The 288,358-nt window shown below is 40.2% G+C and overlaps 1 protein-coding gene and 1 pseudogene across 1 annotated transcript; both read right to left on the bottom strand.

Moving 5' to 3' along the window:
* Positions 1 to 1,573: 1,573 nt before the first annotated feature.
* F13A1 (coagulation factor XIII A chain) lies at positions 1,574 to 173,348 on the bottom strand. The gene is made up of 15 exons (XM_044258396.1): positions 173,265 to 173,348; positions 171,222 to 171,369; positions 159,447 to 159,635; positions 123,661 to 123,912; positions 97,198 to 97,316; positions 94,135 to 94,242; positions 70,137 to 70,311; positions 66,936 to 67,074; positions 46,323 to 46,426; positions 44,911 to 44,999; positions 36,301 to 36,454; positions 28,314 to 28,601; positions 22,498 to 22,658; positions 9,440 to 9,576; positions 1,574 to 3,317 (listed from the first exon to the last, which is right to left on the bottom strand). Exons 2-15 carry the CDS (start codon positions 171,349 to 171,351, stop codon positions 3,164 to 3,166), a joined length of 2,199 nt encoding a protein of 732 aa, XP_044114331.1. The 5' UTR covers positions 171,352 to 171,369; positions 173,265 to 173,348; the 3' UTR covers positions 1,574 to 3,163.
* Positions 173,349 to 205,722: 32,374 nt separating this feature from the next.
* Positions 205,723 to 206,172, bottom strand: LOC122907508 (annotated as a pseudogene).
* Positions 206,173 to 288,358: the final 82,186 nt, after the last annotated feature.

The following is a 288,358-nucleotide window of genomic DNA, read 5'->3' on the forward strand; positions in this document are numbered from 1 at the left end:
TTTGTAGTAATATTGGAAGAATGTTCATAAATAAAAACCTTACATCTGGAATTTTGTGACTTTTGATTGCACAAACTCCATTTCCTTCCATATTTTTATTATAAGTTTGTACATATTTTTGTTGTTATACTGCAGCTCTATGAAGAGTCTTGAAGTTGATTTTAATTCTGTATTCTTAAAAGCTTTGAGAGAAAAAAGATTTTAAAGACTATACAGTAAACTTATGGTGAGTGCTGTGAATTGTGTAAGACTGATGATTCACTGACCTGTAGCCCTGAAGCAAATAATATAATATATGTTAATAAAAAATTTAAAAAAAGAATATAGAGTAAACCAAGGGTTGATTTCACCACTTGCTTCTATCTGTAGCTCGAATTGCCATGATGTGTGGCTTTCTAGGCCTTTTTAGGATCTTTATCAACAGGCTGCAAATAATTATATTTATTTCTTTTAAAGGGTTGATGAAGTGAATTTACTTGGAAAAATGTATTCATACAATCTCTCTCTCTCTCTGTCACTGTCTCTTTCTATCTATCTACCTATCTCATTGTCTATCATCTATCTACCTATAGTTTTGCATGTGTTGTCGTTAAGTTTTTCTCCATATATCTCCAGAAGAATCTTGTGGAAATGTATATCCTTATTCACTTTTGGTCACTGAAGCTATAAACATGAAGATTTGTTCAGAAGCATACAGGACTAGCAGGGGCAGAAACTAGAATTCAGAGTCTCTGGTGCTATCTGCAATTCATTGCTTGTTACGACTGCTTAAATGATTTTTAGAGCCACAGCATTATTATACAGTGTAGAATCCCAGCTGTCAGAGGGGATGGCCTGTCTCTTAGGCATGATGAATAGGTTTTATTTTGAGTGCCAACTCTAAATCAGTTGGTAATAGCTGCCTGGAGTACTGCATTGAGGAGGATTCTGAGGTCCTATCTGAACTGCAGTTTTTCTGTGATGTTGCCATGAATGTAGGATCTACCATACACACTTCCTGTATATTTTCCATCTCTGTCCTAAAACCATAAAAGGTGTTCATTATGATAGGTGTTCACACTGGCTTGTCCACTGATTCACTGTAATGATTCGTGAGATCATTCATGAAAAAGTATCTACAGATATTTTGCAGTTTCTGGAAGCTGGTGTTGAATAAATACATTTCCTCCTTTGATGAATGTGGCTAATAAAATGAAAAAAGAGCAGTGAGGAAAGCTAACTAACTGTGCATGAGTACCTATTAAAGTCATTTCCTTTAAAGGAGAAATGCTTGCTTTCCTAGCCAGGGTACGTCATCTACTGCTAAGGAAGGGTGGTTTCTTGACCACTTGTGGTTAGTAGTATGTTGCATTGAAAATTAAAAATGTTCACTTTGGAGCACCTGGTTGGCTCAGTGGGCTCTGCCTTCGGCTCAGGTCATGATCTCAGGGTTCTGGGATCGAGCCCTGCATCAGGCTCTCTGCTCAGCAGGGAGCCTGCTTCCTCCCCTCTCTCTCTGCCTGCCTCTCTGCCTACTTGTGATCTCTGTCTGTCAAATAAATAAATAAAATCTTTAAAAAAATGTTCACTTTTATGCAGATGCAAACACAATCACATTAACTTTATTTGAAGCTTCGATTACATTCTCATTAATAAGCATATAATTACATTAAGCCAGTTTAACCATATAGCAACCTGCATTTCATTTTAAAATTGGTTATTGGAAAGCTCGGCAAATGCTGGGATTATTAATTACTTAATAGAATTAGATATAATGCACATAAGGAGGTGACCAGCAGTCCTCATGGGTTGCTGGTTCCCAGAAGAGTCTCAAAGGCTTAGAAATGTGGTTATGCAGATCAGAAAATTTCATTCTGGCTTCTCCCACTTTGTTTTTGTTTTTGCTAAGAATCATACCTTAGGCATATTGATAGATAATTTTGATCATAAATCAACCTTGCAAATAAACAGCAGGGGGCCTTGCCAGTTGGAATCTTGGAGCATAATACAAAGGATGTCAGCTTCTTGTGTCATTGGGTCTGCGTTAGCATTGGCTACTTGCATGATGGCGTCTGTATTACCTTTTAGCTTCTGAGTCCTAAGCTGAGGTGACATGAAGGACACTCATATCACATGAGGGATATGAAAGACAACAGGGAATTAGTGGCTGCCCATCTTTCTATATGTCTGGCCACTAAGTCTGCCAGATTCTTCCAACTCATAGGGCTTATTCTCTCTCTAAAAATGTACCTGGGCTGGCATCAATGTGTAAAGGAGATGATCCCAGAGAGACAGATGAAATATAATCACTAATAAAAGAGACTAATTCCTCATTTTTCCTGTCCCAAGTTAGCCTTGTTACTTCCTAGTCCTGAGGCCCCAAAAGAGTTAAAGTAAAGGATATTGGCTCCTGCTATCAGGCCGCAGTGTGACAACCCTTATAGAATGCACCATAATACTACATTATTTAATAGATCTGAGTATTGCACCTGCTATCTTATCTCCTCTTAGGTGATTAAGTTTCCCACAAATGCAATTTGTTAATATGGGGCCACATCTTCTCACAAGGTAAATCTGTGAAATTTGGCAGGTAGTTGTTTTGCCGCAGGTGCAAGATGAAAGACCTTGCCCTGGCTTTGCCAAGAAGAAAAATGATGTTGTTCTCAATATCTGGGAAAAATAGTCTGACATAGGGCATAGAACCTGATTCCAAAAGGGGAGTATAGAATTCTAGGGCCCAAATCATGCGCTTCTCTACCTTTTGGGGAGTATAATACCAAAAGGCTGAGTGGTAGATCAGAGTCTTGTTTTTACATGAAACCAGGTATTGAGCAAATCCCCTTGTTAAGAGAAGTCCTCTGATATTTGGAACTGCAGCCATTTGTGATGATAAATGATGACTTTTACTCTTATGAGCTATGAGAACTTAATTAGAGCTTAATTAAGGCTAATGCTCAGAATCCTTTGGAAGGTGGAGTGATTAAAAACTTACTTCCATATTGAATAGTCACACTGAAAAGTAGTCTTTGAAATACATGGCATCTCTACTCTAGGGCCCCTTGTAGTCCTGGCTGAGTCTTCACACCTAAGTTAAAGCAAGAGCTGACTATTTTTTGCATAAGAATTTCTTTAGCCAACACTACAAGAGGCCCAGTACTCAGGTCCGTCTCAGCTCCCTGTGCATTTATTCAGAAGGTTGTCTCTGAATCTGCAAATCCAGCTCGCCATACACATGTCTCAGGGCGTCACTGGTCATGCTGGCTATCAACTTCCGATGGCCAGACACCCAGGGTCGACATACTTCTTCCCATTGCACGGTGGAGTTGGGCTGGATTTCACTGTAAGGATGATAAAGAGAGGAAAGGTTTTACTTTGCAGAGAGGCAGATCCAGTTCCCCACCTTAACCAGGAAGCAGTGAGAACCCCTGCTTCCATCACAAGCTCTTTTTCTCTCAGTTGATGATAGAGGAGACAGAAGGGCTGATTTTACCAGTTCCAACACAAATGAGGTCCCTAGATGGGGATGTGCCAATGACAGACTCATTGGGTCATCATTCCTTCCACTTGGGTACATCAACTGGCATCTATGGCCACGCAGTAGATATGGTCCATCCAGTGCCTGGTGAAGGGCTGAGTCCCCACTAGGCATGAGTCACCTGAGGTCTAGCTTATACCCCAGCCTCCACAGTAGCTTCATGAATGTGACTGATCTTCCTGGGCTCATTTTGGGTCACTCTATTTCCTTCCTGAATTAAACTCCTATCTGAATCCCCAGCTGCCTTTGCTGAGGTCCAGATATTCTAATTGGTTCTTGCCAATCCCTTTGGGATAGAGCTTATTCCCAGGCCTAAGATCTGGAACACAACCCTACCTGCTGCCAATGGATGGAGTGTTTGCATGCTCCATAATTCATAATCCTGTTTAACCACCAAATTGGATCCCCCTGCCCATGTACCTGTCTGTTATTCAATTGTATCCATTCTGATAATGGGGCTGGCCTTTAATGGTTCTGGTATTCTCATCTCCCTTTGCAGCATATGCTCTGAGATTTTCCTAAGCTTCCTGGCCAAGCCCACTCCAGTGAATGATCAACCAGGTTTGGGAAGATTTAGGCTTCTCTGGGGTGCTTCACATATGTTACACTATGGAAGCCTCAGGCGGAAATTACATGCAGGTTTTACATGCATGATAGTCCCTCGAGGGGGTACCATTTGACACACTGAATAATTAAGAAAAATGGAGGAATAAACAAGTGAAGCAGTTTTTCCAAGATCACACAGCTGTGAATGGGCGGAGATGAGATTTGGACCCAGGTTGTTCTGATTCCCAAATCTATGCTCATTCTATTATTGTATACTGTATTTCATACTATAGCCTCCATGAAGATGACTTTTCTGATCTCTGTGCTAGCTTTTTTTTTTTTTAATAAGAAAGACAGATGCCCTTTTATTCAGTACTAAGAGCCTCTTGCAGTATTGTTCATAGAGGATTCCTGGACTCTGCTCGCTGATCCTCAGGAAGAGCATGTAGTGGGCAGCCTTGCTGGGGATCTTGGGCTAGAACTTCTCTGGGAGGACATTAGGGAGATGAAGGGAGATGACCATAAGTGCCTTAGACAGAAAAGGGAACTGTTTTCATGGGGATTACCGAGGCACAGCAGGTCGGAATTGGAAAGGACTTAGAAATCACTTAGTCCAGCTACCTCATTTATAGGCAAAGAGGATGAAATCCTAAGGAGACTTATAGAATCTTCCACATTCATAGCCTGATGGCCCAGACCATGGATGAACAAAAACATGCTGGGGAAAATGAAGAGTGTACTCATGCTTAGATATGAGGAACATGCTGTGCAGAGGAATTCTGTGAATTCATCCCTAGTGGAGGGTGCTTCCTACTAGTACCATGGAGGGACAGATCAAAGGAGGTGGGGATGCTGTAGCTTCAGACTGGAGTGGTGGTTGGAGGGGTCACGAAGGAGGAGAACTGCCAAAGAAATTCTGGAGTGGTTCAAAGGCCTCAGCTGTTGGATCCCCTATTTGTCCTGAGGGGCCAGGACCATAGAGCATCACCTTAAACACAGCCAAATTTCAAGGAGAAATGAGGGCCACATACCTGTGTTTCACCTATTCTATGTAAAGTTAGAACCCCCAAATTTCCTCAGATAGAGCTAAAACGATATCTATTTGAGATGGCAGTGGATGTACAACCTCTGGGATAGATTTCTAAACCTTAGAAATGTAGACACTAAATAAGAAATCCCTTTCAAACTCTTCTACCTGTGTTCAGGGAATTGGGAAAGGCATCTAAGGCCTTGGGGACTCCTCTCTTTGGAACTGCTCTGGGCATGGTTTCTGCCACTGCAGGTCTAAATGTCTCAATTAATTTGGTATTTGCTAATTCTCTTCTTTATTTTTGTTCTTTATAAATGTGGTTCTATAAATTATTTTCACCCATTATATAAAAGCCAAACTGGGTGAAAAGTACACACATATAACCTAGATAGGTATTGTTCAAACTCAGGAAGTTGATTTCACGATTCAAGGGTTGAAAAACATTGACCTCATCGTGTGTTTCCTTGCCTATATAAGGCAGACACTACAGAATATTGAAGGGAGTGTGGGGGCACCTGGGTGGCTCAGTTGGTGAAGTGTCTGCCTTTGGCTCAGGCCATGATCCCAGGGACCTAGGATCAAGCTCCATATCGGGCTCTCCACTCAGTGGGGATCCTGCTTCTCCTCTTCCTCTGCATCCCACTCTGCCTACTTAGGCTTGCTTGTATTCTCTCTCTCTCTCTCTCTATCAAGTAAATAAATATTGAAAAGATGAATAGAGTGTGGAGAGGGGTGAATTATTATTTGTACTGCACTGAGAAGCATGGCATATATGGCAATTGCCAAGTGTCATTTAGATTTGTATTTCTGTTGTTGTTGCTATAATTTCTATTATTAACACAATCACCACAAGGGTGATTGTGTTAAGTTCTCTGCCTGAACTCTGCAAAAGAACCAGGAAAGTAAGTTCCTCCTGCCTGTTTGCAAAGAAACAGTTCTTTGTCCTCATTTACAGTGATTAATTCAATATGAATACATGTTTCAAGATATTTATTTCTCAAGAGCTGGGCTATTTTTACCCTGATCCATTCGTTCTTTCTTCCCTGGTTTCCCCAAGTGATCAATCAGAAACACTCTGCAAAATAGTTGTCTTGCTTCGGGATCTGGCCTGGGGCCATGTAGCACAGGTGACTACCTCAAATAGAAACTATAATCCCTGAGCTTCACTTCATTATTGACTCCCACTCACAAACTCAGCCCCATAATAATATTCACATACGTATCTCATACATGTATAGATGTCTACTCAAGACTATCATACAAAGATACTCATACATGAAGATGCACATGCATGTCTAAGTCTGCATTTATTCAAAGATAAATATGTCCAGAAAGAAGAATCACTCACTCATACTGGTAAGTAGAGTAATACTGGAATAATCCTATTTGCCTGAGGATAGATGTTGTGATAAATGATTCTCAGTTGATGTGCTGAGCTATCAAGATACACTGGCCATTTATCATTTTGAATGCATACAGGCAAATGGGATTATTATTACAATAAACTGCAACTATCTATGGGTTGTTCTCCATGTGTCTAGCCCTCAGCTTCTGTCCTACTAAAGAAACTCAAAATTAAAAAAAAATCACAAAGTCAGGGAACTTTTCTCTCGAAATAACTTACTGAACCCGATCATTTTTTAAAGACAAAAATGAATCTGGAAGATGAATTATTTGATGTTCTGGAAGTATCAAGTACAGAAACTTGAAAACTGAGAGTCTGTGGGGGCAGCACTTTCAAGCATCTGAGATAGGTGGGAGGTGGTGGCAGAAGGCAGGAAGGTGAAGCATCTCGGAGCACAGTTGGCGCATACCCTGAGCAAAGAGTGAAACACCACTGCTTTCCTCATTCCTAGCTCAATTCCCGACTCTCTAGCTCTTGCCTTCCAGGACCCCAGCTTTGAGCTTGACGCCCTTTGTCTTCTAAGGCCCTGGCAGGACTATGGGTGGATATGTGGGGGTAGTGATTCCCTTGACTATTCAAGATGTGTATCCTAGAAGGGAATACAGTCTTGTGAATGATTCTGTTTCTACACATTGCTCTTTTTAAGGGTCCAAGTTGTTACATGGATCTGTCACTCTTAGATCATAGCTTGGCAGCACTGGGTACCCTGGAGTGCTTATAATTATCTGACAATATGGATGTGGGTGCTGGCTGGCTCAGGTCTTGGTTGTGAATGTGTGTGCTGGAATCAGGAGGAGACAGGGTAAGTAGTGCTCTCTCCAAAGTCCTAAACAGAACCTAGATCATAAATATTTTCCGTCTCAAGTTCTTTCCGATTGTTGACAGTCTCAGAGAAATAAAGCTACCCTTGCGTTGGAGAGATCCACCCCCTGCATCTGGATTCCCATAAGAGATTGAGGACCTTGTTTTCTGTCTGTTAGCTATCTGCCATAGCTGTGTTGGAAGTAATGACAAACAGTAACTTAAGGAAGAGTGTGGGCAGGGCATTTGCCTTGTGTCCATGTAAGGGCTGGACTCTTCCATCCTTTCCATGATTCACTCCACTTTGCCCCACTGCAATGTCAGATATTACCCATAAGCACCTGGACACTCCACCCACTTAGAGCCCTATGTATCCCAAATGGTGGGTCATTCCACTGTGTGAAGATTAATCTTTCTTTTAATACACAGATTGTCCTTTTTCATGCATTGGTCTGTGATCAAGGTGGGGTTTTTGCCACAGCCAAGGTGTGCTGGTATAGCAGGAGGTTCTAGTACCCGCAGATGAGGTTTCTAGGGTTACCGTTTGAGAAGGAAAAATTGGATGCAGCAGGGGGTTGTTCTGAGGAAGAAACGTGTTTCACTTTGCCTGAGTGATTCTCGCATCTGATTCAAGTGGGAAGGTGTGAGAAGGGGTGAGTGAGGCTGTCGTTTCTGACGAAAGCAGGGCTATCACTGCTGACCTCTCTCTCTCGCTAAGGATGATTTCTAATTTAATTCTTTTTTCCTTTCAACGTTCTTATTAGCACAGGAAGCGTTGTTATGTTTTGTGCTTGCTTTTTTTAAAAAAGCACTCAAATTATTTTCCCTGTTGTTTATTGCATTCACGGGCAGCAGGCATCTCTTGGACAATGGGATTGCAGAAGCTGTGAACACTGTAATTTGAAAGAAATGCAGAGAGCCCTTAGTGGGCAACTTGTTCTTTAAAGGCATCGTGGAAGGGGTGAAGGAGGCCTTGGCCTGGTCCCATAGATTCACAGGGGGTAACTTCCAGATATGTTAGGGAGATTCCTAACATATCTCGTCACCAGGCACTTTCTACAGCCTTCCACCTCCCCTTCTATGCTTCAGAAGTTCACCCCACAGGAAATAGGCTAGACTGATTGATGCTGACAGGGACTTATTTGTGGTAGAAATGAAAGTATTAAGCCTCAAAGATTGGGATCCATTCTGGGTGTCACACTTTAAGAGGAGCACAGATGACCTGGAGTATGTGGGAAAGCGGCAGAAGCTAAAGCCACGTTAAGGGTCAGGACAGGGTTAGAGAAGATGTGACAGTTGTTTGCAAATATTTCTAAGGCACCAGATGGAAGAGAGATGGGCTTTATTCTGTGCTGACCCAAATGACAGAATTAGGATCACCAGCTAGGATCAGAAGGTAGAATCGTTTTTGAACAACGAAAGCTACCTGACTGTGGAATGGGCTGTCTTGTTGGGGGACACTCTTTGTCAGCAGAAGTCACAGAAGCTGAGCCACTATAAGGCACAGTCTGATGGGACTATATGTGAAAGAAGCAGTCCCATTCATTTTATCACAGAGCCTGAGGTAGTTATTGGTCCCCTAAATAGAGAACCAAGTCTGAAACTCTTTAGGCTCCCCTTTATTTTACAGAAAGCAACAGTTCTAGAATGCTTGTATCAGGGAAATCTGGAAGGTGGGGCTGGGAAGAAAGGACCCTTGAAAAGGGACATCTTTCAGCATAATATCTGACACAAACTAGGTACTCCATGTATATTAGTAGAATTGACACCTGAGGAGGTGGTATGGCAGAAGGCTTGAAACTTAATTTCTGAATCAGCCACCCTGAGGCTGAATCTGGGCACCTCTTATAAGCTGTAAAACTTGGGGCAAACCAGCTGACTTCTCAAAGCCTCTGCTTTCCAAAGGGTGATGATAATAGTACCTATCTCATTAGGGTGGTCATAAGGATTAAATGATGGAAATGCCAGCCAAACCAACCCTACTTTTACCCCCTGACTCCTAGAAATGGCCAGTAAGAATGCGGCAGCTTCTCAGACATATTCATCAGGTATTAGATGTAAGTTTGGAAAAGACAGAGAAAGCTACGCCTTCCCACAGTCCCACAACCCTTGTCACCTTCTCAGTCCCCAACCCACACCTTACCGGAACATCTTCCTCCTTGGCTTCAACACTCCAGGACCATCCAGGTGTATCCACACATTCCTCAGAGTTTCTTTTAGAGGATTGGTGAACTCAACTGTCACCACCATGTCAGAACCAACCATCCTGGCGCCGCGGACCTAAGACAGGAGTTGGAGGAGAATGCAACTCATTAGCAGCACATAAAACCTTTCTGCTCTCCTGTGTCCTTAGCCATCTTCACTTTTGCTGGTTCTACAGAATGGTTATTTTCTGGCAATAGAACTTGTGTGATGAGGATAGCTGATTGCTTTGACTGGGGGATATCTATTGAGACAAAGATGGAAAATTACTAATTAGGATCACACTCTTTTCCTCATTATAAAAACCACCCTAATTAGAGCTCAGGTTAATAGCCGTGACCACCAGCTGCTCTTTCTCAGCAGGAGGTGGAAGTGCATTTGGTGAAGCAACACATTTCCATGGTGAGGATGGCCAGGCAGACTCTGCTTCTGGACAGGTCTCAAGTTTCCTGCCAGCACACAGGGGATTCCTACGTTCAAGAGGAAGGAAGCGCTCCAGAGGGGCTGAGCCTTCTCACCTTTAGGTACACTAGAAAGAAATATGGCCAAAGAGGGAGTCTTCACTGTGGAACTTGAAGTAAAGTAAATACTAAGATAGGCAAAAAAAAAGACTTTTCATCTGCACTTACAATGTCTGAGTCCAACAGAGTCTAAGTAAGCCCTTTGTTGGCAAGTTTATCTACGACAAGTCTCAGAAGTATCAGGTATTTGGCAAAGGAGCTCATGAGGTGGCCAGAGTTCAAGGTCAGTTCAGCACTTACTAGTAGTGGGGCCTTGGGTGACTTCCTTAACCTTTTTGAGATTCAGTTTTCCTGTCTCTAAGACTGGACTGACATTCCAGTGGGATCACTGATGTGAAATGCTATTATTATTTGCTCCTAGGCTGTGTTTACTAGGTTCCAGGAATAGTACACTTTCCTGACACCAACATGATGAGCTGGAAAATGGCCATGTGGCTCTGAGGTTGGTTGGTTTGTTTGTTTAAGAGATAATATGTGCCAAATGGATAGATCTGACTAACCTCTACATGACTTGGGAGATAATAGTAATAGTAATAGTAATAGTTCCTACCTCGTGGGTAGAATGGGATTATGCATATAAAGCAATAAACACGCTGGCAAGGCAAAAGCCCCACACTTTATAGCACATACTGTTTTTGGAATAGCAATGCTCAAGGTAGGTTGTTTTATTCACCATATATTTAGTGTACTTTCAACTCCAACATCTAGCCAGAGCCCAACAAATATTTGTGAAATTAGGTTAACTGCTTAACAATGGAATTTACGGACTGAGTTTCCTATGTAAGAACTCAGCCATTCTTATACCTTATTTCTTTAAGTGTCATATACTATAGAAAAAAAATCATATGGAAATGAGCCTTTCTTATGAACAGAGGAAAAGAGGAAGGACAATTCCCAGAGAAAAAGACTCTCACTGACTGACTTTGCAGTAAAGAACAAATCTTCATGGGCTTTACTCTTTAAGACACAGTTTGTGTCTAAATTTACATCTATGGAATTTTAAAAATCTATGAGAAAAATGAAAATTGCACCCAATTCTCCATGTCTATTACATTCAAATCAATATCTGCTGGGTGGGATGTGGGGAGTGGTAGGGTCAGAGGGATCAGGTGTAGAACAGACAATGATCATGGTGCTGACCACAGCATGTGTCATCAAGAGAGCACAGATCACGGGCGAAGTGGTTTCTCCAGTGCTTCACCCGTGGTCTTCAGCCTGCCATGCACACAGAGTCACCTGGGGAACTTTAAAATCACAGAGGTCTAGGCCCACTCCTAAGAAATTAACTCAGAATCTCAGACGGAGCCTATAATAAGTTTACTCTAAACACTCCTGTTGACTTCTAGGAGTCAACGTAGCAAAGTGCTCCCTGGGTGAAAATCTCCGATATAGAAAAAACACTTAGAAGACAAGCTGAAATTTTCACCCCCCCTTCCCAATGTCCTGATTCTCTCAATATATATGTTGGAAGTACAAAAGTGCTTTATGAGAATACTCTGAGTTCTCTTAGTTTAATTTTTGAGTGTGGCCAACATATTTTTCCTAAGTTGGCAAAAAAAATTTCAGAACACTTAGATTTTTAAGTATGTAAGATAAAGGCAATATTTACAAAAGCTGTCTGAATTGGAGAAAGTGGGGCTGCTTCAGAGACCCTATTGGTAAAAGTCTGATCACTTTAATTTCGGGGGGGATATTTTGTAGCCATCTGCTGTCTTCAAGGCATGCTATTATAGGTATGGACAGAAGCCTCTTACAAAAATCTGGTAATAGCTACTGATCCTTCCTCAACACAGACACACAAATACAAGACACACACACCCCTTACGTGTGGTTTTTGGGGATTCATTACAGACCCAGAAGATCTATCCATGGACCTCCCCAGGTTCATGGGCTGCAGGTGAAAAATGATTTCCATGTGTGAGGCTAGCTCTACAGGAAAATTCCTGCACTGTGGCAAGCAAAGTGTACCTTTCCAGGTCACTTTTCACAGTGTTGGGGAAATTAAGTGTTTGAAAGTCTGGCCTCTGTTCTTTGGGTCTTCATGGACAGGTTTTAGATTTGGCCATGATTGGAAGATTATGCCTTCTCACATAATGCCTCACCATGCCTAACCAGTTTCCCTTCAGATGTTATTTCTGTAGCCGGCTGCTTCCATGGGTGTGTAAATATTCCCTGGGCTTCCCCAATCCTGAGTAGGCAGGAGGCCAGAGAGAAGTGGGAGGGTGAAAGGAGAGGTCTCTTCTCAGGTTGTAGAGTGTTTCTTTTGCAATTAACAAAGACTCAGTGTCCCTTTCCTGACATTCCTCTCCTGCACCCAGAATGTAAACTTCCTCTGCCTGACTACTGAGATGCTAATGAACCTTAGAGACTCAAACCAGCCAAATAGAAAAGCCTGCCTAACAGTTAACATCACTGTTTCTGTGTGGGAGACTAAGTGGAGATATGTTCCTCCCTTCTTTTGAGGAAAACGGACATAGTATTTTCACAGTACGTGTGGATTGAAGCGAGGCACCATGCTTTGGTATCTGCCAAATGCTGAGAAGATCATTGTGATGAAAATGCCCAAATCTAGTTCTTTAAGGAACCCACACTGCTCCCTTTTCTTTAATGCTGCAAAAATAATTCCCTATATTGTCATTGTATTTCTGAATTTCTTGCTTTTGCAAGAAGTTAAACAAAGGGAGGCTTGAGCAATCCAGAGGTTAGGTCAGGAAAAAACTTTTATGTGTACTCACTTATGAGAAGAGTAGTCATTACTCAGTCCAGAGAAAAGGATAAAGTATATGTCATTCTTCATGACATCAAAGTCTCTTCTATGTGTTTGATAGTCCTTATTGTTCTCAATAGTCTATTTAAAATATCTTTTTTTTAATTTTAAAAAGATTTTATTTATTTATTTGTCAGAGAGAGAGAGAGAGAGAGAGAGATTAAGTAAGTGCCCAAGCAGGGGGAGCAGCAGGCAGAGGGAGAAGCAGGGACCCCAGTGTGGGACTCAGTCCCAGGACTCTGGGATCATGACCTAAGCCAAAGGCAGACACTTAACTGACTGAGCCACGCAGGCATCTCTAAAATATCTGTTTTTAGGGCATCTGCATGGCTCAGTCAGTTAAGCGTCTGCCTTTGGCTCAGGTCATGATCTCAGAGTCCTGGAATCGAGCCCCACATCCAGCTCCCCCTCAGCGGAGAGCCTGCTTCCCCCTCTCCCTCTCCCTCTGCCTGCCGCTCTGCCTACTTGTGCTGTCTGTCAAATAAATAAATAAAATATTTTTAAAAAATCTGTTTTTAAATATTGACTTGGGTATGATGCTTTCCTAGTTAAACATTCACCAATACTGACATACTGAGTTCTTGTCTTTTGTAAGACTTTATGATAATGAGAAACTATTCTGATTCTTTGGTGAAGGAGAAACTTACTGATAGGCGCGCGCGCGTGCGCGCGCGCGCACACACACACACACACACACACACACACACAGATACTCTTTAATCCTCACAACCCTATGATGTAGATACTATGAGTCTCTGATTTCCAAAGGAACTGAGGTGCAGGGAAGTGAAGTAACTTGTTTGAGTTCACATGGATAGTAAGTAGGGGAAGTAAGAGGGAAGGCAGGCGATCTGGTGCCAGTCACTGCTCAACAACACCCCCATGCGGACTCCGATTGGTAGCCCTGATAATAGCACCTCGCATAATTTTTAGTATTTCTTTAGTAATGCAGGCTTGTGTTTCACTTACATTATCTTGTTTCATCCTCCCTACAGCCCTCTTTATGGGCTTGGGGGCAAACATTATCATTATCTTCATTCAATTGACATCAGTCTGACACTTAGAAGATAATCAAAGAACCCAAGTGAACGGCGCTTGTAAACTGGCAGAACCCAGTGAGCAATCTAGGTCTTTCTGACTCCAAAACATTCCTCTGTAAGCCCTACATACACTGTCATCTCTGACAGCAAGGAGGCAAAAATAGTGACTTTTTTTCCGATGGAAGTAGCTGCTTTATCTTCTGAAATCCACTGATGAAATCATTCACGATATTAGCTTAGGCTACCATTAAACTTCCAGGTAAGCACAGTGATTATAACCTGACCCTGACTAAATTTAAAAATGTATGTATAACCCAAGTCTTTGTTTTTGACTTCATGGGGGAGAGAATCTGATTCCTACGCCAGAGTAAAACGTGACAAGGTAGCCCCGGGGCCTTGACACATTACTTGACGACAATAGGATTTTCTATTTAAGGTAAAGATAGAAATACAATTTTAAGAAAATAACCGGTAGCCTAAAGTGGGATCATATGAAGGTAGATAATTTATTATTCTTGAGGTTTTACCTTGTATATATGTTTCTTTTTTAAAATTCAATATAGCAAACGGGAAATGTATAGAGAAAATTATGTCTTAGGTACCCCAGTTAGCAGTGATTTCTCATTTTTGTTCTCAAATACAGGTTGTTCAGTAGCTGTGCCGAGCAGGGAAATGGAAATGCACACTTATAGTGGCAGGGCTCGCTCAGAGACCTCGTCTAGGATGTGCTCTCCTGGCCGATGGAGCGTGTGCATGGTCTGCTCCTCTGTAACAAACAGCCATGAATGGGCAGAGAATCAGCTCCCCGAGCATGGAAAACCATGGCTGGTGGTGCCCCATCTGGGAACCTTCGGGGTACATAGGCTACACCTGCTCAGAGCCCCTCAGGATGGGACCCCATAGACTCACATCCTTGTTTTTCTCCACAGGTTGAGAAGACAGTGCCAAGGGGGACCACTGCAGTGGGTGAGATACAGAACAGGACCATAGTTGGGGGGAGCTGAGGGAGTGCTGCACTCAGGCTGTAAAGACCAGGGGCTGCTGCTGTGTGACCTCGGACCAAGTCCTTCCAACTCTCTGGGCCTTGTTTCCCTGTGTGGTTCTTGGGTGGAAATGTGAAATCATCTGACAAAGCATATGAAACGTGGCACTTATTGAATCTAAATGCAATTGATGATTAGAGGGAGAATCTGAAATTGCCAGCATGACCACGAGAACTTCCTCAGCCAGAAGTCCTCTTCTGCGGAAGGACAGATATGGTTTCTCAGGTACTGGAGTAAAGAGCCACAACGAGAGAAGCTGCCAGCCTCCACCAACACTTGAAAGAGAAGTGGAGAAGCTCAGGTCCCCACGCCCACCAGCCTCCTGGTGACCTATGGTCCTCCTGGTGGTCCAGACATGCCGCAGAGTCATGGAGAACCCAAGGGACGTTGGAACGGATAAATGTGCTTGGTTGGTGACATCGGAGGGTTCTATCAGCTACGGTTCAGGAGACAGAACACAGTCTTTGTTTCCTTCCTTCCTTTCTTTCTTTCTCTCTCTCCCTCCCTCTTCCTTCCGTGTCCCTCCCTTCCTCCCGGTCCCTCGCCCCCCCCCCCTTCTCCTTTCTTTCTTTCTTGCCTTTCTTGCCTGGCTGGAAAGTTTCAGACGTTTACCCTGTCACAGAACAAAATGATTTACCCAGTAGCTGCCATAGGGGCACTCATTCCTCAAGCAGTTCTGCAATTTTACCTTCCCTCCAGGATAGAGGCATGTGAATTGAGACGCTGGAGGAGCAGGGCTCAGGCACTCCCTGCGGCAACCCTCTGCTTTGCTCTCCTCTGGTTAAAAATAGGGGCTTTGAGGAGCATGAGCAGAGGGGGAATGGAGAGGATTCTACATTTAACCTCAGTAAGACTGCTGAGTTCCAGTGAAGAAAAACCAATAGTGTTTCAAATCAGAGCAGATGTGGATGTGAAGACAGTGCTGGGGTTTATCTGTGCAAGTTAGGCAAGGGCACCCCTTTTTCGGGGCCGATGCTGCTCCCTGTATGGTACAGCAGGTGGTGAGTGGGTTGGATTTGGTTTCCTCCCTGCATCCCCCATCCCCAAGCTGGGTTATCTGCACCAGTGTTGGCTGGGAATGGGGCCTGCCCAAAGGAAGATCTCAGCACACTCCTGGGCTGGAGGTGGGGGGACACTGGGGACATTTCCTGTGGGACCTGTGTGGTCCTCAAGGCTGCAAGCCTAGAGGACATTCAGCATGTTGATTTCTATGAGTCACCTCCCCTTGTTGGCCCTGAGCTAGAACAGCCAACCTGAGCTAGAACAGAGCCACGCACTTCTGGAGCTGACTGAGGGCAGCCACTGCTAGAAGGGAAATCAGCAGTCTCTCCCCATTTCAGAGAATAAGTCAATAAAAATGTTCCCGGTGTTGAGTTTTTCTCTGGTATTTTTTTTTTTTTAAAGCATTTGCCACTTATTTACAGAGTGCACACCAAATAACTATTTGTTGGATGGATTGAATACCTGCATGTGTAAATGTGTGAGTGGCTAGAAGGGAGGAATCAAAGGGAAGGAAACTCTTTCAGCCAACGGAGAAAATAAGCAAGGAGCACATGCCTATTAACCGTCTTGCTTGTGGGGCTCTTGCCCAACACCTAGTGGGGACTGGGCCCAACGTGGGGCGGGAGGAGGCAGGGAGCCGTGTCAAAATGGTATCAAAAAAAGCTTGGAAACTCTCAATTGTTCTCATTTTGAATGCTTAAATGATTTTTTCCTTTAAATTTGGGGGCGCCTTGTGTTCATGGTTGTAATTAATTTTTTAATTTTATGTTTTTATTCTAATTCCAGTTAGTTAAAGCGTGATGTTTGTTTCAGTGGCACAGCGCCGTGATTCAACACCGACACCCAGGGCTCGTGGAGACAGGTGCACTACTTAATCCCCATCACCTGTTTCACCCAGCCCCCCACTCCCTCCCCTCTGGTAGCCTTCAGCTAGTTCTCTATAGATCAGAGTCTGTTTGTAGGTTTGTCTTTCTCTCTCTTTTTTCCTTTGCTTGTTTGTTTTGTTTCCTAAATTCCACGTATGAGTGAGATCATATGGTATTTCTTTTCTCTGATTTATCTTGCTTATATTCTCTAGCTCCATCCATATCACTGAAAATGGCAATATTTCCTTCTTTTTATGGCTAAATAATATTCCATGATACACACACACACACACACACACACACACACACACACACACACATCTTCTTTATCCATTCATCAACCGAAGGACACGGGCTGCTTCCGTATCTTGGTTATTGTAAATCACGCTGCTATAAACATTGGGATCATGGTTGCAGTTTTTTTTAATCACACACACAGGAAGTGGTTATGTTTTCTCCTAGCAAAACTGTCCCTGGTTCATATGAGGAAATTAGTTCTTTCAGTGTATTGTGACGTCCTATAAAGGCTGCAGGACGGGTTCCACGTGACAATACTACAGAGCTGTTTTATGATGGCACTTGGATGAGTTCGTTTCCCAGATCTTGAATGGAGGTCATCTGAGGAACACGGGAATGCCTCCTCTCTCACAGTCTCTTGCAAGAGTGGTCTCCTTCCTGGGCATGCTCCCCAGGGAACAGAGCACACACTGCACACCCGGTGATGGATGCCACCTGGTGAGGTTACGTTTGCTCTAGACCAGAGGGCCACATGCTACCCGAAGCAATTCTCAGTGGTGCGCCTGCTGGATTCCCAGGCACAGGTGGGACCAGGCATGGAGGGAGGCAGGGGATATTTATCAGCAACTACCAGGTCTTGGTGTGGGCTAAGCATTCTCACAAGCATCCCTGACGTTAATGCTCACAACTTGGAGTTTTGCATAGGATTGTACTGAGTAATAACTAATAATTATTCATGATATTAATTAAAAGAGTAATTATTATTAATTAAAATAAGAATGAATAATTAAGTGTTATTCATTCTACAAAAGTGGACTCAGAAGTTCAGAGAGACAATGTGTGTGAGACGGAGAGAAAGGAAGGGGAGGGGGAGGAGGAGGAGGAGGAGAGAAAGCAAGACGGTGACCAGGTGTGAGTGGTTGAGGGTGTGCTCTGATTACCATGGTTTCTTGCTAGACTCTTTATGGGGTTATTTCAATGATCCCTCCCAGACACCCAACCAGGCCAGGACTCTTATCGGATCCATTTTACGTAGAAGGAGGTCAGTAATTAGCCCAAAGCAGCTCACGTGGGATTATGAATTCAGGAGATCTGACTCCAGTCTTTGAAGTCACTATGCTGTTCTACCTCTGTACAGAGGGACTGCTGGTGTCCCTCTAGAGTTCTCATCTATTTGGCTAAAGAACCTGAAAACTGAAGCCTTCACTGGTGATGGAGAACTGGAGAAATCCACCAGAACTGTTTCCACGTTACACACCACAGATGGCAAAGAAGCCAGTCTCTAGCCTGGAGAACAGCCAGATTCCCTCCACGTCCCTGTCCTCTCCAAAAAGTAGCTGTTCACTAAAAATCAAAATGGTGAATCTTTTCTTGACTCACAGCATCTTACAATTATCAACACATGAGAAAAACTCCATGTCTGATTTAATAAAACATACTTTTCTCTTCAAAATATTTTGATAGCACAGATAAAGAGCTGCGTGCTCATTAAAGTTTAATGAGTGTCTCTCCCTGCCATTTTCCACATGAGGATCAGACACTATGACTCACGCATGGTGGATGCCGGGAGTAGTTAACTGGGAGCACCATTTAACCCAGTCTCAATCTCTGTTTTCACAGGGACACATGCCGCCCCAGACGGGGTCCATAAGGGTATAAGCACACATCTGCTGACCTTCCTGCTTTGAGAGTGACATAGGTTCAGACAGGTGGGAGCAATAGTGCTCCTGGTTGATCTTTATTTGCTCTAAAAAGGGAGGGAGGTAAGGATAGGGGCACACCGGTTGCCAGGTGACTCCAACCTCAAGGCAAAGCTGGGGTCTCCCAGAAGAGGGCAGTGCCTTGGACAGAGGTTTATCTTCATTAGTGTCCTGCTGCCTGCCTGGACTCCATCCAGGGCAGGCCTTCTTGATCTTTCTGTAGACTGCCTACTGCTCTCCTTGCTTTTGCTCCCACTTTCTCCTAGCCTCTGGGATGGTCTCTGCACCCACACTTGCAGTCTGAGATGTTATCAGTTCATTGAGGATTGTCTACTGTTCTACCACCTTGAGTTTTGGTGCCTTGACCTGATGTGATCTCTCCTTCCCAGAACAGCACACACCGTCTGTTAAGGCAAGCACTTTCCACGGAAGTTCTCATGTAAGAGCAATGCAGCCTTGGGGTTATCTGCACAGACTTCCAGTCGGAAAGACTCCACTCCTTCCCTGACCAGCACGTTATTACAGTCATGGACAGAATAGTGACCATACTAACGATGGCAACCCGATGCTCGGTCTTTACTGTGTATGGGGCATTAGGTATCCATCGGCTCATCATATACTCATAACAACCTATGAGGAGAGTATGGCAATTTGCAGACGAGGAAAAAGAAGCTATGAGAGATTCAGTGATGCGTCAAGGCTCACACACATGAGAAAGTAGGCTTTGATCTCACAGCGTTTGGTCCCAGAACCCACGTTTTTTTATCATGATGCTACCACCCACTTGGGGGCTCTGTTTTCTCATCTGTAAAGTGGAGACTGCAATAATGCCCACGTCTAGCATGGTCACACGGACTAACTAAGATAATACCAGAGAAGTATAATAATTGAGAGCTCGGTGGCTCCTAGCTGCTGTCATTGTCATCACTACAGGCCGGTCTCACCCCTCTCCTGCCCCAGAGTGAAGGGGGGGATGGCTCTCACGCAGGGTCAACCTGTGCCCAGCATTCCTCACAGGGACCTTGAGAGGGTCTGTCCACTGTGGGCCTGACCTAGGCTCAAAGAGATTGACAAAGTGTTCTGCCTCTTCCTAGAATTCGGGGACGTGCATCCTAGGTAATTGTGGACCCCTTAGCCATTGTGCTTTTCTGCTTTCATGGCCTTTACGCCTTTGCCAGCTCCTGCTTTAGACAAGTAATTCAACCCCTCTCCCCGAGGTCTCCTGGGCCAAGGTTCATCGTAACCTTCTCTTTCTCCTCTCCTCTCACTTCCCCCTTCCCTCCTCTTCCAACCGCCCCCTTCCCTCTCCCCTTTGACACCTTCCCTCCCTCCTCTCCTCCCTCCCCTGCTCCTCTCTCCTCCCTCCTCTTCTCTCTACTCCCCCTGCTTCCCCCTCCTCTACCCTACCCTTCTCCTCCCTTTCCCACTTCTCTCCCTTCCTTTTTGTCCCTCCTCTTCCTTCCTCTCCCCTGCTCCTCTTCTCTCCTCCCTTCATCCCTCCCTTACCCCCCCAGCTTCCTCTCCTCTCCCTGTTTCTCCCTTCCCTCCTTTTCTCTATGTCCTCTTTTTCTCTCTCAGTCCCTCTCAGGACGAGCATATCTTCAGTAGGCCAAGCAGCATCCCAGATCCCCGGCCCTGGAGCCAGAGTTTCTGGAACCAGGGCCCCCTACAGCTTGGTGACATCTGGGTGGCGTCAAGCTGTGAGGTGTTTTATGAGGAGCACCTCTTCCCTTGCTTGGATTTAGTTCGTCCCTGGGGTTGGTCTAGTTAATGAGGTTAGTGGTTGAGGGGCAACTGAGGTGAGGATGTTCCTGCCTCCTTTCCTGAATGAATAGCACTGGGCAGCAGCCAGGATCTCCATCTCGCTCTGGCTGAAGCCCTGGTCAAATGGCCCCGCCTCTAAGTAAGTTTCCTTCAGGAACAGCATCTCCCATACCTTTATGGAAATAAAAATTAAAAAACAAAAAACCCATAACTCTTCTAAAGGATGCTGCTGTTTCCCAGGTCACTCCACTTGTGGCCAAGGGAATTTCCACTCTGCCCCAGGGGAATTTCACTGCTCTTTAGGTAAACCCAGAAGACAACCAACAAATAATCTTTCACATTAATGATGTCTCAAAGATGAAAGGTATTAGTTTCCTTTATACATCCAGTTTATTGTCAGGGGTGTGATTAAATTCTATCCTATGCTGTGGCTGGAGCATCCCACAGCTTGGCGGGGCTCTCTCCTGAGACCTTCACAGGGACAGCGCATTGGTTCTTAATGAAGGGGGCCCTGCCTCTGGTGGGACAGGTCTCCCAGGGAGCACCTGCCATTGTGGAGGGACCCTGGTTACAGGACGAGCACCTCTCGCTACTGAATGCCCATCCTCATAGCATTGATGACCCCCCTGGAGGAGCCCGATCCCACCCCCCATTTGCAGCTGTTTCCTGTTCTGCCTGAAGACCCTGCCTGACCTCATTTTTCAATTATCTTCTCAGGCCTCTTGTGTGGATGGTACTGCCATGGGCTGTGGGTGGTGCCTGAGGGGGAAGGCCTCCTGATGACTTATGCCTTTCTCAAAATGAAGGACTTGGGTTGTCTGGATGGGCACGGTCTGTCTGTGCTTGTGGAAGCCCCGGCCTGGGGTGACTCGTTCGTTACATGGCAGTCCTCTCGTGCCATGTGCACAGCACTAGACCCACTGACGGCTGCCCCGCTGAATGAATTAGCTTCACAAATGATTCACAGCAAAGGATTCATGAGACCCAGGGCTTACCATCCCCCTACCCCTGCCACCTCTAGGGCCATTTAAGATATGCGCAAGTTGGTAAACTTTGATCATCCCTTTAGAAGAATGATGCTTACCGTCTGTGCTAATATTTTTAATCACTTTTGGAAAAAAAAAAAAAGTTCTCCAGCAACTTGGAGTAAGGCTGACAAAAGGTGCCCTCCCCCAAGGACATGGATGGAGGCCTGGGTTTCTGCTCACAGGACAGAAAGGTGTCTCAGGATGTGGCTACTGATGGTGCCAATGTTCCTCCAAAGAGGGAGCGAACAGGTTGCCATATTTGTGTTCCATTTCCATCTGTCCTCAGCCCTTCTCTGTTAAGTTTCTTCGAACAATTTGGGGAGAGATTTCTGGTGGTAAATGGAGTGACAACATAAGAACTACGAGGCAAAGGAGCAAAATAACCATATGGTGATAGAAGTCAGGAAAGTGGTTCTCTTGGTGATGAAGGAAGGGGTTATTGACTGGAAAAGGCATGAGGGAACTTTCTGGAGTGTTGGGGATCCTCGATGTCTTCATCTGACTGGGAGTTGCCAAGCGTCCACGTATACACAAACCCACTGTCGCCAAGCTGACATGTCAGTGAGTGCCTCCTCTGTATACAGTTATATCCCAATGAACAAGATTACTGTCCCAAAGGCAGGCAGGACACAATCCCAGTGGTTTCCATTTCTTGCCATGCCTGACCCACTTTACTCTGGAGACACTGAAATTCTATCTGCATCCATTACACATCTTTATCTTCCTCCACAAGTATGTTTATACCCACAGGTTATATTTATATCTGCAGCCACATCTATATATTTAAATCTGGAGAGGAGAGGAAAGTGTTATATGTGTGTGTCTATATATAGAATAGTTTACTTCTTTCAAAGAACAGGAGGATCTTAGGCCCCTCCCTTTTTGTTGTTGTTGTTGTTGTTGTTGAGCAGGACACACACACACATGCATGCACGTGCACCCACACCCACACACACACACACATACAAAGTATCCCTGACTGCCTAATCAACAACCTTGCTTTCTCCCTTGCCTGAGATGGTAAAACTGACCTTGATGACGAGCTGGGGGATGGTCAGCATGGTGGACTTCTGCTTGGCCAGAACATCCTTGGTCTCGTTGACACGCGCTGTGACGAAGAAATGCAGGTACGCTTGTTCCAGCAGCTGGCTCATGTACTCGCCTGCTCTGATCAGCACCTCCTCTTTCTTGACTGGCAGGAGGAGAAACAAACACACAGGGCATCAGGACCTGAGTGAGATCTGCTTGACTTTGCCCAAGTGCCCCGTCCTCTTCCCCATCGGGATTCAAGGGAGCTAAAGGACCTCAGCATCCACCAGACGCACAGCCAAGGTGAGGGACGAAGACTCAATCGAGGACAAAGTCTCCTGCCTCTTGGATAAAACAAGAATGTGCTAGAAATTTCTAAAAACTATTTATTTATTTATTTATTTATTTATTTATTTATTTATTTGTTATTATTTTTTCAGCATAACAGTATCATTATTTTTTCACCACACCCAGTGCTCCATGCAATCCGTGCCCTCTATAATACCCACCACCTGGTACCCCGACCTCCCACCCACCGTCGCTTCAAACCCCTCAGATTGTTTTTCAGAGTCCATAGTCTCTCATGGTTCACCTCCCCTTCCAATTTAGAAAGCCTTACTAGAGAACATGTCAATTTTTCCAAACGGTGCTTTTGCTGTTGTAAAAATGCAAAGCCATGACAGGGCTGTTCAAGATCAAGGACAAAGGGGTTTTAACTGTGGCTGTTTAGACTTGACCAGGGACAATCCCGAGATGACAGATACGGAGCTGTGAAACCCAGGGTCACCAGTCCATGCCCTGCCCCCTCATGCAACAAGAAACCTCTCTCCCAGGCCACAGGCCACCCTTGAGCAGAACTGTCAACTACCCGAACCTTCTCCTTACAGCTCTTCAGCTTTTCTTTCCAGCTTTTTCTGTACCACGCTTACCTGATTTTTCCATTTAAGAGAAAGAAGCCTATGAAATCAGTTTTTACCTGAGGCATCCGGCTCTTTCCCATCCCATTCCTATTTGCAACGCAGAGGACCTCTGTGCCAAATGCCCGTTTCCTGAAGTCACTGACCTTATCTTTTCGGTGTTGAGGACAGGCCAGGGACACTGGCACTTGGAGGCTGGGGAGTGGTCCGGGCTCCCCTCCGTTCACCATCTGGGCTGAGGGTGGGAATGCTATCTTGTGGCTCTGAGTATAACAGAGAGGTCCTGTTTGGCTGCCCTGCCCGCTTTCTCCATCACTCTCATTTCCCACTGCTCAGCATTCGAGAGAGCAAAGAGGCCAACCCGGGCGGTGGTATAGCACCTGCTGCACCTGCTCAGAGTCAGGGGCTAGTGTGGCGTGGACTGCCGCCCTGTAGGGCAACACGCGGTGACACCTCCATCCCCGTGCCCAGAACACAGGCTCTGCAAACGCTCACAGGATGCAACATCTCCCCTACTGCTTCCCTGCCCCATGTCTGCCTTTGGTCGAAGATTCCTCCTCCCTGTGGACGTTATTAAAAGGAATGACTCCCAGCGTCCATCGCTTTACATGAAGGTGCAGGGCATAGTCAGTCCCCAGTCCTGAAATGAGGACAGGATACTGTGTAGGGGCACAGGGAAGGCCCCTGACTTGCCGGCCCACAGGCGAGGGTGCATCAGCACACTCATCAGCAGCTTCAAAGCCCCTTCACAGATGAATAGGCACTGTGACGTCTCTAGTCCCCAGTGAAGTAGAGTTTAGGAGGCTGGGGTCCAGGCCTTATTTTACAGGTTCACAGCTGACTTTAATGTGCAGCTGGGGTGGGGAGACATTTCTCCAACAACCCAGAGGGTCCCCACAGGATCAGCTCTGTAGAAGCCTTCGTTCATGTAGAAAGTATGGCCCTTCCCATCCACGAGCTTGCTGTTCAGAATGTGGCCTGCAGACTATCACCTGTGAGCTCAGGTGATAGAAATGCAGGTTCTCTGACCCCCTCCCCCTCCCTTAACCCTACCCTCCAGCTCACTGAATTAGGATCTGCTTTTGAATAAGATACCCATAGGGATGCATCTTCAACTTTGAGAAGCTCCCAGATTTAGGAGGACCTTGGTTTGAACTTGGCCCTTGAATTCTGCCTTTTTTTTTTTTAAAGATTTTATTTTATTTATTTGAAACAGAGAGAGAGAGAGAGATCACAAGTATGCAGAGAGGCAGGCACAGAGAAAGAGAGGAGAAAGCAGGCTCCCCGCTGAGCAGAGAGCCCGATGTGGGCCTCGATCCCAGGACCCTGAGATCACGACCTGAGCCGAAGGCAGAGGCTTAACCCACTGAGCCACCCAGGAACCCGAATTCTGCTTTTTTAATGACCTGTTCATATTGCCTTCTTTGGACCCGATCCTGGAACCTACTTCCTCCATGGCTCCCCAGGAAATTAATTGTCCAGACACATAAGACTCCATTCCTTGACTGGATACATCCTCAGATGAGCACAAGGGGGCCTGTTTTTCATGCCCCCAGCTTTGGATGGAGGGAGTGGCAGATGGTATGCCTTGAAGAACAAGTGTTTTGTCTCTGGCTGTCTCCAACAACAACAATAATAATAATAGTAATAGTAATAATAATAGGCTTTCTCTGGCTTTTACTGGCAGAGGGGCTGTGTTCAACCACTGAGTTCCTTAAGGCTGGTGAGATACGCCAGACTTCTTCCTACCCATCTTAATGGAGGCTTTTGCTACCTTTATAATGTTGGCACTAGGACAATATTCTCTGGGGTAGAACATTCTCTAAATCATAGCACTAAGGAAACTGGGCTGTGCTTCCAAGCCCAAGAGAACAGTGCTCCTGAAATAGTATGTTATGTAAGTGCTGTGTTTTGCCACTGCACAAGAAATTGTTCTAGATAAAGTTTATTAAACGTGGCAAGAGAAAGAAGAATAGGTTTTCATTCTATGAGTGGTGAAGCTGGGCTCCTGCCAATATCACTTACTGTGTCTGGGGAAAGCCGAGGGAGACACAGACAGGAGCTGCCTCATCTCTTTTTCCAAAAAGCAAAGAAAACTAAATATAGCCAAGTGGAAATGATAGCACCTTTGAAGGTACTGGAAGGTTTAAGTTATTCAAATCTTCCAAGCTGATTCTAGCCCACACATTCTCTTTAATCATCAATCTGGAAAGTATGCCTCCCATTCTACTTGGAAAACTTTCTTTGCAATCAAGCCTCCTAGGAGTGTAGTCTGACCTGCTTGATCAAGATCTAAAATCAGGTGGCTTTTTGCAACACGTTGCGATTTATTTTATTTTATGATTATTATTTTTTTTTGCAATTTATTTTAGATTGCAGTTTGCAACCTATTGCATACAGTTAAGTCCACCTGTCCCTAGATCAGTGACCGAGAGGGTTAATGTATCATGCCATTCCAGCCCGCCAACTCACAGAAGCTCATTTTCTTATTGGATTAGGGAGAAAGGGGGAAGGAGATGGAGAGATAGGACTCTTGTGAGGTGGTACAGGATGGTGCTTAGTGAAACCTGAGTTAGATCACACCTCACTTCTGCTCAAAATCCTCTAGCGGCTCCTCCACTCACTTGGAATCAAAACCCAAGTCCTTACAGGGCCCCACAGTTCTTGATGTGGTCTAAATCATCCCCTCTCTCTTGCCACCTTTGCTCCCAACTCTGGTTTCTTTGCTACTCCTTGAACACATCAAACAGGCTCTGGCCTCAGGGCCTTTGCATTTACAGTTTCTTCTGCTGCAAAGCTTGCTCCTTTCCTTCTGCCAGGTTTCTGTTAAATGTCATCCCATTAGAGAGGTTTTCCCTGATCATTCCACCCCCGCCAACATTCCTCCCTTCCCTCACCCTGTTTTATATTTTTTTTATGTGCATTACTAAACTATTATGGGACTTTGTTTATGGCCCAGCCCCACCTCTTAAGACCACAAACCCCTTGAGGGTTGACACTTGTGCTGTGTTCATGGCTATGTCTCCAGCACCAAACAGCATCTAGACATTAAGCAGCAAATAAAGGTTAGGGGAATGGATCTACAATCCTGTGATGTGGGTGGTATTGTTCCTATGCACAGAAGAGCTCAGATTAGTTAAGGAACTTGCCTTGGGACCCATAGCCTGTAGGTGACATATCACGCCTAAAATCTCCATTTGTCTAATTCCAAGTCTCAGTTTCTCTAAACTGTACTGTTTGAGTCCTTTATACCGACTACTCTTGTCTTTAAGTATTCCCCTTCCTATCTTGAGGGATAGGAAAAGTGCTAGATCTCTCAGCAACACCCCCCCAACCCAAAATGTACCACGATGATTTCCTAATTGTTAGTCACGTGACAGTAGCTCTGGAAATTTGTTGCCCTATGGTTGGGTAGGTTTCTTGGAACTAGGATTCTTAGGAATGTTCCCCATTTTTCTGGGAATATCTTTCTAAAACATTACCAGGGTACTGATTGCGGCTTGGGACAGCCCCCGAAGCCAGAAAGCCTGAAAACAACTGGGATGTGTGAGTCAGTCATCCCCGAGGGCCGTATTATTAGTCTTGCTTGCCTTCACGTTGTGAAACTCGTTATTTGTACACCTTTAAAATTTTTTTCTTTTTCTTTGCCACATGTCCGGCCAACAGAAATCTAGTGCTCTGAAGGGTTCAGGTCCTGAACCCTTGGCCTGGAGACTGGTTTCTCCTGGTTAACTCATTTTACCAGTTGTGTGACCAACTTCTGTGCCCCCTAAATACTTGTACCCCAAGAACTGAGATTGGTCAAAACTGCAATCTCCAAGGTAAGCTGAAGTCTGTTGAGCCCAAGCTTGCTTAAAATATCCTGAAGTTACACTGAAGGAGAGGCTTTGCAAGGGCATGTGTTTGAAGGAGGCTGGGCAGTACCAAGGATGAGAAAGAGACCCCATGAGAGGTGGCAGAGAGAACAAAGCCCTTCAGAGGCTCCTGGACAGCACGTCTCAAGTCTCTAGTCTCTTCTCCCAATGGGGGGGTCTCGCCTGTTCTGATATATCAGCAGATGAGTTTTCAGAAATGGTCTATATACAGAGCTCAGATCTTTGACCTTCTCAATGGTAAAACAAAACATATCATTCCTGCTGGGGCAGTCTCCCCAAATGTTACCTGATGTGGGGATAGAGATATCAGCAGGTGGGGTAGGGGGGTTGCTTTCTGACACAGGGAAGCATCGCAAACTTTCCTGGGCACTAAAAGCCCCTCGGGATTTTGTTACAATGTAAATCCCGGGTCAACAGACCTGGGGTGGGGGCTGACAGTCTGTATTTCTAAACTGCACCCCTACCCCCACTCTGGTTGTGGGGGAGATTCTGATGCTTCAGGTCCTTGGCCCATACCTGGAGTCGCAAGAAGTGACATTTAATTATCATGACTCGGGTGGGGGGGGTTGCCTCCAGGACTTGAAAATTGCAGTGTTCACGTCTACGCATGAGAGGGGAAGCTGGAATCTGAGGCCCTCTGGAAGAAAGGGGTTCTCCTCTGGGGTTCATATTCCTGAGCTCTGAGGTAGAACTTCAACTTTGACAGGAAGTTATTATTATTATTTTTTTAAGATTCATTTATTTATTAGAGAGAGAGAGAGGGAGAAAGAGGGAGAAAGGGGGGGGATGGGCAGAGGGAGAGGGAGAGAGAATCCTCAAGCAGACTCCTGCAGAGTGCAGAGCCAGAAGCAGGACTTGATCCCACGACCCTGAGATCATGGTCTGAGCCTAAACCCAGAGTCAGACGTTTCACTGAATGAGCCACCCAGGCGCCCTGACAGGAAGTTATGAATGAGCGACAGCACCAAGCCAGACAGGGAGGCAGAGAACAAGTTCCTGGGAAAAGAGCCCCCCTCGTTAGCTTACGAGACAAGGGCTCCAGCGTCACTTCGAACGTCTCCTTCTTGAATTCCGTCTTGGAGACCCCCGTGTAGAAGACAATGTTGCCCGAGAGATAGGCCGAGAGGGTGTAACGGTTGTGGCTATTGTTCTGGAAGGTGATGGTGAGCTTGAAGTCTCTTCCCAGCACAGCATTTTCCACTTCAAAATTCATGGTCACATCAGACCTGGGTTTGAGGATGCCATCCGTGTTGATGGGCTTTTTAGCCCCATACATCAGGGCAGTTTCCAGGGCCAGTCTCTCCTCTTCTTGGCCTAGGAGAGACTCAGAGATTATGACAGGGGAAAAGAAATGCAACCATCCAAGAGAAATCATGAAACACTCGGCGCTCTAAGCACTGTGTGCTCTACTCATCCGTTGGCCTCTGTAAGCCACTGACTGCCCTTTGAGACAGGTTTCATCATTATTCCAAGGCTACCAATTCTCCAAAATCAGGTTTCCGGGGAACTGTGACCTGCCTGGGCTGCCGAGTGGCATTTCCAGGGCTTATCTGAAAGGGGGGTGCTAAGGGGCTGCTCTGGGGGCTGTTTCTCCAGGGCTGCTGCTTTGGGGTTCTGTGGGCAGAGTTGGCCCAGTCGCACTCTTCTCAAATGGTAACACCAGTTTGCTTCCCTCCCCAAATCCTAGCTAGAATTCGGGGCTCTCTAAGCAAAGATTTTGGCCATAGTTGCATCTTGCCATTCCATACTGTGCTCTACGAGTTTTCTCCTATTCACAGATCTTTCTGATAAGACCTGTCTTCTTCGTTGTCTCTCTTTCCACGTGGGCCTGTCCCACTTGCTACTGCTGACCTGACCTCTGGGCAGCTGCTGTCCTGTCCCTCTACTCCTTCCCCTGTTGCCATTCCCCCCTGACAGAGTGCAGAGATCTCCCCGGCCCCCCTTTTTTTTTTTTTTTTTTTTTTTGCATATAGTGCACAGCGCCATACACTCAGATCTGGCAAGTTGTTAACAAGTCTTCCCTGTCAAAGGGCTCTAAGGTCAAATTCCCTTAGGGAGCACTGGGTTATCTAGTGCCTCCAGATAGATGTTCACTGTCTGGATTCCAGCCTATCAGACATTCTGAGCCTGAGCCCTACAGCGAGGAATTTTAGTTAACATAAGACTTCCCAAACTCATCTGATGCAAAACACGTTTTTTGTTTGTTTGTTTTTGTTTTTTTGTTTTGTTTTGTTTTTTGAAGAACGCCTATTGGCACCTATTGGCACAGCTATTGGTACACTGAAGTTCTAATGCATTTGAAGATGTGTGTGCCTTTTTTAGGAAAATGTCTTCTGTGGAGTATCCAGGGTGATGGTGGAGAAGATGAAGGTAGGGACAGAAGGAGAAGGGGTGAGTTCTGGAAGAAATGAACAGTAGCTTTGGGCAGGTGTGGAAGCAAGAAATACAGGTACAAGTCAGACCTCAGGGCTCGCTCCTCCTGGCTCTGAGCTAGGCTGACGTTCCTTACAGAGCTTTGGACAAAATGCTCGCTTGAGGGGACAGAGAGAGTCTCTGTTCTCCTTACCATGTGAATACCTTTGCGTACATCTTGGTGCATTGTGGAAGACACAGAGGCAAATTCTTTGACTTGTAAAAACTAGTCATGGGAATGGCTAGCAAAAAAAGAATCACCTGGAAATAAAAGTGCAAGCTTTTAAATTCATTAATTTTAAGATAATGCCTTCTACTTTACTTAGCAATGAACTGCAGGGCAGATGAGGAAGTCAATTAACAGCAACAGCTATCCCTGAGAGCTAACTCTGTGACAGGTATTGTGGTGAAGTGTATACTGGGCATTGTCTCCGTTAATCCTCAGAGAACTCTACAAGGAAGAGGCTATTATTGCTATCCATGTCCTTGTTTGTAAAAAAACAGGAGGGGGGGGGCTACTTTCATCAGAAGGCTTTTAGGAGGTCTGGAGGCATGCATAAGAACTGGTACTTTTTAAAGACAGACAGTGCCAGTAGGTCTTGCAAACAAACATGAATGTGTGTATGTGTTAATTTCTCTGATCATCAAGATTGCAAGAATGTGCCAGGAGCAATTGGTCTAGGACAAGCATTGGCCAGAGCACATGTTTATAGATCAATAGGAGGGAGACATTATCTCCCTGTAAAGGGAAGGGGGGGGCTATTTTAGGGAAGGGAAGGGGGTGAAATATTTTAGCAGAAAGCACCTGGCCAACAGCTCCTTGGGAGAGCTTTATTGATGATTGCTTTGGATGGGCACCAGATATGCATTTAGACAAAATGCAGGAGGGGAACACCAGTACCAGGGACCTACCTGGCAGAGAGGTGCCATCCCGAGGGAGAGAGGCCGAGCTGGCCCAGATGAGGGGAAGGGGCAGTGGAAGGCTTGTGGCAAGCCACGAGAGACTTTCTATGGCATCACAGAGGAGCCTCCGGTCTCCTCAAGGGATCAGCTTCCCATGAGCAGGGGTTGCCCGCCAGTTGTTCCAGGAAGCACAGGCCCAGAATAGGAGGCAGGAACATCAGGGTTTCCCCAGAGCTCTGCAGAATTCCCGTCTCTCTGCAGCTGTGCTTTACGCTCTGACATCTTACATAATTCAGGGCCATGAATTTAGTGCTGTGGGAGAATGATCTAAAGCCAGATTGTATTTTCTGAGATTCCTCTGCAGCCTGCAGGAGCAAGGTCAAAAGCATCTTTCCGTTAACCGGGATGTAATGAAATTGCCCTTTTATGTTTGATAAGCTTCTCATTGTTCAGATTTTTAGCTCAAATGTCACCTTCTCAGAGAGCACCCCCTTCCATCACCCTGTGTAATGTGTCCCCAAGCCCAGTCCTCTCATCTCTTCCTAACACGTTCCCTGGTTTTTGTCCTTTTCCAAGCACTTGACACTGCATAACATTATTTTCCTCACTAGAACCTATCTCCCTGTCCCCAGGACCTACGACCCAGCCTGGCACAGAGGCTTTGAAAGATCAAGGTTTGGAAAAACACTTTGCTTTCATCCACAGACAGAACTCTCATCTTTATAATGGATACGAGATAGTCCAGTTTGGGGGTATGTGATGTGCATTTAAATTCACCTGTGGAAGTGTCACCTGCATTAGCATTTATTTGACTGTTTGGTGCTGCTTGAGCCACCGTGATGTCCAGGCACTGTGTTAGGCCAGATGAGAAGCACAAGCCTTCCCTCCCTTGTCTCAGGGACACGTGCAGAGGGATCGCTATGTGTGTCCATCACAGTTGCCGGGTCAGATGTTTGCCTGTGGGGCAGGGAACAGGGGGAGAGACTCAACAGCCCCTGGGGGCAGGAAAGACTTCTCGGAGAGGTTTTTCTCTCGGCAGTGAGAGCAAAAGCATGAAGAAAATGGCAGCCTGGCTCTCAAGAGGACCCTGAGTGAGCAGCTCTCTGGGCTGCTGCCTAGGGAGCCTGTGGGTGTGGTCAGGAGGAGGAGCTGGAGGGTCCCAAAAGGCAAACAGCAGAGGCTTGGTGAGCTCTGACTGAAGGGCCCTGCAAGGCAACAGAGGAGATCAAGAGCTTTTAAGCAGTATCCTAACAGGCTCAAATTTATATTTTAAATATGTGACTTTGGCAGCAATGCACAGGTTAGACAGAGGGAAAGAGAGGATGTGGCGGGAAGGTAGCCTTGGGAAGTAACCCAAGGTAGCCAGGAGAAAAATACTCATACACTGACCAATAGTATGAGTATCATGGTAAGAAGAGAATTACTAGCAGGAGCAGAAAGTAACTTTATCGGAAACTTATTCTGTATCAGGCACTATGCTAAGGGCTTTCCACACCTGATACCACTGAATTCTCAGAATGCCCACATATAGAGAGACAGGAAAGGAGATGAATTTGAACTATTTCAAAGGGGACATTTTGAGAGTTTGCTGCTTGACTGATTCTCGAGTTGCTAAACCTGGGGGGACTGTGGTTCTCTTCACTGGAGTCTGGAGTAGGGGAAAGAGATCCAGGCAAGGGAGGGAGTGAGAGAAGGTGACATTCTAGAAGGGTTGGTTTCAGGTTTCTACAGGAGACTTAGGGGAATGTGAAGCTGAACAGAGAAGCTGGGCCAGAGACACCAACGGTGATGGGGAGTTGGGTAATGAGTAGATAGGTGACTCAGCCACGGAGAAGGAACATAAAATGGGTAGGAATGAAGCTTGAGGAGTGAGCCTGGAATGAGTACCATTCAGAGGTGAGGGGAAAAGAGGAGCTTAGAGTTACAGAAAGGTTTAGAATAAAGAGTCAAGTAGGCTGGGATGGAACTCAGAGAAGTGGTGTCCTAGGAACAAAGAAGAGAGAGAATTTCAAGATTCGAGGGGTGGAGCAGTCGCATCAGAAGGTACGAGAAGGTACGAGAAGCTCAGGCAAGCTGAGATCTGCAAACATTTATTCCACATGGCAATCAGGTGGTGCTGGCAGTTTTGAGAAGAGGAGCTTCAAGGGGCACCTGGGTGGCTCAGTCAGTTGAGTGTCTCTGCCTTTGGCTCAGGTCGTGATCCCGGAGTTCTGGGATGGAGTCCTGCTTCCGGCTCCCTGCTCAGCGGGGTGTCTGCTTCTCCCTCTGCCCTTCAACCTACTTGTGGTCTCTCTCACACTCTCTCTCAAATAATAAAAATAAACAAGACCTTCCCCTCCCAAAAAGAAGAAGAAGAAGAAGAAGAAGAAGAAGAAGAAGAAGAAGAAGAAGAAGAAGAAGAAGAAGAAGAAGAAGAAGGGGGAGAAGAAGAAGAAGAGGGAGAAGAAAAAGAAGAGGAGAAGGAGGAGGAGGAGGAGCTTTAGGGATCTGGGGCTGGGGACAGAATCCAGGGGATGGTAGGTGAGAAAGGAAAGGAAAAGGCACATAATGGGCTGCCAAGGACAGGCAGCTCTTTTAAGATGCCTGGCTGTGGAGAATGGCGGGAAGAACGAACGGGGAATGTTTGGTGGGGAATATATTGCTGAAAAAAGGTTGCCTTTTTTTTTTTTTTTAAACACAGGTGACACCGGATCCTGCTTAAATGCAAATGAGAAGGAGCTAATAGGGAAGGAGACATGGAAATACAAGCGACAGAGGGAGTGATTGATGGAACAAAGAGGAAATGGGATCCAGACACCATCATAAAAGAAGACAGATGGCCGCAGAGGTTTTAAGAATTCTGGTTTTCAAAATTTTATAGTTTCCTTATCTTACATATTTGAAAAAAAAGTGTAAAATTAATATTAAGCTTTAATTCATCCACATGAAAAATGATCTTTTCACAATTTAGTTAATTAAAATAGTTAATCCCTGAATCTGATAATAATTTCTTCTCTATGTTTTTATTCATCTCCACATTTTAGTGGCCACGTTCAGCATTTATGGTTAGAGAAATTATATGAGAGATTCAATAATGAGAATCAGAGTGACAAATGTGTGACCACGGATGCCGGCAGCCTTTCCTAGGGGCCCGTGGCAACGTCTATAATCACTCAGTTGGTCCCACCAGATTCAGGCATGGTCTCTGAATCCTTCTGTAAAATCGCTCCCCACTTGGTCATTCCTAAGGTCAGAATTTAAAATGTAGCTGCCATTCTTGATTAAAAGGCTAATTAACCTCCTGGGATCGAACTCCAACCCAGAAGCCAGGTAAAGAGTCTCATAACTATCTATGCAGATTTAGGGGTTCTTTTGCTTGGACCAGACCCCCACACTGTCCACCACCCTGAGCCTTGTGTTCTCGCCAAACTCTGGAAGCCTGTACCTCAGCTATCTTCCTCATCTGGAATGGGCACATGTTACTTCTTCTAATCTGGTGTCCAGCCCTGGTCTAGTTCCAACTCCTCTTCTGTTGGACTGGACTTTGGTCCTTTCTCTTCTGACATTCGACCCTGATTTGGTCTTCACTGTCACCTCCACGGATGACAGCTGATGACAATGGCGCTCTGCCGTGTGGTTTAGAAGAGTCAGCTGGTTGTCTGGATGGCTCCCTGTAGGGCCACGGCTTTTTCTCTACACTGTCTGTTCAAGACTTCTTCCACACCAGGAGTTTATCCACAATCCCTGATGGGCTGCCTTTTCCTGGAGAAGTCTCCCCTCGTAGTGTTTCACCTGGCCAGTTCCTGTTTCTCCTTTTGTCTCAGTGAGCCCATCACTAATGTCCTTCAGGATTCCAAGTCTGATTTGGAAATTCCCTTCTCTGTGCCCTGTTCTGGGCACCTGCTGCACAGCATGGTGAGGGCTTGGTTCCTGATCATCTCTCCAGCTAGATGGGGAGACAGGTCTGTGTGTCTCATCCCTACACAACAGTGCTGGGAATATGGTGGGGGGTTAAGAACAAGTTGTTGAATGGATGAATGAATAGATTATGGAATGTTGCAGTTAGTTTCTTTCTCTCTCTTTTTTAAAGATTTTATTTATTTTTTCTCAGAGAGAGATAGAGCGTGCACAAGCAGGGGGAGTAGCAGGCAGAGAGAAACGGGCTCCCCACGAGCAGGAAGCCCTATGCAAAACTTGATCCCAGGACCCTGGGATCATGACCTGAGTGGAAGTTAGTGCTTAACCGACTGAGCCACCCAGGTTTCCCTCTTTCTCTTTTTCTATGGACTTTTGTTTTTCCTTTTCAAACCTTTTTGCCCATAACTCTATAACAAGAGGGCATTACTTGTTTGCTTTATTGTACTTACGGGTTTTTAAACTCTCATTTCAGGAAAAAGCCAAAAAGAAAAAAAAAAACAACACCCCACATTTGTATCTATGTTGTGCAATGGATGATAACCACTAGAAGAAAAGAATGAACCATTTCAGAAATACAGCAAAAATTCACTAGTTCAGGTGGCAAAAATCCTGAATTTCTAATACAATGCGTGAGAATTCTCAGTTCAGCAAACTTTCTCTTTATAGTGCAAATTGCTTTTTTAAATAAGAGCAGAGAGACTATCTAAAATATTTAAAACAAATTCTGCCCTCCTTAGCACTTCAGGAATACTGATGAATATTTAGGTATATGCTAATTACTTGTCATTTCTCTCCATTCACTAAAATAAATGCCACTCCTAAGAACTGCCGCTGGTGAATCATTTGTAAAATATACACCACATTCCCCATCAAGAAACCCAAACTCCTCTAACTCCTGTCCACTACTGACCTTGGGCAGCTTTGCCTCTAGCCACTGGCACTCTGAGCTTGATGTTTTTAGAACCCTAAACACACCGACTAACTCACACCTCCCAGATGCTTTTGGTCGTGTTCTCAGTGCCTGGAAGCCCCCATCTAGATTTCTTTAACTGTAGCCTGTGATTTCTCTCATCCTGCTCTGCTTTTTCTGAAACTTCTGGCTGGACTGAGTGTCTTTCTTTTTTGCTCCCCAAACACTCCACATGATGATCCTATCACTTTTCCAGGAAGAGAAACTGAATCCTGCTCACCTTGGGGATCCCTGGCACCAAATGTAATTCCAGACATTAGAGTAGGTGCCTGGTACTGACTAAAATGGCTTTGAACTCCACAGCTCCCTTGGAAGCTCCCAATAAACACTATTAACATTAACATTATTTTATGATTGAAATGGGACTTTGACCTAATGGACCTGAATTAGTGAGATCACACTTCCTGTTGATATTGTATTATCTATCTCAAGGGACTTCTTTGATAATTCAATGGAACAATGCATGTAAAAATAGTTTGTTAAGTACTAAACAGCAGTGAACGGTTGTTTAAATTTCTGTTATTGAACTAAAGTCACATTAGTTGCACAGTGTTTTCTATTATTGGAAGTTAAGATTCTTCCATGTTTTTGTGGGCAAGAACTAGATTGTGTTAAAAAAGACATGACTTTAAACCAGATCGTCTTCACAAGTGATGCAAAGGGGAATTCTGCTCAGAGCAAATCAAGAAAACTACAAGGAGAAATTGTGGGTGTGAGATGTCTCCCTCATGAAAATTTAGGGTATTTTCTCCAGAACACATTTCATAGTGACAGTAAGTAATATTAAACAAACTTGGGCAACTGAATCTTCATTCAGGGGCAGTAAGTTACCTTCTTGGAACTTGTATGTATCAGTAATATCCTTTATGCCATCTCCTCCAACTTCTTTGGTCACAATCATTTTCCCAATGTGAGTGGTATCAACAGCTTCAACCACATGAGTGCCATCTTTCTTGGCTGTAATGTAAATGAGATCACTGTTGACCTAGAAACAGGAGAAGAGAGCGTTAGCTACCCTCTGAAGTTCTTGTCATCAAAATCCCTCCGTGGTGTAGCCGTCCGGATCCCTAGAGCGGACATGTTCTTCTCTTCAACAACACTGGGATTCACAGGGCTGAATTTGTTTAAAAATGAACCTGAAGGATAAGTTAGCTTATTTTAGTCATCAGGCATTATAAATGAAGAGTATTTGGATATTGATTGTTTAAACCTCAATCACTTCTTTCTCCCCTTCTTCTTGCTTGTGAATTCTGCCTCTTCAGAAAGGAGCCCAAACCATCACATCCATTGCTCACTTTCCCAGACTGCTCTTAATCTGGCTGTGGCTTTGTGACCTCCTTCTGGGAAGAAGAAGAAATCTGCTGGGTGGCTTCTTGGAAGGATTCTTCTCTGTTATAGAAAGAGAGGGTTTGCCCTTCCCTTCCTGCTTTTCAATGTTTTCACGTGAAGTGAGGTGATGCTTGGACCTTCTGTAGCCACCCTGGGACAGTGAAGAGAAACACTGCCAACAATACAAAGATGGCCATGTAGAGAGATAAGAGGCATGTGAGGACTTAACAATTCTGTACAATAAGTACTTGGGGGGGGTGCTGAAGATACCATGAGAGCACCTGGGGCAGTGGGGTGGGGCGGGGCAGTGTGGGACGGTGGCGAGGAAGTAACAGCCAAGTTGAAAGCTGGAAGATGCATGGGAGTCAGTGAACTAAAGGGGCTCATGTTACTTGTTCTTACCAACCAACCCACAGAAGCTCACGAAAGAACACATGCGTTCTTTCCTTCATGGTTGGGAATACGCATTGTGGGGAATACGCATTGTGGCCATGCATATTTCCTTCATTATGGGGAAGATGTCACAGGTGTAGGCATATGTCCAAACTCATCATGATGTATCTATTAGATATGTACAATAGTTTACATTAATCATACCCTGTTAAAGCTAAAAGGAATAAAGAAAAAAAATGGAAAAAGGAAGGGGGTGACAGGCAGAGGGACTGCCCCAGCCACAGTCCCGAGAGGACGGATCAGGGCCAGGCTGGATTAGCTGCAAGATCCTTGGGTTCTGATCTTGAATGTGTACTTTTGGAAAACTACCTTATCCTCTCTGAACTTCAGTTCCTGTTTCTATAAAATGAAAATGGTTATACTTGTTCTGCCAATCTCATAGTAACGTGTTAGTGAGACAGCACCAAGCGAGCTAGGATCTATGTGAGCATGACTTGTAAACTTTAAAACAGAGTGAAAATGTAGTGGTTTTTATTAGGTAAGGAGGAACTTGATGATAAAACCCTAACTTTCAAAGTTGGGGTTACAAAGAGCAACTTTTCTCTACTGTCTCACAAAATGTTCTGAATTTACATGGACTCTGACCTCCACTGAGGTGAAAGCAAGTAGCCGACATTTAGGGAACAGCTACAAGGTTTCAGGGACACTTACAGATTATTTAATCTAAACCTCGCAGCAATAACCACCTGTGAGGTATGTATTCTTATCCGTGTTTTAGAGATGAGTGTGCCAAGTGGGTTAAGAAAGGTCAGCAAAGTGTTGGTGGTCCCATAGCTGGGAGCTGCTAGAGAAGAAAACCCTGGGCTAGCCCATAGCCTGTTCCCTGACCTTCCCCCTGGGCTGGCCCATTCCCTGACCTTCACTGTATGTTGCTTCTCCCATACAACCCTGCTTCACCTCAAGGACTTCCATGAGGTGGGGAGATGGTTTCATGCTTGGGGTACAAGTGGTCCCATGCATGGGGCTCAGATATCTGAGGGGTGATAAATGGTGACCTCATTCTTCAGCAGAATAATCCTGGCTTTGTGACACTAGTCCTAGGATGTGCAAGACCAAAATAGGAATTTAGGAATCAGATGGGCCATGATAGGGTAGACATCAGGAATATTTGTCATTTTGGGCGGGGGGAGGAAAGGAAACTTTAAATGAGATTCCTGAGGATTTTGGCTTCCCCTCTGGAGAAGGCCATGGGAGCACAAACAGCCTCCTCCTTCACTTGCAAATTATAGCAACAATGCTGATAAATATCCTCTTAATAAGAACCCTTACTTCAGTTTATAGTTTTCCAGGGAGACGAGGGTAAATATGACAGTGGCTAAATCATTGTCTTCTCTTGAACGTAGAGCTTAGGAAATTTACTTGGGCTAAAATCTCAGGCCAGTCCAGCAACACTGTCCCTTGTGGAGAAAGGCTAGGAGAACCCACATACGAAATGGCTCTTGCATATGTATGTCATGGGGGTGTGGAGAGAAAGTATTCTTTCTGATCAACATTAGGAAACTTTCTTTTTTTTTTAAATTTTTTAAAAAATTTATTTTCAGCATAACAGTATTCATTATTTTAAAAACAATCTGAGGGTTTTGAAGGGGCGGGGGGTGGGAGGTCGGGGTACCAGGTGGTGGGTATTATAGAGGGCACAGATTGCATGGAGCAAACTTTCTTTTCAGTTTCAGCTGCCAGGGCAATGGTCCTCCAACCTGGCTGCGTATGAGCCACTGAGGGCTTAAAAGGGTAATGGTGCTAGGCCCCCAGCCAAAGCCAACTGCATGTCGATGGCAGACAGTAAGTGCAGGTGATGCTGGAAAGAATATTGGATCTATGTTGGATCTATACTCTGTGACTTTGGGCAAGACTCAATGTCTCTCAGCTTGGGTTTAATAATGCCATTCTTGCAAGGCAGAAAGCTAGATCAGTACTGCTGGAGAAAGCCCTATGTTGAAAGCTAACTTCTTTTGAATGAAAAGGAGTTTTAATGGCCATCTAGTCCTACTCCGATGCTTGAAGGGACTGTGGAATGCAGAACCTGGGCATCCCAGCATGGAATCTGGTGCTCGTTTCAGTCCACCACACCTTTGTCTCTTTGTCAGACACAGGAACTAAGCCTCTGTTCAGGTACTTACTGAGCTCCAGAGTCCTGGCAAAGGTGGACTGGGATTGCAAGCTGAGGTTCCCCTCTCTACAGAGTTCAGCGTGTACCCCTAGAATGTAAGCTTATGTCTACTGCTGGCAGAAGCTATGCTTGTGACTGCTAAGGATGAAAACTCTTTTTATAGGATGCAGCAAGATTTGTTTTACTCCTTTGTTCCCAAGTAGAGATAGCTACAAAAATAGGCTGTGGAGAGAAAGTGGTGCTCCTCTGAGAGGCATGGAGGCAGTGGGTCCATGAACCTTGTCCATGAACCTTCTGGCACAATTGCCATCCTTCTACTCTATGCTTGCCATTCCTTCAGCCTGTAGATGCTGGCTATGAGGCCAGACCCCTGTGTGTGTTCCCTGCTGCTTTGTCCCTGTGCTTTGTCTCCCACCAGGATCTCCAGCTCTGAGGACACCATTGGGATCCTATCCTAATCTCCGAGATTCTGTTCTTAGCAGGGTCCTCTGCATCTGCTTTTGTTTGCTTGCTTGCTTCATTCAGCCATCCACCCATCATTCATTCATTCAACAAGTACTTATCCAAGACTACTTTGTGCCAGAACTTGCTTTCAGTGATGACAATACTTTCCCAGAACTTATGTTCTAGAAGGGAGAGAAATAATAACACTAAGGCAGGGTAGAAAGATAAAAGCAATGGGTCAGGAAGTGAGATTTTCGGTGGGGGTGGGATAGGGTGAGTCAAGGTCTCTTTGAGGAGGGGACCTGAGCAGAGACTTGGATGCAAGGAGGGGTCAGGTGTACAAAGTGTGGTGGAGGGTAGGGGAGAGCTTTTCCAGAAAAAGAAACAGTATATATAAAAGCTCAGAAGTTTACATGTTGCCAGAAGGGCAAGGTCAGTATGGCCTGGAGGGAAATGAGCAAGGGACGAGATGGAAAGAAAGCCAGGGGCCAGATCACATAGACTTTTGTAAAGACTTGTGATCAATGTTATTGTAAGGGTGGTGGAAATCCACTAGAAGGTGGAGTAATGTGTTTTATTTACATTCTAAAAGGATAATTATGGCTAGTTTGTGGAGAATAGAGAGGAAAAGGGTCAGACAAGAGAAGGGAGGTAGGCTAGGAATCAAGTTCATAGAGCTCAGTATTGTACAGAGTTCAAAGGATCAGCATCACAGACTTGGATAGATGCGTGTTGTTTTTAGAAGGCATTTCTTTTTTTTTTTAAATTAACATATAATGTATTATTTGTTTCAGGGGTACAGGTCTGTGATTCATCAGTCTCACCATAGCATATATGCTCCCCAAAGTCCATCATCCAACCACCCCATCCCTCCCACCTCCTCCACTCCAGCAACCCTCAGTTTGTTTCCTGAGATTTAGAGTCCTTTATGGTTTGTCTTCCTTCCTGGTTTTGTCTTGTTTCATTTTTCCCTCCCTTCCCCTAAGATCCTCTACCTTGTTTCTCAAATTCCTCATATTAGTGAGATCATATGATAATTCTCTTTCTCTGATTGGCTTAGTCTGCTTAGCATAATGCCCTCTAGTTCCATCCACGTTGTTGCAAATGGCAATATTTGGGGTTTTTTGATGGCTGCATAGTATTCCATTATATATATATATATATCCCAGATTTTCTTTATCCATTCATCTGTTGATGGACATCTAGGTTCTTTCCATAGTTCAGCTATTGTAGACATTGCTGCTATGAATATTGGGGTGCACATGCCCCTTCAGATCACTACATTTGTATCTTTGGTGTAAATACCAGAAGTGCAATTTCTGGGTCATAGGGCAGCTCTATTATCAACTTTTTGAGGAAACCCCATGCCATTTTCCAGAGTGGCTGCACCAGCTTGCATTCCCACCAACAGTGTAGGAGGTATATACCCTTAGAAGGTATTTCTGGCAAGATGCATGAAGGAGATTAAGAAGAGAAGCCAATCTGATTCTAAAATCATATACATTATTTGAATAAATGGATGAACTATTTTAGATCAGAATAGGAGCCCCCAAAATGGGCTAACAAGTGGTAGCAAAATAACCTTGAATTGAGAAGGAAGCATCTGTACCATTGGTATCCACAGTGCCTCTGGCCCAGATCAAGGGAAATTGCTATGTAACTTCTGAGCAATGGAGCAGTTACTGTGGCCCTGGGGGACCAGTCATCCTTGCTGCAGAAATCATCTCAGGAACAGGGAGGGAGGGGAGTGGGCATGTGCTCGAGTGTGCATGTATATGCAGTTTTGGGGTGGTCTGATATGATGGGGAAGACAGAGCCAATGAGAGGAATTTAAAATCAAGTGAACACGGGAACTCACGAGACGACTCCACAGCTTAGCATTGTTCTGCTCTCTCCTCTCCCCCTTTAGAAGCCAAAGGCCACCATTAGTTGGGGAAAGAAAAGGCAAATGGGCTTCCAGAATGGAGGTCCTCTCCATGGCACTGAGGGCATGAGAAAGGAGGAGTTAGAGAAATAAGCTTCAAGCCCTGGAAGCAATCTAAAAATGTGAAGAATACCTTTCTAAAAGAGAGGAGGAGAGGAAATGGGGCAGAGATAGGATGCTTCCCATGTACCTGCCTCTTTTTTAATTTTTAATTTTTTAATATGAGTCTAGTGGATACACAATGTTACATAAGTTTCAGGTGTACAACATAGTGATTCAACTTCTCTATGCTGTGCTCACGGCAAGTGTAGCTACCATCTGTCACCACACAACACTATTACAACATCATTGACTATATTCTCTATGCTGTGCCTTTCATCCCCGTGGCTTATTCTATAACTGGAAGCCTGTATCCTCTGCTCCCATTCACTTCTTATTTTGGGTTTTGCTTTCACTAAAGGAGACCACGGCTCTGAGATGATCAAAAAACGTCAGTGAACATGATGTTTAATCCAGCCCGGAAGTGAGTAAGGAATGACCAGTGAGAGGCAAGAAAAGGCACACTGGGCTGCCTGCCTGGGGTGTGACAGGCAGGCTTACGCAGCCAGACGATGGAGCAGGGAAGGGAGGATGCCATCTGAACCTGAGTCATGGACACTCTCATTAAAGTTAAATACGACGCCCCCCGTGTGGTCCTCCTTTGGGCACCCTTGAGAAAAGATTCCTCATACACTTTCAACAGCTTGAGCATCTCTTATAAATGGCTCAGCCCCGGGGCTCAGCCCGTGCCAAAGCAGCAAATCGTACGCTCTGTCAGACAAGTCTGCAGTGGTTGAGAGAGGAGTAATTATAATCTGCGAATCCTGATGACATGCCTAACACCCCGATCTATATTTAATAATAGCAAAAACCGTTCGCATTAACAGCTATTAGGCAATTCGCTCTTGGAAAGAGGTTGCTCCCTCTTTCTCTGCAGCAACAAAGCATAATAAAAATATAAGAAACGTGGTTCTGTGAATTTTAGAGTGATTTCCCATTAAGAGGTTCTCCCAGCATCATAAACTATCAGCTGGCGGCTGGGGAGGTCGGATAAATCTCCAAATCCCGAAGTGAAATCGAGGGGGATGAAATTCGAAATACAGTCTGCCTGTTTTCCCCAGGCTTCTAGCAACTGTAATGGAAGTCTCCATGTAAGAAATACTGTCCCCTTTGTGTATTCAAATTCCCGATCTTGCTGTCTGAATATTCGCGGTAATTTTGCTTCCTAAACATTTCCGGATGCTCCCTCCTCCTTCCCCCCTCTTGCCATTTGGGGAGCTCAGGCCCCGCCCTCTCGGGTGGGTGTGGGGCAAACACAGGCTTCCCCCTGACCTCCCCCCTGGGGCCACCTCTTTCAAGTCCTAGCTCCACTGGACTCAGGCTCCTTCTGCCTGCATCTTCTGTACCCCGGATATGCCACCTTCCGTGAGCCTGCACAACTTGTCATTTCCCTCACACACCATTCAGAGGCTCAGACTGTCCCCTCTACCTCAGTTTCTTTCCTTCCTCCGGCTTCTTTCTTACCCACTTGGACTGAGTAACTCCAAACTCTCCCTCAAGACACAGTTGAGGCACTAAACCCTCCAAGGAGCCTCCCTATCCCTTTCTCCATGTGCTCCCACCATGCTCCTGTCCATCCACTGTGGCTCTCACACAGGTGTCCTTATTGTCCATCCTCATGTCACCCTCCCTCCCTGTTGGTGTCTTATAGCCTTTACTGTCCCACTCAGTTCCTGACCCGGCTTCCTCAATTAACGAATCGGTATGTATTAAATGCAGATCATTCTTCACCTACATGGCTCATCTAACAATTAGCTCCACAGAGCCTCATGTACTACTGTTATTTAACCTTTAGTGTGCTATGTGTTGCCATCTCCCACCAAGAATCTAATTTCTTTTTTTTTTTTTTTAATTTTTTTATATATTTGAGAGCGAGAGCACCAGGGGGAGAAGCAGAGGCAGAGAGAATCTCAAGCAGATTTCTGTTGAACGCAGAGCCTGTCCAGGGCTCCATCACCCAAAACCAAGAGTCAGAGGTTTAATGGACCGGGCCACCCAGGCGGCCCAAGAATCTAGTTTCATAAAGGCATAAAATTCTGAGTTCCCTACAGGACAGTGCTCACCACATATTTATAATAGGGATTTATCCAATCCCAGTGTAGTAGTAGAGTGTGGCGGTTACTGACATGAGTTTCATTCAGTCCCTGCCTGGCTTTAGATCTTAGCATGACGGTTTATTTAGTTCAGTGAGTGTGGACAGGTTATTAACCACTCTGCCTCAATTTTCCTTTCTGTAAAAAGGGAAGAATCATAATACTAATTTTGAAGGGTGGCTAAGAGTCTCAAATGGTAGGCATAGTGATTACAAAGTAACTCTTCTGTATACAACCGACATTACTTCAGTGCGTTTATTGGTGAAATTGTACTCTGGGTAAAACCTGCCTCTTAGCCTCTGACGTATTTCTCTGCTCTTCACTGCCTGTCCTCAGCCTTCCAGCCTCCCAGCCTTCTCCTTTACCAATACCCTTTATATTTAATTTGATTTTTAGAGCTCTCCTTGGTGTAGTCTCTACCTCATCTACTCCCCATCAACCCATGAAGTACGCTGCCTCCTAGCTGTCATTCCCTCCCTTCCCTGTTTTAGCAGCTCTGCTTTCCCTCCCCAGTGATGGATGGACTGGAGTGGCAGGAACTGGGCTGCAGTTCCCAGACTGAACCCCTGGATGGGGTGTGTCTGGATTTTGTTTTTATAGAACTGTTACGTTAGTGTCGGAGTAAACTAGTACGCTCTGAAGTTTCAATTCATGGACCGTCTCCACCAATTTTTAGTTGAGTCATTTAGTCACTTAATTTCTCAGGAGCAGTTGGTATCTATTTCATGGGTGCGAAGAACTCAACTAAAGTTAGTAACACAATTGCTTTTCAAGGAGAAAATCTCAAAACATCAAGGAGAGAAAAATATTAAGTAAGAATTACATTTAGAATTAAGAGCCTGGAGGTTGGAATGATGTTTAGCCGACTTTGTAGACATAAACACATGCCACGGACTTGGGAAATTTAGAAGTCACAACCTGATGTCTTATTTTTCAAGTGTTAAGAGGTTGGGGAAGAAAGTGGCACTTCTCTCCAGCTTACTACTTACCTCTGCAAAAACAAAGGGTGCATCAAACTGGAAGCAAATATGGCCATGCTTAATGGCTTGAACAGAGGCTGGGCCACACCGATACATGCCTGTATCACACAAAGGAAGGGAAATGTGAGTTTGTTATCTCCAGTTCTGTCCAGAAACAGATACAGGCTCTGTAGAGGCAAGTGTTCCCAACTTCAACATTGATATAGCCCCAATGCTTCCCATGGCCAGAGACAGCCAATGACCAATGTGTGTCATCAAGAGGGCTTCGTTGGAAATGCCTCCTCAAACCAAAATACAGGGCATCACGATGTCTGTGTCTGGTCTCCCACCTGGAACACATAACTTCAGATGTCTGTGTTGAGGCTGAGCTGTTTGCTTACAGAGGACTGATCCATTTCCCACCGGTCTCTGGAATGCTGGAGATGGTAATGTGTCCCCAGTGATTGTGTTTTGTTTTGATTTTTGTGTTTTGTTTTTGGACATTATGGATGGATGTCAAGTGTTAAATTGGGGAATCTGGACATCGATCAATGCCAAACATGCATTCAGGAAGTCAGTAGGCACATGATTACTTTTATAAAGTTCTTTACATTTTAACCAGCTATCTTTGGTTAATAAGAGATTAACTGCCATTAGTCATCTCTGACGTCTCCTCATGATACATAATTGAGAACAGAGAAAGTGTTGAACATTCTCCCTCAAAATCCAGCATAAATAAAGCATGAGTCTCTTATGAATAAGTTATGAATGTCTATGGATATATGCGTATATATACACACACGTCAATATCTCATATCAACACCTGAGGAAGTAAACATAATGTCCCCAGGCCACTGATTTTTATCATCCTATTAAAGAGAAATGGAGGCCTGTGATGTGATTTTATAAAAATCTGGGGGAGGTCATAACTGCCACTCATTGCTTAGCATAGACTGCAAGTTAGATGATAAATACCCACATACTTAGGTTTTGGAAGAAATCACACAACATAAAAAGAAATCAGGTTCTGGAAAAACAACTAGATCTGTAACTATTTTTTGAGTTCTTTATTTTCTCTACTGCCTTATAGCTTATCACTGTGCATCACAGAGGGCCGAGGTATATTTTAGAGCCTAGTAAAAGTGCCTACATGGACATTTTTCTCTTGTCTTCAAAACTGCTTATCAAAGCAAGAGTAGATGAATTATATATGTTAAGTTTTATGCACTTTTTTTTAACCAGTTATAGAATAATCAGGGGAAAGCCGACCATTGAGATGAAATTAAACTGATTGACAGGCTGTTAATACTGTACATGGGGCCAGGAAACACGCTTTTGATGTTGGTTCCCAGTGGGAGTGTTGCCCGCACATCAAATGCAACCCTAAGAGCAAAAGAAAGATTGCTGTGAAATGAGTTCCTGGAGGGAGGATGCGATTTTACCATCGCTGTTTTCTTGCGGGGTGCTGTCCACAGCTTGCCACCCTCCAAATCCAACGGGAAGATCAGGTCTTGTCATCCAGGCTTCATTCCAGCAGTGGTAGTTCCTGAAAAAACACCACCCCAAGAAGATTAAACTTCCCGTTCCAGTCAACGCCCCAAGAAATCAAAAGGTGTCCAGAATTCCTGTGAGTACACTACCTACAAGTTGCTGGAATGGAAAAAAAAAAAAAAAAAACTAAATTGAAGACTCGCCAGAGATGTCCTGGACTTGAGTTTGCTGGACAGATGCGTTCCCATTGGCACCCTTGGGGGGGCATCAGGTGGCTGGATTTCTCTTACCTACTAATATCAGTTTCAAGGCCAGCCAGTGCATGAAACAGTTTTGGTCTCAACCATCCTTTGCTGCCTAATGAAACAGAGCATACTATGTGCTAAAAGGGTAGAAAAGAAAAGTTAATACTATGCGCTAAAAGGATAGAAAAGTTAATTGAAACCGAAATATATATATCTTTGCATTTCTTTTATATTTATGTTTATATTTATGCATACTAGATTTATAAGAAGCAGATCTCTTGTAACAAGCAATAAAATGCTTGTGTTTATGGGCTTAGGCTGTTGCCATAGAAACTATAACGTTTACTCCTGACTATAATTGTCTCTAATTTGGGCAAATTTCCATTTGGTGTCCAAGAAGAAAAGGGTGACAGGGTGAGTATCTCTTTACCCTTTATCAAAGGTAGGCAACCCACAAGCCAAAACTTTACAGAACTTTACATATGACCCTTGAGGCAAGAGCATGGAATAAAATGTCATCATGAATTCTATTATGATGTCCTTGGAAAGACCTGAAATTATATGACAGTACAGAAACCAATGAGAGCACATTAAGCCGTCTGCGCTATAGAAAATATTCATCTAGTAATAATGATTTAACAGTGGGGAGAAGTAGTTATAGCAGTCTTTGTCTATAGCATGGATGAATTTCAGTTCCAGCTACCATTCATCCTTTACTTAAGTGTCCTTCAATGTCAGGAATTTGTACATGTTCCCATCTCTGAGTTTGACTCCACTTTGATTGGCTCAATTTGGAGGTATTAATTTCACTGTGTACCCTTTATGTACCAGGCTAGGTGCTGGGGATGCGGGACTGACCGACACATAGGTTCTTGCCTACAGAGACCCTCGTGATCTAGGAGGAATGATGAAAAGGTAAACCAATCGTTACAACATTTCAGAGCTTTCCTGTGAGGCGTAAGCAAGATAATGGGTGTAAAGCACTTAGAATAGGACCTGGCATGTGATAAGTGCTCAAAAATAGTTAAGTCTCAGACCTTTAAAAGTAATTCATAGACGTGATGGACTGGAAATTCATTTGGGGTACAGTGGGGTCTCCGTGGGGGAAACTCTTAGGGTATGAAGAAAAGTTGCACAGCAAAAGTAATATTTGAGCTAAGTCCTGGGGAATGTGGGAGTTTGGAAAGTCAACAAGAGAAGTAAGAACAAAATTGTAGAGGTATGAAATAGCCCAGACGATGTGTTTGGGGGACGGCACACTGTTCGTTGTGGTGTGAGGGCAGCATGCTTGCATATTTGTGTGCATGGGGGAGAGGGGTGGCTGGTAAGGGTAGGCAGGGAATCACAAAACTAACAAAAATGCACAGCACTTACTGTGTGCCAGGCACTGTTCTAAAATTTTATGTATATTAGCACATCTGACATTCTGGTACCCTATTAGAAAGATTCTACTATTATTATCTCCAGTTTGCAGGGGAAGCCCAGAGAGGTTAAGAATCTTGCCTGGGGTCACAGAGTTGGTTAGTGACAGAGCTCCAGGGCTCAAGCTCTTAAACAATGAACTGTGGTATAAGGGAGGATGAAACTGTAAAATCCTTTTATCCCAGATCAAACAATTAGACTCCATTCTTGGGTAAGTTAGATTTGCAAATCTGTCTTTGTGGAAGACAGGTGGGGAGGCAGGATGGGCCTTGGAGCTGAGTTGACCTCTACTCCTCCACTCCCGTGGGGACGACTGGGAGCCATCAGCGGGCACAGGCATGTGGAGATGAGAGAGCTGGATGAGTGGAGGAAGACTTTCATGTTCCCAGGGAATATGATGGTTGCATTGACCAAGACTGAATGAAGGAGGAAGGAAGGACAGTTTGGGTTGGGTGGTGTGTGTGTTGGGTGGCTGACAAGTTCAGTTTCGGATGTGATGAACTTGAGAGCCAGTGAGAAACCCAGGAGACAAAACCCTAGAGACATTTTTATATATCTGTGAGACACTCAGGGTTGAACCAGTTGCTAGCGTCTTCACTTACGGTGGAGGAGAATGGGGGGCAGAGCTAAACGAGGAGAGCATGGAAATGGAGGCATGCAGTGTAGGTTTCTCTCCTCAGAGTGATCTAGGTTGTGAAGGGAAAAAGAGAAGATAGGACCATGGCTAGAAGGTAATGCAACACAGCCAAGAGTGTTTTGATTATTTTCACACTAGCAGAGATTATCATGCTTATGGAGGAAGAACCAGGGCAGGGAGTGGGAATAGAGAATAGAGAGATGGAGTAAGAGGACATTCAACTCCCAAGAATGCAGAAGGATGAGGTTGACTGCTAAACCTTGCCAGGTGTGGGGATCGAGGCATTGTTCCCAGGGACAGGGAGGTGTGGGTGTAGATCAGGGTCAAGGTATGGAGGTGTTGGACAGGAACCTGAGGTTGGTTCCTGCTTGAGAGCCTGCATCTTTCCTCTGAAGCTGGAAAGAAGGTCACTGTGAATTTAAACATGACTGTTAGCCTTCCTCCAGAACATTGAAAGTTGCATCATTAGGCAGAGAGATCCAGGAAAACAGCAAGGAAACATTTGCAATCCAAATGGACGTAGTCCTGCTTCCTACACAATCCGTGTAGGCAACCTGTGTTTAGCAATCCTGGCTCTAGCTATGATTTCACTGTTATACCACCACCCTAGATTAATAGGTGCCAGAACCTCCTTATTTAAATTCAAATATCCTGGGCAAGGTTAGCCTCGAACAAGATAAACAAGCTTTGCATTTCAGATCTCAGATAGAGAACCCAAGTTGAGGTTGGGCCTTAGTCAACGGGTAGAAAGCCAATGGCTGGGCTCCCAGGCTCGTCGTGAACAGAGTGGGAGGATGTTACCTCCAAAGCCACAGATTTTTTTTTTTTTTTCCAAATCATGCTGTTCTCTCTGTTCAAGAATGGTCAGGGAAAATGTGTCCTGGGCCACTCATGCCATGGTTCCCTTTTGGCTGGATGTTAAGTATTTCTGGGTACACATGTTTGTTTTTCATTTTAAGGTCACCCATGAAAGGGGCTAATATTTACAGACATTTCTGAATTCCATTTGCAACAAGGTTGTCTGTAGGTTGGGGAATATACATGTTTCCTGAAAAGTTATTTTAAAGTTCCTTATCTAGTTCTGTCATAGTCTTTCTGTTTTCATCTTGTAATTTTATTATGCATTCGTTGAGGGATTGATTCACTTCTGGGACTCTGTCTTGTTCACCAACACATTCCCCACCCTAGAGCTAGGCCTTAGAAAGTGCTCAGAAAGTATCGCTTGATCGAAAGACAAGGACAACTCCTAGCAAGCATAGGACATCTCCAAGACAGGTGTAATTAAACTTTCATTTGCTTATTTGTTATTAAGATTCATTTTCTCAGAGACTTCATTTGGAACTTGACTTCTCACTTCCCACTGTATGATCAAAATGTATGGTGTCACTTTAAAGGTAAAAGAGAAGTTAGAAACCTTCAAAATGATCTAGTTTTCATATTGCCACTTTCTAAAGAAGCAGTGTAGAAATTAAAATAAAGCCCCATTTCATTGAGAGTTATTTAATCAAGTTGAAAATAACTTTTTTGAGGGAGAATAATGATGGAATGACAAGTGAAGAACACCACTTTGCTTTATGTTACTTTTTTCAAGTTTCCTGCAGTGACAGCTAGTGATTTCTAGAACTCCTTTCAAGGATGCTAATAACTCAGCAGAACTGGTACAAAGATCAGCAGAATCTTCACCAAAGGCAGAGCTTTTCTAGAAAAACAGCATCATGCATTGCTGAGGGACCTTCAGAGAACATCACAGCATTGGTTTGGTTTATCCTTTGATTAACCCCTTTCCTTGGAATTTATGTGTAGCAAATATTCACACAGATGCAAAGACAAGTACTTCAGAATGTTCATTCTTGCATAATTTGGAAGAAGGAAAAATCAGAAATAGTTTCTCTAATACATGACTGTTTTGAAATACAAAACAGAATATTATTCAATCATAAAAATGAAAATCTACATATATTAGGCAGGAAAGACACTTATGGAATATTAAGTTTTAGAAATCATAGACAGAACACATATTGTGTGTGTACTTATGTGTGGAAGGCAGAATTTTAAATGACCTTCACCTTTGTATAATTTCCTCCTCTTGAATGTGGGTGAAATCTATGAATAGGATGGTGTATCACTCCTGTGATGATGTTACTTTACATGGCAAAGAGGATTTTGCACATGTAGTTAATATAATTAATTTGTGGGCTCTGAGTTAGTTAAAAGGGAGCTAGCAAGGTGGGCCTGATCTAATCAGGTGAGCCCTTTAAATCTGGATCTAGAGGTTAGGGACAGAGCAAGCTGGAGATTGGAAGCAGCAGAGACATTTTCCTACTGACCCTGTAAAAGATGTTAGCTTCCATGAGTTCTATAGCTTCAAGGAACTGAATCCTTGCAGGAACATAAATGAGTTTGAAAGAGAGTACTGGACATCAAATGGGCCACAGCCTCCCCTAACATTTTGATTGCCATTATCTGAGCCCCTGAGCAGAGGACGCAGTTAACTTGTGCCCAAACTGCTGACCCAGAGAAACTGATAATAAACTTGTGTTGTTTTAGGTTGCTAAGTTTTTGGTAATTTTTTATGCAGCAGTAAAAAATGAGGAGTTAGAAGATGGATGACTCTGACTTTTGTATTTTTTTCTGCAACGTTTGAAATTTTTATAATAAACATGAACTAATTTCTACCCCCCACACACACATACACATAAGTGGACTATTTTTTTGTTAAAAGAAAATAGAGCACAGTTAACGATCTGTCCTGTTTTAAGCACTGGCTAAGGTCACATCTGGAGTCGCAAGAACCTGTGGGATGATGGAGAAATGGAGAGAGAACACAGCTGAAATCAAGATGGGCTTTGGGTCTCTACATGTTAGATGTTCAAAGACAATAAACTGGATAATTTAAGCAAGGCGTCCTTTACTGCCTTTAACTTGGCTAATGGCTTAAATGCTCCACAGGGTAGTCTCATTTACAATTTGTCCAGGAACATTTCCCTACAAGGGAAGAAAGAGGTGTGGGCTTGTAACCCTGTTTCTGCAGTTTTATAATGGCTCAAGGGAAAGCACGAATAAGATTGACTGAAAGCCCTCAAGGAGATTTATTGGGCCAATTTCAAATGTATACAATTCTTTGAATTCTTTTACTTTAAAAATGAGAGGGAGTGGACGAAAGGTACTTAACTATCTTGTAAATTGGGTATTTGTGGCATATGCATGCAACCCCACTTCCCAGGCTCTTTTGGTATACTCTTAATACAGGCAATGCTATTGGTGACAAAAATGAGAGCAAACCCTGAAATTGTTGAGCTTTGGCCATTTCAGTGGTAGAGAGTATGGGTGGGCTGGGAGTTGAAAGAAGTATAGACAAGTTGATGAATTCTGAGGCTTGTCTAGCAAGACATTCCAAAGCAGAAACAAAAGCTTGGACCAAGAAAAAAACTTGTCAGTTAGGAAAGGTAATGAAGCAAAACAATGAAAAGGAATTATTCAGAGAAAAGGAGGCATGCTGGAGGAATCTTTTATGGAGCTGGGAGATGGGAGCAGTACACTACTTCAGAATGTAGCTGTTTATTGTCAGGGGCTATTGGAACGCATTTAAAGTCTCTCTGGGATTGTTAGTCAAAGGTTGGAGGTCCAATCTTCTGGAGACCAGGACAACCCCTCTTTAGAAACCAGCTACAACCAAGAAAAAAGTGAAGTGATGAAGGTGTTTGTTTTTGCTTATCCTTTGCAGGGAAGGGGTCCTCCAATGATAATTGAGAAATCGGTTTAAGCAATCTTCTGTAGCATGAAAGATCCCAATTGGGGTGTTGAAGATAAAGGGGGTGGGCTTGGGGATGTGCTGTTATTCCCAAAATGAAACTATGTGGTATATTTATAAAAGGGGTAATAATCAAAATAATAACTGCTCAGACACAGACATGAACCGACTGGAAATCTCAACCAATCAGAAAGGACACTCAGCCTATATAAATGCTGTATGTCCCTACCAGTACGTATTGAATAAATGCCAGCCCAGATGTATTCAATTACATATATGGTACCACAGTACCTAAGAAGTTTGTTTCCATTTACGAAGTTTTCTGGGAGTGTGTCTTTCCTTAGTCTTGAGCCTTTCTGCTCTATTCTTAAGTTTTCAGGTACTGATTTCTTAAATATTTATTAAGAGCATTTTATAGCAGCCTTATTACAATGATTTTTTTTAATTTATTTTTTATTTTCAGCATAACAGTATTCATTATTTTTGCACCACACCCAGTGCTCCATGCAATCCGTGCCCTCTATAATACCCACCACCTGGTACCCCAACCTCCTACCCCCTGCCACTTCAAAGCCCTCAGATTGTTTTTCAGAGTCCATAGTCTCTCATGGTAATGATTTTTTTTTAATTTTACTTTTCTCTCTTCTTTTGATAGCTTCCCTTCTTTTGATTATCTGTTTTACTTTTTTATTGTGGCATCAGAAAATGGGCAAGACAGAGAATGAAACTAAATTTGGCAAAAATTGGCAAACACAAAATAAATAATCCTTAAAATGCTCAGAAAGTAGATGCCACTCATCCATATGAAACATATTTGCCATTACTTCTTAGCAGAAAACTCTCTGTAACTCGCCTGAGTTCCATGCACTAGATTCATTTTGAAAATAAGACCCTGTTCCCCTTTACTACTCTCTCTGGCATCACAAATTGGGAATTCATCTTACACCTGAAAACGAAGAAAAAATTAGATTTTGAGAATATTTTTTTGGATAACTCTAAAGTATAAAAAATGTCTATAATAAATTATGGCCAGGTTTATCCATAATTATTGAAGGAATTTAAAAAATATATAGCCAATAGTTTAAATAGGTACCAAGTCACCATTTTGTACTATAAAGCTATTTATAAGTATAATATTTTAAGGTTGATAGCTCTTATTTATATAAGGTTTTTCTAGAGCTCTTATTAATCATCAAAAGAAATTAATACATTCAATATAGCCTATATGGTATTTATTTTATTAGCTTCTAATCATTTGAAAGTTGGCAAAATTTGAATGGTATATATGATGACTTTTAGACAGAATTTATGATTAACCAAAGCATGATATTTTTCTCATTATGGAAAATACCTTACTGTTTTCTTTTTCTTGACATTTTATTTATTTATTTATTTTTATTATTTTTTTCAATTTATTTATTTTCAGAAAAACATTATTCATTATTTTTTCACCACACCCAGTGCTCCATGCAAGCTGTGCCCTCTATAATACCCACCACCTGGTACCCCAACCTCCCACCCCCCTGCCACTTCAAACCCCTCAGATTGTTTTTCAGAGTCCATAGTCTCTCATGGTTCACCTCCCCTTCCAATTTACCCAAATTCCCTACTCCTCTCTAACGCCCCTTGTCCTCCATGCTATTTGTTATGGTCCACAAATAAGTGAAACCATATGATAATTGACTTTCTCTGCTTGACTTATTTCACTGTTTTCTATGTGGTTTATCAAATGGCTCCCACTTTCTTTTCCATTCTAATTTCCAAGAGGTATTTGTAGTAACCTCTGATTTTTTTTTTTAACCTCTTAAACTCCTTCTTTTTTTTTTTCTTTAAAGTGAATCTTTAGTAGAATAGGGACTTCAGGCCTCTTTGGAGATATTCTTCAGGACTATGATAGGAATGGGAAGAGAGTCGAGTAAGGGATTTTCAACCTTCAAAAAACAATGTCCCTTCCTAGTTTTAAAACAAATACTTTATAACATCTCTTTATTGTACTGAAATGAAATCCACAGATAATTTTTATATACAATTTCTAAAAGAGCAATATAATGCCCTATAATGTACAAAAGAAAGAGAAGTAAAAGGATATGCATAAAATATTATGTTTTTTTCAATAGGATATCAGGAAGATGACACTGGATACTTAAATATTACTACAATATGTAAAACTTTCAAGGACTGTGGTAGACTCCTAATTTGTGTTGTGGTTAAGAGTGTGCTCTAAGGAAACATTTCTAAAATGACAGAGTAAGGACTTCCAAGAAACTGTTCCTTCATAAAAACAAAGGGAATGTTAAGAAACATGATCAAACCAAATTTTTCAGAACTTTGGGAATGGATCAAAGACTTACAATAATCTGAGGTGGAACTTATTCAACAAAAACAAATGAGTCTCATTAAGAATCGTGAGCTTTGTAGCATTGGAATTTGCCTTATCCCCACTCCTCTCCATAGCTCCACGGTAGTCATGAAAGTCAAGAGCCTCACAACTGTGGTATAAAAACTTGCAACCTAGCAACAAATTAAGGGGAGAAAATTGGCTTTGGAACTCTCTAAAAGCTCCATCTCCAAAGAATTGCCACTAATCTGTCTGGGGGTTCTCTGAAAACTCCATTCTCCGGATTTCTTTTTACTTGATTAGATTCAGAATTCACCCTGTGCAAATAGCCTTACCCAAAGACTGTTTTTCAAAAACAATTAGAAGTGACTGTTTGATATCACAGCTGCCTTAAGGAATGATACCAATTGGTAATAATAAAAGGCTGCCCCCCAAAAGAACGTAAAAGGCAAACCTAATGACAGAGATGTCCGTAGCAGGTTTTGAACAACTCTGACATACTCTTAAGAGTCTGAATAGCTACACAGATGTGCAGGTCAGTAAGCATGGCCAGGAAGGCCCTAAGAGGGTTCTAATATTTCACCTCTTAGTGATCTTGAGATATGGTGGATGCAAACAGGACGTAAAAGCTACAGCAGAATTGCAAATTTACTGGTGGAGCATTGATGACATTCCCCCAACACACAAAGAACTCCTTGAGGACTGAGGACTTCTTAAGTCAATTAACTAAGGAAATTTCTGTCCAATTGCTAACTGACAATTAAGCTAACCCAGCAGAGACTTCAATGGCCACACATGATAAAAAATACAGACTTTCCAGAATTAGTTCTGGAAAGTCACTAAACAAAGAGTAGCAGCAGCAACAACCCTACAAACATCTATAACACACTCTGGAGAGCAGGAAATCTGATTTACAGAGTTGTCACATTGTATTATTTAAAATGTCTAGCACTTTTTATTTTTAAATGAAAGACACACAAAGAAACAGAGAAGTATGGTCCATACACAGGAAAAAAAAAAAAAAAGCAGTCAAATGTCACTGAGGAAGCCAAGACATTGGTTTTAATAGACAAAGATTTTAAATCAGGTATTATAAGCATGTTCAAAAACTAAAGAAAACCAAGTGAATAATGTCTAATCAAACAGAGGATATCAATGAAAAGATAGCAATTATGAATAGAAATCAAATAGAAATTCTGGAGCTGAAATATATAATAACTAGAATGAAAAATTCAAAAATTCACTAGTGGGTCTCAAAAGTATATTGGGGTAGACACGAAGAAGAAAGAATTAGTGAACTTGAAAATAACTTGAAGATAAGTAAATTAAAATGAAAAAAATTTGAAGAAAAATGAACAGAGCCCCAGGGACATGTGGGACACTATCAAGAGTACCAACATACTCATAGTGAAGGTCCCCGAAAGAAAAGAAAGAGAGAAAGGAGCAGAAAGAATATTTGAAAAAACTAATTGCTAAAAACTTTCCAAATTTGATAAGACATTGATATAGACACCTGAGAAGTTAAATTTCAAAAAGATTAAACTCAGAGATATGTACCCCTAAATACCTCAGAATCAAACTGTCAAAAGCTGAAAACACACATGAAAAAATGCTCATCATCATTAGCCCTCAGGGAGATTCAAATTAAAACCACATTGAGATATCACCTTACACCAGTTAGAATGGCCAAAATTAACAAAACAGGAAACAACATGTGTTGGAGAGGATGTGGAGAAAGGGGAACCCTCTTACACTGTTGGTGGGAATGCAAGTTGGTGCAGCCTCTTTGGAGAACAGTGTGGAGATTCCTCAAGAAATTAAAAATAGAGCTTCCCTATGACCCTGCAATTGCACTCCTGGGTATTTACCCCAAAGACACAGATGTCGTGAAAAGAAGGGCCATCTGTACTCCAATGTTTATAGCAGCAATGGCCACAGTCGCCAAACTATGGAAAGAACCAAGATGCCCTTCAACGGATGAATGGATAAGGAAGATGTGGTCCATATACACTATGGAGTATTATGCCTCCATCAGAAAGGATGAATACCCAACTTTTGTAGCAACAGGGACGGGACTGGAAGAGATTATGCTGAGTGAAATCAGTCAAGCAGAGAGAGTCAATTATCATATGGTTTCACTCATTTGTGGAGCATAACAAATAGCATGGAGGACAAGGGGCGTTAGAGAGGAGTAGGGAATTTGGGTAAATTGGAAGGGGAGGTGAACCATGAGAGACTATGGACTCTGAAAAACAGTCTGAGGGGTTTGAAGTGGCGGGGGGGTGGGAGGTTGGGGTACCAGGTGGTGGGTATTATAGAGGGCACGGCTTGCATGGAGCACTGGGTGTGGTGAAAAAATAATGAATACTGTTTTTCTGAAAATAAATAAATTGGAAAAAAAAGCTGAAAACAAAGGAGAATTTTGAAAGCAATATGAGAAAATGATTCATTATCTATAGGAGTTTATCAGAAGGATAAAACTAACTACTCATCAGAAACCACGGAAGCTAGAAGGCAGTGGAATGATGTACTCAAATTGCTGAAAGGAAAAATTAAATAAGAACTGTATATCTAGCAAACACTACCCTTTAAAAAAGAAGGCAAATGTAACTTACATAGAGAAATAGACAAAACCAGTATAAATTTATATTTGTTTGAATTCTTTTCTCCTCTGATTTTAAAAACAGTTTTATAAAGCAGTAATTATAAAATTGTGTTGATGGGCTTATAATATAGAAAGATGTATTCTGTATTACAGTAACAGAACAAAAGGCAAGGGAAATGGGACAATGTTTTTGTATGCTACTGAAATTTATTGGTATTATTATGAACTAAGTTGTTTTAAATGATAGTTTTATTTTTTTAATCACTTATTTATTTATTTATTTTTTAAAATTAAATTTATTTATTTTCAGCATAACAGTATTCATTATTTTTTCACCACACCCAGTGCTCCATGCAATCCGTGCCCTCTATAATACCCACCACCTGGTACCCCAACCTCCCACCTCCCTGCCACTTCAGACCCCTCAGATTGTTTTTCAGAGTCCATAGTCTCTCATGATGGTTTTAAATTGTAGTCCCCAGAGAAACACTAAGGAAAAACCTGAAAAATATGTCCAAATAAACGAAAAAGAATTAAAATAGTATACTACAAAATATCTTTTTACACAAAGCAAGAAGTAATGGAGGAATAGGGGAAGAAAAAAGACATAATGCATATGGAAAGAAAATAGTAGAATTGCAGATATAAACCCTATTTATCAGTAATTGCATTAAACATTAGTAGACTAAATACTAAAATCAAAAGGCAGAGATTGGCAAGATGAAAAACAAAACTGTGTGTTGTATCTAAGGGATACACTTCATATTCACAGTTGCAAATAGGTTGAAAGTAAAAAGATGGAAAAATATAAACTGTGCAAATAGGACATAAAGATAACTGGAGCGGCTATATTTATATCAGACAAAATAGACTTTATGACAAATATTTTTACTAGAGACAAAGAAGGACATTTTTTTTAATTTAAATTCAACTGGCCAAGTACATCATTAGTTTTTGATATAATATTCGATGATTCATTAGTTGAGTACATCACCCAGAAGGACATTTTATAATGATTAAAGGGTCATGAGGAAAACAACAATCATTAGCATCTGTATCTAATAAGAAAGCCCCAAAATACAAAAAAGTCAAAGCTGACAAAAGGGAAAATAGATAATTTAACAATTCAAACAGACGTGGGAGTAGGAGTAAGGAAAATGGGTGAAGGGAGTCAAAAGGTATAAATTTCCAGTTATTTGAAAGTTGGTGGGTAAGATCTTAAAAGTCCTCATCAGACACACACACACACATTTTGTAACTATGTATGGCAACAAATATTAGCTACTGTGGTGACCATTTTGCAATATACACACATAATTATTACACACCTGAAACTAATATGTCAATTATACCTCAATAAAAACAAACAAGCAAACAGAACAAAAATGATTTAACAAATAAAATTTGGAGACTTCAATACTGCATTTTCCATTACAGACAGAACTAACAGGTGGAAGATTAGCAAGGAAATAGAAGACTAAAACAACACAATAAAACAGACCTCATGGATGGCTATGAAATATCCTACCCAACAACAAAGAAATACACATTTCTCAAGGGGAAATGAAACATTCTTTGGAATAGACCATATGTTAGGCCATAAAACAAATCTTAATATTAATATGTGATTCATTAACATTTAATCTAATTACTGACAAGTAGGACTTACATCTGCCATTTTGCAAATTCCTTGCTATAGGTATTATGTTTTTTTCTTCTATTCCTCATTACTTCCTTATTTTGTGTAAAAAGATATTTTCTAATATACCATTTTAATTCTTTTTCTGTTTCTTTTTACTGTTTATTTTTCAGTTTTTCCTTAGTGGTTTCTCTGGGGATTATACCTAAAAATCTGAGAATTCTAATTCAGATTAATACCAACTTATTTTCAACTGCATGCAAAAACTTTGTTCCATTTCCCCTGTCCTTTGTGCTATTACTGTAATTCAGATGACATCTTTCTATACAAGCCCAGCAACACAATTTTATAATTATTGATATGTGAATTATATTTCAGTAAAGGTGTTATTTTAAAAAAGTAGGTTTTAGGGTCAACACCCTTGGATTTGTAATTCAGGCTCTGCCACTTTTCAGCTGGTAACTGTGGTTAGGTTACAGTGTGCCTCAGTTTCTTCATTTATAAATGCGGACAATAATAGCAAGTACCCTAACAGGTTGTTAAAAATGTTAAATGAGTTACTATGTGTCACCCACTTAGATCAGGACCTGGCACAGTGAAAGCATTCCATAAGCATGAAGCATTTTGGTTCTTGGAGGTGGCAAATAACTTTTTCCATCCTTTCTTCAAGACTTTGGTATAGATTCAGAGTGTATATTCTTAGTTCTTTAGTGACAGAGCTTGTGATCTTGTTTTAGGGGATTTCCTCAAAAACAACTTGGCTGACAGCAATGCGGTTAACAAGATAATCTACTTGAAAAGAAATATCTATGGTAGATGTTCAAAACTGGCAACCTAGATGAATCACCGGTTAATTTTACAAACCCTTAAACATGTTTAAGCAGTTGGGTATATATTCAGAAAATTTTCTCTGCCTTTTTATTTGGAATTCATTTTTGTATAATCTTTTTTGCACATACAGTAATTAAAACTTAGTGTGATATAAGAACATGAAAGTTTAACTAGCGGGATCACACTGAACATCTACAACAAGACAAATCGATTTAAATTTCAAAAACACGACTTCAATTGTCAAACCCCTACGTCAAGCGCAGAGACTGCAATGAGAATTAGGATCAGTATGGTACCCTGTGCTGATTCCTAGGTGTGAAGGCTGTTTTCTTTCTGCTCTAAAACTTGCTTCAAAAGAGCTTTGTTTATAGATTCAATACTACCCACTACACAGAGTTTTGGTTTTTTGGTTTTGGTTTTGTTTTTTGCATTTGAAGTGAGAAAAATAAAACAATAACGGCTGTACTCTTTCCAGCAAGCATGAAGGAAGTTGGAATTTTTTTTTTTTTTTAAAAGAACCAGTTCCACGGAGGCCATAAATTACAGCTACAAAATTTTTCTGTGGTGTGTGCCTGATTTTTGTTTTTGTTTGTTATTTTTGTTTGTTTTTCTTTCCTTGGGAGCTGATGTTAAGTCCGTTTGAAAAGCGGCACTTATATGTGAGTGGGTGGATCCTAGCTGACCCTGTGCATGTGAGTAGGTCTTCACACAGAGCAAGTGGTAGAACCTGCTGTATACAGAAGGAAAGACCTTTCTGGAAGAACAGTGATATTTATTTAAAAAATTTTTGGGAGCTAGAAATGACCCTAGAGCTCATTAAGACTGAACTCATCCATTTACATAAGAGAAAATTAAGGTCCAGAGAAATCAAGCAAGTTGCCCGAAGTGACCCAGCTAATTATGACAGAGCTAATCATATTGCCTTGCACCATGGAGAGAGAGAGGGAGGGCAAAATTACAAGAATAGTTTGACTTGATTTGGTGTTTTTTTCCATAATGCCCTGGGGAAAAACAGAATAAAATTGTGATTACTTTCCATGTGAATCACTGACTAATTCTTAGATTGTTGCAGCATTGAACTGAAAGTGAGAAATACATATTTGCTAGTTCACAATTATTTGAAAAAAATTAAATTGTTAAAAGCCAGTTTAATCAACCCTACTTAATTCCAAATGAAAAGGAAATAAACACTTGCTAATTGTTACAGTACTCATGGTTTTTACAATTATCTTTGATATCATATAAAATGTTTAAAACTCTGAGTTAGGATGTTTCTACATCTGTCAATTGGCTAATCAACCAGAATCTGAGAAGCAGATCAGTCAGCCATGGGCCTGGGTGTACACATATGTGTTCAGCCCCCTTCTCCTCACATCCTGAGAGCATGGATAGCACATGCTTCCACCCACCTGACTTGAAGCTCCATTGTCAGGAAATGAACAACTTCCCTGGGAATGTGATCAGGATGGGGAGGGGCATGTGAGGGAGGGGCTCAGAAGCTGGACAAAAAGGAGTCATAGGGTCTCAAAGCTGTTGGTTCCAAGAGGGAATCTGGAGTACTGTTGGCTGTTGGCACCTCTGAATCTAAGAGTGAGGGGTGGGTTTATTTTAAAGGACTCAGGGATTACTGCCTATGATTCACATATACAATGGAATATTACTCAGCCATCAGAAAGGATGAATACCCACCATTTGCATCAACATGGATGGAACTGGAGGAGATTATGCTAAGCGAAGTAAGTCAAGCAGAGAAAGACAATTATCATATGGTTTCACTCATATGTAGAACATAAGGAAGAGCATAGAGGACCTTAGGAGAAGAAAGGGGAAAACTAAAGGGGGTTAAATCAGAGGGGGAGACAAACCATGAGACACTATGGACTCTGGGAAGCAATCAGAGGGTTTCAGAGGGGAGGGGGGTGGGGCGATGGGTTAGCCCAGTGATGGGTATTAAGGAGGGCACATGTGGTGATGAGCACTGGGTGTTATATGAAAACAATGAATCATGGAATGCTACATCAAGAACTAATGTATGGCGACTAACATAGCATAATTAAAAAAAAAAAAAAAGGACTCAGTGCCTAGAGGGTAGAGAGGTAGGAGAGGGGGTGATAGGTGGAGAACACAGAAGGAAGGATAGAAGGGTACATCCCTGTCCCTAAACAGTATTAACTCCATCTGCTCCTCATTGAATGCACAGCCTGGGGGCTTTAGCTCCTTCAGGATGGTGGGCAAAGAGCCAGCTGTTCTTGGTGTTTTAAAGGAAGGGGTGGCAAGGGGCTGGAAGGTGAGTTAGAATGAGTTTGATTTTCAACAGCTGTGGTCATAAGAATATAGACTAACTCTGCATGAACTTTCATTCTTTCCTTGTAGGGTTCTTGAGGCAGATTGGTCTCTGGTTGTCTCATCTCAGTGCTTTTGACTTTTATAGACAAACCCCCGAGTTTCGTTTGTGAGCTAAGGTCATTTCCTGGGCATTCCGTCTGTGAATAGCAGAACCAGAAGACTGCAGGGGGGATAATGGCTTTGAGTCCATGGCCACTTCCCACGTGAACAGCCTTTCCCTTTGCTCCTCTGGGCTTAGGATGGAAGCACTTTCCCCTCACCTCTGTGCCTCCTGCCTCATGTTACAACCTATCTTAAATTTTTTAGAGTTCTATATGTGGTTGTCTCACCCACGAACATCGGATCAAGCTCCTGAAGGGTAGTGACTCTAATTTCTCTCTGAATCCTTAGAATCTGGTATTTGGATATAATAGTGCACCATAGTGTTTGTTGAATGAATTAAATGACATTTATTCAGTTAAATGAGCATCAGAAATTTTTCCAACCAATTCCATTTATCAAGTTCTTGCTCTACACCCTGCACCTTGTTACATGCTGACAAAACAAACAAAAACAAATTAGATCAGACATTGCTCTCCCCCATGGGGGCTGCTGTCTGGTGGGGGCTAGCCAGGAGGTGGGCATAGTTCTTTCATCCAGAATCATCAAATCTGACTACATTCTCTCCAGCAGAAAGGACACAGGACAATGCTTTCATTTAGAAGAAGAAGAGCCTTTCACGGAAATACCTTCATGACACTAATAAGTGCCACCATCCCTTTCTTTTAAAATTGTTTCCATTTCCACTGTGATAGTCATATAATGAGGTGATCAAACCGAGTTCTTGCAAGGCGAGGCCAAACCGACACTTTACCCCTGCCCACGTAGTGAGCCGTGTTCTCCCTCCTCAATGAACCGTCATCTCCCTATTCACTGTTGGCGCTGCAGCTAAACATTGTGCAAGCATCTTCATTAAACTGTCCGCAGTGATTCATAGTTGCCTTCCTCCAGAGGTTACACATAATTCAAAACCCATCAGCACACGGGGGACAGGCGGCTTAAATTGCTCCTTCCAGGATATGTTACCTTGCATTGGTCCACTCAGAATTTCATTTGCTATGGTGAGGTCCAATTACTCTGCCCAGCTGTGCCCTTCTAAGGTTCCTTGGCCCCTCCTTCTCCTGAATCGCTAAGAAGTGGACTCTTCCCTTGGTGGGCATCAACAGTGTGTCCACTCTGCAAAATTGCTGCTCCCAAAATTCACCTTGGAGGGACCCGAGGTGCCAAATTGGGAGTCAGGCACATAAGCAGTCAGCCCTCCATGGTCTGTGATGCTAGAGGGAGAAGTCAGAGCACGGACTGAAATCCATGCTTTGTGCTCCCCAACCCCTGGCCTTGGGGAGTGCAGCGCATAATATGCCCTTGAAAGCATTCATGCACTGGCTCTCCGAGCCCTTTGTACTGGTTTACTTCTGCCCTGGCCACACTGGACCTGGCTGAGTCATGGGAAAGAGGACAACTTTCAGTCACAGAGACCCAGTTGGACAAATTAACTCACCACAAACTGTGTACCATCAGGTTACCTCCATGTGAAAGAGATGGTGGAAGCACAAGACAGAGAAACTAAGAAGTCATTCTCATGGTTGCCTTTAGAAAGGAGGGGGCAGGGAAGGGAGCGCGGGAGCCATGTACAAACCAGGAGGGAGGTGGGGCGAGTTTGTCTGACTGGAGCCTGTGGAGGGAAGTGAGTCTGGGGTCTTGGGGGAGGCCACTTGCGTCTGAGACCCCTGCTAGGAAATCTGTTAGGCCATGTTTTCCAAGCCATGCTGTGCTGTCTCCTCAGTGATCAGCTGATGCCCACCAAGTCCTCCCTGCCCTCACCTCAGCCTCTGTCAGCCTTCAGCCCCTCCCCCTCCCTTACTCGCCAATGTATAGTTAAGCAGCTCCAGCTTCTTACCCAAGGCTATTACTAATCTCATTAGTAGGCATGGGGGATTGCACCCTCTGGGCCTAGCACTGTGGTAAATACTTTACCTGCATTACCTCATTTAATTGTCACAGCTACCCCATCAGGAAATGGTTACCCTTATTCAACTGATGAAGAAACTGAAGCTCAGAGAGGTGAAATCATTTTCTCAAGGTCACACAGCAAGTAACTGTCAAAGCCAGAGCCAGAGGGTCCTAGAGATTCTTTTGGTTTTATGGAACCAAAATATAGTTTGTAGGGTCCACTAGTGTTTGCACTGGAGTGTGTTGGGGGGAGACACACATTTCTGATTTTGTTTTTAAAATATCCCAAAGGTACAGAAATGGCACAGTCATCTTAGGACATGGAACACCCCCCTTCTTTTCTGACTGCTTCAATGTGCTTAGGTTGATGGCAACATATTGCCTCCAAGAAATTCCAGCTGTGTGACTAATAATGAAGGCAATAATGACAGCTAACATTCATTAGGCACCTGTTATGCTCTTCTCTGGGCTGAGTGAAATAGGAAATTCTGTCATCTCCACTTTAGAGGAGGAAAGAGGCACAGAGAGGCTGTTCCTTGCCCAAGGTCACACAGCTGGTTATTGACAGAGCCAGGCTTTGGACTCAGACCTGACTGAGCCCCTCCATTTTTGTGCTCCATGGTCAGACGTGTCCCAAGTTGGGTCCACATCAGCCAGTTAGTGAGGCTTCAGTCACAGTATGTTGAAAACCCACCATGAGTCATGCAAGGGCAGGGAAGAGGAGCCTGGGCAGTGGTCTGGTGGTGGAGGATGGGTGAGGCTCCCAGAGCAGGGAGCATAGTCCCAGGGTGATGGGGCATTTGTGGAAGGCAAGGAGGGAGCAAAGGCTGACAGAAACAGGTAAAGGAATTCAGAGTAGGAAGCCAAAAGAGGAAAGGGTTACCAAGAGCATGATCTAACAGCTTCACAATTTGTGAATAATTTGTTATCAGTTTTGTTAAGGGCCTTGTGGGGTTATTTGTTAGGGGGTCCATGGGGATTCATGGTGGAAGCATTTAGATCAAGGAATAGGAAGGACAAATTTTGAACTTCGGTTGGCTACTAAGGCATTAAGCGTTGTGTGTGTGTGTGTGTGTGTGTGTGTGTGTAAGAAAAGGCACAAAGTACAGAATACCAAATAATTCTCATTTTGCCATTTTCTACTGTCACAGCAGGCTTTTAGGGCAGCTATTTTGGTCTTTTTTTTTTTTTAAATTCCATACACATGTAGGGATGCTATACTGTAATTCCAAGGGCTTAAATGATGCTTTAAATTGCTGTTCAATTTACAGAGGTGAGGTTTTTGTCTTGCCTGTACTCTCTGGCTTACCATTCCTCAGCTCATTCCCTTCAAATGAACTGCACTATTTTTTATTCATTGTACCACACTGCTTCTTGTTCCCTGATTTCCTCCTTTCCATATCCTCCTATGAGCGCTTCCCAGTACTGGCAAGTTAATACCGCTCCTACCACTGCGATTCATTCTTGTAACACGGGGGAGTAAAGGCACTTCTAACTTTTAATGTCTCTTCAAATGAGCTTGTAACTTCCTCCCATCCCCGTTTGGATGCTTTTACAACTGACAGTGTTTTCGCTTTATTACTTAAACAGAACAACCATAGTAGACACACTTTTGGCTTGGAGATTCCAACTAGTTCAATGCCTGGAAATTTCCCCCATTTAGACTTTCATAAATAGCCTTTATGTTTGGTTTTTTTCTCCTGTTTTTAGAATATTGTTTTGGACTGAGTAAGTCCCATGAACATAGGAAATTTCTCTGGGATCTTAAAGTTAGCCAGCTGTGGTGCATCTACTCAGGGCAGTGAAAGAAAGATGTGGTTGGTATTAATGACAATTGTAACTTTACTGTCATTCCTATCTCTGTTTGAAAGATGAGGTCACAAGTCACGAAGAGCCACATCTTTACATTCAAAGAGCATTCCCAAGGACACCTGGGTGACTCACTTGGTTGAGCATTTGACTTTTGATTTTGGCTCAGGTCATGATCTCAGGGTTGTGAGATGAGCCCAGGTCAGGCTCCATGCTCAGCGGGGAGTCTGCGATTCTCTCTCTCCTTCTTCTCCCACCCCCTACTTGCACACTCTTTCTCTCCCTCTCTCTCTAAAATAAAAAAAGTAAATTTATTAAGAAATTAAAGAGCAATATCATACTGCAAAGACAAAAAAAAAACATCATGGTTAAGGGTCAGATTCACTTGGGTTTTATTTTCAGCTTATGAGATGTGTGACCTTGAGCAAATTGCTTTAACCTCTCCGGGTCTCAGTTTCCTCTTCCATAAATGGTGATACTAATAAGCACCCACATGATACAGCTGTTAAAAGAATAAGATGAAATCACGTACACGCAGACACTGGTACATAGTAAGTGCTTAGTAAGTGTTAGCTATATTATTCCTGGAGTCTTGACACAGAGAATACTCGACTCCACTATTTCTGCCCCTCACCATAGTATTCTCATACTAAAGTAGAGACAAGCTAGTATGGACTCTCACCCAAAGGCATAGCTAAAACCATGACTCTTTCCAGGGGTTGCTGTCGTAATGTAATGATGGATCTTTATTACTAGAAATGCAAACTGCCTGTTCAGGAACAATTCTTTAATTCACTAAAAAATATCTCTACCAATCAGCCATTTTTGCCTGGGGTATTGAACAGCCCTTAACATAGAAGGGAAAGAAACATTAGACCCAGTTTGTCTTGTGGTTAATGTGTAATGTCACTCTAATTTGATATCAGCAAGTGCCCTTGTAAATCAAACTCACCACACTGAATCCTTGGTGAGTTTGGAGTTCACGTTCCCATCTTCTTCCAGGAAGATGTCCATTTGCAAATTGGCATCATTATCATGGGCTGAGAAGTAATTGGTAACAACTCTTGCTGGTATCCCAAGGCATCGCAAAACTGCAGGAAAGGACAGGCCACAGTTAAACCCATCACCAAAATTTAATATATACATAGTGAACAATTCCTTCTCATAAAGGACTTCCTTCTTTACCCAAAAGAAAAGCCCTTTGCACGTGTTTTATCCTCAAATGTTCCATACTGAAGAAGGGAAACTACTGTCAAGCTTTGGGACTGTGGACAGAAACCTTGCTATATGTTCATTCAGAATTAATGGAATAAAAGGACTAAAATCCCAATAATGGGGTTCTAATTGTTTAGTTGCTAATCATGCAATCACTTAAATAGTATTATTTTAGTCCATCTAATAGGACTGTGTTCCTGAAAATAATTTTTTTTTAAAAACTCAGCTAGATTTTGTTTATTTATTTGAGAGAGAGAAGGAGCACAAACAGGGAGAGTGGCAGACGGAGAAAGGGGGATAAGCAGACTCCATGCTGAGTGGGGAGCCCAATTCAGAGCTTGATCCCAGGACCCTGAGATCAAGAACTGGGTCAAAGTCAGAGGCTTAACTGGCTGAGCCACACAGGTGCCCCAGAGAAAGACAAATACCACACAATTTCACCCCTATGTAGAATTTAAGAAAAAAAAAAAAGAAGAACAAAACAGATGGACATGGGGAAGGGAAGGAGAAATAAAATAAGATGAAATCAGAGAGGGAGACGAACCATAAGAGACCCTGAACTCTAGGAAACAACCTGAGGGTTGCTAGAGGGCAGGTGGGTGGGGGGATGGGGTAACTGGGTGATGGGCTTTAAGGAGGGCACTTGATGGAATGAGCACTGGGGGTTATATGCAATGATGAATCAATAAATTCTACCTTTGAAACTAATAAAAAATTTAACTGGAAAAAAAAAAGCAACCCTCAGCTAATAGGAAGTTATAATAGAGGTCCTCAGTGGGGTTTGCTCTCCTGGCTGGAATTGGCTCTTGTGACACTTGGTGGAGGGTGACACCACAGATTCATTTTAATTGCTAGATAATAAATTACCTGGATGCATCTCTTGCCATATGTACCTATTGATTAAACTCAATCCAAATGCCCTCCCTGGCTCCCAGGATGCCAGACATCAGGGCTCATTGAAAATAATTCAGCTGACAATTTCAAGATTAATGACTTGGCTTGCCTTTTTTTCTTCAGAATAGTTTAGCATTTTTAACTAAAGGCTATCCACCTCCTTCAATAGAACAACGTTGGAAATCCAAACTTGAGTCTGGTAGCATTCAAGTGTCCTCATTATCTGACTTTATCTTAATACCCCAAACAAAAATGATGGGCATCTGCTTCCTACTTCCATCTTCCTATATTGATTCACAGACCCTATTCAAACCACAATTTTACCAGTAAGATGATTGGCACTCTAGCTCTATTTCTGGCTTACCACTAATTCACAGAATGAAAATTGTTCCAGACTTTGCCTGACCTCATAATTTTAAGACAGATGAAGCCTGACACTGGGGCACCTGTACCTTCTTCCTTCCCACTTCCCTCTTGGGGTTCATTCTTACTCTAACTTCCCCACATGTTCTTCTGTTTTTTCGTAGCTTACCACCAAAGCCTGTTTTCAGGCATAGATCTGATGACCTTTTCATATAAAAGGCATAAGTGTTTGGAAGGTGTTCACTATTTTATCTGGTTCTAAGCCTAAAAGAATTACGGTGGGATAGTGAAATTGTAGACAGCTGGAAGAAAGGCAGAGGGTCTTTTCTGTTTTTCTGGAAGCATTTCCTAAGAGTGACTGCTCCCATCAGACACTCTCTACATAGTCTAGGATTGTGAACAGAGAGGGGGCAGTGGCTACCTCTAATCATTAGCCCATCATGAATTTCAGGTTCTATCTGGAACCTCAGAGGCCAACATACCTAGGAAACTGGTAACACTGGACTTTATTGCTCTCAGGAAATATATTCCCTTATCTCTTGAGTACATTCAACTGGCTAAGAAAATAATCTTATTCAGTTTAATAACAGAAAAACAAAAGCACAAGAGGCATAATTTCTTCCCACTTGGATCACTAACTAATCTTGGACTGTCACAACTTTGAGCTAAAACTGCGAGGCTTCATGATGATTTAAAAAAAAAAAAAAAGGCCTCATCCTGGTTTCCAACCTCCAGCCCTTCCTTGATTTTTCTGATTAAAAGAAAAATGCTAACTAGGTAAAACATTCTTTATTAAAGAGCAAGCAGAAAGGACACTTCAACTTGAGCTTAATATTTTCTCCAAGGCTGTAGAAATGGCAAGTGAATGAAAATCATTACCAATGATGAAGACATACTGAAATAAATGTATTTTTAAAAATATTCACTGAATTAACAATAATATTGTCTGGTCCTAGACGGGCAAATGGAATTTCAAGAAATGATGCATGATGCTGAAAAGACTAATTCTGTTCCCATATGTTTTTCTCTATAGATTAGATGTTGGGTAGATTAAAAACCAGAAGGGAAAGTGGGGAGTAAAGATTGTTCATTAAGTTCTGATATGTAATTGCTCATGGGCATTGAGATTCCCATGTAAAAATGGAGTTGAAACCACCTGTCACAATCTCTCCACAGCTACAGTAAAAATTAAGTGCATATACTTACAAATTTTTTCAGTGGTAAACTATGTGGTAAACAACAAGCTGTTAAACATATTTATAACATATAACATATTTATAACACTTTAATAATCAGTGTATACCTATTATTATTTATTATTTTAAATTTTGTTAACTTAATCTTTTTTAAAATATGAGGGTTTACTGAAAAGAAAATGGCATATCCTTTCCCTCACATCATTTCTTGGACCCAGGACCCCCATTTCTCTGGATGTTGAATGATGGATTATGTAGGAAATAGTTCATCATTCTTTCTACAAAGATTCTGCAGTCAAAGAGAAACTATGAGCATATTTGGCCCAGTACAATTTAATTATGCATTGACTATATCCCAGAATAGCTATCTATAAATTCTAGAGAGCTAACAGGGTTGCTGGGTCTCTTTGCCAGTTTATAGATAAAATGTCTTGAAGTAAAATTCTCTTTACATTAAAAAAATGTTACTCATTTTTTTTACTTACATGTATTAAAAACACCAGCAAAAACCCAGCACTGACCATACCGGACCGGATTCTTTGTACTCTGGTATTCCAACAGAATGTCAACACTTCCTGTCCAGGCTGATGGGGGGACACCATAGGCATAGACATTGTCCCAGGATCCAACAAGGACACCTTCATCATCTTTGGCATTAACCTAAATGAGACCATGATGGTAAGAAGGAAGAAAAAACATATAGAAGGATTCTCTCCAGACTCTGAAATTAAGCAAGCTAAGGCATCCAGTGCCTTCCAAATGTCCTGTATAATAAAAACAATCCTACTAATGTTCTGTTCACTGTTGTGTTGTTGGGGAAAAGTGATGCAATAACTAACTGTGCAAGAGAAAACCAAAAACCAAGACAGCTTCTCAAATAACATATTATTGTAATTAAGGTGGTGTGTTGAATAGCAGCTATGAAGAGTTGTAATGTCTTCTCTATATGCTTAGGAAAAGATAGGCACAGGACACTTGGTCTGGTTGGAGTCATGAGGAAGAGAGAAAATACAACTGCAAAAGAGGACAGTTCAAGTAGGGATCTTGCCTTTGCGGAAGGAGCATTCAAAACTGACACATGACAAAAATGTATAGGTAGAGTGGGGGGTCCAAAGTCTCATGGTCTAATGAGTTTTGACTTTGAGGATTAATTGCAGGCTATGACAAAGTAAATAGATATCATAGGAACCATTAAGAATTAATAAAAATCTAGATTTCCATGGATAACTTACAACATTTATTTTAAGCAAGTCACAATTATCAAGTATTTCCTTTATGATTGTTTAAGGGGACTAAAGTTTTGTAGTTTTGTTAAAAGATATCTGCATTTACAGGAAGGGCTTGGGTATTATAGTGTAAGTATGGGAGAGATTTAAAAATGGCAATCTTGAAGATTTGGGGAAATCTTGCTACACATTTAGAGCACAGTCTTCTGGTAGCAACAGACCTTAAGTGCAGGAACAAAGACCTTTTGTGTTTAGACATTAAAAAAGCTAAGAAGTAACCATTTCAAGGCATCACTTTTTGGGGGTGCACTATTATATCTTACCTCTCTTGGTGTAACTTTCCTCATGTTTAATTATACTTAGAAGACTATCTAGGTAAGAAGTGGGAGTTTTTCCAAAAACTGGTGCCTCTTCAACAACGTTTATGTGTTGACATGACAAGCATTTAGAGCCTTGATCCTCAATTGTGGTCTGTGGACCAGCATCAGTGGCATCCCTTGGGAGCGTGTTAGGAATGCAGAATCCCAGTCTCTGCCACAGACCTACTAAGTCAGAGTCTGCATTTTAACAACAACATGGGGTGATTTCTGTGAATGTTAATTTGAGAAGCAGGTTTAGACTATGCCAAGAAAACATTAGCAGGCAATGTGAAACATATGATTGAAGCAGGTGTGTTTGGATTATGAAAACCATAGTAGATATTAAAACATGGGGACTTTATGTGCACTGCCTTGCCAATTAACAGCTCAGCCTCAGCACTTGGGCAGACCCCTTTCTTAGGCTTCCTGAGTTTAGTTGTATAGGAGTCTATTCTACCCCACTGGGTCATGAATTCATTGAAAGTAGAGATTAAAAAAAAAAAAACCTATATCTTTTTTACTTCTAGCAAGTATGAGCAAAGAGAATGTGTTTAATAGTGGTTGAATAGCCACTTGTATATTCAACAAGCATGTAGTTATTATTTATCTGAATAGGAATAAGACCTTCTCCCTGGGGAGAGATGAACAAGAAATGAATCAAGTAGAAGTAAAGTTTACTAATGTTAAGACAGAAAGATGTACAGGTAAGGCGGAAGCACAAAGGAGGTGGTGATCAGTTTCATTAGGTTGGAGGGTTGTGGTGGTAGTGGGCTGAATAGGAGAAATTACATGAAAGTTAGGTCTTGAGTGGTTGAGGGCCATCTACACAGTGGAAACAGTTTGAATAAATGCTTGGTATCATAAAACAATACGGCAGGTTCAGGGACCTACTAGGAGTTCTACATGGGTGTTATGTAAATAGACCACATTGGGTGAAATATAAAATGCCAAAAGGAGACATTTAAAATGTGCTTCTACTGTGAATGACAAACCCTCTACTGAAATATGAGATTTACTCTAGCACTGAGCGGCATTTCCCAAAGAGGGTGCTTCTGGAAAGTGTTCACTAGATCACCATTCAATTTGATTTAGACGTACTATTCCCCTTGATTCTGTCCCTTCAAGTTAAAGTAAAGGTAACTACTCAGTTGATTTGTTTAAAGTAGAAAAAGTAATTCTTTGAGATTTCTGAAGGACCTTGTTCAGCTAATTGTAAACTCACACCTTTGATGTAAAGTTCAACTTTATCCTATAACTATATGAAAATGACTGGAATGCAACAGGGTTTAGACAAGCATTTTGGCTCTATTACTGATCAACACATCTCCTTGCAGCTGAATTGATTATTTAAAAATCTGTATCTATCATAATGAAGTGTGAAGAGTGCTATGATGTAGTTTGGTCTTTGTGGATAGGTAGATTCAGGTTTAACTCATATCTTTATCACTGAGAAATAAAATAGAGCCTATGAATCTCAGAGGTAAAAGTTCCTAAATTATGATTCTAATGACTGACTTTCAAACAGATAGCCATTAACTTAGAAGACTATTTATAGCACCTGGCTGAACCCAATCTGCTAAGGGGAAGAGAAAGAAAAAAAAAAAAAACTCTCTTATCTACAGACCTTTAAATTGTTAATGCTGAGTTGTTTCCTTGTTGCTAGATAAATCACAGTTCTCATTTATTAGCATTTGGTTGGATTAGCTGTTGTTTTCTAATTAGAATATTGATTTCTGAGGGGCCTAGACTCTGAAAGAAGTTAAGTCTTTGTGACACATATAAAGGGTTAAAGTAATATCTCCCTCCCTTAGACAACAAGATATGTTTGGGGAATAGCTCAAGGGCATCCTGGTTCTTTTTCATGCCACAATGGACCGTTTTAATACCCTGTCAGGAACTCAGAGTTTGACCAGTGTCAGAATGAAAGTCCTGGAGTTGTTTCACTCACCAGTGAGTGTCTAGGAGATGGTATGAGTGCAGGACTTCGGACAGGGAGTGTTAGCTACATTAAGGTTGCACTAGATTGTCTTCCCATAATACCTAGAATATGGGAAAACTGAAAAACCAGGCCCCCCAACAGTCATTATCCGCAACCTCATTGGCATAACATAATTCAGTAAATTTCCAAAATCTGGTTCTAAGAAAAAAATGAGGATTATAGATTGGAATAGAGAGCCAGCACGGCTCAGCTACTGATCCTCATCTCCAGTTCTCAGAAGCCCACTGTCAAGTCCACAAAATCATAAGACTTCTCATTTGTATTTCAGAATCTGGAAAGAAACTAGTGGAATTAAAAAGCCAATTTTTTTTTCTTGTTCTGACCAGAAGAGTGGAAACAACTGCTGTGGAGAAATGGGTGAGAATGGATCTGCGCCTCTAAAGAAGTAGACTTTCTGGAACTAGAATGGGAGAGTGACCTAAAGCATGAGAGTTACCCATCCCCCCATGGAAAGGAGATACATATCCAGTTAGGTGAGGTAGATCATCCGCTGAGAAATTTAGCAGAACCTTAAAAGAAAGAGCAGAGCCGAATATTCTAAAAGACATTTCCATCTCTTCAGCTCCCCTCCTCTCCCCACGCCAACCTTTCTTAGGGTACTTAATTATGCTGAGTGAAATAAGTCAAGCAGAGAGAGTCAATTATCATATGGTTTCACTTATTTGTGGAGCATAACAAATAGCATGGAGGACAAGGGGTGTTAGAGAGGAGTAGGGAATTTGGGTAAATTGGAAGGGGAGGTGAACCATGAGAGACTATGGACTCTGAAAAACAGTCTGAGGGGTTTGAAGTGGAAGGGGGTGGGAGGTTGGGGTACCAGGTGGTGGGTATTATAGAGGGCACGGCTTGCATGGAGCACTGGGTGTGGTGAAAAAATAATGAATACTGTTTTTCTGAAAATAAATAAATTGGAAAAAAAAAGAGTAGATGGAACAAAAAAACATTGGCTTCAAGCTGTAGTTCAGGGGGAAAACTAATCTTAAGGGGAAAGTGTCAAGATTTCACTACACTGTATTAGAGCAAACAGGACACTTAGAGAAGAATTATGCAAATATGAACGTGAATAAAAAGAAAAGAAGCAGTGAGGAGGGAGGGACAGAGAGATAGAGAAGGAAAGAGATGGGGAAGAGAGGGAGACAGAATATGAAAAAAAAAGCAATACTTAGGAGAAAATAAAATTAAGAAATGGAAAGAATTTTCTCACATCTCTTGGGAGATCACAGACTTAAAGGACCAAATTGAGGACCAAATCACATGATTATGAAACCAAAGATAAAGTACAAACTATAAGAAACAGAGTAGACCTGGATTGGAAGAATAAATATTGTGAAAATGTCTATGACCTAAAGCAATCTACACATTTAATGCAATTCCTATCAAAGTACCATCCATCTTTTTCAAAGAAACGAAACAAATAATTTTAAAATTTATATGGAACCAGAAAAGACCTCGAATAGCCAAAGAGATATTAAAAAAGAAAGCCAAAGTTGGTGGCATCACAATTCCGGACTTCAAGCTCTATTACAAAGCTGTCATCATCAAGACAGCATGGTACTGGCACAAAAACAGACACATAGACCAATGGAACAGAATAGAGAGCCCAGAAATAGACCCTCAACTCTATGGTCAACTTATCTTTGACAAAGCAGGAAAGAATGTCCAATGGAAAAAAGACAGCCTCTTTAATAAATGGTGTTGGGAAAATTGGACAGCCACGTGCAGAAAAATGAAATTGGACCATTTCCTTACACCACACACAAAAATAGACTCAAAATGGATTAAGGACCTCAATGTGAGAAAGGAATCCATCAAAATCCTTGAGGAGAACACAGGCAGCAACCTCTTCGACCTCAGCCGCAGCAACATCTTCCTAGGAACATCGCCAAAGGCAAGGGAAGCAAAGGCAAAAATGAACTGTTGGGATTTCATCAAGATCAAAAGCTTTTGCACAGCAAAGGAAACAGTTAACAAAATCAAAAGACAACTGACAGAATGGGAGAAGATATTTGCAAACGACATATCAGATAAAGGACTAGTGTCCAAAATCTATAAAGAACTTAACAAACTCAACACCCAAAGAACAAATAATCCAATCAAGAAATGGGCAGAGGACATGAACAGACGTTTCTGCAAAGAAGACATCCAGATGGCCAACAGACACATGAAAAAGTGCTCCATATCACTCAGCATCAGGGAAATACAAATCAAAACCACAATGAGATATCACCTCACACCAGTCAGAATGGCTAAAATCAACAAGTCAGGAAATGACAGATGCTGGCGAGGATGTGGAGAAAGGGGAACCCTCCTACACTATTGGTGGGAATGCAAGCTGGTGCAACCACTCTGGAAAACAGCATGGAGGTTCCTCAAAATGTTGAAAATAGAACTGCCGTATGACCCAGCAATTGCACTACTGGGAATTTACCCTAAAGATACAAACGTAGTGATCCAAAGGGGCACGTGCACCCGAATGTTTATAGCAGCAATGTCCACAATAGCCAAACTATGGAAAAAACCTAGATGTCCATCAACAGATGAATGGATAAAGAAGAAGTGGTATATATACACAATGGAATACTATGCAGCCATCAAAAGAAACGAAATCTTGCCATTTGCAACAACATGGATGGAACTAGAGTGTACCATGCTTAGCAAAATAAGTCAAGCGGAGAAAGACAACTATCATATGATCTCCCTGATATGAGGAAGTGGTGATGCAACACGGGGGCTTAAGTGGGTAGGAGAAGAATCCATGAAACAAGATGGGATAGGGAGGGAGACAAACCATAAGTGACTGTTAATCTCACGAAACAAACTGTGGGTTGCTGGGGGAGGGGGGTTGGGAGAAGGGGGGTAAGGGTTATGGACATTGGGGAGGGTATGTGCTTTTGGGTAAATTGGAAGGGGAGGTGAACCATGAGAGACTATGGACTCTGAAAAACAATCTGAGGGGTTTGAAGTGGTGGGGGGGTGGGAGGTTGGGGTACCAGGTGGTGGGTATTATAGAGGGCACAGCTTGCATGGAGCACTGGGTGTGGTGAAAAAATAATGAATACTGTTTTTCTGAAAATAAATAAATTGGAAAAAAAAAGAAACAGAGTAGATACTGGTAGAAAATAAAATTAATGATGTATACTAGGTGTTGGCTAATTGAATTTAAATAACAATGAAAAATTAATGACAGAAGAAAAGCTTGAGGTAAAAGAAATACTATGGAAAATATAAAAAGATGAAGTTATTTGGAAATGAGATAATAGTTATGGAAAAAATGATGATACAACATAAGGATAATTAGTAGGTTCAAAATAGAGAACCCAACAATGCAGTATCTGATGGTTCAGTTGGTTAAACATCTGACTCTTGATTTTAGCTCAGGTCATGATCTCAAGGTGGTGGAATCAGGCTCTGAGTTGGGCTCTGAGCTCAGCGTGGAGTCTGCTCGAGATTCTCTCTCTCCCTCTCCTTCTACCTCTCCCCCTGCTCAAGCTCTCTCTCTATAAATAAACAAATAAATAAAATCTTAAAAAATTGAGAACCTAACAAATGAGGCAGAAGATATATTTCTGACATAATCTAAGAAAATTTTACTTGAGGAAAAATTGAATCTATACCTTGAAGGAACAATCTGTGCTCCAACGTAATTTGATGCAGAATTCTTGTTGCTTAGGAACTTTAATTAATTAAGCTATTTGAACTTAGGAATAAAGAAATAATTGTTCAGTCATACAGGCAGAAAACGCAAATTAGCAACAAAGGAGGAAATAACGCTGCCTTTAGACAGCTCCGTGGCACCATTCAACGGCAAAACACAGTCAATCAATATTTGCGCAGTCTTGAGAAAAAGAAAGGTTGACCCAAGAATCTTATGCACAGCTAAGAGGTTCTGTAAGTATAAAGGCAGCCAGCCCTCATTTTCAAACATGAAGAATATCAGGGAATTTAGTACCCATTAAAACCAAACTACTTGAAAAGTGATATCAAGATAATTAAGGGCTGAACCAAACAAAGAACCCACGAACAAAGATGCTGTGGCAAAAGAGCCAGTGATGAGAAAAACCCCATATAAGTTTAAAGACCTTTGGGAATTGTAGTATCAGAATGAATATGAATTTTAAAACTTGATAATATGATAATAACAATCTTAAAAAAATTAGACACGAGGGAGGTAAGAGGGGGAATGAAAGTGCTGATGTTTTAATGTGTTGGGCTCTCTTAGTTAATTTGCATCATCTAAAATTAAAACATAATCTAAAAATAAATAATCTATTCTTTTAATGGTTTTAATGGTTTTTATAAATGATCTTAGAGAGATCTGTTAAGAAATAGTATTTCTTGTAGTGAAGAAACATTTATTTGACATTTAACAATGTCTTTTGTTGCAGTTCAGATTTTTATTTCTGTGAAAGCAAAATTTAATGAGATTAAATAAAACTTAAAATTAAATAGAATTTGAGTACAATAGACATAATGCTTTTGAATTAAATAGCATGACACTATTTGGCATAAAGGTAAGCAAACAAACCAATGGAACACAATCGAGAACAGAGAAATAGACTTGAAATACAATTAACTAATTTTTGACAAAATCATAAAGATAATTTCATGATCAAAGGATAATCTTTACAACAAATGGTGCTTGGACAATTGGATACTCATATGCAGAAATGAACTTTGATTTATACTTTACGCCATATAAAAATACCTCAGAATGGATCATGTACCTAAAAATAAAACCTAAAACTATAAAACTTCCAGAAGAAAACAGGAAAAATAATTTTTATAGCCTTTGGTTAGGCAAAGATCTCTTAGCTATAATACCAAAAAGAAAAGAAAAGAAAAGATAAGAAAAAAAATAAAAGAAAAGAAAATGATTCATAAGGAATATATTTACAAATTGGAATTCATCAGATTATGGACTTTTGCTCTTTAAAAGACATCATTAAGAGAGTGCAAAGGTAAGTCCAGAGTGAGGGAAAATATTTACAAATCACATATGATAAAGGACTTGTATTCAGAATTTGTAAAGAACACTAGAAACTCAGTAATAAGAAAATGAGAAAATTTAAACCATGGGCAAAATATTTGAACAGGTACCACATCAAAGAAGATACATGGATGGCAAACAAATGCAACTAAACATGCTCAACATCATTAGCCAGAGGGAAATGCAAACAAAAACCACAATGAGATAATGTTATACACCTATTAGAAAGTCAAAAATTAAAAAGACTGATCATATCAAGTGTTGGGGAAGATGTGAATACATGGGACTCTCATACACTCCTGGTGGTGATGTAAAATGGTACAACCATTTTGGCAGTTAAAAGTTCTGCCAAAATCTTTAAAAAACTAAACATATACCTATCATATGACCTAGCAATCCCACTCCTAGGTATTTAAGAAAAAAAAAGGCTTATGTCTATGTCAAGGCTTTTGTATGAATAACCCTAGCTTTATTTGTAAGAGGAAAAAACTGGAAACATCCCAAATATCCAAACAAGTAAGTGGATAAACAAATTGTGGCTCTTCTATATGATGGAACATGAGTCAGCAAGAAGAAGGAATACAAATATTAGTATGAAAGAATCTCAAAATGAGATAAAGAAGACTGAAAAAAGTTAAAAAGAGTACATACTGCATGATTTCATTTATGTAAAATTCTAGAAAATATAAATCAATGTGAATGATGGAAAGCAGGGGAATGATTGCCTGGGGATGGCAGACAAAGCAGAGACTTGTCAAAAGGAGAAATTATAAAGGAAATTTCTGGGGATTGACACAGATGTTCATTATTTTCGTTTTGGTGATGATTTCATGGATGCATCAAACTATCAAAATGTGTTCTTTCAATATGTGTGTTTTATTGTATATTAATTATATCTTTAAAAAGCTATAAAGAGTAAATGTAACACTTTTTAAAGTAGCATCTATAGTATAATATCATTATGATTTTTAAACAACATTTACCTCTTAAATATCTATGTGTCTACTTGAAATGATAGACATCAAATATTAATAATAGTTATTGCCTGGTGGTACAATTTGGTTGATTTTTTTAAATTAAATTTATTTCTTTTCAGCATAACAGTATTCATTATTTTTCCACTACACCTAGGACTCCATGAAATCCGTGCCCTTTCTAATACCCACCACCTGGTACCCCAACCTCCCACCCCCTGCCACTTCAAACCCCTCAGATTGTTTTTCAGAGTCCATAGTCTCTCATGATTCACCTCCCCTTCCAATTTACCCCAACTCCCTTCTCCTCTCTAACTCCCCTTGTCCTCCATGCTATTTGTTATGCTCCACAAATAAGTGAAACCATATGATAACTGGCTCTCTCTGCTTGACTTATTTCACTCAGCATAATCTCTTCCAGTCCCGTCCATGTTGCTACAAAAGTTGGGTATTCATCCTTTCTGATGGAGGCATAATACTCCATAGTGTATATGGACCACATTTTCCTTATCCATTCACAATTTGGGTTGATTTTTTTGAGGAAAAATTTATTAAAGATTTTCATCTTTAAATTTTTCTGAATTGTCTAAGTTCTTTTTAAAGAGCATTATAATTTTCAAAAAGATTTTATTTATTTATTTGAGAAAGAAGGAGAGAGAGAGAGCATGAGCAAGGGGAGGGGCAGAGGGAGAGGGAGAAGCAGATTCCCCTGATGAGCAGGGAGCCTGATATGTTGCAGAACTTGATCCCAGAATCCCAGGTTCATGACCTGAGCCCAAGGCAGATGCTTAACCAACTGAGCCATCCAGGCATTCCAAGCATTATAACATTATAATATACTGTGTCCAATTCCTGAAGTAGGAATATATATGTACATATGTAATTATAGAGATATACATATGTGTATATCTGTATATTTACATATGTATGAATATGCACATATGAAGAAAATTATATATAGATACATATGTATATCTAAATATATGTATTTATAATATATATTATATTTATATATGTATATCTATATATAATATAAATATAAATATATAATATAAATATATATATAAATATAATATATATAAATATAATATATATATAAATATAATATATAATATAAATATAGATATAAATAGATATATACATATACATGGAATATATACATATATATGTACATATAATATATAATATAAATATAGATATAAATAGATATATACATATACATGGAATATATACATATATATGTACATATATATGTATATATTCCATGTATATGTATATATCTATTTATATCTATGTATATAGATGTATATAGATACATACATGTACATACATGTACATATAGATATGTATATATCTATTTATATCTGTATTTATATATATTATATTTATATATCTATATAGATATATACATATATCTATATATTTATATATATATTATATTTATATATTTATATGTGTGTACACATATATAAATTTTTAGTTTTTTAAATGTTTAGAAATTTCTCATGTATGTACCTTAGGGGAAAGAATAGTTAAAATTCATTCTGTGCTCAGTGGTGTGGGGTATTTCTGAATTCCAGACTTAGGTCCATGGGGAGTGATTACACTGGATTTGTTCAATATGGAGAAAGGCAGAGGCAATGTTCTTTGAGGCTAATGATTTAGGAACTGAGCCTTTAGTGACTGGAGACTGTGGGAAATCCATCAGGAATTCATGCTTTCGGGGTGAGAAGCCCTTTGAATGGGATGACTGCAGGAGGACTACCCTTTGCTTGGTTCCGTGACGTTAGGGTCTGGTGCTGGGGCAATGCTGGGTAGATCTCCATCCCAGGGTCAGAATATGTCCCCAGTTCCTATAGGATTCAAAGAATAGGGAGGACCTTAAAGCATAACCCATACTGGACTTCTCTCCAGTTTTGGTCTTTGGACAGATTTTCACCTGATATTGAAAAACAGAAAAGTGACGTTTCTTGATTCTCCAATTTCCTGAAACATACATGTTTACATTTTATTTTTTTAAAGATTTTATTTATTTATTTGACAGAGAGAGATCACAAGTAGGCAGAGAAGCAGGCTGAGAGAAAGGGGGAAGCAGGCTCCCTGCTGAGCAGAGAGCCCGATGCGGGGCTCGATCCCAGGACCCTGGGATCATGACCTGAGTGGAGGCAGAGGCTTTAACCCACTGAGCCACCCAGGCACCCCTCATGTTTACATTTTATATAATTACAGTTTTTTTTCCCCTGCTTCTCGTTTTTTTTTTTTTTTTTTTTTTTAAGATCTTTATTTGTCTGAGAGAAAGAGAGTGAGAGAGATCTCAGAGGGAGAGGGAGGGGGAGATAGCGATGGAGAGGGAGAAACAGACTAGCAGCTGAGCAGGAAGCCCAATGCAGAACTCAATCTCAGGACTCTGAGATCATGACCTGAGCCAAAGGCAGATGCTTAACTGAGTGAGCCATCCAGGTGCCCCAATTTCCTTCTTCTTTTTAAGTAAAGGTAAAGGTATGTAAAGGTATTTTTCTTATACTGTGTGCACATTGCACATGGCTTTTTAATGAAAAGGTATTTTTTAGGTACCAAAGGTACCATTGTACATGGTATTTTATGTAAAGATATTTTTCTTATACTGTGTGCACATTGTACATGGCTTGATGAAATAAATTTTCTTTGTTATATTCTGTTGTTTCATTGTTAAAAGTTATGTTTTCATAAAGGCTAGGATTTCTGTGACTCTTGTAGAATGCAGTTTTATGCCTAATCTTGTTTATAAGAATTTCTTGAAGACCACTGGATATAAATTTTGGGGAATATGAACTAGTTTCAAGATGAAGAGTTAAATTTGGGAAGGAAAATAATTATTTCTTGAGTGAAATTCTTTCCAGGTTTTATGAACCACAAGCCCCCAGCTACAATCTGGTGGTGATCAATCTTAGCTGTGTGTGAAAATGGTGTAGTGGATGTCGAATTATGCCCATGACACTTTAGGGATTTGCAAAAGCAGCTCAGTGGTCATTGTGTTGGGTGGTGGAGGAGGAGATGATTGAGTGATGGTGGTGGTAGCTTCAGGCACCATCTCTTTCCAATGACAAGAGTTTCTTTCTTTCTTTCCTTATTTCTTTTGTATTTGGGTTCAAGTGATAATTGCTAAAAAAAAAAAAATCATTCCAAAAGTAAAATCTGAAAATTTATTCATCTTGGAATGTAGAGATCTGTTTCTTGTGTCTTCTGTGTCATTTGTCAAGCGATGTGGTGAGTCTGAGGGAGATGAACAAAGGCATGAGAGAAAGAAATAGGGTAGCAAGAACTCTATTTCCTCCCTTGTCTGGATCCTCATCTTTGATCCTTTTGGGACTTTCATAACACCTCTAACAGCTAGGATTTTGATCCAAAGAGTAAGAAAGCCATCTATAATCTCCTTGACTTTTATAGTGGTGGACTTAACAAACTCTTTTCTGCCTTGGTGCTTCTAGCAATGTCATCCTCTCTTTCTTGAATATCCTTCCATACTCAAACCCTTTCTTTATATGGTGCATGCCTACTCATTCTTTGCAATTCAGCTGGTTTCATTCTGGAAATCTTTAGCTATCACTTTGATTTCAATGTCCTCTCTCCGTGTTTGTACAGTATTCTTTGCTTTGTAATGCTCTCCTATTTATCATATTGCCTTGTGTCATTGGTTGATTGTCTTTGCTCTCATTGTGAGGATGGAAGATAAAACACCGTTTGACTCTGTATCCTCAGTACCAGCCCAGAGTGAACACTCAATAAGTTCTGCAGAATGAATGGATATGGTATCAGTAGAAGGTGGTTGTAGGTCACTTTTTAATATTTCTTAGATCAGGGCAAATGGGTTAATCAAAATGTAACAGATATTTTGCTGAAATTGAGAAATTGTTTCTAAAATTATACAGAAATGAAAAGGATCTAGAATAACCAAAACAGCATTGAAAATGAAGAAAAAAATTTGGAGGACAGCCTGATTTTGAAGATTTACTGTAACACTACAGTAATCAAGATAGTATGGTATATAAGGACAAACAGAGATCAATGGTAGAACAGTATCTAGAAATAGATCCACCTTTATATAGTTATTTGATTTCCATCTGTTACCAAAGCAATTCAATGGGGGAAAAGATAGTCTTTTCAACAAATGAAAGTCTTTGTGACAAATGAAATTTTTCCCAACAGGCTTTTCAACAAATGGTACTGAAATAAATGGATAAACCAGGAAAAAAATTTAAACTTTGACCCCTACCTCACACCACACAGAATGATAACTCAAGATGGATCATAGACCTAAATGTAAAAGCTGAAATTATAAAGCTCCACCACCCCAAATACAGAATTTCTTCATGACCATGTGGAAATAATATCACTTCCTCGGGAGGATTCTTTTTAAAAAGTTTAAAAACTGAATTTCATAAAATTTTAAAACTTTTGTTCCTTAAAATGCACTATTAAGAAAATTTAATGGCAAACTGTACTCTGGAGAAAATACCCTCTATACTCATATGACAAAAGGTATGTATTCAGAATATATAGACAGCCACTACAACTCATAAAAAGACAAACAATCCAGTAAGATATTGGACAAAGACTTGAAAAGATACCACACTAAAAGGTTTTTTGAATGGCCAATAAATGCATGGGAAGGTGCATTTATCATCATCAGTCACCAGAAAAATAAAAATTAAAACCCTAAAGAGATACCACTATACTTCTGTTAGAATGGTTAAAATTAAGGAAGCTGAAACACCAAAAGGTGAAACTGTAGAAAAACTGGAACTTTCATGTATTTTTGCCAGGAATGTAAATAGTTCAATTACTTTGGACAACTGGCAGATCCTTACAGAGTTAAACATATATAGAGCCCATAACCCCGACATGCCACCTTTGTTACTTGCCCCAGAGATATGAAAACATATGTATAAAACTTGTACATGAACATTCATAGCAACTTAACCCATAATAGCTGCAAGTTGGAAATATCTCAAATGGCCTTCAACAGGTGAAAGGATGGACAAATTATGATAGAAAATACAATGAAATGCCACTTAGCAATAAAAAGGAACACATTAAAGTCACATGCAACAACTGGTTGAAAAAATAAGCCAGCTCCAAAGGGTGCTGTATGAACCCCATTATACAAAATTAAAGAACAGGCACTGTTGCAAGAAATCAGAACAGTGATTGCCTATGCGAGTGTGGATTGGCTAGAAGAAAGCACAAGGGAAATTTCTGGGCTGAAGATCATGTCTCTATTTTGGTGATAGTGATTTCCTCAATCAAAACTCACTGAAATTTGCATTTAATATGCATTTCACTATATGTAAATTTTATTTCAAGAAAGAAACAACTCATGAATCAACCCTAACCTATATTGTGAAGCATATAACCACTGTTATGCAAATGGACTTTGGTATATATACTCCACACAAGCTCTGACAGGGGTGGGTAATTAGATTCATTTTTCATGGAAATCATTACAACTAGAGATTATTAACCTTGTTCCCTTAGTAACTGAGGATCCTTACTCGGCCAAAACATATTTTACTAATTGATAATCATGAAAGAAAGAACCAAATGTGGACCGAGAGAGAGAGCCTGGGATTTTAAGCTCTTCGACTGTCTGCTTTTGTCATTGTTATACCACTGTTGCATGGTCTAGGGTTGGTATAGACAAGCCTCCAAAAATACCTGAATGAAAGAAATAGATAGATGAGAAATACAAAAAAGCAGGGTAGGGAGAGGAAAGGAGAAGGCTGTCAGGGAGGAGGGAGAAGAAGGAAAGGGCACAAAGGAATCCAAAAGCGCATAACACTATGTGGCATATGTTTTTTTTTTTTTTTAATTAGATTAAATTTTATTTTTTTTCCAATTTATTTATTTTTAGAAAAACAGTATTCATTATTTTTTCACCACACGCAGTGCTCCATGCAATCCATGCCCTCTATAATACCCACCACCTGGTACCCCAACCTCCCACCCGCCCGCCACTTCAAACCCCTCAGATTGTTTTTCAGAGTCCATAGTCTCTCGTGGCATATCTTAAAGTCTTTGCTGCATTGGATCCGTCCATCCTGGGGTGGCTCTCCTAGAAGAGCAGAGCAGCCCCAACTGCACAGCTTGGGGTGGGGGTGGGGAGTGCTGAAAATCATCCCCGTGTTTCAGAAATAGCCTATGCGATTATGAAATAGATGCAGCATTGAAACCTCATTCTGGGAAAGCAATTCAGGGAGAGCAGACATTTAGATTGACTACGATTATCACATTGGAGAGATGGTTGGTAATAAACGTCTGTTTTCCTCCAAAAATATGGTGACAACAGGCATAAGAAATGCAACCTTAATAATTGAGAAATCAAGCTGTTTGCCCACAAATGGAAACTTCATTACATTGCTGACTTTTACCATTAGAGAAAAAAAATGATGTCAGTTCATTGTCCTCTTCCCACCATCCCCAGATCTAAAAGAGAAGGACCGAATCAGACAGAGCTTTTAAAAGGCATTATATTTGTATCTAAGGAGCTCATGCCATAGAGAAAGAGGACAGGCAGAGAGGATAAATCCAGGGAAATATAACACTGTGTATGGAAGGTTGAAGTCAGACAACCTAATATCCATTTCCAGTTCCTCCAGTGACCTTGGGCACGTCGTTTAACTTCCTGATAGCCAACGTCTTCATCTGCATGCTGTTTGTTTATGGAATGAATACAATTTCTCAGAAGTGGCCATGAAAATGATTCTGCTGGGTAGATTCTATTCTCCCACTGGCTTCCAGTGTATTTGTTAACTGTAAACAATTCTTCAAAAAGCAAAAATGAAAATCCCTAGTCACCTAATAAGGTGACAGTATGGTAGCATGTTTAGTTTAAAATCATGATCGGATTGCTTGGTCCTTCCTGAACTTCTAGGAGTGCCTCCCATGCTGAGGGAAAATTTGATTCCAAATTTAAGGGTTTAATTTAGAACTAAGATTTTAGTCTTTTATGCTGTTGGACTATAATAATATTTTTCATTAATTCTAATCTGTAGGTTCTCCAAAACTGCCATCACGGATTGAGGTGTGTCATCATTGGAAAAGCGATAAAGAGTAGGAGAGGTCTCTTTTTCTGCTATACCAAAATGAAGAATGTCATGCCTGACATTCCTGGGCCTGAATCATAGAGGAAAAAAAAATACAAAAGCCAAATCAAATCCATCATGAAGCCTAGCTCTGGCAATGGTCACCAGCCCGGAAATTTTAACTCATGGGAATCTGTAAAGTTAGTAATGCAGATGGGTGTGTGTCGTTGCCACTCTTCCAAAACACCACAAGGAAGTAGTATCTTTACCTTTACAAAGGTGGCACCAATCACATTCAGTGTACTCTTACTAATTATCTGCACTGATACCAGTACTATGGCCACCATTAAAAGTTCTGATTGGCAATAATGTAAATTTTTGACACAAGAATGGGGAAACAAAATTATTATTACATATTCATGGTTTTTCAGTAGATGAAAAGTTTCCAAAAATAAGATGCATATGGGGAAATGTGAAAAACTCCACAGTGGTGGTATGACAGAGGACAATGGTCACTGACCACCTAGGTCCTCAATTTGCTCCAATACAGGCAGTTTTAGCTGCTTATAAACCAAAGGCTCAGCTAGATGGTGCCTTTTAAATTTTTAGTTTATTTTAAAAATAAAACTCTTAGGGAACTATGCTATGGTTGCCCTTTATAATTAGGGAATAGATTTCATGTTTTTATCTCTGACTTCACAATTTATTTGGGACGACTAAGGATGGAATTTCTAACCCAGGTGAATTTTAAAATGTAATTTGAGTAGTCATACTAGTTTGCTGCTTGGAGAAGTTTGCTTGATGTGAAACCTACAGTAGGATGCCAAAGTCAACAACTGGAGGAAAATAAAAGCATGGTTTTGTAGTAAGCCTCTTGTGGAACTGCTTGGCAAGCTATCAAAGAAGTGATGTCAGTACTTTTTTTTTTTTTTAATGCATGCAAAGAAAAAAAAACTTTCTAAATACTAGGACAAAGAGAAGTGAAAGCAAAATGGGTAAGGTAAACGATAGCTCTATTTTCAGCTTATCCACGAGATCATGTATGCCAAAGGATCAGAAGCCCTGGAGTCTGCCTTGTCTGCAAGTTCTACAGCCATGCGTCTTGTATTGGGCCCTACAAAACTCCAGGACCTACCTCCAGTTGTGGTCAATTTGATTTACTAGCTGGAGTTCAAGATTCTTTTACAACACTAAAGAGTATACCAAATATCGATTGGTTAAAAAAAGTTCAAACTTGAGTTAGTTCCCAAAAGGAATAGTCAGAACAGGGTATTAATGGGGATTAATGATGGCACTGTGGTTCGATATTAGCAAAAGACCAGGGTTAAAAATAAATGTGGCTATCTCAAGGGAAGCAGGAAAGTCCAGGCTGGCAACAGTATAAAGACTAGAATTTTAAAATACGAAACTATGTTGACATTTCTTTCCTCTGTCTCTTTCCAAAATTTCCCAATATTATCACATTATTAATATTAATGTTATTAATACTGTTATTGAATTATGCCCCTAGAGGAACAAATTACCCCCAACTACATTTTCCTGTAGTGCTTTTGGCAACTGGCTCTTCGGGTATAATTTCCACCTCAGAGAAGGGTTTCCATGAATAATAGCATAGTTTATTATTGCTGTGGGCCCTTGTCAGCCTTTCTTCTAGCTCTTTGTCCAATATCCCAAAACTTGCTAGGCCAGTGTTTAGTCCTGGGAAAACTCCATGCAAAGCTTGAGAGAGTTGGTTTCCCATACAACCCTATGCTTATTTCATCAGAGAATATGCCATGTTGTGTTGACATATTCTACTCATCGGCCTGTCTTTTCTATTAGACTGTTAGGTCTTTGAAGGTGGACATTATGTTTTGTCTACACTGTACCTGAGTATCTAGACTCGTAGGTTCTCAAAGGTTCCCAACAAATACTTGTTGAATGAATGAGTTAACATTGAGTGTTTTACTACTATCTGCACCATCATAACAATCACTACCACCATCACCAACATGGTCATCCCATGACCATAATCATCACCACCAACATCATTGGCACCATCGTCAACAACCAATACCACCATCAAACAATATTTGGTGCTTATCCTCTTTGGAACTCTCTCCTGAGGGACCCAATGCCTCTAGCTATTTAGAATTTTCTGGTTTACACCTTTTTTCATTTATTCATTTCATTTTTTCATTTATTCCCTTTTTCATTTATTCATTTATTCTGGATGTTCTGGATGCCATTTGCTTGGTGGTGGTGGTGGTGGTTGTTTTCCCTAGGAGACAGCTACTTAACTTGATGTTGTAATTGTGTTATAGTACTAACGTGTTGGTAGTGGCCTTCTAAGGTAATATGATCTGACAGCAAGAACACTGTTTACTTCCAGTTCAGCCATTTATTTGTTACGTGACCTTAAGGGACATCATTTCCAAGGGCTTCTTCCCCTATCAGACGCCTGGAGAGTCTTGCAGATTTTATGTACTGGTACTGTGTGCATTTCAACACAGATTTTCTGTTGATAAACTCTCAACCCAAAAGAGGGAACCTGTATGGAGGTGAAATATTAGGAATTTCACAGAAAATAAGCAAGTGGTATCCACAACAGTGGCCACTCAACCAGCAGTGTATCTCCCTGGAGAGCTTCTCCGCCAGATCCAGTCAGTCGTGGGACAGGTAGCCTAACCACCCAGCTGCCAGGCTATACTATCATTGCCTTTCCCCTTTCCCATAACTGTGCTGTTTTTGTCTCAGATGGCATAACACACTGTTCGGATAGTCTGACAGAGGCTCAGAGTCCATGTCTGGTTTCTTCACAGTGATTCAAGGCCAGCAATGGGATGCTTTATTAATGCCCTGTGAGCAAAATGAATTTTCAGAAGGCACAAAGCATCCTTCTACAATTTTCCTGGCACATTTCCTGTCAATTGTTCTGGTGGGGCCTGTCACATCAGATTTGAGGTAGAAAGAAAACAACAAGCACACAATGTAATTTAAAGGAGAAAGTATAACTTTGGGCAAGTTTCTTCTTTTTTCTAATTTCCTCTATTTAAAATTTTTCTCTCTTCAGTCAGTTTGCAGTGTGGCTTTGGTAAAATGTACCACTAAGTATTTAGAAGGGCCTAAATAAAAGTCAGCTTATGTAAGGTTATAACATCTCAGACCCAATGCACCAACAATGAGATATAGGACTTTTAGACTTTCTTTCTCTTGCGAAAATCCAGTAGCCCAAGGCTGTCCAGATTGTCATAAACTTTTCTAGTTTTCACATCAAAGTGAAATAACAGCAACTCAAAATGAGGACAAAATAAGATACTGAATTTATAAAGGAAAAAAACAGAAGAAAGGAGAATATTGGTTTGAAGAATAAAAGGATATATGTGCTACCACTGGGAATAGCAAACGTGGTTTGAGCAGAGAGACAAAATTTGTTTTAAGAATGAAGTGAGGCCTGGAGAGGTTGAGTGATTTGTCCTGAGTCACATAGTAAGTTAGTGGTAGAGTCAGAGCTGAGGGTTCTGATCTGACATGGGCCAGAGCTCTTCTCATATGATGCTACCTCCACTTTTGTTTCAGTAGAGAAACGAAAACCAGCAGGTGTTGATTTTTTTAAATAGATTTTATTTATGTATTTGATAGAAAGAGTGAGCGAGAGAAAGCATGAGCAGGTCGGTGAGTGGGGGAGGTGCAGAGGGAGAGGAAGAAGCAGACTCCCTGCCAAGCAGGGACCCCAGTGTGGAGCTCAATCCCAGGATGCCAAATTCAGGATCAGAGCTGAAGACAGACGCTTAAACAACTGAACCAACCAGATTTCCTGAAAAGCAGCAGGTTTTGAATGAGGTAAGGAGGGTGAGAGGAGAAGGTTATGTCCATTGCATAGACTGGGAAACTGAATCACAGGAAGGTTTAGTGCTGTGGTCCTCACTGGGGATAGTTCTGACCCCCAGGGAACATTTGGAAATATCTGAAGCCATTCCTGGTTGTCACAACAGGTGGGTGGAAGGTGCTACTGTCATCTCTAGGGTAGAAGCCAGTATGCAGCTAGAATCCTCTTGTGCCCAGACCAGCCCCGACAACAAGGAACTATCCAAGGTCATCGACACTGGACAATAAAGATTTTTATCTGGGGATTATGCCCTCAACATCCAGATTCATAATACTATTATTATCATTAGAAATTTTTCACACCTGAATTATTGTCTGTACTCATTTAGCATTACACACCCACCAACTCCCTGCAAATCCCTGCGATCTTCAGTGCTAGACTTTGTCATGACCACAGTAGGCAAACTTGTCTTTGGGGTCTCAGTCATCTGCTCCTGCCTCTTGTTGCTACTGGGGCCTCTTCAGGTTGCTCATTCCAACTCCTTTGTGGCAGAAGTTGATCCCAGGAAACTGAACTGAAGTCAGTGCCGTACCTCTCCCAGAGAATTTGCATGTCACCATGTCTGGCTGTTCTAGCACTGGTATCCTGTGAAAGCAATTTCCAGCCTTTGTGATCAGGCTGGGCAGATATATAAGAAGAATTCCTAAAATACCCAGCAGCAGCCTCTGTTCTTCCTGCCGACGAGGCCAGCCCCCTGAGAAACCAGGCACAGGCTCCTCTGCCTTGGCATCGATGTTTTGATTGGACTCAAGCAAATTCAGAGCATTTTCTTTCTGGGCTTTCTTAACACATCTCATATTTTAAGGCAAATTTTTGAGAAATTTGAGGGGGATCTTTGTTTTGTTTTTCTTTCAGTCTTTGTTTGACTTCACTCAACAATTTCAGGATAGATATCTAAAATTTGTGAACAGGAGAGGAGCTGCCTAAATGACCAGAATTTTCAGAGGCTCAATATTTCACTTTCTAAAATCATTATAACTGAATAGATTTTGAAAAGATTTACAGAGCTCTTCTAAGGATTAAAGGAGAAAATGGATATGAAAAGGCTTTGAAAACTATCAAACATGTGTTTTGTGTATGTACAACAATGGGGGTGGAAACAACTACTGTCCAAAATAACCCAGGATTAAACAATCAACAAAATTTAAAGAAAACATTCAGAATGGGAGAAGATATTTGCAAATGACATATCTGATAAAGGGCTAGTATCCAAAATCATAAAGAATTTATCAAACTCAGTACCCCCTGAAATAATCTAGTTAAAAAATGGGCAGAAGACATGAACAGACATTTTTCCAAAGAAGATATTCATATGGGTAACAGACACATGAAAAGATGCTCATCATCAGGGAAATACAAATTAAAACTACAATGAGATATCACCTCACACGTATCATAATGGCTAAAATCAACAATACAGGAAACAACAGATGTTCGTGAAGATATGGAGAAAGAGAAAGAAACAAAGAGAAAATTTGTTTTTTTAGAAAAGCAACTCTCAAATTGTTGGTGGGGATGCAAATTAGTACAGCCACTGCAAAAAACAATATGAAGTTTCCCCAAAAGGTTAAAAATAAAGCTACTTGATGATCCAGCAATTGTACTACTAGGTATTTATGCAAAGGATACAAAAATACTGATTCAAAGGGACACATGTACCCAGATGTTTATAGCAACATTATCAATAACAATCAAATTATGGAAAGAGCCCAAATGTCCATTGACTAATGAGTGGATAAAGAAGATGTGGTATGTATAATGAAATATTACTCAGCCATCTAAAAGAATGAATTCTTGCCATTTGCAGTGATGTAGATGGAGCTAGAGTGTCTTATGCTAAGGGAAATGAGTCAGTCAGAGAAATACAAATACCATATGATTTAATTCATATGTGGAATTTAAGAAACAAAACAGATGAGGGTACGGAAAGGGTGGAAAAGAGAGAGGCAAACCATAACTGACTCTTAGCTATAGAGAAACACACTGATGGTTGATGGAAGGGAGGTAGGAGGAGGATGAGCTAAATGGGTGATGGGTATTGAGGGCACTTGATGTGATAAGCACTGGGTGTTATATGTAAGTAACGAATCATTAAATTCTATTTCTGAAACCTATATCACACTACATGTTAACTAACTAGAATTTAAATAAAAACTTGAAACAAAACCAAAACCAAAACCAAACCAAACCAAAACAAAACAGCACAGAGTAGGGCCTCTGTCCCCTAATGCCCAAGACTACTCCATTCAAAAATAAAGCCAACCCAAACCAAACCAGCCCTCCCCTCCTATCCCCATAGATTCTGTCTAGTTCTAAATCTTATACTTGGGTTATGGATTTTCAAAATTAGAACTCCATAGGCTTTTTGTAACTAATAACACTCAAGGCAATTTGCATTAAGATTGTGTGCTTAACACAAGATTCTACCGCTTCTACTTGGTTAGATGCCACTAGAGAAAGTATTGGGTTAGCTGCTTTATGTTTACTTCCCTCTTGCAGTGGCTTGTGTTAGGCAGTGATTTTTAGATTAGTAAAAATATTCACAATGTGTGAGTAAGCTTAGGCAGGTGAGCATGCCATTTCAGAATGCTAAAGAAGGTATTAGTTCATATTTAATCACTGAGAGCTGTTTTTTCCTTCTCACTGCAAACCTACAATGGTAACTTCAAAGAAAAAGAAAAATGGGAATCTTGCCTGGGAAACAGGAATAGCAGTGATCATTTACAGGTCTAATAAATATTGTAATAAATAGTTACTATAAAGAAATTCCTAAGTTCCTTAGAATTAACCATCTTTTCATTCTACAATGTGAACTAACTACAAAAAAACAAAGTTGTCTTAAGAGATCGGCTTTGTCTAAATTTACATGTCGCTTAGCCACCAATAAAAAACAGCACTTCTTAAAAGCTAACAGAAATTATATTTCACATAATTCTCATTCTAATATGTTTGCATGAACAATATTGATTTTATTTAACTCCAACCAAACTCAAAGACAAAATTCTTCCAGAGAGAGAATTTGTTTTATAGAAAACTTAAGGAAATTAATAAGATAGACTTATTTTTTTTCTCAGTCTTTGTATGAAATAGTATCCTGCTTAGTGTTTCCTCAGGAATATTCTGCTCACCAACCAGATTTGGTATGCTTTAATGCACCAAAGGCAGGATCCATATGCTGTATTTATCAGGACAGTCCAGGACTACACAGGACCTGGGCATCACATTTTATCCACTTGACCACCTGACCACAAACCTTCCTATTAATGATAATTCTATTCCCTTTCCTAGGAGCTATTCCATTGCAGGATCTCTGCATTCTTGAAGCTGTTTCAGGATCTCCTATAGAGAGCAGCATGGAAGGAAGAAATTGTCTAGATTGGGAATCTGCAGACCTGAGTTTCAGCTGAGGCTTTGTCACTGACAAACTTTTATCACCTTGTTTCCTAACTTGTAAAATGGTATGCATAATGTCTTCCCTACTTATCTCACGCAATTAATGTGAAGAATTAACTACAAACTATAAGCTAAACTAACTTTCATAAACTATAAAGCCCTATCGTGAGGTATTATTATAATAGAAGCTAGGATTTAGACTCATTTACTTCTTTATTCTTACAGTGGGTGTGAAAATGGAGAAAAGCTATATATTGTAATTTTTTCTCTCTCTCTCTTTTTCTCTTTTTTTTTTTTTTTTTTTGGTGCTCCTTGATGTTTCTTTGTTTGATCAATAGATTATAGTTGTTGACATTTTGTCATGGTCACTCCTCAGTCCCAAGGCAAGAGAGTCTAAGAATAAGTGGTCTGTGGTATCATGTCATCTATCACCATTTGTCTGAAGCCAAAGAAACATATAGTACTGAGATAAGATTTTGTTTCATAGCATTTGACAAGTCCAGGGAATTCAAATAAAAGTTCAAGTATAAGTCATCATTTCAACAACTCTTAATGAACTGGCATCTATACTGAGGCAAATGATGTGTAATCAACATAGTAATCAGTAATTGCTTACCATTGCAGACCCAACACGGCTGACTTTGATGGGATTCCCTCTACCAGAAAGATCCATCTGTGCTTTGTCCATCACATACAGGCAAGCGTCAAGGATGCCATCTTCAAACTATTTGGGAAAAATTAAAAAATAAAATGAAAAATATAAAGAAAGAAAAAAAAGAGAATCTATTTAATGTCCATTCTGCAAGCCCAACATTCTCTGCCAAAAAAAAAAAAAAAAGGAAAGCACATCCTTGATGTTTAGAGGTGCGCATTTCCTATAATCACCCATAATCTTTAGTATGACATATTAAAGTAGGAGGAAGAAAACATCCTCCTTTGTTTTTCAGTAAAATGGATAAAAACTTAAAAGCAAGTTAGATGCTGAGTGAAATAAGTCAAGCAGAGAGAGTCAATTATCATATGGTTTCACTTATTTGTGGAGCATAACAAATAGCATGGAGGACAAGGGGAGTTAGAGAGGAGAAGGGAGTTGGGGTAAATTGGAAGGGGAGGTGAACCATGAGAGACTATGGACTCTGAAAAACAATCTGAGGGATTTGAAGTGGCAGGGGGGGGCGTGGGAGGTCGGGGTACCAGGTGGTGGGTATTATAGAGGGCACGGATTGCATGGAGCACTGGGTCTGGTGAAAAAATAATGATACTGATATGCTGAAAATAAATAAATGAAAAAAAAAAGCAAGTTAGAAACATAAATAGAACTACTGGAGAGCTGGTATACTCAAGGATCATGAACTGACTTGAAGTTCTTCAGAAAACTGTGTTAAGTTAATTTAGAAGATTTCTTCAACATGTGGGCTCTAGTGTCAAAGGCAAAGGAATAAATGATGTACCAAAGTCAGGCCAAAGTTTTGAGACCTCAAAAATAACATAAATCCTTTCACTTCTCAAAAATAAATGGCTCTCAGGTGTGTCATAGGGAGGTATTTCAGACCTGTATACCTTGCATTGATAATAGCAGGACACCTTGTGTCATGAATGATTGTCCAAGTTTTTTCCTCTTTTAAAATAAGGGAGACTCCATGGTCTCTTTATCTTAAAGTCTTAAAAGACTCTACCTTGTAGAACAAGGTAAACTCCTCCAAAGAGAGGGTGGGAAGGTCTAGAGAAAGATTACATTATCAAGGGAACAGATTAGAAGTCAGTTCCATTGCAGGATCTCTCTGTTCTTAAAGATGTTTCAGGACCTCTTACAGAGAGGAGCATGGGAGGCTGTTCATAGTTTGATTTCCTTAGAAAGAACTACTGGCCCCATGCAACACCAGATTTTTTTTTTTTTAAAAAAAGGAACAAGGAAAAAATAGTAATAAAATAGCAAAATGTGGAAATTTCTCGTATATTGGATCTCACTGAATAAGAGATCTGAAAACCTTGTGTATCCACCCACGTACTTGTGACAGAAACCACAATTTTAATGGCTAATTACTATGTAGTTCTTTATTAAATCTAGTTAAAATACCAACTTTCTGGAGACCCTAAACTGATAGTATGGATGTTATAATGTAAGGGCACTAGTTCTTCAGATATGTAAAGAACTCATTATTCTGGTTCTTATTAAGTACCATCTCTCAATCTGTGGGACTTAAAAGAGTGAACTGGAGAGGTAAAGAGATAGTCACAGGACTAGTTGTTTGCCTGCACCATTGCAAACTACTGGCTTGGATATTTGTTTTGACTAAAAGACCCAAATTAAGGGACTCTGGGTGGCAACAGAGACAGATGGGGCTCTGCTCAAGGGTGTCTACCCAAAGGCTACTCAGCATGCTGGCTGAGGAAAACCCTGATCACTTGGAATTCTTTCCCTCTCTTCCCTGTTACCCATCTTGGTGTCTTCTTTCCTTATTAGCTCTCTATAAAATGTTACTTTGGGGACACAAATAGAATCACACCTAAACATTAGGAATTAGGGCACTAGACAATAGGCAGTATCATGGGTTGTATGTTATTCAGGAGGGGAAGACTTGTAACCAGGGAGCCAGGCTGGGATCCAAAAACAGGAGAAGAGCACACAGATGATTAGCTTGGTAGGACATCAGAAGTGCAGGTGACCAAGGCTGAGCACTGGGCATGCAATTCTCAGGAGTCCAGGTGGAGAAGTGGGTTGTAAAGTCAGGCAGACAAGACAAGAACTAGTGATGACATTGATCCCAGTGGGCAGGCTGGATCAGGGGTAAGGGAGGCAGGGAAAGCTCACATGGAAGTCAAAAGAAGGCATCAGAAACCAAGAAAATATGACGCAACCTGGTGAGGCCAGGTTCCATGAAATCTACCATCCTGGATACGCAGGGCAATGGTGCACAATCCCAGTCATCTCATCCAAACTCTGAGAAATGACACACTCATCTTTTCTTATGTTGCTAATGAAGGGTCTTCGCTGAATCACAGGACATACATTCTTAGGGGAATATGGCAGAAAAATCAGTCACTTTTTACATTGTTAGAGATATCCAACTGAAATAGTTTTGATTATTGAATATCTTAAATGGAATACTATTTATTACTTTATATCCAAACAGTAATGTGAGATTCTAGTTGATAAAATGTCTCAAAGTAAAAGTCCAGTGGGCCCTCCTTTGATGAAATGGTGATAGTCTTTTCTAATTCTAATTTCTAATTTTCTAGGATCTTATACTAACAACAATTTAAAAAAGGGGATTTCTTTGAGTTGAGCACACACCTTACAGTATCCTTTGCAACAGCATCAAAACACTTTTCCTTATAAGAAGAGGAAAAAACCTATTCCGTGTTGAAGAACAAGTTCTAAGGTAATGAGATTTGACTGTACTGGATGCCAAGCATTTCTCACTAGAATGCTATGTTATCCATAGAATCTCTGATCTCAGTAACCTTGTAATACCTGAAGATACGTGCTTTCAGCGGATAAATTACGTAGTTGCCTTTTGAAGTCTCTGCTCCTGTGCTGTCAGCCTTGGAGTCTCAGATCCTCAAATGCAGGAAATTGTGTATGTCTGATATCAACATATGGCCTTGTAGTGATACATGTGACAAAAAAATATTAAGGAAAAATGTCCTTGACAATGACAAATGTTAAATGGCTCACCTGACCATAGCTCCAGCTTCTACTCTTGATGTCATTGAAGTCTCCATAAAAAATAACCCCGATGTCATTCAGGACATATTCTTCCTTTTCTTTCTCATCATCCAGGTACACAGCATCCTCTGTGTCAGAATTCAAAGATAATAACCATTACCAAACCAGACTGCTTTAATATACTTGTAAGTTTGTTCTGGTCCTAAGTGGCATTTTAATCAACTAAATGAAAAACAAAAAAAGTCTTTTGTTTCACTAAAGAGAGCTCATTTCCCGATATGTAATTTCGGCAATGGTGAACCTAATCTGTAGCCAAGATCAGCATCCGAAGGATGACATTTGTCAGAAACCCTGGCTCTTTAAATTCCAAGTAGTACAATTAAATTGACACTTCTCATTAAACATTTTTAAGATTCTGGGACATCAGTAGTTTCAGAATCAGAATTCTGGGATGCAGATACAAATCTGTTACACAGATCGAAAAATAATTTCCAAGCTATTAACATTAATAGGAAACTAGCCGAACCGAAATGTTTAAAAGTCTGGGATGTGTTAGAAGAATCTAGCATGGTCTGTCCCGCCTGGTGTGTGGCCCATCATGGACAGGAGGAGACAGGCTGGGGGTCATCTCCTACCAGTGAGCAATCCTTGTGGATGTGCTGGTAAGTATGTGTGTCTGACCAGCCTTCCAAGTCAGCTTCTTCCACTGCAAGGACTTTTCTCCCTGTGGCCATAATCTCAGTAAGGCCACGCTCCCCATCTGCCCGCTTCATAATTAGCCTGATATTTATTTCCAGGTCAGGTATGAAAGCCGCAAAAGCATCACTAACAAAGGCAGGACCATACAGGTACACTCAGGTAAATTTGCATGGCTGGAATAGGGAGACATTTGACTCTGACTGGGGACATGGTTTATTATGTTTCTGGCTCCCTATTACCTTTTTGGAGTCGTTTCCTCCTCATTCTGTAAGACTTTTATCATTTTCTTTGGAATAGATGTCAACCTTGGCTGCATATTAGAATCATCTGAGTAGATTTTTTTTTTAATTTTTTTTTTTTAGATTTTTTTTTTTTTTTATTTTGACAGAGAGAGATCACAAGCAGGCAGAGAGAGAGAGAGAAGGAAGCAGGCTCCCGGGTGAGCAGAGAGCCCGATGCGGGGCTTGATCCCAGGACCCTGGTATCATGACCTGAGCCGAAGGCAGCGGCTTAACCCACTGAGCCACCCAGGCGCCCCTCATCTGAGTAGATTTAGAAACCTTTGATTCCATCTGGACTGAACTCTAAATTGATTAAATCAGAATTTCTGGGGGCTGGTGGGAAGATCCAGATATCAAGTGTTTGTTTGTTTTTTCCTTTATATAATTTTATTTATTTATTTATTTATTTATTTATTTATTTATTTCAAGCTCTCTAGTGATTCTGATATGCAACCCAAACTGAGAACAAATGCTCTAGCCCTTTGCTATTCAAAAGAATCATTGAAATACCAGTAGTTTAAGCATTACCTGGGAGTTAGTGAGAAATGTAGAGTCTCAGGCCCCAGCTCAAGACCTAAGGAATCACACTCTGCATATTAAGATCTGAAGGGGATTTATGTATACATTAAGGTTTGCAAAGCATGGCTCAGTCCAGCCCATTTAGACCCCCATTCTGGGTTATAATATAGCTGTGATTCAATCTCTTGGAGAATCCTTGGTCTTACTCCTCCCCAGTACTTTCTTATATCTTCCTGTTTCTACTCTCTACCTCTTGCCTACTATTTGGTTGGTTTTCTGCAAACAAACACACACACACACTTACACAGATACTAATATCCAAAAACTTCACATATTTAAAGTATGCAATTTCACAATCAAAATAATATAGTTATCCATCACTGCAAAATTTTCCTGTGTCCCTTCGTAATTCCTCCCTCTGGATTCTCTCTCTAACCTCTCACTCCTTCCAGGGAGCCATTAATCTGCTGTCTGTCATTGCAAATTCATTTGCATTTCTTGGCATTTTATATGAAAAGAATCCTCAGTGTATACTTTTTCGGGGGGCCTAGCATCTTTCATCCAAGCTAGTTATTTGGAAATTCATCGATACCATATCAATAGCTCATTCATCCCAAAGCCATTTCATGTTTCCAGGAAAATCAGAGTCGCACTACAAATGTACTGCAGCCTTCCCTCTTCCCTTGCAGACGTGAGCTCTGAGGCTTCACATTGGCCGTTCAGGGTCCGGAGGTGTATGGCCCCTAAACCAAAGTGAGAGCTTCCTATCTAAGTGGAACAAACCAGAGACGTGACAACTGTGTTCGAGGTCAGTGTTTCTGAGCAAAAGGACCACAAGGAGCCGTAACATCCAATGAGCTTTAATGGGTTGACAAAGATTCTCTTCTTCACCAAACTCTACTCCAGGATCTCCTGAACTCCCCTGCCACTAGATCTTGGCTTTTGGACTTCTCTGTATTGTCTAATTTTAGCATGTCAATTAGGCCAGAATTTCCCATCCTCTATATCTGATCATCCTTGATATCTACTCAGTTTCCTCATCCCTCAGGGGATATCCAATCATCTGGCCTGCCTTCAGCAAGAGTCCTGTTAGGTTGATTTAGGAATCCAGGAACCCCTCTTATCTCTGATGTTTCCCCTTACTAATTTTCCATCCATCAACTTCCAACATGCCCCTTGGCTATAAATTCTCATTTGCCCATGGGATATTTGGAATTGAACCTGGTTCTATATCGAGGTCTCTTTTTCCATGATGCAATAGTACTGAATAAAATGTTTTACCACCTTAAAAAAAAATATGAAAGAACACTTTTAAAAGAAAATCTCATAAGGATGTGTGTGAAGGGGCATTGACCGTTTACATGCATAGTCCTCCACCAGATACAATCAAACGCCCTGGAAAGTAAAGGCCACTTTTGCTTTCATCTTTTCTATAATAGTGGCTTGACTACTGTGACCATTGTGATAAAAAACATCTTAGTCTAGTGGGTTTCAGAGGCCTGTTACTGAGACAGAAATCTCCTCTTAAGATCACTGAGGTCTAGAAGTGCCATTTGGCAATGTGTCTTTAACACGTTTTCATTATAATATGAGATGTTTATAGCCTTGTCCTATAATATATTAGAAATTGGATTGTATTATAGAGCTACTATAATTTAAATGGTTGGTATAAAAATAGATTAATGGGTCAAAATAGAGAGCTTAGAAATAGATGTTACTGTATGCATGTTTCTATGAAATCAATATATGATTAAAAAATACTATAAATTAAAGATGACTGGAGTGTTTATTAAATTCAGCTGAGAAAATTGGCTGGTTGTGAAAAGTAACTTCTCTGTACATCAAAATAAATTGAAAATTAATTTAAAACCTGAATTGAAAAAGAGAAAGCATAAGAAATTTAAAATAAAAATAAAAAATTGAATATTTGGTCTTTAGATGAAAAAGTTTTATCTAAACAAAAATAATAGAAAGAATTTTAAAAAGATCTAAAATTTCTTATTATTTATTTATTTATTTCAGAGGAGAAGAGAGAGTGAGTGTGAGTTGAGGGGTGGGTGGATGGGGCAGAATGAGAGGGAGAGATACAATCTTCAGCAGGTTCCACACCCAGAGCAGAGCCCAATGCAGGCCTTGATCCCACAACCCTGAAATCATGACATGAACTGAACTAAAGAATTGGAAGCCCAACCGACTGAGCCACCCAGATGTCCCTCCATGTTTTTTTAAATATAAATATACCTTTTGAATTTCAGATATAATGTAATTTAAAAGTTCACTAGAGAAATATTTGCAACAACAGAAAACCTTAGCAAATTTTTCTTATACATATAGAATTCCAATAAACTGATGAAAAAATTAAGAAGTGCTTTTTAAAAAGTCAACAAAAGGAAAATGATTTCACAGAGAGGAAATGGAAACAGAAAAAATATATATAAAGACAATTTTAACTGAGTAGTAACCTAAGAAGTGCAAAGGTTTGCAAGTAAATTTTCATCCGCAAAAATATAATTTCAATCTATTTTTATCCTTTTACAGATAATATTTTTTAAGTTGGCTTTAAGGTTTGTTTTTTTTTCTTTGAAGTTTTGACATTTAAACAGTTTGCATCTAGGTGTGGGTCTTTTTTCATTTACTAGGTTTGATATGCTCTGATCCTTTACAGTTTGACAATGTGAGTTTTTCTTTAGCTCTGGGGATTTCTTTCTCCTTTATCTTTGACTGTTTTCTTCTTTTTATTTTTCCTTCTTTTTATTTTTCTGTATTTTCTTATAATAAAATGCCTTTTAGGCAGATATTGAACTTTCCAGATAATCTCCATTGTCTTATCATACATTTATATCTCTCTCTGTCTCTCTCCTTCTTTGTCTGTCTCTCTATATATGATATATACATATATATGTGTTATATAAGAAATATATGTATTATATAAGAATGTATGTTAAGAAAGAATATCATCAGCACTTCCAGAAGAATTGAGGAATTCCTGGAACAAAAAAATGGTTGAATGAAGTATGGTATATAATGAACAGCTATATAAAAAGATTGGAAAGATCTCTATATACTGCTATGGAAGAATATCCAGGATCTCATTAGGCAAAAAAAAAGTGCACAAAAATGTATATAGTTTACTGCTTTTTATTTAAGAAAGAAGGGAGTTAAATAGATAGCTAGACACATATTTATATACATTCACATATGTGCTTATTTTTTAAATGCAGAGATAAGCCAAAAATTAACAAAATTATTATCTAAAGTGTAGGAGGGATAGTTGGGAGTTAGACTGTCTCTCTAAAGTGTCTTTATTGCTTTGTAACTTGACTTTGGGCTTACATATATGTTTTGTAACGTCACAAAACAAAACTAAATAGAAATAAAAGACAAAGCAATTTTTAAATAAATGAAGCCAAAATGAAGCAAATGAACATGACTGTGTAAATAGATTAGTGGATTAACCACAGAAAACTATTTCAAGTTACTTTAAAACAGAGTAATTTCACTGTATATCCCCAGAGTAATTTCACTGTATATCCCCACTATATATTCTTTAACATAAAGAAAAACTGTAAAATAACTATATTGGTACTAATAATATTGATATTGCTATTTTGAAATAAATATAGCATAAAAAATCATGTTAATGACATTAGAAACCAAGATCTGCAGAATAAGAGAAAAAATGCATAAGCAAAATCAAATAAATAAAATCTGAAATCTTGTATTTTAACTTCAAGCAACTTACTATATAATATTCCTTCCCAATATTCCAAAATTATTCTAAAAATAATTTTAGATTTAGTACTATTTTTCCTCAATTGCTCTATTAATTTTTTTTAATCTGGAGAAAAAGTCATTCTTTCATTTTTCTTTTCATAATTACTTGCAGGCCTGATACGATACTTAGTACTGTAGCTTCCAGAAATTGGTATTGTAACTCTTGCTGCTACGGAGTGAGAGCTGGACTGATTTTGAGTAAGAATGAAAGCATTAAAAAATCTGATTTCAAAAGAAGTTTTCTTTAAAATCTTTGTAAAATGGGGGCATCTGGGAGGCACAGTCACTTAAGAGTCTAACTCTTATATTCGCCCAGGTCATGATTTCAGGGTTGTGAGATCAAGCCCCACATTGGGCTCTACACTGGACATGGAGCCTGCTTCAGATTCTCTCTCCCTCTCTCTCTGCCCTTTTCCCTTCCCCCACTCCCCCCAAAAACACAAATAAATAAAATCTTTGTAAAATGGCTGTAAGACTGACTCTTCCTCAGAAAGCATCATAACTGATTGAAGTTTACATAGTTGCTGGCCCTCCCAGCTCCAAACATTTCTGTAAGTTACAGTGTGCCCGTGATTCCTCTTTTAATCTTTTTTTTCTTTTTTTTTTTTTTAAAGATTTTATTTATTTATTTGACAGAGAGAGATCACAAGTAGACGGAGAGGCAGGCAGAGAGAAAGGGAGAGAGGGAAGCAGGCTCCCTGCTCGGCAGGGAGCCTGATGTGGGACTCGATCCCAGGACCCTGAGATCATGACCTGAGCTGAAGGCAGCGGCTTAACCCACTGAGCCACCCAGGCGCCCCTCCTCTTTTAATCTTATATGCACACTCATTTCCTTACTCAAGAGAAAGAAAAACATATTTAAAAAAAGAAAAAAATGTGGGGTGCCTGGGTGGCTCAGTGGGTTAAGCCTCCGCCTTTGGCTCAGGTCATGATCCCAGGGTCCTGGGATCAAGCCCCGCATCAGGCTCTGTGCTCAGCGGGGAGCCTGCTTCCCTTCCTCTCTCTCTCTCTACCTGCTTCTCTGCCTACTTGTGATGTCTCTCTATGTCAAATAAATAAAAAATCTTAAAAAAAGAAAAAATGTATTGAATAAATAAACTTAATATATAAAATTATTAAGTACTTCTTTAAATAGTGTAACTTAGTCATTACAGCATGTCAATGATAAATTCAAAGAACTTTTTTTTCCCCTTAAAATGCTACCTGGAGACTATTTTGCAAATGTAGGTGTTTTGTAAAATAATCTTGAAAACATACCTTGACATGTTTTTGGTCAGATTGCATTAGACTTAATTTGTTTTGTTTTGTTTTTAATTTAAAAATGACTTTAGTATGGATTAATTCCATGGTTGCCATATTCTGACATTAGGAGATGTATATCAGAGCAGTAATACTGCAGAAATATTAATGAGTATAAACTTTGGGGGTAAGGGGCTTCTTTGTTTCTTCTCTGCCTATCCTTGTCAATTAAGGTATTTTTTTTTCTCGACTCATAAATCCTTTGATGCTTTTAGCCAGAAATTAGTCTTATAAAGCTATTTTTGAGTATAGTTTATATGAAAAAAAATTCGCTTTGGTAATAAATTTTCCAAGCTGAACTCTAGCAAGGTATTTTTCAGTTCTTTTATTTTATTGGGCTCTAAACTTTTTCTGTAATATTTTGTAACACTTGACTTTTTTGTATTTTTGCCACTTGAAAGGCTGGTGTAGTTGGTCTGTAATTAAGTTTCAAATTTAAAACCACTGTTAGTTTTGTAATCAAATTATAGGTATTTTTGTCTTCTACAGCTTTACCTGGAATCCCATTGATCTTCTAGCTACCGTTCATTTTTTCACAGTTCACAAATGAAGAATATGAAATTCAGTGAATGCGGTTACTAATCCTATTGGGGAATGACTCTCATTTAACCAAAATTAAAATGTATTTTCATTAAAATGAAGATACAAGTTGATGATACACTCTGGAGTTGGAAGATCTTCTCACTTAAGACTCTGAAGTGATGTATTCAACTATGTTCTAGGTTACTACTCTTTACTTTGTTCACCCACTGGAGATTGTGATTTTTTAAAAAGGTGGCCATTCTAATGACTGTCAAATATCTATGTTTTAGGAAGATATAATATGAAAAATTTTAAAAATATGTATGAAGGAAGAGACTGGTTATCTCTTCCCATATTGTTGTGCTTATTCTCTTATGGCCTACAAATACATTTTTGGAAGTTTGCTTTCACCATGATTTTTCATCAACAAATATTATTATGAGATTTTTTTTCCATTTATACTAGTCCCTGAAATACTATGAAGCATTTTAATCAGAGCATACTATGATAATCAGAAATCTAATTTCATTAAAATAAAATATCAAACAAAAGAATTAAAAAAAATAAATTTAAGTTGAAAATATCAGTAATAGTTCATGATACATTTTCTCTTTAGAAACCACATTGTTAAATTCTATCCACAGAAAAGAAATAGAAAAAACAACCAATATAGTAGCAATGAGTCTCTCGAGCCTGGACTATGGTCTCTAAGTACCATTCCATTCCCTTCCCCTTTCCATACTAGAAGGTACTCAGGTTTCCTACGAGAAATGACTCATTACAGATCTGGGTAAGGAAATGTACAAGACCAGCTTGAAATACTTCTTCTTACCAGAAAATAAAGAGGCTATTAAAGATTCTAGGAGTCATGACAAAGGAATCAGAAATAAACTTGAAAGCTCCCACTGTCCAAGAATAAGACAATTCAAGTATCAAAAAATAAGTCATCACAAAGGATTAAAAAAATTCAATATTCATAGATTTATAGTAATTTTAAAAATTCATTGGTTATCTCTACAGGGTGCTAAAAACCAACTCATTATTCTGATAACTTAGAAATAAGGAAAGGGACCCATATCTAGACTTCTTATATGAATACTTCCTCAAGGCAGCAAAATAATTGATGCTAATTGATGCAGAAGGAATGGTAGATTAGAATATTGCCATTTTGCAATCCCTAATGAAATAATGAATCTAGGCTAAAATGATTTGTTAAAAGGCTAGTAGGGAATTTCATAATGGATATAAGACTGATAAAACCTGATCCTATTGATAAATATAAACATCACTAAAAGAAGGGGAACCAGACATCATGTTATCTCCTGATGGGATGGATGCCCTGGGAAGTGTACAGCATGACTTATGTAGTATTCTTGCTCTACCTTCCTATCCCTACCACAAAAAGAGAATGATTCTCTTGAAGATAAATCTGATTGAGTCTCAGATCAAACTAACCACTTAATAAATAAAGGGCTAGAGGAATGTTATGTGACACCAGGTGATAGCATAGATATAGCAAAATCTTGATAACTATTGAATCTGGGACATATATAAGTAGATATTCATTGTACTACTCTTCCTACTTTTGAGTTGTTTGAAAGTTTTAATAATAAAAATAAACCCTGCTGAAGGGCAAAAGAGAACTTGAATAAATAAAAACATTAAAAATGTTTCTAATTGCATGTGAAGATTCCAAATTATAAAAATTTATGAATTCTACCCAAATTAGTTTCTATATTAAATGAAAACCCAACTAAAATTCCACTCATACTTTTTTAGAATTCTGCATGCTGATTTAAAAGTTTATCTGAAAAGGGCACCTGGGTGGCTCAGTGGGTTAAGCCTCTGCCTTCGGCTCAGGTCATGATCTCAGGGTCCTGGGATCGAGTCCCACATCGGGCTCTCTGTTCAGTGGGGAGCCTGCTTCTCCCTCTCTCTCTGCCTGCCTCTCTGCCTACCTGTAATCTCTGTCTGTCAAATAAATAAATAAAATCTTTAAAAAAAAGTTTATCTGAAAAGACAATGTGAAAAAATAACCCCAAAATAAAATGTTGAAAATAAAGAAAAATGGGGTGAATTTTCCCATGGTAAACTGAACTTTGATTCTAGTCCATCTGATCCTGTATCCATGCCTTTGTCATGTAACTACTCAACCTTCTTTCTAAAGGTAGAACATCCCCCTTTTGACTTTGGGGCTTACTTTGGCTGAAAGGGTGTTAGTCGATGTGATGCAGGTAGGAGTTTGAAATGTGCTTGCACACTTGAGCATATGCTATTGCATTTCTGCTATCACCATGAGAAAAACATATCCTAGCAAGCCCACTAGCCACAGGAGGATGAGAGACACATGGAGCAGAGTATCTCTACAGTGGGGTGGTAAGGAGTGGGGCCTCTCTGGCTATTCTCAATCCAGAGCTGGCCAATCCAGCCCAGTCTACAGTAGCCCAACCACAGACAAGCCAGATCCATGAGATAACATGCTTGTTGTTATAGACCAGTGACATTTTCTGGTCCTCTCTTAATGAGCATTACTGTGATTATAGCCAACTAAAACAATGCTATAATGAAAACTGATTTTGACATAGTAATAGATAAATACAAGCATAGAGCTAAATGTATATTAAAACTTAGTAGATGATAAAGTTGGCATTTAAAATCAACAGGTAATGATATATCTTATCAATAAATGATGTTTTGATGACTGGCTATTCCTGTGGGAAAAAATTTTCCATAAGACCTTTTTCTCTCACTAACACAAAATTTATCAATAGATTTAAAAAGATTCATGTGTGTCTTTTCTTGCCAACCCTTAATTCACCTAAATTGTCCCAGATTGGAACAGGTCAAGGAATGCAATGCTCAATAAATATACACAAAATGTTCAACTTCATTAATAATTAGAGATACATGAATTAAACCATGAAATGTTACTGTATTACCAAATTTTGTCCATCATGTTAGCAAATATTAAAACAAATGGTAATAGCTGGTGTCAATGAAGGCATAAAGATATGGATATTCTCTTGTGCTGTGGCTGTATTATAAGCTACAGCAGCATTTTTAAAAAAGATTTTTATTTATTTGTTTATTTGACAGACAGAGATCATAAGCAGGCAGAGAGGCAGGAAGTATGCTCCCTGCTGAACAGAGAGCCCGATGTGGGGCTCGATCCCAGGACCCTGGGATCATGACCTGTGCCGAAGGCAGAGGATTAATCCACTGACCCACCCAGGCATCCCTATAGCAGCATTTTTAAAGGAGTAATTTGGCAGTATCTATGCAATTTTAAAATGTGAATTGACTTTGACCATGCAATGCCATTTCTAGATATTCATTCTACAGAAATATGTTTGTTTAACATCTATGTGAAACATTCAATATAACACAGTATTATGGTGAAAATGGGAGGAAATCAAAATATTTGTAAGCAAAAGACCAAATTGATTATGGTACAACCACACCCAGTAGTCATTAAAAAGAATATGCATGTACTGATATAGAAAACTTTCCAAGATATATTATGTAAGGAAGTAAAGTATAGAATAACATGTATAAACAATGTCCCCTATGTTTTGGACAAAAAAAAGAAACTCTATAGAAGTATATATGCAAAATTATAGCAAAGTATCCAGAACAGTATAGAAATCAAGAAAGTTAAAGTTAACAATCCAGAAAGTTAAAGTTTTCTAAGGAAGTGAGGATCAGAGGGTAGGTGAGAAGGAAGTTTCACTTTTAACCATATATATAACTACACGTGTTATTTGAAAAGGACATTCAATTAATTGAGGGCAATTCAATTAATTGTCAGATAAAAATTAAAACCATTCAAAAATTCATTAAGGGGTGCTGGGGAAGCTTAGTTGGTTAAGCAACCAACTCCTGGTTTTCAGTTAGGGTTGTGAGATTGAGCCCTGTGATGGGGTCAGTGCTCAGCATGGAGTCTGTTTGACATTTTCCCCCTCTCCCTCCCCACCTCTACCCTACCCCCTGCCCATGCATGTGTGCATGCACTCTCTCTCTCAACTAACCAGATAAATAAAATCTTTAAAAAATGCATTAAATGGATGGAAATACACCAAAATGTTAACAGTGTCTGTGATTTGTAGATCTCTGAGTTCCTTTCATGCTTCCATTATTTTTATTCTATAACGCTTTCATCATTAGAGGAGAGTTTTAAGACATTTTTAAAAAGTTCGTTTGAAATGTTGCATTTCAGTGACGCACCTATTTAATAAGAGGTTATGTTCAGCTCTTAAATATCACTTTTTCCTCCTTAGTAGATATCATCATATAACCATGCCTTTTAAATTTCCGTCAGGTCTCCCTGCACCCTTTTCTTCCCAGCACAGGTTGGATTAAACCTTGTTCCCCTAGTGTCCTATGGATGCTGTGGTCACATCCATCCATATGGAGATTATTCTGTAATTTAGTTATTAATTGAAAATGCATGTTTTTAGTATTTACCATGTGCCAGGAAATTTCTGAGTATGGTAAAACAACAAAAACAGTAAACTCCCTGAAACTCCTAACACCCCTAAGAGGAAGGTATTACCTTTCCCTCATTTTATAGATGAGGAAGCTAAGGAAAACATAAGTAAAATATCTTTGTTAAGGCCATAGTGCTAGTAAGATGTGAAATCATGACTTGAATCCTAAGCTGTTCCCCAAGGAGACTATGACTCTTGAGTCCAAGGGATCAGGTCTCGTATCCCCAGCACACAGGACAGAGTGCCCGGGAACATGACGCAATAAATGTCTACAGCAAGATTGAGAGGTGGGGATGGATGTCTGGAGCTTGGAGAGTGAGAGAAGAAGAAAGTGATGGATTTACTATTAGGCTTTAGGTTATTATTGATGGGAACTTACAAATTTAAATGGTAAACTATGAATAAGGAGGAGTTTGAGACCAGGCCACCCTTTTCCTTCCAGTGGCTGAATTAAATCTCACTTCAGAACCAGCGGGCATAATCATGAATCCTCAACAAGCCAAGGAAGTCAAATGGGAAGTCTTGATTTTAATTTTAAATTTATTTATGATTTTAAAGGAAGATTGAGGGTAGAAAGCAGTGCTTTCTTTCCCCTGTTTTTATTCAGATCTGTCATTTTAAAATATAGTTGTCCAAAGCTAAGATTAAAAAAAAAAGAAAGAAATTATATCACCATGGAAACTCCAAAAAACTCCCTGTGTTTGATAGGCTAACAAAGATAAGAAGACTTAATCATTTGCCTCTGGACACTTTTATTGTTGGTGTTTTGGTGTTTTTGGTTGTTTGTTTGTTTTTAATTTCTGGTTTGTTTCAGAGACATATTGAGGTTTTATTAGATTCTGGGGCAAAAACTGGTTCTCTACCTTTGTAAAATGGAGGATGCTACTAAAAGTAAAAACAGTGACAATAACCCACTGTTCTAGATACTCACCAGTTCAAACTGTTGGAAAGTGTGTGTGTGTCTGTGTGTCTGTGTGTATATGTATACAAGAATGGGGATTGGAAGCTATACCTCTTAAATCTGTGCAAGTTGGTAGCAGGACCACATCTTCCTTATCCATTCATCCGTTGAAGGGCATCTTGGTTCTTTCCATAGTTTGGCGACTGTGGCCATTGCTGCTATAAACATTGGGGTACAGATGGCCCTTCTTTTCACTACATCTGTATCTTTGGGGTAAATACCCAGGAGTATTATGCCTCCATCAGAAAGGATGAATACCCAACTTTTGTAGCAACATGGACGGGACTGGAAGAGATTATGCTGAGTGAAATAAGTCAAGCAGAGAGAGTCAATTATCATATGGTTTCACTTATTTGTGGAGCATAACCAATAGCATGGAGGACAAGGGGCGTTAGAGAGTAGTAGGGAATTTGGGTAAATTGGAAGGGGAGGTGAACCATGAGAGACTATGGACTCTGAAAAACAATCTGAGGGGTTTGAAGTGGCGGGGGGGTGGGAGGTTGGGGTACCAGGTGGTGGGTATTATAGAGGGCACGGCTTGCATGGAGCACTGGGTGTGGTGAAAAAATAATGAATAATGTTTTTCTGAAAATAAATAAAGTTAAAAAAAAAAAAGTTGGTAGCAGGAGGTAGGTCTAAAGAGATCATAGAGTTAGAAGCAGCACCAAGAACCTACTGACAACTTCTTGATACTAAGTGACCTCTGGAAATTTAAACTCAAGAGGGAAACAGATTACACATGTCATCACTGGTGAATATGGTGAATACCTCCATCTGCTTTCAACACGCCTTATAAAGAACTGCCTTTCCAAGGTGACTGATAGGAGGCAAGTAGTAAAGAAGAATGATCTCATTTATTTTACTATTCCTCTGGTGGGGATAACGTAGTAGTTTTAACAGCAGCAACAACAACATTGTGGGCTGAGAATTTTGGGATTCACTTAGAGGGCTGATTTTAGCCCCCTTGGAAATTACCACTTGCCTTCCCACACACAGAAAAAGTAAGAATTTATGACAAACATGTAAGAAGGAATGCTGAGCCTATTGATTTTAGTATCTGTATAACTTCTTTGAGAGAAGGATGGCTATTCATCACTGCCTAGGCTGAAAATTTCCTTTTGCTTATTTACATGCTATTTTAAAGTTAAAGTAAGTCCCATTTCCAAAGTCATTAAAGTCAAGCCCCGCAAAGCAAACTCAGGGGTGAAAGAAAACTACAGTGTGAAGAATGTTATCATGTAAGTTGTCTCTGAAGAGACCGCCTACCAGCTTAAATCAGAATTTGGTTTTGTTTCTGCTCTCTTGGAAGAAATAATAGCTTGGTTCCTTCAAAAAGGTAAAATGCATCACCTCTTTAGAGCAGGGAGAAATTTTGAGCGAGGGGATTGGGAATAACTTTTACCTGCCTCCCCTTTCTATAACAGCTGAGCATCACTGAAGAAAGAAGAAAGACATGTTGGATGAAGGTAATCACTCTTCGAGGGAGTGGCTTCACATGTGGAGCAAATGTGGCTCTAGGTTGGTGTCCTCATGGTAGCTTTTCCATCTCAAAGTAGAGCAGAGGGGGTGGTGAACCCCAGAAGTCGGTGTGTGCTATCGGCGTGTTAAGAATCACTTCACATCTCTGAGAAATGGGAAATGATAGAGCACAGAAAAGAATGGCATTTCTAGAGTCTGCGCTTTTGTGTTTTTCCTTTGGAAGGATCCAAAGTCGCTGTCTTCCTAAAATGGTTTAATACAGCCAATCTCGAGGTCCACCTTTGCACTCATTAACTCTGGAATGAAATAAATCCAAGAAACACAAGTAAGGAGTTCCTCAACAATTGGGTCCATTTCATTCCTTGCAAACATATTGTATTATGTTACATCTTAGACCAGCTTGGGAAGTTTATTTGATTTGTGCTAATTTACTAGTTTTGCTGACTAAGGACTTTTCAGGTACTTAAATATCTTCAGAAGGTAGACTATTATTCATAAAGCAGTTCTACAAGGAAAATGTCAGAGATTCTTTACTTAGTATCCTCAAAGAGAGCCTGTGCCCTTGTTGGCATCCTTATTTTTTTTTTCTTTTTTGCAAAGAAAACTGTTGTTTGATCTTATAGCTATCAACCTGTTTTTATTTTTATTTATTTACTTGTTTGTTTGTTTATTTTTAACAGCAGGACTTTCAATGTTGTAGAACATCATAAAAGCTTCTCAGCCTAACACCTACTTCTTGTTTCTCTTATTACACAAGATGGGATGCCAGTGGTTCTGGTTTTAAAGATAAAAGAGGGTATCCTGACCAAATCAAAATATCCAGGTTTTAGCCCCAACTTGTTTCTTAATTTTCTATACGACCTTGAGAAATTTATCTAACACCACAGAGTCTTTTTTCTCTCTTGAAATGTGAGGCTCATAATTCTCTCTCTGACCCTCAGAATGATGGTTATCAGTTCAATTCAGCACACATTTGTTGAACATTTAACTTGGTGCCTGACACAATGCTAGGCTGAATGAGAAAAGAATCCTGCTTCTCAAAATACATAATGCAGAGAGATTCTGGCTTTGAGCACTCTTTGTAGAATATAAACAACTACACATAGAAGGAATTAAATACCATATGAATCGGCTGATGAACGTGGTTCTGGATTAGACCCTTTCAGTTCTGCTCCTTCCAGAGCATCTCAAAAACAGCTTTCGACCTTGATTCTGGGGTCATCTACATGCCATGGAAAGAATGTCTACTGTGAGCTCTCTGAGCTCCCTGCTCACTGCAATGCTTGGTGTGAAAAGGATGAATTAGCCTCCATATCACTTGAAAGAGTGATATGTGCTGTTTTATTAAATAGGAGTTTTGAATAAATAAGGGCTTAACATTTTCATATAAGCTTTTAAAATTTTTTTTAAAAATTTCATAAAAATTTAAGTAACCAACTATTTGATTGTTATTTTAGGCAAATACTATTCTAGGGGCTGGAGAGGGTACAAAGATAAGCCACTGACCCATTTCTCTTTACCCTCTGGCTAGGCCAGGTGACCCTCTTATATATTCTTGTTGTGCTATGACTTATGTTAATACTTTTTACAATTGTAAATCATGTTTATTACTAATTCATTTGTGAAATCTTTGTGGAAACTCTGTGAGGCAAACATTGTTTGTCTTTTTCACTACCATATTCCGAGTGCCCAGTTCAATGCTGACCCTTAGTATTTGTGGATGAATAAGTAATACTGTCATACTACCCATGAGTACTTATATATTGTCATTGGGGGGAAGGTATACCATCAATATATGTGGATTGATGAATGAATGGCTCTAGGTTGAGGGTATAAATTCTGGCCTGAGCCCCAAGGTCTTCAAAAGAAAGGGATATTGGCCATTGTTATTTGGTGCATTACGCCATTCTGTACTGAAGGGTCTAAAAGACCATATATAATTATTAAATAAATAGCATAGAAATGAATGTCATAAGAAAATACAAGTTGGTTGTATTTATTTACTATCTATTAAAGGTATCCAGGTATTGGAAACATTAATTTCTTTACATTAAATTTATTTGATTTCTTTGTTTAATGGAAAATACAAAAGTCATAGGGACATGGGGAGTTAGAGAGGAGAAGGGAGTTGGAAGAAATTGGAAGGGGAGGTGACCCATGAGAGACTATGGACTCTGAAAAACAATCTGAGGGTTTTGAAGGGGTGGGGGGTGGGAGGTTGGGGTACCAGGTGGTGGGTATTAGAGAGGTCACAGATTGCATGGAGCACTGGGTGTGGTGCAAAAACAATGAATACCGTTATGCTGAAAATAAAGAAAAAATAAATTTTAAAAAAAGTCATAGTGAATAAAAAGTTAGAAATACCAGATGTCAATTTGAAGTCAGATGCTAAGAGAGAGAAATCTACATACTCTATGCCCACAAATTCACTCCCACACATATCATATAAGTTTTTGACTTTTTTCAAGGTGGTAAGGTGTGAGATTGCATTTACAACTTGTCTATGATTGTAGGTGCAGTGAGCCAAAAAAGCATTTACTTAGAATTATTAAATCAATGCAGTAAATATTTTTTAAACATTAAGTATGTACTAGGTGCTGGGATACAAGGCTGAGTGAGGTAAGAGGAAACCAGCAATGGGGGATATGGGGAAACAAGTTAGGAAGAGAAAAAAGACCCCTGAATATGATTGATGTCCCACCAAACGGAATACTCAAACACGGACCCAGAGTACTAAGCACAGGTATGGAGCATCTAAATCTTTCAGAATACACTATCTGGCACTAATGCTAGACTAACAATCTGGTACATTCTGAATTTAAATAAGGAAATATATTCCATAATCCAGAGATCCTGAGCAGTTAGGAAAATAAGAGGAAGCCACAATAAATCCCTAACTCCTTCCTTCTACCCTTATGGATAGTTTTCTAACACCCAGGAGAAAGGCTCTCTCCCTCATGGGATGGATCTGAAGCCTGGTTAGCGCTATTAAATTAAAAAACTGACCAATAATTCTCACTGCTTCTGCCCCTGTCCTCACTGGTGTAGTATTGCTATTGATCCCCATTAATGATTTAGTGATTAAGGAGGATAAATTGCCTATGAATGCAAAGCAAGCTGCAGGGCTCCCGGGAACTCAGCTGAACATTCTTCTGTCAATAAGTACTATACATGCCTGTATAATTTTCAGCCCAACGTCCTAAGCCACCTTGGACATCACTTACAGATCACGTGCTCAGTATTTTCAGCATCTTTCTCATCTCGCTCTATTTTGTCAACTTCTGATTTCCTCTTTGTTATCTTTTCTACTTGGGCAATGGCTCTCTTTTTAACTGCTAACCCATTACCAGACTGTACAACTCTGTGAGTTCCTTGTTATGAATTAGCATAGCAGCTATCAGGCTACAGTGTACTGGGCTGTGTGGAGGGCCATCACACAGATCTTTTTTTTTTTTTTTTAAATTTCTTTTCAGCTTAACTGTATTCATTGTTTTTGCACCACACCCACTGCTCCATGCAATCCTTGCCCTCTCTAATACCCACCACCTGGTTCTCCCAACTTCCCACCCCCCTGCCCCTTCAAAACCCTTAGATTGTTTTCAGAGTCCATAGTCTCTCATGGTTCACCTCACCTTCCAATTTCCCTCAACTCCCTTTTCCTCTCTAACTCCTCTTGTCCTCCATGCTATTTGTTATGCTCCACAAATAAGTGAAACCATACTTGAGTCAAGTGATACTTGACTCTCTCAGCTTGACTTATTTCACTCAGAATAATCTCTTCCATGTTGCTACAATAGTTGGGTATTCATCCTTTAAGATGGAGGCATAATACTCCATAGAGTATATGGACCACATCTTCCTTATCCATTCGTCCGTTGAAGGGCATCTTGGTTCTTTTTACAGTTTGGCGACCGTGGCCATTGCTGCTATAAACATTGGGGTACAGATGGCCCTTCTTTTCACTACATCTGTATTTTGGGGTAAATACCCAGTAGTGCAATTGCAGGATCATAGGGAAGCTCTATTTTTAATTTCTTGAGGAATCTCCACACTGTTCTCCAAAGTGGCTGTACCAACTTGCATTCCCACCAATAGTGTAAGAGGGTTGCCCTTTCTCCACATCCCCTCCAACACATGTTGTTTCCTGTCTTGCTAATTTTGGCCATTCTAACTGGTATAAAGTTGTATCTCAATGTGGTTTTAATTTGAATCTCCCTGAGGGCTAGTGATGATGAACATTTTTTCATGTGTCTGATAGCCATTTATATGTCTTCATTGGAGAAGTGTCTGTTCATATCTTTTGCCCATTTTTTGAAATGATTATCTGTCTTGTGTGTGTTGAGTTTGAGGAGTTCTTTATAGATCCTGGATAGAGCAATCTATACTTTTAATGCCATTCTGATCAAAATTCCACCAGTATTTTTCAAAGAGCTGGAGCAAATAATCCAAAAATTTGTATGGAATCAGAAGAGACCCCGAATCGCTAAGGAAATGTTGAAAAACAAAAATAAAACTGGGGGCATCATGTTACCTGATTTCAAGCTTTACTACAAAGCTGTGATCACCAAAACAGCATGGTACTGGCATAAAAAACAGACACATAGACCAGTGGAACAGAGTAGAGAGCCCAGATATGGACCCTCAACTCTATGGGCAAATAATCTTTGACAAAACAGGAAAAAATATACAGAAGAAAAAAGACAGTCTCTTCAAGAAATGGTGCTGGGAAAACTGGACAGCTATATGCAGAAGAATGAAACTCGACCATTCTCTTACACCGTACACAAAGATAAACTCGAAATGGATAAAAGACCTCAACATGAGACAGGAATCCATCAAAATCCTAGAGGAGAACATAGGCAGTAATCTCTTCAATATCAGCCACAGCAACTTCTTTCAAGATATGTCTCCAAAGACAAAGGAAACAAAAGCAAAAATGAACTTTTAGGACTTCATCAAAATCAAAAGGTTCTGCACAGCAAAGGAAATAGTCAACAAAGCAAAGAGGTACCCACGGAATGGGAGAAGATACTTGCAAATGATAGTACAGACAAGAGGTTGATATACAGGATCAATAAAGAACAGATCTTCTTTTTGAATTTTATGCCTTAATTTCTGGGCTGGGAAAACTACACAGTGCATGAGGTGAGGAGGTGATATCCTTCTCTCATTTCATAAGTGTTCTCTCAGAGATCTCAGTGAGCATGTTTAGAAAAGATTTTGTTACTTATTTTATTTTAGAGAGAGAATGACAGAGTGGGGGAAGGGGCAGAAGCAGAGGGGAAAAAATCTCAAGCAGATTCTGCACTGAGTTCGGAACGATGCAGGACTGTCTCACAACGCTGAGATTATGATCTGAGCCGAAATCAAAAGCCAGACACTGAAACGACTGAGGCACCTAGTGGGATCCCTATTAAGCGGCTAAAATTAATCCCCACTGAGGGGCAGTGGGGATTAATTTTAGATTTAAAAGGGTGTTAGCTTAAAAACTGGCACCAGAATTTTTCTGGAGGGAATGATCTTGGAAAAGTGTGTAGTCCCCAAAAGCCTAATTGTTGGAAGAACCCAAACAGCAAAATAAAAAACCTTGCTGAATTGCTCTACATGAGAGAATAAAGACAGTCTCCTCCTAAGAGAGGATGCAAGAGGAGCACGGGAACAAGGAGGAATGAAATGATTCAGAGAAGAGACAATAAGGTGGGGAGAGACTGGGATTGGGTTTAAGGAGTTGGTGAAATTTTAAGCAAAGTAGAGGAGAACATAGGCAGTAACCTCTTCAATATCAGCTACAGCAATTTCTTTCAAGATATGTCTCCGAAGGCAAAGGAAACAAAAGTGAAAATGAATTTTTGGGACTTCATCCAGATAAAAAGCTTCTACACAGCAAAGGAAACAGTCAACAAAACAAAGAGGTAACCCATGAAATGGGAGAAGATATTCACAAATATCTTCTTGCCATGTTCCTGGAATAAGCCCTCTTCCTACCTCCAAATTCTCAGTTATTTTTTATGAGCCTCCAACACTCCCTTTCTTGCTTCTGATTCTCAACAGATGACTTTGCATTTCACCTCACTGGGAAAAGACATCACAAAATGGAAACAACCTTGTCTTCCTTCCACTTAATCTAGAAAAGCTTCATATTTAACCCATCTTCCACATTGCTCTTGTCACAGTGGAAGGTGGACAGCCACACCTATCAAGGGCTCTTCACCTGTTCCCTGAATTCCACTCAGTCAAGGATTTTAATCCCTATGTTGGTTCTTCTCAACCTTGGCTTTAAAAATCACCTGCAGACCTTTTTAAAAAATCCTAAAGCCCAAGAGTGCCTGGGTGGCTCAGTCAGTTAGGAGTCTGACTCTAGATTTCAGCTCTGGTCATGATCTCATGGTGACAACTAGGTGTAGAGCCTGCTTCAGATTCGCTCTCTCCTTCTCCATCTGACCCTCCCCCAACTCACATTATCTTTCTCTCTAGAAAAACAAAACAAAACAAAACAGACAAACCCTAAAGCATACCAGACCAACCAGAATGTCTGAGACATGGTAGTTAACTGCCTGGGTGATTCTAATGTGTAGACAAGGCTGTGGACTGCTACCTTCTCTCCGGGCAGTAAACTCAATTTTTCTTGGTTTGTCTCCATCTCCATAAAATTATGCCTAATAAATTATGTCTTTAAAAAAATTCTTCTTTGACCTTCATATCACCATCTCTGTTTTACAGAAAGTCTTCTTGCAGAACATGGCAATAGCTGTTATCCCCACGTTCTTACTTCCCATTGTACTGTAGTCCATGCCCGTATCTCTGGCTTCTTTCCCCATCACTGTGGAAAAAAACCTTTCCAAGTTCCCCAGTGACTTCCATATTTCCACAGTTTATGGCTATTTTCTTTCCCTGTCCTATTTAACTCATCAGCATCATTCCAAAGAACCAGTTGCTGTCTTCTTGAATCAATTATCCAGCTCTGTGACACCATGCTTTACTGATTTCCTTTAACTCCTTCTCAGTCTCCTTCTCCTTTGTCTAGACTCTAATTGCTGATGATACTAAATCTGTGTTTGTTCTTTCTTTAAACTTCCCTGCTAGCTCCTGATGGTGCCCTATTTACATCCCAAGTTCAGCTATCTCCGTGGAGCTCTAGATTCACTGATTCAAGTGACTACTTGATGTTTTCATTTGAAGATCCCACAGATATCACCAAATTAACATTTCTAAATATAATTCTTAGTTCCACCCCTAGATCTTTTCCTCCACTTTCCCCAGTCTTCCTAGTTCTGAAAGCAGCACCACCACAAACCTAGTCAGTCAGATACATGCCACCTAGAGTTATCCTTGACTCCTCTCTCTTCTTCACCTCCCATGTCAACCCCTCTTCATTTTCTTTTTTTTTTCCCCCAATTTATTTATTTTCAGAAAAACAGTATTCATTATTTTTTCACCACACCCAGTGCTCCATGCAAGCTGTGCCCTCTATAATACCCACCACCTGGTACCCCAACATCCCACCCCCCCCCGCCACTTCAAACCCCTCAGACTGTTTTTCAGAGTCCATAGTCTCTCATGGTTCACCTCCCCTTCCAATTTACCCAAATTCCCTACTACTCTCTAACGCCCCTTGTCCTCCATGCTATTGGTTATGCTCCACAAATGAGTGAAACCATATGATAATTGACTCTCTCTGCTTGACTGATTTCACTCAGCATAATCTCTTCCAGTCCCGTCCATGTTGCTACAAAAGTTGGATATTCGTCCTTTCTGATGGAGGCATAATACTCCATAGTGTATATGGACCACATCTTCCTTATCCATTCATCCGTTGAAGGGCATCTTGGTTCTTTCCATAGTTTGGTGACTGTGGCCATTGCTGCTATAAACATTGGGGTACAGATGGCCCTTCTTTTCACGACATCTGTATCTTTGGGGTAAATACCCAGGAGTGCAATTGCAGGGTCGTAGGGAAGCTCTATTTTTAATTTCTTGAGGAATCTCCACACTGTTCTCCAAAGAGGCTGCACCAACTTGCATTCCCACCAACAGTGTAAGAGGGTTCCCCTTTCTCCACATCCTCTCCAACACATGTTGTTTCCTGTTTTGTTAATTTTGGCCATTCTAACTGGTGTAAGGTGATATCTCAATGTGGTTTTAATTTGAATCTCCCTGAGGGCTAATGATAATGAGCATTTTTTCATGTGTCTGATAGCCATTTGTATTTCTTGATTGGAGAAGTGTCTGTTCATATCTTCTGCCCATTTTTTGATGTGTTTGTCTGTTTCGTGTGGGTTGAGTTTGAGGAGTTCATTATAGATCCTGGATATCAACCTTTTGCCTGTACTGTCATTTGCAAATATCTTCTCCCATTCCGTGGGTTGCCTCTTTGTTTTTTTGACTGTTTCCTTTGCTGTGCAGAAGCTTTTGATTTTGATGAAGTCCCAGAAGTTTATTTTCGCTTTTGTTTCCTTTGCCTTTGGAGACGTATCTTGAAAGAAGTTGCTGTGGCTGATATCGAAGAGATTACTGCCTATGTTCTCCTCTAAGATTCTGATAGATTCCTGTCTCACGTTGAGGTCTTTTATCCATTTTGAGTTGATCTTTGTGTACGGTGTAAGAGAATGGTCGAGTTTCATTCTTCTACATATAGCTGTCCAGTTTTCCCAGCACCATTTATTGAAGAGACTGTCTTTTTTCCACTGTATATTTTTTCCTGTTTTGTCGAAGATTAATTGACCATAGAGTTGAGGGTCCATATCAGGGCTCTCTACTCTGTTCCACTGGTCTATGTGTCTGTTTTTATGCCAGTACCATGCTGTCTTGGTGATCACAGCTTTGTAATAAAGCTTGAAATCAGGTAAGGTGATGCCGCCAGCTTTATTTTTGTTTTTCAACATTTCCTTAGCGATTCGGGGTCTCTTCTGATTCCATACAAAAAACAAGAGCCCAGGACCTGACGGATTCCCTGGGGAATTCTACCAAACCTTCCAAGATGAAATAACACCTATTCTCCTGAAGCTGTTTCAAAAAATTGAAGCAGAAGGAAAACTTCCAGACTCTTTCTATGAAGCCAGCATTACCCTGATCCCCAAACCAGGCAAGGACCATACCAAAAAGGAGAATTTCAGACCAATATCACTGATGAATATGGATGCTAAGATTCTCAACAAGATCCTAGCCAACAGGATCCAACAACACATTAAAAAGATTATCCACCATGATCAGGTGGGATTCATCCCTGGGCTACAAGGATGGTTCAACATTCGTAAATCAATCAATGTGATACAACAAATTAATATGAGAAGAGAGAAGAACCACATGGTCCTCTCAATTGATGCAGAAAAAGCATTTGACAAAATCCAACATCCGTTCCTGATTAAAACGCTTCAAAGTATAGGGATAGAGGGAACATTCCTGAACCTCATCAAATCTATCTATGAAAGACCCACAGCAAATATCATCCTCAATGGGAAAAAGCTTGCAGCCTTCTCGTTGAGATCAGGAACAAGACAAGGATGCCCACTTTCACCACTCTTGTTCAACATAGTATTAGAAGTCCTAGCAACAGCAATCAGACAACAGAGAGAAATAAAAGGTATCCAAATTGGTAATGAAGAAGTCAAACTCTCTCTCTTCGCAGATGACATGATTCTTTATATGGAAAACCCAAAAGACTCCACCCCCAAACTACTAGAACTCATACAGCAATTCAGCAGCGTGGCAGGATACAAAGTCAATGTGCAGAAATCAGTGGCTTTCTTATACACTAACAATGAAAATACAGAAAGGGAAATTAGAGAATCGATTCCATTTACTATAGCACCAAGAACCATAAGATACCTGGGAATAAACCTAACTAAAGAGGTAAAGGATCTATACTTGAGGAACTATAGAATACTCATGAAAGAAATTGAAGAAGATACAAAAAGATGGAAGACCATTCCATGCTCTTGGATCGGAAGAATAAACATTGTTAAAATGTCTATACTGCCTAGAGCAATCTATACTTTTAATGCCATTCCGATCAAAATTCCACCGGCATTCTTCAAAGAGCTGGAGCAAATAATCCCTCTTCATTTTCTGTCCTAAATCCAAAGCATTCTCCAATTCATCCCCTCTTCATCTCCACTGCCACCACCATCCATCATCATCTCTGTCCTGGGCCACAGCTTCCAAACTGATCTGCCTAGTTTTATTCTCATCTGTCCTTTCAGTGATACCTAGGGGAGAGCCCTCTGTTCCCTTTCTGTAATGTAGCATCAAGTGTTGGGCCATGTTATCTCTACACCGGGCAACTCCTTCTGAACAGGGAAACCTGGAAGCTGCTCACCATGGATACAACCAAGGCAGGGATCAGGTAGTAGAAAGTTATTAAACTATCCACTCCCTGAATGATTCTCCTATAAACTCAATGTCAGGCAACATGACTTACCCTTTACAGCTCTGGAAAACTGGAAACATAGATTGAAACGCATGTAGACACATACCCCATGATATGTGATATAAACATTTTGGGGATTATACCAAATTTGGGGTAAACCATATCATTTCTAAATACCTTGGAGTGCTAGATAGTTATATGAAATTATATAATTTTCTATTTGTAATGCAAAGAAAATCAACAATGAATCCCTAGTTTATTTATTTTACAAATATGGATTCTTAAAATACAATTTTTTTACAATAGGCCATGACCAAAGTACTTCGCCATTTCATTTCTTTGCTTTCATTCTCTATTAGACCTCCAAATGCTGGTGTTCCTTAGGGCTTAATGCTATATCTTCTTTCCTCTCTATATTTTCTCCCTAGGTGCAAATGACTCCCAAGTTTACAACTCTGATTCTCGTCTCCAGATTCACAGAATGGAATACCTACTTGTCATCTCTGCTTGGATATCTACAGTTAACTCCAACTTAACATTTTGAAAATCATAATGTGTCTCTACACCTTCATTCCCTTCAGTCTTCCCCACCTCTGTAAGCAGCACCACATCCCCTCAGTCCCAGAATGCTTTATATCTGGTTGACAAGATTATTGTACACAGGAGGGCACCTTTGAACAGCACATGGCCCTATTAACTTCTCCTTATTACCATCAGCCTCGGACACCTGTCTCAGAGATAGGATTATCAGGTACAAGATGATGGGGTGGAGAGTGGGGAGTATAGGATTAGCTCAGTGCCATCTGCCAACACTACTGGAACTGATAATTCAAAATAAAGGTCAGTAGGATCCAGGTTTATATTATATATATGTAAACAATGTTGTTGTTCACTTATTATCAATAGGTAAGTGCAGCTCAACCCTGATTCAAATGCCATTCTCACAAGCAATGTCATTCAAAATCAGCAAAAAAAAAAAAAAAACAAAAAAAAAAACAACTCATTTTGGAAGATAGTGGAGAGCAATACACAGGAAGTAAGATGATGTGAGACATCTCCCATCCTGTGTCAGCTTTTAATAAGTTTCATTACGTTATTTTTTAAGATCCAAAAGTGCACCCTCTCCCATTAATGCAGCTGCAATGTTTGCTTCTGCTTCTGGAACTGAAAATCAGCTCCATTCCAAGTATGGAAGCAGTGGGCAGATAAAGAAGGGCAGACAGGGAGATGGGGGAAAAGTACTGTGCGTGACTAAGTTTTTAAACTGAATTGAGAGAAATCCTAGGACTTGACCTATTTTATTTGAATATAAGTAGATTCTCCCTTTCTGTAAGACAGAAAGGGAGAATCAGAATAGCAGTAGAGATTAAGTTGTATTATATATATATATATATTTTTTAAAGATTTTATTTATTTATTTGACAGACGAAGATCACAAGTAGGCAGAGAAGCAGGCAGAGAGAGAGGAAGGGAAGCAGGTTCCCTGCTGAGCAGAGAGCCCGATGCGGGGCTCGATCCCAGGACCCTGGGATCATGACCTGAGCCGAAGGCAGAGGCTTTAACCCACTGAGCCCTAAGTTGTATTATATTAAACTAAAGTTACATATTTGTACATCCAGAGTTATGGTTTATGAAATTTATACCCAGTTGGTATTTATGGGATTCTTCCAACATTCAGGCTTTCTGTTCTTGAATTAGGGAGATAGAGAAGTTTGTTTTACTATGGATAGGATCAACTTTATCCTATTTTTCTTGAAAGCTCATTTTGTTTACAGAGTAATAGCATACACAGAAGTGACACCATCAACACCCAGCTCCACAATTAACTAATTGTGCAACTTCAGGCATTCTTCGATTATTTCCTGGAATAAATGTTTACCAGTACTAATTTCACATGCAGAGGCTTTGTCCTCATATATATTAAGGACAAATTTCATTTTTTCCCCTGTCTTTCAACCATGGGAAGCAGTGTATGTAGAAAAGGGACATATATTCTAGAATAATTCTGCTAACCCTCCAAAAAGAGATGCATTGGAAAAATATGAGCAACTTTTTTTTAAAATGAGAAAAATGCTTGCTCCTTACCTTCACACCAAGGATTGAAAAGAATGTAGGTGTCCGTTTCTGGGTTTCGGCTGGTACGAAGTATGCCGTAGGGGGTCCAGATAGCAACATACATGCGGAACTTCCCCACAATACACTCTGGAGAAGACTGGATGGACAGCCGGACAGACCTGTCCTCTCTCCTGACAACTTTGGCCCCCCACTTGCCTCTCTGCAGCTCCGGGACGATAGGAACTGGAATGTAGGTTCCCTTGTTCTCCTGAGGGTAGCGACCTTTGAGAAGAGAGAATGAGTTTTGAGTCTATTTCACAAACCATTTTTGTTCTCACTCTGTCATCTCGTAGCTGAAGATTAAAATAATTAATTGGACTTGAAATCATAAGACTTGGGTTTGAATTTCATTTCTGCTACTGTGTTGCTACGCGACATTAGTTGATTTTCTTCTTTGAAGCTCAGAATTGTCATGTCTAGATTTAAAAAAAAAAGAATAACAATACTTACAGGAATAGTCATTCGTTAGTTAATGAATTCAAATAAGATGTAGAAATCATAATCTGGGATACAAAACAAAACGGAGCTTCTAGGGTACTGTGAAGTTATCATTCCCTGAAATTCTGCTTTCTAAAAGTTAGAATTGCTTTTTTAGTGTGATAGGCAAATGTGTTTTTGCTTATTCTGAATACGATTTGTTATATTACCTATAATAGGATTATATTTATAGGTTGTATATTTGACCTTCTTCATATTCAACTGAAACATGTGTTTATTGGCAGTCATATCAGGGATTTAGCTTTATGTCCTGGGCAAGAATTCAGGTTCCAGAGGCAAGTTCTCTAGATTTGAATCTTGGGCTCTGCTCCTCCCCTATGCTGGCAACTTCTAGCAAATCACTTGACCCCTACAAATCCCTATTACCTTCTCTTTTTCTTCATCGGTAAATGACGATAATGATATTACCTGAGGAGGAAGTAAAATAACCCATGTAAGATGCTTTGCCTATAATTTTTCATACATAACAAACTTTAGCTGTCATTTCAATAAAAAATGAAGTAACAGGGAATTTTACCATATTTCCAGGCTTAGCACACATTATGTATAAGTTTTCTCAGGATACATTTTATTTGTCTTTATTGCAGTCATTTAGACCAAATTCTTAGTTCATAGTGTTAACCTCAAAACTAAATTTTACCAATGGTTTCCTGAAAAATAGTCTTCACAGTATCTCTCCATCTCTCTCTCTCTCCATATATATATGGAGATAATTATCTTTCTATCTATCTCTCTATCTATCTATCATCTATCAGGTCAACTTAACAACATTCTTTTTTTTTTTTTTTAAGATTTGTTTATTTATTATAGGGAGAGCATGAGAGCAGGAGGGGTGGGAGGGGTGGAGGGAGAGGGAAACAGAAAATCCCAGGCAGACTTCCTGCTAAGCAGGGAGCATGACCTGGGGCTTAATCCAAGGACCCTGAATCACTACCTGAGCTAAAATTAAGATTCGGACTCAACCGACTAAGCCATGTAGGTGCCCCTCAACCTCACAGCATTCTTTAACTTTTCAGCTTACAGTTTAATTTATGATTTAGCATACAGGATAATCAAATGTATAGATATTTTAAAATGGAGCAACACTTTCATTTATAAAGTTTCCCAAAATGTGTTACATATTTAATTCTAATTGACTGGAAGAAAAATACAAATCAGGCTAATAAGTCTACAAATTATTTTGACTACAGGCAGACAAAACTTTAAAAGAAAAACATATTTATTTTAATTATTTTATAGAAAGCATATAGAGGATTCTGCATTAAAACTAACAAAAACAATGCTTCATTTGGGGCTCCAATTACATAGTATGTGTTATGAGGTCTTTTAAGATTTTATTTATTTATTTATTTGAGAGAGAGAAAGAACAAGCAAGCACTAGCAGCAGACAGAGGGAAAGGGAGAAGCAGGCTCCCCGCTGATCAGAGAGCTCAATGTGGGGCCCTATTCCAGGACCCTGAGATCATGACCTAAGGTGAAGGCAGACACTTAATGACTGAGTCACGGAGGTGCCCTATGCTATGAGGTCATAAAGGATTCTTTGGTAGGCATATTTTCAAAAGGTAGAGCATTCTAAGGAGGTGGTTGCATAAGTTAACTGCTGTGTAATTTTATGAGATGTTTAATCTTAATGAAAACAATAACTTACACAGTGTAAGTTGGGGAGAAAGAGTAGAACCCCAGTGCTTTGTTATGTTAGGGGTATCAGTTAATCACCACTCAGGATGAATATTATAAATCCAATAAAGCCTTAAAAATAGTTTGCTGCCAAGGTGCAACATTGTCTAGGTGGTGATTTTGGAAATACCTGGAGCTTAGCCCCTGTGAATGCTGCACATAAATCCTGCAAGAGCTGTTTGTTCAAAGGCGCCTCCATATTTCCTGTGCATGTTCCTCTTTGTGCTTGTTCAAACTAGGAGATAAGGCTGCCCTTTTCTCTGGAGGCATTGTTGCTCTCTGGAGCCCCCCATCAGTACTGAAGTGTACACATCAAACTCAATCTCACTAGCTAAATGGGACCATAATTCATTCATTACAGGGGCTTCTGGCAGCTGTTGCCACTAAACACTGGCTTGGATTTAGAAGAAACAGTATTAAATATAATAAAGCTTAGTAAAAACAAGTTTTCAGAGATAAAATCTATGCTATAAGGACAGATTCAATTTTAAAAAAATAAAAGGAGTTTTATTTTTTTTTTTTCCCAATTTATTTATTTTCAGAAAAACAGTATTCATTATTTTTTCACCACACCCAGTGCTCCATGCAAGCTGTGCCCTCTATAATACCCACCACCTGGTACCCCAACCTCCCACCCCCCCGCCACTTCAAACCCCTCAGACTGTTTTTCGGAGTCCATAGTCTCTCATGGTTCACCTCCCCTTCCAATTTACCCAAATTCCCTACTACTCTCTAACACCCCTTGTCCTCCATGCTATTGGTTATGCTCCACAAATGAGTGAAACCATATGATAATTGACTCTCTCTGCTTGACTGATTTCACTCAGCATAATCTCTTCCAGTCCCGTCCATGTTGCTACAAAAGTTGGATATTCGTCCTTTCTGATGGAGGCATAATACTCCATAGTGTATATGGACCACATCTTCCTTATCCTTTAAAATGCATTACACAATAATGCTCCTTCAGGAGCAGCAATGAAGGTGGAGGGTATCTCTGAAGCTATGTGTGAGCGATGAGCCTCAGCTTCTACTTTGCACTAACATCCCCTTTTGTTAGGAACATTGAAATAATGAAGACAATCACTAGTTTCCATTATTACACCTGCAATTATTTCAAAGACTCACATTAAATTTTACCTGTTAAATTCATGGTATACCATAGAAGGAACAAAAAAGGGGAGCCATGTTCATTCCTTCTGGCTTTGAACACAGTCACAACTTAATCTAAAGACTAGTTTGAACATTTTTCATTCATGCAACAATATTGTCTACTATGTGCTATACATTATTCTAAGTGCTAGGAATACAACACTGAACAAAACAGACTCCTGAGCTCATAGAGCTTGTAGTCTGTGGAAAAAGCCAATGCTTGTTTTGTGTGTTATGTGCCTGTCACTGCTTTATTCCTTCTATTAAACTGTGAGAAGGAAATTATTATCATCACCCTAAATTTGACAAATCAAGGAACTAACAACATGTGGCCATTAAGCAATTTGTCCAAGGTGATGCAACTAGTTAAGCAGCAAGGTTGAGACCCAAATGCAATCAGTCTAGCTGGAAAGGCTGGCAGTTTAACCACTAAACTCTACGGTATTTGCATGTGTGGAAAAGGCTTTGGAGTTGGTGAGAACTATGTCCAAATTCTGACTCCACAATTCACTATAGGTATAACTTTGCACAAATTGCTTAACTGATTGAGCTTTCCTTTCCTTGTCTCTGCAGTTCCAGAAATGGAAGGAAAATAGACTTTATAACATACTAAAAGCTTTACACTTGGTGCATGGTAGGGGGTAACTCAGGAAACATTTATTGTTTGTGTTTAAATGTAACAGCTACTGGCAAGTAAAGCCAGAAGGAAGAAGAGGTGATACCCCACCCACTCCTGCCCTACAAGGTCTGGTTCTAAATCAGAAGAAATGTGAGTGTCCCAGTGAAATCTGGTTACTTCTGTGGAGGGACATGTGGCCATGGGGAGAGTAATTCAGCTGGCTCAGCCCCTTACTGTGTGATTATGGTACTTGTCCTCTCCCACTTTTTCTGTAAAGTGGGATACTACGGATCATAGTTGGTGATGGGGAGGGCGGGTCAATAAATGGCAGTTACTGTTAGAATATTTCCTGCACTGTCTCAAGCTTTCTGATTCCTCTAAGTGATCCTTTTTCTGCACCAAGTTTAGGAAGCCAGGATGGGCTCACTGACATTCAACTTAAAGAATCCAAATCTACTTCAAGGGCCAGTTCATTCCTGAGTCAAATATGCTGAACTAAGAGAATGCACACTCAGTAAAAAACATGACATCATTCATTATGAACCAAAAAGCCTTAATAATTTCAGAATCACCATGTAAGAATCACCTGAAACTCGTCCCTCACTCATAACTTGGGATTTTCTGAATCAGTTATGGTGACTGTCATTTTCATGCATTCATGCCTTTATCAGAAGTCAGCAAGTGATGATCTACAAGCCAAAGGTAGCTGACTGGCTGTTCGTGTAAATAAAGTTTGACTGCACACACTCATCCGTTCAAGTATGATTGTGTTACAACAGCAGTGTAGAGTAGCTGTGACAGGGACCATATGGTCTGCAAAGCCTAAAATATTTGCTATCTGGCCCTGGTAAATGGTTGCCAACCTGTGCCTTAGAGAATTTTACATTTTATATATTTAAGGGGTGATTTATTATGGAGACTCAGCATCTAAGACTGGGACCTAAGAAGGAAATATTATCACCTAGTTTTCTCTTCTAAAGAGAAAATGTCACTAAATTAATAACAAGCATCTGAACTACTATTAGGTCAGCATTTGGTTTCCTTAACACCTCCTAGTTAAATTTCTCACAGTATTAGATGGTGTTGAAGACATAGGAAGTGGTTGTAATTTTTTTTATGAATTTCAGTAGACATAGCTAAAATGTTCAATTTAATTACTGTATAAGGTATTTAGAGTTGCCAAGGCAGCTCCTATAGCTAGAGATGGAAATAAAGTGACAGGAATAAAGGCTTATTTCTGGGGTCTTTTCCTGAGAAGGAATTTTTGCAGATGGGAAACTGAGGCCCCTTGAGGTTGTCCCATGAAGGGCATCTATATAACTAGGCAGAGGTTAGAGATAGGTCTTGGACCAAGTTCTCTGTACTGTGACACCCCTTCTCTTTTCTCTGGATCATGTTGCTTACATGGAGCTAAGGGGAGGATACTGAAGGCACTACAAAATAATAATAATAATAATAATAATAATGTATCTACATTGTTAATTAATTATGACAAATATACCATATTAGTGTATAACGTTAATACTGGGGAAAACTAGATGCAGGGCTTATTTATTTATTTTTCAAAATTTCTTTATTTATTTTAGAGAACATGTGTGCACACATAAGTGGGGGGAGGGGCAGAGGAAGAGAAAGAGAGAACCCTCAAGGAGACACCCTGCTGAGTATAGAGCCAAACGCTGGGCTCCGTTCCAGAACACAGAGATCATGACATGAGCAGAAACCAAGAGTCCAATGCTTAACCAGCTGTGCCACCCAAACACCCTTAGATGCAGGGCTGAAAAGAACTCTCTGTACTATCCTGTACTATCCTTATAATTTTTCTTTAAACCGAAAAACAATTTTTTTTTAAGAGAAGGAGAATATGAGCAGGGCGAGGAACAGAGAGAGAGAGAGGGATAATCTCAAGCAGACTCTTGCTGAGCACAGAGCCCAACATGGGGCTCCATCTCATGACCCTGTGGTCAACGACGTGAGCCAAAGTCAAGAGTTGGATGCTCCACCGACAGAGCCACCCAGGTGCCCCTAAACTGAAAGTACTCTAAAATAAACTGTTTATCTAAAAATAAAGATGAAAAATAGAGAAGAATAAGGCTGGAACATCTGAAGGGTTAGGAGTCCAAAGAACAGTGTGGGGATATGCCTTGGTGGATAGGAGGGGCAAGAGACAGACATGGATGCAAGGGCTTAATAACCAGTAGTAAGAAAGAAAACCTGCAGGGGGAGGTTGCAAAGAGGAGTTGGGGCTACGGTGGGTTTGAGGTGGGAAGCTCTGTCAGTGACTGAAGGGAGAAGGAAGAAGGGGAAGCAGGACAGCTGATATGCACAGGACACACAGCAGCAGACCAGCGTGTGGAAACAAATCAGGAACCGGTAGTCAGTACATTCATTCCAAAGGCAGGCTCAAGAACCCAAATTCACAGATGTTTTCATATTCACTGTATGGAAAAGCTGATTATTAATGGGAGACCTGACATGTCAATAGTACCGCAGGGTGTTGTCGGCTGCTCTGTACACCATGTTTAATTCTGAATGTAATGATTTCAATGACAGCTCTGGGGAAGAATTTTCTATGATTGAGTTGTGAGTGAGGAAGTTATGACAGAGTAGTATTTCATTTCGTTAAATAGCTCTTCTCACCCCCAGGAGGTAGCATGTATAAGAGACCACGAGCAGGCTGCAGTCTGCGACACCCATCCATCAACATCTACGACTGCCCATCAACTGTCCTTGGCTAAATCTGGATGTGAACCTCAGCCTTACACAGGTGGTGATCACCATACACATATTTGCTGAAAGTGTGGAATGCCCTGATAATTGCTCCCCCCACAAATTGTGTGACTTTTGTGTTAAAAAATCTGAGCAAGAAAAACAAAAGTAGAAAATATCATGTCTCAGAAAGGATTCTTACTTTGTTTTTAATAATGTAGTCTTTGAAATTGGACTACCAACCGTGAAAAAAATATAATTACCGATTGCATTCTTTCACACTTATCTAAAATTGGTGCCATCTTCCCACCTGATCTAGAAATTAACACATGCTCTTAGTTTAAGTGCTTGTTTTCATTTGTAAATTAGTTTTGAGGCCACGGAAAAACTGTTTGTAAGGTAAAATTCACTTGGACCCTATGCCTACATTCGAACACCCTCGTGTCTTCTTGAACCTCATCCTCTCCTTACACATACATGGGTAGATACCCATGTATGCTGCACCTACCTTAACACCCCCATCCTGGGAGGAAGTGGGTGAACATATTTAGTTCCTTAAGATTTTATTTTTTACTAATATTGGCTTCTTGAGACTGAGCTTTTTACATGGCTTAACATTTTTGTCTCATTCACATGACAGAAAAGAGAAATCCACCTCCAGGTCATATTCTCCCTCTGTGTCCCTGGGGAAAATTAGCTCACAATGATTCATTGCACAGACCAGAGAACCCGCTTCATGCAAAGTGCTGCCTAGGCAAAACTCTACAGAGGAACATGTTGTATTTTAAAAATTCATTCTTAGTGAGTTGATTGCCTGGATTTTTTTTTTTTATTAAAAACACAATGTCAAAAAAAGGAAAAAGTAAACATAATGTCCTTGTGCTAATTAGGTTCCCAGATAGTCCAAAAAGAACACCAACTAGCATATACTATGGTCAGTATGGTTGAATATTGTTGCTAAATAGATTTTTTTTTTACTTCACTTTGCTCATACCTAAAACCCAGAAGATCATACTCAGCAAGGAGGAGGAGTAGGTACCCGTAACTGAAGAAGACATGTCTGCCAGTCACTTTGCCTTGGTGCTCTGAAATGAAGAAGTTCATACCTCAGAACACCTCTACTTCTCTCATCTCTTGGCAACATCATCTACAAGTGAAGTGACCAAAGTTGTGCTCCATCTATGCTAGACTTAGTAACAATCACCCGAAAAGCCCAAACAAAACTGTCCTTTCTTATTCACTTATATCTCTATTTTTCTTATTAAACGAAACAAAGATACTATCTTACTTGTCTTTATGGCCCCATAGAATGCTGTCAAAATATCATGCACCAAACAGGTGCACCATAAATGTCAATGGGACTGAATCGTGCTTTTTGCAGATGTCAGGTCCGATTCAGAGTATCACAGAGATTATGCTGAGTGAAAAAAGTCAAGCAGAGAGAGTCAATTTTCATATGGTTTCACTTATTTGTGGAGCATAACAAATAACATGGAGGACAAGGGGAGATGGAGAGAAGGGAGTTGGGGGAAATTGGAAGGGGAGGTGAACTATGAGAGACTATGGACTCTGAAAAACAATCTGAGGGGTTTGAAGCGACGGTGGGTGGGAGGTTGGGGTACCAGGTGGTGGGTATTATAGAGGGCACGGATTGCATGGAGCACTGGGTGTGGTGAAAAAACAATGAATACTGTTATGCTGAAAAAAAGAAACCCAAAGAGTATCACAGAAACTTTAGAAGATCTGGAACGAGATGCCTGTAGCGAGCCGGTTGTTAATTCCAAGCATCTTTCACAAGAAATGAAAATTTCTAATTCGAAAACTTTTCCTTCAAAGGGGTGTTTTCCATTCACATATAAATATGTTTAAGTTGAGCTCTGACTCCACCCAATTGCAGACTTTCTTTAATAGTGAATTCTTAAAAGAGGATCCTCTCTAGGGAACACATGAATAGATCATGTCTCCAGCTGGGAAGGTAAATTTCATGATGTTAATTCATTTTTCCATTTGATTCATTTGTTTTTCCCAAGACGCATCTTTCATGCTCAAAATAATCAATCAATTTCCAAACGGGCCCTGAAAGTGTTGTTGTGGCAACATGGTGCATGTGGCAGAGCTGGAAAAAAGAGTATGTAGACTTGTATAGGGAAGGAAACCTGGTTTTAACAGCCTTGAGGTCGAACAGCAGTGCACAGCAACCAGGATGTGATAAGTCCCTGCATTACCTTCAGAAACATCAGGTTACCAACTACAAAAATGAAATACCATCATCAAAAAAGAAACAATTAAATGAAAGGCGTAGGAATCTTGGGTGGTAACAACTAAGAGGAGAGAAAGGCGAATGGTCAAAAGCAAATCATTGAGGACCTCAGGAATTTGCCATTTTGTATTTTGCCAGTGGGAGAGTTTATATATATATTTTCAGATGTTTCTTAAGGGAAGAAAGCTTCCTGGCAATGTTTCTTCTGTGGCTCCAGGAAACTGAGGAAGGAAAGGGAAGCTTACTGAGGACAGAGACTGATTTGTGTTTAACATTGCATACCCAGTGGCATGCAAGATGGTTGGAACACAGTAGGTGCTCAAAAAATATTTGGTAAATTGAAGATAGACTTTCTTTAAGCATCTTTTCTATCTCAATTTTATTTCACTTTTTTCCCAATCTTTCCTATGTCTTTTATTTTTAAAAAATATTTTATTTATTTATTTGACACAGAGAGATCACAAGTAGGCAGAGAGGCAGGGAGAGAGGGGGGGAAGCAGGCTCCCTGATGAACAGAGAGCCCAATGGGGGGCTCAATCCCATGACCCTGAGACCATGAACTGAGCCGAAGGCAGAGGCTTAACCCTCTGAGCCACCCAATGCCCCATCCTATGTCTTTTAAAATCTGTTTCAGAGTAAGATGAAATTTTGTGAAATAACCAGCACTGTGTTAGGCTCTTTGAGTGACTAAAAATAATAATAATAATAACAATAATAATAATAGTAATAATAATAAAGCTACCTCTTGATGCATCATCAACATTAAGAAGTACACACCTTCCATGGCCAAGCAAGGTAATAATCTGTACATGAGGAGACCAGAGCCTGGCGTAAGGTGCTTCCAACAACATAGAGAGGAGGAAAAGGGCTTGAGGAAAAAATCAGAAATAACCTCAATGGCATTGAGATATAAGAATTTCTTCATCTATGAAATAACACTGTAGAGCCCCTGCAACAATTTGATACTCATCATAAATGTGCCTACAGTACACCAGGCTGTAGCTGGGGTTATTAGCCATGAGGTACAGGCAGAGAGGATTCCTCAGAGAAGGTAGCTTTGGGATATAATTTTAAAGATGGACAATGTGGGGAGAAGCCTTCCCAGCAGAGGGAATAAGGAAAGTGTGGGGCATACAGGAATGATGAAACCTCTGTGGTAGTAGAAGCAGGTGGCTTGGGCAGAGTAAGAGCCAAAGGGACATTTGATGCTATGCAAAGGTATCAGGCTATGTCTCAGGAGGGCCTGGAGATGGGGCAGGAGCCATTGAGAAGCTTTAAGTGGCTTCATGAGATTTGGACTTTGGAAAGACAACTTTGATGGTGGGATTGGAGAATGGCTTGGAAGGGACAGCCATGGAAGAAAACCAGGCAGAGGGCTAATAAGTATTCAGGTGAGACATGACAGTATCCTCAGAGTGAAAATGACTGGCTCCAGATAATGACCTAAAAGGGAGGATAAGTGAACAGGTAGGGTAGAAGCAATAGAGGCTTGGTTAGGTGGGAGATGCTGGTTCTGAGTGACAGGGGTAGAACCAAACTAACCCTAGGTTATGTTCATTCTTCACCCATGAGCTTTTGAGTGCCTACTAGGTTCCAGGCGCCATTTTAGTTGTTATGCATATAGTCACAAGTAAAACATCACTCTCTTAAGTCCTAAGAATCATGATTAAGTTTCAAGCTTTGTTGAGCATGCTGCTTTCTAAGGGGTCTGCTCCAGAAGTCAGGTCTGATGTGGTTAACCGCCATGGAGCTTTACTCAATGAAACTAGTTTTCTGGAAATGCCCTTAACCACAGGAATGTGTTGCTTCATTTGAGAGAAGACAGAATATTTTTAGATTTTTTAAAAAAATCATGAACATAAAATCTCTATGACTTAGATAAAGTTGGTTATAGAACATAACACTACACTGTAGATTTGTTCATATTGCTGATCCAATTCCTAAGGAACGGGAGGAATAGAAGTCAGAGAATCTGTATTTGAGTTCCAGGTTGTCAACTTGGGAAAACCAACTACTGTTTGTGCTTAGTGTGCTTGTTGGCCTCCTGGTTGTTTGTTCTCAGACCCAAAGCCTATACCCCGTAGAACCCTCATCCTGGTTCTACAGAAAATCTTACTCCACGCTCCTTTGTTCTCTGGCTTCTAGGTAGATTTGATCCATGAGAGCCTTTGGAGGCAGATGGGGTACATGCCAGGGTCTGTCTTCCCTTCTCTCTCTGCTTCTGGAGACGCTGAAACTCCTTCAAGGCTCTCAACTCCCACTGGGAACTGGATAGTCCCTGCCATAGCTCCAGCCCTTGGGGATTACTTCTGGGTTCTGGAAAGCCCTCCTCCTCTACAATGTGCCTCCAACTCCCAGTGTGGTAGCAATTTTCTGCTGTTACTAATTCTTGAGCTGCTTCATTCACTCTGGCTTCTTGGTTTTTCTCTCAGCAGTGTAACTGATTCCTTTGACTACAATTCCATTGCTTATACAACCTAGAGAAATTTCTGTTGTAACCTCTGAACCCTGACCATGTAGTGCATCAAATAGTACTAATACTCTGTATCAGCTCTAACAGTTATGACCATGTAATATCTGGGAAAACTGGGGCTCAGAGAACTTATGTAATTTGAACCCAGGCCTGTTTGGTCTAGCACTTATAACTGGGAAAGCTAATCAGCTTCCCAGTCCGTTTTTCATCTGTAAACTAGCCTTATAAAGGATGAAGTCTAAATAATAATATGTGTGAAGGGCATGGCATGAGCTGAACATATTATAATTCTCATTATAATATGGTGTCTGATTGTCACAACAGAAAATAAAACTCATTAAACCTATTTTATTTTTATTTCTGAGCATGACACATGGGGAGAGAAGAAGGTGGCTCCTGATGTGGTATGGTTCAAAGATTTATTCAACAGATATTTAACAAGCACCATTTAAATGCCAGGCACTGCAAGTACCTGGGTAGCTCAGTCAGTAAAGCATCTGGCTTCGGCTCAGGTCATGATCCCAGAGTCCTGAGATGGAGTCCAGCATCCAGCTCCAGGGAGCCCGCTTCTCCTTCTCCCTCTCCCTCTGCCCTTCTGCCCCTCTGCCTGCCTGTGTTCTCTCTTTCTCTCAAATAAATAAATAAACTATTTTAAAAACATAAAAAAAAAAAGCCAGGCACTGCTCTAGGTACTGAGAATATAGTGACATCAACACAGATAGGATCATGGAGCATATAGTTTAGAGGGGAGAAACAGACAATAGAAAAATAAATATATACATATCAATGGAAGTAAATGCCATGAAAATAAATAAAGCAGCTTAAGGGTACAGAAAATAATGGGGTTAGGGTGCTGATTTGGAGAGAGAGACTAGGTAGGGCTCTCTGGTAAGGTGACATTTGAGCAGAGATGTAAAAGAAGAGAAGAAATAAGTCATGCAAACATCTGGAGAAGAGCACTGCAGTAAGTGCAAAGGTCCTGAGGAAGGTGATACTTAGTATGCTTGAGGAGACTGCTGTGCCTTAGAGCAGAAGGAATATTGGAAAGAGCAATAGGAGATGAGGTAAGGAACAGTCAGGACATCAAGTAAGGCTTTGTAGGTTGTTTTCAGGACTCTGGAATTTATTCTGAGGGAGAAAAGAAATCACTAGAAAAGACACATTGTTTGTCTTAAGCTATTCCTAAAAATCACATTGGTTGCTGTGTGAAGACTATAGGAGAACAATCTAGAAGACTAGGAAGACCTCTTGGCATCTTAAAATACTCCCACTTTGCCTTTCAATAATAAAAATCCTCCCAGTGGAGAACAAATCAGAGATAGTGCTAAAATGTTTATATCTCTGGGAAGTTTGCTTACATTCATTATTCTGTGATATGAAACCCGATTACCATAATTTTCCTTAAAGCTTGTTTCACAGCTGGAAGACAAGTGGACATTAAGCATGGGGAAACTTGCTCATGGAAGATGGTACCAAAATGTGGCTATTTGGAGTACAAAGTTTGTCTACATCATAATTGTTTCTAGAGTAAGTTTTAGTCCTTCCCTAGCATGAATTTAAATGAGGGTCTATTGTTTTACCAATTCATTGAAGTTTAAATCCTCCAGATCTCAACAATGTCAAGGAGAGAGCTAAACTGTTTATGCCACAATGACTAGTTTATTGTACTTTGATGTATTTCATGATTATAAAACAGAATGCATGTCAGGGTTTTGGGGTTTTTTTTCCCTTTTCACTCCAACTGTTAGCAACACTTTCAAGGAAGGGATAAAGGATGATTCCACCTTTTCCTGGGGTTCTGCCACCCTCAAAGTGGGCTCTGGAAACCCAAGCCAGGTTTGGAGAGGGCAGGAAAACACACGTGGATTAAAAGTGGGGATCACTGACTGGAGGTATGATGGCTAGCAGCTTTGATGCCTACCTCCTTTATCTTCTCAATCAGCCTCAGGGAGCATGCCACAAAAATTCCCTACTACAAGAACTGAATTTCCCCAGCAAATGGTAATTGTATGGAGCCAAAACTCCATTTGTTTGAGCTGTATACATCATGTAAGCAGACTTAGGCTTGTGGGTCCTTTGAGAAAGACTCATTTAGCTAAAATAATAGCAACTGGCTTCAAAAACAATGTCATTAGCCAACAAGGATAGGATCAAAAGTTTAGCTGAATATCTTCCAAGCAAAGCCATCCTCTGATGAAATTGTCACTAAAACATTCAATTCTTGTTAATAATTTAATGCCATTGCAGATGGGAATAAGGACAAATCATTGGTAATTTAACAAAAATATTTGTCTGTCTTTGGAATGCAAATATATGAATGCAATTCATAAAAGCAAGTGTTAAATGAGTTTGCATTGCCAGAAATCAAACCAACTGCTGACAGAGCAAAAATCAGCATAGAAATATTCTAGGCAATGAGATTCAGTCCATTTAGTGTTAGTCTGCAGGTGGATATCAACAATACATACTCAATAAACATTTATGTAAACAGATATTTATAAATTGCTGACTATAAGCAAAGTCCTATCACTTTACCTGGAATTGACAAAGGTAGTATATGAGAGGTAGATGATATATTTCTTGTACTCAGTAAGTTTATACTCAAACACCAAGTTTAGATTGTAATTCCAGTCGGAAGTCTAATGCCACATGACGCTAACAGACTTAGAGCAGTGAATCAATGGTGGAGGCAGGAACAACTTTATTAAAGACATAACAACAAAAAGTAGAACTTGAGAGATGGGCACAAACAATGACATACGTCGTGTTTTATTACATCCTATGTACCTTTAAGTGTGGGTGTTCATTTGCTTATTATAGATGTTCATAGTTGCATCATGAGCTAATCACTGCTTACATTTAGGGGCATCATAAAAAGAACTGTACTCTAGCCTGATTTTCATGACAATGACATAATCAACTACATAAGTGACCATGAAGAAGACCTTGTTTAAACACAAGGATGTAAAGGAATCATATCGTAGGCTGGACCAGTGAAGCCCTGCTTAGAGATGCCTGTGGAAGAAGGCTATTGTTCTCCTTCACATCTCCCCAAGGCCCAAGATATTCCACTCTTCTCTCATTTTCTCTGGCAACCTGTTGCCCACTGATTTGCCTAAAATTTTTAAAATAAAGGTAACTTTCAAGTTTCTCTTTATTTGTGGATTAAAGGTGTGCAAGTTGGCCCCCCTTGAGTGACACCCAAGTCCTGTCCTTTGGAAATTGGCACAATGAGGGAATTTTGTCGAAAACATCTGTCACTACTCTTGAACTCCAAAGTTTAACCCCAAACTCAGAGCATATGCTCTGAAGTTTCATACTGCTGAGGGGCCAAAGAATCCTCACTTTAGGACTTCCTCTGGGCCTGCCTCCCCAACAGCTCCTGAAGACCAAACAACTCCACACTATACCTATTAAAAACAGCCATTTGGCTACTCATACTAAGGGAACTGGTATCAGCTAATAGTAAATATCAAGAGTCTAATAAATCCACTTTTGATAAAATTTTAATATCTGGTAAGACTAGTTACACTTCCTGTCATCTCCAAATTCACTCTTTATGGAATTAGTTCCCTAATATTTTAAATGAATAAATTGTCATGGCACACAACTTGGAGAGAGGGATGGGCTCCTGTTTTCACCTCCCATTCAGTGGACACTGTATCCTTCCAAGACCTTTCCAGACCCCAGGCCTGCATATGAATTTCACTGATTCCTCCCTGAGGGAAAAGATTGGGTATAAGGATCTTGGTTAATGTATCATTACACCTTGATCAGTCATTATCATTATGCTTAATGTCAAAATAATATATTTGTATTGTTTTAAGCCCCTAAGATTATAATCGTTTGTTACAGCAGTCATAGAAAGCTAACACAAACACAAAGCACACAGTTGTCATGTAGTGAAGTTTCATGAAGTATCAGTTTATGAGTGATATTATTATCTGTCCTATATACCATACTCATTCAAGTCTCTTTGGGTATAAATTAGAAGAAACCTCAAGGATGAGAAATGTTATGAAGGTCAGGAGTCAGGGGTCAGGATCATCATAGATATTTCATAGAAGCAAAAACAATGAGTGAGATAAACCTACATTCAATTGGGAAATACTGACAGGTGGTAAAATAGCAGTGAGCCCACACAGGATTCAGATCATGACTTCTAAATATTACTTTTTTATTAAAAGGAAGCAGGACTCCTCAGAGAAATGCTTGATTTTAGGACTGGGGCAGGGAAAATACAAGAATGAGCCTGAAACATCCTGTTGTGCCAGAAAATAAGGAAGAAAGGACATGGAAGCCAGTTGCAGGATCTTCCAACTGGCAAAATCTAGGATAATTTGAACATCAAATTAATTAATGATGGTAACCTGTTTAATTAAAAGAGGAAATCATGAATTCATACAGGCATCAACCAATCATTCTATCAGAAAAAGTTTTGATGATGAATGAAATAAATTCATAGTCTCAAGGTACTTTCTTATAAAATACTTATTAACTACAAAGGAGGGGAAAAAAAGAACTTTGCAGTAGGGACCCCTGACAGACATCACTGGGTTGGGTTCTGAGATGTACTGCCTGGAGTTGCTGAGAGTGATGCCAGAAAATGGTTCTTGGTGGGTCAGCTCTCTTTGGGAATTGCCTAAGCTGAAGAAAACTGCCTCTGAAGACCTCTTCTAGCTCCAAAACTCTCCATGAGATCAGGTATGGCCTTTGTTAGGAGTGCTCAAGTCTCGTACTCTCCCTCTGCCCACCTATTTCCAAAAGCATTCTGTATTCAACTTCTTTCCTACTAATTTCAAAGTTTACTTCCAGTGGAACCCAACTGTTATACACTGAATGCTGATATCCCCATCCCCCAAACTCTATGTTGAAATCTAACCCTCAATAAGATGGTATGAGGAGGGGGGGCCTTGGGAAGACAACCTGTGTACAAGGATGGAGCCTTCATGAATGGAAATCGTGCCCCTGTAAGAGATATCCTGGAGAGCTCCCTTACCCTTTCCACTTTGTCGGGACACAGCGAGAAGATACCTGTCTATGAACCAGGAAGTAGGGTCTCATCAAACACTAAATCTATTGGCACCTTTATTGACTTTTCAGCCCTCCAGCAATACAAGAAGTAAGTGTCTATTGTTTATAAGCCACCCTGTTTAGGGCATTCTGTAGAGCAGCCCGAATAGACTAAAACACCAACCTGTAACACTGCTTTCCTTAAGAGATCAGAGTCAACATCATCAGTAATGGGGTCTGTAAAAAACCATGTGCAACCAGATAGGATTCACTGAAAAGAATGCCAACCACTTTTGTATATTACTGCCAGAGATGCATAACCAGATTGCAATCACGAGGAAACATTAGAGAAACCCAAACTGAGAGGCATTCTACAAAATTGACTGCTTTTGTGTGCTTCAAAGGTGTCAAGTAATGAAAGTCAAGACAAGTAAGTAATGACACCCAAATGGAGTCTGAAGATGAGACGATCATAACTGCACAATGTTAATTTCCTGATTTTGAGGGTTATATAGGAGAATGTAAAGACATGGGACAACAGATTGACAACTCTCTAACAGTTCTGAAAAAAAAAAGTGTTTTGTACTATTCTTTTTTAAGAGATATTTATTATTTATTTATTTGACAGAGAGAGAGAGAAAGACACAGTGAGAGAGGGAACACAAGTGGGAGGAGTGGGAGAGGGAGAAGCAGGCTTCCTGCTGAGCAGGGAGCCCAATGTGGGGCTTGATCCCAGGACTGAGCCAAAGGCAGAGGCTTAATGACTGAGCCACTCAGACACCCCATTTTGTACTATTCTTGTTAATTTGTACACTTGTTAGTGTAGTTTGTTACAAAATTAAAAAAAGAAAAGTCTTTCATGGGGGGCCTGGATGGCTCATTTGGTAAAGCGTCTGATTTCTTTATCTCCTGGTCGTGGAATTAAACCCCAGGCTCAGTGCAAAGTCTGCTTCTCCCTCTCCCTCTGCTCCTTCTCCTGCTCGTACACATGCTTGCTCTCTCTCAAATAAATAAAGTCTTAATTTTTTTTTTGCAACAGAACAACATATATACCTGTTATTTGTACAATTACCCATGTTCTTCTCCTTTCTTTCTTTCTTTTTTTTAAATATCATCAGTGATGTAGGTCTTCCAATTTCCTAAAGAGAGCAATACTTGTGGATCTTTCTCTCTTTGGAACTCCAATAACAATTCTTCAAAAGTATTCACCGAAGGGATACCCTCTTGATTGCCCCGCACTAGACAATAGCCTACTTTTAACAACCGGCAAAATACAGCCTTTCCCCTCAAGAAGCATCAGCTCTAGGAGAATACAAAACTGGGTGATGAGGAGAAAACTGCCAATGAAGGGCTCAGCCTGTTGCATAATAATGCAAACAGAGTCCAAGTCTGAAGAAATCAATACGGGGATGGTTACTTAGTAAATCAACGAAATAGGGATGATGGAGCTCCCAGAAGGCCAGGTTTACGGTGTCATATAAATCTAGGGGAAGTGAAGCAGAGAGCAAAAAGAGATTTCTTTCTAACTTCTGAAGATGATTACCTTATAGTTGTGCCCTAAATAATCAGGACTGTGATTTTTTTTTCCTTGAAATTTTATCTCGGTGGTTATAAACACAAATGCTTTCTTTATGAATCATCTTTATTTTTAAAATTTGGCTAACACTCCACTCAAGTGTCTTTGACATGTTTAAAGCAATTTGTTTCACAAATATGAAAGTTAGAAAAAAATGAAATGACGGAAATGAAGTGTAATGGAGACAGTGTGTCACTTTCTATCACTTAGAAATATGTTGCACAAATAAAAAAGTTGTTTGATGGAAAATGCCAAACTAGCTGTCTCCACTACTTAATGTCCATCATTTTAGTCATAGAAAGTTTGTTTTTGTCTCTTTCTGTGGAATTAATTGCTTCAAATACTAAGGGCTCTTGTCTATCCTGTGCACTAATTTTCCGGTGAACAAAACCAACTTTGAGATGCTGGACATCAAACATGGCTTCTCTTTTGGGGAGCCAGGTAGGGGATGGAAAGGGAAAGACATATTGCCTTTGTGTTTTCTCAGTCAAGGAAACAGGACTTGAACAAGCATTCATTCTTATAAGTCCAAATGGAAAGCATAACAACTTTAATGGAAGAGTTGATAGCAATCGTGCTTTCCCAAAAAATTTCCTGCATGTGTATTTCTCTCTGGGCCAATACCATAGCACACAGGGTTGCACATGCTTCATTAGCCCCTGGATGGCAAGAAGGATCAGTCCCCAAGGATTCTCATTCTGTGGTGTCTATCTCAGCCTCCTGGGACTGCTGTACCAAAATACCAGACCAGCTGGCTTAAACAACAGACATTCATTTCTCACTGTTCTGGAGGCTGGAAAGTCCAAGATCAAGACACAGGCAAATTTCGTTCCTGGTGAGAACCCACTTCTTACCTTGCAGATGGCAGCAAAAGTATGTGCCAAAGGGATACCCTCTTGACTGCCCCGCACTAGACAATAGCCTACTTTTAACAACCGGCAAAATACAGCCTTTCCCCTCAAGAAGCATCAGCTCTAGGAGAATACAAAACTGGGTGATGAGGAGAAAACTGCCAATGAAGGGCTCAGCCTGTTGCATAATAATGCAAACAGAGTCCAAGTCTGAAGAAATCAATACAGGGATGGTTACTTAGTAAATCAATGAAATAGGGATGATGGAGCCCCCGGAAGGCCAGGTTTACGGTGTCATATAAATCATACTTCAGATGGTGTGGGGAGACATGGCTCTGATCTGTCTTCTTCTTCTTAAAAGGATATAAATCTCATCATCAGGCCCCAACTTCATGACCTCAACTAATCCTAATTATCTCCCAAAGGTTCCAGCAACGACAACCATCCCGTTGGGGGTTAGGGCTTCAATATAGGAGTTTGGTGGATGGACAAGGAAAAAAAATTCAGCCAATAGTAATGTCTCATTTCTCTTCTCTATCCCCTCTCCCTCAATAAGGGCCTGCCTTAGGGTTGTCCTGCTGGGACTATACCTTAACCAAGTTTCTCATAGGTAGTCTCTTCCCTCAAAGAGGAATCAGTAGAATTCAGATTCTGAATATTGGCTGGTCCTAGCATTTCTGACCTAATGCTGAAGTTGAGATCTGGAAAGATCTTGGAAGGATACAGGGTTCACTGAATGGGAAGCAAAGATAGGAACCCATCCCCATCTCCAAATTGTACGCAATGAATGGAACTCAGCTACGGCAATGTATTCATCTAAATTATTTCCATGAAAAATAAATATGGAGGTGATAGTTGAATATTTGAATTTTAACAAGAATGGGTTTATAGAATCTTGCCATTAGCTGTTAGCTGGGACCAGTCCCTTTAGAATGTTGCCAAAGGCTAATTTCATGGGGTATAGTGTCGAGATGTTTGGTGACCAAGTGCTGCCAGGGAAGGCAAGTGCAAAGGTAGTGCCAGCATAAGGATTTCTGAATTGCCCAATACATTTGCAAGACCACTGCCTCTGTTTCCTCACATGCAAAAGGTAGATCATAACTGTAACTTCCTCCTATAGCTAGACCACACACAGAGAGAATGATGGCAGACCTGACTGGGGGTTCCACACTTGTTGAACCACACTCACGGACTTTGGCCTGTTTATTCCCCTATTTGTTCCAAGTCTCTGTTACTCTCCCTGTCCAGTCCTAGGACTCTCCTAGGAGATCTGATTATACATCTAGAGAACTCAAGGCAGCTAAGGCGTACCAGAACCCTGAGGGGTTGTAGAGGACTGTGGTAATATCTTGCGCAGCTCCAAAAGAGATCTAGAGGAAGGGTTAGCTCTCATCTTCTGGGTGGCAAAAGTGGCTGCCTTCTGCCTCAGCCCCATCAGTAGCTCAGGTCTCTTTGCTCCTGTAGTGAGGAAGTGCAAAGGAGCCCACGCTATGTCTCAGATAGCTCACTGGGGTGTGCTTCCAGCTCTGTGCCTATATGTTCACTTCCGGTTGCTGGATCTCCTTTCCTTTGCTCTGCCTCATCTTGAATGGATGTCCCTGCTTGACCTCACCTATGCTGGAGGAACTCACCATCCCAAGTCTGCACTTCCAAAGCCATGTTAACATGGCACCACATTCAGTCAAATGCTCTTGGCTCATCACATCTTCCCCATCTGAAATGGTTTTTCTGTGCCCTGTTTGGACACTCATTCCATTTTTGTAATATTATGAGACTGTTCTCTTTTCCTCTCTATATACCTCTGATTTTCTAGTAGTTTCCTCTTGCCTCAGCTCTGATTTAGCAATCATATATCCAAGGTTATCTGAGGTTTGCCAAGGACAGTCCCAGATGATGCCTATTTTCTTAGCCTCTCATCTATTTAGTCACTCATCCCCTCTCAAAAGTGTCTTGGCTTGGAGGATGCTTTATAGGGCCACTCTAGCTGTATCTACTTTGCTCTACCAGGCCCCGGGTTGAACTCATGCAAGAAAGCATTTGGAGACTTTATTGGTCATGGGTAGTTTCCAGACCCGTAAAACAGTTAGTTGGGCAAAGTGATGGCTATGCTACTTTCCAGTGCCCAAATATTTATGATTCTGTGATTCTATGAAAAGCATCAAGCTTTGAAATGCTTCACATTTAACAATGAGCAAGTACACAGAGTAAAACATTTAGAGAGGCATGATTTTCAGAGCAGCCAATCCTAACTGCTTGGTGGGCAGCACTCCTGGGCTCTCCTCTTCCTCCTTCAGCTCCTGGTTGGTTTCTGCCTTGAATAAAAGCTCAACCCTCCATCTCTTTCATTCCACACACTTTCAACTTATGGTACCCTATTCTCCTGCATCTCTTCATACCTGACTTCCAAAGCTTTTCATCTTTTTTCTCAATATTTACTGTCAGAATATCTTGTTTCCTCAGGACATTGCTCTCTGCAGAGTGTCAGCTAGTTATTCTGCAGAGCCTATTTGTACAAATTTGCAAACAGGTCAGATGGATAATATTATCCATCCTTACAGAGTATTTTCATTTTTCTAAGGGAGCTTCAGGTATTATGCATTAATTTGAACGAGTAACTACAATGGAGAAATTCAACATCCTGTTGCTAGAATGCCTTTCATGGCATCATATAGGCAGCTGCCTCTCTACCTGACTATAGATTCAGCAGTGGTAATCATATGCTGGTGAACATAAAGTATGCATGAATGAATGAATGAGATTGAAAATCTATTCTTACTATAATCCATTTTATTATCATTCTACACATTCCTCTCTGGAAGCCTTTATTTTTAAAGTGTACTTGGTTTCTCAGTTTGAAGTATGAGAATTTGATCATCTTTAAGATTATTAGGAAAATATGGATTGTAGATATCACTCTCTCTCCTCCCCCTACAGGCATATTGGGTGGTAAAGAAAAGGGATGTGGATATCACCCAAGTCTCTTGAGCCTTCATGTGCACAGAGACCTCCACCATTTACTGAGCCCCTTTTAAACTGTTCTTGAAAGCTAATGGTGACTTAATTGCATTCGATCATGTTAATGAGATTCTGATCTTTGACAAAAGATAGTTTTTCAGGGCTCGTGTTTTAATCTGACATGATGAAGTGGATTGTTTAGTGGCGATAATGATTCTGCTGTGTGGAGAATCCAGATGTCACAGCTCACCTCTACAAACCCCTGCAGAAGACCCAGTGGAAGAACTCCGAATTCTAGTTAGTGAAAACATTCACTAAGCAAACAATAACCAGAGGCTGACTCCATAAGGTAAGTGCATCCCTAATGGGCTTGTCAGAATGGGTCTCCATAGGACAGCAAGCTCCATGAAACTCTGGGACCCTCAAGAACCAGTGGTGCCCAAACCAAATATAGTTGTGAGAACTGATTCAGTTCAGGATTCCTCTTCTCATTAGAAATATGTGTACATCAGCAGAAAATACACTCCTAGGCTTCCAAGAATGCCTTCCTCCCAGCCTGGAGGTTATGTACTTCCTGTCCCTTTTGTGATACTCCCAGTTCCTCAACATCCATCCCAAGAACTTATTTGCCTTTTCCCAAGGCCTCATCCTTTACCTCTAGCCTAGGTCCCTCCTGTCTGCCCACCTCTCTCACACATTTCTGGTAAGGAAATTGATTTTATACTACCTGGTTGTGTTTATTAATTGCGGAATTCTCACCCCAACCACAGTAAGCTCTTTAAGGACAGGGATGGTGTCTTAAATCTTCCATGGCATCTCACACAGTGCCAGACACAGTGGAGGTTTCTGCATCAGAAATTCATTGAACTAGTATGACATGAGATATTATAAAGACACTTAAACAGAAATGGAGAGGAAATAGGGAAATAAAAGAAGCCACATCAAGACCCCACAAAACCTTCAACAGGGCAGCAAAAGAGCCTCTAGGTGGTTCAGCTCACTTTAGCCAGAGATAAACCAGTCATTCAGAGCATCCCACTGCGCCTCCTGAAGGCTCACACACAAATTGCTGTACCCAGCTCCTCAGGATAACCCTTATTACTCCCCTAATGGGTAAATACCAAAATATCCACCCATAAGACTATGTGTATGTGTGCACAAGAGAGAGAACAAGAGTGAGAGCAAGAGACAAACGGAAAAGAGACAGAGATGAAGAGTAAGAGAAATGACAAGAAAAGGATGGAAAACATTACAAGGCTGAAATGCTGAGAAGAAATAAAAGGTGAAAGGGATAGAAAGGGAGAGGTACTGCTATTTATAGCTTACCTGTGGTCATCCCACAGCTGTCTGGCTCTGGATGCTGCTATAGTAATGCTTTATGAAGGTTATACTGCCTTAAGGAATACTGTAAGGATTTAGCTTTCCTATATAGTTGTGATATTCAAAATAAGCCTGGTAATTGGGTCATCTTATTAGCAAGCAACTATCACTAAGGAGTTCCAAGAGTTTCCCAGTCAGTCCCTCGTCAGTCCATGTAACATACTCACAGAGTAATGAGATGGCATAGATTATGAGTAATTAGTCCATTTTTATCCATTCTTCAGTGGGTTTTCATTCCACTTGGACACTATCTCTCTTTTCACAGATTGGAGACTTAAGAGCAAGGTATCCGACTGGACACATTAATTTTCATTAAATGTTTTCCCTCTCCTTTTTTAACTTCACATACTGCAAGAATGTCTGAGAATTTATGTGGAAGAGCCCAGGCACTGCCCATGCTGAATAAGCCCTGAGTTCAGACCAGAGGTTTCTGGTCATGTACAGTTTCAATTATGTGGGTGCTAATTAGTCAAGGTTGTGAATTCTCACAGGTGAAAGAGGTCAATGTAAAACACGGCATGAAGACAAAAAGAGAGGGCAGCGAGGGCAATGGCAAATTAGGGGAATAAAAAAGAGGGAGAAAGAGGAGGAGGAAGTCAGGTATCTATGCAGGATTCTCACTCCAACATCCACTGTCTCTTATGAGTGTGTCACACAGCATACCTGATGTTATAAAACACACTGGTGACTCTATTACCCTCAAAATCCTAGGCTACACCTAGAACCTCCAGCTCTGCAGGATGGGATGTGGGTCACAAGGCAGGGACGAGGGGACCTGTCCTCACAGGTCTCTTGCACTAAAATATGGATGTCGAGTCCTCCTACTTTGAGACGAAACAGCTTCTGTCACTTCAGCTAGAACTATAGGCAGATAATTCCCAGGAGAACTTGGCCTGTGGGTTGTCAGTGTTCCTATTTGATTAATTAAGCTGTCAGCATGGATGTTGTAAATACTGGATATTTTTGTTTGGAGGTTCAATGGTCATTATCTTTGCTTGGCTAACAGGAGAGAAAAGAGGGAGGAATGGCCTCCTATTTGCCTTTTTGACAGCACATTCTTACTTAGTAATAGTCCTTCCTCAGAGGACCTCACTCAGTGCCAATGGTCCTGACTGCAGACATTTTGAGGGCTCACCCTGCCGTCTTCCCTCTCACTGCTCTCTCTTCAAACCCAGGGTAGGTGGGGGCATTACTAGGGCAATATATAATAGCAGAGAAATTGATTTCATAGAAAGCTTAGGAGTCAGTCATATCTAGAGTCAGGCTAAACCAGGGCCTCAGCAAATCTCCATTCACAGGGAGACAAATAAGAAACTTAGAGGAGTATAAATGGATTAATCTACCAAAAAATGTAAGAGGATTAATTTTATTATTTGATTATAATCTTCACAGAGTGTCTGCCTTCTTTTAAAGATTTTATTTATTTATTTATTTAAGAGAGAGAGAGAAATAGCATGAGTGGGGTTGGGTGGGCAGAAGGTGAGGAAGAGAGAGAATCTCAAGCCAACTCCAAGCCCACCGCGGAGCCCTATGAGGGGCTGGATCTCACGACCCTGAGATCATGAAATCAAGAGTCGGATGCTTAAATGACTGAGCCACCTGGGTGCTCCTGGCCTTCTTTTATAGGACCAACATGGACAGACCACTGGGCTAAGATTCTGATCATCCAAGAGGAAGTTGGGGACAGGGGACTTCCCCTTCCCTGCACAGCCCTGGGTCAGTCACTTAATCCCTATGCACTCTGGTCTCCAGATTTTCAGTGAGGCTTATTTCTATCCTCCCTGCTTCCCAGTATTGTTTCGAGAATAAGAAGGCAAGAAGGTATTTTCCTATACATTTTCTCCTTTAATCCATAAATAGCTGTTAGAAGTAAATATTTTCAGGTGAGGAAATGTAACTCGGGGGATCTGTGATTCTGTTCTTGCTCTGAGTGGTGGAACAGGGACTCTCACTGGGTCTGCCTGGTTCCAAACCCTCCCCAACCACTGTATTGCTTCCTGGACCTTTACCAGAGGAGCTTTCATCCCTAAAATGTCCACATGCACAGAAAAGGGACAGTAGTGTATTACTTTATTACAGGTGAGTCTTATTTGACCATGTAAAAACCCCAAAAAACAAACAAGCCACAAAATCACTACTTCTTGTTATAAAGGTAAATATATTTTAAAAAGAGGGAAATATCATATAGAATGATGTATTGCACATTTACCCTGTCATCTATTAATAAGATTCCCTCCCCTCCCTACGTCTGTTACTGATGTCCCTGACAGCAATCTCAGACTTCCAACTTACCTTTCATGCTCTGCCACAGTAAGCTAAAAAGCAAACACTTAGAGCATTTTAATATACTCTTTTTAAAAACTCTTCCATAGAGGCTTCTGGTTGCTTATAGAATAATATATAAATTTTGAATCAAGGTGTGTGAGGCCATCAATATGTTTCCAAGTTTTCTTTCTCCACTGAACTTTACATTTTTTTTCTAGGACATATATTTTCCCATTACATTGGTAATGTAATGAGATTCAGCTCTTCCTGGGGGACTCTTCTAACTAGTCACACAGTCAATCTCTCTCCAGTGTGCTTCCCAAGCACTGTGCCCAAGAGATTTGCATTCAGTTCAATTTCTAGTGTGCAGGCCATCCCCTCCAGACTCTTTAAGATCAGAGGATGAACATATATTAATACTCTAATCCCAATTCAGTGCTTTGCACATGAAAGGTATTCAGTGAGTATCTAATAAACACGTTCGAAAGGAAAGTAAATCAACTTTATGATTACAGAAGCCAAACAAAAATCTGGCAAATAATATATAAATGTAAAAAAACAAAGTAAAGTAATCCTTTATGAAAAGAAAATTACTGAGTATAAGTGTCAAATTTATAGAGTTATTTCATTTTATTTATTTTTTTAAAGATTTTATTTATCTATTTAACAGAGATCACAAGTAGGCAGAGAGGCAGGCAGAGAGAGAGAGAAAGAGAGGGAGAGGAAAGCAGGCTCCCTGCTGAGCAGAGAGCCTGATGCGGGACTCAATCCCAGGACCCTGAGATCATGACCTGAGCCAAGGGCAGTTGCTTAGCACACTAAGCCACCCAAGCGCCCCTATAGAGTTATTTTAATGTTGGCACAAAATCTAAAGTACTAAAGAGGAAAAAAAAAAACCCAGATAATATATTAAGTTACCATAATACACAGACTACAGTATTGTGCAGAATTAAGGTAATCTGTAACAGTAGTTCAGCATCTCCTAGAGTGAGTTGTATGTTTTACTAAAGAGCATAATGAAAATAAAAACATGGTAGAGTAATGTTTGTAGTGAAACAATTTTGAGACACATGAGGCTAAAGAAGATTCACTTTTTGACCCTGTGCCTCCTCAGAGCCTTTAATATACTAAGGTGTGTTGGGATTCTCCAAGAAAAGCCACAAAACACAGCATGACCTAAATGCATTTGACCACGGAACTTTTTTTTTTTTTTAAGGAGTCTTTCACATGACACGTGTTCATGGAGAACACACTCTGGGAAACACTGTCCTAGTTTCTTAGATGCCATTATTCATCACTTCACAGAGGCTTAAAAATGAACACACTTATCGTCAATGCAGAAACACACAGAAGGAAAAATCTGAAATGATATCCCATATAAATTCTTCTTCAAAATGATGGAATGGGTAACCTATTTTGATTAAAACACAGCATGAAATAGTGGAGAGAGTACTGGCTAAGAAAGATTTCTCTACATCTTACCAGCTTCATGATTTGGGGCAAGAAATCTCTCAGCAGACGAATTGTACTCTGTCCATGAAATTCACAGATAATGATTTTATCTGGACTTTCTGAACCAAAAATCTGTAGGGGAACAAAAATCTTAAATGTCTTGGTTATGCTCTCAGTTACAAGAAATGGTCTTGGCTCTCCTCAGTTCCTGCTGCACCTGCTCACCTCCAATGTCTTTGAGATACTTGAGGTCATCAGGCCTGATGATCAGTTCCTATCCCTCCACCTAACACATTCACATTCTTTCTTGTGTCTTTCCCAACACCTTCAGAGCACAGGGATTCTTCTTCCTGGACAATCCTTCATCCATGCCTCTTCACCTCCTCCAGCATTCTGCCTCAGCCACCCAGAGATTCTTCTGAATCTTCGGGATTCTTCATCTACTGGCTCTGTTACCCAGGCCTCCATACACATTAAACTACCTTCAATCCTAAAACAAACACCCAAACCAAGACACCACCTTCTCTATCTACATTCTTCCCAAGTTACTATTCAAATAGTCTATTCTTCTCTTCAGAAAAGATTAGTCCACATTTGTCACGTCCACTTTTCATATCTCATTTACCTTCAAACCATTAAAGTTTGGTTTGTCCCTGAGTAACCAGTGACCCCATGACTGCTGAATCCAGTGGGAAGTTCTTACGTTACTGCATCTCCTTGTTGTATTTGATAAAGCTGGCCACCCTTTCTACTTTAAACACCCAGCTCTCTTGGCTTTAGTGACCCTGCATTCCCTGACTTTCCTTGTTGATCCAATCATGTGGTCTTTGTCTCCTCCAGGGGCTCCAGCTCCTGAGCTGATTCCTTAAAAGCTGTTTGCTCTCAGGATTTGAACCTCGGTCAGCTTCTTATCTGATTGACTTTTTCTGAATAATTTTACCCATCTACAATGTATGAAATCGAAACTGATTCCCTAAATTTCAAAGGCTGTCTATTGGACATGTTTATCCAGAAGTCCTTCAAGTACTTCAAACTCTGAAGGCACAAACCAAATCACATTTATGCCTCCACTATTTGCCTGGCGGAGGTAGTGTGCATTGTGATTAGAAGAGAATGTCAGGGTTCAAATGGGAACCCCAGCACTCTTCAGATGTGACTCCAGGTACATTACTCATACCACTCCAATTCTAATCTCATCTGAAAAATGGAGATAACCATAGTCCCATACCCAGAGGTGTATGGGACTATGGTTAAATGGGACATACACAGAACCTCTGCACAGTACCCAGTGCTGGTGAGTGAGTTATCAGTGAGAGCCAGTATCATCATTACCACTTCCCACACTCATCTTTTCTTCTCCAATTTCTCTGCATTCTTCATCTTATTTGGAGTTGTCAGCCTCTGTCATCATAGGCATACAACTCCGCAGCCTGGGAGCTACCTGACTCTTTCCTCCCCTCTGCTCACACAGACCTGTGGATTTTGCCATCTAAATGTTCCTCAAATCCCATCCATCTTCTCCATTGTTACAACAGCTGCCCTAATCCAGGCTCTAACTCTCTCTCTCCAATCTTGAACCCCCAACTGAGAATTGTTAATGTCACTCTTATTCTTAAAACACATCAGAGTCTGACACCCCAGCTGGCTTTCAAGAAACGCTATTCAAGAAATGAGTGAAATAGAAATATTGAAGTTTTGAGGATAATCCAATATTTTATGTGGTTAAGAATGCAGAATATGTGCAATTGATATCATCCTGTAAATGGCCGGGTCCAGGATGAATGACCTCAGTGTGCCATCAGTAAGGGCTGCGCTTTCAGAGTCACAGGATGGCCAAGCTGGAAGGGACTTCTAGCACACGCTACTGGGTGTCTACAAGCATCTGCTACTAGTGCCCCTGCTGCTCTCCTCCCAAGGGACTGGAAAAATGAAATAATTTTATAGCTTCTCTTATAGATAATGGTGGCAAGTAAGAAGCTTCCAGAAAAGCTTTTTTTGCCCTGATGGCTTTCAGGATGACATTCCTCCCCTCTGATTTCCACCATAACCAGAAATATGAAGCCTGGAGCCATGGGAGCCACGGCAGGACTGAGAAAATGGCAAGAAAATCTTTGAGGTGCTGTCCTGCACATGTTGGGTTCCTGTGGTTGGGCCCAAGGAGCAAGGAACTTGCTCACGAATCCTGTCATTTGCTTGGAGGGCTCACTGGGTAAGTCTGCTTTGAGGGGGATTGTTGGTAAGGAATCTAGCTCATATGTCTCTCCTCAAAATGACTCTCCCCAGGTAAGTAGGGGGCCCATGTCAAAGTAGAACAAAGTAACACCACAAACTTCCTGTTTTCACGGTTGCAGCTCCAGGTTCCAAAACCTATAATGAACACTGCTCCAGATTCCTTCCATGATTTTTCATGGCTTCAGGCTCAGAGGTAGAAAGACAGAAAAGGCCCCATAGAGGATCAGGCACATTTTTCAGCCACACCCACCTCCTCAAGTTCATTAACATGTCCCACCTAACGCACAAAGATGGTTATGTTCTGCCAGCAACTAATGAATGCAGTTATCAAAGCGTGGGGACCATGTGTAGCTCACGTGCAGGGAGTCTTGGCCAAGGAATGCATTAGCTCTCCTGTTCATCTTCTCTACTCAGAGGACCCAGGAATCAACGGATAAATCTGGGACCATTTGAGAAAGTCTATCTTCTTAAGTGTTTAAAAAGAAAGAAAGAAAAAAACCTTGATTTAAAGGCAGGATCACCAGGCTCCTGGGTGGCTCAGTCAGTTAAGCATCTGCCTTTGGCTCAGGTCATGATCCTGCGGCTCCAAATGGAGCTCCACATTGGGCTCCCTGCTCAGCAGAGAGCCTGCGTCTCCTTCTGCCCCTCAGGCCCCTTGTGCTCCCTCTCTCTCCCTCTCGCTATCTCTCTCAAGCAAATAAATAAATAACGTCTTTTAAAAACATTAAAAAAATAAAGGCAGGATCGCTTATAAATAAATGCTGTGGTTCTGAAGATAGTAACAAAGGAAACTCCAGCGCTTAGCACGTCCCTGTTCATCTGACATAAAGTCACAGGGAAAGAGAAAGGAAAATAATAAAGAACTGAATACAAACTGCAAACAAGTAAGTATAAGGTGACCTTTTTCCTGTGATTTTTAATATTTTTTATTTTTTTATTAACATATAATGTATTATTAGCCCCAGGGGTATGAATTGCCAGGTTTACACACTTCACAGCACTTACCATAGCACATACCATCCTCAATGTCCTGTGTTTTAATATAGCGATAGCTTGCGCTATGCAGTAGCTATATTCTTTAAATTAGTGCATAAATTGATCTTTGCTGATAAATCTAATCATGGTGTAAACACTTCAAGAGAAATATTTGAAGAGATTATGTGTTTTTATTCTTTACAAAGCATTCTTTTCCTGTTTTTTGTTTTTTGTTTTTTGTTTTTAAATCACTCCTTCTACTTTCTAGGTTTCCTGAAATGGAGGTGCATGTATGTGTAAGACTGTGTGAGGCACCTGGGTGGCTCAGTGGGTTAAGCCGCTGCCTTCGGCTCAGGTCATGATCCCGGGGTCCTGGGATCGAGCCCCGCATCGGTCTCTCTGCTCAGCAGGGAGCCTGCTTCCTCCTCTCTCTCTCTCTGCCTGCCTCTCTGCCTGCTTGTCATCTCTCTCTGTCAAATAAGTAAATAAAAAAATAAAAAATCTTTAAAAAAAAGACCTTGTGCCTCATTCCATTACTACTGCACATTTAATACTCTTGTCTCTTCTCATTACCGCAATGACTTTTAAAATCCAATTTTCATGGTTTTATTCAATCCTATTGAAACAAATGTTGCCTGCCTTCCTTCCTTCCTTCCTTCCTTCCTTCCTCTCTCTCTCTCTCTCTCTCTCTCTCTCTTTCTTTCAAGTAGGCTCCATGCCCAGCATGGAGCCCAGTATGGGACTTGAACTCATGACCCCGATATCAAGACCTGAGCTGAGATCAAGAGTCGGATGCTTAACCAGCGGAGCGACCCAGGTTCCCCACAAATATTGCGTTTTGAGAGAAAAATCTCTGAGTCCCATGAGTGTCCCACATGCTCTTTTTCTTCAGTCCTAGTCCTGCCACTGTCCTGAGAACTTGGGCAGTCATGGCACCCCCTGAATGACATGGGGTTCGCAAAAGAGCTAACGGGATAAATCTTCTATCATTGGTCTTTTAAGGCCATTTACAAATGTGTCTGATTTTTCATACGCCAAAGAGTAAATGTGGAATATTGTTATTTTTCTTTCCTTGTGTCTGCAGGAAATTTGGAAATACGAAATCCTCAAATGTAATAACATCTATTATAGGTTACACATACTGGAATACAGCTTACCTCTGAAAGTACACATTGCGAGCTCTAAGAAGGATTTAGAATACGTGTTGATTTTTAAAATATATAGATTTTTATCTCAAAGGTAAATTTGCTATGCTTCTCTTCTCCCACTTTTTTACTGAGGGAACAAAATACAGTGCCTTCTATGAAAAAGAAGGGAGGACTTCATTTGCTCATGGTGGTGATGCTGTGGTCATGGCCCTGACCTTCCCACTCAGGATAAAGTGTCCTGCCCCAGTGACTCAAACTCTCCCTGGGAACCCACTCTGACACTCGTCTTGTCATCTTCCCTAAGACTTCCATTATCATAACTATTTTCTGAGTGTCTGTGGGAAAGAGCCTCAGACCTCAGTCAAGTCCACTTTAGGGACAAAGATTTCCTCCCTCCTCTCTGCACTAAATATTTGACTATAAAGGAGATAAAAAATGTTCCTGTGTAGTTGGAGCTAAACTGGGGACAGAGCTTCTAACGTTGACACACAGGTAGTCATCATTGCATTACAAAGGTGTGAAGGGCATTTTAATCAAATCTAGTCCAAACGTGTGCATGTACACACACCCACACCAATCCCCCCAACACCCCTCCCCCTCCACACACACACACTCAAAAGTGATAAATGAACTAGGGGAAAAAATAAAAATAAATTTTCATCAGATTTTAAAATACTCTGAAAAATATTAGCTGTAGATTCCTTTCTCACCTGAAGTACACATTATTAAAAAATATTAATAATAAGAGTCTGCTCCCTAAAATGTAATGAAATTGTGATTATTACATGTCACCTAACTTACAGGAATGATAATTTAGTTTTCCTTTCTCTCGTTCCTCAATCGGGATAGCAAACAGTTCTGTGCAGAACCCCAAGTTGTACTGATGCTGTTTATTCTGACTCTGTGATCTCTTTCCTCCCCTCCCATTTCCACTCTGGCTTCCACTGATTTTCCCACATTTCTGTTCAAATTTGTACTGTAAAAGAAAGGGAATACAAACCACATACTTCCAACTAGTTAAGGGTCAAAGATTTTTTTCTAAGGAAGTGTTTATTTTTAGCTCTGATGTTATTACTTTTAATTTACACACACACACACACACACACACACACACACGCACATCCCCGCAGAGATCCATAATTTTACCTAGATGCATACATATAATCATATCAGTGTGCTTGCTTTTTTTCTCTTTTCCTTACCAGCGTCCCCTTTCCTTTTGCCTCTCCTTCCCTTCTTCTGGCTACTCTCCCACCATGGAATGTCATCACCTGTGTGTGTGTTTCTTAGTCTTTAATGCACTCACAGTGCTCGACAGACCTCGGCACAGTCACACACACGTAGAGAAGATGATATGTGCTCGTCCAAAGTATGTTTCCTTACCACTACCTCACTCGAACTCATCTGACGTAGGTCTAATTCATTCTTGTTTTTAAAGCAACAATCCATTATGTGACTATATCACAACATATTCTGCCATTCCACTACCGAGGATGTTTACTTTTATGTCGCTCTAACAATGCTGCAGTAAATAATACCCATCTTTACAAACTAGACTTTAAATATCTTTCGTATCGATTTCCAAGAGTGGAGTTACTGAGTCAAAGGCATATGTCTTTTTAGTATTAACAGATACTGCCAAACTGCTTTCTTAGAAGGTTATAAAATTATACGTTTATATCAGCAATGTATGTTTTTCTTAACATACATGCCAGCCACAGATATTACAGGTTTTTTTCTAAATTTTTGCCTGTTGGATAAAAATGACTTTGCTTGGCTTTCCCAGTCTGCTAGTGAATTTCATTCTGTTTTCATATGATTATAAGTTATTTGGACTTTTTTTTTCCCAATTTATTTATTTTCAGAAAAACAGTATTCATTATTTTTTCACCACACCCAGTGCTCCATGCAAGCCGTGCCCTCTATAATACCCACCACCTGGTACCCCAACCTCCAAGAAATTAAAAATAGAGCTTCCCTACGACCCTGCAATTGCACTCCTGGGTATTTACCCCAAAGATACAGATGTCGTGAAAAGAAGGGCCATCTGTACCCCAATGTTTATAGCAGCAATGGCCACAGTCGCCAAACTATGGAAAGAACCAAGATGCCCTTCAACGGATGAATGGATAAGGAAGATGTGGTCCATATACACTATGGAGTATTATGCCTCCATCAGAAAGGACGAATATCCAACTTTTGTAGCAACATGGACGGGACTGGAAGAGATTATGCTGAGTGAAATCAGTCAAGCAGAGAGAGTCAATTATCATATGGTTTCACTCATTTGTGGAGCATAACCAATAGCATGGAGGACAAGGGGCGTTAGAGAGGAGTACGGAATTTGGGTAAATTGGAAGGGGAGGTGAACCATGAGAGACTATGGACTCTGGACTTTTTATTTATTTTATTTTTTTATATGTTTTGCTTAATTTGGACTTTTTACATTGTGAACTGTCTCTTCATATACTTTGCATATTTTTCTATTGCTTATCTTCAGATTGTCAATTTGTAAGAGCTTTTTTTTTTCTATGCTAACCTTTTATCACTGATGTATGTTCTGAATATTTTTCCAGCTCTACTATCATTGACTTCATATGTGATATTTTTGTCATATACTTATAGTTTGGTCATTTGTTCATATATATGATCATCTGTTGTATTTTGTCATGTATAAGCCAAATATATATACATGTAAAGTAATATATATAATTATACATATAGTTAAATACATGTTAAATACAAGAATATGTTAAATGCATATATTTACATGTAACATATATATCTACATATACTAAAATACTAAGATGTAAAATACTAGTTACTTCAGCATCATTTAATTTATTAAAACAACAAACAAAAAACCAAAAGCCCACATACTTTTCTTACTCCACAAAACTAACGACAATATTCACTAGTCTTATATACTGACATCAATTTCTGGATTGTCTATTCTGTTCCACAAGACGCTTCTTATAGTATGTTCAATAGATGCTTCTGATAGAAAATGCTCTTTTTTTTGTATAATTTTCTTGATTTTTCCAAGTAATTACTCTTACAAATGAACTCTTATTTTATTTAAAAAAAAAAAAACTCCGTTGTGATTGTTATTGGAAATGCATTATATTTACATACTAATTTAGGGACACTTAAAAAAATTGAGATATCACATCCAAAAAATGCTTTTCTTTTCCAAGTTTTTTCACATCTTTTATGAAGATTTAATAGTTGCTTTATTTGTGTTTTGCATATTGTTTTTTAAAATTTATTTTTATATTTCATAGTTTTACTAACTCTTATATGAGGAATATTTTTCTTATTATTTCTATTTCCAGGTTCTCAATGCTAAAGGGAAAGGCTATTAACTTTTATGTATTTATCTTCTATCTAGCCTCCTACAAAGTTTTATTAATATTGTGCTTTCGTCCTTGAATCTATTGGATCTTCTATATATACAACAATAGCGTTAGCAAAATATATAATTTTATTTTTGTCAGTATTTATAGCAGATATTTCTCTTAAATTGTTCACTTGTTAAAATCTTTGAAGCTTACAAAAAAGGAATGTCAATAGCAGGTATCTCTTTCTAATTTCTCATTATAATTAAATCAGCTTTTTGCCACTTAGAATACCAAGAATTGTTGGTTTGGGGTAATTTTTACTGTAATTGAGATTTCTTTTGCTTTTGTTTTATTTAAAGTTTTTAAGAAAAAACAGCTGCTGAATTTTGTCGCACTCCTTTCAGTGAATATTGATCTGATTGCCTGATTTTTTCTTTTACTTTCTTTATATATAGGATTATATAGATACTTTTTCTGATATTGAGCCACATTTGCTTTTCTGTGCATGTGTTTACTTGCTATATTTGTAAATTTCCAGGGAAATATTTACTAAAATGTGTCAAATATTAGTAGCTACAATTTAAAGAGTTCCAGAATCTAATTAATTTGGGAAACACCCAACCAGAGTTAAATGGTACGAACAGTTAAGCTAATATGTATTGTAAACCTACAAAAGGAGATTAGAGTACAAAGTGTTTAGTGAGCTTTACTTGACTGTCTATCTTTTCTGAGTCATCCTCAGGGAGTAGATTAGAGCTGAACAAAGCTTGGGAAATGCTTATATGGAAATTGTACACTAAGAATTGAAAATAGTTTTAGCACATTAAGACTGATGAAATCAAGAGAGTAAAGTTGATAAATTAAAAGCCACACTATAGGATGTGAAAACCATTGGGAGAAAAATAACTAACATTTTGTACCAATTATACTCACTTTTATTATACAAGATTTTTACCCAGCTAGGCTCAAATTTTTAATGTTTGGCATTATACTGACCCATCTTAAGCATAGGGTGGTCCTGGGCTGGATGTAGCCCCAGCTCCAGCCAATTGTCAAAGTATAATTCTAGGAAGTAAACAGTTGCACTTGTATGCTTCTCTACTGTGTGGCCCATGGTATCATGACTATCATAACATGATGTCACAGATGGACTATCACAAAACAGCTTGCACATGGCACTCACCAATGACATATTCCACTCTGAAGAGATCTCTCCTGGGGTCATATGGACGATTGAAGTCGATCTGGATGAAGAAAGACTGTCCTCTACGTACAATCAACTTGTTGTTTTCATACTTGTCAGTGTGGTGGTCGACTTTATTGGTGTCCCATCTCTCTTTGAACAGGTGAACACTGGTGACATGAAGGTAGTCTACACATAAAAAAAAAAAAAAAACAATTGAGGGACACCACTGAATAACTTTGATACAACTTCAAACTCAAAAAACAAGATTGTTTTTCCTGATTCATTAGGTATTGAGGCAATAAGGTCTGTTGGATAAAACTCTATTGGAGGCCGATAGATTTAAGAGTCCTTCTCTTGTGACATTCTTGCCTTCGAAGAGGATTTTAAAAGCTTTGTCCCCTCTGGTCTCACTTCAGACCACAGGGCGCTACTTGGGATTGACAGAGAAGTGCTGATGATGTCTCCCATATAGGTCTAGGGACAGAGAAACTCAAGTCTTCACATTCCCAGAGCTCATGCTGGCTCAAGTCTTCCCATTCCCAGGCTCACGCTGGCTTTCATCGTGGCTATCACCTCACTCTGTCACTAACTAGGAATAAGGACAGGATAGCCATTTCAATTTTCTTATCTTTAAAAAGGGAGGAAGTAAATCTGACAAAGCCTCAAAAGGATATGTTCCAAAGGTCCAGATTGACCTTTAGTTCAAAATTCTCCTCTTACTTTAGATAGGGTCAAATACCCTTCCTTCTACGATTCTAAAAGTAGATCTAGTCCTTCAAAGTTGGAAAGAAAAGAACAGGTATGGAGACAGAGTACTGACATTTTGCCGAGATAGATATAACTCTCTCCACTTTGAACATGAAGAAAAGAAGTTTCGCATTTCCACCAGTCTGGAAGTCAACCCTGGTCTGATACAAAATCTATAGGTCTTTCCTCTGGCCTTTTGGAATTGGGAGGATAAATGTCAGTTATACATTTATTTCAGCCATGATAGCACTGGATAAAGGTTAGATCCCCTCCTACCTTTCTCCCATTCTTCTGCAAATGATCACTGAATATGAAGATAACTCTACCCATCTACACTGTAGTTTGAAAATCTAGTCTAGAGATAGATTTCTGCACGTACACATGGAGTTGTAAAGGGGGAATTAAGGAAAGAGTCTGGTGGGGGTACACTGGACTTCTGCTACCCTGATCCTGTCTACTGCATGGTTTGCCTTCACAGTTATGAACACAGAGCACAGCTGCTGAGCCTGCACTCATGCTGGAACATCTCTCTGAGAGACTGCAATGCCTTCATTTGTGGTTACCCGGGAATCCTGTGCAGGACACTTGGTCCCATCTGACTTCATTTTTGTCTCACAGGAGAAACCAAGAAGTTGGGATCATTAAGATACTCTCTAGTACTAAAATCTAGGAGTTTCTGAAATGTTCTTGATTAATTCAAAGTCCAGGTAATCCTGAGTTTGAATCTCGGGTCTCTTAATTATATAGGTAAGGAATATTGCATCATAGAAGCTGAGTTTTCTCACCTTTCAAATGAGGAGACTAATACTTTGAGAATCTCTATAAAAATTCAATCATGTAACAAGACAACTGCTCTGACTCGATGCCTGGCACATAGTGGGGCCCTGGGCTTACTTGCGGCTCACTTAACTATAAACTCTGATGGAGCCATGGTCTATATTACATGATGTGGTGCTCAGTGGGCTATTCTGACTGCAACATTACCGCACACAGAAAGTGCAAGATACAGTTTTATTTTTACCCCATTGCAGAACCCTGAACATGGTCCCCTAAAGGGCACTTTCCTTCTATTATGATGTGGGTAGAAGACGTTTAATTCTCTAGACCTCTCTCTTCCAAGCTGACTTTCCCCTAAGTTCTTTGTCCTTATTAAGGTCACAATCCTAGTGTTAAGGCAGCTTCAGAAAGAGCTGGAGACACATAAATGTCTTAATTGAAAAGGACCTTAGTAATCAACTCATCTGGTCCTCTTTCTTAGCACTGTGCTTTCCAATAATGTTTTTATTTTGTTTAAATGTCTGAAAATCGAATCCTCAGAAATAGATTTAATCAGGTCTCCATTAATCAGCACCAATGGAAGGAATACACTGATATTATAGCCTCACGGAATCTCTGAGGGCAAAGGCACTTTCTAGACCATCTGGTAGACCTGCTATGTACTGCATGAAACATCTTGAAAGACCAAATGCTTAGGCTTTTTGTCTTCAAACTGAACAGGAAACCCAGTATCTCACAAGGCAAACAGTCCATTTTTAAACAATTTTAATTATTTGAAAAGCCCTCTTAAGATGAACTGACATCTGCTTCCTTGTAATTTTTCTAACCACGGATCCTGGTTCTGATTTCTGGGTAAATATAGACTACATTCTATTCATTTCATCTGGCACTCCTTAGGTATATAAAGACTTCTATTCCTTTGACTAAAACACTTTCCATTTCCTCAACTGTTCTTTTCCAGAACTTTAACTCTCTACTCTTTTCTGGAACATATTTCATTTCATAAATTTCTTTCTTGTTGTATTTTTCCTAGAATTAAGTATTTAGTCTAGCTACTGTTTTTCCAATGAAAAAGAGAGACTGCTACACCTTTCAAAACAAATAGCATATTTCTATTATTTCAGTCAAAGGTATCACTAGTATTTTGAATTGTTTTATCTTATTTTTTGATTTACAGTAAGCATCTGTTAGAGCAAAAACTTTAAAAATACATTCTGATGTCATTTCTATCAGTAGTGCCTTATGATTCAATCCAGACTCCTAGAAGCCAGCCATATCTATACAAAAGTTTTCTTCTTTATAGCTCAACTTTAAGGTTTTCCGTGTATTCATATTAAATTTCATCTTATTGAATTTGGTTAATTGTTCCAAGCTCTTAATATAATTTTAGACCCTAAGCATATATTCAATATACTTAATACTCTCCCTGATTTCCTGTCCTCCAGGAATTTTACGTGTGTCATTTTATGTTGCCATTCAAGGCATGGATATAAATGTTGATTAGGTCACTGCCCAGTAAATACAAGCCAGATAACTGCATGGTGGTAGGCTCTAAAAAGTGAACAGATAGTTATGACATAGCACCGTAAATATTCTGATAAAGCAGTATAGGGTATTGGGTGGGAGAGGGTATCTGGGAGGTATAGGGAGCCTGTAACTCAGATTGGGGGAGTGTAACTAAAGAAGATTTTTGGAAGAAGTGAGGTATATAAGCAATAGTCAGAAAAATGAACAAGTTAGCCAGGGGGAGGGGAGCAAAGACTTAGGCAACAGAGTGTCTGGTTTACTTAAGAAATTGAAAGATGAGGGGCGCCTGGGTGGCTCAGTGGGTTAAGCCGCTGCCTTTGGCTCAGGTCATGATCTCAGGGTCCTGGGATCGAGTCCCGCATCAGGCTCTCTGCTCAGCAGGGAGCCTGCTTCCTCCCCTCTCTCTCTGCCTGCCTCTCTGCCTACTTGTGATCTCTCTCTCTCTGTCAAATAAATAAATAAAATCTTTAAAAAAAAAAAGAAATTGAAAGATGATTGTTTGGCTGGAGTGTAGAAGTGGGACCACAAAGGAGGAGTAGGCAGGAGCCACTCATGCAAGCCCTGTACACCATGTTAGGGGATTTGGACTTTAACTACATTGGGGATACCATAAAAAATCTGAAATAGCAAACTGGCATATCTGAAATAGCATATCTTCGTGTGTGTGTGTGTGTGTGTGTGTGTGTGTATGTGTAAATTTCAAATGCTTCTGGTGAAAGAGTAAGAAAAGGAATGGATTGTGGCAGTGTTGGAGGCAAGAAGGTCAGCTAAAAGGCTGCTTCAGCATTCCAAGTGAGGAATGGGGTGAGTTTAGTCTCCCTGAAGATATTGAATGCACTGGTCCTGGAGCACTGCCAGGATTTGCCTTATCTCATCCCATCTCCACTCCCATGATAATGTCCCCCTGAAAATGAGTATATCAGTTTTATGCTTTGGCTCCCCAAGTATCTTTGACAAAGAGAAAAATAAAGCTGGAAAGAGAAAGTCAAGTATTTTTTAGAATCTGGTTCTCATCGGTTTTATTCTTTTTTTTTTTTCAATTTATTTATTTTCAGAAAAACAGTATTCATTATTTTTTCACCACACCCAGTGCTCCATGCAATCTGTGCCCTCTATAATACCCACCACCTTATTGCAAATGGAAACTTTGGCTTTCTAGTTCCATGGGCCTGTCCAGTGAACTTGGTTAATATCTAATGAGTCCAGCTAAAGCCAGGCTATCTTCAAAGTAGTGTAATGTCGTGACACTTTAGTGGGATATTGATATGCACTGGAAGAATAAGAGCTCCATGGTTACACCAAGGAAAGGCTGGCTTAACCAAAGTCAGTCAAGATTCTTGAAGGATTTATGGGAGACCTTTAATGATGTAGACTATGAATTTCCAAATTTAAATGACCATGGGAACTATTTTTTGTGGCAATCAGTGTTTTGCAGCATATGTTCCAGGAGATGCTTCACTATTTACTAATTATGCAACCTCAGAGAAGTTATTTAATCTCTCTTCAGTTTCCTTATCTCTAAAAAAGACAATGAAGCACTCACTTTATAGGGTTAGTGTAAGGATTAGATGAAAAAAATGTAGGTAAAGTGCTTTAGTACAGTGTCTGGCACCTAGTAAATGCTCAAAAATTATTTTTATTATATTAGCATTGTTACTATTAGGAGAAGAGATTATCATAGTGGATAAGAGTATGGATTTTACAGCCAGACTGCCTTGAGTCACATCCCAGCTCTGGCACCTACTATTGCTATGACTTTGCACAAGTTATGCAAATTTCCTGTCCCTCAGTTTTATCATCTGCAAAATAGTGGTGGTGTTGGGATTAAATGAGAGAATGCTGCATTCCTGGGGCACTTGGGTGGCTCAGTCAGTTAGGTGTCCAACTCTTGATTTTGGCTCAGGTCATAATCTCAGGATTGTGAGATTGAGTCCCACCTTGGGCTCCACACTCAGCATGGAGCCTGCTTGAGATTCTCTCTTCCCTCTCCCTCCACTCACTTCCTGTCCCCACTAGTGCATGCTCTCTCAAGAAAGAAAGAAAAAAAAAAAAAAAGGAAAGGAAAGAAAGGGAATGCTGCATTCCCTGTATTCTGAGAAGACAGGCTTGTTTTCTTTTCTTACATTTCTACGGGTAGATGAAATAATTTTCTCCTCTTCATTCCCAGAATATGTTTTTCCTTTTTAAAATAAAAATTAACTATAATCAAGCACTTTGTATCATGTTAATATAGGTGATATTAATTTGTGGGACTATAAGCCCTTTGAGGACAAGACCTCATCTTCACTGTACCCGAGACAATGCAAAAAGAAACTATAGTAAATATGCCACTTTTCACTTTAAACAAATGTAATTCCTGAATAGGAGACTGAAGTTGGTTATGCATCATAAAATGGATATTCTATTTATCATAGGATTAACCATACAGGCCCTTAAACATTATTTATCAGACAATTTCATTCTTATCATATACCATTTTCAGGACTATATATATAGCATATTGTATATTCTACAGTGTTGATGACAGTGATCTAAGGTTTTATAATATGAGGCCTCCAGAGCAGCACTTTTATTTCAGACTGGAATAAAAATGCCATGCCTCGATAGCACATAACTCATATATTGCTTATAACAAAAGATAAGGAAGAGCACTAATAAGTTATTTTGAGTATATAAAACCCAAGTTAAAAAATTATAGTTTCATAGTGAAAACAAATATATATAATATACTTATATTTTCACATAAGTATATATTAAATAATATTTTATGTTACATAATAATATGTAAAATAAACATATAATAACATATACATGAGAAATTTGTTTTAAAATAAGGCAGTCTACAATGTTATAATTTTAATAACATTTTATTCCAACTATGGAGTTTCTAAAAATATTATTTTTTTCTAAGTGATCTTTTCATTCTCTCCTGCAATATCTCTCTAACCGATCAGTGCTTTCAAGAAAAAAGGAAAAATAGTATCATGGAAAATTATAGTGGCACCCTGTGTGGAGAAAAACTAAGGCAATGTTAAGTAAAATCTCCCTGTGTAATCTCTTAAAATAAAAACCCATATTAAAATAATTTAAACCAAGGAAAACATTTCATTTAAAAAATAAAACTTGAGGGATGCCTGGGTGGATCAGTCGGCTCAGATTTTGGCTCAGGTCATGATCTCAAGGTCATGAGAGTGAGACCTGCACTGGGCTCTGCATTCAGCATGGAGTCTGCTTGAGATAATCCCTCTCCTTCTGTGCCTCCTCCTGCTTATGCTCTTTTTCTCTTTATAAATAAATGAAAACTTTAAAAAATAAATGAATAAAACCTTGACCAAAACATGGAAGATGAAAAGCAACACTGAGAGTTTGAGAATTTGAAGAATATTCTAGACTGTAGTCAAATGGACAAGACATATGGAATAGAAATGGGAGGGCCATTTATACTTTAGAGGGAGAAGGAAATGACAGCTCTGTTGCCCTCCCCCTAGAGTAATCTGATAGATCTCCAGATCTGCTAGGGGGCATGAGTACTAAGGAATAAGGTGAGGTCCCAATACCACCAATTAAACATTTTTCTCATTGCTCATGGACACTCATCTGCAGAGAAACCTTTATATTTGGTGTTTACAATACCTAATAATAACAAGGGCTCTACAGATGTCACAAAATATCATAAAATATAAGCATAGCTATACAAATATCGTAGTTTTTTCTTTTGTCCATTTTGCTTAGTGTTGTCTCTCTTCATGCAGTAAACACTCAGGAAACATTTATTAAGCTTGCATATTGATTTCTGCTTTTTTTTTAATTGGATTAATGAGACATAGTTTAGTTTGAAAGAGCCTTCTCATCCTCCAGGCTCCATTCAACACAAACAGGAAATGAATTTGCTTCTCCCTGTCCAAGCCCAGTTCCTGGCAAAATGGAGCCACTCATTGCTAAGCTACTTTTTTTTTTTTTTCTTTAGAGATATTGTAGCTGGAAAGTTGGCAGCTTGCTCTTTCAAAGTGACAGCTTTCAAAAAGTCTACCTAACACAGTTTAGCCTAATTCCAAACACACCAGAAAATGGACTGTTAAAAATAAAAAAAAAAAAAAACTCTCCTCATGAGCCAGCTGCCTCCCTGTCCCCCTACCCTTTCCCTAATATGAAAAAAAGTAGATTATTTTCTCAGGTTGTAAAAATATCCTTCCGAGAATGATTATACCTGTCATCGATGGAATCTTGAAATAAGTTAAATGTTTAGGTTCATATCCTAGAAGTTCCCTAGTGAATTGAAATCTCCTTGCAATCTTTGGTAATATTATTACCAAACTGTAGGCATAAATACTGTCCATGAGGAAGTAGGTTTGTTTATTGTTGAGACAAGAAGATAAAAGTTCCTCTTTCATATTTCTTTTAGATACCCCAAATTTTAAAGTATCATTAATTAGAATTATTAAAATTAATTTTTAAGCAGCTTATTGTTTTTTAACTTTTGCTATTGAAATGTCCTGTACCATAAAATGTATAAGAAATGCTCAGCTGCTCAGAGGAATCTAGAATAAGGAGTGAGACCAGGATCTTCTCCAGGTATGGAAATATGCCTTGTCTACTTCTCCTCTCACCAGAAGTATCTCAACTGCCTCCAAATGTATTTCCTTCTCTCCATTTGCTCCTTACCATTGGAATTACCTTCATGATTATAATTCTGATTATATCATTTTGCTATTTAGAATCCTTTGCAAGTCCTCCTTTGTCTGCAGGAGAAAAGGTAATGTCTCAGAGTACCTACTGTAACAGATCCCTGTCTACTTTTCCCAGGTTCAGCCCCCTCCTGTCCCCATTACTTGGTATGCACAGTTCCCTCTGCTGGAAATGCTGTTCCCATGGACTTGTCTGCCTGGAAGACTCCTATTCATCCTCTAGGACCCAACTCAGATGGCCTTTCATCATAAAGCCTTCCTCACCCTCTTTCCCACTGTTCCCATACCATATCATTCCTTTCTCTGTTCTTTCACTGCAACTGGCATAATTTATGTAACAGTATCTGTTCCACTGAATTGAAATTTTATTTTCTGTGTCTATTTCATCCAGTAGATGGAGAGCCACTTGAGGCCAGGGATTGGCTTACTCATCTCTGTGTCCTCAGAGAGAACTTAGCGTACTTCCTGACACATAGGTGGCAATCATTAAATGCTTTTACACAAACTGAATCAAAGAATGATTTGGTTCTATACAACATCATTTCTTCATCACACATTAAATGCCTTTCTAATTCTTTTAAGACCCCTCAATCTATATGGGTTTACTCTGCACTTAAGGGAGAGTGATAATTAACTAGTTAATTAATTGCTTTGGTTCTGACAGGGGTAGGGTGGGAAGAAGAGATGCTCAAAAAGGCACCAGACTCCATTAGCCTGAAAGATTCTAGATCTCTCCTGGATTTGACTTTTTTAGAGATCCAGACTTGCTTTCCAGTTTGAATTCATCACATTAGATCTGCCAAGTAAGGATTATAATTACTACTGCAAAGGATCACCTATGGTTAATAACACAGAGTCAAACCATAACAAGAATATAAAGCTATCTTCCAGAACATTACATCTCCTGCAAAATAGCCTTTGAGACCAGGAAAGCTGTAGAGAAATTTCCAGAAACAACCACTAAACATTCAGAAGAGTCTATTAGGAAGAGATGCAAATCCAGCATTCTGAGGAGATTTTCACATACTTTAATTGGCTACAACTGAGTTCAGAAGGGGGCATTAAGTACCCTTAAAACACACATGAGGACATCAAATATTGGCACTGACTGGCTTGTCCTACCTCCGGGGTCTCAAATATTCCTTTTTTTTTTTTTTTTTAAATATCATACTGCTGTATGAGAAGTACCTAATGTGAGTTTACACGTTTTGAAATGCATGCTAAAGTCATTCTTAACCAAATATTCACAAAAGCTCTGAATTAAGGGTATCATTCACACTCAGTGTACATTGTATCTATCTATCTATCTATCTATTTATCTATCATCTATCTATATATCTTTACTGCCACAGAATTATTTGAAATGAAAAATCCGCCATTTATCCTTTTGCTCCTCTTTCCTTTCTGCCTTCTCAGTCAGTTTGGCAAGAGCATCTTGCTGAAACTTTTGGAAAAGGTTTCCATTGAAACAAATGAGGAGAGTTTGACTTAGGACTTTGTGAGCCAAAGCTGCCCTCAGCCAGGAGCTCAGGGATCTTCAAGCCCTCTTGGTCGCCCCTAGGGGTCACTGCATAAACTGCAAGAAGACAGCAGCTAATCACACGTGACAGCCTTCACAGGGGATGACTTGGGAGAAACTGATGTATTTTGTGTCAGGAAACCTGCTTTTGACACAATTAAAGAGAAATGTGAAATGTAAAGAATAAGTAGGAGATAGTTCTTGATCACAGGGTTTGTATACTGGTATTTTTCTTCTGTTCTACTCATCTAGGAGTTTGCTCATGATACCTGGGTTCAGAGATCCTATCCTCATTGTGTAGTACTTTGCTCACCTGTGGGAGTCAGATGAAATAAAGGCACGTTTTTTTTTTTTTTTTTTAAACCTGGAGCCTGCTATTAGTAAGATTATAATGACTCTAGGCCTGATGAGTCACTCAATTCTCAAGTGATTAACTGCTCATTCATTCTACAAATAGTCATTGGACACTCACATTCCTCTGCCAAAGCCTATAATAGGTACCCCAGAATGTCACTTGGGCTGTGGACACATATGATTGCCAAGCAAATGATGAATGATTTTTCAAAATAATTCCCCACCCGTGCCTCCAAAAATAAATACACAGAACACAGTAATCCCAGATTTTTACAAAATCATCCTACCTACTCAAATTATCTGTTAGTTCTGATTTCTTATTAACCACATTTTTTCCAGATTTCAGATATACAGCTCCCACAGGCTGTTAATGTTCCCCTTAGAAATAAGTGTTCACTGGGGTGGGCTCCTAACCTTGTAGGGTATGATATCTTGCACATTCTGAATCAATGAGTACTTGTTGGTTAACTCCCATAGACCAAGTGTCTCATAGACACTAGTCTTTTGATCATCATGGCAACTGTGAAGTAGGTATTACTTCCATTTTCTTGATGGAGAAACTGAGGCTTCCTGGGTGGCAAAGTGAGTAAGTGACAAATGAGGAACCAGAACCTAGTTCTTCTGAGTCCTGAACCAAGGGGCTCTTTGCTACATCTCACTGCCTCTGTTCACACTTCTCCTCACTGATCCTTTGCCCCTTTCTCTTTCTGTTCTTTCTGCCCACATCTTCCAGGGCCAAGAGACTTGTCTGCCAGAGGGGGATTTTGCTAAAAAACTGAATACACCAAGGTATAATAATTTGCTCATAATTGCTTGAGAGTTTGATGTCTGCATGCTTTCCAATTTATTTGCTTTCTTAGAGAAAGAAAAGAAAAGAAAAGAAATGAAAAGAATAAACCTAAGATTGGGCAATGAAGGAGTGAACATCAGCTACTTACTTTGACCTCAGTTCCCCCACCTTATAACATGGGGATTTAAATGAGTTTATTAGCAAGTCCTTTTTAACTCAGTTTTGTGGCTTTAATGGTGGAGTTGTAGGGAATGCAGCGCCCCACTGGGGAAGAGAGCTCAGAACTACAAGTTCACAAGTCTGTCCCAACCCTTCCACTCAACTGAAGAAGGCCTTTGGTGAGCTCCCCCCCTCCAAATCTGCATGGTACCTTACTGTGTGGTACTCGATATCTCTGTTTTCACAGTTGGACAGCGAATTGTCTAGACATGATAGTAACACAATCAAACCTGACTGCAAGGTGCAGGCATTTCTCTGATTTGCTCTTGCATTGTTCTTTCCCTTTGCTTTCAACTGCTGATCTCTTTCTGAGGAAGGGGATTAACCATGTACCACAGGGTGATCCTGGACATCTGCCCCCAGCAAGTGGGTGTTCACCTCCCAGGGAAACCAAGTGCAGAGTACCCTCAGGAGCAGAAGTGGGCTTGCTGCATGAGTGCTACCAACAAAAAGTGGTCCATGTGAGATGCCATTCGGGGACATGAGTCTGAATGTCCCTGCTGTGGCCCAGGGGAATGGCGTCTGTGTCACCAAGCCACTGCTGGCACCTGGGCTCTGTCACAGTTGACAGGGCTGAGTGGAGGTCAGCTGCTGGCTGCTCCTCCCAGAGCAGGTCCCTTGGGATCAGTGGAGGCGAGAGCAGGGGAAGCAGCTTGCCTCACCTGCTCACCAGGCTGTTCTGGAGAGACGTAGAGGGCTTCCATCTCCATTACTGTCAGAGTCTGGCATCTTTTGCCAACTCTGAAATTCACAGCAAAGGAGAGAGAAGGGAGGAGGGAGAGGGAAAGAGGCACAAGCCAGACAATCAAAACAGCCACAATATTTTGGAAGTGGAAACTTCCAGCTAGAGAATATTTTTAAAAACAGAACAGTAGCACTGGAAGAAGCATCCACTGAGCCAATGCCCTTGTTTTCTAGAGGAAATAGCTAAGAGATAGAAAGACAAAGTGACTTCCCTGGGATCACAAAGCTATTAAGTGGCAGAACTGGGACAAGAATCTGGATCTTGGGGCCTTTTACCACTGAAAAAGAAGGCTTGGGATTCTTTAATACCAGACACTGGCAGGGGAGCCGCTTTTGTGGGAGTCTAGTGGAGACAAAGGGTGCTGACCCAACCAGCACCTGCAGGGAGGAGCAGGTGGCCGACCCTGTACCTTGCAGATTGACACCTCGGGGCACCAGCCCCTGCAGTTCCACAGTGGGGAGGTCATCCTCTGCCGCATTGGACGCGTTGCGGGGCAGGGCTCTCCTGCCTCCAAATGCAGGCTCCGAGGTCTCAGACATTCTCAGTTTCACAAGCTCCTTATGGGAGAGAAAGGGAGACACAGAAAAGGAATGGGAGACAAGTTACATTTGAGACAAGGATTCAAAAATAGAGAAGCAGACATATCTGTGTGGGATAGCACATTTTGAGTTTCACATAAATAAAACTTGAGAAGTGGCAGTAGGAATTAGTCTAATGATGGAGTATAGTTCCCCAAGGATCTCGGGGAGATTTCCTGTTTGTCAAAACACATGGAAAGCAGAAGAAAAGGGGCTTATCTGAAGAAAGGAAAAATGTAAAAGATTTTAGAAAGCAGGGTTCCCCCGCTCCATTACCCCTAAAGACAGTATTTTTGTAAGAAACATTTATTGTCATATGCCAAACATATGTCCATTTCATATAGACTTGAGAAGGCCTAAGTCACTTCTAAGAATAAAGTCATCCAACCATGTCCAAGTAAGTGTTCATTTTTGCAACTTCATTCAACCAATGTTTAATGAGAGCCTACTATGTGGCAGGCTGTGATCTGGGCACTTGGAATACATCAGAGAACAAAGCAGAAGATTGTTGACCTAGAGCTTCCAGTCCAGTGAGGGTTAGGGTGGAGGCCACACTTTGCAGAAGTAAACAGAAAAGGGTATAACAAGGTGGCAAGTGCTTTGGAGCCAGGACCACACAGAGCAGGAGAAGGCAGATGGAGTCTGGGTAGGTGAAGAGGGTACATTGTGATTTTGAATTAAGGCTATTAATAGCCTCTGCCTTTGCTCTAAGCCTGCTTCCCCTTCCTCTGGAGTTTGCACAGGCAAGAAGCCAGCTTAAACACCACATACCTCACTGTTAGGCCCCAATCAGTACTTGTTGACAAACTGACCAAATAAAGGGAGCCCTTGTTTCTGGCCCAAATGGAGCTTTCACCTTCATCACCTAGATCACCCAGTCATGACTCTTGGTTATTTGGCCCTTTTCAAAAACGAAGCACACCCTCAAAAGATGAAGAGCTTCAACCATAGAGGCAACCAGAGTAGACTGTTCCAGAAACATGTTGAGCAAAGGCAACACAGCTTGAGACAAGAGAACCACTTTCTAGGTAGGGTATTTGGTCTGGGAAGCAGCAATATTTGCAAGCATAAAGTCTGAATCAGTTTCCATAAATACCTACAGACATATTTACAAAGTCTCTAGTGAGCTGAGGGGACAGGGAGAAAGGGTCAATGATAGAAGGAAGAGTTAATGATGGAAGGTAAGAAAAAGAACCCTGAGGTGGGCTTAGGATCACTAAGGGAGGGAGGGTTTGGGGCAGAACAGAGAAGAGCAGTGCAGTAGCCTGTTGGGAGAGAGAACCCAGAAAGCAAAGAGCTGGGGAGCCCCAGTGCTTGCCAGGTAAGAGGAGCCTGTGCAGGTGAGTACAGGTGGGCAGAAGTACCCTCCTCTCCAAGGGTCTTGGGGGGTAAGTGCTCAAGTTCAGCTCTTGCATTGGGAAGGGGAAAGGGGACGCAGAGCCAAGACAAGCAGGTATTCTTACCTGGCCTCTCTCTCTCTCTCTGTCTCTCTCTCTCTTTCTCTCTCTACACTTCTCTCTCATCCCTCCACAGTTTTCTCCAATGAGGAGAAGGGAGCTCCCTTGGGGGAGCGCTCCCAAGTCCCTCATTCCCATCTGGTGGCCTTCTTGCAAGCAGAGCCTTCGGAAAATCTTGAAGGAGTGCCTGAAAAGTCCCTGCTTGGACAGAAGTGGGGCTGGGAAGGCACGGAGATGTGGGCCAGGAAACACAGTGGACAAGTGGTGGCGCCTCTTACCCCTGTCCCCTATACCCGGAGCAGCAGACGCCCGAGGGATCACAGGAAAACTCCAGGGCAGGAAGGCAGGCGCAGCCGGGCCCCTTGGCTCCTGGGTGCAGGTTTGCGGTGAGGCCGGGCGGGAGGGGCGGCTGCTTACCTGCGGTCCGCCTGAGGTGCCCTAAGGCAGGCTGGCTCTGTGCAGCTCAGAGGTACTTCCTCAAAAGGACTCAGGAAAAACGACAAGAAAGTTGGCTCTTAAATAACTTCCTAACAGCCCCCACCCTCCCCCCTCCCCTCCCGTCCCACAGGGTTTTCTCCTCCCCCTTCTAGACAGCTGGAGCAAACAGAGCAGCTTCTAGGACTTTCTACTTATTGCTGCCATCCCGCGCGTAGTTCTGGCATGAGCCCCTCCTCCGACCCACGCCCCTCTTACTTCGGAGTTCCTAGCACTGCTTCTCCTCACCATCCCCACTCCAGCTCTGCAGCCCCCCTGCAGAGGCCCCTCACACCCTGCCTCCTCCTTTTCCTCAGGGGGGCTGGAAGGGTCGTCCTCCACAGGGCAGTGTCCCCGCTGGGGATTCTGAGGTTGGCTGCTTGGATGAAGGGTGGGTCTGCCCTCTGGCAGAGAGGTCACAGACAGCTGTGACCATGCATAAAGCAAGAGGAAGGTGTCCTTCTTGTGTCAATACGGCTGGGGGGGATGGTCTGTGTTCTTGAAGCATCCATGCGAGCCTCAGCACCACCTTACTGCAGGACTTCCTACAGGAGGGGAGGCCCAGCCCTGGGGAAGATGAGTAAATAACTTTAAGTGTCACAAAAATTAGAAAATAACACTTTTTCCCCCCTGAAAACCATTTTGGTTTATCTTCAAATAACTGGAGAAATAGAAAATTTTTCTTCTGTGTATATGTTTTTTTCTGATTCTTTGTCTCTCTAAATACTCCTATTTTCAGACAGGGCTATTTTTAACCCTTTTTACTGTCTTCAAATTTCTGACCTTGCCCCTTGATCTAATTTCATAGAGAGAGGGGGGGAAAAAGACCACTGATTAGGAATTCTCCAAATTTTCTGCTACCAATCTATGAACTTGTTTGCAAATGCCTATAGTTCCCTCTTTCTTCCTCTTACTGAAGTGGAAAATGGTTCCAGTCACCCCTTTGTCCTTGGTCAAGTGCACGGGGCCCTGTCTTTTTGCCTGTGGTCTATGTCACCTTGTTCTTCAGGCTCTTGCCATACTGCATATACTTTCTTTCTTCTCTATCATAAAGCTCCCGCTTGAGCAGCTGTTCCCCACCAGCATTGACACAACTTCAAGGCAAGTCTCTTCAGTACTTGCTCAAACCTTCCCTGGGACCACATGCCCCCAGCTATTGCTCCCCTCTCTCTTCTTCATTGCAAGCTTCTGCCATCTGACATCTGCTCCATTGTTCTATTGAAACTAGCTCAAGGTCACCAATGACCTGTGCTAAATCCAAAGGAAAAGATTCTGTTCTAATTTACCTAACATTAGGAGACATTAAACTTGGGCACTCTTACCTTGAAGGTCTGTTTCCCTGGATTCTGGGGCATTACACTCCTCTAGTGCTGCACGCACCCCCTTGGATAAATGTGGCATTCCCATCATTCTCATTTCCCATCTGTATCCTGACATGTCCCAAATCTAGATCTTTTCTAGAACCTCAGAATCCCCAATGTAAGTGTCTCCCAACCATCTTGGCATGTCCCAGTGATAACTCACACTCATCATTCTAAAATGAGATGTGTAATTTCCCCTGAAAACCTGGTCCATCTCAAAAGTTCCCTATCTCAGTGAATGCCACCACCCTACTTTCTGTTGCCAAGCCAGACATGTGGTGTTGTTCTCGGCACTTCCTTCTTTTCCTCCCCTCAACCCCCAAATCCAATCCCTCAACAAATACTTTCTATTCTTCCTCTTAAATAGCTCTCGAATCTACCCATTCACTCCCACTCCCATAGTGGAGGTTCAGACTCCCGCATCATCCTTGTCAAATCTCCAGTTGTCAAAATCTCCAGAACCACCTACTGCTTCCAATCTTGACTCCTCCAGTCCATTCTCCACACTGCAGTGAGAAAGAGCTTGGGGGGGGGGGCTTAAATCTGGAATCAAATTCTTTGCACAAGCTCTTCTATCACAACTTCCATTTGCTCTTAGGATAAATTCCAAACTTTGGTTGACGGGGTCTCTGCAATGTCGGTCCTACTTTGTCCTCCATCCCCTTCTCTTTCACTCTCTCTTGCCTTCTGCAATGGGCGCCCACTCTACCCACCTCCTGCCCACCCCCACCCCCCCACAGCCCCTTGTGGTACGCTCCAGCCCACAGTGATTTCCCTGCTTGTACCACTTGTACCATGGCCAGAAACACACTCCACTCCTCTTGCCTCTTCTCACCACTGGACTATTTCTTATTCACTCTCCAGATCTCAGCCCAAACTGCACACGTGTCCTGCAGGAGGTGGCCTTGTCCTGGTGCTTCTCATACAAAGCAGCCATTTTCTGTCTCCTTGTCTGTACCCCACTAAACTGCATGAGAGTAGAGACCCTAGCTGGAGTTCCCCAGGGATAGTCTGCTGACCATTCAATTACTCAAAGCCCATCCTTTCCATGCTCTTTGTTGAGTGCTAAAGAAGGACCAGCCTACACTGATAATTATTCTGGCAAAAATCAAGCCTGAGTGTCCAGGATTCCTAGAGACCCCTTGCCTATGTGGGTCTGGGGAAGAGCCAGGCAGCTTGGCTCCCTTCAGATTAGGTGACAGAGCTGCCAGACCCTCTGGGATTCCTGACTGTGCTATGCATTCAGGACAGGTCTGTCACCCTCACAACTGCCACCTCAGTGCCACTTTGCGCCTGAGACTCACTCATTATTGTGTGACTACGCACATGTATTATTTAGCTTTCTAACTTCCCCAAACCACTGACCCAGAAGACTTAAAAAAGCAGTGGCTTTCCTTGTGTCTAAAACTAGTGTCAATAGCAGAGTGTCTGAGGACACCAAGCACAGAGATGTTAAGATGTTACAGATCTTATAAAAAAAAGTCAGTCACATCTCTGTTACTGATATTACAGAGCCTTTCCTCATAGCACGGGGGCTTAGAAGTCAGAACAAAGTTTTCTGGCCATACCATGAACCTTGAACTATGCCCCCCCCCACCACCACCAAATGTGACTATGGTAGAAGCAGCTAGATGAACAGACTCTGAACTCTGTGGTGTCCTTTGTTTCTGAATGTTTCTTGCCTGGCATGGAGGTATTTAAGGAACGTTGCATGTGGGGTCTAGCTGGGGGGGAAAAAAAAAACAAAAAAACACTTGAATATTTTTAAAAGAAGAAATTGATCACAGGGGTTTGGTTATATGGGTGCCAGAAGAGACCAGAAACCAAAGAGGGAAATCAAGTCAATTAACTCAGCAGTTAGCAACAGCAGGGGAGTGGTGTCATCCCAGCACAAGGGTTAGGGTCATCACCAGAAACCCTGTCTGTCTGAGGTCAGGAAGGAGGGAAGAATAACTCTGGCTCTTCTCTTCTTTCCTTTCTACTTTCCCTCCAGTGTCTCTCATTTGCTCAATTTAATGAAAATCAGTTGATAAAGGAGTCTGGGCAACACAGTCCACAAAGCTGGCACCACCACACCGTGGTGGAGAGGGCTTCCCAAGATCACCCCCAGGTTTGATGATTCACCAGGCTATCATCCTCACAGCTGTGATTTATTGTAGTGAAATGATGAAAATCAAGATCAGCAAAGGAAAAGGCTCATGGAGTGAAGTCCAAAGAAAGCCAGGAGCAAACTTCCAAGAGTCCCCTCCCAGTGGAGTCAGACACATGGTTACATCCCCCAGCTACGAATGTGACAACACATGTGAAATGTTGTCTACTAGAGAAGCTCATTAGAGACCCAGTGCCCAGGGTTGTTGTTGGAGGCTGGTCACACAGGTACTCTGCTGAGCATGTACCAAACTCTAGACTCACAGAAGGAAAGCAGGTGCTCAGCATAAACCATGTTCTCTGTCCAAAGAGTGTGGGCACAGAGAGCCATTCTCATTAGTCAAAGAACAGTGGGACTCCTGAAGTCCAAGGTCGCAGATGCCAACCAAAGGCTAGCCATTTAAAGAAGGCTTTCTGGGGAGAGTAGTCTCAGGTGTGCTGTGTTGACTCCTTTTTCCATATCACCCACCCTGCCCCCCCCCATGCTCCCATATACACCCAAAACAGAGTAAAGCAAGGACAAAGTGAAGAGTGGATCTCAGGGCGAACAGTTGCAGTGAGGTCAGTCCCTTACTCTCCATTCTAGACATTACTATCAGCGTCATAGTAATGGCTTGGGGCTAGAGGAAGCTCTCAGGGGAAGGTCCTTGACTGGGGTAATACAGGTTCCCCATCCACACTTTCCCTGGCCTCACTGGCTCAGGATGGGACCTCTGAAGAGGTGTACATTCTCTTGGAGTGCATAAGCCCTGGCACACCTTCTCACTTTCCTGGAACTGAAGAAGCCATGATCCTGGTGTCCTGTTGATTGAAACACAGCTGCAATTAACTCCTCATTGCCTATTCAAGGGGCAGGGCAAGAATACCTACTCCTCTCACTGAGGGATCCTGGCTCCCTTCAGAAATATGTAGCAACCTCTGGAAGCCTTAGGTGAGCAGAAGGTGCATGTGATGGGAGGAAGAATTCCAAGTTTTCTCACTTTGACGTGTTCAGTCTGAGTTCTCATTTCTAGGGTATGGACAATCTTCTCTCTAGATATATTACCATCTCTCTTCTATTTGGCAATATCCAAAAGCAGACTGTTTGCTCAGGGGATGACTTTTCTGGCAAACTCTATTTGATTTATATGCAAAACATCACAACCCAAACAAACAAACAAAAAGTCAGTCACGTCTGGACCCTGCTGGTTTTTTCCAGTTGAAACAGGACTTGGATTTTGTTGGTTATAGATGTAGTTACACAGGGAGTGGATATAAATAACAACGTTGCCAAACCCTCCAACATAAATGATCAAAGTCCACCTCTTGAGGAAGACTTTCTCCTCCGGTGACCTTGAGTCTTAGGAATTGGGGGGGGAACTTTCCATTCCAGGAGAGGTGGGTATTGGGGAGAGGCTGGGAGGGAGGCTGGGTGGAAAGTTTACAGTCACGTTCCAGCCACCAGAGTGAGCAGTCAGTAAAGGAGAGTGGGCCTCTGCATCCATTCACGCCTTGAGAGAAGCCTCAGGGGAGTCGTCACAAAGTCTGACGATGACATTTAAAGCCACGAGAAGGAATTTATAAAGCACCATCACATCTGCCTCTGTAACAGGGGCTTGGGTTCTGAGAAAGGACTGTTCCTCCAAAGGATCTTTCCCTCTTCTTTTAGGAGAGATGTAAACCCACAGCAGTGACAGTTCCAGATGGCAGATGCTTCTCCTTGTTTCAGCTTCCCTAGGCAGGACCCTCTTGCCAGCATTCTGCCGTCATCCTTAATGTACATTCCCAGGAACAGCAGATTGCTGGGTTCGGTCTCCTCATGGCAGGGTCCTCCAGGAGGGCTCATGGAGGAACGCAAGATTTAACGAATGCACTTGTGAGCTTACCAAGTACAAATCCCTGTCTTTACTATTATTGTCATTTTTAATTTTGGTAAAATATACGTAACATAAAATTTACTGTCTTAACCACTTTTTTTAGATTTTATTTATTTATTTGACAGACAGAGATTACAAGCAGAAAGATAGGCAGGCAGAGAGAGAGAGGAAGGGAAGCAGGCTCTCCACTGAGCAGAGACCCTGACGTGGGGCTCGATCCCAGGACCCTGGGATCATGACCTGAGCCGAAGGCAGAGGCTTTAACCCACTGAGCCACCCAGGCACCCCTGTCTTAACCATTTTTAAATGTGCAGTTTAGTGGGTTAAGTATATTCACAGTGTTGTGCAACCAACCTTCAGAATTTCTTTATCTTGCAAAACTGAAACTTTATACCCATTAAATAATTGAGTGTCTGAGTGTGTATGTAAGGGTGTTTGTGAGTATGTGCCTGTGTGAGTGGGTGTGTGTCTGAGAGTGTATGTAAGGGTATTTGTGGTTGTGTGCCTATACGTGAGTGCATTGACTTTGTGGGTGATCGTAATTGTGAGTGTGTGCCCATCTGTGTGAGCATATGTGGAGGACAAGGGAGGACAGAAGAACTGCTGCAGGGATGGCTCACTGTGTGGACTCTTGGAGGTGGGTTTAGCTTTGGGAAACTCTCCATTGGGTCCAAGCACCTCCTGGGTTCTGGCTGGACTTAAGGAGACACTAAGAGAGCTCTGTACCCTTTAAAAGACTTTATAAAAATATGACAAAAGTTACCTAGAACTAGATCTCTTACAGATGAAGGCCTTCAAACTTGAGGAGAGATTTTATAAAATGTTGATTAACGGGAGACATCCAGACTAGGGGACAGATGCCCTGATGAAACCATAACCAGCCTCACCAGCATGCAGCATGGACACATTGGTAAGACCTGCTTCGTTTTTTATTCCCTTCCTTACTCTAGTGGCACCCAGACTCTACTGATCACAGAAGCAGAGCAAGACACCCCACATCCGCCCATCCTGTTTACCTCGCTTTTCAGGAGAAAATGCATTCAGTGATAACAAAGCATTATAAAAAAATAACAATTAAAATAGAAATGTAACAATGCATATTGAACAAAATGACCAGCAGAAGTGAAATCCAAGGTAATGCCACGGATTTGTTTCAAATAATGTACTGATTGAAAGAATAGTGTCAATGGAAAAACACCACTAACCCCTGGATAATAGGGAGGCACTACAAACAAGTCCAGAATGCCATCCTTTGTGTGCCTGTGTGCAGGCTTGTACGCTTAAATTCAGCAGGAACCTTGCAAGCGTCCCCAAGTGTAATATGCAGCTGGAGTTAGAAGCAAGACTTCCTCCCCTGCTACCTGTGTGATGGTGGGCAAGTTACTACCTTAATATCTCTGTACCTCAGTTCCCTCCCCTGTAGAGTATGATCATAATAGTGTTTGGTTCACAGGTAATGCAGGTCAAAGAAGAGGGTATATGTGAAACACTGTGCAGCCCCTGGTGTGCAGCTCCTGGCACACAGCCAACACATTACCAATGGTGGCATGTGTGACCTGAGCAAAACCTTCCCACCCATGATGAATATTTTAACTTTTCCTAATAATTGATATTATCTGTACTTTCATTATCAGGGAAGTGAATATTTAACTTGCTGATAATTTGGGAGGAGATCATATTCAGCATTTACTGAAGGAAAATTCTTCAGGAGTTTGAGGAATTTGATAATTGGCAGGTTGCAGGTGTGCACACAAGGATACAAGTGGGTCTATTTCTGACTGAAGTGAATGGAAAACCTTCCAACACAAGGATGCTGCCCAGGGAGGAGGTGTTTGTTACCTAGCAATGGATAACTGGGACACGTTAGTTCAACAAGTATTTATCTAACACCAGCTATTGGTGGGCTGTGTGATGAGTAAGAGAAGGATTTTGGTTGGAGCATGCCAAGCGAGTGGACCAGCTTTTGTGTGATCTTGGAAGCTGACATCTAAGTTGGCTCGAACTCTTCTAAGGGGACTCTGGGGAGGAGTGCCCCAGTCTATGGCAGTCACTATGCCCACAACCCTGTGTTCCCTATTGTGATCATACAACAGCATCTTCTTCCTGATGAGGTTAAGTAGTAGAACTAGGCAAGCGAGACTGTTCTGAAGGGGAGCAAAAGCAGAGATAAACACTGAAACTTAGAAACTGGAAGAGGACCTTCGAGTAAGGGCAAGCCGGAAATGGAGAGGACGTGATGTTCTGCTGGATCTTCCCAGCAGCAGAAACTTCTGGATAATGATTTATGAATTTCCAAAGCAAACCAAAGGCCATTGCATAATCACACGTGTGGGTGCCAAGATCTAGCCAAGGAAGGGGGCAAGTTCTCTTTTCTTTGGTGCTCACTCAGCAATTTCTGGAGGGAGGCTTGCAGTGAGGTGCAGTGTCGGTGCAGAGTCCTTCCTGTGAATGTGTTTCTTGTTAGTGCATTTCTGCGATCACAATGGTAACAAGAAGATGTTAAAGTAGCATCTGAAGTATTAGCTGTACCATATGGACATATATCACGATCCACCGAAAATATTTCCCAACCTTATTTTTAACTTAAATAAAAATGGTTTATATATACACACTCATGCAGTCCAGCCACCATGTGGAGGGATCATTTGGAGGGCCAATGGAGAGGTGGTGGTCCTGAGACTACCTGGATGGAAAGTGGAACCTGGCTGTCCCAGTGTCCTAACTGCATCCAACCTTCACCTGTCCCTGACCGTTCACCACCTACAGGAGGCAGCCATCTTGAAAACACATCCTCTGGTCCCAGGCAATCCATTCCAGTGGATGCCACATGGAGCAGACAAGCTACTCGGCTGAGCCCTGCCAAAATCATAACATTTTAAGCAATCAAATAAAGTCGCTGTTATTTCAGTCCACTAAGCTTTGGGATAGTCTGTTAGTTTGTTACATAGCAATGCATAACTGTGACACATTAGTCCAACAAGTATTTATCTAACACCTACCATTGGTGGGCTGTGTGATGAATAAGAAATGTTACCTTTAGGTCATACACTCCAGATGGGTAAGTGTATTAAAAGCTAGGCGAGTATTATGCCTCCATCAGAAAGAATGAATACCCAACTTTTGTAGCAACATGGACGGGACTGGAAGAGATGATGCTGAGTGAAAGAAGTCAAGCAGAGAGAGTCAATTATCATATGGTTCCACTTATTTGTGGAGCATAACAAATAGCATGGAGGACATGGGGAGTTAGAGAGGAGAAGGGAGTTGAGGGAAATTGGAAGGGGAGGTGAACCACGAGAGACTATGGACTCTGAAAACAATCTGAGGGTTTTGAAGGGGAGGGTTGGGGAAACCAGGTGGTGGGTATTATAGAGGGCACGGATTGCATCGAGCTCTGGGTGTGGTGCAAAAACAATGAATACTGTTATGCTGAAAATAAATAAAAAATAAATTAAAAAAATTAAAAGTAAAAAAAAAGAAAGCTAGGCTATTGGAATTTAGTCAACAAGTCTGTTTCAATGATTTCATAGACTTCCAGATTTCATAGACATTTTCTTTTTCACTCCCATGACAAATGTCTTTCACGTGGACCTGATCTGCCCTATAATATATATTCAAAATATGTGTTGATTAATTGATGAATTAAAGTCAGTAGACTATCTGATCGATGAAAGCAATATGGGTTGCTGACCAAAAATAGGAAGTAAGAGCTTTCAGTAAATTATGTATGAAGAGCCGGTTTTACTTTGTTTCTTGCCTTAAACAGTCAGCCACTCATTTAAAGTTGTATTTCCAAGTCAGAGAGCCACATAAAAAAAAGCTCCAAGTAACTGCAAGGATAAATAATGATTTGTGTTTTGTAAAATGCTTCACTCATATATAGTAATCCTTATTTAAGTAATCAGTGCCCAATCCCTTTCTCCATAGCCAGCTGCCCATTTACATTCTAATCTCCCCTCCAACTTTCTTTGGGCCATTTATCCCATGGTTTTTATGTCCATCCAGTCAAACTTGTTTTAGTCGTGAAGAGAGGACAGAGGGAAGCACAGGAGAGCCTTATAGCCCCAGACCTGGGAATCCATTATGCATACCATGGCAGTAACTGCCTGTCCCTCATCTGAGGACATATAGAGAGGGAACCGTATACTTCCTGGAGGCTGAGTTTGGAAATATTGTCCCAGACACTTGGTATCCATGAATGGTCAAATAGCCACTCAATACCCTGACCCACTTCTGCCAACTTCTTCCCTCCGCACTTGTACTGCTTTCAACCATATACCCTTGAAAACTTAAGGCAAGATCTCATTTTGAGAGGGAGATGGTGCTACAGGAAAAGAAAAACAAAGTATGTCACAGATGAACACAATCAGGCTAATTCAATCAACTTGATATTAACATGGCATGATTTCTTTCAAGTCTTTTGTCTTGTGAGAGCACTAATTTACATTGTTTTCCACAGTATTAAGTTCTTTCTATATATGTGTATATATGTACATATCTACATATAATTTATTGTTACTGCACATATTTTTAATTTCCATATGATATAATCCCTTTATTATGTAGAAATTCTATGATATATGCACATATATTTGCACACATAAGAAACGTATATGTTTATATATACATAAAACATATATATGTATGTATATACATATATATAATACATATATATATATATGTATTTGTATAGGCATAATGGGTGTCATAGGGTAGAACAGCCTAGAAAAAGATATGGAAATTATAAATTATTTTGATTTTTAACATTTGCCTCCAAAATGTTTTCTCTCTTTTTTTTTTTTTTAAGACTTATTTATTTATTTTAGAAAGAGAGGGTAACAGAGGGGCAGAGGGAGTGGGAGAAAGAATCCCAAGTAGACCACACACAAAGCACGGAGCCCAACTCGGGGCTTGATCTCATGACCCTGAGCCAAAACCAAGAGTCAGACACTCAACTGACTTTCCCACCCAGCACCCTGCTTTCAAAATGTCTTCATCTAAAAAGGCAATTGTATCTTCTGTCACTCCTTAAATTGGAATCGATTATAGAAAACACAACTGTGATTTATTGCATAATATTAATACCTTCTAGTTGCTGGTCTCTTACACCATACAAAACATTTTCATGACTGCTATTTAAGTCCCCAAACAACCCTCTGCAGTATCTCTGAACACAGATAAGGGAACTGAGGCTTGACAAGGTAAGGGACTTGTTCATAATTGCGCAGCTGCAAAGTTACACATATCTGGGACTCTAATGAAAATTTTGTTGTTTTTTAAGTCAAATTCAGTGTCTCAGCTAAAATACACTTTTGCCAAGCCACTCTCCTTCTCTTAGTCAAAATTTCTCTTTAAACTTACATGCTCCAAGGTCCCTGTAGAGTTGGTCTCCTGTTACTCCTGGAAGACAATTGATTACATGTCCCCAAATCCTCCAAATGGTGACACAGGCAAGTAGGAACCTGCCCAGTGGTTTCTAAGTAGAATAAGTAGGAGACACTAAAGTGAGGCGGCCAGCCTGTACCTAGTGGGTGCCATCACTGTGGGTGGGAGCCCCTGGACACTGCAGGGACTAGACCTGGGTCCCCTCAAGCCTGACTGCAAAGCCCAGAGTTCACTTATAACTGAAACTCTGCCTCTTGAGTAACATCTCCTGAAGGAATGCAGAAGTGGAATGTGTACCTGAAGGAAGGACTCTACTAGGAAGATGTATGAAAACCGAACTAAACCAAGTCTGCCGCAAGGCAGACCCCAGCACTGACCTTTCACCAACTTCCTTCCTCATTATATTAAAAATCATGCCCAGAGGTGGGTATTTAACATGGTAATGAGACACTTGATGCAAAGAAATATGACCTTTAAATGCACGAGGCGCCAAGAAATCTCCACCTCTACACCCTCAAACACTTCTTCTTTCCTACCTCAGTCCCTTTAAAAACTCCCCCAGCCTTTGTTCGGAGAGCCAGCCTGAAGGATTCTTTGCCCTGTGCTCTCTCTTTGTGCTGGAGCACAGGTCCCAGTAAAGCCTTGCCTGAGCTCCCATTTGGCCTCTAGTCAATTTCTATTGCTTAGAATGCCCACAGACCCAAGCTGGTCATGCCTCTACCTTGTCGGTCAACACACTACAGTAAACTATAGCTTTTATTGGACCTCTGAATGGGCCAGGGATTCTTCTAGGTACTGTAAGGGATTCAGCTGCAAGCAAGAGAGATTGACCTTTTCCTTAAGGGCTGACAGTTAGTGCCTATGCTCACCAATGAAAGAAAAGAGCAACATGTACCATCCAACCTGGACACTTTAACCCAGATACACCTGCCCTCGAGAGCTCCTTCCCATGGCTCAGCTTTATGGAATTGTGTTCATTGTATTCCAGACCACCTTGGTTCCCCAGAGCAGGTTAGAATGACGCAGTACATCAACCATTACGATCCTTGGCCCAACCCTCACTTGGTTCTTCCCTAAGCTAACAATGCCTTCCAGCACAGGCAGGAAATATGACAGAAGAACTTTCCAGTCTAACAAAGGATAGCAGAAACTGCTTCTGTGGCTGGGACTTGGCGATCAAAGTGCATTGCATGTGTTCATCAGCTGTAATTCAGATGGTTTCTATTTTACTCTGCATTAATTTTTTATGAAATCTCTCTAGGACCCAGGGGACCCGTAATTGGCTTTTAGTTCTTTATTCTGCGTGTCCTGTCTAATTGCCGAGATGGTTCCATGATAAGACTCACATTTTAAGGTGGTTTTATATATTTACCAGCCTTCCCATCTGCAGGCAAGCTCCCATCGCTGTGTGGAATGTTAATCAAGTTTTTCTTTTGGTGGCGGGATGGAGGAATTATTGGGCTATTTATATATTTTCTTTTTAATAGCCTTTTTTTCCCATCAGTGGCATTATGTACAGAGCATTACCAACAACAAACCTCAGACTCTAATCTTCTGATTTCAGTTTGATTTTTTAAAATATTTTATTCATTTATTTGAGAGAGAGAGAGAGAGAGAGAGAGCAGGGTGAGGGGCAGAGGGAGAAAGAGAAGCTGATTCCCCTGCTGAGTGGGGACCCTGACATGGGGCTCCATCACAGGGCTCCCAAGATCATGACCTGAGCTGAAGGCAGTCACTTAACGGACTGAGCCACCTAGGCACCCTTTCAGTTTGATTCTTAAGGAGAGTATGAAATCTATGCAGTAGATGCAAGTCCTGTTTCAAAAGAAGCTTGCTCTTGGCAGGAAACATGCTCATATGGTTATATGTGCATGATATGAGGCCTGTGGGGCCCGAGGGGGCTCTCCACTCCCCTTCAGAGCAGCAGTCCTGATTTTGTATTAGATTGTCTCTGGATCCCTTAGGGAAACCAGCTAGTGGCTCTCACAGCATGTCCTTGCCTCCCCCCTTGCACCCCCATTATGAAAGGACCTCATAGACTATCTAGAAAACACTATCCTATAAAAATGAGAAGGGAGGCCTGGAGAGTTGCTTTTTGCCAAGGGTCTCTACGCAAGGCCAGGACTACGATCTCTTTCTCTAATTTCAGATGTTCTTTTCCTTACCAACTGCATATACTTTTTGAAAGCTAAGAAGGAAAAAAGTGGTCATCTGACCATGCTTCCTTAAAGGGAAGCTAACAGAGGTATACCAGACCTGCCACCTGCCGCTGATTTTCTTCCCGTCATGACTGTGGCTACACACTTTGGCAGACAGCTTGTGGGAGTCCCCTGAAATGCAATGTCACATCCTTGACTTCTCCCCTTGGTTTCAACTGTTTGCGAAATTTAGATTTTGCATTAGGAGTGATGTTTGTGGAGAAAGGGAAAGATTTCATTTTGGGCACTTTTCCCGGTTTCCTGATTGCTTCGTGTGTCGAGGGTACCATGGATCTGTGTGGGAGAGTTCCCCTGTCTTATGTGCTGGCAGCTCCAAGCTCCCGAGACTTCATTCACTGGAGTGTGGCTTTTGATGTGGCCCCTGGTTAGAAACCGCACTCTCCGTGGTCATTAGCCTCCTTTCTTCTGCAAAACTTCCCATCTAGGAAGCAGCTTCGGCACCACTGTTAAGTCTGAATTTGCTAGTATTTAACTCACTCATCACAGACCATAAAAACCTCTGCTCCTTGAAGTTTCTCAAGTGTGTGAAAGCCGAATGTTGGGGAGGAGCTGCCTTTTAATGTATATTTTGCCCTGTGTTCTCAGGGCAAAGAGGCATTGTTCAGCGGCATTTGTTCAGTCCTTGAAAGCAGAAGGCAGTGCTTCTATTAGAAGCCTTGGTTCATTCAAAGGGAAGCAATCAATGCGATTCTGCAAGTGGTCTTTGAACACTTCCTGTGACCTAAGAACAATGTGAGAGGTTGTAGGGCCATGCCCCTTAAATACTGGTGTGTTGTAGAAACATCTGGAGAGCTTCTGATTAGATAGGTCTGGGGCAGGTTCCAATTCATTCACATTTCTAAAAAGTGCCAAGGGATGCTGATGTGGTCTGCAGACCCAACTTTGAATAGCCCTGCTATGAGAGACCCCTTAATGAATTTGTAGGGTTTTGTAGAAAAATAGTCAAATATTCAAATTAAGATAATGAGACAACACATAATGCAGGACCAAATGATCCAAGTTCCTAAATGCACACCAGAGAGAGGGAATGGCAAAGACCTTCAGGAGGTGATGGGAGCAGTGTGGACCAAACACATCAGACTAGTTGCTACTAGTCTGTGGTAGGAGTTGTGAGGCGGCAGAGTTTTAGAGAAAGGGCATGATAATGGATGGGTGGAGAATAGGGGAAAGCACTCTGGGAGAGGAAAATAAAAGTGATATGTGGGGATCCTGGGTGGCTCAGTTGATTGAGCATCTGACTCTTGGTTTTGGCTCAGGTCGTGATCTCATGGGTCGTGATCCCATGGGTTGTGAGATTGAGCTCCGGGTCAGCGGGGAGTCTGCTTGAAGATTCTCTCCCTCTGCCCATCCCCTTCTCTTGAGTAAATAAATCTTCTGATTTATTCTGATTCAATCTTCTCTTGAGTAAATAAATTCTCTTGAGTAAAAAAATCTTTTTAAAATGGTGATATTTAATGATATTAAAGGTGATTATTTAATGGGGAATTTGCATTGAGAGTTGATGGGATTAGATTTGCAGAGCACATAGTGTTTAAAAAGAAGACCACAAACCCAAAATGGCGTCACTTAGGTTAAGGGCCCAGGTCAGTAAACCAAGACTTAATAACCTGACTGCGGTCTCACCCCCACACCCCCAGGATGGAACCTTTAACCAACTAACATGGGAATTTTCTGTTCAGCATAGGAAACTTATTGATAGACCCTTTCCTTCCCCTTAGGAGGAAGACCTTGCCTAAAACAATGGATTCTTTGCTAATAATTTATTTTCTTTCACCCCATCTCTACCTATAAAAACCTTTCCTTTTCTATAACCCTTTAAAGGTTCCTTCCACTTATTTGCTAGATGGGAATGCTGCCAGATTCATGAATTGATTAATAAGGCCAAAAATGTACTTGGTTGAATTTTTGTTATTTAACAGATTTGGTAGCAACAACGGGATTTAAAGTGAACTTCCAGAAGCATTTGGGGACTACAAGAAACACAATCACGGTATCCCTGAACCCTTTAAATTCACTGTGTTTCTTGACATTTCTGAGGGTTTTGGGTGAGTTCCTCTAGGTTCTGAGGAGCTCTGCTCTTTCTTCATCCAATCTCCCAGTTTTAATAGGCTTTCCTTTATAGGGCAGGTCAGGTGGACTGGCAGACATTTATGCCTGGTACCCAATAGAACTGGCATGTTTGTCCAGAGCCCAGCTAAGCTGGCAGAAGGGTCTTCCCAGAGCCAAGCCCTAGACTTTCAGACCACATTTCCCCAGGTGGAAAACTCAGGGAGTATCCACAGGAATAGGTGGTGGTGTGTGCAGACCCTCCCGTGGCCAGAGCACAATCACATTGCTTGGTTACTGCTGACACATGAAGGTGCACGTGTTCACTGGGCTTGTTTTGTGTAGATAAAGACTATTGCTGGTGAGATCTCAGAGGCCAAAAAGCCATGAAAAATGGTGGGCCTGGGTAGAACATTTAAAGGCTATTAAGGCGGGGGGCGCCTGGGTGGCTCAGTGGGTTAAGCCTCTGCCTTGGCCTCAGGTCATGATCTCAGGGTCCTGGGATCAAGCCCTGCATCTGGCTCTCTGCTCGGCAGGGAGCCTACCTCCTCCTCTCTTCTGCCTGCCTCTCTGCCTACTTGTGATCTCTCTGTCAAATAAATAAGTAAAATTTTTATAAAAATAAATAAAAAATAAAGGCTATTAAGGCTATTAGAATGCTTGCTACCTCAAGTGTCAAGGTTAGATTGACACTAGGTCACTACCAACTTCAAGGAAGCTTCCATGCAATGAAGTTCACTATAAACCGTGCACAATCCCCCACCCTTCTGCATGTCCCTTTTAGGTAATAGTTCAGCTCTTAGAGAAACTCAAAGGCTTAGCAAATCGGATCCTTAAACTCTATCTAGAGTCAAGCACACCATCTTATTGTACACCTGCTTATTTTATGTCTGAGGAATATACATAGTTCCAGAAGTTATTCATTTCTAGCAAAAGCAACAAAAATCCTACTAAGCTTGTTTTGTGTCCTGAGGAACTTGGCTTGGTAACTATCAGGCTGGGGGCCCCAAAATGAGGCCAGACAGATATGTGAGTTGCACCCCACCTGCGGCTACATACAGCTGAACAGACATGTGGTTTCACTCCATTTGTGACCAAGGTCCTATCAAACGGCTGCCAGCCCTCAAGAGAATTACAGCCTAGCAATGCAGTGGCCGTGACGCGGAATGTTCCAATTAGATCGGCTCATTTAAGAAGCACACTTGAAAGCAAGGATTCCCAAATTAAACAGAATGGGATACCTGTTTTAAATGACAAGCTGAAGCTTCCAAAAGGTTTCAAAGTTTCAAAGTAGTTACACTGCAAAAGGCTAATAAAAAATTAAAGATGTAAAAAAGTACCTAAAACAGAAGGCTATAAGGCCTCCTGCTGTTCCCTTTTCCTTGTGTACTCGTTCTGCTGATCCTCTGTCTCATTTCCTCTCTGAAAAGACTACACAACTGAAACCAAAGTCTCCCGAGTTCATGGCCTTCCAGACACCCCCATATCTACCTTACAGGGTCCCCAAATGGGCTACTCCCAGAGTTGTAGAAATAAAGGGATTTTCTGGGAAATTGCTATTATTTCCTAAAACAGCCCAGGGGGATCTTTGGCAAATAGCAGAGCCTTCAGAGGGGATCCTTGAAAAACTGACAGAAGCCAGCAAAGTGTGAAAAGTCTTAAGAGAATTAGTGCTTCCAAATCTCTCTCTGTAGTGCCCACTGGAGAGAGGAAAATAAAATTTCACCTTGTCCGTTCCTTCTCAAATCCATACCCAGAGATAGCTATTATCTTCTTGTTTGCCTTGTTTGTGTAACTGTGTTGGTTCTCTGCCTGCCTGGGATGTGTCAGTTGTTGGTTCCTTTTGCTATCACTGGGAGTGACCCTGAATTTGGAGAAGGTAGTAATACCCTTTGCACCCTCTTCAATGACCCCTCTTACACTAGATGGGGGTGTTATTCAATACGGCCGGAAATATTTAAAATTAGAACTATGTACTCAGAGAATAATGTAGTTGCATAGGTGGCTTAACCTATGATGTCATTTAAGTTACAACCCAGTTCTTTGGGGAATTAAAAGCAACTGTCCTTATCTTACAAATCTTTACAAAACTAGATATGGAGCTCTAGAGACAATTCAAAGTTCACCTATTCCTTTACCAATCCCAAAACTTTCCCTATTATCTCAAATGGCTTGTAAATTATTGGCTCCAGGAAACCATTTTGGAAGGACTTCTTCCTCTGCCCCTGAAGTCATGTCTTATCACGTCTTTTTTTTTTTTTTTTTTAAGATTTTATTTATCTATTTGACAGACAGAGATCACAAGTAGGCAGAGAGGCAGGCAGAGAAAGAGAGGAGGAAGCAGGCTCCCTGCTGAGCAGAGAACCGGATGCAGGGCTGGATATCAGGACTCTGAGATCACTACCTGAGCCAAGGCAGAGGCTTTAACCCACTGAGCCACCCAGGCACCCCAAATCATGTCTTTAAAATGTAAACATGGCTCATAATCACCTGAGACTGAAAGGAGAAAAAAAAAATAGGGATAGAAACCTTTTAAAATACAAACTGCTAAAAGGACTCCTATACCCAAACTCTACCACCCTCTCCTTGAGGTTAATTTCAGGGACAAAAAAAATCTTAAAAATCTTTTCCGCAAATATTAGTAACTATAATAAGGTCTTCGCATCTGTGTGTTTATGTGTATGTTATCAGTCCAAGATATTGTTCTGCCTCTGGATGGTATTGCTAAAATTAATTTGTAAACAAGTTTTATTCAGTTGGTTTAAAGACAAGCACTTGTAAGGAGTGAACATTCTAAAACTCTCAAAAAGATAGAAACTAACTCAAATGTTTTTCAAGTTCAGGTGATCTGGGAAAAGAAAGCCAGTGCAAAATTAGAATTTGGTGTTCTCTCTGTTAAAAAGACAACATTTTTTCTTTTCCTTCTTTAGTTTTTTTTTTGTGTGTGTGTGTGTGTGTGTGTGTGTGTGGTTGGAAGGGGGGATTCATTGTCTGCTAATGTCTTTTTGACCTGGAACATTTCAAAGGATTTGTTGAACTAATTAGGCTTATTTGATATGTTAATTATATGGAAGGCATTATCAAATAAGAACTAATACTATGTCTTCTTTATGTTGTGTTGTAAGAGTGTGGCACATGTGGCTAAAGTCTATCCCAATTCTATAAAAAATGGCCCCTCATTGCCAGGATTTTGCCATCCTGATATCCTTGTAACATGGCAACAGTCTGCTCCCCAATCAGAGAAAATCAGAGATATTAAGATGAGCAAATAATGATTGAAAATTTGATGAATAGTCCTGGCTATGGGAAGCCCTAGATGGCTACTTGGTTCTTCCCAACCCCTGGCAACTCCCATTTTTAAATTTTGACCTATCTTCACCCACCACGGTACATTTAAGATGACTCAGATTATAAATAACATTGGTGAGGAGACTTCCATAAAATTGCAAAAATAGTGTACCATCGATGTCTAAACTGTCCCATCCGTAATCCTGGAAAAATTGTTTTTGTGCCCAGAGGCTTCAGACCTTCTCCCTCTGGACCCTTTAAACTCTTGCAGCTTGGACTTCATTCAACACCCAGTTAGCATGAGTTACCAATATATTTTTTTAAGTTTTTATTCAAATTCCACTTAACATACAGTGTGACATTAGTTTCAGGTGTACAATATAGTGATTCAACACTTCCATACATCACCTAGTGTTCATCACAGGTGCCCTCCTTCATCCCCATCACCTGTCACCCATCCCTCTACCCCTCTCCTGCCTGGTAACATCAGTTTGTTCTCTATAGTTAAGAGTTTGTTTCTTGGGGCGCCTGGGTGGCTCAGCGGGTTAAAGCCTCTGCCTTCGGCTCAGGTCATGATCCCAGGGTCCTGGGATCGAGCCCAATGTCGGGGAGGGGGGGGGTCTCTGCTCAGCGGGGAGCCTGTTTCCCCCTCTCTCTCTCTGCCTGCCTCTCTGCCTACTTGTGATCTCTGTCTGTCAAATAAATAAAATAAAATCTTAAAAAAAAAAAAAAAGAGTTTGTTTCTTGAGGTGCCTCTGTGGCTCAGTCAGTTAAGCATCTGCCTTTGGCTCAGGTCAGGATCCCAGGGTCCTGGGATGGAGATCCTGGTATCCAGCCCCACACTGGGCTCCCTGCTCAGAAGGGAACCTACTTCTCCATCCCTTTCTGCAGCTCCCATTGCTTGTTTGCTGTCTCTCTCTCTCTCTCTCTCTCTCTCTCTCTCTCTCTCTCGAAAAAAAAAAAAAAAAAACCTGGGGGAAAAAAAGATAAAGTCTGGTTCTTGGTTTGTAGGGACAAACCAAATCACTCTCTCTTTTTCCCCCCTTTGCTTATTTTATTTCTTAAATTCCACATATGAATGAAATCATAGTTTCTGTCTTTTTCTGACTGACTTATTTTATTTAGCATAAGACCCTCTAGTTTCATCCTTGCCATTGTCAAAGGCAATTTCATTCTATTATACCTGAACAGCATTTTTTATACCTTTTATACCTGAGCAGTATTCCATTATATATATATATATATATTAAACGGAAACAGCCCACGTGTCCATCAACTGATGAATGGATAAGGAACAACATGTGGGCTGTCTCCATTATTTGGTATTGTAGATAAAGTTGCTATAAACATTGGGGTGCATGTATTCTTTTGAATTAGCACTTTTGTATTCTTTGGGTAAATATCCAGTAGTGCAATTGCTGGGTCATCGGGTAGCTCTATTTTTAACTGAGGAACATCCATACTGTTTTCCGAAGTGACTGCACCAGCATATCATCGCCAACAATTGTTTTTTGTGTTGTTGATTTTAGCCATTCTGACAGGTGTGAGGTGATAGCTCATCACGCTTTTGATTTGTATTCCCCTGATGATTCATGATGTTGAGCATCTTTTCATGCATCTGTTAGCCTTCTGTATGTCTTCTTTGGAAAAATGTCTATTCACGTGTTCTGCTCTTTTTTAAAATTGGATTATTCACTTTTGGGGTATTGACTTTTAGAAGTTCTTTATGTATTTTGGACACTAACTCTTTATCAGATATGTCATTTATACATATCTTCTCCCATTCCATAGGCTACCTTTTAGTTTTGTTGATTGTTTCCTTTGCTGTTTAGAAGCTTTATATTTTAATGAAGTCCCAATAGTTTATTTTTGCTTTTGTTTCCCTTGCCTTAGGAGGCATATCCAGAAAGAAAGGTTATCAATATATTTTTGTTATTTTTCATATGTTTTCCTGATGGGTTTAAAGCCTTTTCCTGCCACAAGGATAGTGGCCTCACAATGGAAAAAAAAAAGTTAAAAAAATGTGTTTCCCACTTGGGATTTACCTTCTATAATCTCTGGTGAAAAGGTCACCCATTTCACTGGGCAAATCACATGAGCTTTAATAAAAACCTTGCAGATATTTGTATTTCTATCAGTATATAGCCTTCTGTTGATCCCTTGCTGTCTGGTGCTGGTCTAACCAGCTACCGTAAGTAAGTCTCTACTGTCTTATGTTAAAGTCTATCACCAACAGGATAAATAAGCCTCCCCAAATCCCAATTCAAAGCATCCTGCTTGTCATAGCATAGAGTCTATCACTGGGTATTTTGAGAATGTCATCAGAGGAAGACAGCCCTCGACGTCAGTTGAAAAAAACCTTACCAAGTCCTCCTAATGACTAATACCTTTGCAAAACTAGAAGGCATCGATCCTTGTGTACATATCACACAGCTTAGGAAGTCTTAGCCTGACACTTGGTCCTGTATAGATACTGGGAACCTCTGAGTCAAACTGATGAAAAGAGAATCAGCTTACGTCAAAGCAGACCACTTCCACCCAAGACCACAGATCAAGACTTCATATATTAACTAAACATGAAATGCTTCTCCTTTTTCTTTCCTTTACTCTGGCATTGGCCTGGAAAGATAATACCTGCATCTGTATCTCCCAGGCTAAGACGGATAACCTCTGGAATTTAGAACAACCTTTTATTTCAGGCCAGGAGAAAATCTAATTGTGCCTTTAAGTCTTCTTAAGAAAATAAGACATCTTGGGGCACCTCGGTGGCTCAGTTGGTTAAGCAACCTCTTCTTGATTTCAGCTCAGGCCTTGACCTCAGGGTTGTGAGTTCAAGCTCCATTTGAAAATGGAAAAAAAAAAAAAAAAAAAAAAAGACATTTCATTGGTCAACTGCCCTAAATTTACATCATGGAGTGAGAAAGGACCAAACTGGAAGCTTTCATGATTTGGGATTCACTCCTTTTCGTAAGTTCCTATTTCCCTGGTTAGAAATAAATGTAAGTGATGCTTTGATCAGGAACTTTTCCTTAATTCCCGAAACTATTGCAGAATCAGCTGCCAGAGCAATACCTGCCCAACAAAGATCCTTAGACAGATCTGGCAAGAATTATTCTTGATAATAAAATAGTTCTTGATTACCTTTTAGTTGAACAAAGAGGAGTCTTCTGTGAACAACACCACCTGGTACCTGGTTTAACACTTCTGGGCAGGTTAACACTCAGTTGCATAAGATCACCAAGCAAGCCACTGGTTTAAAAAGATGACTCCTGGGCGCCTGGGTAGCTCAATTGGTTAAGCGACTGCCTTCAGCTCAGGTCATGATCCCAGAGTCCTGGGATCGAGTCCCACATCAGGCTCTCTGCTCCTTGAAGAGTCTGCTTCTCCCTCTGACTTTCTCCCCTCTCATGCTCTCTTTCACGGTCTCTCTCTCAAATAAATAAATAAAATCTTAATAAAAAAAAAAAAAAAAAAAAAGATGACTCCTTGGGGTTCCTTGGTGGCTCAGTCAGTTAAGCATAGACTCTTGATTTTAGCTCCAGTCATGAACCCAGGGTGGTGAAATCAAGCCCCACATTGGCCATACACAGGGTATGGGTATGGAATCTGCTTCAGATTCTCTCCCAGGGCACCTGGGTTAAGTGTTTGACTCTTGGTTTCAGCTCAGGTCATGATCTCAGGGTTGTGAGATCAAGTCCTGCATTGGGCTCCTGGCTGAGCTCAGACTCTGCTTGACATTCTTTCCCCTCCCACTCTCTTTGCTCCTCCCCCCCACCCCGCTCTCTCTCTCTCTCTCTCTCTCAAGCGCTGAAATAAATAAATAAATAAATAAATAAAATCTTTTTAAAAAGAGAGAGAGAGAGATTCTCTCTCTCTCTTTGCCCTTCCCTCATCTTAAAAAATGGTGATTCCTTCAGCAGGTTCTTTCTTTGACTTACTTGATTTGATTGGCTTGTGTGTTGGGGATCATGGCTTCAAAGTGCACTCCAAACATTGGGAATTATCCTGTTTATAGTAGCCAGGATAATACCCCTAGGGCATTACAACCTCTCAAAATCTTTAAATGCATCTTACAGCCACTAAACACCAGGTAAATTGTCTTTCTTACACCAGAACATTAAAAACAAAACAAAACAGAACAACCCTCAAACCATGTGCACCTGAAGTCATAACCTCTGATTATCACAGAGATTAACAAAAATTTCATGATCTGTGAATACCACACAAAGAAGCAGCAAGAGCTGTGAAACTACTGAGCATAGCTGAGAGTGGCTCTTAGGCCTTGAATTTTGATCACATCTCTCAGTTAAGCTGAGAGTCTGATCAAAAGGGGGAATTGGTAAAAAGAAAACCACAAACCCAAAAGGGTGAAACTTAAGTTAAGGCCCCAAGTCAGTAAACCAAAACTTAATATCTAATTTAACTGCAGTTACAACCTCCCAGAAATGGAGCCTTTAACTAGTCAACATAGGAATTTCCTGGTCAGTACAGAAAATTTACTAATAGATCCCTTCCATTTCCTTTAGAAGGATGTCCTTGGTCAGACAATGGATTCTTTGCTAATAATTTCCTTTTATTCCCCCCCTCTCCCTTTAACAACCTCTTCTTCCCTGTAGCCTTTTGGAGCTCCCCTTTACTTGCTTGCTAAGGGGGGTGTTGCCTGATTCATACATTGATTAATAACATCAGATCTTTAAAAGGTAGTTCATAGGGGCACCTAGGTAGTTCAGTGGGTTAGGTCTCTGCCTTCGGCTCAGGTCATGATCCTGGAGTCCTGGGATTGAGTTCTTCATCCGGCTCTCTGCTCGAAGGGGAGCCTGCTTTCCCCTCTCTGCCTGCCTCTCTGCCTACTTGTGATCTCTGTCTGTCAAACAAATAAAAAATCTAAAAAAATTTAAAAAACAGAATGTAGTTCATTGAATTTTTATTATTTAACAATAGTTTCTGTGAAAATAAACAAAGACCAACCAAATAAGGACAAGAAAAGTCCACTTTTTCTGAAGTTGTTAACATTGAGGAAGTCAGACACAGAAAGACTCAAAGGCAGGTAGAGAAGAAAGACAATTTTATAGTGGAATAAAGGGAGGCTAGCAGGTGTGCCTGTTTGGAGGAAGCAGTACAGAGGCTAAAAAAGTAGGGCATCCTATGTGATTTGTTAGGAGTGTCTATTTGATTTTCTTTTGTTAGTCCTCAGTTGGAGGTGGGGACAAAAATGAGACAACCTAATATTAATTAGGTCCTGACCATTTAGGGCCGATTGTTAAAGTCAGTCACAAAAATTGTTTTGTGTTCTGGATTTTTACTCAAGATGGCAATCAAGCTTTCTGCCAGTTTGACTTACAGCAGGCGGGCTTCCTGGACTGGTTACAGGTATTCAATTTTTTACAAATTAAAGATAGGTGGCAGCCCCGCATCAAGTAAATTTTTGGACACCATTCTTCCAACAGCTTGTGCTCACTTTATGTCTCTGTGTCACATTTTGGTAATTCTCACAATATTTCAAACTCTTTCATTATTATTATATTTACTATGATGATCTGTGATCCATAATCTTTGACACTACTATTGTAATATTTTGGGGAACCAAGCACATCTATATAAGACAAAATTTAATCTACAAATGTGTATGGTCTTCCTTCTCCACCAACTGCTGTTCTTGTCTCTCTCCCTATTTCCTGAGACCCAACAAAATTGAACTTATGACAATTAATAGCATTACAGTGGCCCCTAAGTGTTCAAGTGAAAGAAAGAGTTATGCATCCTTCATTTTAAATCAAAGCTAGAAATGATTAAGCTTAGTGAGGAAGATATGTCAAAAGCTGAGAGAGGTCAAAATCTTGGTCTCTAGCATTAAACAGTTAGCCAAGTTGTGAAAGCAAAGGTAAGGTTTTTAAAGGTAATTAAAAGTGCTACTCCAAGGAAAACATGAGTAGTAAGAAAGCAACACAGCCCTATTACTGATACAGAGAAAGTTTTAGTGGCCCAGATAGAAGATCAAAGCAACCACAACATCCCCTTATGCCAAAGCCTGTTCCAGAGCAAAGCCCTAACTTTCCAATTCTGTGATGGCTGAAAGAGATGAGGAAGCTGTAGAGAAAAGTCTGAAGCTATCAGAGGTGGGTTCATGTGGTTTAAGGCAAGAAGTCTTCTCCATGACATCAGAGTGCAAGGTGAGGCAGCAAGTGCTGATGGAGAAGCTTCAAAAATTATACAGACAATCTAGATAAGGTCATTAATGAAAGTAAACAACTGATTTCAATATACTCCAAACAGCCTTCTATTGGAAGAAGCCATCAAAGACTTGCATAGCTAGAGAGATATCAATACCTACCTTAAATGCTTCAAAGGAGAGGCTGAGGGTTAAAGACAGGTAAAGACAGGTTAAAGACAGGTTAAGGGCTAACGCAGCTGGTAACCTAAAGTTGAAGCCTATGCTCATTTACTAATCCAAAAATCCTGGGGCTCTTAAGAATTATGCTAAATCTGCTCTGCTTGTGCTCTGTAAGTGAAACAACAAAACCCAGAAGACAGCACATCTACTTACATCATGGTCTACTAGAGATTTTAAACTCACTGTTGAGACTTACTGCTCAGAAAAAAAAAAGAGAGATTATTTTCAAGATACTCCTGTTCATTGACAATGTACCTGGTCACACAAGAACTTTGGTGGAGATGTACGATGAGATTAATGTTGTTTTCATACCTGTTAACACAACCCCCTTTCTGTGGTTAATGGATCAAGGAGTCAATTCAACTTTCAAGTCTTATTATTTAAGAAGTACATCTTGTAAGTCTACAGATAGTGATTGCTCTGATGGATCTGGACAAAGTAAATTGAGAACTTTCTGGAGCAATTTCACCATTTTAGATGACATTCAGAACATTAGCAACTCATGGGAAATGGTCAAAATATCCACATGAGCAGGAGTTTGGAAGAAGTTGATTCCCACTCTCATGAATGACTTTAAGACATCCATAGAAGAAGTAACTGCAGATGTGGTGGAAACAGAAAGAGAACTAGAATTAGAAATGGAGCTTAAAGACGTGACTGAAATGCTGCCATCTCATGATAAAACTTGAACAGATGAGGAGTTGTTTCTTACAGATGAGCAAAGAAACTGGTTTCCTGGGATGGCACTTACTGCTGGTGAAGATTCATGAAGACTGTTGAAATGACAGCAGAGGATTTAGAACATGACATAACCTGGTTGATAAAGCAGAGGCAGGTTTGAAAGGATGGACTCCAATTTTAAAAGAAGTTCTACTGTGGGCAAAATGTTATCAAGCAATGTCATATGCTATAGAAAAATAGCTCATGAAAGGAAGAGTTAATCAACGTGGCAAATTTCATTGTTGTCTTAGCTGACCCACTTTTAGCAACCACCACCCTGATTAGTCAACAACCAGCAACATGAAGGCAAGACCCTCCACCAACAAAAAGATTATGTTCCCTGAAAGCTCAGTGATTGTTTTTGCAATAAAGTATTTTTAAGCAAGGTATGCATGTAATTTTTAAAGACATAATACACACTTAATAAACCACAGTATTGTGTAAACATAACATATATGCACTGGGGAATCAAAAAATGAATTTGACTCATTTTATTGCCATATTCACTTTTTTGTGGTGATATGAAACCAAACCTCCAGTATCTTTGAGGTATATGACTATACTGTACATAAGACATTGGTCTCCTTGGTAGGTTGTTGCTGTTTGTGGGTCAGAGCTCTATTGTTATGTGTGGTCTGCACACTGTTTGTTTGTATATTCAGTCTCTCATTTCTGTTTTAGAGAGAGAGATAGGTGCTTTATGGTTTTGTGGGTTGTCCTGATGTCACTTGTCCCTTCATTTTTTTTCCCCCATTCATCTTTTGGGAATGTGGGCTTGTTGCCTCGGTCCATTTCACTGGTGAATTTTGAGTATCCCTTTCCTTTTTTCTCGAGTACTCAATAGCCCTTTCTGTGTTCTAATTATTCCATAATGCCTCAGATAGATAATGAGTAAGCTTCTGAGGCCAAAGATATTGGTCCAGTGTCCCCTAGGTAAAGCCCAAACCGTGGGCTGCATTGAGGCTCATTGGGTAAAACTATGACTTGTACCACTAAAGATATGCCAGAGTTGCTGGGGAGGCATCAAGGACTATAGGTCATAGTTCTCCCCTTGACCTCAAATGAAAGGACAATTGAAACTTCCTGCAGAAGTTTCCAAGTTTCCATCTAGAGAGTTTTGCAGATTCTTGTTAGATGCATGTGGCCACAGGCCCCAGTTCCTCTGCTAATGGAGGAAACTGGAAATTCTGCAGGTGGTATCCTTTGTTGCCAAAGCTAACATCCTATAGGCCTGCAAGCCCCAAGCAACTGAGCGAGGTCATCTCTTTTTTTGGCAAGCACTTAAAAAGGCTCCACAGCAGCGGCTCCTAGAAACCATGCTGAGGATTTGTGGGAATACCCTCTGCTCTCACCGTCCGCCTGCTGCTCCTTTGACCTCAGAGTTGGGCTACCAATTTAAATATTCCAGCAGAGATGCTTTCCTTTAGGTTTCTTGACCAGCTCCTTGAGGATGGTCCATAAACTTTTTGCCACCTTCTTGCTCTGCAGGTGGTTCAACCCTGTTTTGTTTGTTTTGTTTTGTTTTCATCCTATTTTGTTTTACTCACTGAAACCTTTGCTGTTGTGGTCCCAGGATGTCTAGTGAGCTGTGAGCACCTAATTACACTCCCTAAGTTAAGCCCATGTATTGGACCTTCCTTTCTTTTTTTCTCTGAGTTATTTGCTGCACTTAAATTCTTTACTCATGAAAAAATTCAACAGGTAAATCTATCACAAATTAAATTAGTTTAGTAAACTAAAATGACCATGAGCACACAATGTAAAATATTTCAGCATTTTAAAAATCCCTAGCAAAGATTTAGCATTTGTAATAAACATAGATTTTATTAAAATGAATAATAACACCTAGAAACTAGGATTTTTCAGTTTTGACTTCAGACATGTTGAGTATATTTGGGCTGTGTATTTTTTTTCTCAACATCTCTTATAGCTACTTATGGCCAGGTAATAGCATCCTGGACAATGGGAAATAAATGGAGAAGTGTGTAAAATTTCTGGTATGAGTCTTTAAAGGTGGGGTATGCCCTTTCTTGTTCTAATGTCCTTCTTGCGCCTGGAATGTGAACATGATGGCTGGAGCTAAAGCAGTCTTATGAATCATAAGGCAGAAAGATACTAAGGATAGTGAAAAAAGCAGCAAAGAGCATAAACTCCTGTGGTTCCTATTCTAGTCCCGTACCAGCTTGTCAAATCCTAAAGTGAGAGTAAAATAAATAGGTGTTCAGTTTAAAGTACTGTTATTTTTATTGCTGTTGTTAATTTTAAGTTACTTGCAACCAAACCCAATCCTAATACATACACCAAAAATCATCAAAGAGCAAAGAATAAATTTCACATTGTTCTTTAAAGGATGGGAAGAACATTTATGCCATACAGGACTGCTCCTGCTTTTGTCACTCTAAATAGACCCAGAAGGATATTCACTGGAGTTGCAAACAGTAACTCACCATGCTCACAATCTTGAGTGTTAGAGCTGTATATATACAAGATGAAATAGAAGTCATTATATCCAGCCACTGAAGCTTCCTTTTTTGTTATCACCAAGAATAAAATAATCTCATGTTGAGTATGGAATCAGTACTGATATCATAGTATCGGGAAAGCTTCAGGTTAGAAATAATGAAAGCAGGAAACAGACGAATGGATAAGGAAGATGTGGTGCATATACACTATGGAGTATTATGCCTCCATCAGAAAGGATGAATACCCAACTTTTGTAGCAACATGGACGGGACTGGAAGAGATTATGCTGAGTGAAAGAAGTCAAGCAGAGAGAGTCAATTATCATATGGTTTCACTTATGTGTGGAGCATAACAAATAGCATGGAGGACATGGGGAGATAGAGAGGAGAAGGGAATTGGGGGAAATTGGAAGGGGAGGTGAACCATGAGAGACTGTGGACTCTGAAAACAATCTGGGGGTTTGAAGGGGCGGGGGGTGGGAGGTCGGGGTACCAGGTGGTGGGTATTATAGAGGGTACGGATTGCATGGAGCACTGGGTGTGGTGTAAAAATAATGAATACTGTTATGCTGAAAATAAATAAAAAAGTAAATTTAAAAAAAAATAAAAAATAAAGAAAGAAAGAAAGAAATAATGGAAACATGAGTTTTCTTTAAAAAAACAAAAACAAAAAGAAAATCTGACCAAAAAACAAACAAACAAATATAACAGGGTTAACATAAAATATGTGGATGGTAAAAACCAGGCTGTACAGTCTCATTTTCAAGTATCTTCAGGAATGAACAACTGATTTAAACATGGTGTGATTTAAGACGACTGCACTGTTAGGAACCCACACTCAAAACCTGAGAGTCCACGTCCAGTCACCTGAACACATTCAGCTCTTTCTAAAACACGCTTCCAGCCAAATAAAACACACTGGTGAGCGGTCCTATACCTGGACCTCCAGTTTGTGCCACTAGTAAATTTTGATCAGCATTTGCTTTGGATTATAGCAATTAGGTTCCATTATTGGGGAAAGACATGATCAGGCATCAAGGGGTTTACAATCAAGATGGATAAATAAACAGAATTTCTATTTGCATGATAATGTTTAGAAACTGAAATGCCTCATGAAGATTAGGAGTTATAATCTGGGAAGGTTACCTTTGAACTAGGTATGAGGTATAGACGCTAACGGAGTGATCCAGATCAGAAACCAAAACCCACGTACTAGGCAGAGAGGAAAGAAAACCCACGTACTAGACAGAGAGGAAAGAAGTGCACGGCCAGGACTGGGATCCAGAGATTTCTAATTTTCAAAACTCGTGTTTCAAATCCAAACAGTAAACCAACGGTCTCTTTCTTCCTTTTCAGGTTCATCAAGCTATAATTGACATATAATACTGTGTAAGTTCAATGTGTACAGTGTATAGCCAACAGTCTTTGAAGCATATGACAAAAAGGTAACCTGTATTACATAACACAATCAGGGTTAAGTTCAGGAAGGACAATATGCAGAAAACACACTGATAGGTTGATAGTCATTCTTCCCATACCACTCAAAAATACAAGGGTCAAAAATAATGACATAAAGTCAGTATTTATTAACAAACCTTGAGTTAATGACTTACTTGGTTCATATCCTCTTTAATTTAAATAAGTGACATGATCTTAGAAATTATTAAGAGGATATCTGTTCCCTTCCATTTCTATTTTGATTATTGACAAATGTACATTATTTCATATACTGTGGCTAAGATAGGCTACATATGGTCCGACCCCCCCCATATGAAAAATACTGACAATTCAGAAAATTAAAACATTTTCCTCTAATATGCTTTTTTCTAGGCATAACACTGTACCTGAACTAATTACCTAACTAGAAAAAAAAAACACATAATTTCATTTGAGTTAGTAAAAGAACCAGAATATTAGAAGATACTATGAGAATTGTGTACTGAAAAGAAGAGCTAAAAATGAATCACAAATCTTGGACTTTATCTTCACTTGTGAGATAGCTTTACTTGAGTGAAGGGGAAAAGCATATACGAAAAATTGCCAAAGAAGCTCAATATATAGGAATCAACACATTGACATCTAAAAGGAGGAAAGCATGGTTCAATAGCATCAGTCCAATTCCTCGCATCTACATTGTAGGACCGATGGAGAAACAAATTGACATATAAAAGGTCACTGATTTTGATATTCCTAGGATAGAAATGATTCCAACTGGGAGTAAATCCACAAGTCACTGAAGTGTGAAGGGCTAATCCACTTTATCGCTTTCATCAAATATTTAGAAATGGTACAATACTCATCGGAAAGAACTAAAAGGATAAGAAAGGAATTTTTCAGTTCTACAGTTTAAATATGCACAAGCTAAATACTTTATTAAAACATTGGCATTTTTCTTCTATGAAAACAAGAGCCTTCTTAGTCGAATTTGAGACACAATCATCGGGACTATATATCCAAAAGATATTATATCTTTTCCATACGTCTTTATAGGGTAACACCAAAATTCCACTTTTTGCATATTTTGCAGAATGGAAGTGGCCAGGTGGTCATAGGCCAGTCACTTGGTCTGCTGGCCCAGTGACTGATTTTTTACATTAAGAATTTGATGTTGAAGACTTACATTAAAGATTCAGTTGCTGGCCTGAAACAGAATACCAGTAAGTCTTCCCGCATGCATTGCTTCTTCCCCAAATTGTTTCAGAGATATGGATTTTAAAAAGTCCACTAAACTGTATGTGGTTATTTTTAGAATCATTAAGGATAAAGCCTTCAGTATATGAGGTTGATCACTACAATAAGAGTTACCTTGGGATCCATCCCAAATACAGTGAAATAATGCATTAAGCAGAAGCTTTAAAATCAGAAACTTCTTCCTAATATTCTTAAAATTCTGCCCAATAAAACTCAAAGAATCCAGCCTGGATAAAATTGGTTCAATAGAATACAAGAGGTTATGACACAAAACAGTAGTCATCACAAATTAATATAGCTTTGCTGATCAGGTACCAATAGTTCTTTTTCAGAACATCGGATGTCCTTTTAAGATTTTATTGATAAGGGGTAAAATAACTACACAAGATACAACTGTTAAAAGATAATCTATATTCTCCAAAAAAATTTAAAAGATATCGTAAACAAGTTATAACACATAAACTGCACTTACTTGTTTCCTCAATCCAAGTTACGGTTCCCACCAGCTATTGGAATCCTAAGCAATGGGCCAAAAGTCAGAATTACATGATTTGTTTTTTGTTTTTATTAGTTAAGATGGTGGGAAAATAGGCTGGTGTTGAAAGCACGATAGATTTGAAATAATAATGCCTAAATTAGAGTCACAGCTAGGCCACCTTTGCCTGGGCAGCCTCGGACAATTCACTTTATTTATTTCGTCTTGAGTTCCCTTTCTATAGGTCTGTAGTATGCTGTGGGCAGGTATTTTTTCCCTTTAGGAATTCCTGGAAGGTGAAAAATAAAAATAAAAATAGAAAGGGACTTCCTGGAAGGTTCTGTTGTCCTTTTCTCATGACGTCTGTTGAAAATACCCCTGATTTCTCCTTCAGGATCCCTCTTATTGGTCCCCAGACCCAAGAGTAATCAGATTCCTCTTGTGGTGATTAGTTTGGAAAAGGGTATGCAACTCAAGTTAGGAACATTGAAATCAAGAGCTCTGAGAAAATTCATTCTTATTTCTCTAATAAAACTTCTGCTTTCTTTCTCCAGACCTGGCGGGCTACAGAATGTCAAATCTGAAATGTCATGATCTCTCTGCCCCTCCAGAAGTGACACCAATGTTTTGAGTAAGTCTAAGTCCAAGGACTTCCAGGAAAAATGGACACAGAACTCAGGATGAAGTTAGCACTAAAGCTGACCGTATTCTGCACTTCCAGTTACATAAGTCAATACGTTTCCTACTGCTTTAGCCAATTGGAGTTGGTGCTCTCTGGTTCCTGCCAGCAGACATTAGAAATTTTCATTTCTTTGTACTTGAAATATTCATTCATGCTAGTCTTTCCTCTGAACTCAGGCAACACGCTGTGGAAGAAGTATTAAGAATAATTCATCCACAATGTGTCCACTTGGTCTACAGTCTCAGCAGTGGAAAGAACGTAAGCTGTGAGGTTGTTATGTAGGGAAATAGCATTTAATACCTATGTCATGAAAAAATAATACTGGCAGCTAACATCTATTGAGTGCTTATTACTTGCCAAAACACACAAAGGAATTGTTCCTTTTGGATGTTGTGAATCAGATGTCACTGTGATTACTCCCATTGATCAAAAAAAGTGAGAAATTAAGTAACTTGCCCAGGAGCATCGACAGGATTCCAGTCAACTCACCCAGTTTCAGGGCCCATGCTCTCCATCTCTCCATTTTTACTTCTATTTATGTGTTGTGTGTGCGTGTGTCTGTTTCTTACTGATTTAGGTTATTTGTACAAATAGCACAGGAGGACACCTGCCCCATGCAGTGGAAGGCCAGTGGACACAGCAGTGCTTCTGTCCTCACTATTGGTTAACAGAGGCCTCTACACTATAGTCCTCATGGGAGCCTGGGCACCTCGGGGAGCCAGAGCCAGAGCGGCAGCTTGGGCTTTGAGCCCTACCATAGGCCTTTGGCCAGCAGAGGCTGAGGCCCTTGGCAATGTGATACAAGCAGGTGTATTAAGCTTGGGGTGAGTGATGTAGGAATGTTGATGGAATGGATGGCTTCCCCCTTTTGGGAGCTTGGGCTTGACCTCATTGTGCTTGACCAGGGCCTGGACAGCCTCAGCACATGTACTCATGACCTTACTGTTGTTGGCCTTCCTCTTCTTCAGGCCCTTCTTGTTGTGCATCTTGGCAAAGTGCATGTCGCTCGGGGACTTGGGGTCTATCCCCTTAACAAATTCCCATCTTTGTGACTGGGGTTTCTTGATGCTGTTTCTGTGCCATTTTCATGACCAGTTGTGTGTGGTATAGTTCTTGGCCTTGATCATGTCTATACCAAAGTTATAGTTCCTGAGTACCCAAGTTCTGTATTTTTTTATTTCAGCTACTTCAGATGTTTTCTAGCTCAGAGTTACTCAAAATGTGGTCTGGGTCCAGGTACAAGTCTGCAAACCATCTGTAGTATTATATTCAGCTGATTTTTTTTTAATAGTAAGGCTTTCCTAGTGAAGAAAGCATGCATTCTATCTGAATAAAGGTCTGTCTTACTAAAAAAATAAGTTGTTAACATTTCACCAACAGTAAAATATTTGGGATGGTGTGTTAGTTCAGTTCATTACCTTAAAGGAAAGTCTTTTACTATATGACACTCACATGTATAGAATTTGTACAATGGTGAACAACTTTTTCTTGCTATTCCTTTCAAGTTGCTACCAACTCATAAAGAACTTATTTGGGTTATCCCCTCCTTTCTCTGATATTGCTTCCCCTTCACTCCTCACTTCACCACCCCAAACACTCCTCAGTGCTTCCTCTCCTCTGCTTCCCTTTCCCAGGCTCCAGATCCATCCTAGGTGAGACTCACCGGGTCTCCGATGTTCTGAGCATTGCTTTTTGCTCCAAGGCTAGGTCCTTACTGTGCTTTGAGGGAGGTGGCCTGAGGAATATCTGCAGAAAAAAACAAAACACATCAAAACTATCCCTTTTAGCTAATATTGGTCACTTCCTATGGAATAGTTTCAGGTGTTATTTTGTTAATTAAGGACATCCTGTTCTTCCCCAAAGGAAAGAGGAGAGGATGAGTAGGAATAAAAATTTTACCCTACCAAACATACGCCCTCTGGTTATGCTCATTTTTTTCTCACATGTTGAGGAATATGGAAAATGATATCCTCCTTGAGTGGCATTTGGGACTCACTGGTCTTGATCAAGCACTCATCTGTCAGACACCAATGCAAAATTGATCTTTCATGAACACAGCATGTACAGGGTAAGAGGAGAACATAATGGATCTTAAAATGAAGAAAAGACATTGCCTTCCTCACTCTTTAGGGTTTCTGACTCTGAGGTCAATTGCTCTCTGGTGAATCCATCAGTGGAATGAAAAATTTTGTATATTTGTACATTTTTTATGGAGAAAGAGTCTGTGACTCCAGGTAGGTTGATGACACATTCCTGATCTCTTTGCCCAGTGAAGAGAGACCAACTACATGGTTAGCATACTTTTCTTCTCCCACTTATGGGCGGATATATGTGTGTGTGTGTGTGTGTGTGTGTGTTATTTTTATACATATAATTTGTCTTATTTTTATAAAAATGTGATTACATATGTATGATCACTTTTTATGAAAATAAGACAAATTAATAAACAAATTTGTGTGACATAACCATGGAAATCTATGCCATGATTTCAGACTATGCTCATACCTTTTCCAGTCATCTCATAAATACCCTTCACCCCTAATGGAGAAAAAAGTAAATGTATGTCTTATTCTATGTGAGTCAGTAAAGGAAGGTGACAGATTTGGATTTCATTTGGAGTTGGCTACATGGAGAGGACAAGTAACTTGAAATAAAATAAAGCTTAAAGACAATGGCAATTTGGGATTCAGCTTTTTCTGTCATAAGACAATTTGGAGATCTTCAGGGGATGAAGGTTTTTTTCTACAAAGTGAAAGAAATATCTTACTTTTTCAGTAATAATGGGCACATTGAAAAAAAAAATAATGGGCACATTGTCACATATCTGTTGTTAACTTTCAACTTTTACTTTTCTTCTCCTTTGGAACTTAAATGAAAATATAGTAATACAGACCTTTATTTGTACTTTGCAAACAAAAAAGAAAATTAGCTAGTTCTACATTCAACCATACTTTTAAGAAGGAAAGAGGAAAAGTATGTAACAAATCTTAATTGAATTAAAAACCACACATTTTTGTAGATGTGATTTTAGGTAATTGTCATTAAAGATTTTTATATTCATTTGCAAAGTTTTGTATCTTAATAAAGACTTTTGCAAATAAGCACATTGGATTAAACACCAATTGACTCATAAATTAAGCCCTAAATAGTTAAAAATATCTGCCTTCCCTGCTGTGAGTCTTAGATACTAAAGACTCAACAAAGTCACTCTGAATGCTTCTCAGTGGTCACCCCTGACATTTTCTGACATGCTTCCCAGAACTCAGGGACCAAGGAACATCTGGTACCACATTTATGATTTATCATTACATAAACCAAAGATGCTGAGAGTGCATACATGAAAAAAGCAGACTGTAAGCAAAATTAGTTTCAGTAATAATCAGTCTTTGATTTGTGCTGTCAACTTTTCAAAGAACTTGCATAAACAAATAACATGAACTCACACTTAAACATCAATTTATCACCTCCAGAACCCCTTTACATGCATAATTTCATTTGTCTTTCATAGGAAGTCTGTAGAATTGGTGGGCCAGAGACATATCCACATTCTTCAGATGAGAAAACCAAGGACTCATACTCACATTCTTCAGCTGAAGGGATCTGACTGGGTCACACAACCAGCAAGAAGTAATGTTACAAATTCTCCAGTACTCTTTTCACCATACCTTGATGTAACTTTCATTTAATGCCTCCTGTTGATCTTACAATTATTTTCCAGATAATTTCCAGATATCCAGGTGATAATATAATAAATATTATAATTATATCAATATGATAATTATACTGTTGTCTCAGGTTGAGTAGTAGATTTTTTGAGTAGCCACTTCTGGATTCCAAAGAAAAAGGAGTCAGGTATGATTTGAGCTTTCTGGATACACTATGTTCTTAGACCCTAAGGACAAAACAAAACAAAACAAAACAAAAACCAGCACAAGACAAAACAAAGCAAAACAAAACAAAACAAACAAAAAAAGGAAGCTTTTAAGAGTGGGGAAGTGGAGAGGAGCACTGAATGGTAGAGTCTAAGATCAGCTGGGAGTGGACCCATACCCACCTAATTATGTGGCCTTGATAAAATCACTAGAGATTGGTGCTAGTTTTGTGGACAAGGCAACCAAATATTGGTAGGAAAAATCCCTCATACAGTGCTCTTAAAAATCTGTTTTCTAAATGAGAAAGAAATAACTAAATCTCTCAGAGAAATAAAAGAGAAAAGTAGAATTGGGATTTATGGCTCCAAGACCTGCACTTGCCTTAACATCCTCAGTGATTTTGTTGAATGCAATGACCTTTAAAAGTCCCCTCCATCTCTCAAATTCTGAATCTATATTGGTATTATTTAGAGGTTCACTAACAAATCAATATAATCTCCCAGGTGACTTCATTCTCCTATGGTTCTTTGACAACAATTTGAAATTTAAACTAGTCAATTGTGACCTATCTCAAAGGGCCATTATTGTTCTGTAGTAGTAGCTTGCTGTTGTTGTCAGTGTTGTTATTGTTACTATATTGGTTTTTTGTTTCTCTAATTGTTTACTGATATCTGGTTTAAATTTTATATTGCACCAAATCATGTATCTTGAAAGACTACTCATATCTTTCCTGTTTTTCTGCTACCCATATACAACATCATCTGGCAATAAGAATAACATATATTTTTTTTAAAGATTTTATTTATTTATTTGACAGAGAGAGATCACAAGTAGGCAGAGAGGCAGGCAGAGAGAGAGAGAGAGAGGAGGAAGCAGGCTCCCTGCTGAGCAGAGAGCCCGATGCGGGACTCGATCCCGGGACGTGAGATCATGACCCGAGCTGAAGGCAGCGGCCCAACCCACTGAGCCACCCAGGTGCCCCAAGAATAACATATTTTTAATCAAAGAAGTCTATTCTGACAAGTTAACATTTCGATACAGTTTTCTATAAAATAAATAAATTAATTAAATTAAAAAACCCTTTTTATAGGAAAGTGTATCGAAATGCTCATGGGAAGCAATGAAATTAAACATAGGAAGCAATGAATATAGTCTCCAATATGAAACATATTTAAATATTTTGTTTTGTCTCAAATTTAGGGAATTGGCAGTCTCTTTTTCTTCAAATTTTTTTTATGACTCCTTCTTTCCTTTCCTTTAGAGATTTCAATTACGTGCATGTTAGGACTTTGAATATTACTCCACTGAGGCTCTGTTCATTTCCCCCCAATCTGTTTTCTCTCTGGTCTTTAGATTCAATGATTTCTATTAACCTGTTTCTGTTGATCTCTTTCTTATGCTATCTCCAATCCACTGTTAAATTCATCAGTGAATTTTCACTTCAGGAAACTTATTTAACAAAATTTCCATTAGGTTTTTTTTTTTTTAATTTAAATTCAAGTTAGTTAACACATAGTGTAGTGGTTTCAGGAGTAAAATTTTGTGATTTATCACTTACATATAACACCCAGTACTCATCACAGCAAGGGCCTTCTTAATGTCCATCACCCATTTAGCCCATCCCCCATCCATCTCCCCTCCAGCAACCCTCAGTTTGTTCTCTGTAGTTAAGAGTCTCTTATGATTTACCTCTCTCTCAGTTTCTATCTTATTTTATTTTTCATTCCTTTCCCCTGTGTTTATCTCGCTTGTTTCCTAAATTCCACATATGAGTGAAATCATATGGTATTTGTCTTTCTCTGACTTACTTTGCTTAACCCAATACACTCTAGTTCCATTCACATCATTGCAAATGGCAATATTTTACTCTTTCTTGATGCCTGAGTAACATTCTAGTGTGTGTGTGTGTGTGTGTGTGTACCACATCTTTATCTATTGATCCATCAAAGGACATTTGGGCTCTTTCCATAATTTGACTATTGTTGATAGTGTTTACTATAAACACTGGGATTAATGTCCCTTCAAATAAGCATTTTTGTATCCCTTGGGTAAATACCTAGCAGTGCAATTGCTGGGTTATAGGGTAGTTCTGTTTTAGCTTTTTGAGGAATCCGCATCCTGTTTTCCACAGTGACTGTACCAGTTTGCATTCTCACCAACCGTGCAAGAGGGTTCCCTTTTCTCCACATCCTCTCCAACATCTGCTATTTGCTGAGTTGCTAATTTCAGCCATTCTGGCAGGTATGAGGTGGTATTTCATTTTGATTTTTATTTGTATTTCCCTGATAATAAGTGATACTGAGCATTTTTTCACGTTTGTTAGCCATCCAAATGTCTTCTTGGAGAAATTTCTGTCCAGTCTTCTGCCCAATTTTAATTGTGTAATTTATTTTTTCTATGTTGAATCATATGAGTTCTTTATAGTTCCAGATACTAGCTCTTTCTTTACTATATCATTTGAACATATCTTCTCCTATTCTATAGGCTGCCTTTTAGTTTTTTAGTGCCCTTTGCTGTGCAGAAGCTTTTTAGATTGATGAAGTCCCCATAGTTCATTTTTGCTTCTGTTTCCCTTGCCTCAGGAGGCATAGCTAGAAAAATGTTGCTATGGCCAATGGTAGAGAAATTACTGCCTGTACTCTCTTCTCTCTCTTCTCTGATTTTTATGGTTTCATGTTCACATTTAGGTCCTTTATCCATTGGTGTTTATTTTTGTGTATGTTTTAAGAAAGTGGTCCAATTTTATTTTTTTAGATGTAGCTGTCTAGTTTTCCCACCATTTGTTGAAGAAATTCTTGATCTATCTTTCTATTCTGACTGATAGCCTTGCTAGATAGAGTACTCTCAGCTGCAGGTATTTTTCTTTCAGCACTTTGAATATACCATGCCATTTTCTTCTACCTGGCAAAGTTTCTGCTGAAAAATCAACAGATGGCCTTATGGGGTTTCCCTTGAATGTAACTGTTTTCTTCTCTTTTGCTGCTTTTAAAAATCTCTCTTCATCACTACCTTTTGTTATGTGTCTTGTTATGGACTTCATTCTGATTTTGATGGAAGCTCTGTGTACTTCCTGGATTGGGATTTCTGTTTCCTTCCCCAGATACAGGAATTTTTCAGCTATCATTTATTCCTATAAATTTTCTGCCCCCTTTTGTGTCTCTTCTACTGGTATCCCTATAATCTAAATGTTATTATGCTGGCTAGTATTGCTGAGTTTCCTACATCTATTTTCATTTTTTTTTAATTACTTTTCTCTCTGCTGTTCAGATTGATTGCTTTCCTTTACTCTCTCTCTCTCAGGTCACTGATCTTCCACTGTTCTTTCACTTCCTCTAGGTTATTATGTATTCCCTCTAGTGTATTTTAAATTTCAGTTATTGAACTCTTCATCTCTGATTGTTTCTTTTTTACATTTTCTATCTCTTTGTTAAGGGTTTGACTGAGGTCCTCTACTTTTTTCTCAATTCCAGTGAGTATCTTTATGATCATTACTTTATATTCTCTATCAGGTGTATTGCTTATTTCCATTTCCTTGAGGTGCCTTGTTGTTATTTTGTCCAGTTCTTTCATTTGGAATATATTCCTCTTTTTATTTTGTCTAAGACTCCATGCCTATTTCTATGTGTTAAGAAAGTCAGTTATGCCTCCTGCCTTTGAAAATAGTGACCCTATGAAGAAGAGATCCTGTAATGTCCTGCAAAGCAATGTCCTTTATCCACTAGCACCTGGCCCTTTTGGAGTGCCTCCTATGTATATTTTGTGCATCCTACTATTATGACTGAGCTGTGTTTGCCTTCAGTCCAGTCATCTGCAATGACTCTCTTTGCATGCCTGGGCAGAACTTAGTCCCTGTGTTGTTAATGGGCCAGTCTGGGGCCGTACTGGGCTTGAGTTGAATCAGACTAGGCATTTTCCGAAGATGCAGTAGCATCAAACTGCAGGGCATTTTCCCTTTGTTGTGCCCTGAGAAGCTTCTGTTGGTGGGTGGGAACTATAGGCCGACTAGTTGTTTGCCCCCAGCCCACTGCTAGAGCCTTAGTCTGATGGTTGTACATGGTTATCTTTCCCTCTCCATGGGGCAGGAGTCACTTTGGAGTGGCGCTGGCCCCTGTCAGGGCTGCTTACTCACTACCAAGCTTGTGGCACTGCTTTGGATAGGCTCTAGCCAAGAGCATATTGATGGGGTAGAGTAAATGGTGTTAGCAAGGTTTTTGCTGAACCACTGCAGGATGGGACCTGCAGTCACTGGAACCCAGGCAGGCAAGGTTGGAAGAGGCAAATCTGCAGAAGCACATTGGGGTAGGGCAGTAGGCAACAGTGTTAACAAGTTTTGGTGGGACTGCTGTGGGAAGAGACGTGAAGCATAGGCCTGGCTCAGGGCGGGGTCAGGTCCACAGGAGAACGTGGGGACAGGGAACACCATTAGTAAGTTAGGTAGTTAGTGTTGGCACTGTGCTGGTTCCTGAAGGTGTCCAGGTGTTTATGCTGGGGAAAGAAATGGCATCCATCAACTACTTGTTCATGGAGGTCTCCCAAATCCCTGCCCTCCAGCACATGTTCTAAGATTATTTAACAAATTTCCCTCCCATAGACCCCAGCCATGTGTTATGTTTTAAAACTATTGCTTCTAAGCTGTATCTCTGTTGTGCTGTTGGTTGTGTTGTCTCTTTGAGGAGAGTGAGGATTCAGTTTTTTCTTGCCCTCCTAGCACTCCGAGAGCCAAGCTTGATGATTTTTAAAGTTCCAGGTGTTAAGCTCTGCTGATTGTAAAAACTCACAGGATTCATCCCCTTTGATTTACAAAGTCAAATATTATGAGAATTTGTCTCTCCAATATGGGTCCCCTATGTGGACTCCATGGTGTGTCTGTTTCTCTCCCTTCTCCATGCCTGTGTCATCCATCCCTCATGTCAATAGTTCCACTGGTCCATTTCACTCCCAACCAACTCTCTGCCCTTCCTAACCTTTTCAATATGGCCTCTTCTATACATTTAGCTGTGGAGGGACTGTTCTTCTAGTCTTTAGGTCATTTGGGGCATTATTTACACTACTGTGGGTGTTATTTAGTTTTAACCATGAGACAAGGTGAGCTTAGGGCCCTCCTACCCTTCCATTTTCCCCAGAAGTCTCACAAGTTACTTTTATGAAAGCTTTTTTGGCTGGCATACAGTCATTAAGAATTGCAATTAACCTGCACTTACTTTTGCTGGAAATCAAGTAGTTTTTCTGTTACCAAAGCAAGGAAGAATGTAGAATCTCCATGGAAAGGAATTTATACTTCTAAGAATTACTACTCCAGAAACTGATAAAATTTAAACTACTGAACTTAACAGATTATGTAAAGTGTTCTCATCTAACCATTATGTCATTTCATATAAAATCTGGATGTGCAATATTTAGAAATAAAGATTTTAGTCTTCTTTTATCATGTAGCCAAGGCCCTATTATCTCCAAACCTGAAGCAGAGGTCCAAAGCAGAGATTTGCTTCAACATGTAACTAAACAAGGAATCTTCAAATCATAGCATAGACCCTGTGGGAGGCTGTTGTTTATTGTGTCCCTGTGCAGGGATAGTCAGGATGGAAATTTCCAGAGTCTTAGTCATCATGCCAAGAATAATCCATGAAAAGACATATTCTGCATACCTGAGGCTTGCGTCTCAAATTCCTATTTGGTTTTCTATCCTGGGAAACTAAGCTAAATAGTAGGTAAGCCTCAAAAACTATATTTACCCCCATCATCCTAAGGCATAGATTGGAAGCTGACCAAATAGTCTGTTCCTTGACCCTCTTCTTGAAACTGTACCTTGGCCTTGCCTTCTGTATCTATTTTTCCTACTGTAGAGAAAGAAGGGTGTGGAAAGATAAGAGCAGTGATGGAAAATGAGCCCTTCTTCCTCAAACTAGTGACCAGCTGGCCTAAGTTCTTATACCAATTTTGCTTTATCTGGGTACCACTTTAATTTAGTTTCCAAGTATAATGATACTTTAAAGAGCCATGTAGGAAGGTGGTATCACATCAACTATATGGGCGGAGATGGAGGGGAGAAGAGACATGTAGAGATATCATCACTATTGTCCAGAAATTATGTCCTATAAGATACAGTTGGGATAGATGGTGCCAATGACCAAAGACCAATAGGAATCCTACATCTCATAGAAACTTGTGTCATATATTCATGACTATGTGTCAGGTAATTGATACCTAGATGGTGAATAAGCTCCACCTATGGGGAGAAAGAAAGGTGAAGAAAGAGGGAAAAACTATAAATCCACTGAGAGCTCACCAAAAATAAACTGAATTTATTTTGGAACACTCCATCTCAATTTGAATTGACTATATTGTGTGTGGGTTTTTTTTTTTCCCATTAATGAAAATTGAAGTCTCCTTAGCTCAGTAATAGAGAATATTTGTCTGAAAGTGAAATGAATCCCCCTAAACAATCAACATTTTTGAGTGCACATAGGGGTACTGTGCTTAAAATAGCTTCATAAAGCAAATTTTTTCTGAAGTAGATAACTGAAAATAGAAAGTGTAGGGTCATGATGAATGAATATTTTTCACTTTAATAGATTATCTATGCAATGGAAATGGCCATGAAAATAACCACACTGACTTATATTCCAACAGCACTGTATCAGAATATTGGTTTCCAAAAAAAAAGAATACTGGTTTACCCATAAGTTCATCAGAACATATTATCAAACTTAAATTGATTTTAAATCTGAGCAAATTGTAATGGGTTTAATTAAACTATTATATTTCTTCTATGAATTTATATTAATATTCTATCCATAGCTAACCATCTATTATTGGTTGTTCATATTTTACTTTCTAGTCAGTGTAACTCTGTATTTATTGTAGTTATTAATTCCTTAACTGTTATTTATGTTCATCTAATTATAATTTGTCATTTAACTTTTAAAGAGCCTTTTTAATAGAGGAGATATTAATTTTATGGGTTTAGATATATAAATCTTTTCTGTTTTATTTTAAAGGCCTTCATTATTTGTGTTACAAAAGATTCTCTAATAATTTATAATTTTGATTTTAACATTTAGGACTTTCCATTTGAATTTTTTAAAATTAATTAATTAATTTATTTTTATTTTCAACATAACAGTATTCATTATTTTTGCACCACACCCAGTGCTCCATGCAATCCGTGCCCTCTCTAATACCCACCACCTGGTCCCCCAACCTCCCACCCCCCGCCACTTCAAACCCCTCAGATTGTTTTTCAGAATCCAATTTACTTTGGCTATGGTGTGAGATAGAATTTTTTTCACCAAATGTATAGACAAGTGCCCCAAAATAATTTGTTAAATTTTTTTCTTCTTTCTCTCCTGATTTGAAGTGACACTGTTCTCACACACCCAATTTCCAGATAGATATGTGGCTATGCTTCTATCCAATGTTTTGTTTTTCTTTTCCATTTATTTGTATCATGCCACATGAGCCATTCTCATTGTTCTTCTCTCCTAAAATTATTGTAGTTATTTCTGTTCATTTACTTTCATAGGTGATTTTGTTTTAGCATCTAGGTGATTTTTATTTATATTTTATTTTATTTATATTTTCTCTATTTTAAAAAAATTACTGTGTACAATTTTTATAAGCTAAAAATATAGGTTTTATATCTTTTTATTTTTATAAGGGATATGATATTTTAAATACAAAATAAAGAAAACACTTCTGTATATGGCTTTGCTTTCTTTAATCACCTGGTTTGATGCACATGCCTGATGCTCATTTCAGAGGCTTTCTTTTGTTTTAACAACTTCTATAGCAGTGATGTAAAAGATAATACTCAGGGCAATTGCAAGACAGCATAGCATAGTGGGAAGCACTTGAGTTTTGATAAACAAGACCTAGGATTTAGTTTATTTGATAATGGATAAGCCAAATGAACTTTTTTTATTTCCCTTTAAGCTGTATGTATGAATGTATGCATTTTTAGTGAAGTAGAATTGACATATAACATATTAGTTTCAGGTATACACAGAAATGATTTGGTATTTGTATACATTGCAAATGCTCACCACAATAAGTCTAGTTAACATCTATCACCATACATAGTTACCATTTTCTTATGATAAGGACTTTTAAGATTTACTCTTTTAGCAACTTCTGAATATACAATATAGTATTTTTAACTAAAGCCACCAGGCTGTACATTATATTCCCCTGATTTAGATTGTAACTTTTGACTCCTCTTGTCTATTTTACCCTTTGCCTCAGCAAACACAAATTTGTTTTCTGTATCTATGAGCTCGGTTTTTTGTTTCTTTTTATTTATTTATTTTTTAGTTTTAACAGATAAATGAGAATATATGGTATTTATCTTCCTCTGTCTGACTTATTTCATTTAATATAATACCTTCCAAATCCACTCATGTTTTTACATAGTTGAAGATTTTTTGTCTTTTTTATGGCTGACTGGTATTCCATTTTGTGGAATTCCAAATTTCTTATCCATTCATCCATCAATGGACACTTGGGTTACTTTCATATCTTGGTTATTTTAAATAATCCTGCACTGAACATGGACTTCATATAGATTTTCAAATTACAATGGATCCTTGAACAAACACCCCTTGAACAGCTGAAAATCCATGTATAACTTTTAACCACCATTACCTATATTAACTAATAATAGCCTGCTATTGACCAGAAGCTTTACTGATAACACAATTGTTTACCACATATCTTGTATAAGCATTATACACTGTATTCCTTTTATTCTTCAAGTTTTTTATTTAAATCCTAGTTTGTGCAATGTTGGCTCCAGGAGTAGAATTTTATTATTAAAATAAATTAAGCTAAAGAAAAGAAATGTTATTAAGAAAATCAGAAAGAAGAGGAAGTACATTTACAATACTATAAAAAAAATAAATCTGTGTAAGGCCCCCACACAGTTCAAACATGTTTGTTCAAGACCAGCTGTAACGTTCTATTTTCTTTGGATGAAAATAGAAATGAAATTGTTGGATCATATCGTAGTTTTATTTTTCATTCTTTTGAGGAACCCCCCATACTGTTTTACATAGTGGCTGCACCAGTTTACATTCCTACCGCAACGTGATAGGGTTCATTTTTCTTCACATCCTTGTCAACACCTGTTGTTTCTCATGTTTTTGAAGATAGCCATTCTAACAAGTGGGAGATGATATCTCGTTGTGGTTTTGGTTGGCCTTTCCCTGATAATTAGTGATGTTAAGCATTTTTTCATCTTCCTAGTGTTCATCTGTATGTCTTTGGAAAAATATTTAGATCCTCTGACAATTTTTGTTTGTTTACTTGTTTTGTTTTGTTTAGTGTGTGTGTGACTTGAAGTGTTGGGGGGTGGAGGAGAGGGAGAGAGAAAGAATCTTTTTTTTTTTTTTTTTTTTTTTTTTTTTGACAGAGAGAGGGATCACAAGTAGGCAGAGAGGCAGGCAGAGAGAGGGGGGAAAAGAGGCTCTCCACTGAGCAGGGAGCCCCATGTGGGGATCAATCCCAGGACCCTGAGATCATGACCTGAGCCAAAGGCAGAGGCTTAACCCACTGAGCCACCCAGGTGCCCCAGAGAGAGAGAGAATCTTAAGCAGGTTCCAACACCTAGCACAGAGCTCGGCCTGGGGCTGATCTCACCACCCAGAGATGATGACCCAAGCTGAAACCAAGAACTGGATGCTTAATGGACTGAGCCATCCAGGTGCCTCTGACCATTCTTAATCAGATGATGATGATGATGATTTTGCTGTTGAGTTTTATGAATTTGTTGTATATTTTGGCTATTTGTCCCTTATCAAATATATAATTTCCAAACATATTCTCTCAATCTGTAGATTGCCTTTTCATTTTGTTGACAGTTTAATTTCCTGGACAGAGGCTTTTAGGTGAATGTAGTCCCATTTGTTTATTTTTACTTTATTACCTTTGCGTTGGGAGTCAGATCCAAAAAGTCATTGCCAAGACTGATGTCAAGATGCCTACCACCTTTTTTTTCCTAGGAGATTTATGTTTTTAGGTCTTATGTTCAAGTCTTTAATCCATTTTGATTATTTTTTGTGTAAGTGCAAATGCTTGTCTGGTTTTATTCTTTTATATGTGGCTGTATTCTCCTTATATTATATTCTTCTCTACTTTGTCATAAATTAATAGGGCATAATATGCATGGGTTTCTATCTGGGCTTTTGTTTTGTTCCTTGGATTTATGTGTCTGCTTTTTGTATCAATAGAATATTGCTTTGATTACTATATATTTGTAATATTTTTTGAAATAAGGGGGTGCAATACCTCCAACTTAGTTTACTCAAGATTATTTGACTATTCTGGGTCTTTTGTGGTTCCACACACATTTTAGGAGTGTATGTGTCTTATTTCTCTGAAAAATGTCATTGAAATTTTGATAGGGATTGCATCCAATCTGCAGATTGGATACTTTGATTATAATTCTTCCAATCTATGAACATGAAATAGCTTTCCATTTATTCATGCTTTCCTCAATTTCTTTCACTAGTCTCTCATAGTTTTCAATGTACAGATCTTTTACTTCTTTAAATGTATTCTCAAATATTTTTGATGTAACTGTGAATACATTGTTTTCTTAATTTCTCTTTCTGATAATTATTAGTATATAAAAATGCAACAGATTTTTGTGTATTAACTTTATATCCTGCTACTTTACTTAATATATTTATTAGTTTTAACATTTTGGGGGGGTTAAGTCTTTAGGGTTCTTCTATACATATCATGTCATCTTCAAAAAGTGATAGTTTTACTTCTTCCTTTCCAATTTGGATGTCTTTCATTTCTTTTTCTTGCCTAATTGTTCTGACTGGCACTTCCAATATTATATTCAATAGTAGTAGTGAAAGTGGTCATCTTTATCTTGTTCCTGACTTTAGAGGAAAATCTCTCAGCTTTAGCTGAGGACTTGTTATACATGGTCCTTAATATGGTGACATATGGTTCCCTCTATACCCATGTTATTAAAAGTTTCCTTTTTGCCATAAATGAGTGTTGAATTTTGTCAAATGCTTTTATGTATCTATTGGGATGACTATATAATTGTTATCCCTCATTTTGTTAATGTGGTATATCACATTGGTTGGTTTGCAGATATTGAACTCTCCTTACACCCTTGGAATAAATGTTACTTGATCATGGTATATGATGCTTTTATGTATTATTGAATTCAGTGTGCTAATTTTTTATGGAAAATTTTTGCATTTCTCTTAAGGAATGCTATAGTTATCTTTTCTTGCAGTGCTCTTATCTGGTTTTCATTTCAGGGTAATTCTGGTCTCCTAAAACAAGTTTAAAAGCTATCTCTTCTATTTTTTTGAAAAATCTTTTCCTAGGTTTTTCAACAATGCATTTTTTTTTCCCTGAAATACAGTTGACACACCATATTACATTACATTAGTTTCAGGTGTACAACAATGATTCAACAAGTCTACAGATTATGCTATGCTCACCACAGGTAGAGCTACCATCTGTCACCATACAACACTATTACAACACCATTGACTATATTCTCTATGCTGTACGTTTTATTCTCATGACTTATTCATTACATAACTGGAAGTCTGTATCTCCCACTTCCCTTCATTCATTTAGTCCATCTCCTCACTCTTGTCCCTTCTAGCAAACATCAGTTTGTTCTCTGTATTTTGGGGTCCCTCTCTGCTTTTTGTTTGTTTATTCAATTGTTTGTTTTTAAAGTTCCACATATAAATGAAATTATATGGTATTTGTCTTTCTCTCTGGCTTATTTCACTTAGCATCATACTTTCTAGATCTATCCATGGTATCACAAATGGCAAGATCTCACCCTATGTATATATGTATTCATTCATTCATTCATTCATCATTATTTTTAAAATTTCATTTTAATTAACATACAATATTATATTAGTTTCAGGTGGAAAATATAGTAATTCATAAATTCTATATATTACTCAGGGCTCATTATGATAAGTGTGTTCTTAATCACTTTCACCTATTTCACCCAACTCCCAGCCACCTCCCCCCTGCTAACCATCAGTTTGTTCTCTATAGTTAAGAGTCTATTTCTTGTCTGTACTGTCATTTGCAAACATCTTCTCCCATTCCGTGGGTTGCCCCTTTGTTTTCTTGACTGTTTCCTTTGCTGTGCAGAAACTTTTGATTTTGATGAAGTCCCAAAAGTTCATCTTCGCTTTTGTTTCCTTTGCCTTTGGAGACCTATCTTGAAAGAACTTGCTGTGGCTGATATTGCCTATGTTCTCCTCTAGGATTCTGATGGATTCCTGTCTCATTTTGAGGTCTTTTATCCATTTTGAGTTTATCTTTGTGTACGGTGTAAGAGAATGGTCGAGTTTCATTCTTCTACATATAGCTGCCCAGTTTTCCCAGCACCATTTATTGAAGAGACTGTCTTTTTTCCACTGTATATTTTTTCCTGTTTTGTCGAAGATTGTTTGACCATAGAGTTGAGGTCCATATCTGGGCTCTCTACTCTGTTCCACTGGTCTATGTGTCTGTTTTTGTGCCAGTACCATGCTGTCTTGGTGATCACAGCTTTGTAGTAAAGCTTGAAATCAGGTAACGTGATGCCCCCAGGTTTATTTTTGTTTTTCAACATTTCCTTAGCGATTCGGGGTCTCTTCTGATTCCATACAAATTTTTGGATTATTTGCTCCAGCTCTTTGAAGAATACCAGTGGGTATTCCATACAAATTTTTGGATTATTTGCTCCAGCTCTTTGAAGAATACCAGTGGGTATTCTTCAAAGTATAGGAAGAGCATTAAAAGTATAGATTGCTCTAGGCAGTATAGACATTTTAACAATGTTTATTCTTCTGATCCAAGAGCATGGAATGGTCTTCCATCTTTTTGTGTCTTCTATTTCTTTCTCGAGTGTTCTATAGTTCCTCGAGTACAGATCCTTTACCTCTTTGGTTAGGTTTATTCCCAGGTATCTTATGGTTCTTGGTGCTATAGTAAATGGAATCGATTCTCTAATTTCCCTTTCTGTATTTTCATTGTTAGTTTATAAGAAAGCCACTGATTTCTGTACATTGACTTTGTATCTTTCCACGTTGCTGAATTGTTGTATGAGTTCTAGTAGTTTGGGGGTGGAGTCTTTTGGGTTTTCCATATAAAGAATCATGTCATCTGCAAAGAGAAAGAGTTTGACTTCTTCATTACCAATTTGGATACCTTTTATTTCTCTTTGTTGTCTGATTGCTGTTGCTAGGACTTCTAATACTATGTTGAACAAGAGTGGTGAGAGTGGGCATCCTTGTCGTGTTCCTGATCTCAACGGGAAGGCTGCAAGCTTTTTCCCATTGAGGATGATATTTGCTGTGGATCTTTCATAGGTAGATTTGATGAAGTTCAGGAATGTTCTCTCTATCCCTATACTTTGAAGCGTTTTAATCAGGAACGGATGCTGGATTTTGTCAAATGCTTTTTCTGCATCAATTGAGAGGACCATGTGGTTCTTCTCTCTCTCTTCTCTTGTTAATTTGTTCTATCACATTGATTAATTTGCGAATGTTGAACCATCCTTGTAGCCCAGGGATGAATCCCACCTGGTCATTGTGGATAATCTTTTTAATGTGCTGTTGGATCCTGTTTGCTAGGATCTTGTTGAGAATCTTAGCATCCATATTCATCAGTGATATTGGTCTGAAATTCTCCTTTTTGGTAGGGTCTTTGCTTGGTTTGGGGATTAGGGTAATGCTGGCTTCATAGAAAGAGTCAGGAAGTTTTCTTTCTGCTTCAATTTTTTGAAACAGCTTCAGGAGAATAGGTGTTATTTCTTCTTTGAAAGTTTGGTAGAATTCCCCAGGGAATCCATCAGGTCCTGGGCTTTTGTTTTTTGGAAGGTTTTTGATCACTGCTTCAATCTCGTTACTAGATATTGGTCTATTCAGGTTGTCAATTTCTTCCTGGTTCAGTTTTGGAGTTTATAGTTTTCCAGGAATGCATCCATTTCATCTAGGTTGCTTAGCTTATTGGCATATAACTGTTGATAATAACTTCTGATGATTGTTTCTACTTCCTTGGTGTTCATTGTGATCTCTCCCTTTTCATTCATAATTGTATGTATTTGAGCTTTCTCTCTTTTCTTTTGGATTAGTGTAGCCAATGGTTTATGGATCTAAAAGGTTGATATCCAGGATCTATAATGAACTCCTCAAACTCAACATACACAAAACAGACAATCATATCAAAAAAATGGGCAGAAGATATGGACAGACACTTCTCCAATAAAGACATACAAATGGCTATCAGACACATGGAAAAATGTTCATCATCATTCACCATCAGGGAGATTCAAATTAAAACTACATTGAGATATCACCTTACACCAGTTAGAATGGCCAAAATTAGCAAGACAGGAAACAACATGTGTTGGAGAGGATGTGGAGAAAGGGGAACCCTCTTCTACTGTCGGTGGGAATGCAAGTTGGTGCAGCCTCTTTGGAGAACAGTGTGGGGATTCCTCAAGAAATTAAAAAGAGAACTTCCCTATGACCCTGCCATTGCACTACTGGGTATTTACCCCAAAGATACAGATGTAGTGAAAAGAAGGACCATCTGTACCCCAATGTTTATAGCAGCAATGGCCACGGTCGCCAAACTGTGGAAAGAACCAAGATGCCCTTCAACAGACGAGTGGATAAGGAAGATGTGGTCCATATACACTATGGAGTATTATGCCTCCATCTTAAAGGATGAATACCCAACTTCTGTAGTAACATGGATGGGACTGGAAGAGATTATGCTGAGTGAAATAAGCCAAGCTGAGAGAGTCAAGTATCATATGGTTTCACTTATTTGTGGAGCATAACAAATAGCATGGCGGACATGGGGAGTTAGAGAGGAGAAGGGAGTTGGGGGAAATTGGAAGGGGAGGTGAACCATGAGAGACTATGGACTCTGAAAAACAGTCTGAGGGGTTTGAAGTGGCGGGGGGGTGGGAGGTTGGGGTACCAGGTGGTGGGTATTATAGAGGGCACAGCTTGCATGGAGCACTGGGTGTGGTGAAAAAATAATGAATACTGTTTCTCTGAAAATAAATAAATTGGAAAAAAAAAAAAAGAGTCATTCTCTGTTCACCAAAGCCCTTTGCATCTTATAGATGGAACCTTGTGGATTTCAAAGCCACATGCTATGGGGGCTCATCTTTCAGGTTCAGGTCTTAAAGGCTGAGATGCCTGATGTGGGGTATGAACATTTTGCTTCTCAGAGAGAAGCTCCAAATAGTGAGTTCCCTCCCATTGTGAATTGCCATGCAGAGGGAAGGGTTTATGACAAAACCACATGTCAGCCTCTCCTACCCACACTGATGTCACCCTTTTCTTCTTCGTAATGTGAAGGAGTTGTTCAGCTACTTTTCAGATCTTTTTTCAGAGGAAATTTTTCCATATGTCCTTATAGATTCATTGAGTCACTAGGAAGAGGAGAGTTCAGATTATTACTACATTGCTACCTTGAAACAACTCCCCAGATGATTTTTCTAAAACAACTAACCACTTTCCATGAAATATCCTGCTTTTATGTTAACTAATGTTACATTGATTATATATTGATTTTGAAAAAATAGCTGTCTTTAAAATATTGAGTAGTCCCTTAAACAAATATAAAATAAACAAATATAAAATAAACAAAATGCAAATCCTTGCATTTGTTAAGATTTTTTTCTATATTTCATTAAACTTTATACTTTCTTGATAAAAATTTCTTATTAGGTTTATTTCTCGGGATTTTTTTGCTTCCTCATTTTTATTATTTTTTTATCAGTGATTAATTTATTTTTATTTTATTTAATTTAAATTCAATGAATTAGCATATAGTGTATTATGTGTTTCAGGGGTACAAGTCTGTGATTCATCAGTATTATATAATAACCAATGCCCATTACATGCTCCATGCAATCCGTGCCCATTACAATACCCACCACTTGGTACCCCAGTTGCCCCATCCCTCCACCCATCTCCCCTCCAGCAATCCTCAGATTGTTTCCTATGATTAAGAGTGTCTTATGGCTTATCTCCCTTTCTGGTTTTGTGTTGTCAACAAAACCAAAAGACAACCAAAAGAATGGGAGAAAATATTTATAAATGACATATCAAATAAAGGGCTAGTATCCAAAATCTATAAAGAATTTATCAAACTCAACACCAAAAGAACAAATAATCCAATCAAGAAATGGGCAGAAGACATGAACAGATATTTCTCAGGATTTCATTGTTTTTTTTTTTATGTCTATAATAAATTACTCTTTCTCTTTACATAGTCAGTTGATTGTTGGTTATAGCAAACATACTTATTTTTTAATACTGTTCTTTTTTTTTTTTAAAGATTTTATTTATTTATTTGAGAGAGAGACAGTGAGAGAGAGCATGAGCAAGGAGAAGGTCAGAGAGCGAAGCAGACTCCCCATGGAGCTGGGAGCCTGATGTGGGACTCGATCCCAGGACTCCGGGATCATGACCTGAGCCGAAGGCAGTCGTCCAAACAACTGAGCCACCCAGGCATCCCTTTAATACTGTTCTTATAAGTGATTGATTACTTTGCTAATTCTTTCATTAGGTCAGATCATTTATCAGTTGGCTTTCATACTTTTATATTTTCAAATATGCTGGCTTACTGTCTGGGGAAAAAAAAACAGCTAAACGTCTTTATCTTTCTTCCAATATTTAAAACTTATATTTTTTCTTGTTTTATTGCATTGTCCAGAATCTCCAGAACAATGTTAAATAATAGCAATAGTAATGGGAATCCTTTTCTTATTAGAATAAAGTTCAAGAAGCAGAAATTTAGCATCAGTAGGTATGAAAATCTTAGACTGTTGTTTTATATTACTAACTTCTCATCTGAAAATATTTGTAGCAAACATCACTTCAACCAGTAGTATATGAACGTACCTGTCTAATTAATCCTTAGGCCACATTTTGTATCTGGTAATTGTTAGAATTGAGTCCAATCATCTAAACGATTATCTGATGTTGAAAAGACTATAAAGACATAAAGCACATCTAGCAGCTAGCACATCTTTTTTAATATATTGATCCAAAGTCTATCTTAATTTTGGAATACCCTACTAGCAAAATATATCTTTCACTGTGGTAGATAAATACACTCACTCTCAAAATGGCCTAAAACGCATCTCTTTCTAACACAAAATGTACTTTGACAATTACTACTCTTGACCAGTAGTTGCTATACTTGCTATCATTTTTGACAGTGCATTTTTTTGCATTTGTATCAGCTCAGCTTATGAAATTTGTGAATTTCATATTTACTGAACTTTTAAAAATATTCTTAATTTATTTTATTTATTTTCTATTTTTTATTATGTTAGTCATCATACTGAACACTTTAAACTTTTCATCAAGTTTGAAATACCTGATAATAGTAACTGGCTTTGAATAACTTTGAATGACTGGCATGGCTAAACATTGCTGCAGACTACAAAAGGACCTGTTCTGTACAATGCTGGCAGATGTCTACTAAATGGGCATGGCTGAATATTTCATCATTGTAGCCCCTGCTCTACCACAGGAGTCAGATTTGCTGGATTATAAATGGAATAATATTTCTCATTTGCTTCTGTCTCTGCCCTAACTTAGGTGAAAGATTTAAAAGCAAAAAAATACCTTCTGGGCACTGCTTTTTCCATCATCTCTGCCCATTTTAATCACAAGGGTTACACATTTTTTTAAGTTTATTTATTTTTTATTTATTTTCAGCATAACAGTATTCATTATTTTTGCACCACACCCAGTGCTCCATGCAATCCATGCCCTCTCTAATACCCATCACCTGGTTCCCCCAACCTCCCACCCTCCCTGCCACTTCAAACCCCTCAGATTGTTTTTCAGAGTCCATAGTCTCTCATGGTTCACCTCCCCTTCCAATTTCCCCCAACTCCCTTCTCCTCTCTTAACTCCCCTTGTCCTCCATGCTATTTGTTATCCTCCACAAATAAGTGAAACCATATGATAATTGACTCTCTCTGCTTGACTAATTTCACTCAGCATATCTCTTCCAGTCCCATTCATGTTGCTACAGAGGTTGGGTATTCATCCTTTAAGATGGAGGCATAATACTCCATAGTGTATATGGACCACATCTTCCTTATCCATTCTCGTCCATTGAAGGGCATCTTGGTTCTTTCCACAGTTTGGCGACCGTGGCCATTGCTGCTATAAACATTGGGGTACAGATGGCTTACACCAGTTAGAATGGCCAAAATTAGCAAGACAGGAAACAACATGTGTTGGAGGGGATGTGGAGAAAGGGGAACCCTCTTCCACTGTTGGTGGGAATGCAAGTTGGTGCAGCCTCTTTGGAGTACAGTGTGGAGATTCCTCAAGAAATTAAAAAAAGAACTTCCCTATGACCCTGCCATTGCACTACTGGGTATTTACCCCAAAGATACAGATGTAGTGAAAAGCGTTACCCATTTTTAAGAATCAAGAGCTGGATTTGTATGGGTTCTTTTCACTCTAATGGGGGTTGGGACTTAAAAAGTCCAGAGCTGACAGAGTCAGAATTTGAAAAGCAATGAGTCATTACTGGACATAGTGTTAATCCTCAAGTATCTTTACACCCACTTGTACTCCAGGCAAGCTCCCATCAAGTGCCTTTTGGACCCAGTAAGATAAAGAAGTGTGTACAGTGCATATTACTAATTTTGATCTTTTGGGTTATTGAATCATCTTCTTATAATTGCTTCTCTTCTATTTCTACACATCTATGTTGCATTCACCTAGGATACAGTTAGCTCAGAGTAGTTCTTGTAAAAATAAAGAGCTGTTCAGTGAGGCCCTGTTGGCTCTTGCTTGTTTTATTACTGTCAGCAGCACAGCATTAAAAAAGACTATTTAGCAAAGTACCCAAGATCTTTAAATGATTGCTCAACTAGCTCATCAAGATGATCCAACAGAGTCTCATGGAGTCAACTAACTATCTTTGCATGTTCCTTTCTTTATTACTTGTTAGGTCATTTAAAAAGGAACAGCTGCACAGACAAGTCCCCAATAGCAGCAGCTATGAAATGATAAAAGTGAAAAAATAGTAACTGTATAGGGGAGAAATCTGGCAGACACCTCTTTAATCAAAAGATCAAAGTAAATACAATAATGGAACAAATCAACATCCTGCGCCTCTTGACATGATACACTGAGAACCCAACATCATTTTTGAAGTATTGCTGCCCCAAATGCACAACCTGAATTTCCTTGTGAGGAAACACCAAACAAACCCAAATTGAAGGACATTCTACAAAAACACCTGGTCCATTCTTCAAAAATGTCAAGGTCATAAAAATCAAGCAAAGACCGAGGAAACAACTATTCCAGATTAAAAAAAGACTAAAAAGACAGCTGAATATAATACATGACTTGAAATTTTCTTTCTAATTTTCTTTCATTATAAAGCACAACATTAGGATAGTTTGCAAAACAGGAAAGTCTGTAGATTAGAGTGGATGATGAAATTGCATCAGTGTTACCTTGTTAATTGTAGTATTTGTCCTGAAGTTATATAAAAGAATGTCTTTGTTTTACAAGCACAGAATCACCTGACCACTTACAGCTATAAGGAAAAATGGAAAATTCAGCATATATGCAAGGATGAATGGGCTGGTTACAAATCAGGGTTCCACTACCCAAGAAGTGGAAGAGAATAGAATCAAATTAGTGGTCTTAGTCATGAAGAACAAGTTTTTAGGAAACTTGACTGTAAGAAAGACAAGGTCACAGAAAAGGAATACTTATTTTAAGACTATTACGGGTGATCTCATGAATGAAAATGAAACTACACCCTGGAGTGGCCTCACATGGTATGTAATGGAAAGATCAGGGGTTGAGCTTCCTCTCTATCCTGCTCTCTCATAGGTCACACAATCTCCTATACCTCCACTTTCACTTTCCTTTTCTTCCACCTACCTGCCTCACCTATGATTCCAAATGACATTCCCAGTCCCCAAGTTTATATTACATGGCAGGTCCAGCATTTACTATCAACTCTCCATGCCTATTAAATCCTCATTTACATCTGATTACTCCCACTCATATTTTTGTGAAAGGACAGAAGTTGACTGTAACCTGCATGAAGTGATCTAGAACAGGTATTCATCCCAGTCTAACCATAGGTGGCTTAACAGAGAAGAGACAATGTCACATGGTCTCCTGGATTCTCAAATAGGGTTACAGTCAGAGATTCCCCCAGAAGAATAAATAGTCTGTGGGAGAAATGATTGTGACCTCTAATACAGTACGTCAGATAGACAGCAAATGGGAATATACTTCAGAATATTTCCCACCTGGAAAAAAAAAAAAAAGAACAAAATGGAGATGAAGTGGCCCATTTATTTCCAGAAGTAAACAAACAAACAAAAAACAAAACAAAACAAAAACAAAACAAAACAAAACAACCCAAAGATCTGCTAAGATTCATCTTGAGAATGGCAAATCAAGTAGCCAAAGTGGAAATGTACAGTAAACATGACAAGAGAAAGTTACTGTCAATAAAAACCATTTTGGCCTTTTTCAAAGACTTTTCCCCAAGAGCATATATATAGATTGGACTGGGCACAGGAGGGGCAACAGGCAGTAAATCCAGGCAATCTGCAGTCAGATGAAAAGAGAACTGAAACCTGAAAGCAGCCCCCCAACGCCCAATAAGCTCCCTGCCTTTACTTGAATCTTTTTCCTAGACTCAGAAGGTCTTGGCAAATCTGGCAGCTGTCACAAAATACCATCTGTCCTAAGAAAACGGGTGCAGAGGTGGCTGTAACCCAGGGGATTTTCCAAACGCTGTCAGCATGCATTTTTTGCTGGTAGAGGAGCACAGTCAACTCCCTGACAAGACAGTAAAACCTACAGAGCAAATCCCGGAAGCTGTGTTCACATGGGACCGGATGCAGGTTCGGGTGTATGGGGTGGTGGCCAGTCACTCATGGAAGAAGGGGAAAGTGAGGAGGAGGTCCCTGAAGGCTGCACACATTCAAGAGAGGCTGAGAGAGAAAGTGGGAGTGGCACTGGGGACCATATAAAGTAGGTAAAGTGCTGGTCCTCCGAGAATCTGTCAGTATCTGAGCAAGTGTGTGGGTTCATCAGTATCGCCTGTAACTGTAGCCTGCAGTCTAGACCTGGCTCCTAACTTGACGCCATGTTAACATTTCAACGCTGTAAGCACATCAGCTGATGGATTCGAAACTGTCCTCATAAGTTCTCTTTAGGAAAGTTAGCCAAACGGAGCACGTGGGTGGCTCAGTGGGTTAAACCTCTGCCTTCAGCTCAGGTCATGATCTCAGGGTCCTGGGCTCGAGCCCTGCATCGGGCTCTCTGCTTAAGGAGCCTGCTTCCCCCCCCCCCCCCGCCTGCCTCTCTGCCTACTTGTGATCTCTTTCTCTGTCAATTAAATAAATAAAATCTTAAAAAAAAAAGAAAGAAAGAAAGAAAGAAAGTTAGCCAATCATGTGAAAGGAGCTCTTTGGGTCCTGTTCTGCCATCATTGGTAAGAGGAGGTTTTCTCCAAGTTGCTGGGGGAAGCCAGCTCCCTGCATTTAGGACAACCCCCAGGTGCTGGTTCTTTCAGGTGCCCAGGCAGGTATTTGGTTCTGGCGTCTAGACTTCTCAGAAGACTCAGAGAACGGCAATTGCTATATATCGCCCAACAAAACTGTGGCTATGGGTCCTGTTTGCTTTGTGACCACCCCCTAATGTTTTGTTTTGTTGTGTTTTGTTTCTTTTAACAAAGCCCCTGGCCATTGTTCTGAGCCAGTGCTAAGATGAGAGCAAACTCTCCGGGGAATACTTCAAGTCCCGCTGTCCATGCAGGAGAGTGTCCCCAAACACGCAGCAATAGTCCGACTTAACCAGGTGTTGAGGAGGAACCTGGGAGAGGCCTCTGAAAACTAGAACCTCAGCAAGGCAAGAGCCAAATGTAGGCAGATGAGAAAAGCACAGAAATAGTTGCAAAGGAAACACACACACACACACTTTTCGATTCCACAGTTAACCCCACACAGAAGCAGCTGTTTGTCAGTACTTGAGCCTCACTCATACCAGACAGCATGAAATACATTTCTGGAAAGGTGTCTGAGCCACGGGTGGAATATCGATCCCCCCTTAATGATGAAGGATTTGCAGATTCCTTAAGTGTCAGAGTCACAGGGCTTTCCTGCATGGAAGGGGCTGCTTTGACCTCTGGGGTTGGGAGCAAGGCCCTTGGCAGAAGCCACAGAAGCTGTTCATTTGCCTGGAAAGGAAGATAAAGGCTAAACCACAGCCTGGTTTCACTTTGCGTGGTACATCCTGAAACCTAGCACGTATGTGCCAGGCTGGGAAGGAGGTTGGCTGTGCCCTGCCTGGGGCATATGCTTACATTCTACCAGAGTTTGAGGCATTTGGTCTTCATGTCTAGGTATGTGTTTTGCCCTTTCTTATCTTTGGCTGTGTCTACCATGTGGTTCCTGGGGCTTTTTTATAGACAGTCAAGAAACCAAAATGCATAAGAATGTAGGAATCTCCCTAGTGACACTGGGTTATGGGTCTCATTAAAATAATTTATACATACATGTTTATATCTTTAATTAACAAACACTTATATACCAATTCCTATGTCCACTTACACACCGGCTACCGTGTTTAAAACACTCTTTCAAGACCTTTGCAAATAAGAATTCATTTAATCTTCAAGACAACTTCAGCACTGCTGTTCCTTTTTTTTTTTTTCTTAAAGATTTTACTTATTTTTTTGACAGAGATCACAAGCAGGCAGACAGGCAGGCAGAGAGAGGGAGAGGAGGAAGCAGGCTCCCTGCAGAGCAGAGAGCCCGATGCGGGACTCGATCCCAGGACCCTGAGATCATGACCTGAACCGAAGGCAGCAGCTTAACCCACTGAGCCACCCAGGTGCCCTGCTGTTCCTTTTCTTAGCACCACTATATAGATGGGGAAACTGAGGCGCAAGCAGGTTAAGTTACATGTTCAAGGTTACACAACTTACATGTGATGAATCCTGTGTTCAAAGAAACAGCCCGACTACAGAGTCTTTGCGTTACTGTTACATTCTTCCAATTTGTCCCTACACCAGCTCTGCTTGCTCTCAGCTGGACAAGGACCTGTGAGGGAGAGTTTGAGAACACTGAGTCACTTCAGCTGTCTGATGGTAGTAGGATTTTTACATGGATATTTTTTCCAGGCTATGAACTCTTTAGGATGATTTGGGGGTGTGTGTACATCTACATTTCTGATCATTGAAATTCAGCTTTGCAAAGATTCAGACATTGTATAAGAAGAATTCTAGATGATGAATTTGTTAACACTGCAAACAATTGTTAACGGTGGTGCAATTCATACAAAAGTATGTAAAGTGAGGCAGTCTGCTTTCACAAAATTTCAGTTAAACTATACATTTATTTATCTCAGAGAAAAAATAGGAATAATCTAAACGTAGTTTTTAAAAAATGCTACCAAATGGTGGAGAGAACAGAAAGAAACTATTGTAAGTGGAAATGTCTGGTTATTTACCCATTGTAAAATTCTAGACCTTCATTTTATTAGTACCATTAATTGGTTATTACTAATTGTCACTAGCTTTTTATGCTGTTTATACTTGCTTTTATTTTATTCTCATTTTTTGAGTTTTACTTATACATTCAGTTTTACAATGAAATTCTTTCTTAACATTTTTCTGAATGTAGTCATTGTTTGAATTTAGAAGGTAATCAAAGATATTCAAGCATTAAAGTATCTTTTAATAGCAATAACAGTTGCTGGGGGGAATGTCTTAAGGACATTCTGAGATGGGTAAGAATAAGATTTTGAAACTGAAGACAGGAATTTAGACCCAGTGGTCCCATCACCTTCCCTCCCAGAGGAAGCCACATAGAGCAAAAATGCCAGTGTGGGAATCAGATGGCACATTGTGCCAAAGGCTTTTAAATATTATAAATCCCCTTGTCCATACCGTGCTTAAGACAGACACCAGAAGAGTCATTATACTAATGTGCCTACTATTTCCCTGAAAGATACCAAAAGAACAGACACCAATGTCCAAAGTAGCCCAGGGGCAGACAGAATCCAGACCCCCGTGGAATGGTGTTGCCCAATTTGTCAAATAAAAATGTAAGAAGGCCAGTTCCTATAAATTTAAATTTAAGATAAACAACAAATAATTTATGATAAGTGTATCTCACATACGGCCTGGGACAAACTTCTACTAAAAAAAATAATTCAAATTTAACTGGGCATCCTGTGTTTTAGGCAACCCTACGGCAGGGTTGGGGGATGCAATGAGAGCATAGATGCATTGAGGTCACTTACCTCTTTCAACAGATGAGTGCAATTATCTTTGCCCAGATGAGTAGTATTAACTGCTTTTGTGCAATCAGGGTAGGAGTATATTTGGGGGAGTCTGCCCAGCTACGAATGAGAAGGTAATGTTAGCAGCAAGTGGGTAAGACTGGAAGTCAGAGGCACTGAACTCACGTCCTTCCTCTGGCACTCAGTGTGCCTTTGGACAAGCCAAGAATATGTAGGGAATGGAGAGGAAGTAAGTTTTCAAGTACAAACTATGGTTCAGCTTCGTCCATAAATTGCGATGATGTCTACTAACTGTTAATGGTTTTGGGAGGTTTAAATAATATCACCAACCATCAAAGTGTTTTTTGGACACAAAGATCGTACACCGAGATACTACACAAAGATGAGATATCATATCACATTCATCAACTTTACCTGTTTAGAGAAAAAGAAGAGAGAAGAAGAACAAGCAGGGACCCTTCTCCCCCTCTGGTCTCTGTCTCCTGCATCTAGAGCCTCTGACGTGTCTTTTAATATATTAAGGGATGTAGTATCACTTTGACGGCCCCAGCTCTCAGTAATTAATTCATTTCAAGCTGTCACCGTGGGAATGACTCAGCAAAATTTGATATTTTGTTAACTTAAAACTTCTTAGCTGAGAGCAGCCAGGCTATTTCGTAACTAACCAAATACACATCAAAAAGAGGGAAGCCCTTCCCTGCCACAGTTCTAGCACAGGTTTCTTTACAAACTATAGACGTAGGGTCAGTTGTCACTAAAGCAAATGGCTGACCTACAGGAATTGCTATCTGGCATGAAGCAGGGTTATCCTGGAGAACATTCTTGGGAGTCCGAAGATCTGGATTTGCGAACAAACTGCTCTATACTCTGTGATCTGGGGCGAGTCATTTAGCCTCTCTGAGCCTCAGTGCTGTTATTTACATAATAAAAACAGTAACTTTCTCTTACAGACTGTTGTGAGGATTAAGTGAGGCTTAGGTACACACACACACACACACACACACACACACACATATATAGCACTTCGGGAAGTATTTTATATAATAAAATGCAAGTCATAATTCTTATTTATCTATGTTGTGCTTGTGTTATCCTAACTGAAATAGAAGTAAAATCTTCTAAAAACACCACAAAATGTCAAAATCTTGATATTATTTTTGTCATCTAGCTCCTACATTGATTTTTTTTTTTTTCTTTTTGGACTATATACCTCTCTGAAATAAAATCGTCCTTGCTTTCTTTCAACTAAAATTTGAAGTATTTGGGAGACTTGCATACAATTTAGTTCAGCAGTTTGGAAGGATGTTGAATATTTAAAGTATGTCTTTTTAATCTGAGGCTCTGAGAGCCTCGAGATGATTTTGGTGTCTGCAGATACGCCCTCTGACCACTCGAAGTCAGCTTTATAAAGCTCTCCACCTTTCATACCCAGACAAACTTGTGAACAGTGCCAGCAAATGAGAATTACAGTGCAATTCAGACAAAAGGGTGTAATAAGTCAGAGGAAATCTGCTTTGGCAAGAATCATAGTGAAGGCAGCGCAGAGGGCTCTGAGTTGTAAATGTCACTCCCTACGACGTATGGGTCTCAGCTGAGCCGGTAGGGGTCCACCTTACCTCGAAGCACTGAGCAACTGGGAGCCTGACTAATATTTATAATTCATAAGAAATGGAGTCAGTGCATTTCAGACATTTGCAAAACGTTGGAGCCGTTAATGAGGTGGGAGAAGCGATCTGTTCCCCAGCGGCCCCCGACAGTGTTTATTTGAATGTGTGATCATTAGACTGCACAAGTCTCTCTGGGGCTCAGTGCCCAGAGTGCATTACACCCTGGAGAATGGGAAAATACTTTAATTAACAACAGGAGTGGGCAGGCCTGCTGGGCTCCTTCTGTTCCCATCCTCAGGACCTGAAAAGTCAGCACTCAGTCCTCACCTCCACCATTTTCATTACCAACATAAAAGAAAACACCAGGCAACAATTTCATTTTGATTTGGAAAGACCACTAAATATATTTCTCCTCCTTCCTTCCTCTGATTCAATGTTATTAGTAACCAACATACCAACACAGTAGCACGTATACACACCCACTAACATGCCCATAGACACACTCACACACATGCATATATGGCCAAGGCATGAACTTGATATTACTGGATATTCCATATGCTCTGTGAACCATATGGTACTCCAGGGTGCATAGATGGATAACACGCCAAATTGGCTTGGAGTATGCATTCATTTGAACATGCAATTTTGTGTCAGTCAATTACTCAGATAAATGACTTGGTTCATTAATTTAAATAAAAGGGTGGCAAATTCCTAGCACATTATCTAGCTGAGGGATGATGTGTGTTTGTTTGTTTTAAAATGTTGACCAGTGACTTCTCCAGGGCAACTGGGTGACTCAGTCGGTTAAGCATCTGCCTTCGGCTCAGGGCATGACCCCAGGAACCTGGGATTGAGCCCTGCACTGGGCTCTCTGCTCAGCAGGGAGCCTGCTTCACCCTCTCCCTCTGCCTGCTGCTCCCCCTGCTTGTGCTCTCTCTGTCAAATAAATAAATAAAATCTTAAAAAAAAAAAAAAAGAGTCAGTGATTTCTTTTTTTTTTTTCCAATTTATTTATTTTCAGAAAAACAGTATTCATTATTTTTTTCACCACACCCAGTGCTCCATGCAAGCTGTGCCCTCTATAATACCCACCACCTGGTACCCCAACCTCCCACCCCCCCGCCACTTCAAACCCCTCAGACTATTTTTCAGAGTCCATAGTCTCTCATGGTTCATCTCCCCTTCCAATTTACCCAAAAGCACATACCCTCCCCAATGTCCATAAGTGATTTCTGCCTGAAGTTGCCATGTTCACTGTTAAAAGACGAACTCTCATTATTGACTCTTGTGCTCTATGTCCCAGGCTGATTTCTCACATATGAACATGAGTGTGATTCGAGCTGGCTACATGCACATGTATGGGCTGACCACTCTTTTTGGCCCCATGGCTCAGTCTTGGGCTGACTTTTTGCAGAATAGTTATTTTATGACAGAAACTCATGAGCAGAACTCAGAATTCAATTAATGAAGACTCACTCTATCAATTGATAAGTATTGATTGAGCATTCATTGGTGTCCTTCATTGATACAGGCCCCCAAAACAGTGGGCAATCCAGGTGGAGAGAGATCAGTGTGTGACACATATTTGGAGAAGATTGTTGGTATGCGCAAAAGTTGGACTTTTAGCCGTCCGGAAAGCATACTATTTTCCCAGGCATACTAAGGAAGCTGGATTGCTTTTTAGGGTAGTAAGCAGGAATGGAATAGATGGCAATGTAAGGAAACCTTAAAAAAAACAAACTTACTACTTTAGAACAATTTTAAATATACAGAAAAATTGTGAAAGCAATGCAGAGAATTCCTATATATCTCGCAACTAGTTTCCCCTATTACTAACATCTTACATTGACATAGTACATGTGTTACAATTAATGAATCAATAATGATACCTTATTATTAATTAAAGCTCATACTTTATTTCAATTTCTTTCCCTTTTGCCTTAGGTCCCTATTTCTCTTCCAGGTTCAAAATACTATGTTTCAGTACAAGATACTGCTTTCAGGCTTCATGACTCCTGAGGCTCCTCCTGGTTGTGACAGTTCCTCAGACTTTATTTTGGATGACCTTGGAAGTTTGAAGAGACTGATTTCATAGAATTAAATTGGGATTTTTCTAATGCTTTTCTCATGATTAGATAGGGGTTGTGGTCTTTTGGGAGGAAGACCACAGAGATAAAGTGCCCCCTTCATTCCATGATACCAAGCGTACGTACTATCAAATGACTTCTTGCACTGTTTTCTCCTTCCCCAGTAGACTATTGCCTAAAAATATGTAAGACCCTTCTTGCAAAAGTGGCCCTACAAGGAATCTATCATACCCACACACTCCCTATCCCACTTCCTGGATCATGACTGGCCTTTTATTTCACTTACGTGGGTTATAGACCCTCATATTTATCACACAGCATGTTCTTTTCCAAGTAAACATCATCTTCAACATTGACATTAAATATTTAAGATGCACAGAGGCTTTAACTGTTATATAGAGAATATCATTTTAATTTTGTTCTAGAAAATCAAATACGTCTTTTTATACTTACGTGTGGAAAATTTTGTCAATTGAGTGTTTTAAGAAAAAGCTGAATCTTTACATTTATTAACTTGTTGGTGATCTTCACATTTTCCATGTTTCTATTACAGTTGAGTATTTTTGGTATAATTTTTCTTTAATAAAACTTAAGGAGTTGGAAATGTGAGTATTTACTGATTACTCTACATAAGTAATTTATCTATTGTACCTAATTTAAATATTGCAGTAGCCCTATGAGTCAGGTACAATTATGTTCATTTTACAGATGAAGAAGTGGCTCTGGAAGACAAGGTCCCATTATTGATGAATGATGAAGCAGAAGATCTGAACGACCTAGATTCTTTCCATGATACACAACATTCCTGCTGGAATTGATAATAGAGTATGTTGAGAAAGAACAGAGTGGCCTCTACTACATACCTGAAATGCCCCCATTAGAGGAATAAGACATTGGGTCTTGGAAAATTTCCATACTTCAAGAAGCTTCTGGAAAAATGAAAGTTTTTATTCTTACAGACATTTTCACATTGTTTGCATGCTTGCTAAAAAATATTCCTATACTTCTTCATTTATTCTATATTTAGGCAATTATTCTTGTTCTTTTTTAATCTTAATACTAAAACAAATGTGCTTATTGTAACTTCTCATGAAAATTTAGAGGAGTTTCCCAGAAAGTCAAGTGAGGGTGACTTTAATAATAGAGTATTATAGATAAATACTTCATTGTGACCAGTAATTGATCAATATGAAAATAGTTGCAACAATGCCACAAAGCACACTTTCTATGATATATAAAGAAACAAAATGGCTTAATGAGAAAAAGAACAAGCCAATGGAATTCTGAACAAAGCCCATGAAGAGACAGTTTTCAAACAGATGCCAATTTAAACAATATGACTTTGACACATCAAATTGGCAAAGATTAAAAATGCTAATACCTAAGAATTGGCAAGAATGTTAAAAGGAATAATTTTTTTAGCAATACCTATTATAGCTTTAAATGTATGTTTCCTTTGAGCCAAGATTCTATTCTAAAAATTTATCCGATAGAAATATTTGTTCAAATATGCAAACATATACTTCCCGGTACATTAACTACATCATTCTTTGCAAATTACAAGAAAGAGGAGCGACTCAAATGTCAGTTAATGGGAGTATGTTGAAATAAATTACAGCACCTTGGAAAGCTATGCTGTCATTAAAAAGGATAGGATACAGCTCTGCATATCCACCTTTTTTTGCAAGTGAAAAAAAAATCAGGTCACTGAAGAGTTTGTATTTCTTACTCATTTATGTCAACATATATGGCTTTACTTGTATATTTTCCCACATCTTTTGAATGTTGTAGTGATGGAGCTTTACAAAAAAAGAGAATCCTAAGCTCAGCATGCTCTTCGTCCTTGGAATTGGACTCTGTAAGCATCTGCCAAAGGAGCAGCAAAGTAAGAAAACATTTGTAAGTAGAGTGAGGATGTTGTAAGCAGGAAGCTCAAAATTTCATTGAGAACATGTTAGATTGAAGTCATTGTGTATTATTAACAGAGTCTATGGTGACCTTAGGAAATAGCAAAAGCTCTGAAGTTATATAAAATGACTCTTTAAACATGCAGATTGCATTAATTGAATGGCCACAACTTTAATTAACATTTTCTCTGATTTCCTTATCATAGGCTAAATATTATAAAATGAAAAAATATGCATGAATAGTACATGAAATATTCCTATATTCTTCAAATTTATGTAATTGCTATTCAACTCTAATTAACCCATTAAAAAAATTAGTCTGAAATGACTGCTAACATTTTTCCCCTGCTTAGTGATAGTCCATTTAAGGAAAGGCTTATCATAGCCATACTCAAATATTTTGATCACTAAAATATTTTATGTTACACCAATGAAGGTAATGAACTAAATGCAACAACAACACCCAGCTCAAGTAAATACATCACCCAGAAAATCATTAACTGACACAGAAGTAAAAATTCATCCTGCCATGTGTAGGCAGATCCACTGGGGGCTTCTGAGCCTCTCAATGGAAAATGAAGCTTCTTATGACAAAGGTGAAGGCCACCCACTTGATGTCTGCAAAACCTGGATAAACTTGTCATGTCTGATACCTTTTGAACTAAACCTAGCACAATGCTACCCCCTGGATGTTCTTGTGTAGTTCTAAGTCTTTAAATATGGATCGTTTTTATTGATAGTCAGCCTGAGTTTGGCTCAGAAAATAGTCTCCCCAGCCACTTCTAACATGAAGTGGTGTAGACAATTACACAGATCTGGGGAGCTGTCTAAAGGATACCTGGTCTGGGGCGCCTGGGTGGCGCAGTGGGTTAAGCCTCTGCCTTCAGTTTGGGTCACGATCTCAGGGTCCTGGAATCGAGCCCTGCACCAGGCTCTCTGCTCAGCAAGAAGACTGCTTCTCCCCCATGCCCCTGACTGCCTCTCTGCCTACTTGTGTCTCTCTCTGTCAAATAAATAAATAAAATCTTTAAAAAAAAAATAAAAAGGATATCTCGTCATCATCACAAGTATTGTGATTTAGAGCAGAAAGTATAGGCACAAAAATACTCTAATGTGGATTCCCAGGAAGGCCACCTCAAACAACAACCAATAAAGAAGAAAGAACAATAAATGAAACAGCCGAAGGACATAAATCAAGAAAGTATGGCAGCCTGATTGGACCCAAGGAATGCTTTGAATAGCATCAAGCTCTGGAAATAGCAGCAGAATTTAGGTCCATCTTACATGCAGTCTGGTCTGTGGGTTGTTGCTCATTCACTGTGGGTTTTCTTTTGTTTTGGATTTTTTGTTTTGTTTTGTTTTGTTTTTTGTAACTACTCCTCACAAAGGTGGAGCCCAGTGGTAAAAGATACTGTTACTACATCACTCAATCTGGTCTTCATTTTCAAATTATGGCACAATATTTATACAAAATAACACATACCAAGTTTTTAATGGTCACGAACAAACCTCAAAGGCATCAAGACTAGGATAAGCTTTCAGAAGTCCAGCTCCTTAGTGAATGAATCATGATCTCTTTGATCTAACATCTGGACAGCATCCTCTTGAAGGATCTAATTCCCTACACATTCATTTATCTTCTTCATATCACAAGATCCAGCCTTAGGCATGTAGGCCAAAAGCAGGGGAACATTTCAGAGTCTAAGCTAAAATGACAATTTGTATTTCTTTAAGAATCGTGGTTCAGTCTTTTTTTTTTTTTTCCTTAAAAAAATTTTAAAACAGGGACGCCTGGGTGGCTCAGTGGGTTAAAGCCTCTGCCTTCGGCTCAGGTCATGATCCCAGGGTCCTGGGATCAAGTCCCGCATAGAGCTCTCTGCTCGGCGGAGAGCCTGCTTTCTCCTCTCTCTCTGCCTGCCTCTCTGTCTCCTTGTGATTTCTGTCTGTCAAATAATAAATAAATAAATCTTAAAAAAAATTTTTTTAAACAAATTAGATATCTTTTATCACTGTGGTCTCAGTATGTCACCCAGTGCTGAGCACATTGTTGACAATAAATAGCCAAGGAATAAGGAAAAAGGAGGAGCAGTTTATTTGAGAGAACTGGGACATAATTATCCAGTTAGATCTTCAATTTCCAGATTTCCTATAGCATGAGTCAACTACTAGCTCAGCAAACACCAGACAACTTCACAGTATTTAAAGAAAAGAGGTGGGCCAGTACTATTTCTATGGCCAACAAAATCCAGGGATAACAACAGCAGAGAACGCAATAAAAGTTTCAAGGTTAAGAATAACCAGGGAAATAAGCTAAAAGCTCTAGCTTCAGAATTGTGAAAGTAGCCCCACAAAGTGCAGCACCAGGCCTAGAACTCCACAGTTCATGGATCTACTAAAGGAATTTACATGGAAAGGACATAAGTATTTTCCTAGGGTACATGTATGCCCCTAAACCAAAGCAATCTGGACATAAAAATAGAACTTACACAGTTGTATGTCCATATTGCTGGGTCTCCATCCCTGTGTTCTTCATGGCATTCTGGCCACTCTAGGACTCTTCATGAAGAGTCACTGATTAATTCAACAAATATCTATTGAGACACAAGTATGGACCAGTCATGATATGTGGATACAACTGCAAGCAGGATAATCATGAACACCACCCTAAGTAGCTGATGACCTTGTGAAAGGTTCTAGGGTCTCTTACAATTTATCTGACTTGTTCTCTGAGTGTCAGTTATGTTGACTCCCACAACATCTACTATTCTTATTTCCCTGTCCCACTTGGCTGGGAGATGATTCCACCACTAGCCATACCCACCCAGCTATACTGTCAGCGCCCAGTAGAGTCACTGCTCCTCTGATGGTACCCATCAAATTGTTCTACAGTTGACAGCATCCCTGTTAAAGATGTGGAGGACGGGGCGCCTGGGTGGCTCAGTGGGTTAGGCCGCTGCCTTCCGCTCGGGTCGTGATCTCAGGGTCCTGGGATCGAGTCCTGCATCGGGCTCTCTGCTCAGCAGGGAGCCTGCTTCCTCCTCTCTCTCTCTCTGCCTGCCTCTCTGCCTACTTGTGATCTCTCTCTGTCAAATAAATAAATAATCTAAAAAAAAAAAAAAAAAAAAAAGATGTGGAGGACCACACCCTGGTTGCCATGAGCTAAGGTGCTGAAGCCACTGGTGCCATTGCCCACCATGTTAGAAGTTGCCTGCACCCATGCTGCTGACATCTTAAAATCCATCAGGTGATGATGACTATGGCTAAGAGGGAAACAAAGTAAGGTAACTAGACAGAGAAATGATAGGGATATCGTTTTATACAGAGTGATCAGCAAGGGCCACTCTGACAAGGTGAGCTTTGAGCTGAGACAGAAGAGAGTGAAGGAGGTAATCACATGGATATCTGGAGGAAGACATCACAGGCAGAGAGACAAACAAGTGCAAGGGTCCTGAGGAAATATTGCATCTGATATTTTCAAGCAACCTCAAGGAAGAGAATGTGGTTGGAGCAAAGTAGGTGAGAAGGAAATGAGGTCAGGGAGTAGAGGAGTCAGATCACACAGTCTTGTTGGCCTTGGGAAGGATTTTGGGTTTTCTTCTGAGTTACACAAGAAGCCATTGTGAGGAGTTGACAAGAAAAGTGGCGTGATGTGACTGGGTTTACTGAGTTTGAGAATCATCACACTCTGTCTGGGGTGTGCCCAATAAACTGAAGGGAATCAAAGGGGGGAATAGGGAGATCCTTTGGAGGCTTTGAAATAATACAGGCGAAAGATGATGGTAACTTGGATTAGGGTAGTAGCAGTGAGGTTGGAGAACTTGGGCTCAAAGTTTACCATATACTGGATGTGAGGAGGGAGGGAAAGAGAATTAGGATGACTCCAGGTTTCTTAGCCTGAGTAACTTGAGGAATGATGTTAGTTCATTGAGAAGTAGGCTGGTGGGGTAAGGCTAAAACTTCAGTTATGGACATGCTGATTTCAAGATGCCTGTTAAGTATCCAGCAAAGATTTTGATCAGGCTGCTGGATATACAAGATTAGAGTATAGGAAGACATCTGAATTTGATATTTAAAACTGGGAGTGTTCACCATATGAAGCAGTGGAACTAAGTGAGATTGCATAGGTACTAAGCATTAAAAGATAAAAGTTCTGAGAACTCCTTCTGAGGGATCCTGGAGACCTGCAACATCCAGAACTAAAGAAACAATAAGCATACAGCAAAAGTACATGAGCAGGATCAGCCAGTGAGATTGGTGCCCCAAAGACTCAATTAAGAAAGCATATCCAGGGATGCCTGGGTGGCTCAGTTGGTTAAGCAGCTGCCTTCGGCTCAGGTCATGATCCCAGCATCCTGGGATCGAATCCCACATCGGGCTCCTTGCTCAGCAGGGAGCCTGCTTCTCCCTCTGCCTCTGCCTGCCATTCTGTCTGTCTGTGCTTGCTCTCTCCCCCTCTCTCTCTCTGATAAATAAATAAAATCTTAAAAAAAAAAAAAAAGAAAGCATATCCAGAAATAGGGGGTGATCAGCTATATCAAATGCTGTTAACGCAAGGACCAAAATGAATCTAAGGGTTGACTAAGGTCTTCAGTACAGAGGTCATTTTTAGGTGAAAGAACATTTATTTCTCAAACTGAAGTGCTTTTGAGAATGAAAGATGATGTGTATTACTAATGTACTGCTGTGTAACAAATATATTGACTTAACAAACATTTTTTTATCCCATACAGTTTATGTGGGTCAAGAATTTGAGAATGACTTTGCTGCACAGTTCTCTCAGTACCTCTCATGAGATGACACTCAGCTATTGGCCAAAGCTACAGCCATCTGAAGGCTTGACGGGGGCTGTAAGATCTGCTTCCAAGGTGGCTCACTCACATGACAATTTAGTGCTTGTTGTTGCCAGAGGACCCAGTGTCCTAACAACATGGAGTCTGATTTCCTTCAGTGCAAGTGATCCAAGAAAGCAAGGCTGAAATGATAGCATAGCCCTCCTTAGTCTGGGAGGGGACCACAGGAGAGTGTGAATACTTGGAGGCTAGGATAATTGAGGGGTCATCCTAGAGGATGGCTACAAGAAGATGTTAATATGTATGCCCAGACAGGGTGGCTCAAGCGGTTAGGCATCTGACTCTTGGTTTCAGCTCAGGGGTTCTTTTCCTCTCCCTCGGCCCCTCCCCCAACCCCACTCACATACATGCTCGTTCTCATTCTCAAATAAATAAATAAATCTTTTTAAAAAATATTTATGCCCAGACAACAGATGTGAGCAGGAATGATCTCAGGCAGACCAAGATGTGTGATCACCCTAGTCTGGTGACTTTGAGAACACTGGTTTCAGGGGAATGGTTTCAGAGTGAAAGAAGTGAGAACCACACCAATGAAATCCAGTCTCAAAACTTTTGCTCTATTACTGGATGAAAAAGGAGCTCTTTTCCATCTCTTTCTTCTAGGCTTGAACTAGAATTATGAATATGACTGTAGCCAATTTGCCATTAACTTGGTGTCAATGAATAAAGCCAACAGAAAACCTTCTGTCAAGAGACAGAAATTCTTGGGGCACCTGGGTGGCTTAGTCAGTTAACCATCTGTCTGCCTTCGGCTCCGATCATGATCTCAGGGTCCTGGGATTGAGCCCTGAATCGGGGTTCCTGCTCAGTGAGGAGCCTGTTTCTCCTTCTCCCTCTCGCGCTTTCTATCTCTTTCAAATAAATAAATAAAAGTCATTAGAGAGAGAGAGAGATGGAAATTCTCAGTAACATTGTCTGAGTACTTGGATCCAATCAAGCCTAAAGCTCACAGTAGCTGGAACAGTCATCACACTTTCCCCCATCCCCTTTAAAAGTAAATAGATTTCTCAAATTTACAACCAAAAGAATCCAGATGAATGTCTCTCTTATTTAAGCAAATGCTCATGGACCACAATTTACAAGTGTCCCAAACACATCCAGGCTTGTCTGAGTGCAGGGTAAACATAGCTTAAACCCAGTCTGGTCTCCCCACCACTCCAGGAAGGTTGTTCAGATCATCTCCTTTAAGGACTTTTATTTATATCAGCATCTTAATTGGTAGCTAGGATTATATAATGTATTTTACATGTAAGACTTTACATTGACACTGAGTTCATATTGGTACTTGAACAACCCATAAACGTTCATCTTCAAAAGACCGGCAATGCCACAAGTCCTCCTCTAAAGACAATGTTACTCTATCAAACACTGAGGGTTCTCTTTCAATCAATCCAATAACACAAGTGTTGCCTAGAAAATGCTTCCAGCAGAAAGGCTGGACCATCCATCCAAAACCAAACTGAAGTCCCTCTCTATACAGGAAAAGAAGATATGTGGGTTTAGATTATATGCTAGTTACTTTCTCTTCTCTTACTTTCTAACTATCCTTGTTTCAAGATCTTGATTCTTGGGGCACCTGTTGTCAGCCACCTGGGTGGCTCCATGGGTTAAAGCCTCTGCCTTCGGCTCAGGTCATGATCCCAGGGTCCTCGGATCGAGCCCCGCATCAGGCTCTCTGCTCAGCAGGGAGTCTGTTTCCTCCTCTCTCTCTGTCTGACTCTCTGCCTACTTGTGATCTCTGTCTGTCAAATAAATAAAAAATCTTAAAAAAAAAATGATCTTGATTTTTTCAGTCATCTAGCCAGAATAAAATTGGATTTTCATACAGCCTATCGGAAATTATTCTTAATTTGAAAAAAAACAAAACAAAGCAGAAAACAAAACAAAAACAAAAACAAAACCTCTATAGGTAGCAGGACATAGAAGAGAGGCTAGAGGTAAACGGAAAGAGATGACAGTGGTTGAAATCAGCCTGCAGTCTCTCTGTTGCAGAAGGGATATATATCCCAGAGCTGTGGAGTAAGGACTTGAAGCCACCCTGAGATTTCCCCAGACCACTGCCCCTTTGGAATGCACATTTAGAGATAAGAACAGAACTGAGCCGTGCATGCAGAAATTGAATTTGTCCATTGATCCAGCAAGTCTGAACAAATTCTCATTCTTGTTAGCATAGCGATTAGTCCCCATGTTCACCAGAGCATTGAAACAAGGCAGTTTGGGTGCCACTTGTGTTTTACCTAAACATGAAACACATTCAAATTGGGACAGAACAACCCTCCTTAACTTTCAATCACCATCTGCTTCAATTTAGGAAATGGCTTGAGGATAGGGAGTGGTATGGAGGTGATATTTAATTTCAAGAGCTCCTGGCTTCCGCCACTCCGCATGAGCTTGTTCCTTTCAGAGAACACAAACATTTCCTGAGCACCTACTTTACATGAGATACTTTCTAATACATTGTCTCATTTAGTCTTACAAATAGGATTTATATCTTCCCCTGCTAAAGAAGGCAGAGCTTACATGGAACACTGCATGTGGTGGAAACATTCGTAATGAACAAAATGTGCCAAAGGGTTGAACCTAGAACCAAGAACCCACAGAGCCAATTCATGATCCCAGATCCACTACTGTCCTTGAGCTATGACCTCAACAATACCAACTGTATCTCAGTTTCCCTTAAAATGCAATGTACAACAGAGGAGTGTTATTGCCATGTTGACTGTAGCACCCTGAGCTGCTTTAAAGGTGTTTCAAGATGCATGGCATGATAACTCTTGAGTAAATAGGCATTTCATACTCAGACTTCCCCCGTGCTTTCTCCATGTGGTTCAATGTTTCCAGATGATGCATTCAATTAGAGTTTATTTCAGCATCTTAAACAAAATCTATCGAGAAATGATGGTTCACTTTAGAAGTGTACAATCTACTAGGGGGACAGAGAATAACAACACACTATCCCTAACATGCTATGTTACTCCTCCACAGCTCATGGCATGGAATCTTCCATAACTTTCCCCAGCCAGACTTAATAGAAAAAGAGTCAGTGCTATTTCCTCTGCTGAGTATCAGATTTTTCCTCTTGAACAAGGTTTCTTAAGTTTGGCACTATGGACTTTTGAAGTTGGATAATTCCTTTTTTTTTTTTTCTTAAGTAATTGGGCATGGAGCCTAATGCAGAACTTGAATTACAACCCTGAGATCAAGACCTGAGCTGAGATCTAGAGTTGGACACTCAGCCAACTGAGCCACCCAGGTGCTCCTGGAGTTGGATAATTCTTTATTGGCAGGGGTGTGGGGGGGTTATCCTGTGCACTGAAGGCACTACTCATTAGATTCCTATAACAGCCCTCCCCAAACTGTAACAATCAAATATATCTCCAGACATTGCCAGCTGTCTCCTGGGGGTAAAATCGCCCCTGTTTGAGAATGGGGTCTTCTGAGTACTCCTGGCCACATATCTAGTCCTTGAGAATGACAAAGGAGTTATATTCTCATCTACCTGAACATAGTAAGAAAGAGAAAATGAATTTCCTCTGAAAGAAGTCCATTAAATGTAAAGTGATTCTTCCCAGAACTACAGTTATATGTAAATTATTATAGGGCTCATCCAATTTCCTCTGAAGCCATGCTGATTTGGGCAAAACAGCCCTTCATCAATTTCTCTCCCATACTTCCTCTTCTGTTCCCTCCTATGCCTGGAGAGGTTGCACTATTCCCAGAACATACAGTCATAGAGTATCCTGCGAAGTTGGATACCTTTGGATCCTCTAATACACACTCACACACACACACACCCCTAGACAACCCAACACGTGGCTATAGGGTCATGAATAAAGTCAGTTTCCACCACCATGGTTTCCTTACTCAGCTCACCTGACTTTCTTTTCTCTGGCCATAGAATGTCCCATCCCCTTCCATTCACCAAGCACTTACCCATCTTCCGCCAAACCCCCTAAAGTAACCTTCCTATCAGAAAATCCATGCCTTCTCAGATTCCAAAATACTATATATATATATATATATATACACACACACACATATATATATGCACACACACATACAAGATACTATATATATTATATATATATAAAATATACAACAAAAATTTTATAACATATATACATGTATATATACATGTATGTTACATACACACATATTGTATATGCATACATATATGCACAGCATATTACATATGTACATATATAATGTTTTACATATATGTACAATATACACATAACTATATGAAATTTATGCAATATTATAATTATATAATAATTATATATTATTGTAGTTTTATAAAAAATATATAATATTTTTATTTATTACTGTAATACTTATATATACTTATATATTATATATATAATTATTGTAATACTTCAGAGATTTCAAATGGTCAGTTCTCATAAATGAATAGCAAACTTTTTTTTTTCCTTCTGACTTAGCTAAATCTATAGTTGGTGTCTGTGTTGAAGACATTTCCCTTTTTCCCCCTTCCATGTCCACCCTGCTCAGGACAAAGTTTCCTGTGCCTTCCCACTGTGCACACCCCACTGCTTTCCCTATAGCCATGCTCTCTCGCTTCTGTGCTGTGAGGGCTGAGAAGCTGCTGCAGGACGGATGGACTCTGAGGACACATGAACCTCACTCTCAAAGAGCTTAAGGTATAGCAAGGACCAAAGCCAGGTAAGCAAGTAATAATACAGGGCAATGTGGGCAGAACCTACAGGACAGTCTGACGATCTCATCTTGGGGATTGGGCTCCAAGGAACCCTCCTAAACAAAATGCCATCTAATTTAATTGTTTTCACTGAAAAACATTTTTATCTGTAACAAACAAATATTAAGTTATAAAGAATTTTGGCACAAATTCAATACTTTCTTAGCATGGTATTTATCATCTGTGAATGGTTTTGGGGAATTCAGAATTGTTGTGAATATTTGTACAGAAAAAAAAAACCCTCTAAAAAATAAACAGTAATTTTTAAAAAGCCAAAAAAAATTATGACATGAATTTTTTTTTGTTGCATTGAATATATTTTAGTATTCTAGACTGAGACCTATACAATGCTTATTGTTACAGAATTTTTTTCTAAAGGGGAAATGTTTTACCATAAACTTGAAAAGCGGTATGGAAGAATGGGAAGACCATGGGTTTTAAAATCAGATCTGGGTTCGAATTCCAGCTCTGGTACTCATTGGCAGTATAAAATTTAGTTAATGTGACTCTGTTTCCCTATGATACTGCATGTCATATCTACACTCCAGGACTGTCGGAAAGACAAGATGTAGAACATGAATGGAAGTCCAGACAGAAACATCCCCCAGACTTATCATACATTTATTTTAGGTGATAAAGAGTTTAACTCAAGAACATGACTCCTGCCCTCAGAGAACATGACATGCATCTCTGAGTGATGCAGGCCAAGAGAGCCTTGGGAGGGTGTTGGAGAGGGCAACCAGTTCCTCTCTGACTCAACACTTTCTTATATCAGCAACAGATTAAGATGGGTTTGCCCTTAGATAAACCTTCAGGACAACATGATTTCAGGGCAAAGATAAGATCCCCTAAACTCCCAAAATATCTCTCTACCTGTTAAGTAGTGCCCAAAATGAACTGGGAGGAGTAATGTTTCATTCTATAATTAGAAATAAAATGCCCTAGAAAAAGTAAGTTCTTAACAATAAACATTTGGCCAAATAATACAAATAATGGTGTCAGACCTTTATTAGCAAGGTTCTAAGGACAGTGGTTCTTATACATTAAAGGTAGTAAAAATTACCTGGACAGTCTATTTAAGCAGCAGGTTCAAGGGTGCATGAGTGACAGAGTCAGCGGAGTGTCTGATTCTTGGTTTCACTCAGGTGGTGAACATGCAGTCATAGGATTAGCCCCATGTCAAGCTACATGCCCAGCTTGGAGTCTGCTTTAGACTCTCTCTCCCTCTGCCACACCACAGATTTTTGGAGGTTAACAAGACTGAATTACTCTTCTCGGGACTTTAGTGGATGTGCTGACGTTTTCCTAAGAGTAGGTAGTGGAGTAAAATTATAGGCTGTGTCTTACAAATTCTGTCCACCAAAGCTTGATACTATAGCCCTTCCTTCCTTCCTTCCTTCCTTCCTTCCTTCCTTCCTTTCTCCCATTCTCTTTCTGTCTGGAATAAATTTTATTTATTTTCTCTCTGTCTGGAATAAATTGTAAGGATGAATAAATAAATGAAAAGCTGGTTCAGATATGCGTACCCTCAGGTACACGGCAGCATTAGTCACTGCAGCCAGAATGTGGAAACAGCCCAAGTGTCCGTGGACAGACACACAGATGAACCAAGGGAGGTAAACACATACAGTGGATTACTATATGTTACAAAGGAACTTCTGACACATCGTACAACAAGAGTGAACCTTGAGGACCTTATGACAAATACCGTGTGATTCCATCTCTATGATGTATCCAAAGTAGTCAAAGTCAGAAAGGTAGTTGCCAGGGACTGTGGGAGGGAGAATGGGAAGTTAGGGTTTAAGGGGGACAGAGTTTTCCATCTGGGAAGGTGAAACGTTCCAGAGCTGGATGGTGGTAATGGTTGTACAATAATGTGAATATATATGATGCCATTGACCTGTACACCTAAAAATAGTTATACTGGTAAATGTTGTATATATTTTACCACAATCTAAAATAATAATAACAATACAAAGGGGAAAGAAACCAGGTTCCTGGGTCCTTCTGTCAATAAGTCTGATTTAGTAGGTGTATTTGTTAAGGTCTCATCTATAGACAGAATTCATCCCAGATGTCTCTGCTAAGATGAGGGTGTGAACAAGGTCCAGAAGGGCAACAGGGATGTTTAGGCACCCAGAGACCAGTGAAGGCAGAATGGCGACGCTGCTTGTGAGCTGAAGAAGTGACGGTGGAGAGGACAGAGCTGGTGTTGCTCAAGCCCAGTGAGAACTATCGCCATGACGTGGCCCAGCCAGGATGAGAGGCTGAGCAGCCATGAGGATGTGTTTGCTACAGAGACGTAAAGACAAAGCAAGACAGAGGCTGGAAGAAGTATGCTGACCCCTGCCTCTTCTCTTTTCTCATCTGCCTTCAGGGCCTCCCATTCACCAAACCCAACTCAAAGCCAGACAGCAGACTAGGAGCCAGGGATCCAGTTAGCAAGGGACAACCCAGTAGGGTGCAGAGCAAGCAGAAAAATGTGGAGAATAAGTCTGGAGGAGGCAAACAGAATAAAACAGAATAAACTGAGTAGGGCTCTGGATTCTGTGTTTTCTTTTTTTTTTAAATTTAACTTCAATTTAGTTAATATATACTATACTATTAGCTTTAGGGGTAGAATTTAGTGATTTGTCCATTGCATACAACACCCAGTGCTCATTCTACCAAGTGCCCCTTCATGACCATCACCCGGTTCCCACATCCTCCCTCCCACCCACGTCCCGTCCAGCAACACTCAGATTGTTTCCTAGAATTCAGCATCTCTTATGTTTTGCCTTCCTCTCTGTTTCCATCTTCTTGTATTTTCCCATCCTTTCCACTATGTGGATTCTGTGTTTTTTAAAAAAATACCTTAGGAAATCCTTTTGTAGGGGCCCCAACACATCCTGAGGGCATGGTCTTGGGAGGAAGGGCTGGAATGCAAGAAAGCACTGAGTGGTCGAAGTGTTGTGGAAGGTGGACATGGGGTAGACTAAACTGATAGAAGGGGCACAAGACACAATGCCACAACTGTGACCCACAGACCGGTACTATTGTTCCCCTTCAGTTCCCAAACTGAGTCGTCACTGGAGGACACTGCCTGTGCTGCGCCGTCTCAGTGAGCTCTGAACCATAATGCACACAGCTATGGTTCTGTGGGCGAGCAGGCACCTGATGCAGATTTGCCTGTCTGAGAAAGTGGGCAAGTTCTTGGCAGACCCAGATGTGAGACAGAGCCTACTAAAACCACAAGCATCATTATTCTAAAGACCGCATCTGCTTTCCAGTAAACTCTCAGATTAAGCAATAAACCTGCATAGTTCTAAGAAAGTCTGATGCAGCCCCCAAAACTTTGTGACCTGTGTCTGAATATAGATAGGTTGCTAACTGTGGGCAAGGAAACAGGAGCTATGTCAAGAAATCATAAGTTATGTAGAGGTTGAGTGTAAAGCTTCTAATATACAATAAGCATCAGTTATATAGTGGCAGGATTCATTCTTACTTATTCACTTATTTCACTTACTGAACCCCTATAGTGGAGGGGTGAATCTGGGCGCCAGGACGATAGTGCTGAACACAACACATGAGACCTGGTTTCTTGAGCTACTGAAGTAATTCAAGATGGGACAACAATTTCTGCCACACCACAGATTTTTGGAGGTTAACAAGACTGAATTACTCTTCACAGGACTTAAGTGAATGTGCTGATGTTTTCTAAGAGCAGGTAGTGGAGTAAAATTGGAGGCTGTGTCCTATAAATTCTGTCCACCAAAGCTTGACACTATAGCTTATCCTTCCTATCTTCCTTTCTCTCATTCTCTTTCTCTTTCTCTCTGTCCTTCTCTCTCTTCCCTCCTCCCTCCTTCCTTTCTCTCACCTCCCCCTCCTTTCTTCCTTGCTTTGCTTTCCCCCAATCATACCTAAACTGTTATACTAGTTATGCTTTTTAAAATTATTACTCCAATATTCAGTCCCAGCCAAATAGTTCTGGAACACAACCTTAACCTCCTTCACCACCAAATTCAAGGAGCTTTTATTTTTTTATTTTTTTATTTTTTTTAAAGATTTTATTTATTTATTTGACAGAGAGAGATCACAAGTAGGCAGAGAGGCAGGCAGAGAGAGAGAGGAGGAAGCAGGCTCCCTGCCAAGCAGAGAGCCCGATGCGGGACTCGATCCCAGGACCCTGAGATCATGACCTGAGCCGAAGGCAGCGGTTTAACCCACTGAGCCACCCAGGCGCCCTCAAGGAGCTTTTAAATTGAAGTTAGAAAACACCCAGAATTGTTCAGTAAATGGGCTATTTGAGTTCTTACAAGTGAACAGAGAAAATACTCTTCCTAAGGAACTATCACATTGTTACTCAATCGTATTTTATTGATCGCTGATGCCCCAGCTCTAACCAGGGGGACCAACTCATTCCAGTTTCAGCACTAGTGTCTCAGGAAACTGCTCAGTCCTGAGGAAGCTGAAATAGTTGGTCATCCTTCCTCTAATACAGTAATACCTAGCAGATTCTCAATACACATCTTCTGTATGAATGAATGAAGAAACAACCTCATTAAAAAATATGCAAAACCCACTCTCACACTCCACCAACTCAGTTCTCTCTAAGACATTTTCATGTAAAACCAGAAAAACGTGACTTTCATACAAAAGGCTGTTTCCACTTATAATTCTTAAAAATCAGATGTTTTAGGTTTGAACCTTAAAATATTAAAATCCACATATAAACTCTGTCATTATGTTTATTTTAGGATTTTAGGAGAAAAATGTCACAGTGCTTACTCTTGTTATATGCCGTAACTTTCATTCATTCAGATATAAGTGGGGCAAGCAAATGCATTTTGGAAAATAGGTTTTGAAACTCTGATCTTTAAAAAACAATCTGATGGCTTTGGGGCAGTCATAAACCTGAGATTATGGCTTTCTTCAAGGCAGAAGCAATGAGGCATGCAGAAATGTGGTTCTCGCCCCTCCTTTCCCTCAATGGCCAAAAAGAGCCTCATTACATATGTAACATCCCCTCAGGAGAGGCTGCAGAACCCAAACAAGCTGCATTTCTGTTTCATCATTGAAGGCAGCCCTTGTCTTGCGACCTCACGCTTTGCGAGCGGTCATCGGTACAGTGACATTTCATCGCGCACAGATACCTCCCAGGCCAGCTCATCAGGAGAGGGCTGGCTGCGGGCTCAGCCTCTCCCACTGCAAAGCTTTATTAGCCATTATCCTTCGTGACTTCAAGGTGAGATCTCAGCATGCAGTAAGAACTGCTCATTTTCCACTGTTTCTCACATAACAGGCAAATTTATTTCCCTTATAAAACAGAAATTGCAGGTGTAAATGCCAACTACGCAGCTCTTTCCCTGCAGGGGCCACCCCCCAAAAGGCAGGATCTTATCCGCGGGATGTGCTTTTCTGTAGTTTAAACCAAGTTAAATAAGAGAGAACCACAAATTTATTTGCCCCTTTCTTTCTTCTTTCTCTTCTTTCCTTCTTTACTCCCTTCCTTCCTTTCTTCCTTCCTTCCTTCCTTCCTTCCTTCCTTCCTTTTCTTTCTTTCTTTCGTTCTTTCCTTCTCTCTCTCTCTTTCTTTCTCTTCCTTCTTCCTTCCTTCCCCTTTCTTTCTTTCCTTCATTTTCATTTGTTAAATGATTTTTATATTTAAGCTGTCTGTAGTGGAGCAGAACTTCTCTGCTGAGTTACAATCGGCAAACAAAATTGTAACATATTGAGAGTGTACAATATGATGACTTGATATACACATATGCAGACAGTGAACAAGGACATCAAGCTTTAATTAACACATCCGTCACATCACATAGTTACCTTTTTTTAGAGAACACTTATATTTTACTATCTCAGCAAATTTCAGTTGTATCTTACGGCGTTATCAACTACAGCCACCATGTTATACGCTAGATCTCCAGGCCTTATTCATCTTATGACTGAAAATCTCTACCCTTTGACCAGCCTCTCCCTATTTATCTCTTTCTCCCTAGCCCTTCTCCACCATCAGTCCTGCTCTCTGGTTCTATGTGTTTGACTTTTTTTTTTTTTTTTTTTAGATTGCATACACAGGTGATACTGTATGGTATTGGTCTGTCTTTGTGTGGTTCATTTCACTTAGCATAATGCTCATCAGGTCCATCCATGTTCCCACAAAGGACAGGATTTCTTTCTTTTAAAAGGCCAATATGCCATTGTATGTATATAGGCCTCATTTAATTTATCCATTCGCCTGTTGTTGGATGCTGAGTTTGTTTCCATACCTTGGCCACTGTGAATAATATGCAATGAACATGAGGGTATGAATAGCTCCTGAAATAGTGATTTCATTTCCTTTGCATATGTACCCAGAAGTGGAACTGCTGGATCATATGGTGGCTCTATTTTTAATTTCTTGAGGAATCTCCATACTGTGTTTCACAGTGGCTGCACCAGTTTACAAGGATTCCCTTCTCTCCGCATCTTGGCCAACACTTTCTGATAATAGCATCCTGGCAGGTGTGAATTAGTATCTCATTGTGGTTTCAATTTGCATTTCTCTGATGATTGGTGATGTTGAGTATCTTTTCATGTACTTTTTGGCCATTGGTATGTCTTCTTTGGGAAAATGTTTATTCAAGTTCTTAGATACTGAGGGTTAGGTCTTCAACATATGAATTTGGGGTGAAGGGACACAATTCAGCTCATCACAAAGAAGATCTTAAAATTTTGGTTTAAGAATTTACATTTTCTTCCATCAGTAGTAGGGAGAGAGAAGAGGTTTTTGAGCAGGAAGCACATTATCTGAGTTGTTGTTTTTTAGCAAACTAGCCTTCTTTGGTGTTGTGTAGGATGTCCTGGCAGAAGGGAAACCCAAGGGTGACTATTGTTTCATTGTAGGCAAGAGGTAGTAATAATCTGATTTAGGACAGTAGAAATAGAAATGCAAATAGGAGGAAATGGGGCAGGGGGGAAAATTCAAAATAATAAGCAGGATCTGGTCTGACGCAGGGGTGAGGATAAGGGAGAGGTCAAAGGCCATCTTGAGGTTTCTGAGGCTGGAGGATGGAGTGGGTGGGGGCTGTGCTCACCGAGATGGGAATAGAAAAGGAGAAGCAGATGGGGTGATGAGGGGGAGGGCAAGTGCAGTTTTGGGCCTGATGGTGATTTTGAGATGCGTGTATGACACCAGAATGGAGCTGTTGCAAAAGCAGCTGATGTATCAGTACAGACCTTGGGCCTCACCAAGAGTCATATTTTCAACAGCAGGCTGGCCTGAGGCAAACTTTTGAGTAGAAAACTTTGTCATTGAGGTTTTTTCACTTTCCTCCTGTTATTGCCCCTAATTCTTGGGTCCCAGGTCCACATGCTCTCAAATTGCCTTTCTTCCTCCCAAATGCAGATCCCCTACACTCAAACTCAGTGTCTTCTGAGTCATATAGAAGGACAGAATGATGCTGCTAGTTGGAAAGGAGAGCTAGCTGGTCCTAAGAGATCTGCAGTGGGTGGCATTTCAGGCAGTGTCAAGAAAAGGAGAGGGATTTTAGCCCATGCCTGGGAAGTATTTTGACTAAAAGTGCCTTCCCAGTGCTCCTGGAATCACAGCATCCCCTCAGCCTTCTCAAAGGACTCTGAACCAAGAAATCATACTTTGACTACCTACTTGTAGCCATTTCTGACAAAATGTCTTCAGCCCTAAAATTTGTATTTGAAAATCAAGAATCACGTGCATTGATTTGCATGTAAAATGGGTTTGTATCATACTTGCAAACTTGACTTTCCTGAAGTAGTAGTAGATAGCTAGATGGGCCCCTTGTTCTGAGAAAGGGTCATCGATTCACCATTCCACTAGCATCATTTAATGGATGAATTATCTTTCTGTTTGCTGCTGAAGAATTCTCCAGAATGTTCTTTGTATTAGGATTAGCTGTGGGTCAATGCCTGTCCAATTTTAGGTTCATGACACCACCATGAGTAAATGGATACCTGTCTATTTCAAGCGTGCCAAGTCTTGTACTTTGATGAAGAAATGCATGCATTCTACCGAAAGATGAATTACCTCTTTTCTCTGGCCCCTATTTCTTTTGGGTAGTGTCACACGGATTGGCCCCTGGGCTGCCCCTCCACTTCTGAATCTGTCATTGCTGTAGTAATGCCAGGTCTTCAACTAACTGAAGGTCTCTCACTGCAGCACACCTTCCAGTGACTACACTCGCTGACACACGGGAGACCCAGTTATCTCTACTCTCCTCCCAGTGTCCCCAAGAAATGAGCTTGCTTGAGATCAGTCATCCCTGTCCAGCACATGGCTTGGCGTTGGGACAGAAACACTTTTATTCCTTCAACAGGGAAGGAAGAGAGTCAAGAAAGAACAGGGAACAGAGGGAGAACCAGAGAGCAGGTGCCCAGGGCAATCCTACGACAGTGAAGGGCTATTGAGGAGATGTGGTAGGAGGAAGAGCTCCTCCTTCACTCCAGGGCCTCTTTCTTTTTTTTTTTTTTCCACCAACCGCATTTCTGACATTCTTCACCTCAAAGCCAGTAGGAGGGACCACTCCTTTGATCATTCCAAAGGCTGAGCTGCTGGCCAAGATCCAAATTAGCAAGTTCATCTCTTTGTAACTATGGACCATCTGCAGTGAAATGATACCAATTGCCCAATGATTTCCAGGCAGTGATCACCCACTGGGCACCAGGCCCCTTGCCCTAGCAAGCATCTCAGTGTCTTAATTCCCTTTTTTCTGGTTTCAGATAAAAAGTAACCTAGAGCTATTGTTTTCCCCTTTTCATTCAGGATTGGGAAGTTCAGCTTAGACAGCTTTACTCCTTTTAGGCAGAATGAGAAAAATCTTATGGCTCTTGAGCTCAGACTTGGTGCTAAATTAATATGACAAGGTGGGTTTTTTGTTGTTGTTTTTGTTTTCAATGGATAACATTATTCTCGGAAAAAACTGTGGTATTCTTGTTCTCTGCACTGTCCAGTACAGTAGGGATTAATCTTATGTTTGAATTTAAATTTAAATTAATTAAAATTAAAAAAAATAAAATCCAGTTACTCAGTCACACTAGCCACATGTCAAGTACACAGTGACCACATGTGGCTAGCAGCTACCTTGCTGAACAAGCAACATAGAACATTTCCAACTTTGCAGAAAGTTCTACCAGATTGGTTTTTAATAACTACTGTTTCAGTTTGGTTGTGAAATGTAACTATTTCTTGGCCCTATGGCCCTTGCCATATACTTGGCTTTGATCTAATAACAAAAGATCACTGGTTATAGGATATGTTTTCTTTGTATTACTGTCTTAATTAGGTTGATTCACAGTAATATACTTGCCAAGTTTATGACTGATTTACTTATTCATCATTTTACCGATATAATTTGCTTGTATGATTAATAGAATTTCTAACCTGTATTCTGCTTCTCTGATATTGACATTCATTCATTTATTCTTCATTTATTCATTGGGTACTAACAGAGTTTGTGTTCTCCATGCTTAGAGACTGTGGTGTATTAAGTACCGAAAATATAACATCACAATTAAGATCTGGGGCTCTGGTATCCATCCAGTGCCTAGTGCCATTCCTCATTTTCCCATAAAGATAATAAACATACGGATCTCATGGAGTAATGAAAATGAAATAGAAACACGTACCATTATTAACACAAAAATGTTCATATACTAAATGGTGAAAAATGTTATTTTAATAACCGACCTCTTTACTCTCATTATTGTTATTAAGGGGTGATGTTTAAGGCTGAAAAATATGGAAGAATCCCCATCTGTCCTTGTTCTCAGTGTTGTCTTGTCTTTTCTGGCCAATCATTCTGCAAAGGAAATGAAGAGGCAGCACTGGGATTGTGGTTAGTGGGAATGTGTAACTTCTTGCTAAAACAACCATTTTGACAGTTGCTGTAGTATGGTGAAATTTCCTGTTCTTTGTGCCACTGCTTTTCCTCCATAAATAAAAACTATGAATAAGCTGAACAGCAGCAAGCAAATAAGAAATTCGATTCTGAATATGCTTGCTCTTTTCTTATAAAAGAACAGAGACCATTCTAGAACAACAACCTAAGTTGAAGATAATTGAGTTTTCCTTGCTCGCTCAGTCTCATTCCCTACTTTTTATTAAAAAAGAATTTATTACTTATTGAGAGACAGAAAGAGAGCATGTGAGCAGAGGGTGGGGCAGATAGAGGGAGAGAAAGAATCCCAAGCAGACTCCATGTTGAGAATGGAGCCCTGTGTAGAGCTTGATCCCAGGACCCAGCGATCATAACCTGAGCTGAAATCAAGAGCTAGAAGCTTGACCAACTGAGCCACTCAAGCTCCCCTCATTCCGTACTTTTTAAAGTGATTTCATTGTAACAAGAATAAAATTGGTGATGAAAAATAACACCACCCTTATTAATTTGGAGCACTTGGATTTAGTAGAAATTTTTTCAAAGAATCCAAAGCACTTAGAGAACTAGCTTCTGTCTGAAACCTTTAGATAATATGTGGCAGGAAGTCAGTTAATGGGGTGGGTACACATTTAAGGAACTCTTTGGTGTGCTAAGATTACCTTCACTTCATCTCTACCTGTTCTTGCCTTTACCCCTTACAGTGTGAGCCATCTAAGCCACCCATAGTCATGCAATTATTCTTTGGACCTTCCCAGGCACCTGACAGTTCGACCTCCCTGCTTCCTCGGGCACTACTAACCACATCACTCCTTGAAAGGGTATCCCTGGTATTCACAGCTTTGTTTCTGAGCCTGGCTCTCAGGACTCTCTAAACGAGAATATATAGGGATGTAATCTTATTAAAATTTAATAGTACTTCCGACAAGGATATTGCTAATATGCTATTCATATGTTTAGATGTTGTAAAGTTAAGAAAATTACCTAAAGTGATGGATTACACAATGAGGACAATAAGAAAACAACAGATTGGAGCAATGAACCCATTGCAAAATCTTCATCTTCGGTGCCTCCAAAACAACGTCCAGATTGAGAATGGAGAAAAAGAGAAGTGGGTAGAGGGCGATGTGAGATGGTTGCAAGTTTATTAAGGAAAATTATATTAAGGGAAGTTGGGGGTATATTAAGAGAACTTTGGGATATGGATAGAACAAGGGACTCGAACTCTTTTCATTGATGATTGAGAACGTGATTTAACAGTCATGAAACGTCTGGGGGAGTGTGTGTGTGCCACACACTTTGTGCTCAGTATCAGTTTTCTTCTTTTCCCTGTTGGTTAGACTAGAGCTAGAGTTTTGTGGACTCTTCTGGGGTGTGTGCATGCTTTAGTATGGACATTGACATGAAGAGCTCTCAGAGGAATGCAGGAGGAGTTGAAAATCCATATGATGTGATGTGTGGAGGCCCCATGTCTGTCCTCAAATGTGTGAGGACTGTCAAAGGATGGTCTTATTTAGACTGCTGTTCATCTTGAGAAGGTCAGCTTATAGCTGTGCTATCACGGAGCTATAATATTGGGGTTAAAATGAGTATCTTTGGGGCTGTCTTCTATACCAGGCATGTCCTGGTCTTTTCAGTAGGTATAGATCTCAAGTTCCATAAAAAGCGGAGGTTATAACCATCTCTTGCATCCCTGGATCCCACATTTAACACAGCTCTTGGCACATAGTAAGCACTCAAAGAATTATGTGTTGAGATGAAGACAATTTCTCTCCATAAATTGTGTGCTCCCCATGGTTAACCCCTGGCCTATCTCTCACTGCTTTCTCCCTCTGATGTATTTCTTTAAGATGTATTTACTAATGGTTAAAAAAGATGTGGGGTGTGTATACACACACACACACACACTGGAATACTATGCAGCCATCAAAAACTAAAATCTTGCCATTTGCAATGACATGGATGGAACTAGAAGGTATTATGCTAAGTGAAATAAGGCAATCAGAGAAAAACAATTATCATATGACCTCCCTGACACGAGGAATTTGAAAAACAAGAGAGAGGATCACAGGGGAAGGGAAGGAAAAATGAAACAAGATGAAACAAGAGAGGGAGACAAACCATAAGAAACTCTTAATCTCAGGACACAAACTGAGGGTTGCTGGAGGGGAGTGGGGTGGGAAGGATGGGGTGGCTCGGTGGTGGACACTGGGGAGGGTATGTGCTAAAGGAGTGCTGTGAATTGTGTAAGACTGATGAATCACAGAACTGTACCCCTATAACAAATAACACATTATATGTTAATAAATAAAATAAATAAATAAGTAAATTTTAAAAAGATGTATTTATTTGAGAGGGAGAGAGAGGGAAAGCAGGGGGAGGGGCAAAGGGGGAGAAAGAGAGATAGAGAGTCTCAAGCAGTCTCCCCACTGAGGGCAGAGCCCAATGTGGGGCTCCATTTTAGGACCTTGAGATCATGACCTGAGCTAAACTTAAGAGTCAGACACTTAAGCCATCCAGGCAACCCTCCCTCTGATATTTCATTCATTCATGGTCTTAACCTTCACTTCTCTATAGCAAAGGTACCTAAAGGCTTGGCACTTCTTGCCAGACCCATATTTCTACTTCCCTGCTGGATATTTCCAATTAGAAATCTCATTGTCTCTTCAATCACTAAATTACTAAGTTCAAGCTCCTCATCTTACCCTCCAGGCAAGCCTTCCCTCTGAGTTCCCTATTTCAGTGCTGACTCAACCATTTATTCAATCACCCAGCTTCTCAATAATAAGCATAAGTACTTGAGACTGTGAATGAGAGATACATAGTATAGCTTGTTATTAGCTAAAATGGGGCCCATCAAAGCTAGTCAATGAGGCTTATGTAGACCCAAGGTGTATGCCTAGTGCAGAAGCCAACTGTTGGAGGAGATCATGGAGAAGACATGATCACCAGTTGACCTGTGAGCTGGATGCAACCAACTGAGGCTCCACACCCTGTCTCCAGTCTATGGAATATGCATTTTGCTTGCCTTTTCCATTTCCAGAAACTACCCCCAAGGAAATAATCTTGAGAGAGTGATGTATCGTTGAGACCATCTAGATGCTATACATGACTGAACCCGGTTAAGACCTCTGTACAAACTTTTAACATTTGGAAGACTGGTGCAGAGATCTACTCATCTTGCATCACCCCAAGACAAGCCTCATAGGTAAGTTCCTTGCTTATTAAACCTGCCAACTACCAACCTGGAGTGGCCAGCCTCTTTCTTTGGTCTTTCCCAGCCTTCTCCACATTGAACCTGGCTTCAGATTTCAGCTAGGAACCTCCTAAGGAGGTTGTGAACTAACACTATCATAGGCAAAGTAGAAGCTAATTTTGGTCAAATGTGAATTTCTATGTCCACTTAATGAATAAATTCATGATTATCACCTTCTCCTCATTAATAATAAAGAAATGAGATAAAGAATTGTAAGCTAGTTTCATCAGTGAACTGGAGACCTAGAAGAGCTAATGGTCAGCTACATCCTGAATCCAAATGCCTGAGGACCAGGAACGCCAATGGCAGAAGTTCCAGTCCTTGGGCAGAGACAGATGTTACAGCATAAAGATAGGCAGGACGAATTCCCTCCTACTCAGGGGAGGTCAGTCTTCTTGTTCCATTCAGGCCTTCAGTAGATTGGATAAGGCTCACTCACACTGAGTAGGGCAATCTGTTTTACTTAGCCTACAAATTCACATGTTCATCTCAACCAGAAACACCCTCACTGACACACCCAGAATAACGTTTGACCAAATACCTGGGTAGTCTGTGACCTAGTGCAGACTAGGTCACATCATACCTTCTGTGAGCGGCATTTAACCTGCGTTCATATTTAGACAATGAAGAGGAGTTCTTCCACAGGATACCTATTCCGCTGTAGAGTAGCACCCTATTTAAAAGGATATTTAGCTTTTCTATCATGTCTACACTAGGGAAATGACCTCACCTCAGTAGCTTCATTGGTCCAATTAGGCAGTTGGACTAGCTAATACTGAGGTTCTGTCCTTGCCTACCCATCCATGAATCCTCTCCTGCCCTGCTCCCCCTTCCATATGGCAACCCTCCAAATCCCCACAAGCAGCACTTAGATCTCCCCTTAGTCTCTTTACCAGCTTTTCTACAGCTCCTTGGCACCTCTGAGAGTTTTGTAAAGCATTCCCTTCACAGCACCATCATAAAATATCTCCCAAAGCTGACTTGAGAGAGGGGCAGCTCACCGGGCACCAGGGGAGGCTGCCTCCTGCCTTGATATGTTTCTGTACCACTCTGTACCACTTCCTGCATCCCAGGAGGCAGGGCAAGGGAGCCCCCAGCAGGGCTGCTCCCACTTCACTTCAGAAAGAATGCACAGTCAGTTAAAGAAAAAAAGACACACTGGTGGCTTCAAAGAGGAGAAAACAAGTATCTTGTTACAAAACAGACAATCAGGTCTGGGATGAATTGCTGAGCCCAGAACAAAGAAGCCAGAGAGAAGCACCAACACTCTCCTTGGAGAGGAATCTCTGGCAGCCTTACCACCCTCTCCCTGTAGTGTGAGTTCTCAGGGTACTAAAGACTTGCCCTTGACTGCTTGTGCTCTTCTGCCCGTCTTTCTAAATCAGGATGTGGAATAACTCTCCGCCCTAGAACCATGATCTCTGAAGACGCCAGTAAGAGATTAGCTTTAATTTTGGTCATCACCAATCTCTGCATTAGTATGCTGTTAGCTGGACAGCCCCTTTGGCAGAATGACTTAGAGGATATTTGACTTAGAGAACTATAGAAGATATTTCCCATACAAAATTTTCAAATATACAGCCTATAATTACATTTCATTTTTCGGTTCTTAAATTTTTTTTTTCAGTTTTCTGAGGTATCTTTTTAAAGATATCCCTTAGAGGGACCAGACTGTAAGCCACTATCAGTGACTCCTTAATCATCAATGAGTGTCTTTCTTAGGGGGTCACTGGCTCTCAGCTTGGTGGTATTACGCTTGCATTGGGCTGCACTTACAGAAGACAATTATCTGTTCTTGGTGTGTGTTGTTTCCCTGAGACAGCATTTCCTGATTTTCCAGTCACTTAAGGACAGTTAGAACACCCAAAGGGCAGTAGTTTGCAAACCTGTTCAGTGCGTATACACAGGACCCATATTGGATGCTCTGTAGAAGTTAGGGACCATGAGTCTCCTCTGAGTCTTCAACACCAAGAATTTGCTAATACACATTTATTAAATTAATCAGAATCAATATATGAACCTGGGTTTCTCTGTTCCTATATTAGCCAAGGGCACAATTCACCATGACCTGTGTTCCTTTCAGGAATTCACTTAATATTTACTTGTTTGCAACATGCCAGGTACTGGACTTGCAGAATTTACGGAGTGAAAATGAGTAAGAGGTAATCATGACACTGAGAGGGGAAAGCTGTGTTAGGGGAGTTGTGGGCAAGGCTAACTCCTAGCCCCTTGGCAAGGTCAAAGCTAGTCTGGTTGTTTACAGGTAAGGTTTATGCTGATTTGTCAGCAGAAGAGAGTGTAATCTGGCTAGTGAGGAGGGGCACCTGCTCAGATCAGGAGGCGTCATTAGCACCTGTAGGCCAACAGGGGTAATGAACCCAAACTTTCAGTATTTGATTTAAAGCTACGCAACCCTGCCACTGGCACCTTTTGGCTGACTCTCTGATACCTTACACACTGACCCCATCCCCTTGCCTTCTTGTTCCTGCTACTGCTGGTCTCCTTTCCAGGCTCTTCAAGCTTGCCCCCCCACCCCCAATCTGTCCCAACTCCTCCTGCCCAGCATCCATCCATAGCCAGTCATATCTGGAATAGCATCCTTTGTCCTCAGAGCATATTTCAGAAGCCTGGAGCCTCTTGGCACACTTACACCCCAGTTGGAGGGAGGTACAGAGAAATGTCCCGGGGAGGGGGTGTTACAGTTTGAATTGTAGCCCCATCTGTCAGAACTGTGCAAATTTGGGAAAACCATATAATATCTTTGTCTGTAAAAGGAGGATAATAATGTCTGTCTTGAAAAGGATTGAATGAGATGATGGTGTAAGTTTGTAAGCAGTGAAAATCTGGCTGAAACGTAAGGGTCTCACCTCAGCCCTTAGGAGGATGGTGTGGCCTGAAGCTCCACACCTGTGCATGGTCCTCTTTTAGTTCTGATCATCATCAAATGACTGAAAGTTGTTGAAACCTGCAAACTCTGATTGCCTATTGGCTATTTCCCCAGGGATGATCCACAGCTACTCTTTGAATCATCCTGGCTTACTTCTACTTACTGCCTAAGACTTAAGAGGAGCACTAACTTCTCTTGCGAGCACTTCCTGGTATTTTCCTCTTCCTTTGCCTAATTCAAAACTGAATCCCACGCTCCTCCTGGGCATGCTGATGGCTCCCAGAGCATGCCTCTATGAAAGCACGCATGTAGCACTGATTTTCTGAGCTCTTCCCCTCTATGAATCCCATGATGGTGGAGGCAACATCTTTCACTTCTAGATCTTCATTATACAATAGATCCTCAGTAAATATTTCTGGAGCAAATAAATGAATGGAATTCTGGACTCATCTCTAATGTGTACATTTCCTGCTTTCTTTGAAGAGTCTGTCAATATAAAATGACCCAGGAATTCCATTCCCCGAAGTAGGACTGCATATCTTCATAGTAGATGCTGCCTGGTGTTGGCTCCTGTACAACAAGATGCAGGGAAGGAAGCCCAGGCATGGTGGTTTCCCTTACACACTCCTTTATTACAATATTCTTCTATTGCACGCTTGGATTCTATGGAGAAGCAGACAACCATGGTATAAACAATATTTATAAAAAATCGGTGCTACATCACCTTGAAGGATTCACTTTAGAATGGTTGGAAAGTAGAGACTTCCCAGGATATGTATCTAATGTAATATTTGAATGCCTGGACTTTGGTGTCCAATAGACATGAACTCAAACCGTAGCTGTTTCTCATCAACTACATGATCTTAGGCTACTTTCTTAAACTTGCTGGGCCTCATTTTCCTCAGCTTTACAGGCTTTGTATGCCTCACACTTTTGTGCTGAGGGTTAAAAGAGATAATGCATTCCAGCAATTAGCACAGTCTCTGGCACCTGGGAAGTGCCCAGTATCTGCCACTTCCTGCTTTGGTGTCATTGTTTTCATTATCAGGAAGTCACTCCTTTCATCGTCCTGTCAACTGTCCCTGAACATCTCTCCAGTTCTATGGATGTCAAGGGCATCATACTCCATAAGACTTTCAGTGTCTCTGATAGCATTTGTAGATTTGTGTCTGTTTGTGGATAGAGCTATTTATTTTAAAAAAATCAAAATTCTTTACCCCTCATCAAACCAATAATGTCTCTACAAGTATTCAATCACATCTCAGTTTCTTATGAACAAAGCAATTCCAAACATTTATTCTTTTCTTCTCTTCAGTGTCCAGCCACCTAGCTGGTGCATCTTGCCCTCCACAGAGTACAGAGCTCCTGTACTCTGCAGGAGAACCATATTCTACCATCTAGGTAATTTCTACGCATATCTTTGGCCTTTCTGATCAGGCCTGTTTCCATGGAAACAGAAAAATTTACTCCCTTTTCCTGACTTCCTACTATTGCAGGGCATGTGGGTCAGGGGAAGGAATTCCTATTTCATTTTTCTTGATGTGATTAGATAGCCAGGCTATGGTGCATTACCAAATTTAAGTGGCTCCATTGTATCTGTTTCCAAAACAAACCTATTCACAGATGTGGACCCCATCTTGGTCTCTCAACATCAGTCATAAAACCAACTATACACCTTTCAAGTGCTCAGAAATGTACAGGTGAGTTAATGAGTGAGTGAATAAACAATTAAGAAAGCCAGCTGTCAGTTGTCCTAACCATGAGTTGCACTGGTGCTGGACATCAGGGGGAAAACCCTTAAGCTTCTCTGGAAAACACTTTTTCATTCTGTGTCCTACCACAGAGAAGGAGAAGAGGAAGAGAAAGAAGGACCTAGATCATTAAACAGTTTATACAATTCCAGTTAGATGTGTGTTTTACCTTACAGCTTTTGAGGTATCTTCATGCTCATTGTTAACACTCTATTTCTATTAGACAACTACATAGTGTTTGTAGCCATGTGGCTACAAACTGAATAGGACAAAGTTCCTGCCCTAGTTCACAGTAATCCTGAAAAATATAAAAGGCCTATATTTGGATTATGCCCCATGTATGATGAGCAGACTGAAACTTGCTCAGCCGGGAAGATTACTCGTCCAAGAGCACATAGCTGGTCAGTACGGCAATGGGACTAGAACCCAGCGTTGCATTCCCTGCCTGTACCAAGCTACCTTCTTTATGCCTCGGTTAAGTCAAGCAATGTCCAAGCTACTTGTGAACTGTAATAAATGTCACAAAATATGTGTACAGGGCAAGAAGACTTTGTGTATATTTAGTAACTCAAATACTGTGAACTTTGTTTTTCTAATATAGTTTACTGGCCAGAATCTGAAAAGGGAGCATTAGATAACATTTATGATCCATATCTACACAACCAAGAACTAACAGCATTCATCCCAGAATACAGTAAACATTACACCAAGCTTCTTGTACGTGGCTACTAGCTATTTGGTTATCATGTAATTAAGCAAACCAATTTCAACACTAATATTTAGATTTGAACTATGAACCCTACTCAAATTAAAAAGCAACATTTTGCTGAATCCTGAACCAATAGCAAATACTGATTACTACACCAGAATCAGAAGCTAAATTCCACCAAACCACCAGTGAGTCATTTCAAACAGGAGTTAAATTGGAAAATACTGGACTTGAAAATCAAAACAGTGTTCAGAACTAAATGTCAGTCTTTTCAACATCATACTCAGATACAGTCCCTATAATTGATGAAGCAGTCAGCAGAAGGAGGGAGGGTGGGCGCCTGTTCACGTGCCAGTAATACTGGCCAACCCTGCAGCCAAGTTCGCTAAAGCCAACAAACTTGACCTTGTTATTTGGAAACGAATATGGAGTGAAAAAAAAATTGAAATCAAAAGCAAGACACTCATGGTTCAATGGGAGCCATTTTGTAAAGAACAGCTGTGAAAGCAAATTTCACGTCTCCCTCTGTTGCAATCCCAAGTAACTGAGAGTACTGCTCTGCCACTTCTATTTTTGTAATGTCACACGCCCACAGAGAGTTCACAGGCACGCTAGCTGCAGGAAAGATTGGTTCTCCCTTTTGTACCACCACCCTTGAGAGGCAGGCAGGGAATTTGCTGCTAAGGAAAGCTAATAAACGTAGTAACCAAAAAAAGGAACCAGAGGCAATCAATAGATCAATCAGTCAGGTTACTGAATTCATTTCACTCGTGTCAGAGCTTGAACTGTTTGTTGAGGACGTGGTGGGGAGAGTTAGGAACTGGAACAGGAAATAAGTGGAATTTCAGATGGAGGTAGAACTGAGTGGGGTTAAGGGAGTGACCTCCTGCATTAGCTGGCAAAATCCTTCTGGTTGTTTTCCTTTCTTTCACTTGCAACAGACTTGGGACCAATCCACTGAAATTGCTTTTTCCAAGATCCCAGCTAAAAAGTGAAATTTCCCAATTAGAAGTGGTTGAGCCTACAGTGTGTGTATATATTTGACTCTTCACCCAAGTGTACAGCGTGGCCCCTCTGTATTTGTGTCCAGCCTAGTTCTGAGCAGTGGAAACATGACTGAGCATTTAAATTAGACCCAACCCCTGCTCTTGTAGGCCTTATATTACAGTAAGTCAATAGAAGCTAAAGCATGTCACAATTTGGGTCTAAGCTCAGAACTGCAACACTGTCACTTTTTTTTTTTCAATTTATTTATTTTCAGAAAAACAGTATTCATTATTTTTTCACCACACCCAGTGCTCCATGCAAGCCGTGCCCTCTATAATACCCACCACCTGGTACCCCAACCTCCCACCCCCACCCCCCGCCACTTCAACACTGTCACTTCTGATGCATTCCACAAGGTGAAACGACTTACAAGGTCAACCCAGATTCAAAGAGTGGAGAAATAGTTGCAAAATCATGTTGCAAAGGAGATACAGTGAAAAAAAAATTGCAGCCTTTTTTGCCATGAATCTACCAGAGTCGGATCCCTTCCCCGCCCCTACCAGAAGCAGCTCTTGAGATAAGGAATTGATTGCAAGTAATTGATTCAAGAGGTGATTCTAAGGAAAGAGTAGGGAAGTAGGATAGGGTAAGGAGGAAAATCTATTCAGGGTTTATTCATAAGAAGGTTCTCACTGCAGAAAACTGAGTTCAATCCCACTGGAAACCTCTGGGACCCTGTGCAGAACCTGTGTCAGAGTCACCGCATCAGAGGAGAGGGAAGATAGGGCATGTATGCATCAGTTCCGTTATCATTGGCTGAGGGCTCCTGCTGGAGACATTGACACCCTGGGACTTCTAGCTTTCCTTTAGCTAGCGAAGTTTGCTTCCTTTTTTTTTCTTTTCTTTTCTTTATTTTTTTTCTTTCCTTTTTTTCTTTTTCATTTTTTTTTTTTTTAAAGCTTGCTTCTTTGAGAGAGAATCAGAGGTGGCGACACTAAAGGACCTGAATGGTGAGTGACATGAGACAGGGGTCAAGCACCAACGGGGAAGTGTGAATGGAGAAATGGCCGCAGGATTTGGCCATCTGATGGCTGGTGGGGATCTGGACAAGAACAGTTTCATTGGAGTGGTGGGAATAGATGCTTGTTTGAGTTGGGATCAAGAGAGAAGAGGTGTAGAAATAAAGGGTGAGAATCTATTTAGCAGACTTCCACAGTGAAAATAGTAGAACAACGAATGAGGTACAAACGGGAGAGGGCAGTAAGACCAAGGAAGGGTGTATTTTTTTATTGAGGCATATATTGTAGGCCAATTGTATGCATACGGAATGATTCAATAGAGGAAAAAAAATGTGACAATACTTGATAGAGAATGGACATCTGTGAGATTCTACTTGCTTTCTTGGGATCCCACCTCAGATGGTTAAAAAGCCTAAACTAGCCCGGGAGTACATAAGGAGGGGGTCAGACCAGAGCACTGATGAAAGGGAGGTCTCCTTGAAGAAAGATGCTGCAACATGACAGTAAGAATCAGTAGCTGATATTCTACTCCTTCCCCAAAGGACTAATGCTGTTTAGCAGGATAAATATAAAATGGGGAAAGGGGACTGTCCAGATCTTCTGACAACTTCAGATTAAGGTCCAATCTGACATGGGGGCCATGAAACCACAAACACTGCTATGATACCTTATTAGATTTGGGATTCATGGATGCCAGGTGATTAATGGGGTCCAGGTTAAAGTCTATCTCACAGTGAGTTCAGTGGGTCTGTGGACCCACCTGTGGTCATTTCCTTGGTTGCTAATTGCATAATAAGATTGGATATACATAGCATCTGGCAGAACTTTATATTCATTTCCTGACCCGTGGAGTAAGAGTCATAATAATAGACAAGACCAAGCTGAAGAACCTTAAACTTCCTCTTTTCCTCCACCAAGACAAGAAGTCAGAAGTGATACTGCATCCCAAAGAGAATGTCTGATATTAGTGCCACCCTCAAAAATTTAAAAGAACAGAAGTGGTGGTTCTCATCATATCCCTATTTAATTCAACCACATGGCCTTTGCAAAAACCAGATGGGTCATATTGCTGATGAGGTGTTATCATAAACTTAACCAAGTGATAGCCCCAATTACAATTGTTCTGGATATGATATTTCTACTACGTTTAGAACTAGGTCAACATAGCCTTTGTACTTTGTATGTAGTTACTGACTTGGCAAATTCATTCTTTTCTATGTCTATCAAAACAAAGGGATCAAAGGCAGTTTCCAATAACACATAACTTCATGCATCTACCATCTTTATTTCTTCTGAGTTCTGTTACAATATAGTCCAACTGTTTTTTGATGATCTGGACATTTCACAGAAAATTGTGCTGGTCTTCTATATTAGCATCATGTTAGTCAGACCTGGGTAGCAGGAAATGGCAAGTGTTCTCTATGCTCTTGTAAGATGTGTCCATTCTGGGGGCGCCTTGGTGGCTCTGTGGGTTAAAGCCTCTGCATTGGGCTCAGGTTATGATTTCAGGGTCCTGGGATTGAGCCCCACATCGGGCTTTCTGCTCAGCAGGGAGACTGCTTCCTCCCTCTCTCTCTGCCTGCCTCTCTGCCTACTTGTGATCTCTGTCTGTTAAATAAATAAAATCTTAAAAAAAAAAAAAAGATGTGTGCATTCTGGAAGTTGGGGGGGGTGGGCAACCCACAGAGATTTAGTAAAGTTTCTAGGAGCTGTAAGGTCTGGAGCATGCTAGGACATTCCTTTAAGGTAAAGGACAAGCTATTGCAGTTTGCATTTCTTACCACTAAGACAAAGGAATAGTGTTGGATAAGCATCTTTGAAATTTGGAGATAATCATATCACATGCTTAAAAATCCTACCCTATCCTATTCATTGGGTGACTTAGACAGCTACAAGTTTTGGGTGGATCCAGAACAAAAAAGAGCTCTGCAGCAGTTTCAGGCTGCAGTAGGAGCATCTCTACTAATTGGTTCATATGATCCATGGACCTAATAGAGATATAATACCCATAGTAGAAGAGGACAGTGGGTAGAATCTTGTGCAAACCTCTGTGGTAGAGGCACAGTGTAGAGCCCGAGGGTTCTAGAGCAAGGTAATGCCATCTGTATTGAAGAACTATTCACTCTCCAAAAAGCAGCTCTTGGCCTACTGTTGAGGCCAGATAAGGACTGCCTGACTGTGGAGCTGCAAGAGATTATCAGATGACTGGAGCTACCCGTCATAGGGAGCAGGGATTTACCAGAGCCAACAAATTATAGGATTGGTGTGGCTCTTCAGTAATCTATCATTCAGTGAAAATTGTACATTTGGGATTGAGCCTAAGCAGGTCTGAAAAGCACAGGCAAGTTACACAAACATGTCTAGACACTATTGCTACATATCTCCATTGCACAAATGCCTTTTCCTCACCTCAAAACTATGTGAACTAAAACATGGATTACTTAAAAACTAACCCTACCAAAGAGCTGCCCTGGTGTAGAGTGGAGAGGAGAAATACTTTTCAGTGGACAGAGCCCCATACACACGCTGGGATATCACATTTGTGTGGGAAGGGAAATGGGACTAGGTAAGGCTCCACATAGCTCCTCGGTCATTGATTAAAGCCTCACCAGGACAGAGGTCAAGATGTGCAAGTCTGAGAGATTAGAGGCAAGGAGTTGTGGAGAAGAATATATTAGAAGGACCTATGGGAATGCACACAATGAGTCTTGGGGTCAATATCAGCAGCTCAGCCACTCAGTCACCCCCAGGCAGCAAAGTAAGAGTGAAAATGGACAAGTGACTGTAGGCTCTATCATTCCTTCACTATGTCCCATCACCTAGAAACTGCCAGGCTGATAGAATGATGAGTGGTCTCTTGAAGGCACAGCTGAAGCACGAGCCTGGCACAGCTGAGACACTTCATAGGATTGGAATGGAGCATGGTCATTTGGGATACAATATATGCTTTGAGTCATCATATGGCCATTGTAGGATACATTATCCATGATAGCTAGACTAGATGAGCCTGGGAGCCAACAGTTAAGAAGGAATGAGCTCTCATATACTCAGTCCCAGTAGCCCACTTGGGGAACTTGCTTCCTAACTCTATACTTTCAGATTCACTTTGATTAGAGGTTCTGGATTCCAGGGAAGGGAACTCGGGGTTTATGGCAAGATTTCCATCAAGTCCTTTAAATACAAAGCTATAATTTTGGGCTCCTACTGTCAATGTACAAGTAGGAAAAGAAAGGAATTATATTGGTGGACATAGTCAACCTTGACTGTCATCAAGACCTCTGGTTGCTGCTAAATAAACAGGGTGGAGAGGGGTATATCAAGAATTCAGGGATGACTTTTTCATTCTTCTGTGCCTAGTGATAACCATAAATGGACAGTTGTAGCAACCATGGCATGACTAAGGCACAATAAACAGTGGCTCAAACCTTTTGAGGGTAAATGTCAGGATTACCCATTGCATAAGCAAACTAAGCTAGCAGAAGTGTTGAATGAGGGAAAAGGAAATCTAAAGTGGATAGTGGAAGAGGGAAAGTGGAAGAGTATCTATCATGTCCCTTAGGAGAGATGGTGGCTTGTCCTACTCATCCGCCTGTTGAAATTTGCTGTATTTTAAAGGAAATACCCCTTGACATATTAGTTCTAACTTGAAGATTGAATTACCAGAATAAACTCAAATGGGCCAGAAGCTGATCACAGCAGTGCAAGTGTTGATGCTTCCTCCAAAGACTTCTGTTGACATTCACTGTTCCTTTACACACAGGTGGTTATGTACCGAAGAAACTTGTGACCCTTTTCCTGATTCCTCATCCTCTATTCAAAGAAGGTTGTCTGGTCTATGTTCAAGACTCACCTGAAGAGCTAAAAAGTTAATTTCCTCAAAAGGAGACCTCAACTAATGTCATGTGTGTGTTGGTTAAATATATAACCAATTCAGCCCACCTTCAGATGGGACACACTGAAGTAGATTAAATATAGTCTTCTGGAGGCCCATCAGTGGAGTCAAGCCCCAGGTGCTCACAGGCTAGCTTGCTCATTAATATCACCCATATTGGCTTTCTTCCCTTCCTCAGTCCCAATGTTTCCCTCTATTGTTACAGAATCCTAACATCTCAAGGATTGGGTGTCTTGAGCAGACCAGGACAAAACTTGTTTCCTTGGTAACTTAAAAAAAAGGTGCTATTATAATTTTAAAATATTATTCCCCCAAAGAGGCTTATAATTAAGAAAATGACACTAAGGTTTATGTTTTTAAAGTTAAATAATGACTTCTCCATGGGAAATAATCAAAGGAAGATCAGTTGTAAATTACTGTAGTAGCCCAGGCAGGAGATGATGGTGGCCTGTTTTAGGGTTTTAGCAGTAGATATACATTTGCTTATCAGTTTCAGAAATGGGGTCTGGACTCTGGGTCTTCTAAACAGAAGCCTGAAACTTGACTCTGATAAGATTGTCTCATTGCTACAAGCTTATGCTAAGGAAATTGTTTAAAATTGATTTGCCCATTTAGAACTGTGTTCCAACTGGTTGGGTTAACATTTTAAGTACAGTAATAAAAATATAAAATTATACAAAGCCCATGTTATCCAAAGTGTTTCTCAGGTCTTTGAAATGTCATTGCCGTAATTACTATGATGGCGAGATAGAACATAATGGTTCAGGGAGGTGGAGACCTCTGCATGTTCCTGAGGGCCCTATTTCTGCAGGACTCACCTGCTTCTGCCCACCTGAGCCCCAGCACCCACCCACCTGGAGTAACATGCTCTGGGGTAGCAGTTCTCAACCCTGGCTGTCCAGTGAAAATCACCCAGGGAGTTTTTATGCATTATTGAGGGCCCTGCAGAGTTTTAGTTTATGTGAAGTTTATCTGTAAATGTTTACTGTATTAGAAGTTGAAACAAAGAAATGTGTTAATATGTATTTTAATTTATTTAAAAATAATAAATGCATTATATGTTACCATAAAAAAAAAAAAGTCAAGAAAGTGGAGACTGGCTACCTGGATTCAAGTCTACAATCCTACCTTTAAACAGACCACTTAAATTCTCTATGCCTGAATTCTCTCATTCATAGACTAGCGATAATAGGATCTACCTCATAGGTTTATTGAAGATTGATGGAGATTATCAATAACAACAATGAACAAATCAATATAATAAGATACCCTACAGATACTAACAAAGGAATATTATCAATTTTATGTCAACATATTTAAAAATTTAGATGAAGTAGACAAAGTCCTCAAAAAAAATCTCTCATGGGCACCTGGGTGGCTCAGTGGGTTGGGCCTCTGCCTTCCGCTTGGGTCGTGATCTCCACGTCCTGGGATCGAGTTCCACGTCAGGCTCTCTGCTCGGCGGGGAGCCTGCTTACCCCTCCCACTCTGCCTGTCTCTCTAACTACTTGTGATCTCTCTCTCTCTGTGTCAAATAAATAAATAAAATCTTAAAAAAAAACTCTCATCAAAACTGATTCAAGAAGTAAAAGGAATAAATAGTACTATAACCATTAATAAACTCAAGTCAACCAAACTCTCCCCAGAAAGAAAGCTCAAGGCCATTTAGTTTCACTAGATGGTTCTGCAGAATATTCAAAAAAAAAGAATTTACAATTTTCCCAGACCCTTTAGAGAAAGAACATATTCCTCAATTCAGTTTATGATTTGAACAAAACTTTGATACTGAAATTCGATAAAGATAATAAAATAAGAGGAAAAAATCACAAGTTGATCTATAAACTTAATGCAAATAGTGTAAACAAGATATTAGCAAATGTAACCTAGCAACTTTTTTAAAAAAGAAGGATAAATCATGGCCAAACTGGATTTACCCCAGGAATTCAAGATCGTTTCAACATAAGAAAATCTATTGTTGTGATTAATCATATTCATAGATTAAACAAAAAGTCCATATAAAGGATATTGATAGATGCAGAAAAGTGCGTGGTTAGTTTCAATATTCATTCGTAATAAAATACTACAACAGACTGCAAATAGAATTCCCTTTACTTGCTAAGTGGAAAAAACCTACATCAAATATCTTTTTTTTTCACTTTGTTTGGGTTTATTTTGCCATTCTTTTTCTAGTTTCCTAGATTGATGCTTAAATAATTGTTTTTGTGCCTTTCTCTTATCTTACACATTCATCTTAAGAATATAAGTTTTCTTCTAATCATGTCTCTAACTGCATCGCATGAATGTAAGCAGTGTTTTCATTATAATTCATTTTAAAATATTTTCAAGCCTCCATAATGATTTCCTCTTTGATTCATTAGTGATATGGAAATATATGTTTTAACTTCATAATAGAGATTTTTCTAGTCTTCCTTTCTTTAAAGCTGCTTTCTACATCATTGCTAGAATATACTCCCTATGCTTGTAAAGTACGTCAATACCTTGCTTTATGGTCAAATATACATGAACAAATTTTGTAACTGTTCTATGTGTGCTTCAAAAAATGTGTATTCTACTTTTTTATATTAGCTACACTACTTTTAAAACTTTCCTTTGGATATGTATGTATTTTAAATTCCTCTTTTTGCTTTTTTGAACTTATTAAGGATCATTGTTTTATGATCTGTGTCTGATAGTTGTGGTATCTGAAATCATTGTGGACTCTGTTTTCTTTTCTGCTGACAATCGATCATGGTGTCTTATCTCCTTCTGTACTTGCCTCTCTTTGATCGTATTTGAAAATAAAGAAAAGTTATGCATATAATTTGAGGCCTGGAATGGTTGTGCCTTCCTTTAGACTGAAGTGTTATTCTTCTCTACAGCTGTGTGTGGGGCCCCTAGTGTGAGACCACCTGAATGAAAGTTTAGATCTTGAGGTTCCCCAGACTATTTAAAGGAAGAGAACATGGGCTGTTAGTCAGTGTGAATGCTGGCTTGCTTCTGATCTGCTTTGACCCTACAGCTGAAGATCTTTAGTATCCTAACTTTAAACATGGGTAGGGATGTATCAGACTTCCCTCTTCTAGTAGGCTCTGGACTTTGACTTGGGTTCCCCTTGCCCTGGGATTCTGCTTTTCAGTTGCTCTCTCTGGATCAACAAATGCCCTCACAGCAAAGTTTTAAGTATTTTTTTTTTCCTATTTTGATATGGCTTTTTCAATTGTTCTCAGCAGGAAGGTTTATTCACATTATCTTACCATTACTGGAAGCAGAAGATACCAATTGAAAAAATGTTTTATGTCCCAAATTTCAGTATTTATCACATCAGTAAAATAGTAATAATAACAATAACAATAACAATGATAATAATAATAATATCAACCCACTCTTTTCTTATAAATATTAAGCACGATGAAGATGGTAAAAATATATTGTCATTTTTTTCACTCTACTGGCATTTAAGCTCTTTCAGAAACAGAGTCTAAATTGAAATCACTATAAATTCTCTTAACAAAAACCACAAATAATATGCTCAAGCTCTCTTTTTCTGTTTACTTTAAGGATTTGTTCTGTTTTAGAATTCTCAAAGAGTGAGAAATGTTTTCTTAACAAAAGAACTCAATTTTATTGCCATAAATAAATGAACAAAGTTATCTAAGTGATAACTGAAATATACACTTCCTACATGAAGGGAGTAATTTTTCATTCTGTTTATGAGAGTGGCTTAAACTGCATGATTTAATTTTACCTTTCTTAAAAATAAAAACAAGTCCAGTGGAATCCCAAAGTAGCAGAAATATTCAAAGTTAAAAATCTTTAAATTACTCCAAAAACTAGTGGGTCCATGAAAATAAGTTTAACTCAAAAAAACTCTGAAAATGGTTCAGTTTATTCCCAAAACCTTCCTGGGAAAGAAGTGAGAAGTGGATCTGTTTAATTTCAAGTCTAAAAACATAACCCATTTTATTGAGCTTATTACACCATTAGGCTGCACATTAGGGAGCCAAAATAACAAAATTACAAATCGTGCTTTGCACCTAAACCAAAGCAGATGAAATTTCTTAAAATTTATCAGTTATTCCATAAAAAAATGCTACTCTTAGACTCACTAAGACTTTCTTCATACCAGACTATTACAGTGATTTTGTGTCTAAGCAACTGTGACTTCTAAGAAATATATTACGTGGTCCCAAGCCCAGCCACTTTCAATTTTATCAAAGCCCTTATTTTTATATGCCTTGAATGCACTTAGGTTGCTGACTTTGGATTCATTCTGATTGTTCATGACACATTTTTTAGTCTGTTGCTAAAATGTGGTGTCATCATTTCTTGTGAACAGAGACCAAGAGACATCATACAAAACTCTCTTTCTAAACCTAGATTGGCTCTAAAAAATCTTAATTCATCTACAATATCAAAAACAGAACAACAAAACCAAAGTTCTCTATCACTTTGAAGTGAAGAATTATGTTAAAGATAATTTTATTGGCAGGATAAAGTGTTTCATCTGTATTCCCAACTCTCTTTACCACTTTCCAAACCTGTTCACAGACTCTCAGCCAGGTATTTTCCACTTCTCTCCTGCAGCAAATCCCAAGCTCTTGACAGTGTTACAGGAAAGACCATGTCTAGCAAGCTTGTATTGCAATGTGAAGGTTTCACATGTAAACTTTAGGTGAATATATATATACAACAAATAATAGTGGACACTCAAGCAGGCTTGCCTAATGATACTAATCTTTTTATAATACTTTTTCTTTTGAAAAATAAGGTAAAACACTCATTATGTACAGGCTAGGAAAGGGACACAAAATCAATCAGATATCAACCCCCCCAATTTAATCTTTGGTGGTGGTCATTTGGTCAGTCTAGGAAATCTTCAAAGCAGTAGTTTTGGTCATCTTCTGATTTTGCCTTGGGAGTCTTCCCATAGTCAGTGCTGTTTCTACTTCCTACGTTCCCTAACCAGATATCTGGTATTATTTCCAATGTTACATTTCACTTCAAAGAAAGCACTTTCTGCTTCCTCTTAACTGAAAGACTCTTTCTGACTTATAATGTAAATACAAGGAGTCCTCACTTTGCACAGTTCTAATATGTATGAATTTCAGTTATCACTGTGTTAAATGTGACTAATTGCATCAAGCTGAAACTTTGCTACTTGCTCCTCAGTCCAAAGATCACCACATAAAAATGTGAGTCATGATCAGTGACCACCATGTCACCCCCTTTAGAGTCTGCCAGTGACTGGTCCCTGCATCTGTTATCAGGTCATGCACAGGCAGCAAAGTGTATGGTTGTGTGGCCTCCTTGTCTCCCCGGGATAAACCCACATGACGTTTTACAGAAATGAACAATCAAAAGAGAGACTAAGCCAACAAAGATGAATAATAATAAAAAAAAATAGTGGAGACATTGGGAGTGAAACTCAAATTGTAAGTAAGTGGAGTTATAGAAGAAATAAAAAAATAAAAATAAAAAAATCATAATAATAATAAAAAAATAATAATAATTAAAAAAATGGAGACATTGGGAGTGAAACTCAAATTGTAAGTAAGTGGAGTTATAGAAGAAATAAAAAACTAAAAATAAAAAAATCATCATCGTAATAAATAATAATAATAATAATAATAAAAAAGTGGAGACATTGGGAGTGAAACTCAAATTGTAAGTAAGTGGAGTTATAGAAGAAATAGTTGATTGTGGGAAATGTAGACGCTGCCCCTACTGGAGAGACTCTAGACATGCAGTCAGATGAGCTTCAGGAAGATGAACTTAAGACACAAAAATTAGGGAAGTAGCTATAATGGAAAGGATAAAGATGTTCTGGCGAATTGACACCACCACCACCACCAACAGAGATTTGTATTTATAGAACTCTCAGATTTTTCATGACATTGAAGATTTAAAAGATAGAATGTTGGAGGTTAATACAAACTTAGGAAGGAATATGGCAACCAGCCAAGGCACAGCAAAGATACTGGCTCTATGGAGTAAGTCAAGTGGCAAGAAGAGGAAGACAGATACTGTTCAGAGCCCTCTTAATAAACATTTTACCAAAAAATCAAATTCTTTAATTTCAATGTTTCTAATGTTTTATTTATTTATTTTTATTATTATGTTCACTTAACATATAGTACATCATTAGTTTTTGTTCAACAATTCATTAGTTGCGTATAACACCCAGTTTTCTATGGCCCAATCTTGTCTAATATGTTCAGTTACAGTGTACTAAATAGATACTAGTTTTGCTTTCTTTTGTTTTCCATTTTCTTGCATATTTATAACCAATAGAAAGGGAGTTCTTTTTTTTTTTTGGTGTACAATGTTACAGTGTTTTTTTAATTTTATTTTATTTTCAGCATAACAGTATTCATTATTTTTGCACCACACCCAGTGCTCCATGCAATCTGTGCCCTCTCTAATACCCACCACCTGGTACCCCAACCTCCCACCCCCTTGCCACTTCAAACCCCTTAGACCGTTTTTTAGAGTCCATAGTCTCTCATGGTTCACCTCCCCTTCCAATTTCCCCCAACTCTCTTCTCTTCTCTAACTCCCCTTGTCCTCCATGCTATTTGTTATGCTCCACAAATAAGTGAAACCATATGATAATTGACTCTCTCTGCTTGACTTATTTCACTCAGCATAATCTCTTCCAGTCCCGTCCATGTTGCTACAAAAGCTGGGTATTCATCCTTTCTGATGGAGGCATAATACTCCATAGTGTATATGGACCACATCTTCCTTATCTAAGCACATCTTCCCACCCAAGCATTGCCTAACTATGGGCTTTTAACATACAACTGACTATTCCATCATAGAAGGGATAAGATGTTCACTTACCCAAATATTAAGAACTCCCTTTCTTGAAATTCAAGCTTTATTACAAAGCTGTGATCACCAAGACAGCATGGTACTGGCATAAAAACAGACACATAGACCAGTGGAACAGAGTAGAGAGCCGAGATATGAACCCTCAACTCTATGGTCAATTAATCTTCGACAAAACACGAAAAAATCTACAGTGGAAAAAAGATAGTCTCTTCAATAAGTGGTGCTGGGAAAACTGGACAGCTATATGTAGAAGAATGAAACTCGACCATTCTCTTACACCGTACACAAAGATGAACTCAAAATGGATAAAAGACCTCAATGTGAGACAGGAATCCATCAGAATCCTAGAGGAGAACACAGGCAGTAATCTCTTTGATATCAGCCACAGCAACTTCTTTCAAGATATGTCTCCAAAGACAAAGGAAACAAAAGCGAAGATGAACTTTTGGGACTTCATCAAAATCAAAAACTTCTGCACAGCAAAGGAAACAGTCAAAAAAACAAAGAGGCAACACACGGAATGGGGGAAGATATTTGCAAATGACAGTACAGACAAAAGGTTGATATCCAGGATCTATAATGAACTCCTCAAACTCAACACACACAAAACAGACAATCATATCAAAAAATGGGCAGAAGGGGCGCCTGGGTGGCTCAGTGGATTAAGCCGCTGCCTTTGGCTCAGGTCATGATCTCAGGGTCCTGGGATCGAGTCCCACATCAGGCTCTCTGCTCAGCAGGGAGCCTGCTTCCTCCTCTCTCTCTGCGTGCCTCTCTGCCTACTTGTGATCTCTCTCTGTCAAATAAATAAATAAAATCTTTTTTAAAAAGGGGCAGAAGATATGAACAGACACTTCTCCAATGAAGACATACAAATGGCTATCAGACACATGAAAAAATGTTCATCATCACTAGCCCTCAGGGAGATTCAAATTAAAACTACATTGAGATATCACCTTACACCAGTTAGAATGGCCAAAATTAGCAAGACAGGAAACAACATGTGTTGGAGGTGATGTGGAGAAAGAGGAACCCTCTTACACTGTTGGTGGGAATGCAGGTTGGTGCAGCTTCTTTGGAGAACAGTGTGGAGATTCCTCAAGAAATTAAAAATAGATCTTCCCTATGACCCTGCAATTGCACTCCTGGGTATTTACCCCAAAGACACAGATGTCGTGAAAAGAAGGGCCATCTGTACCCCAATGTTTATAGCAGCAGTGGCCACGGTCGCCAAACTGTGGAAAGAACCAAGATGCCCTTCAATGGATGAATGGATAAGGAAGATGTGGTCCATATACACTATGGAGTATTATGCCTCCATCAGAAAGGATGAATACCCAACTTTTGTAGCAACATGGACGGGACTGGAAGAGATTATGCTGAGTGAAATAAGTCAAGCAGAGAGAGTCAATTATCATATGGTTTCACTTATTTGTGGAGCATAACAAATAGCATGGAGGACAAGGGGGCATTAGAGAGGAGAAGGGAATTTGGGTAAATTGGAAGGGGAGGTGAACCATGAGAGACTATGGACTCTGAAAAACAATCTGAGGGGTTTGAAGTAGCGGGGGGTTGGGGGGTTGGGGGTACCAGGTGGTGGGTATTATAGAGGGCACGGCTTGCATGGAGCACTGGGTGTGGTGAAAAAAATAATGAATACTGTTTTTTCTGAAAATAAATAAATTGAAAAAAAATATAGTTGAAGCCTTTAGCTTTCCCCTCCTAGACTTCATCTCCTTCTTCATTCCTGGCACACAAACCAAAACCATGATCTCACTCTATGTTCATTGTTTCCATTAATTTTGTTATTCTTATTCTTTAGCAGTCAATCATTTCCTTGATTCTTGAAACTTTTCTGCTTCCCACTACTTTAATACAAAATTTTTTAACACATATTCTTTTCCTTGCTTAGGTGTTCCCTACCCCAGTTACCACCTTCCTTTTATTTAGGTCTCAACTACTCATCACTTTCTCTGGGAAGCATCATTTATCGTCTCACTAGGCCAGGTCCTGCATTGCAAGTTCTCAGGGCACCCCACATCTCCCCTCTATGCTGGTATCTCAAGTGTGATTTCACTTTTAGTTGTGTGGTTTTTCTATTAATAGATGTCTCTACTATGATCCTGATGGTAAGAATCATGTCTGTGTTCACCCAGCACTCTATCTCTGGAACTGAGTTCAGTGGCCAGTACATAGAAGACACTCAATCCTGATTAAATAAAGGTGGGTAAGACTTTCCTTAATGTTAGTCATTTTGGGAATCTCTTATAAGTATTTGAAAGATCAAATCCCTCTGGCCACAAATTGCAGACCCTCACCCTCCCCCACCCCCCCAAAAAATTTGTAAAACCATATACGAGTAATGACCAATGGAAAACCTGCACACAGATCCCTGAGGTAATGAAATTTATTCCACAGCACTAAAGAAAACTGGAAAAATTCAAGCAGTTTCTAAAATTCAAGCAGCTAATTTTCTTTCTTCTTAAGCCTAATTTATAGATTAAGAAGCTTTTTTCTGTAAAACGACGGCACAGACACCCCCGCATGACCCAGGGGTGATGATGATTTCAGCAGAACTTAAAAGAAATGGAAGGGGTGCCTGGTAGAGAAAAGGAAAGTGACCTAGTACACTCATCAGAGGCCTGCAGGATTAGGAAATCTTTTAGGGGGTAGCAAAAATGAGGCCATGTAAAGGATTCTTGCTCAACAGCATGCATTTTTAATGAGACTCCTTTGTACTTTCTAGCCCTTCTCACCCAAGGACCTCAACTCCAGTCTTCTCACAACTTTCTCTCCCTGCCCCTGTCGTGTCTACATAAGTTTGCTCATTAATCAGCACTAACCCTTCTGAAAGAAGCAGCTCCAAAATATTGTTATCCCCTTTCATGTTAATTACTGGGATGGTCCCACAGAATCCTGAGAGAAGTCAGTGTTCTCTGTCCATGAAAGTGCCTCTGCAGAGGCTAATATTAGGATTTTAAAATACCTCCTTTTGAGATCCAGCATGCTTTGCCTGTACAAATCCTGTAAAGAATGTTTCCATGTAGAGGGCGATGCATTTCTTATATAAAATTCTCTTGGGTTCCATTGGCTTAGATTTGGGGCCTTGCAGGTGTAGAGAGAGAAGTTTCTGTAGTGTTAAAGTAGGTGTTCTAAATTTCAGGTTTATGAATGAACTGGGATGGGGGATGGGGGAGGGAGAAGCAGACCTCCATGAAACAGTAGGTGTATTTTTAAGTACACTAGTAGTATAGTGGCTAGTACATTTTTTTTCTATAGCAAGAATGATAGCCTTTATTAGACCCTTAAAGAAGTTCATAGCTTCAAAAGGAACCTTATGATTGGGCTGATGACTTAACTGCTAAGCTAATCCCTAAACTTGATTGGCCAAATCGCCTTAGATATTGCCACATGCTGACAGTGAAGCAGCTGTCTCATGACAGAGGGTTTATTATATTCTCCATCGTTGCTGTAACAGGTTTCCCGAGATGGCCATAGATGTTTTACACTAAGGAATACAGCATATTATTTACAGAAATGCCAAAGAAACCTGGACCTTAGAATCAATGCAGACAGTGACATTAATTGGACAAGAAGTCTCTGAGATACATTTTGCCAAAGTGGTGCCCTTCCCAGGATGCCCTCTCCGTTAGAAGGCAAGGAAATCAGGGCAAATTGGAACCAGAGAGAGGTTGGACCCTGCTCCCACAAGCTCAAGGGGGTCACGAGTCACACACCTCTTCTCAGCAACGTGCTTCAAGACATCACCTTGGCAACTTGACACCGCCCATGGTGGGAGTATCTACACTGTGGAAAACAGCAAACATTACAAATCAGGGCCTTTGTTCTCAGAGATCATCATTAAACATCTACCAACACACCACTGACTGTTCCCATTTGTGTAAGTGGGTGGGGACTGGTTGTCTTGGGGCCACACCTGTACACTCCATGGAGGCCTTGGGAGACCTTGAGTACAGAAAATATAAGGTTCCTTTCCATAAATAATTATAAAACAAAAGCTATACTAAGTGATCAAAAAATACACATATACCAAATTTAAAGTCTTTTTAAACATTTTGAATGTAAAATTATGAATATGTTTATGAAAATGGAAGTCTGCACCATTATCTAGTATCCCTATGTTGATGGTTCTCTTAGCTCATGCTTCATCTGTGTGTTAAATATCCAGCACAGCTGTGAATGCAGATGGAATTTTATTTTGCTTTCTCAAACAAGAAGCATATTTTTTACTGCGCCAATGACCACAGGCCTGCATTTTTCAAGGTTTCCCAAACAAGGTGGTGTTTTTTGTGTGTGTTTTTGTTTGGTTTTGGTTTTTTGCTACTGTCGGAAGCTCCTGACTGGTTAGGTTGCCAAACAGTAACAAAATGGCTTGGCTAATATAACCTGGATGGGTATAAATGAGGCACCTTGGCTGAATTCCTGGAGTCGGTCTCCCGAGTCTGGAGACAGCTATGTGCTAATGTCTCCTCCTGTGATTACAGTTATCCTAGAAAATGCAGGGAAAAACCCAGGGAGAATAAACCAAATTTCACTCTACTCTGACTTCACCAGTCCACCCAGTGCGTTGAGCCACCAGGGCAGCCCAGAGGCTAGCAGACGTCTGGAGGACTGAAATATATGAATCTCCAAATTCACCCGGGTTACACTGACAAACACATCTCAGATTTGTAATCAAACATCTCCTCAATTATTGGCGATGTTAGTTTGTGTTTGATAGGAAGCAGATACCAGGACAGGATTAGAAGTCCAAGAAATTTATTGGGGGAGGCATCCAGGGAAATTAGGCACCATCTTCAGCCCACAGTGCAGGTCTGGCAAATGTGGGAGGAGAAAGAGAAGAGAAGACAATTGGGCAAAGGAAAATTTGCACTATAGCACAATCCCATGTCAGGTTCAGCCCCACTGATGGTGAAGCCTCCATCCATAAGAATCACCTACACGAGTCCTGTATCTCACCAGAACAGACCTGCCTTAAGGCCACTGTCCTGTTCAATCTTGCTGAGAGCAGCCCTCAGTGAGCATGGCCTCAAATAAACATGATCTCAAGAGAGAATGATGGTGGATTTGGAAGTCATTGGCTGTGCTGCTGGCCACTTATGTTCCTGCAGCAGGTCTCAGTGGTGCATCGTTATGGTCACTGCAGGGGTCTGTGCCATCCTTATAGGGATGGCTTATCCATGAATTAACTTATTTTTTTAATAGAAGGATCTGTGATAGAGATGAGGCTCTTGTGTATAGAAGTATGAGAAATATGAGGTCATTCAGTCATCATGAATATCATCCCAGACCTGCCACTCACCCAAGGAAAGGTCTTCACCTCAGACTAGAAGTAAGAACTGGCTAGATGTTCTTCCAAGACTATCTCTTTGTCGATTTTGGCTTGGGCTCATAATTTACAAAGTATCTAAGACACAATCTACAAGAACAGGAAACTGAGGACATTTGAGGAGATGAGAAGCCCAGAGCTTGGACAAAATGTGGATCCATCCTTGGGATTAAGAGTGTATACCTCTCTTCTCACATTGGAGGAGAATGGGTAGGAATGATGATGACTTTGTCCATCAGAAACTAGTGCTCAATATTTTACATATTCCTTATCTAACTCCCTCTTGACCCTCTAAAATATTAAGAAGGTCTTCTAGAAAATTCTAGTTCTTAAAATTCAAGAATTCAGAAACGTGATCTTCATTTTCTCCTGGGACAGAGTTTTAGAAAAAAAGCCAATGCAATGATGGCCACAGTAATTGAAGATAGAAAACCCATGGGATAGATGAAATTTAAGAACAGAGGTAGATTCACTTGGCCCAAATACCTTGTCTTACTTTGGGAGTCTCCTATGAAGACTAAAACTTTGGAGAGTCTGCATTTTGTTTTAATAAGGGAATTCAATTCCCTTAGACAGATTATAAAAACATATGCATAATAGTGAACCAAAGACTCATTACACAACATTCCACACAGTGTTCCACAGCCACCATCACATATTTAGGAACTTAACAAACCATTAACTCTTCCAAGCAACCTTGTGGAGGCTTTCTCTGACATTTCCAGCAGCTCAGTCCCATTGTCCCTCAAAGGCAGTGACTACAGTGGGCACTTCAGAAATTGAATGACCCCAGTCATTTCATTTTTTAAAAAATATTTTTATTTATTTATTTGACAGAGAAAGATCACAACTAGGCAGAGAGGCAGGCAGAGAGAGAGAGAGAGAAAGGGAAGCAGACTCCCCACTGAGCAGAGAGTCTGATGCGGGACTCGATGCCAGGACCCTGAGATCATGACCTGAGCCAAAGGCAGTGGCTTAACCCATTGAGCCACCCAGGTGCCCCGACCCCAGTCATTTCTTAGGCACATGTGTCATCCTACCTTGCTTTCAAGCAGGAATTGAAAAAGATATTCTCTCAGTTCTATTTACAGAATAATCAGAAGGTCAGAAAAATCAATCTCCCTCTCTCTCTCTCTCTATGTCTCTCTCTCTCTCACATGAGTCCACTAGAAAATAAATGTTGAGTAAATGAACAAAGGGATGATGCAACTAGGAGGTGAAAATTTAGACTAATTTCAAACTTACCTTCTAACATCCTTTATACCCAATCAAACAAGAACTGGATTTATACCTGGGCAATGGACAGTAGAGCTGAGATATTCCCAGATTTCTTCCCAAGCCTGTTCCAGGTAGTGGGAGACATAAGATGAGCACTTGATTTCTCCCATGCATTTGGGACTCTGAGCCTTCGAACAGATGAATAATAATTCCTTAAGTTTGCTTAGTGTTTCATAGTTTTGAAAGCAATTTTATATGTTATCTTATCTAAGAACTACAACAGACTTACTTCTAAAACAGGAATTATTCACATCTCCATTATATCCAAAGAGGAAACTGAGGCTCAAAGAACTGAATTAACTTGTTCAAAGTCATGCAGGCACAGAGTATTATAGCAGGAATAATGGTAAAGCAACAACAACAATCACTCAATGAGTGCTTATTTTGTACTAAATACTGAGTACTTTATATAGATTACCTCTAATTATTAAAAGAATCCTGTAAGGAAGGTATTCATGCATTCGTTTTACATCCTTCAGAGGAAGCAGCAAAGTGCATTTCATATCTAGAGCCTCAAGGAACATTAGCGGATTGACTTATTGGAAGAGATAATATATATGTTGGCTGCATCCAAATCCATTAAACTTTTAGGAAGTGATTCAGAATTTCACAGAACTGCACTTGAGCAGCAAACACAAAAGGAAAAGAATATTAACCTAATTCAGGAACAGTAGTTTTCTAGCTGTCTGAGCTTTTGTACTCAATTATAAATTTGGGGCCTTTATTTTTATTTTTGATTAAATCCCTCTCTATCAAAGTTAGACTAATCTTTAGGTGGAGTTTTCTCCAGGATCCCCAGAACCTTAAAAATCCTTCCTAACGAATCATCTTTGATTGGTATTCCACAAGTTAACCTAGCCACCATGTTTATAGTCTGAGAACAATCTAATTAAAATAGAAGAGAATTTACAAGTGGTTCTCTTTTGACCTGCCATCTATTGTTTACATCTTAGTGTGAATAAATATTTTGACCACACGTTTTGATTAGACAGGCAAGCAGAACAATAAAGTAACATGAGATGGGATGGAGGAAAGAGGAGGACGTCGATGCAGAAAGGAGGCAGGTTCATAGGAAAGGTACTGCACACTTTTGACAGAGCCTATTGTATTGACTAGGAGTAAATCAGTGCACAGTCACACACGATCATTTCACTCATTATTCTCCATCTGCTTCATCGGTTTTTCATACCTCTTCCACAAGCATCCCCTCACTTTGCACACTCACACTCACATACACAGATAAAAGAAAAGACATTTTACCACCATACCCCCAGGATACGATTCAGACACAAGGGAAAGTCTGTCCCTAGCATGGGTCCTTCTACAGTCTAATAAAATAAAAGTAGCAAATATGATAATAGCTATGAAGAAAACCAATAACATCCCAGGGAAAAATAATAAGAGAGAAAAAAATACTGACTACAAAAAATGTTCTATTGCTGATATCGTTTACTAAAGTCCCGGCTGTCATTCCTTTCCTCGGAAGGCTTAAATAGTATAGTCAACTAAACACTTGGGTGGTCTAAACACAGATATAATTATTGGGAGAAGTGTCAGGGTCATAGATCGCTGGAGGCACTGTTATATCTCCAAAACCAGAATGGTTGTAAGTTGTAGAGAAAATAAGCCAGGCATGTGAGTCTATTTGTATTCATGGACTGATGGTGTGGCTCTGTGCTTTAGGACATGACCCCCAGGAGTCCTTTTCTAGTCTTCCTCAAATTTCATTCTTCAAAACACAGCTCACTTTCATGCTTTCCAGATGCAACCCTGGGTCTCTCAAACCTCATACACTTCCTTCTCAGATTTCTGAGGGCTCATTTGACTGTAATAGAGCAGTGACAATAAGACCGAGCTACTGTTCAGTGAGCACTTGATGTAGTTTTGTTTTCCAGAGACCAGTGAACAAGGCTGTATAGGCTAGCTACATTTTGGCAGTCTCTTGGCTCTATCGCCACGGGACCTGATCCAGGTGTTCGGAGCAGCCTCCTTTGAAGCCTTACATCTGGAAGAACGGAGTGTGACCCATTGGTCAACACACGAAGAAACTTCAAGAAGGGCACCTGGGTAGCTCAGTCAGTTCAGCATCTGCCTTTGATTGAAGTCATG

Source organism: Neovison vison, chromosome 1, assembly GCF_020171115.1.
Source record: "Neovison vison isolate M4711 chromosome 1, ASM_NN_V1, whole genome shotgun sequence".
Lineage (NCBI taxonomy): Eukaryota > Metazoa > Chordata > Mammalia > Carnivora > Mustelidae > Neogale > Neogale vison.

Excerpts from the sequence above, each read along its gene's own strand:
- F13A1 (XM_044258396.1), bottom strand. The coding sequence starts at position 171,351 with ATGTCTGAGACCTCGGAGCCTGCATTTGGAGGCAGGAGAGCCCTGCCC. Across the intron at positions 97,317-123,660 it reads TTTCAATCCTTGGTGTGAAG|AGGATGCTGTGTACCTGGAT; the intron begins GTAAGGAGCAAG and ends ATTCTGACACAG. Across the intron at positions 70,312-94,134 it reads GCCGTGTTGGGTCTGCAATG|GTTAATGCCAAAGATGATGA; the intron begins GTAAGCAATTAC and ends GGTCTCATTTAG.